General features: G+C 38.3%; 3 protein-coding genes across 3 annotated transcripts in view; all 3 read right to left on the bottom strand.

Moving 5' to 3' along the window:
• Positions 1 to 15,647: 15,647 nt before the first annotated feature.
• LOC132104329 (gamma-aminobutyric acid type B receptor subunit 2-like) lies at positions 15,648 to 222,582 on the bottom strand. Its single transcript, XM_059509730.1, has 19 exons — positions 221,560 to 222,582; positions 166,126 to 166,263; positions 95,321 to 95,491; positions 87,124 to 87,225; positions 83,083 to 83,148; positions 82,688 to 82,876; positions 80,029 to 80,271; positions 74,365 to 74,425; positions 65,384 to 65,464; positions 58,597 to 58,747; positions 57,500 to 57,632; positions 56,477 to 56,584; positions 45,916 to 46,038; positions 21,632 to 21,742; positions 19,157 to 19,381; positions 18,699 to 18,881; positions 18,412 to 18,541; positions 18,021 to 18,135; positions 15,648 to 16,279 (listed from the first exon to the last, which is right to left on the bottom strand). The coding sequence occupies exons 1-19, from the start codon at positions 221,869 to 221,871 to the stop codon at positions 16,114 to 16,116; spliced, it is 2,808 nt and encodes a 935-aa protein (XP_059365713.1). The 5' UTR covers positions 221,872 to 222,582; the 3' UTR covers positions 15,648 to 16,113.
• Positions 222,583 to 254,583: 32,001 nt separating this feature from the next.
• LOC132104330 (polypeptide N-acetylgalactosaminyltransferase 12-like) lies at positions 254,584 to 267,526 on the bottom strand. The gene is made up of 10 exons (XM_059509731.1): positions 266,872 to 267,526; positions 265,940 to 266,109; positions 263,993 to 264,182; positions 263,600 to 263,785; positions 263,079 to 263,196; positions 261,708 to 261,884; positions 256,795 to 256,926; positions 256,310 to 256,423; positions 255,664 to 255,819; positions 254,584 to 254,967 (listed from the first exon to the last, which is right to left on the bottom strand). Exons 1-10 carry the CDS (start codon positions 267,231 to 267,233, stop codon positions 254,830 to 254,832), a joined length of 1,743 nt encoding a protein of 580 aa, XP_059365714.1. The 5' UTR covers positions 267,234 to 267,526; the 3' UTR covers positions 254,584 to 254,829.
• A 4,399-nt stretch (positions 267,527 to 271,925) lies between these two features.
• Positions 271,926 to 288,358, bottom strand: part of LOC132104331 (polypeptide N-acetylgalactosaminyltransferase 4-like) — a 24,683-nt gene continuing 8,250 nt past the window's right edge. Inside the window, exons 3-11 of the mRNA XM_059509732.1 lie at positions 283,309 to 283,478; positions 282,382 to 282,571; positions 282,084 to 282,269; positions 281,166 to 281,283; positions 280,362 to 280,538; positions 279,433 to 279,564; positions 277,803 to 277,913; positions 273,016 to 273,168; positions 271,926 to 272,826 (exon numbers count right to left, since the gene is read on the bottom strand). Of these exons, the coding sequence (XP_059365715.1) occupies positions 272,698 to 272,826; positions 273,016 to 273,168; positions 277,803 to 277,913; positions 279,433 to 279,564; positions 280,362 to 280,538; positions 281,166 to 281,283; positions 282,084 to 282,269; positions 282,382 to 282,571; positions 283,309 to 283,478 (1,366 nt within the window). The 3' untranslated portion in view covers positions 271,926 to 272,697. The remainder of the gene's footprint in view (positions 272,827 to 273,015; positions 273,169 to 277,802; positions 277,914 to 279,432; positions 279,565 to 280,361; positions 280,539 to 281,165; positions 281,284 to 282,083; positions 282,270 to 282,381; positions 282,572 to 283,308; positions 283,479 to 288,358) is intronic.

Below are 288,358 nucleotides of genomic sequence, written 5' to 3' on the forward strand. Positions count from 1 at the left end.
TTGGGGGAGATCACGTGACCCATCGACAGCGATGCCAGCATAGGTTTCGGCTCTGCTCACATAATCTTATTTTTTTCAATAATCCTTTAAAACATTTGCAATACATCGACATCTATCTCATCATGATTCCTTCCCCAAGCAAAGAAACAAGGAAAAGGGAAAATGAACAATCGCCTATAAAGAAAAAATTTAAGGATTCTGCCATCTCCAAGGAAGAACTCGATGCAGCTATTGCTAATGGCATAAAGCTAGCCCTCCAAGAACAACAACGTGGTCTAGATTTGGCCGTAACCTCCGCTGTCAGGGAAGCTGTGGACTCCATTCTGGTCCCAGCACTACGTGACTTGCGAATGGAAATCCAAAAAACTAATGACACCGTGAAGGAGATCAGGAGTGAACTTGAGACGGTAGCCAAATCTAACAAACGGACTCAAGACCGTGTGGAATCTGTTCAGGCGGCTGCACGAGAGGACAGGCGATCGGTTATCGAACTAAAGACACAGCTAGACCAGCTCAATACAAAGTTGACAGACCTGGAAGACAGGGGACGAAGAAATAATGTAAGGCTGGTTGGCTTACCAGAAACAGTGGAGGGTTCGGATGCAATCGGCTACTTGAAAGATAATCTTCCCAAGTGGATACCCTCATTGGTTGGCAGAAACATTGACATTGAACGGGCACATCGTGTGTATGATGGAGGAGAGGCTAAGTCCAACAAGCCGCGCACCCTCATCTTCAGATTACTGCGTTGGCAAGACAGATCGGCTATCCTTAATGGGGCACGTCAAGTTTATCCAGTAAAGTATGCTGCTAATGGCGTGCGTGCATCATCCACTCACCTGCTCATGCCCCTCGCTCATTCTTCGGCGCCGACAGCCGGTGGTCAGAACACCGGCACTATCCTGTTCTTCCCCGATTATAGTCCAGCGACAACAGCAAAGAGAAAGAGCTTCAGTTCTACCATGAAGAAGGCCAAGGGCATGGGCCTGGAGCCATTCCTCATTTATCCTGCGCGGATAAAGCTGCAGTATAAAGGCGAAAGGAAGATGTTCGACTCCCCTCAGGCCGCCGAAGATTTTATCAACTCTCTTCCGCGGAGGTCTTCCCTTACACACGTACAGCGAGACGGTGGTTCTACTGACGCAGCGTCACACCCGACCAAAGAAATCAACAACGGTGATTCTCCTCATGACAGAGAAGGCAATTTAGTGGACATGGCGGAATAATCTTAGATAACAAACTATGTAGCAATGATCAAACTCCGGGTCTTCGCTACAAGGTACTATCTAAGAACAAGTAATGTTAAGCAAAATTGGCCTTATTTACCCAGTTCGAGAGTTGACGAATGTATTCATTCTAGATGTTAGGATTGTGTGGGTTTATCTGATTCTATTGCCATGCGTTGGGGTGGATTGGTCACGTATCAGGCAATGTTTTTGTTCTTACAGACCTACGGATTTCTTCCTGTGCGGTCTGTGTTTGCTTTTGTATATAGTTTTTCCCACCCCCTTCCCTTTACAGACATATTCCTACTCCTTGATAGAACAACAGCTTTGGGGCATCCGTACGGTAATTGGCAGGATACGCCTCTGTTATATCTTATACTAGCACGTTCATATTTTAAGACAAATCTTAGTGGTATATGTCGATGCAGTCACTGAATATATTATCACTCAATGTGAATGGCCTGAACTCCGCTATCAAGCGCACCCGTGTACTTGAGTATATATATCGTAAAAAGGTAGACATCGCCCTGATACAAGAAACACACCTAAAACAATGCGATGTGGCACGATTTCAAAATAAACATTACAGATTAATTGCATCATCATGCGCCCTAAATAAGACCAAAGGAGTATGCATACTTCTTAACCGAAAAATATCATGCAATATAAATATTACTGGAAATGATGAGAATGGAAGACTTGCTTTTGCCCGTGTTTGTATATTTAATCATAAATTAGCTTTCACATCCATATACTGCCCAAATGAGCCTGACAAAGACTTTTTTTCTTACATTGGAAACATATTGTTAGAACAAAATGACTTTTCCTTAGTGGTGGGAGGTGACTTCAATGCAGTCCTTAATCCGTCTCTTGATAAATCTAATTCAGATGCAATAGGCAATCCTTCATCTATCTTATTGAAATCGCTTCTCAAAGATTTTAATCTTGTGGATATATGGCGTATACAGAATTCTACTGCTAGAGATTACACATTTTTCTCCAATAGGCATAAAACATTTTCCCGGATAGATTATATCTTTCTTAGCCCAACCCTTATTGAAGGACATACATCCATTAATATTCTACCAATTCTATTATCTGATCACTCTGCACTTTTATGCAACATCGATCTGCCCAACATTAAGACAAAGGCCCCCAGGTGGCGCTTAAATACATCTTTACTAACTAATTCTGGATTCCTTAGTTCATTAAAAGTACAACTAAAGGATTTTTTAGATACTAACACAAAGGAATGCTCTAATCCACAAGTTCTATGGGAGGCCACAAAGTGTTTTATTCGTGGTTTCTGTATTTCATTCTCCTCAGTTTTAGCTAAAACAAAAGCGTTCCAGATCACAACTCTTGAAAACAAAATAGAATCATTAGAGAATCTACAAAAACATAGCTTTTCAGATGACCAGTCTAAACTACTGGCCTCTCTCAAAGATGAATACAATACACTGGCCATATCAAAGGCGGAATTTATTTGGCATAGAACCAGACAAAGGTACTATTTTGAAGCAGAGAGGCCTAGTCACCTACTGGCTCTTATGCTTAAGGAATGTGAAACAAAAGCTCACATTCCAGCAATTAATACACCTGAGGGCAAAATTACCACTAACCCCCAGGCCATTAATAATACATTTTTAACATTTTATGAAAATTTATATAAATCCGAAATCTCTGATGATGATGCTACCAGTAAACATTTTCTTGACAGGCTAGAGCTTCCCTGCCTCAAGCAAACTGAGCAAGATGATCTGGAAGCTGCTTTAGAGCTGAATGAATTACATAGAGCTGCAAAATGTCTTAATAAAGGCAAATCACCCGGCTTGGATGGCCTCCCTCCAGAACTTTATTTAGAATTATGGGACATGGTGGGCACACTCATGCTGGATTCATTTAATTTTGCAATTAAAATTGGGACATTCCATAGAGATCAAAAAACAGCACTCATCACTTTACTCTTGAAAAAGGGAAAAGATCCCTTCGAGTGCTCTAGTTTTAGACCAATATCTTTACTTACAAGCGATCTTAAGATATATGCCAAAGTACTCGCTCTACGCCTGGAAAAAGTTATTCAGTCTCTAGTCAATGAGGATCAAACAGGATTTATCAAGGGGCGCTATGCATCTGATAACATGAGAAGGCTGCTACACATTATAGAGGCTGCGGAGACACACCCAAATCCTTGTGCCGTCTTTTCACTCGACGCAGAGAAAGCCTTCGATAGGATAGAGTGGAAGTATATGTGGGCAGTCTTGCAGCATTTTGGTTTCAAGCATAATTTTATAGCAATGATCAAGGTGCTATACCACTCACCCTTAGCATGTATTCTAACAGGTGACATAATCTCCTCTCCTTTTACATTGCAGCGTGGTACAAGACAAGGGTGTCCACTCTCACCACTTTTGTTTTGTCTGTCTCTGGAACCTCTAGCGCAAGCCATTAGGCAATCTACGGCTTCCCCTATGGAAATTGGTCATCATAATCATATTATATCTCTATATGCAGATGATATAATTTTGTTCTTAGACAACTTTGACACCTCCATTAACCCAATTATTAAGGAATTCGATAATTTTAGCAGCCTGTCAGGCTACAAAATTAATTGGATGAAATCTGCACTTATGCCTTTAAATAATGTACACACTAACATTCCTGTTCCCATCTATATTCAGCTCAAAAGCTCTTTTACTTATTTGGGCATTACGATATATAAAAACATACATAAAATTACTAGAGACAACTTCAACACTACGTTAAGTAAAATAAAATCAGACATTCATAGATGGAGAAATCTAAAAACATCTCTTCAAGGTAGAATTAATATAGTCAAAATGAACATATTGCCCCGTTTCAATTTCCTTTTCTTTATGTTACCACTCTGCCCCCCTTCAAATTACTTCAAAGACATTCGTTCCATGATTTCCAGTTTTATTTGGGATGGTAGACGGCCCAGGGTTCGTCTGAATACACTGCAACGACCCAAATTGCTGGGTGGTCTAGCAGTACCAAATATTGAGCTTTATTATTGGTCATTTCAGATCAGAGCACTCAGCACATGGTTGGACCCACAGTCTACCACTGCATGGCGATTGATTGAATCTGCTAAGATTTTTCCGCACAAGCTGCAAGAAATACTATTCTCCAGTGTAGCAAACAAAACACTAAAAAACAAATTTGGGCCCATCATTGCTAACTCTATTCAAGTGTGGAAGAAAGCAGAACGGTGGATGGGCGGTTCACCTAAAGTCTGTCAGAACACGCCACTATGGCACAACCGGAATTTATTATGTGGCAACAAACCATTTAACCAACCATCTTGGTCATCCCTTGGGGTGAATACATTAGGTGATATATATGATACTCAAGATCTTTGCTCCATTCAGGATTTAAGAACACGCTTTTCCCTTCCTGCTTCCTGCTATTTTGTTTATTTTCAACTAAGATCAGCCTTAAAAACATATGGAGTTCCATGGGACTCTCCTCTCCCTGTACATCCCATGTTGCAATGGATTGCACCATTACTGGGTAGACCTTCTGTCTCTCTAATATATAGTATTTTGATTCAGCATAGCGCTAAGGTTTTACCAATTGAATCAATATGGAACAGGGAGTTGGAGAGTTTAAATATAAACTTAGATTGGGAGAGAATATGGTGTAATCTAAGCATGACTTCTAAGAACCTAGCTCACCAGCTAATTCACTTTAAAATCATACATAGAGCCTACATTACACCTTATAAGAGATTTCAGATGAAATTACAACCTACTCACAACTGTCATATATGTAACATTGCTTCACCTGGAACATTTTTGCACATGTTTTGGGAGTGTCCAGTTATCTACAAGTTCTGGTTGCATGTTAATTCAGTTTTAGCAGATATACTTGACATTTTTTATGTTCCCAATCCTGGATTCTGTCTCCTTAATGATAATTCAGATATAGATCTAAAGCAAATTCAGCTCAAAATGGTATATGCCGGGTTTACCTCTGCAAAGAAAACAATTTTGAAAAACTGGTTCTTTCCGGATATGTGTATGAAATCGTTCTGGATCCATAGTCTTGTCAACATTGTCAACCTTGAACATACAACTGCACGACTTAATAAGGCGCGACCAGCAACTGTACAAGCTTGGAACTCCTTTTCATCTAAGATAATCTCTTGGACCAGAGTCAACAGCTAGGCAATCATAGTTGTGATACACCTGCCGAACATGTCTCTGTGATTTTATGCACTGTTTTACCATTGTGATGGTTTTATTTATTTATTTATTTTCCATATAGTTGCATATGATTTTGGATATGTCTGTAACCCCCCCCCCCCCCCCCCCCCTTTGGAAAGCAATAAAAATGTTGATCACAAAAAAAAAAAAAAAAAATGAGCAAGATTTGGATTTCGAGGTCTCAATAAAGGTTGGACCACGGGATATTGTTATCCACTCAGGTTGCGTTACTCATGTTATATGTCATGTTCCAAGCATCTTCAATCTCATCAGCCCAGTGGTGCTGTTTGAACCTGTCATGGAGTTTCCACAGTTTGACCAGTTAATTATTGGTGAGGAACTTTTGAAAATTCAAAATCCACAGAATCCATACGTTCAAAAACCTATTGGCAATCAAACTATGCATAGCATCACACTGCCCCGGAAGACCACACTTGGGAGCATTCAAACAGTCAGAAAAGTAATTTGAACTGATCAAGCAGATTTTCAACTGTTGTATGTGGAAGTAAACAGCTTGGACTCCCGGGCTGGTACCAAGGATGAAGGAAGAAATCCTCCAACACTTTGGCATCCTCCAGTTGATCTAAGCCACCTCAGTAAAGAACAGCAAAACAGGTGAAAGAACTGCTTTATGAAGAGTCAGCAGCTTTTGCACGTGACGATGACGTAGGATGCATTCCTAGTCTGCAAATGGCTATTACATTGAAGGATGACATACCTATGCAAAGAACGTATGCCTCTGTGCCTAAACCACTCTATCAGGAAGTAAAGGAGTACATTTAAGACTTGTTGGCTAGAGGTTGGATTGTTAAGTCCAAGTCACCATACTCTGCTCCTGTTGTATGTGTAAGAAAGGAAGATGGTTCACTTAGACTTTGCATTGACTACTGTTCACTTAATAAGACAGTACCAGACAGACATCCTTTGCCTCGTATACAAGATATTACAGATACTTTAGGGGGTTACAGCTGGTTTTCCATCCTTGACCAAGGGAAGGCATACCACCAAGGGTTTATGGCTGAGGGATGCCGACATCTGACGGCTTTCGTTACACCATGGGGGTTATATGAGTGGTTAAGGATTCCTTTTGGGCTGACCAACGCACCTGCTGCATTCCAGAGAAGCATGGAAGAGATGCTGGACTCCCTTCGAGATGATTGTTGCATACCTTACCTGGATGACATGCTCTGTTATGCAAAGAATTTTGAAGACCACCTTGAAAGACTTAGAAGGGTCTTAAAAGCACTACAACAGCATGGGGTAAATCTTAGACCAAAAAAATGTGAGTTCTTCAAAAGGGAGGTTCGCTATGTGGGACGACTCATTTCTGCTGAAGGTGTCCGCATTGATGCTAAAGACATCAACGCCATTTTGTCACTTGGAGAAAAGTCACCAAGCACCATTGGAGAAGTGCGAAGATTGCTTGGATTCTTAAGCTATTACAGAACATACATCCAGGACTTCTCTAGAATTGCCAAACCCCTCTATGATCTTCTGCAAGTAAAGAACAAAACCAACTGAAGAACACAATAACACCCTGGGAACACTGATTGACATTCTTACCCATCCACCTGTGCTGGCTTATCCTGATTTCAACTTGCCCTTCACTCTCCATACTGATTCTTCTCTATCAATGGCAAAATGGAAAGTTAAGGGTCATTGCTTATGGATCCAGAACTCTTTCCCCAGCAGAGAAAAATTAGAATATTCACTCTGGCAAGCTTGAATTCCTAGCTTTAAAGTGGGCTATATGTGAGAAATTCTGGGATTATCTGTTTTATGCGCCTCACTTCACTGTGTACACTAATAATAACCCCCTAACCTATGTGATGAGCACTGCCAAGCTCAATGCTGTGGGCCACCGTTGGGTGGGAGAATTGTCCGATTTACATTTACATTTACCGATTACATCAAGTATAGACCAGGAAAGGAAAATATAGATGCTGACACTCTCTCTCATTGTCCTCTGGACATAGAATGGTATGTGGCCTCATGTTCAGGAGAAATGTCAGTTGATGCAGTCCGTGCAACTTGGGAAGGGAGCCAGGTAGCAAAGAAAAAGGATGTAGCCTGGATAGCTACTCTCATTACAGCTCAGAACTCTGATATTACCAACACATGCCCAGAATCGTCTCACCATAGTTTTCTGTCAACAATACATCACAGTGAGTTACAGAGAGCACAGAAAGAAGATCCTGCAATTGGGGACATATTAAAACTTAAATAAAACAAACAAACTCTCACCAGTGAAGTCAGAAGAGGGTTACATGGCCCAGACAAGAAATTATTACATGAGTGGAAAAAACTGCACCGTGAAAATGGCTTGCTGTATCGAAGGACCACTCACCAGAAACAACTGTTCTTTACTGCTGAATTTAAGAAAAATGTCCTGAAGCATCTTCATGATGACATGGTTCACAGAAAGGGTGATACATCTGTCAAGAGAGAGATTTTATTGGCCACATATGAAAATTGATATCGAAAATTATGTTACCAGAAGATGTTCATGCATTAAGCAAAAGAAGCCTGTTACCCATGAGAGAGCTCCAATGGGAAGCATTACAACTACTTTTCCTCTTGAACTCGTTTCCATAGATTATCTACACCTGGAGAGAAGTAAAGGTGGTTTTGAGTACATACTGGTTGTAATTGATCACTTTACCAGGTATGCTCAAGCTTATGCAACCAAGAACAAGGCTGGAAGAACTGCGGCAGAAAAGATATTCAATGATTTTATTCCACGCTTTGGATATCCAAATAAATTACATCATGACCAAGGAAGAGAGTTTGAGAATTAACTGTTCAAGACCTTGAATAGACTGTCTGGAGTTGGAAACTCAAGGACCACACCCTATCATCCCCAAGGTAACCCAGCTGAGCGATTCAATAGGACTCTCTTACAAATGCTGAGAACACTCCAAGAGAAGGAAAAGGAGAACTGGAAAGAACATCTAGCATGTGTTGTCCATGCTTATAACTGCACGAGACATGAGGCAACTGGATTTTCACCCTTCTACTTAATGTTTGGCCGATCTCCTCGTCTGCCAGTTGATCTACTGTTTGGATTGAATTCAGAATAAACAGATGACTCTCCAACAAGATATGCTGATAAATGGGCTGCACGAATGAAAGAAGCATACAGAATTGCAAGTGGAAACAGTAAACTGTCTAGTGAAAAAGGAAAAAAATATTATGACCGTCAGTCAAGGGGAATCACTCTGCATCCTGGAGATAGAGTACTTGTCCAGAATATTATGAGAAAAGGTGGACCAGAAAAACTTAAGTCTTACTGGGAGAAACAAATCTAAATCATTAAAGAACAACTAAATGACAGCCCAGTATATAGAGTCAGTTCAGAAAATAAGTCAAAAATTCGAAATCTGCTACACCTTGTAAATGACTTAGCTGTTGACCTACCTGTTCCATCACCTGTATCCGAGATGCCACCTGCAGCAAGAAAGGGGAACGATATAAAGACAAGGTCTAAACAAAGAGAGATACTTCATCAAACAGTGATGTGACTGATTCTGAAGAAGAAAATACATACTACTGGTTAAGGATACCAGAGAGTACACCGAAAAGAGAAAAAAATGTACAACCTATGTTGTCAAAGGAGAGTGATCCAACTTACCAATGATCTGAAGAACTTACACTTCCCAGTCCGAGAAGACCTATAAGTGGAAATAGACAAAGCAAACAAAAAGAGCAACTTACAGAAACACAAAAAGATGAGGAACATCTACCTGCAGAAACACAAGCGGATGAAGAATACTTGCCTGTAGATGAGGATGTACTCATACCAGAGAGCATCCATGAAAATGGAGGCATTCCTGTTGTCCAAACTAACTCACATACAACTAATGAAAATCCCCCTTCAATACAACCCAGAAGATCTACAAGACATCACAGACCAGCACAGAGACTCACCTACTCACATTTAGGTCAGCCATCATTACAATCACACGCAGCATTTGACACTTTAGGGTTTTATGAGACACCAGCCATGCCAGCAAGCAGTTATTCCCAATACTACACTTCTCCAACACCAACATGCATACCATTATTCTACATATCTGCTCCTTTCATACCATACCAGACAATTATACCATTATACGTCTATTGAGAGATAAAAGGAACCAACAAGTTAATATGGTTATTTAAAGAATATTTGGAGGCATTAGCTTCTTTGTTGGGGAGAGTGTGACCACCCTACATATAGTTTGGGTCACAAATTAAATTTTTTATATATATATTTCATTTTTATTTTTACACATTACTTTCTATTTACATGTATGTAGTGTTGTCAAAAGACCCGGTACTTCGGTACCAAGTCGGTACTAAAAAATTTTAAATGTGAAGGTACCAGGTTTCTTTAAGTACCGGTAGTACCAAGGTCCCGTTCAAACCCGGTTCAGCGCTATGATTTCCGCGAAGCAGAAAACGAGGACGGAATCTCAAAATCCAGTCATGAAAATGAAACTGACATTTTAATATGGAAGAATTTGTCAACGTTAGCATAAATGAATCAAATCTAATCTCCATATGGACCAGTATCTGTAAATGTTAAGCTGCAAAAGTTGTTTGAAATATGAATCCGTGTTCTGCGTGTCTCTGTGTGAATTAATGAATGGCAGAGACGTGCGGGTTTGTTTACTACATAAGACTGAAGCGCATGATGCTTGCATTAATTTCAGCATCTGAGCTTCAGAGTTCTCTCTCCATCAAGCGATCTGAACTTTTCAGTTCATCTCAATGGACGCACAGCGCACCTGTATTTGATGCTCTGTAAATTCTTTGTGAAGGCGCACGACTCACCGTCGCTTTACTGATACCGCTGTTTCTCACACATACAAAGAGATAGAGCGAGCGAGAGTCTTACCACGCTGAATCGACACGCTATATGTAAACTATTCTTTGTTGTCTTCTCCTGTCAAAATAATGGAGTTCATTTAGAATTATTCATATTCATTTTCGAACAAGCAGAAGACATACAGGTTTCTGCGGTAGTGGACGGAGCTAATGCACAAATGGCAATTTCATTGGCTGGCGCTGATCTCTTACCGTCCCTGTTTTGATTTCAGCAAATCATTTTGACCGTACGCAGACAACATGATTAATATTCATGAACCTAGCAGCTCATCAATTAATAGTGCATTGTATTTACATTAGTATGATAGTAGAATTAGTAGTAGTATTATCTTTTAATAATAATTAATATGATCTATTACTATTTTTTTTACAGAAACCCTCAATGACCAAAAATATCTTAAGCATCACCACCAGTCTTAAGTTCAGTTAAAATGACAAATATGCATTCATTAGGCCTAAAAGTAAATTTTTACATAAAGGCATTGTGCTAGAAATATTACTATTATTTAGTAAAATGTATGTGATACTGCTACTACTGTTGAAAATTTTTATAAAACTTTATTTTTTAAAGAAATTAATCACAATATTTCTTCCATGTTTTCATTTTAATAGCAAATCCCCTTTTTTACCAAAAATAAAATGTGTTTAAATTTAATAAATTAAAAGACAAATTAAATTTGGGTTAAACTTGTTTACTGTTTTTCATAATTATATAACTTGTAGAAAAACTTTAAACACAATTGTAAATAAGTAAGTAAAAAACACTTCTAAAAACACTTTTAGTAAACAAAAACTATAGAACCACTTAAAGTTGTTGTGACAACTAGTGATTCCTCCAAAACTAAATATGGCGATGGTTCTACTCTGACTAAGGTACATTATTATTATTATTTTTTATTTTTTTTATATATATATATATATTAAAAATCTAAATGCTCCTCTTTTTCCATACAACAACAGTTCATAAAGCAAACTGAAGAAACAACATCATACAGGTTTGGATCAACATAAAGGTGAATTAATTTTTGTAAAACTTTAAATAGATATTGGTAGATTTCCTGTGTTCATTTCCAAAGGAGGTGCTTGATAAATAATGAGCATAGAATAATTTTAATTATTTTATTAATAAAACAAATTTTTTTTGCAATAATTTATTAAAAATTGTATGATTTCCATGCAGTTTAAGGGTACAAGAAATATGAAATGAACACATCCACTTTGATTTGTTCAAGGGCTCCTGTGTGTCTGTGTGTGTGCCAGTGCAAACACACGGGACGATACAGCAGTGGAGCACACAAGTGTACACTTCCAAAAAGCACTGTATAGAAAAACAACACAGTTGTGGAGTTCCTCTTTTTTTTGTTTTTGATGGGCAGTGATGAGTTTTGTGAACTCAAGAGATGACAAATTCAAGAAACAAAATAAAATAAAGCAAAAAGACCAGAAAAAAAAAAAGAGAAGTAAGTCTTCCAGCACAGATTAAATAGCTTGTATAGCGATGTGTAAACTTGTAGACAGCACGTTTTCACACAGTGGCAAACAAACATACACGCTCACTGCTAACATTCTGTCTTTTTTTGTAACATCCCCCACTATCATTGTATTATACTTCTACAGAAAAAATAAGTTGTTTACATTATATACATTATAAGTGGTTGTTCATTCTCCTGGGGTGATGACAAGGCCTTGCTATTGTTTGTTACATGATGCAAAGATAGACCAGTTCACACCAGAATACGCATCGAGTCCAGCCCAACAGTTTTCCCAAATCTTGTAGTATGTATTCATGAATCTCTTTGCACAAATTAGTGTTTTCTTGCTATAGAAGAACAACATTTAGATCATTTTCAGTTTTTTAGTTGACGTCACGGATTTAAATGTCCAACAAATCAGCTCTTGACTTCATTTCCAAAGGTTATTGCCAAGACGGTCCTAAACAACCAGATTTGCATTCCACAGACCATGATACATTTTCAAAAGCAACTTGTTAGTGGGTTAACCTTATGTCTCGCTTGGCTCACAAAGACATGCACAAAGAGTGATTTGAATCAACAGAATAGAACATCATATGAAGCACTACTTTGATCTTTATTCAGTTTTTGTGTTTTTCTAGTGATTTCCTTAAAATGAGACTACGTCATAAATTCACTTTTCCCATAATGAACGGTAATGACATGAACACACAGACGGACCAGTGTTTACCTTTCCATTTTTAAAAGAACAGTGTGTGGTGCATGGCACACACTGAATGTCTTCACGGTTGTTTTTAGTACACTTCAAAGTGTAAGAAAGAAGTTAGGATTGTACTGAGGAGCATGATCCCCATGACTGATGAGTTCCTGTGCAATTTCAACATTAGTGTCATAACTATACATCTAAAGTACAGGTAGTTTTTCGGACATGATTCTGCCTTCCAGCTTAATGCACCATCAAAAACATACTGTAAATATACTTATCTACACAGTTAGAATGAGCTTATTGCCACTTTCATAATCATTTTGTGCATTTGTCAGACATGATTGAGTAAAATTATTTCCAAGATTAATCTATAATGTATGCATAGGATACCATGCATGAAAGATTAAAAAATAAGTATTTTTTTAAATAAATCTCATACATTCTTTATGTATACATACTTTACCATATGACTGCTCTGAATAAGGTTTTTATAATCTCTTAATAATCTCTTGTTAATAATTACATTTCATCAGGCTTATGTAGCCTGAACTAAGTAATATTATGGTCATCATTATGATTTAAAAGTAATGATCATGCCCTCTCCTTGAGCAGATAACTTGTAAACATCCCATTCACTTGAACTCAGTCTAAAAGACACTTCTTTAAAATAGATATTTGAGTTGCTCCTTTGGATGATGATGATTATTTTTCCTAAAGTTCGTGTTTATGCCTGGAAGTTTAAAACCACAGTTATCCGCAGCTTGAAGATCAAATGTGACCAGTGGATTTCGGTATCTGCCTATTTGATGACATTACGTTGTATGAAATAATGCGTTTATTGAATCTGTTTGTAAAAGGTTGCAATGTAATACATGTCAGTTATGCCATATACTGTATGTACGTTTGTAAATTAAAAAATACAATATATAAATATGAGCTAGCCCTTTTACTTCTACTGATTCTCTGAGCTGAATTCTAACTCTTCATTTTCATTGTTGCTTATTACCCTCTATCTCTCCATAAACGTATACATTTATGATTGTTACAATCTTTTAAGGACATTATTCAAGACAGATCATCAAATTATGTCAGTACATATACAGTTTTTTTTTCAATGTGCATGAATTAATCTTAAGCACCAAATGTTTGTTAATGATATATTAATGAACATTATTGTAGATCATTACCATACATTCTAACAGGAGGTTAAAGGGCAATGAGAAACAATGAACAAATAAAGTCAGTATGCTTATAAACTGGATATCTTGATTTGTCCAATATACATCATTTTCTGTGGTGTTGATCTTTACATTTTTATTTATTTTTTCCTCTAATATTGGAAATGAAATGTGGTCTTCACGTGTGCCAAAGACATTTCATATGGTTGGATATTGACTGCTGAATATGCCAAACAACATATAAAAACATTGAATAATAAACAATGTTCAAATTAACTTGGAAATAAGAGCTGATTGTAGTCAAAATGAAAACTCAGTCTTAATCATAAGCTGCAAATGTCAAGTCAAAATGTAGACAATTGCCACTGTGTACTGAAAAACTCATTGTGCATTTGAAATTAGGAGTCAGTCTAGGTTGTGGCCGTCATACTAAGACAGTCTGCCGTGGCGTTGTGGGATTTTTGCGTATCTGTTTGTGTTGTATTTAAAGGTCTTTGTTATCGTGATTTATTAGTGAGCGTGCGGTACTATGACAACTGCTGTTAGCAAACGCACCTCTGTTGTGTTTCAGTCTCCTCCTGCATTCCCAAAAAGTTTAAACTATATATACCCATGAATATCGCGTTATCACTAGATAACAGACAGACGGAAGGAAGTCACAAGTTAAAGAAATTCTCGATGCATTGGCTTCATATGGATCATATGTGCAGTCACTGTTTCTGTCACCCAGTTGACACAATTCGGTCCATCAGGCTCCAGTAAGACACACACGTTACAGTAACAAATCTGACAGAAACTATAACCAAGACACAGACGGTGAGATATCAGCAGAAACAAACTCTTGCCTTTAATATGGATGAAACGTAGCTTATTTCCAATAATTTCCACCAGCTCTAGCTGATGTTCCTTATCTCTGTAAGACATTGTGCAAAGTTAACTGTACACAGTAACATTTCTATAGCAACTATGAGGTAATTTCATTGTTGCTAAGAGCTAGGTGATGTATTTCACAATGTCACTTTGATACTGGGGACTGCGGACCTTTCTGCCATTTCTCCCCTGGAATGGGCAAACGTGTGCCCTCCACCCAAGCCCTTTTACCCCAAGCTACAACCATAGAGGATTCACAAACATGTTGGGTTTTTGATCAACAAAAAGAATAAAAAAAGAAAAGGCAAGAAATAAACAGAGGGCGGGTAAACTAAGAGACCTCTCTGCAAAGTCAAAATGAGGCTTTGTTCATACATGACTTGCTCTTATTAAGTTAATTACACTTGTGCTAATTTTTCAGTCCTGCTGTTTAATACAATATCGTTCGTTTGTCTTGCTGTGTGGAACATTTCTTTTGTGTAACCTCGCAGCTTTCTGTGAGGATATTTTGGTTTTGCTCCGCGTGGAGTACCCCTTCCCTGTTATTATCGCAATTTGTGAGTCTTCTTGTTCTGTAACACCCGGTCACGTGACGGCTATCGTACATCCCAAGCTTAGGGCTGCATCTGCGTGTTTCAGTCCCGATATGCAGGATCAACTCACTCGGCTGTAATGGAAGACTGACCCTCTAAAATCGCCCGTTTTGTCTCTGTACCTCTTGGCTGGACCTGTGGCTCTTTGAGGATGCATGGGTGCAACCTCTAACGTGACATTACTTACGATAAATCAAAGTAGTACTTTCGGTACCCTGACAGGCCTACATGATGCTAGCTGTTTTTAAAGAAAAACAATGTGTGGTACACATCTATCCAGGTGAGTTGGCCCACATTACCCTGAAACACTCCCTTGTTGTCTTTAGAAAAAATTGAGATGCTAATAGTCTTATTTACCACTTTTTCACACCATTGGGACACTGAAGCAATACAACAAATTCATACCCATTGCAACGGCGTACGTGTCTCTTCCTGGTTCGTTGACTTTGTAAAGTTCTCCGAGCACCAGGCGTCATCAAAACAATTAATTTCACAGCATATTTACATGGCTGTTGACGTGGTGAAAAAAGAGGTGGAGTCCTCGGTCACATACGCTGCACATTTCCCGCAAGTTCCAGCAGAACCGATGTGCACGGATATCGTGGAAAGGCTGCTGGTGGAAGCGTCTCTTTTATTCAAGTAAGGCTACAGCTCCTGTCCTGTGTTGAGCCGCACTACTGTTTAAGGGGGCATTGAGTCCATCTAGTTAGGAACGGGAGGTGACAGGACCGAGAGGATGGGAGTCTGGGTTGGATTGCTATGTGAGGACCTCCGGTCACCTCCCTCCTAGCCTGAAAGATCAGTTCTGTTCTGATGTGGCCATGGATGGTGGGAGGGGGGGTCACGAATGCATGAAGAGTTGGAACCCCCTGGGTCACTCACACGCTTCTGTTAACCACTGATATTGCTCAGTCTGTCTTAAAATAAAAAAGCTGATCACTTCCTCGGAGTGCAGGGCAGGTGGTGGTCCTCACAGGCCGGACACCATGACCCTGTAGGAGGGGGGCATGTGTCTGTGGTGTGGGCTGGAGGGCGGGCTGCTCGTGGGACTGCTGCAGCTCGCGTCCACCCCTCCTATGGAGGGCAGATAGGCGTGATGCAGGATAGGCAGCTGCAGGGACAGCCTGCGCTGTATGCTGTGAACACAAACCACAAACAGTTGTTATATTAAAAATTCCTCATTTTCTGTAATGCTGTTTAACAGTGGGGCACTCTTGCATGCATGTAAAAGAAGTTCGGCTATAATTATATCACACATGCACAGGGCACATTTAAACCAGCAGTGACTTTGCCACATACATTTTGTTCCCTTCTCAATTAAGGATTCAAGGTTTATCTGGTTAGCATGACCTCGTTAGTCCCTGCTAGATGATATAACTACACCATCTGGACCTACAACTACAGCTCAAAGTTTGGGGTTGGTAAGTTTTTTTTATGTTTCTAAGCAGCCATTACTCCAGTTTTCAGTGTCACATGATCTTTCATAAATCATTCTAATATGCAGATTTAATGCTAGAAAAAAATAAATGAAAGAAAAAAATTTATTATTAGCAATGCTGAAAACACTAGTGAAGGGTTTGGGACTATGCTTGCTCTTGTGGTGCCATCAACCCAGTATGCACCTCACTGTGGGGATCACCTGAAATAAAGTCCATTTCATTCCTGTCTTGTGTCAGATACAAACGGAACCCCAAGAGGCCTGAAGCCCTTTAAATAAATTAGAAAAGCAACACACCACACCTCTCTCGATTGGTTTTACGATTGGAGTCTCTTTGAGTTATTACTTTCAATTAAATATTAATTTACATCAATTAAGGAAAATGTCTTCCATGTTTAGAAATAATTAACATCGTTTAGCCAAACATTGCAGGTTCACTTAAAAATAAAACATGTCATTAAACTAAAAATGTATTTGTTTATTCCTTACTGCAGACATATAGAACAGGCTAAATAAATTACTCATTGCATATTCCCATGGCAGAGATGGTGTTATTTTGCAGGGTCAAGGGACCATCAGCTACTGGGGTAAGTGTTGTGTGTGTGTTCGATGAACAGAGACACTGCAGAATCGCTCAACTGTACAATCAAACATTCATGTGCTGGGACGGCCTGTCGTCTTCTAATTCTACTCTCCTGTCTATTTTCAGGGTCCACTGCCTTCCGCTCTCGCTATAAATCACATGTTATGTAACCACAGCACCACCACCCCCTTTCTCTTTTTTCTCTGAACCTCTCGCTTTCATTTATTTTTTTCATCCTGATCTTTATTTTGCGCTGTCCTGTCAATGAGTTTATACAACTGAATGCATGTTGTATCTAAAACATCACCAAAAACTATTAAGACCCCCCGCCCCATTTTTAAATAGCTCATAGATTTTAGTTACATTATAGCCATGATCATGATTTGCAACCTCTTGTGGTGGTTTTGCAAAGAGGGGTATTCTCATAATTCTGTCTGAGTGTCTGATTGGATAAAAATCTTTGATATACAACTTTAGTCATCAACATGTTTTAGTCTTCCCAAGAAGAATGCATGTGTCTAATAGGATGTGAAGAACCTTTAAACAGACAGACCCTAAAATTTAATTTTGATTCATAGGGTGAGTAAATTAATTTTGTTATAGTGGCATGTGCAAACAAAGCTTTTTCTTAGGCTCGTACTTTCATCTTAATTTTGAACAAAATATGTCTAATGTTTTACAAATGTAGAAGCAAACAAATCTTTTGTCAAATATTATGTTTGGAAAGTGTGCTTGTGCTTCTTAGCATCTTAATAAATTCCACTTGGTCTAAAATTTTGTTAACAAATGTAATTCATCGATTTTTTTTTTGGTGTCCAAAGACATTCTGTACATGCCGGTCGGTGTGTGAACTTACTGTTCTGGTGAGTTGATGTCTTCTAGTTGACCTCTGCTTATCCTTGAAGGATCCATGGATCCCCACTGAGCCTGGGGTTTCTGCTCTAAGTGGTTCTTCAGAGATTTCTCTCCATCTGAAAACAAAGGCATGTTGTTCAGAATGCTGCCTTTCCATCAAGATGTCAGAGGTGGATTCAGCTGGAGAACTGAGTCAGAACTTGCACCTTATATGACACTTCAGCTTGACATGTTTGGGGGTGAATAATGTATAACACTCCAATAAATTGTTCTTTTTCTCTGGGTGACAGTAACAGAGGAAGAGTGTGTCACATACTGAAACGAGACACCAACTGACAGCTGTGTGTGATTGACAGGTGAGGAACACAAGCTTTAATATCCACTTCTCTTACCTTTGCCGTCAGTGAAGTTGCGTATGCTCAGGATATTGTTGACATCTTGGTAGTGGTTTTGTTTAATGTATGGAGTCTTTTCTGGAGTGTCCTGGAGTTGCATGGTAACCTCTTCCAGTTCCTTATCCAGCTGTAACACAAAGTCCAAAATTATTAAATCATTTAATTTAATTCCAGGCTCTGCATTTAATTTTTTGCATAATATTAGCATCATTTCAATGACTGTTTAAGTAGATTGTCATTCTAAGAATTGAATAATTTTGTCATTTATGATTGACGTCAATCACCTCTGTAATTTTCATTCGGAGGCGGTGGTTGTCTGACTGTAATCCGTCAAGACGGCAAGTGTTGGCCTGGTTTACACTTGTTACTGAGGTGGACGTCTTGGAATCTTCCTTCTTCTGGTTTTGCGTGAACTTTAACCTCCGGTTCTGTGTGGCAGCATCCGGGTTTGTGCGCATTGTGACAAACTAACAAAAGAGAGAGGAAAAAGACATAGGCAAAGGCACTGATTCTGTATAAGATGCATTTGTTTAGAGAGAGAGAGTCGAATCTTTGCAGTCTTTCAAAATTCAGTGTGTTTATTTCCAGAGAGCTCCAGGGATGCAAAGTAAGCACTGTTTTCCATTATATTCAGGTGAACTTGCTAGGGATTTGCACAAATCAAATGCCGGAATATGCCTTTCGCTGACCTCTACAATTCTTTCCCCATAGGGCTGGATCAGGCCTACATTGCAGTACTTACTTTTGGCACAAAAACCAGACACAGCGTGATGGTGCTGCAGAAGATGATGACCAGTGCCACGATGCAGAACTGCACATTAGGCTGATCCCGGGTCAGGAAGGACACTGCTGCTCCAATGATACACATGATGCCCACATTATACACACTCATACCGATGTACTTGCTGTCGTTCAGGGCTGGAATGCTCACGTTTCTGGTCTCCCAGGCCAAGAAACATCCGAAGAGCTAAATAGAGAGAAAAATGCAAAGAATTACTTATCATTACAGGTATAAGAGCAGTTCAAATCTTAGGTTATTCATACTTTAGGGTGTGCACATTTACATGCAAATGTATTTTATGTTAGATCTAAGGCAGAATAAAATTACTGGTTATATGACATTTTTCACAGACAACCATTTTCACCTTCATCACTGTGTGCAGCCCTCAGTTTACAATGATGAATCATAAAGCCAGTGAGAATGAACTGTGGCTGACTTATTTAGCACCCTAATGCCTCTATAGTCAGCTAACAACACCTGTCCAACTTTCTCAGGAAGTCAGAACAGTAATCAAAGCACCTTTGTGTGAGACTAGAGTGAACTCTGAGAAATATGACTCAGCTAACTCAATGACGCACACACCAAGATCTGATTCTGCACCCACTCACCTCAAATCTATTCAATCCTAATCCAATCACAGCCCGTCTCACTCTTTTTCCTCATTCACCCTCTCATTCTCTCTTTCTTCTCTTGTTCTACTGGAACATGTCAGCTGTAAGTGAAGCCCTGCTGATTTAGCAGCAGGTTTTCAAACATGACAAGAGGTGGGAAGAGGACGTTTTGAAATGTCATATATCTCAGAATGAGAATGTGAATGTGATGGCATTTTCACTTGTCCACTATTACGATTTGATGACTAGTCTCATACTATAGCTTCAATTTAACATTGATCACTTCTTCCCCAGCACTGCCTCCCACCAAATCTATCACAGACGAGAAGAGAGATGAGAGGCAATGCCGTGCCAGTCAACTGAACCACATGCTGCTATTGCTGGAAGAACAAACGGACAAATAATTTCTACAAAGCACTAAGTGAGTTAGAGGGCATGTTTTTATTGGAGGATGTTGCCATCATTGACTTGATAATGGTCAGTGCTATGGGCAATTAACTGACTGGAAACATTTTGGTTTCTGGGGCACCTTACCTGTAATCTAAAGTGAGATTAATTGGAAAGAGCAGTCTCGCTCTCCTCTTATGGGTACAAAGAGTCAAAAATCCAGTCAGTGAGCTTACTAGATTTGCATTTCCAGTAGGAAATACTACTGTTTGTAAGGCAGCAAAAAAACAATGTTAAAGTTTACAGCAGTGGTTCTCAACTTTTTTGACTGCAAGACCACCCATTTTCAAAAACACAATATTTGAAGGTCCACCAATATTCTTCTGGTACTTATGCTATAATGACAAATTTCAGCAATTGAATGTTCTTAATGAATTTGAGTCCTTTGTGATAACAGGGTTGTTATTCATGTATATATGTATTCATTCATTCTCACAAATAACACTTTTCACAAAGTTAAATCATTTAGAGCTTGACATATCTAAGAATAAATATTCATTTTCTCCAAGCTTGAGCAGCTGTAGCAACAATGTTAAAGTGATGCAGGACCTTGACAGTGTAACTTAATTGGCAGTCTATGGGACAGCCACAAGCCTCCCTGTTTTATCCAAAATATCTTAAATTGTGTTCCAAAGACGAGCAAAGATTTATGGGATTTGGAATGACATGGGGGTAAGTGATTAATGACAAAATTTTAATTATGAGCAATCTTTAAGCAATCTTGCGTCCCTCTAAAATGTTTGCTGAGGCCTTCTAGTGGGCCATGGCCCCTGGTTGAGAACCACTGGATACAGTAAGCTTTGGTTGTAGACTTTGATTCAGTATATGCAGACATACAGACAAAAAGACTTATTAAAGCAATGAGCCACTTGCAAATCTGTGTTACAGTGATTTCATCACTGTAAGGGGTTGTTCTTAAGCCTAAAACCCACCTAACCATGATAAAATCATACTGCAGATCTCAAGTGGCTTACCTTTTTTTTTCATTTTTATTTGCAGCTTTTACACAACAGCGACAACTTCAATATGAAAAATAAAACATTGTTCCCTAACAAATATCTAAGAATTCTAATTTCTGTCCATTAACACTGTTATAATATTGTCTGTAGGTAATGAACATTAGCTAACTGCAGAGAAAAAAGAAAGAGGAATATCAGTACAGTGTTGCAGTGCAGTGCATTGTAAAATGTGTCTGCTATATGCATGGCGTTTGTATTTCCTGATATACCACAAAAGAATCAGAATCCAATATTGAGAATGCATTTTCATGACAGTATAATTTACCAAATGTAGAAGGAAGCGTCAGAATATTCAGACGCTGTTGTCGGCGGGAGCAGATGGCGATCATGTTGACGCTCTCTAGAATGTTCTCACTCACCATAAGGAGGCCTTTGTAGGCATAGACAATCCCTAGCCAAATGGTCATGTGTGTGTTCTCGCAGTGCTCCAGGAAGGGCCGGATTGCAATGTCTCGTCCCTGAGGATCCGCCTGTGGAGAAACAGTGAGGAAACCAATGAGTGGAAATAATCCTGGCTTTAAAAACACCTTTGTCACTAACAACAATAATATAGAGCCTGGGTTTATTTGCCTTGACTTTAAATGCTTTGATATAAAGGTTGATTTGAGGTTGACTTTAAGAAATTATTAAGTAAATTTGTATTTAGATTTAGAAGCAAATTAGCAAAATTGCAATACTGTACCAATACTGAAGCAAAGGGCTTTATGGGAACTGGGATCATTTGATCTCCCATGGGAGACCAACCTTAATGGACTTTCACAGAGATAGTAAAAATAATATAGTCAACTCTACAGGATACCATTTGAGTGTTAACGATTAGCAATAACTCTTTATGGGACAGGCATTGATTGCTTGATATTGATCAACATATTTACAGTCTTGATATGCAATGAAGGTCAGGACTGAACTCTTAAAGTAGGCCTGTAAAAGAGAGAAGACCTCGACTGAGTTCACCTCAATGTGCTGAGTCTAAAAGTAGCCAAGCTCTAACCCACTTTCTGTTGCCCCAGTTTGGAAAACCTCAAGCTTGCCATGCAACAACCTGGACACAAAGATCGACAGGGATCCAATCTCCAAACGCATCCCTAGGTCTTGCCGATTCTTCCAAGTTTAGTCAACACCCGGGGCTTTCATCCGCCGCTTGTGTGGCTATATCTGCATGATTCAAGCATGGCATTAAGGAGTTCACCGCTCAGAAGACATCTTCACAAAGTGACAGCGCGAGTAAACTGGGCCAGTCAAATGCAAGAAGCTCTATTTATAAATGATATAATTCCATGAAGCGATGATTCCTAGAAGTCAAACTGTCGGACCATTTTTTTTTAAGTCAGCCAGAGAACAGATCAAAGAGGAAAAGCTGATGACAGACCTCTTGAAGTCTTAGAAGTAGTTTACTACATGTTTATGGGGAAATTGTTGATGTGATGTAAAGATGATTTTACAATAGAAACAAAAGAAATAGAACAAAGTAATGAAATGACTTAAAGAATGTCTGACTAAGCTGTCTATTTTAACATCAAAACTTAAAATCAAATAATATATTTCCCTACACAAAATTGCTTCTGTTAAGAATTCAAGCGTTCCATGTGGCCTCAGAAACCCACAACTAAAATGATAAAACTTGCTTAAGAAATGCTTATTTCAAACTGCACAACAACAAGACCTCCACTTTCATCATAGCTTAAGCTAATGGAGCTGTGCGGTGTTGCCAGGCAACAGTCGGTGGGTTGGGCTTAAAGAGAGTGCTGGGCGCTCTGTTATTTTTCACTGCATTAGGCGTCTAATGTAATTGTTCAGTGGAAGCTGGAAGGATGTGTGACTGACGGAGTGTCTGTGGAGAGACAGAGACAAGAGAGACACAGCTGACAAGAGAGAATTATATCACACATAGACTGGAATGAACCATATGGCTACTGAGAACTGGAAACAGACAGCCATTTAGTGTGTATTCGTACACAGCTGCAGGTTTGCACACATGGTGGAGAAACAACCAAAAATGCCAGGAAGAGTGACAGAAAGAAACAGAAAGAGTCAGAGACTTCAGGGTAGTTTGCGTCCATGAGCATATATTTTATTTAATTGAGAGTTGAGTACAGCATGAATGAGATTTCTATTATCCAGCCCCTTTCTAAGACCTTTGATTTGGAACTAAGTGAAATGATAGTTATAATACTCATTTGGATGGGTCAGTCACCCTCCTGTACATCTGTTTCTCTCTGACATGGCTTCTTGTGACCGCAATCTCTTATCTGTAGTAATCCTTTTACATTACATCGTATGATCTCTTGGCGCCTGCATGCCACTGCTTAAATGTACTATGGAGAGGCAGATATTGTTTAATGGAGCTGAGAGTTGTTTAGCAAGAAGTTAAGTCAATTATTGAGCCATCTAATCTTAAGGTCAGCTGGAGAGATTCTTCACTGACCCCCAGCAAAAAGCCATAACACACATCAAGGAACAAGGTTTAGCACCGGTTCAAAACCAACACTAGCCAACACACCATGTAAAATTTGGCTGTGGTCAGTGGATAACACAGAGTTACTTGCCAGGTTGCCAGAACTGCAACATAATACATTATGAAAAATGAATGAAAAATGACAGGATGACCCTGCTGATGTCACATGAGGGACTCAAAACAGTTTATTCAGGCTGTCTAAAGTGGCACAATGTGGAATATTAACTGAAATAAGAATGTAATATATTTAACCATTGACTATAGCCAGACAAAATTACACAATAATTGTCAGCTGTCAATTTTAAAATTTATTAGATTTTAAAAAACAACTTATAATTTACTTGAAATTAAAATGATCTTTACATAAACCCATTATAATAAATATCATATTTACCTGTGCCCTTCAGCAAGTAGATAATACACAGAAATTGAATAAAGTTATCAAACACTAAAATCTAAATTAAATACAGATTAATCCTTAAAGCTAGAAAAGTTATTGATTACCTCTTTGTTCTTTGATTAACAGACATCACAGCAGCTGTTTATTAGGTTGTTTTGGCTGCTTTAAGAACTCCAGCTGCTGAACATGACGTGGATCTGGCATGTATTGTATTTTCTCACAACTCTTTACCTTTTCTGACACACTTCAGGTCTTAAAGTCTCTATAATTTGCTGACAAGTTGTGTGTTAGATGAGGGAGATAGTGCTGGGCTGCTTCTGGACAGTTTTGAAAAACATTGAAGAGACATTTTCTTATATGTAACTCCTATAACAAATACTTACATGCATGCACAGATTTAAGGCAGATTTAATTGCCTTTTTGGTAACTTCATGACTTAACTGATGACATAATTGCTACATGTCATTCTCGTAGTTTCTTTCACACTTTGATATGAAATGGTACAGGCTACAGTGTATCCTGCATTTGTGTGTGCAATTAAAGAGCACGCACAACGAGTACAGTTTAACGGCTGACAGGACAGGAAAATTGTTTTTACTGACATACAGTATGGCCTGATAGCATCTCATCTGACTTGTTCTACTGAAGCTCCTTGTCACCTGTAGTTTTTCCATGCTCATTTGACTTGTGCCAGCTGCTAAGGTGAAGTGCACATCTGAAAGTCTATGTATATGTTTGGCAAATCATTTATATATATATATATATATATATATATATATATAAATGTCTTAGGTTGTGCATGTAACCATGGTTCCTTGAGAAGAGGAATGAGACACTGGGTCCCATAGAGGGGCGCTAGGGTAAATGCCTTCGGCATGAGTCTAAACACGACAATGAACTTGACATTGGCAAGCGGAAGCCTATGACGTCACAACTGGCGCGGCTGAGAGTATAAAAGAGCACTTGTGAAGTACGTCATCCACTTCTTGGTCGGCAAAGTCCTGCAGAGTGAAGGCTAAATACAACACCTCTCAAATTAGAGGCAGCCTAGCAACACTCTATACTAAGTTCAGTAGCCAAGGAGGCTCCCAGAGAGCCTAACAACCTAGCATACTACCCAACCACCTAGCTGAGCTCTAGAAGTGGAGTCCTCAATCAAGATAGCACTCTGTAGTGAGTAGAGGCCTGACAACGCTCGCAATAGATGGCCGAGCTCTAAGAGCAGAGGCCTCAGCATGAGGACTCTAAAACGAGAGGGGGCCTAACTACGCCCCACACATAGGACATATTGTAAGGTAGGGGTTTTCAACCTTTTAGGACATGTGCCCTCCCAAGTTTGTCTAATTTCCCTCACAGAGAGCCTGCAGCTCACAGATACTGTCCTAGTGGAGATTACTAGCAAACGGAGTCCTCATTGAAGATACTATAACTCAGAGCAGAGGCCTCAGCATGACGACTCCCAAAAACGAGGGGAGCGGTCATTGGACCCCGACTGCAGGGTGCAGGCGCTCAACTCTCATCCCTTAAGAGAAAGTCAAGCCTGGGTGGAACCAATTACTGAGACCACATCATGAAACTCGCACAGTTAACCTTAAACATGCTAGATCAAATGACAGATTTCAACACTCTAAAAAGAATCATATGAGAACAGACATAAATGACTTGCTATGAGTGCTTTAAACCCCTTTTGAGAGCCAAATGTGCTTTTGCAAATACTAACTACTATCCCTCAGGAGAGAGCAGAAAGGAAGAAGTTCCTATCTGTCTCTTGTAGTGAGTCTCATGAATGCATCATAACTAGTGCATCCAGCTTGCTCGTAGAGTAGACAGAATTCCATCCAAAAAAGCAGTCCCACATTCCTTGAGAATAGGGACTGTGTGAACAGAGCTTTTATTGAGAAATGTTTCAATGCAAGCATTCTGCTCCCTCAGGAGGTAAACGTGTGTGCTCCTAACTCATGTACAAACAAATCTATCTATCTATCTATCTATCTATCTATCTATATATATATATATATATATATATATATATATATATATATATATATATATATATATATATATATATAAATAATACAAAATACACTTCCATGACTTGCAAAAGAAAATTTTGGACAATGTTTAGCACTTTTCTTTTTACTGACTGAAGGCAAGAGCATCTCTGTGTGGCTCCTCCAGGGTTACAGCTACCTGCTCCAGTTTGGGGATGAAACTTCAGCTGCATGCTGAGGCTCTGCAGATCTGTCTCCCTCTGGTGTGTGCTTATTTTTAGAGTCCACCCCTCTAAACTCCACTTCAAATGCAGTGACTTCAAAGTAGCCCTGCTGCAGTCCCTGTGGCTGAGCCTGGGAGCTGCCATCGCTGATTCATTACGGGCTAAGTGCATCATTAGATGAGGAATCTAACCCCGAATATCACATGCATTTAAATATGCAAATGAGAATGTGCAGTGCCGTGTTTCAGATTGCCTTTGTTATTGCAGCCTAAATTGTTTTTTATTGACATCATTCTTTAATCTAATGTTCTGGAATATCTCGGTTTTAATCACAACTCCCATCTGCTTGCTCTCCGCGAGTCTCCGATGCAAATGACTTTGGCTATGTTGCCATCACGTGACTGCTGTACAGCATACCCTTCACCCTACTCAAACACACTCACTTATGAACATGCAGCTAATTTGTGAATAACAACTTTCATAAATGGGGTTCGAGTGCTCACTGTCAAACATTATTAGAGCTCACGCATGGGCAAACATTTGAATCTGGTGACTACTGGGATTATACTGAGGTATTCACACAGATGTGCTCTCAGTATACAGTCCCAGATACACAAACGCTTGCGTGCACTCACACACTCGCCATAACGCTTACAGTTTGTTTTCTTTTCTGTGGGACAATCAAGATTTGTGACTCGGGTCATCTATACATCCTTGTTGAGTCAAGGACACTGCGAGGTCCCACACACGATTAGGCATCAGTCCTGATAACTCATTAGGACTGCAGTTTTTTTCCTCAGTGAGGGCAGGCATGGCAAACTGTGAGTGATGGAAGACAGCTGCTGTTCATCATGGTGCACTCTGCTGCCCTCGTGATTACTGAAGCCACACGCACCTTTCTGTGCTGTGGTCATAAGGTTACAGAAAAAAGTAGATAGGTGTTTGTTCAACTGTGGGCACTTTTGGCACTGTGGACTGATTAGAAAGTGAAAAAGAATATAAAAAAATCACCTCTATACTCTCATTTGTTGTCTAAAAACGTCCAACAGTGTTTATGAATACACCACAAAATCATGAATATTTCAACCATATCTCAAATCTCATGCTGCTTTTCTGTGATGGAAATGACCATGGTGAAAATCATATTTGAAGCATTTCTGAAATGAAATGGCTGACTTGTTTCCACAGCATTTCAAAAAGCATAGCATGTATGGCATTTTATGCATCCTTGAAACACACTGAAGATATTATTTTCAATTTCTCTGCATCATTTCACAAAGTAGATGGAAAATGATGGAAACTATGTAAAACATAATTGTGGTATTCCACCTTGGTTTTCCTGTTTTCATAAACACATCACAACCAATATTTCATCTCAAGCTCTTTACTGACACTGTTCTCACTTTGATAAACAAGTAAACTTTTTTGGGGGGATAAACTTAATTAGGGCCAAAACTGTTGGTCATTATGGAAATGACACCACAACCAAAATGCTGTTGTAATTTGTGTTAAATTCATATGAATTCGTATTACATAATATCAAAATGGCTTAACCATCATTTGAATCTTGTTTTTAATGTAATTCATGTTTTTGTGAATTTTTTTATATTGAACGTTGGGTCTGGGATGAGGAGAAACAATAAGATATATAGATAGATATTTCGGGACACTTTTTGCAATTGAGATGACTGGGACATTTTTCCCAGTCACACTAAATTAACCCCTACATAAAATGCATTATAAAAGTAGAAGTGAAAAGAGATAAAAGTCATGATAAGACATTTTGACATAACCATCACATAACAAAAAGAAAAAAGGCCCTGGGATTGAAAGTGCCTGTAGCTGAAGAAACATCCATATACAGTACTTACTAAGAAAAAAATCCTGACCACCATTTCAGTGAAATTTATTGAAGTACTCTTTGAACCTATCAGTGAAATGGTAAGTTCAAAATGGGCGGCAGTAATCCACTGCATCTGAGGTCTGAACTGACCCAGTGCCCTTCACATTAAACAAACTGCCAGCACACTTCAAACACTGACTGATCTAATCCTCACGGTAAAGTCCCACTCGTGGCACATTCACTTAATCTTTCCCGGGATCATCCGAACCTCATTTTCTCTTGTTTTTCTCAGCTCCATTGGCTTCATTGAGGTGCACATCCTGTACAGGATATTACCCCATGCGTTAACATTAATTAAACATGATTATAAAGCTCTGAGTGAATGTGATATCTTCTGATGTTGTTAATTTTGTACAAGATACAGATTGTTCCTCGTTGTAATAACAAATTTGTTGATTATTATGTGCATATAGGCTGCTGTCAAGATCTGTTAGGCTGATCCTGCAGGGGTTGAATTTAAAATTAAAAGTAGTTTTATGAAAGTTAAACCGAAACTTGATTATTTAAAAAAGCTATACTTCTAGCAGTGAGAAAAAACTCATGCTTTTTTTCTGCTTTTCTGTCTTTGGCAATGCAAACATGGGCACACACACACACACACACGCACATCATATTTCTGTCGTTGCTAGCTGAGAGAGCAGTAATTGAGTCCTTGGAGGTTCGGTTTCTATGAGAGGCCTGTGTTGTGATGTGTACTGGGCTGTGTTATGCAGACTATAGAAAGTACAGATGGGCTGCTTAATAGAAAGAGACTTATGATCTACAGCATTCATGGGGAAGACTGATAAGGTCACTGGTCAATAATTAATATTTCCCAAATACTGTTTTAGGGCAGATAATACCATATAAATCAAGTCACAAGTTGTTTTATAATTTTTACTTACTTGACACACACTATACAAAGTATAGGCCTATATTTAAATATCACTTATTTTTAGGGGGGCCCACAAAGGTCCTCTAAATATCTTAACTAAAATAAATGTATACTATAACTGTATAATATCTGGTTGCTCTGTTTTCTTTGTTCCCCTATACATCCACACCTCACAATTACCATGTCAACAGCTGTCATAACATGAGCAGACAATGTGATGCTTGCTTGCTGTCTTCAGGGCCAGGTCACCTGACATGGTCCTCAAGCAGGTAAACGCTGCTAAATGTGATCATAGGAAATCCATCACTGTAAATTATCTAAACTATCAATGCTCAATGCAGTCAAATGACCGTAACTCCTGGATGTCATGGGATGGCACATGCTTCTGATATTCTCCTGTAGCCTAGTAGGCTGAATTATGTGCCAGTGAAATTTACTGGGTTCAGGACTATTGATGCACTACCACATCAAACTGCTCTTTTCTGCCTACTGCACATTGTCAGGATGTGGATGACTCTTGGTTTCTGTTCCCTAGCTCAACTTACTGCCAAATTGGATAACCGTGGTTGTAGGTGGCCATTTGAGCCAAATACTTTGCACTGAGTTCAGAGAGACTAGAAGATAAAAAATAAAAGAAGGTACATGCTTGGCTTCTTGCTCTGTTGCATTTGGAAGCATGTTCAAATAGGACAGCCCATGCACATTTCTCTGAGCAGCAGCCATTCTCTCCTCCCATCGGCCCATTTTAGACGAGATGAGAGGACAACAGGCTGCCTCTTTTACTAAAAAGAACAGGCAAAGGGATATTCTTTTGGAAGGACCATTTCTTTGGCATTCTAATTATTATAAGTAAGAAGACAGAAGACAGAAATGTGATGTTGTAGAACATAATGAAGAGGAACATACTGTGCTTTTGCCGTTAGATTTTGAAAATTGTGAACATCTTAAACAGCCTATCAAAATATAATTTATTGAGGACATTTTGACGGTTGAGTTTAAATTCATCTACTCGGTGTGTGTGCACAAGAAAGAGAATGGGAGAATGAGAGAAAAATACAGACAGGGAGATATTAGCCTGACAAATGACTTAATGATTAATAGTATGGAACTTAATTTGTTTCCATGGATATAAATGAGCAGCTCAGTCTGTTGGAATATTCTGCTCAACATTGATAACGGGTCTCTCCTAGCATCACTTCTTATGATACATCGAACTACACAGACAGCCAATGAAATTATCCCACAGTCACGCTCCACACATGCAATTATAAATATGACGAAATGTCTTCTCGTTTTACACTCTTTCCTTTCACTCACACTTCATTTGCATTCAAGTTAGTAACGCTGCTGCCCATACCATGTGACTTCAGATCTCTGGCCTATGTCCTAAATGTGTATGTGTGCATGTACCTGTCAGGTTTTTTGCAGGTGTGAAAGAGTGTGCATTGGCGTATATGTGTGTGAGTGCAGGGGGTACTGATGCCCGCCTGACTCTGCTGGATGCTCTCCAGGCTGTGGGCTGGCAGGGTGTCAGAGGGTGCAGTTGAAAACGAAAGAGGGGGGGGCTCGGCTCCATCCGGATACCAGGCAGGCTGTCTTACTGTCAGATGGTCAGAGCTGGTTTTTTTATCGGGTCTCAGCTGCTCAGACTGGAAACTGTGTCAGTCGGCAGGCTGGTGCCACAGGCCCGCACCGCAGGCGGTCGTCAGCCATCAGGGGCGCTAGAGAGGTTGAGTTTCAAAGCATTTACATACTGAGAATATGTTCTGTATCTCTAGTAATGAAGCCACATGTCTGTACACACAGCCCTTCTGATATGAATTTAAAACTCCTGACAACGTCTGAGATCACTTTAATTTTGTTGCTACTATTGCATTATTTAATAAATATTTTATATAACAAAATATAAGATCAGCATACTAATGAAGGTGAAAAGACAGGTACATTAACATGAAATTCAGAATGTCTAAGTATTTTGTACATCCACCTTTTAGTTGCTGCTATTCCTTATTATTGTCGGGTTTAAATAATAGAAAATATCAGATTTTTGCATGAACTATTAAAGTTTATATATATATATATATATATATATGTGTGTGTGTGTGTGTGTGTGTGTTTGTGTATTAACATGACATATTAATTAACACTGACATTTATTAATATTAACTAGCATGTAGTATTTGGTGCATCCATTTTTGCTTGCTTGCTTAATTTATCTATCCAAATAATTTCAAAATAAACTATTACATTTTTGTACTTATTTAATAAATATCTATTCCTGACAAAATATATCTGTATACTAATCAGGTTGAAAAGTTCTTTCTATCTCTTAATTTATAAATAAATAAAATAAATAAATAAATAAAAATAGTTCCAGCTACATAAAAATTAACAAACACATTGTATATATTTTATACCATGTGGTGTTTGGGATTAATTTTATTATTTTTCCAAATTTCCAAATAAACCTGTTTTTATGAAGATTAAAAATAAATTGATTCTCAATGTGGTCTCAGACTTTCAGACCCCACAGTATTTCACTCCTACAGCATTGCATAAATTATTTAACAATTTCTCTCAATGACGAATCTAAAAAAACTAAATCAGCTCATTTGGAGTTGTGCGGTAATGACGGACCACCTGCAGCCCGTCACATCGATCCAATCCCTCAGATCGGGCTTCAGCACCTGCCTCTCATATCGGCCAAATGACACATTTCATTCTCACAAAGACTCAAGTCTTATGAGAGTAATGAAGAGCTGTTTGTGGCTGAGTTATCTGGCTCAGTAGGTCTGTGCGGTGCCAGCGCTATCGACCCACGCTTCAAATCAGCCTCTCTTTCACACAGAACCATTTTGGGGGTGTGAGCTTCAACACACAACTTCATATTAGGGTTGAGAGAAAGAGAAACTGTGCTACAGGGTTTAATACTCAGTGTGAGCATGTTGTGTAAGAAGATTCTTCTCTATAATCATTTTTAGGGCCAATAAAACACAAATAAAGGGAAAAGCTCAGAACCTCATCCATAATGCTTACTGTCACCAAAAAGAAAATCTGTTCAAAACCTGTATGACTTTATTTCTTCTGCAGAACACAAAGTGAATTTAATTTTTTTTACTCAGTGAAAATCTGTATGGTACAAAAAACAACAACAACAACAAAAAAAACCCCCATTAAAATCTGGAACAACATGAGGATAAGTAAATGAAGACAGACTTTTATTTGTGGGTGAACTATGCCTTTGCATAGGCTACAGCCTGATACAAACGACGCTGATGTGGCACAGTTTGCCAAGGCTTTTATCCAAGATCACACTGGGGTCATACAATTTGACAAGCTACAATTGCAAAGGACCAGAAAACGTGCACCAAGCAGCACTATCAGATCTGGATCCCAAAAGGAACGAAACCCATTGCGGAGTATAAATTCATTACAGCTGGCCTGATTGCAGGCCAAATCTGTCGAGATCTCTGAGCTGATGAGAGCGGGAAGAGGAACAGGCAGACTGTCTGTGTGATTGCGTAAGAGAGCAGACTGATAAAGAGAAAGACACCTGTGGCGGGGGGGGGGGGGGGGGATGGTTTAGCGAACCCTGCAGCGGGGGAGAGCGTCAGGAGACGCGCGGTGAGTGAGGGGTTAAGCGCAAATAACGAACACCTGTCTCTTGTTTCAGTAATTGGCGTGGAGAGATTATAAAACACCAGAAGAAACAGGAGCGGGGGAGGGAGAGAAGGACTACTGGCTGCTACCTGTGGACTGGATTTATGTTGATTGTTTTGTCTTTTGTTGGTGCATGTTTTGCCCACTTTTTGTTTTAAAATTTATAAATAAACAGTCAGTAGTCACAGCCGATCCTGCCGTCTTCCTTCCTACTTAACGAACATTGTTACAACACCCTTTAGCACTGAACCTGTAGCATTATAGTCTATGTATTATATGATTTAAATCATCTTGGTTGCAAAATCACCCATTGAGTCATTCTCTGGATAAGGACAGGCCAACAAATTACAGTCAGAATCAATCCTTTTCAAGCTCTGATGTGATCATTACAGTGAGTGTGGGTCCTATGGGACCATTCTCTCCATCCAGCTCCTGATCATGCATGATTAAAAAAAAAAAATTACCAAAAAGGACTACCGTATTTTCCAGACTATAAGTCACACTTTTTTCATAGTTTGGCTGGTCCTGCTACTTAGAGTCAGGTGCGACTTTTAACATTGAATTAACATTGACATGAACTGAGAGAAATGAACTAAGAGAAACATTACCGTCTACAGCCGCGAGAGGGCGCTCTATGCTGCTTAGTGCTCCTGTAGTCTACCACTGAAGACATAGAGCGCCCTCTCGCGGCTGTACACTGTAATGTTTTCTCTTGGTTCTAAATAAATACGACTTATAGTCCAGTGCGACTTATATATGTTTTCTTCCTCATCATAACATATTTTTGGACTGATGCGACTTATACTCAGGTGCGACTTATAGTCTGAAAAATACGGGTATGTATCAGAATAAAATGTGATCTTCACCTGATCTAATGTGTGGTTTACCACAACACATCTGTCCTTCCATGAGTAATTTATTGCTCAACTGTGTTCGCCCTAAACAGAGCAAAAAAGTGATTTTTTTCTGTTTGTAATTTTTCAGTGTGAACACACTACTATTCTAAATTCTAAAAACAAGGTCTTTCTTTGTTTTTCTACAATCTTAATAACAGAAATGGAAGATGAACAGAGACAAACGCTTTCGCTTTCTCTCTCTCTCTCACACACACACACACACACACAGGATCGTGATTGGCCCTTCCCATCACAGCAGTGTGTTGTGGCATGCAGGTTAATGAATGTGCAGATGGCAGTCAGGAGGTGGGCAGCGCCTCCCTCCACTCCATCTCCCCTCTTCTCTCGTTTCTTCACGTCTCTCCTTCTCCTTTAACATCTCATTTATCTACTTTATTCCCACCCTGTAGAGCTTCACAGCTCACTCTATGATCACCTGCTGTGTATTGCCATTTCACGTGTGAGTGTGCGCATCCTGTAAGCAGAAAGCACGAAGGATTTCACAGCTTTCTTAACAAGGGAATCGCCAGGGCGTTCACAATAGCGGTATTACTGCTTCCTCAATCAGGGGAGAGCCGTAACTGGGGACAAAGGCAGGGTTAAATATGTTTGGTGGGCACCTGCAGCGTGGATTGCGGAAGCATGAAATCTCAGGCTAAACATGTCCTGAAGGACGGAGGCTCTGTGCGGGACAGGGCAGGAGGGCGGGGCGAGGAGTGGTGATTAGGAAGGCAGCCATGCATGAGTGTGTCGAGGAGGACGCAGGGGAGAGAGCAGACTCGTGTAAGTGACTGGTGTAGGGTTTAATAGTACCATATGGTTTACATCTCCGCTCACACCATGTCTTTCCTCCAGTGCTCATGTGCGTATTGATCCTGAGGGCACTTCTTCCCCTCCTCTTTGCTCTTCCTCTCAAATCTCTCGGTTTCTGGACCGCAGAGTGGATGGAGGCCTCTGTGCAGACTGATGCTGATAAGAGCAGGAAGAAGAGGCGCTCTGGGCAGAGATGGTAGACGACGTTCCCACCACACTGAGATATCTATCTGAGATGTGCATTGAGTTCACTAGGATTGTTTTTAGGGAATAAACAGGCTGATTGCATGCAGTGATTGCTTTAAGACTAGACAGGTAGAAAGATTCATTAAAAAATGTAACTGTACAAATATTTAAAGTTGCACTATTTAATATTGACAATTAGTAGTTGAAATGGGTATTGCAGTCCTAAATATTTTCCTAATTTAAAATATTGGAGAGAGTTTTTTCTAACGCTCAGTTTTCCTCAGATTCAACCATCATTCGAGTTGCCAGACTGAGGACACACAACAGGAATTTAGTGTTTTAATATTCCCTGTTTTTTAGATGGATGCTGTGGCTCTTTAAGTAGAATCTGCCATCTCTGAACCAGTTCGTTTGCTTCCATGGCTGCAATACGCTGTGTTTTCTGCCAACTGGCATCCAAGGGTGTCAAAATACTACTGTGAAAAGTGGCAGTTGGAATCACACAGATAAAAACAAAAACAGACATTCCGACACAGAACACACATTTCAAAATTGAATGACTGGCTGTAGTATTGTTTTTCAGAGAAACATGTATGTGAACTTAGCATGCTTACTAAATATTTGCAGACACGTTATGGTAATTTTGTGCTTTAGTAAAATTACATAAAGCACCCAGTGCTGGTGTTGTTGTGCTGTTGTGAATTTCAGCATATGCCATCATTGAAAATAAAAAATAAAAACAGCTGGCATTCAGTCTTACACAGACCCCTTGGAGATACAGATGCTGTTAGCTCTCGTAACATTTAGCCTGCCATTCGTAATCTTGTCTCTTGCCTGCCAACATTTGTAAATACTGCAGTTCTGAGTCTGGTCAATAATTTTCAATATGAACTGTTTAGCAGCAGTTTGCGAAGCAGCTTTTGGGAGAAAATAAATTCAACTGATAAGTGACATCTGTGCTTCTCCACTCTGGATAAGCACCGGCCACCACTGCACACATCAGAGTCTTAAGGCCTCTAAAATGTAATGAACTGTGGGGCACAAAGAAACACACGTTCCCTCACAGCTGCTGACAGATTATGAGTGTGTCTGAGCAGCAAATTTCCATTTTCTGTTTCTTGGACTGTGCAGTGTATGATTAAATGACATTTTTGGATTTTCAGTAAAAAATGTGAGTGGTACAAAACCAGCCACCATGATGCTAGGCTGTTCTAAAAGGTTGCTAGGGCATTTCTGTACAGTTGGTTGATAGAGCATTCTAGATAGTTGCTAGGGTGTTGCTATGCATTTGTTAGGATGCTCTAGATGGTTTCAAGGGTGTTGTTAAAAAATGGTTGCTCCGGTACTGTATATATATAAAATCCAAATTCAAATTTATTTATAAAGCACTGAATAAAACAACATTGACAGTTACACAATGAGCAGAAGACAACTTTTAAAAAGGGATCACATCCATATAATTATATAAGTAATATAAAAAGAAACCTTAAAAAGACAATCAAAATACATCTTAACTAGGACCAGAAGAGGCATATATGGTACTAGCAACCTTTGCACTTATCTATGATCGAATGTTTCAATTTACTTTTAAACTGAGTCCAGACGTCCCTAATATATAATGGCAGGCTGTTCCATAATTTAGGGGCAGCCACCGCAAACGTGTGATCCCCTCTAGATTTCATTTTAGACCCGGGAACAACTAGAAGATTCTGTGACTGAGATCGTAGGGATCTTATTGGCTTTTGTTCCTGAATTAGATCAGCAATATAAGATGGAGCTGTGCCATATAATAACATTTTGCAATTAATCCTAAAAGAAACAGGCAACCAATGCAATGATTTTAACACCGGGGTAGTACAGTATGATCTAATATACAAGTGCCTGTGAGCATTCTAGCAGCCGCATTTTGGACCATCTGCAGTCTGTCTAAAACTTTATTTTTAGAAACATAATATAGCGAATTGCAGTTATCTAATTTTGAGATGAAAAATGCATGAATAACTTTTTCCAAATCTTTCTGGGATAAAAAAGGCTTAATCTTAGAGATCATCCTCAGTTCATTTATATGCTTGTTGAATTTTAGTGCTCTATCCCCAAATTTTTTACTTGATGTTTCCTAAAGGGGCTCAGGGGACCCAGCTTAATTTGAACTGTGTTCAAGTTCAGAGGGACCAAAAATAATCTTGACATCATTCAGATAGGGCAACAATCTTTCCATGGCAGTGGAATCATTTGACTTAAATGGTACATACTATTGTGTATCGTCTGCGTAGCAGTTAAAGGACACACTGTATTTGTGCAGAAACGAAACCTAATGGGAGCATATAGATAGAGAAGAGAAGCAGTGCTAACACAGACCCTTGAGGATTACCTCATAATAAAGGTGATGAAACTGATGTACACTCACCCATACCAACAGAGAAACTTCTATTTAACAAATAGGATCTAAAGCAACTTAAGGCATTTCCAGAGATGCCAGCACACGTTTTAAGTCGTAAGATGAGAAAATTATGGTCAATTGTGTCAAATGCTGCTGTGAGATCTAAAAGCAAAATTGCAGTCATATTCCCTTGATTGGTTGCCAAAAAATATATAATTAAAAACCTTTAATAATTATGTTTCTGTGCTATCATGCTTCTTAAAACCTGACTGAAATACTTCACAAATATAATTTTCATCAAGGAATGAATCCAGTTGAATAAGAACACTTTTCTCTAAAATCTTGGCCGGAAATGGAAGTTTAGAGATTGGTCTATAGTTGCAGAGAACGCTCTTATCAAATATTTATTTTTCAATAAGGACTCAACTACAGCGTGTTTACAGAAAGGGACGATCCCCGAAATAAAACTGTTATTTATTACAGAAACGATACATGGACTGACCGTTTCAATGATTTACCTTAACAGAGATGTCAGAATAATGGATATTGAGATAAGCTAAAATTCAGATAGCATATCAGGGGTTTCTGGTACAGTCAAAGGCACACGTGTAGACTGCTGTATATTCGACAAACAAAGAACTGTATAAATCTTTATCAAAATTCAACAGATGTATCGGCAGACAACTTTAATTTAGGGTTCAGAACAGAGTCAATCATTGAAAAGAAGAACTCTGGGATTTTGGCGATTTTTTCCAATAACATTTATAAAGTAGCTTGTCCTAGCAAATTTCACAGCTTGTTGAAATTTAGACAGTGTTTCTTTCAACATTTCATAAGAGATTTGTAACTTACCTTTCTTCCATTTTTATATCACTGTAATATATACTATAATAGATTCACACTGCAAGGTGGATGCTAGGATGTTCTAGATGGTTACTAGGGTGTTGCTAAATGTTGCTAGAGCACTGTTATTGAGTTAAATTGCTCTGTGGATTCTATAAGTGACGTGAAAAAGTGAAAAAAAGTGAAGTGACATATAGCCAAGTATGGTGACCCATACTCAGAATTCGTGCTCTACATTTAACCCATCCAAAGTACTCACAAACAGTAGTGAACACACACACACCGTGAACACACACCCGGAGCAGTGGGCAGCCATTTATGCTGCGTTGCCCGGGGAGCAGTTGGGGATTCGGTGCCTTGCTCAAGGGCACCTCAGTCATGGTATTATTGGACCGAGACTCAAACCCACAACCTTAGGGTAAGGATACAAACTCTCTAACCACTAGGCCAAGATGTTCCAGATGGTTGCTAAGGCATTGCTAGGGTGTTCTGGATGGTTGCTGGGGTGTTTTGAATGCTTGCTAGGTGGTTGCAAGGGTAATGTTTGTTGCTAGCTAGCCCAATGTCTCTGACAAGACTCTTCAACTATGGTTCTGGAAGGCCACTGTCCAGCAGAGACAGGGTTTTTTATGATCTTCCACATGAAAATCATAAGGTCAAACACTTTGAAAAGTAATAGCACTACAAACCACAAATGTGAGGCGGGATGAGTTACATGGCAAAACACTTACGAACTTCTGTCCTTTTCTGTTGCTCGACTGTTTCTTCTAACAAGGGCTTCCAAAACAGCTAATTAAGTACTTTCACTGGCTTTGGCTACATCTCACTATTTAGCAGACTGAAACTTGAGAGTCCCGCAATAGGCAAACGCGAGAACAAATGCCACTTCAGCATGTATTTACCATGGTAAAAAACACAGACAATTAAACAAAGTTTCCTAGCAACGACGACCGTGCTGTAGTCTAATGAGAAAACGAGGCAAAACACTTACAAACTGCTGTCCTTTTCTGTTGCTCGACTGTTTCAAAATCCGAAGCAAATATAATCAGAAGATGCAGCAGACAGGATCACAAATCAACCTGACATCCAATTCATCACCATGATGGTAGCCAAATAAACCAACACCCACACTTCAACACTACCACTGCTTTTAACAATGACATGATGTATGGATGAATACATACATTAAGTGTCTCGTTTCAACATTGGCCTCAGGGGACCTCACCAGCCACTAGGGCAACCGTGAAAATTTCTTCAGAAGAGCTGCTGTGACTCAGATAGGGCAGATCGTATGAGCGCTGCACTCTGGTTTGTGTCAGCCAGCTGTGTGTGTCATTATGCCCAGGTGGGTTGGCGCCCAGCCAGCTCCCCTGCCACCGCTGAGGGTTTAATTAGCTGAGCCTCAAGGCTGCGGAGTCCCGGGTGCCTCAAGGGAAGGGGGAAGGGTGATCTATGTCACACGCTAAGGCGTGACGTTGACCAGCCATGACACCGTCATTTAGGTGAGATCTGCCTTGAGCATCGCCTTTTCCCATGGGACGAGGAGGGAAAAGCATCTCCTCAAGGACTTGAGGAGTCAATGCTGCTGTGAGCCCTGCATCCGTATGCACCCTGCCACCACACTGCTGATGTAGCAAGAAAGATGTGCACACGAGGGAGCAGAATGCAGCTCATATTGCTGCCCTCGCTACGCTAACAAACAGCCAGTCCATTGCTCCATTTGACTGTAATAAGAACCTCATGCCATTATTTTAAAACTTTTTTTTTTTAAATTATAAACACATTTACTCAACACTTTCTTAATAAGAAATAGACTCACCTGTGATAACCAGTTGTATTAAACAGGCCCATAGTTTCATAACTTCACATCATTCATGCACCACAGCAAAATAAACTATATTTACCCAAAGTTGTTAGATTGCTGTCTGATTGTGATGATATAATGTAAAGGCAGACTTTTCTTATGCGCTGGCTGCACAATAACCATGAATTTAAACATTATTCATAAATAGATTAGTCAGTTCTTATAATAAATTATATATCATTCATATGTTTGAATGATATGTTTGAATCAGTCTGATGAACCCTTTACTGAATGAACTAACTGAATCCATCAGAACGGTTATTGAATAACCATAGAAAAGTCTCAGAAACTCTGTTATTGGTTTGAATCAGTCTGACGAATCCTTCACTGAATGAACTGACTGAACCGCAAGTCTTTCAGTCATATCTGGCTTGACATAAAGTGGTTTTGTTCATTTAAGGTTTGTAAAGCATAATTTAATTATCAGAAAATAAGTATTCAAAATCATTATAATTACTAAATTGTTAGTAAATTGTAGTTTTTCCAAAATTATTTAAAACATATTTTAAAAAAAATATTTAACTATAATTCAATTATTTAATGTTTTAACATGTTAGTAAATTTGTATTTTATGGATAGTAATTAGTGGGGGGATTGGGATGAATTTACTATGAAAATTTGGAAGTGCTATATTAAACTATTAAGGGAATGAAGGAATCTACTAATACTTTTTGTATTTATTCTGTGGGTTTTACTATAAATACTAATGTGTACCTAGTCACTATAAACTATACAAGAACTATGGCAAATACTTCCTGTTAAGAACTGCAGCATACATTCCCAAACACACACACACACACACACACACACTCAGAAACATTCATCTGTGTGATGTCAGTGCTTAAAAACAGCTGTAGTGGAGGGACATGGAGGACACTGAGATATTGCATTTGTGTGTTTCTCTCTCCATCTTTCTTTCTATTACATGCCCTCATGTTCACTCTCAAAACACACACACACACACACACACACACACACACACACACACACACACACACACACACACACTAATGGATTTTCTTGTTTGTAAAAAGGGAGCTGTAGAGCTGAGTGTAATGGATCTGTCCTGGGCCGTGATTGAGAGTGTCTGTTCAGGACCAAAGGAGAGAGAGAGAAGGAGAGACAGAGTAAGGAGTATTCTTCAAGATTTATCTTTTTTTCACATTTATAGTATGGTAGCAATAAGACATGAAATGATGGGGAGTGATGAGTACCTTTCTGAGTAGGCTACTTGAGATGTCTGTATTGTGTCTTGCTGTTTTTTTTATGTCTCACAGGATAATTATTAAATGCCCTGTTACAACAGAATTCTAAACATGAGGCATCATGTTTTGTCTTGTGGGAAGATTCATTGAACATTATAAAGAGCGTGCATTCCATTCCATTCAGTTGCATCATGTATGATCATGCAAAATCAATGTTTTGATGGTCACTCGTTCTGCTTTACTGTGCTTGGGTATGCCCATCTCTAGATAACACTGCAAAAAAATCACGTTCTAAGTCAGAATTTTCATCTTATTTTCTACATGTATAAAACAAGAAAACGAAGAGCAAAATAAACCTCACTAAAATTAGTTAGATTGGTGCTTGAAAGGAAAACTGGGGTAAGAAAAATTAACACAATTCTCAGCAATTTAGATAAATGTACCTTGTTTTAAAGAAATGTTTCTTGAGTACCACAATGGTTTCTGTACAATCATGTGACACTGAACACTGGAGTAATGGCTGAATTATACCAAAACTTCTAGGGTGAACTGAGGAAAACTGGGCTCTTTTTTTGCCACAGAGACATTAAGAGTTTCCAAACTGACCTGAATTCACCCTGTTGGCATGTCAGTGTGTAATAAATGGGCTTCAGAGATGCTCCAAATCTCTTGAAGCAGCTGCATAAACAACGCCATCTTCAGTGGCAGGGGTGTCAGGTCCTTAAAAATCTGTATATCAGATGGCCCTGATGGACAGCGCTCCTTTCTAAGTACAGGAATCCTTGATACCGTATAATTTAGAAGGCCTCTAATTGGTAAATTGCATCCCTCTCATGCTCAATCAGCAGACACATAGCAATAATGAGCCGAGAGACAGAGTCTGCTTATCCAGACCACATAAATGCAAAAGACAATGGGAAGACATGATGATTTAAGGGAAATGGAGAGAGAGAGAGACACTTTCTTGGATCACAAACTGGATTTCATAAAGCTTAGCGGTAAGGCCCAAAGCACATGCATCTAATAGGACCTGCCACATTAAACATTCAACAAAGACACATTCAGGATTATGTTACATATACACTCAATAAACTGCCATCAATCATCTCCTGTCTACTACAACTATACATCTTTGGCACCATTAGCAAAGCCTCAACCAGCTCCTGCTGAAATGACTGATGGGTACGGCAGGCAATAACCATGTCCACATGATCCAGTTGCTCCTGAAAGCAAGGTTTTCTCACACATGATCAATTGAGGAGTCAGGTAGGTAGCTTTTCAGCACTAAATGACCCAGTTTGTTTTGTTGAGCCACTGATTCCTGCACAAACCACAGCCTTTAACATAAAGAGTCTTACAAGGCCTTTCAGATTACTGAAGACACACACACACACACACACACACACACACACACACACACACCTTCTGCAAATGTCCAAACACATCATACACAAAACGGGCTGAGGAGGACACAAATGGACAGATGGGTTTTTATCCCTGCGTTACGAGCTCTACTGAGACATTCTTAAACAAAAGTGAATAAAAGGATGTTGTTGAGAAGCTGAGAAAATATAAATAAAAAAAAGACCTGTCCGAGGATCATGTCTATGCTAGTACAAACCCCACTGATTTTTGAGTTGATTTTCTTTTCTTTTCTTTTGCATTTATTACCAAAATTCTTGTCTTTGATCATCTAGCAGGAGTGTGTGTGGGTCATTGTGTAAAACCTCAATAGTAAAACCTCAAATCACCAGTATTTTGAGGACCGGCAAACATTATAAAAAAATAAAAAATAATAAAACTGGATAAATTAATAAATACACTTTTTTACAGCTATTTCTTTCTACATTCATTCAATTTGGTATTTGAGTCACTTGAAGTATACACAAGTCTCTTGTAAAATGTGGATAAAAGCAAAACCTTGTGGATATAAGGTCATTATCTCAATATAATATAATATGAACAAAAGTCGATCGAATGTACCCAAAATGCTATGTGTGCCTATTCATTAGATCCTCTGCCAGCAAAGTGGATCTTTCCCACTGTACAGTCAGAGCAGATCCCAGCACACTCCAGACCTGTGTCTAAATCACTCCATAATGGAAACACACACGTTTAGACCAATTATTTCCTGTTTTAAGGTTCCTCTTAAAATAAGCATTTGCACTTGAAAAACCTGAGGACTCATGGCTGTCTGCCTGTCCTCAGTCTGAAACTGTTATTTTAACACAAATTTGACAGACAGCTCACTTCCACTCAGGAAGACTAAGCAGAGAGAGTGACTTATTTCATGTAAATGTCTTCCTGTGTTTTCTGTGTTCAGAAATCTGGACACAAAATGGGCATATCATTTCATCCATCATCATATTTTGATGGATTACTGTTGCCATGATTGATAGAAAATGTACACAAACGTCTTTTTTAAATAATATTCATCTGCTTTCTAGAAGCAGGAATGGCTCACCATTAATTACAGCGGGTAAATAGAGCTGACTTTTGTGAATAAGGTGCTATAATGAGCCAAATTTACATAGAAAGCAGGTATGTTTGTGCTAAAAAAAATATGACAATGACTTAATTTAAATATTCACAGTGGAGCAATATTTTGCAACTGGATAAACTGTATTGTGAGTGCTAATTGAATAAGAGGTGAGTTTTTGCACTGGAATATTGCATGAAAAAATGCAAATGTTTTGTGAATTCACCCTCAGAGTAAAAGTATTTTATTCTTTTGATTTCGAGAATAGGAGAATATTAATCTACTCCAAATTTGTGCATTTATTTTGTACAAGATACACTGAACATCTTATACAAATTCTACATTACATGTCATCATGTGTGTGTATTTCTAGGTACCTGTCATTACAGCGCCTGTCCAAAGCCTTTGCCTGTATTTTTGTCTTGGGGATCAGCAGTGACAGCACTGATTTATGGGTGTCAGAAACCTTTGCCGTTGCCATGGCAATGCCACACTGCAATACTGTGTGCAGGCAAACTGCGCTTGCTGCAGAACAGGACCGAGAACGGTGAGTGTTGCAGGGGAAACCTGCTGAATTCTAATCAGCCCCTCCACAGTTTGTCCTTCATCAGACCAGAGAAACACTTAGGATCTACACTGAACTTGTGCTCCCAATCTCTCTCTATTCTAGAACACATACCAATATCCACAAGGAGAAACATTTTGTTTGGCAAGCAACCATTATTTATGATCTGAAAATCTCATTTTCTCAGAACCTTCCGTTTGTGGGTAGTTGACAAACAACATGTCAATGAACTTTTACAATTAAAATTTTAGTATCAGTTTTACAGATATTTAGTTGTTTCATAAATCTATATATTTATGTGATTTGTTAATGTTAAAAGAATTGTCTTTTGCTCATTAAGGCTACATTTATTTGATATTAAACATATAAAAACAGTAAAATTGTAAAATATTATTACTATTGAAAATAACTGTTTTGTATTTTAATATATTTTCAAATGTAATTCATTACTATGATTGTAAAGCAGTTTGTGAATCTCTAAACAGAAGTTTGCTTCACATCAATGCTGTCCGCTGCACTCAGATCTGTTATGTTATATGTTCTTCTGTTTCAAGTTCCTGACACTGTCCACTGTAATTGTCTCTGGCCTCACAGACATTACTTAATTTTAAATAAACACATACTCAGTGTATACAACAGTGAACAATGGCTTATTCCAAAGCCAAAAGTCATGTAGCGATTCTTAAAAATCACATAAGCTTTAAAGTTGCATTGGCACTGACAGAGATTCAACTGTTAACAAGTTGCCAAACTGCTGTACTGCTGGTTACTAATAGTTGTGCTTAACTCAACAATATCAGGGCACAATAATTTGAGATTCACTGTCCCCAACAGTCACTGCTAAATATTGGCATCAGACCACTAACTTTCATAGAAAATTCATGACTTTTAAACTCTTCATTACTAAAAAATAGCTATGCCTGTGAATGCCACTTAAATGGCTTGCTTTAAGCCCAAATAAATGGTAAAATGCAACCATTTGACCTCTGAGAAATGCTTATGTTCTGAAATAAACTACATACTGTATACAGTAGAGGACAGGGAAGAGGAGGAAGGAGAAGCTCATCTAAACACCCTAGAGTGAAGGGAAAGTTAATGGGCCCTTTCCTAGCACCAATCAATCTGTGCTAATCTCCCTGCCGATAGTTCTCCAGAGAGACAGTGGCCATGATTCCATCGGTGTGATGGCAAAGTCCACTCAGCCACATCGCCTGTTAGTCACTAGACCTACTCTTTAATACACTAAGAACTGGGACATACACCTCAAGAAGAGACAGACAGATGAAATGGAAAGTTGGATGTCATTGAAAACATGCCTTTAAAGGAATAGTTCACCAAAAATGAAATTTCTGAAGTGTCTGTCCTTCCTTTGAAAGGCCAGGTTACCAAAATGAAATCCAAATGAATCAAGTAGCTTAATCCAAATTTTTTTAACACAACTACATACTGTACTACACAATCAGGTCTGACATTGTCCATTTTACCTTTGCTTCCAACTCAACACATACAATCATTTGCGACAGCATCTGACTAAATTCCATGAACCCACATGACTAAATGCACATGACTAAAGCAAGCAGACGTTCCAAATGTCTCTTCCCTCTCTGTGTGTCAGCACGGGACAGGCTCATCCAAGTGTCTTTTTTCCAAGCAATTGTGCTAATGTCCCACATTCCAGCTGGCCTGCGTCGCCAACCGCCATAGATGTGGGGGCGGTGCATGACGTCTTACTTCCTGAACCAAAAATAATGCAGACGGTAATAAAACCTTGGCCGCTACGTAGTCCCCAATGATCCTAGCTCCCTGTGACTATGATTTAATTGAGATTGATTAACCATTATGACCCGGTGAAGGGATTCTGCTGAATTGTTACGTACAACATTAATAATAAGCAATCAGACTCGCCTCCAAACTGTACTCTTCCACAGTTCTTTTCAGGGGATCCACGATCTGCCAGCATATGAGGATGCACAAATCAATCAGCAACATCCCACCCACGATGATAAAGAGCTTCTGGTCCTTGATAATCTGGAAGAGAAAAAAAAGGAAAAGCAATGGACGAGGTGATTAAGGGATGAGAAAGAGCCAGAGATGGGAAGAACCATCAATGGACTGTTCGCTCGATTCAAACGCATGATCTTCTCTCGCATTCTGAACCTTTGTGGATGAAAGCCCTGCTCCTGTCTGATCTTTTTCTCTTTTCTTCTATTTAACAGTGGTTGACCTGAACAGAACCCAAATCAAAGGAAAGGTCACCATGAGGAGGCCTGCGTGTATTCTAGAGGAATCAGACGGCGGGAATGGACAAATTCTTCCATGATTCAGAATAGAAACGCCAACTTGTTTTGATCTGATGTCTTTTGATGGCTTACCAATGGCCAAAACCTTGCGTCGTGGGAAACAAGGAGTTGGTGAGTTATTCTGTGACCACTGAGCAGATGCTCTTTATCTACAAAAAAACAAAGTTTGATGGTTTCATTAAATGGCAAGACATTTGAAATAACACAGGATCATGATACTTCAGAGCACATCAGCACCATCACTGAAAGCAATGCCGTATGACCACTGAACTTCACTTTATTGCACAAAATCTCCTTTCATCTCCGCAAACGGAAGGTGATGATGGATCAAAAAAGCGAATGGCAGTCCTAAACCCCACCTCCACATTTTGCAGCTACTGTACAAATATCCCCTGAACTTAAGGCAGAGGTTATCTGCACTAAGCTATTTATACTTGGTGTAAACAGTGGCAGATACTCTTTGCACCTCAGCATATTGGGGATTTGGGACCCTATCGAAATGTGGGTTGTTCATGTATAAAGGTAAATGAAATGTCCTGACTCTTCACACCACTCTACCAGAGTGGTTTCTTTTGTCAGTCTGTCTGGCCCTACCAGGCAATGATGGGCGGAGTTAGTGTAAGTAGCCTCTGCCAAAAAGATAGACTATTTATACTTACAATTTGCACAAAAATAATTGTAAACAACTCATTGTCTGTTTAATCAGAGGTGCAAAAATGGCAAAAATAAAAGTAATGTTTCCCAAAAACAAATTTCCCCCCGTTTGCCATTGGTAGTACCACACCAAACACAAACCATTGGCAGTGCCATTAGTTGACATGACAGACCAATTAAAGCGATAGTTCACCCAAAAATGTAAATCCAGTCATCATTTTCTCATCCTCCTCATGTCGTTCCAAACCTCAATGACTTTCTTCTGCAGAGCACAAAAGAAGATATGCACAAAACTGTCTCAGGGTTTTTTCAATGAAACTCAATGAGGTCCAATGTTGTTCATTATATGAAACAAATAAAAAAATAAATAAAATGTTTTGTTTCTTATAAATTCCTTTTTGTGTTTTGCAGAATAAAGTCACACAGGTTTGGAACGACATGAGGTTGAGTAAGTAATGACAGAATTTAAATATTTGGTTGAGCTATTCCTTCAAACAAACACTAACACAAATAACTTAATTATAGACAACCATGTAAATTAAACTTGGAAGTTGTGCTTTAGCAACAAAAGAATGACACACTTCATCTTTAATGTCGCTAATTATGAGCTTGTAAACCAACATTTAGTTTGAAGACCCAATAGCTCTGCTTAAGCTTTTGTATTCACAATTCAAATTGCTCATCATTTGTACAAGATTATTGCTGCAGGTCTACAAGAGCATGTGGTGCATTAGTGTCAGACTGTGTTTGTGCTCAGTCTAAGTTATGCAGGCCATCATGTGCTTGTGTCTGATTGAATTTACAGATGCACACATCTCTGATGCCATCTATTTGTGACACTGTGTGTTCCATAATGTAGTAAGAGTCTCTGAATGTTGCATGATGCAGTATGCAAGTGTGCATGCAGGTTTTTGCCATACAATATTGAATATAACTGTGTATATGCATGCTGTAAAAAGAGAGAAATCAGATTGACCAAATAAATTCAAGGCTCAATTCAATCTAAAAAATGTGTGTGAACTCACCATGAGTTCTTTTAAGCTTCAAAAGTAATTTGTAAAAGCACTGAAAATTCCATATGACCAATGCACTATATACCAAGTCTGAAGTCATATGATAGCTTTGAGTGACAAACAGTTATTTACTTAAAATCTAGACATCTATTGAGAGAAGTACCATTGACCTATTCATGAAAAAATCATTCTTTAGTACCAAATCTTTTTAATGAATCAACTGACCTGACTCACAAAACACAAAAACAAAAACAAAAAATTAATGATTCGTTCAGTTCAGTTAGTTCAGTCAGTCCACTAACTCAATAAAAGCTCTCTGGAAAGGAAGATTATTAATGACCTAAATTTTTGTTTGTTTTTCACACAAATATATCAAATGAGTTCAGAAGGCTTACACACAAGTCATTTATTCTGCTTTTATAGCATTTTTTTTCCATATTGTTTTGTTGTTGCATTTTTTCAGTTCATTTTTAATGTAATTTGCAAGGAAATTTCAAAATTTCATACACTTTTGAAGAACATTTGAAGTGTTTTTGTCCATGTGCTGAAATTTAATTTCAGTCCAAAACAACAATGGGCAACCTTGGTATTGAGTAAATGTTGAAGAATTATAGTTTTTGGCTGAACTATCTCTTTAAGACTAATAATCTGTGGACCAACTCATTTTACAGAAGATAAATACATCTTTATTCAACTAAAATCTACACAATAGAAACAACTAAACAAGAAACAAGCATGACTGTGTGTAGTACAGTTATGCATGTGTATTTGAGAGTGTATCTGCTCCATCTCCCTTTGTCCCTATCTCAGATTTAAATCTAGCAGAGGCAGATGTACGAACCATTGAGGTGACTGACATAGCCCTCGCTGAGCCCCAAGGCAAGAAGAGACTGTTACAGGCCCCTCGGACTGCCGGACCTGCATTGAATGGCAGCTGATTTGTAATGGGCTGTCCGCGGAGTCACATACTGTGAGACTGCTTCTCAGCTTAATAAAAAGATGGCACACCCACATGCACACTCACAAAACACAGTCCTGACAGCAGCCTTCGCTTTAGAGTGCCAAAGCCCAGCAGTCCATCACTGTATGGAGCGGGAGTCAGCTCACTACCAGCTTTTCAGTTTCAACAGTTTTAAAAGTAAAGCTTAAGACTTAAATATTTGATAGAACGGCTTAATAATCACTTGGAATGTTAAGTTACCTCAAAACTTTTATACTCAATAAACAAGCTTTAACAAAAATACAAGTTTTGCATTTCAGCATTTAAAAACCCTTTGCCTAGTTTACTTAGATTGTAAATATGTCTTAGAAAACTGGAAAAAAAGCTAAAGCTATGGTAATCAGCATGCCACAAATGCTGTCAATATTGTAAAGTATGTATTGAAGCAGTTCTGTAATTGGTAACTGAAACTAAAAATATTAATATTATTTGTTCACTGAAAAAAATCAGATATAAAATAAAATATAAATATTAGAAGAAAAACGTACCTTGGCAGATAAATGAAATAAAATAAGTTTAAGTTGACGTAAAAAAAAGTAAATAAAAAATGTATTAATTAATTAAAGCTACTGCACATAGAAATATTAAAATAAATAAATAAAACCAAGTAAAACCAATAAAAATTACAAATGCATATAACAAAATTACTAAAATCTGTAGGGTATCAGAATGAACCAGACAAATTAAAGATTTGATCGGGAGCATGGTTGAAACATGAGGAGCCGAATTCCACAGAAATGCTCAATACAACAGGATGTTGTAAATAAAGTCCTAACGCCACAAGTCGGAAACCAGTCCACTAACTAGCAGCTTGAACACCTATCAACATTAGAACAAAAGAACAATCATTGACAATTCCAATTCGGAAAGGAGATTGTCAAATTTGGGGCAAGTAATCAAGATGGATGGTCAAAGAGATGAACAGCATGACCGTCACATGTAAACCAATGATAGTAATCATTATCACAAGCTCTTTGGATTGACTTCCCTCCACTTAGAAGAAAAGAACTAGACCAAAATTCCTTTAAAAGCACCTTTTAACCTCTGGTCTCCACAGAACATGTCCTTATGTCAAAGAATGACACAGAAACTCTTTTACAGATGTAGATGCACCAAAATGAACTCAAAAAGACTTATAAATGGATATCAGTCCATTGCTTAACCCTCTGGGGTCGATTAACGTGTATACGCATTATGAGGCATTTTCTCCTGATAACCCCGAAAAGAACTTAAATTACACTTTCAATTTTGATTGTACAGGTAAGAGCAATACATCAATTGAATCTGTAAAGGGTCATCTTTTTTTGTAAACAGAAATAACAACAAAACTTTGTTCATTTATTTGCATTTACTGTGATAAAGTAATCCATATGAAAACAACGCAATGTCCGTTTTACATGTCTCCCTTTATTATCTTCTAATGTGTCCACGCCCCCGAGCTGAACGCTCTATTCAGATTCTAATGTTTCACTGAAGCGTGTGGCTTGAATACGCCCACACAACAGAAGACAAAGCAGCGAGATGCTTCGCGATGAAGCATGCTTCGCGATAAGAGGAATAAGACATAATTCACCCCAAAAAGATGTGATTTGGACCTCAGGATTTGGATTTCCTCAGAAATAAAAGAATGAAGCGCTTTATTCAGCAGAGATCATTAACATGAGTAAGTTTCTTTATATATATATATATATATATATATATATATATATAAACAAAATTATATACATTTATTTTGTCCTCACATTCTTTCTTGTAACTCCTCCCTCTCAGTGGCACAGCTGACTGAAAGGCTCATTATGCAGCTCATTATGCAGGCCTTTACCTTCTCAGGTGTAAATCACAATGATATTCATGATGGTTGATGCCTACTCGCATATGACTTTTACCAACAAAAATTGTCTTAGACAATTTAAATCAATATATTGTTTTCTGTGAGTGAGTAAACAAGATGATTTTCACATAATTTAGAAAGAAACTTTCTAGGCTACAAGCTCCAGTTCTCAAAAGTCCCGGGAACCAATGTTCTGTTTGTGTTTTATGGCCTTATTCAAGAGATTTAACATTGTTCGTTTTTCACTAACCACGCATAAACATTGTTTTGACAAAACTTCTCCAGGCCCCAAAAATACCCTTAGACTCCAGAGGGTTTACTCCATATCATATATGTAACCCACACATTTGACTATCATGTTTCTAATCACTTATTGTGTATGTATTTTTAATAACTATTGAATAGCTTAAGGATTCATATTCATGTTTAGTATGTATGTGTTTGAATCTTCTTGCTTGAAACGTTTCTGACAATCAATTATTTGTCAAATGTATCATATTCTTGTTATAGAAATCATATCCAAAATTATACTCTGCAAGAGCAGGGAAAATTTGGACCACATGATTGATAAAATAACATTTGATTTATGAATGGGAAGGAGGAATATACAACACACCGAGCAAAGACAATATTTATTTGGTTAAGACACCATTTGGGAGGTGTCCCACAACCCGGCAGAGATGTATAGTAACTAAGTAGAACTACTTCACTACTGTACTTAAGTACTAAAAGGCGGTATCTGTACTTTACTAGAGTATTATTTTTTTCTCCTACTTCCACTTTTACTTCAGTACATATTTTCGATGAGTTTAATACTTTTACTCCGATATTTTTTTTATGTGCTGCATCGTTACTCGTTACAATTATAAAAATGTTACGAATCATTCCATTACAAACAGAACTGTAGATGGCAGGTTTGATGAAGCTGGCACATCATTGAGCGAATCAAGCGATTAAGAAGACTGCACGTGCTGACTGAACTGCTGTGAAGAGAGAGATGAACACCGAGCTGAGCCAGATAATGACTCGTTCACGAGTCAAGAACCGGTTGCATCGGATTTCGAATCACCAGTAGTTCTTTCTGACAGTTCGATTCAATAAACCAGTTGAAGAAAACAGTTCACCGGTTCTTTTGCGCTCGACGTAATGGCGTCATTGGCGTTGACTGCAAGCCTTCGGTTTACCTGGGCTCATAACACTAGCAGAGAATCGGTTCAGAATCAATCACCAAAAGAATCAGTTCGGTTCAGACGCTCTGTGTGTCGGTTTGCTTTCACGCTGAATCACACATGCGCAGTATCATCAAACAAAGATGAAGTGTTCAAGGTGAATGAATACCTTGACTCTAGGGGTCAAACAACTAAACATCAAGTCAGGAATCCTGGTGTGATTCTGGAGACAGACCTTAGTTTCAATAGTCATATCAAAGCAGTAACTAAATCAGCATACTATCATTTAAAAAACATTGCAAGAATTAGATGTTTTGTTTCCAGCCAAGACTAGGAGAAACTTGTGCATGCCTTCATCACCAGCAGGGTGGACTATTGTAATGGGCTCCTCACCGGCCTTCCCAAAAAGACCATTAGACAGCTGCAGCTCATCCAGAACGCTGCTGCCAGGATTCTGACTAGAACCAGAAAATCTGAGCATATCACACCAGTCCTTAGGTCCTTACACTGGCTTCCAGTTACATTTAGGATTGATTTTAAAGTACTTTTACTCGTATATAAGTCACTAAATGACCTAGGACCGAAATATATTGCAGATATGCTCACTGAATATAAACCTAACAGAGCACTCAGATCATTAGGATCGAGTCAGTTAGAAATACCAAGGGTTCACACAAAACAAGGGGAGTCCTCCTTTAGTTACTATGCCACCCACAGTTGGAATCAGCTTCCAGAAGAGATCAGATGTGCTAAAACACTAGTCACATTTAAATCTAGACTTAAAACTCATCTGTTTAGCTGTACATTTATTGAATGAGCACTGTGCAATGTCTGAACTGATTGCAATATATATTTTCACTATTTTTTTATTTAATTTTATGTAAAATCATTTTCTAACTGTTTTAAATTAATTTTAAATAAGTACAGTTTTAATAATTTTAAAAGTTTTAAAATTGCTTGTTTTATTCTTGTTATTATTTTTCTTAATTACTATTTTACATTCTTTTATGTAAAGCACTTTGAATTACCATTTTGTACGAAATGTGCTATCATCAGCTCCTCGGTTCTCGAATCAGACGCGTCTGACAGAAACGGTTCTTGACCACTGATCTATAATATAAGTTATATATATATATCAGTGTTCTTGACTTGTGAACGAGTCAGTCTGTTGTTCGTTATCTGGCTCGGCTCGGTGTTCATCTTCAGTTCTCTCTTCACAGCAGTTTAGTCAGTGTACTGTTTGAGTAAATGAATTACTCCGGGATATTGTTTTTTTTATCTCAGAGGGAGTGTCAGCCACATTAAACAAGCTAACAGCTTAAGTCATTTGTGGATTAATGCGTATTGGAGACGCAAACCGTTTAAAACGATTCAGTTCGATTTGGTGAACTGTTCCAAAAAGATCCGGTTACATCGAATGATTCGTTCGCGAACCGGATATCACAAACTGCTTTGTTTTGAACTGTCTTACAACAGACACGGAAGAGAAGACAATGCTGAATAAAGTCGTAGTTTTTGCTAGTTTTGGACCAAAATGTATTTTCGATGCTTCAAAAAATTCTAACTGACCCTCTGATGTCACATGGACTACTCTGATGATGTTTTTCTTACCTTTCTGGACATGGACAGTAGACCGTACACACAGCTTTTGGAGGGACTGAGAGCTCTCGGACTAAATCTATAATATCTTAAACTGTGTTCCAAAGATAAACAGAGGTCTTACGGGTTTGAAACAACATGAGGTAAGTTATTAATGACATAATTTCGCAAATTGGGCGAACTAACCCTTTAATCTGTTTTTTGTTTACAAAAAGTTACAGTCAAAGGAATTGTGATTGTCCTTTAGGTTAATCATTTGAAATAGTAAAAACAATATGTTCAAACTTTTGACTACTTTCTTTAATAACTACATAACACAATACTTGTACTTTTACTTTCAGTACTTGAGTAGTAAATTTTCAAATAGACTACTTGCAATACTTAAGTACAAAAAATGTTGAATACTTTAGTACTTCTACTTAAGTGTGGTGCTTAAAGAGCACTTCAACTTCTACTCAAGTCATTGTTTTGATAGAGCACTTGTACTTTTACTCAAGTCTGGGTCTCTAGTACTTTATACATCTCTGCAACCCGGTTTAAATACTCAGGACTCCATCAAATTTTGCATTTAGTTTTAGCTCTTAGCTTTTGCTTTTAGCGTTAGCTTCTAGTCATGCCTGCTTTTAGCCTTTTAGCTCTTTAGCTTTTAGTCATCACTTTTAGCCATGCTTTTTGCCATTACTTTTTGTGTTCTTTGAGCACCATTCCAGCGTGCTTCAGCCTGCACGCCTGCTGCTACTTAGCCACGATGAGAAGAAACACCACCTAGTCTCGTCAAACTTTACTTCTGTTCTATTCTTTTACTTTAGTTTCTTTTCTTTTCTTTTCCATTGAGAGTTTTGTGTTCTGAGTTAAGTCTTGTAACGCCATGTCTCAAAGTCTGACCTCAAGTGCCCGCCTAAAACTACAAGCAGCCCACAACTCCACATCGTCAGACAACTCCCAACCACGGGCTTCCCAAGATGTCACTTCAACGACTACTGAAACCCCCCTTTTCGGCGACAACAAAGGGAACCCCTTTACACAGTCAACACAAGTAACGTACCTCCAGAATGAGCTGAACTAGTGTATCTAAAATAATTTTAACCTTAATGAGGAACTCTGTGCGAGGGTTATTTAAGTGATTGATGGTTGTTCATGTCAATGCAATTTCACGTATTGCATTAAATCTGGCTTTTGTTCACACAGCGCTTGTTCCAGGACTGAACCCGGCAATGTTACTAGGTACCCGACCCGGGATCAATCCCGGAATCAATCCCAGGACGTGTTTGCGTTCACACAGAAGGCGACCCAGCAATGTTCCTGCAATTTACCGTGTCCAACGTGCAGTGTGAAAGGGGCTTTACAAAGCAAACAAAAATGATAATAAAAACTAAAAATATATTATAAAAGCTAATTCAAAATATTAATAAATTCTATAAAATAACATTGTATTGAACCTGGAAGATTACTTTGAAGTTATGGCTAGTTCTCTGCCTTACTTTTCTCTGTTTATCACCCTCTGTCTTACTTTCTCTTTCTGTGTATGCTTCTCTTGATCTCATCCTACTGATTCTGACTGCAGCAGTGGAAGTAGCCTGCGAACTCTATAAATAAACATGGCCAGCCATGGCTAGCCATCCTTTACAGCACTGTCATATGGTATCAGCTGCTTCACTCACCAAATTCTTACACTGCACTGAAAAACAAGAGCAGCGAGAGAACGAGTGTATGAAAGGAGGTCAGTGTGCATGCTTGAATCTGTTGTGTTAAAGAGTTGCATGGATGCGCTTGTGCATGTGTAGCTATGCCCCATAACAGTGCGCTGCTTTTTCTTGTGGAGGAAGTTCACACACAGACTATTGAAGACTGTTTCTAGCAGAGCAGGAAGACACTGTTCTTTAGAAGAGATCAGAGATTCATTGGTTAGCACTGGCAGTGTTAGGTGTCAGGAAACTGAGCATGGAGACAGCTAAATGACCCTAAGTGAAGACAGCATTTCTATATTTTAGCTTTTGGGCAGTGAAACAATTAGACAGCTGACAGCTCAGTGGCAACGCTGCTTTTCCATGATGTTTTAAGCATGGAAATTGTATCTCCTTTTTTTAATAATCCCTCTCTTTCATTGTTTCTCCATCTCATTATCTAGCTCTCCATTCCCACATTCATGTATAAACTGCAGTGTTTTCTGTTCTGTTTTTGCCATTATAATTCTTCTAAATCATAACCACCATTTAAATTCACTGAAGTGTGACCATTATGTGTCAGATGACAAATTATTCCAGTTCCTATGAGTTCTGCCTCACTGGAACCCAATCAGTTATGCCATATGACTCAGAGTAGACACTAGAGGTGATAATATACACTGCTGTTCAAAGGTTTGGGGTCAGAAAGATTTCTCAAAAGAAAATTAGTACTTTTATTCAGCATTGATGCATTAAATTGACCAGAAGTGACAGTACAGACATTTACAATATTACAAAAGATTTCTATTTCAAAAAATTTATTTTCCTTTGAACTTTCTATTTATCAAAAAATTATCACAGTTCCCACAAAAAAATTAAGCGGCACAACCGTTTTCTGTTTAAAATGTAGCTGCCTTTGAATAGATTACATTTTAAAAACTGATTTAAAATATAACAATATTTCACAATAATACTGTTTTTTTTTACAGTATTTTTGATCAAATAAATGCAACCTTGGTGAACATAAGAAACTTATTTAAAAAAATGTTAATATTGATGATGATTTGAAATCTTTTTTTTTTTTGGTTTGTTTGTTTGTAAGACCAATCCACTGTAACCTGAAAAGATACAGTGTTTTAAGACAAGTTAGCATGCAATGTCACTCCATGATGCTTACCTTTAAGATGTAAATGGTGCAGTGTTGTATTTAACATGCTTTGAAAGCCTATTTCTCACCTTTTTCTTCATCTTTACATTCTTGAAGATAGCGTGCACTCTCCAGGTCTTTGCAAACATGGCGCCAAATGCTGTTGTGTAACCCACAATCAGGATCCATGTACGGACCTAAAACATTAAATGTGAAAGTAAAACAAGGATGCTAAGTTGCAAAGTTACCAAAGGTTCTTCTCAGCACTGAAATGCTAAGATTGGACTAAGTCTACAGAATACAAAGCAGCAGAAACTGCAAAACCATAAATCTAATGATAACACATCCGCTATAGAAAAGCAAATTGGGTGCCAGGGTGTGTAGTGAATTCTGTGGAAGTTCCCGAGGCATGTTTTTTTTCTTTTTGTCCTCCCTTCATCTTTTGTCTCTCTTGCTCTCTCCCACAGATCTAGTACTCTTTATTTTGAGCTCCTCTGGGAAAGATAATCTCAGGATGTAAAATTCAGGAATCAATGAGGATGGCCTGCTGGCTGGGATACATTGTTTGGGGCCAGTTTATGGAACTGCAGTGCTGTTTCTTGTTTGAAGATCATGTACTGTGGACTGAAGCTTTGATATGATTTCATGTGATGTATTGAGCACTGTTGTGAATTCTACTAAATTAAATTAAGTCACCAAATTGTGACACATCCAATCATGCTAACTCAATTTGGTGACAGTCTGAGAAGCAGAGGTGAAAAATGTTCATACTCAGATACAGAGGAGACCAGGGCTAGATGTCTAAGGAGAACTTGTCTCAATCTTTTTGAGTTGGGCTTTGAGTCAAATGTCCAGTTGCATAAATGTTTGTAGTCTCCATCACTGGTTTTGCATGTTTAAAATACCAATGTCATAAATTAGTCCTTTATAACAATACTTATCAATGTTCTTCACGCTAAAATCATTATGCTTATTATTGTGACAATTTATCCATTATAGCTGTTTGTAGCCAGAAACAAAAAACTGAACGTTTATGGGAGTAAAAAGTGTAACATCTAACCCATGGTCTACCTTTGTTCAAATCAGATTCACAGAAATCAGTTATTACTCACAGTACAGAGGGTCTCAAATTCCTTGTCTGACACAAAAGATCCATCCAGACCAAAGAGGAAAATGGAGGCATATGACAGCAAGCCCCCCAGAATGATCAGGTTGTTCATATAGGGACTCGACATTTTGATCAGCCTGCAGATGGAGGGAAGCACACAACTGATACATTAAATATTCACATTTCATTTATTATTAACTATTGCAATTAAATGTGCATCTACACCTATGACTGTATCATACACAGCGGGATCCAAAAATCTGAAACCACTAGCAAAAGTGCCTTTATTTTGCACTATTGTAATAAGTTTATACAAATTTATCAGAATTTATCAGAATAGGTTTGAAATCAAAAAACGTCCTCTGGGAATCAACAATTTTTTTTGAATAAATAAATAAATAGATGTGCACATCCAAAACCCAAATTGGGCTCAGGTTTAGGACAACAGAACACCAATAAAAAAGAATATATATACAGAGATAAATGTAAATAAATAAACAAACATTTATTTGAAAAATACAATAACAACTGTAAAATGTTAAATATTATTACAACTTATATATTATATACTATATTTTAAAACAATTTATTTTTGTGATGGTAAAGCTGAATTTTCAGCATCATTACTCCAGACTTCAGTGTCACATGATCCATCGGAAATCATTCTAATATGCTGATTTGCTGCTCAAGAAACATTTTAAACATTATACTTTTTTCCCCCTCACGATTCTTTGATGAATAAAAAAGTTTAAAAGAACAGCATTTGTTTTGAAACTGAAGTCTTTTGTGACATTATAAATGTCTTTAATGTCACTCCTGATTAAATGAATGCATCCTTGATGAATACAATTATTCATTTATTAAAAAAACTTTTACTTATCGTTCAAATTTTTGAACAGTAGTGTATCTATTGTGACCTAAAATTAATGCAGAATCATTAATATGAACTCTTCCTATCATAACTTTTCTATTTTATATTTTAAAAAATCTTAAAATCTGATTTTCACATGAAACAAAAGTTCCCAGACTTTCAATGCAGTGTCAGACTTTTGTTCGTTTCATTCTTGAACGTTTCCTTTCATAGTCTTGCTCAGCACTGACCTGTGGTTGCGGTTTTTGATGTTAAAGAAGAGAAAGGCTCCTGCCATGAGCATGCCCAGGATAGTGATGGTAGACAGGATGCTGTAGAGGGGGACATTTATCTGCCGGCGCTGCAGACGCATAAACGTCCGATCCTTAGGCGGCTCAACACCTACAAGAGTCATGATGGTTCACAGTCAATTAGTCTCAGAGTCACATCTAAGAACGTCACCTCTGAGAAAACTTTCAAAATCTCCTAGGAAGACGCTCCTGTGTAATTTAAATGACTAAGGCTTTAAAATGCCATGCCAACTAGAGAGCAAACTGATGGGGTTATCAAGGCACTAATGTGACATATTAGCTCTATTTCTGCACAAGGTTACATAATGTTTGTGGACGGGTGATCATGATGTAAGATGCGATTAGATCTTACATTATGATGAGAAGTTGGAAGACAGTCAAGCACTTAAACCAAATGAGTCACCAAAATGAGTCAAGAGTTGTTTGCATGGCTTGCGTCTTGACAACCTGGGTGTTTTCATATACTACAGTGAGGCTTTACTGCTACTTCCTCAAAATAAGAGTCTTAACCATAAAGGTTTAGACTCTTTTTCAGCCGAATTTAGAAAACAAATTCAGTTGTGGTCAGTGTTTGAACATTTCCCCCCACTTAACCCTATAAATATGGAAGCAAAATAATGACTTATGTCTTTGAAACAAAAAAGCATGCTGAATAGCACTAACTGAAAAATAATGCATTGAATTAACAGTACTTGCATTTTAATGCCTTGAATTTCCAGGGCTTGCATTGTTAGGTCCTGAAATTTTATATAGTTGTTCATTTAAGCTGTGAATATTTAAATTAAAAATATTTCACACACCTTTTCATAATTAAAAAATCAATAATTCATATTCACGTTCCAGAATTCACTTCCAAAATATTAAATCGGTTAAAAATACGATGAATAATATTCAACAGGCAAATTTCGGTCCATTTTATTTCACTTTCCAAATTCGCTTCCACAAATTCAGTGGTTAAAATTCGGCAGATAATTCGCCCTTTCACATCCGGGAGCTGCAGGAATAGCAGTAGAGCACTGAGGCATAATCTCCAACTGCTGTCAGTTGCTCACCAGCAGGTGGTGCATGCAGCTGTTAACCCTCTGGGCTTCTTCGCCCGAAAACGGGCGAAAACTTGAACGCTTTGAAATGTTTAATTTTTTTGCTTCATCGGATGGGGATGAAACTTGGTGACTTTTGTTGTATTACCAATATGAACACACAAAAAAATCAGGGAGATGATTCTGATATGTTAAAGGGTCGTAAAAAAAAAAGTCACACTTAGCTTCCTCCCGCCCGAAAACGGGCGACATAGGAAATGAATGGGAAATACGAAAAAATAGGAAAACTCAGAGAAACTTTTGGTGGTACAAGCTACAGATCAGCAACTGTGCTGAAAAAAAGTGTACAGCAATGAAGGGGTGACACTCTAGAACATCAAGAGTGCAAATAAGACCCCCCCCCACACACACACACCCACGCACACAAACACACACACACATACACAGATAAACTGGCGACTGCAACAGCAAATTTGTAGAATATTCCACATAAAATCAATAAATGAAAAAAAAAACTTGCTCAAATGCACACACACACACACACACACACACACAGAGAGAGAGAGAGAGAGAGAGAGAGAGAGAGAGAGAGAGAAAGAGAGAGACTGGTAAGACTGCAACAGCAAATTTTGAGAATATGCAAAAATAAATAAATAAAAAATACAAAAAGAGACTCTCGTTCAAATGCAACACACACACACACACACATTCACTCACACATACACACACACACACACACACACACACACACACACACACACACATTGTGTTCCCTTTCTAACCAAATGCTATAGTTTGATTGTAATCATAATGCAAAACCTGATACTTATCTAAACATTTTTGTTAAGAAAATAAAGTAATCATCTTTTAGAATATCTAAATGTATATCTAAATAAAAAAAACGAATAAGATAGAGAAATCATGTCTAAAACAACAAAAGGAATCAAAAAGCCTTTCTATATAGGATATATAGGAAGCTATAGACAGCCTACAGGCTGGTACAGGACATTACACAAAAGTGGCTATTTTTTAAAGCCACTAGATGAAGTTCTTCTCCTGGAACATTTTTTTTTTAGGCTGGCACTCTATTTTGATGTGAAATGCTGCATTTATTGAATTTTTTTTTTTAAATAAATATAAAATAAAAAATTATATATTAATTCTAATGGAAAAAATAGCTCATAAAAATTATATAATTAATGCAAAGTATCATAAAAAAATCTAAAAATTCTAAATAATAATCAGAAAACATTATAGAACAAAAATGTATTTGATTGGTTATCCTGGGAAAAAGTAAAGTACAATTTTAAGGCTTCGCCCGTTTTCGGGCGGGAGGAAGCTAAGTGTGACCCATTTACGAAGAAGCCCAGAGGGTTAAATAAGGCCAAAGCAACAGGTGGATTAAGTAATACAGTTACAAAAACTGATCTGCAGAAATTAATCAAGCGCTAAGTAGAAGTTTTGATTATCGGGGCATGTGGAAAAGCTGATTGTGCGTATGTTTATTTCAACCTCTTTTCTGTTACCAAGTAAGCAGCATTCAAAGGAGATTATTATGGTGTTTTACCCAACGCTGAATTACAGAACTAACATTACATCTAAGGAAGACATATATTGCTTTCGGTTGTTTAGTTTGCCTAACTTTGTGTCATGGCTTGTGCGTCGCTGTGCTGTAATACTGGGGATCCCCTCACGTCACACTCCAGGACTCCCCAATGACGAGTAATGCTTCTCAGTCAAATAATACTGTGATATAAGACCTCAGATCTCAGAATACATTTTATTGATGATTATTCAAACTATATAGACAGTTAAGCAGATGTAAAATATGAACGAACGCTCAAGGTTTCACGCGGTTTCCCTCAGAAATCTGTTAAAGAAAAGAAAACACGTGGCTCAGCGCACTAAAAGTGACAGCGATTTAAAAACAAACTCACATCTTACTGATGATGCAAACTATATACAGACAGATGAGGATATGAACGCAAGTTACGGAACAAGAAAAAGTGCATGTTATATATAAAAAATAATTTATTTAATTTATTTAAAAAATAATTAATGAATGAATAAGGGGCCATTCACATATCGCGCCTAATAACGCGTGGAAAAGGCTATGTGCGTTTTTTTTCTCCTTTTTTCCAAAGTGCTCGGGCAGAAGCGCTCCTGAGGCTAAGCAACAATGACGCGCTCTCTCCATGAAGACGCGGAAATTTCAGCAAAGGATAAATGGATTTGCAGCACAAAAAAAATCGCTTTCAGTAGCTCTGCTACTAAATTTATTTAAAAATGGCAATCCATATACAGCAATGATCAGCAGTTCCTTCATCTTGGCTGAGCTTTCAACGTTGTTACGGGAAAGGATGAAGCTGAATGTTTAGTTCTTGTCACATGACCCGCGGTGCGCTTGCGGCATTCTGAAAGTTGAGATGTTTTTTAACTCGATGCTGTTCGGACGCGCCTGGAAAAAACGGGCGCGTCGCACCGCGTGCGCATCGCGACCGCGTCGCTTCCATTATGAGCGCGCATATCGCGCGCCCACATTGGAAATAACGAACTTGAGCATGCAAAAGACGCGATAAGTGAACGCCCCCTAAGAACTGCTGTCTTCTACAGTACTTCAAATATGCCGTGGAGAATCACAGAAAGTGACCGAATTCAAGAACATTGTTGCAGCATCTCTCATGCAACGAATAAACACCGCTAACTTGGAGAATACAGTGAAAACTCCTCTTCTCGCGTCTGCCCTAGACCCTCGGCACAAACATCTCAGGTTTCTCGATGAAAACATGAGAGAATTAAGAAAAAAACTTTTATTTGAACATTATCAGAACATTTTCCTTGATGCAAGTGGTGCGGATGCAGCCGCCGTCACCAACGATGAAGAGGATGCAATAACAACTCGTAGGAAAAGGCTGGAAAAGGCTGAGCCAGTTCTTCAGCGATGATTACAGAGAGTCCAGCCTAGACGAGTGGGAGCAGTTCTTATTGGAGCCATGTACTCCATGTATTCCACCAGATGAGGATCCCATTCAGTGGTGAAACGAAAACACGAAGCGCTTCACAAAACTTATTCGCTTAGCACACCGTTATTTGTGAGTCCCGACAACGTCTGTGCCGTCAGAGCGCGTTTTCTCCACGGCTGGCCTTATTGTTAACAGACTAAGGAGCCGACTTTCCCCCAATCATGTTTACATGCCCGTATTTCTTAACAAGAACATTTGAAAGAATAGAAAAAAAGCAAAAAAGATTTGCTGACAGTTTAAAAGTTAAGTGTACAATAGCCTAATTGCTGCAGGCTGCTTTACGTTTTTTCTTTGTTCACTTATTATTATTTTTTTGCTTTTAATCTGTACTTTTATTTGTTTGCACGCATTTGTAAAAGGTTTTCAGCTACAAAACACGATGTGTAATGTTCAAGCTTATTGTGTTCAAAATGACGAAAACAAATGTTGCTGAAAAATGTCTGACTCATTAAACTTAATTTAAATAAACGAATATTCGAATATTCTTTTTTTGTGAGCTCAAATAGTCGAATGTGATATTTGTGGAAAACGCCCATCCCTAGTAAGTCAGTCTTGTATCTAGCAATGTACTACAACTGTTGGAACATGAAAACGCTTTCCAGGGATCTTTAATATGTAAATGATTGTATACTGTAAATATATGAAGGGAGGTATTGGCAAAATCTCACCTGTAGAAAATCACTATGAGAAATACAAGATTAAGAATTTGACTGTGTTATTTAAAATTTTAATTAAAACACATTGGACCTTTTAACCCAGTCAGTGGAATTGTCAGACGGTCCCTTGGGTGCGGTAGAACGTCAATAATTTCTTCAGTTTACATTTTCAGAATATACCTAGATTGTTTTTAACTCATTTTTTATGTTAATATAAATTGGTTGCATATTGTTAAAACTAATCATGGTATTGATATCTTTGTGTGACTGTCGACTTTATAGACCAGTGGTAATGGAAATCAATTATAAAGAAAATGCAGCGCATTGGATTCTTTTTGATCCCATTTGCTTGCCTGTATATAGTTTGCATAATCCTCAATAAAATCTATTCTGAGATCTGAGGTCTTATATCACAGTATTATTTGACTGAGAAGCATTACTCGTCTTTGGGGAGTCCTGGAGTGTGACGTGAGGGGATCCCCAGTATTACAGCACAGCGACGCACAAGCCATGACACAAAGTTAGGCAAACTAAACAACCGAAAGCAATATGTGTCTTACTTGTAATGCTAGTTCTGTAATTCAGCGTTGGGTAAAACACCATTATAATCTCCTTTGAATGCTGCTTACTTGGTCACAGCAAAGAGGTTGAAATAAACATACGCACAATCAGCTTTTCCACATGCCCCGATAATCAAAACTTCTACTTAGCGCTTGCTTAATTTCTGCAGATCAGTTTTTGTAACTGTATTACTTAATCCACCTGTTGCTTTGGCCTTATTTAACAGCTGCTTGCACCACCTGCTGGTGAGCAACTGACAGCAGTTGGAGATTATGCCTCTGTGCTCTACTGCTATTCCTGCAGCTCCCGGATGTGAAAGGGCGAATTATCTGCCGAATTTTAACCACTGAATTTGTGGAAGCGAATTTGGAAAGTGAAATAAAATGGACCGAAATTTGCCTGTTGAATATTATACATCGTATTTTTAACCGATTTAATATTTTGGAAGTGAATTCTGGAACGTGAATATGAATTATTGATTTTTTAATTATGAAAAGGTGTGTGAAATATTTTTAATTGAAATATTCACAGCTTAAATGAACAACTATATAAAATTTCAGGACCTAACAATGCAAGCCCTGGAAATTCAAGGCATTAAAATGCAAGTACTGTTAATTCAATGCATTATTTTTCAGTTAGTGCTATTCAGCATGCTTTTTTGTTTCAAAGACATAAGTCATTATTTTGCTTCCATATATAAAGCTCACTGTAAACATACTGTATCACTTTTAATATCCACATTTCTATAGACTCTAAATTAACAAGATAATCAAAACATTGCTGAAAAACCTGTTGTATACCATCTTGTCTACTGATCCATAGTTCAAACTTTTTAAGGCTGTAAAAGGCTTTTCAGTATCTTTATAAAAACTAACTCCCCTCTTCAGATTGTGGTACACGTCTATTTGCTGTGAAATATTTACTGATTTTATAAAGTAAACGTAAGAATAGCTACTATATTTTTATTAATATTTTTTGATGAACATTTACTAAACTGATTTTCTTGAGTGTTTTTTTTTTCTCCCCTGGTTTTAGCCCCATATACTATTTGAGCCATAATGTATCAAATACAATACTCAACAAAAACACATGCAGATTTTCTTTTTTTATTATTATTATTTCTTTAGGTTCAATAAACTGTTCCATTAAAAAAAAAAATATATATAATAATAAATTCTGGCTATATGTAAGGCTTTACAGGGTAAGTCTGCCAAAATATTTCTCTTAACAAGTTCCATCAGAGGCAGTTTGAAAAGAAAAGAAATATCAAGAGATTATAGGAAAAAAACAAAGAATGTCAATGTGGGAAAACAAAAATACCTCTTGAATTATTCAGATGACCACACATGGAACAGTGAGTACACAACATTGGCAGGGATGTGAACCTTCTGTCTCTCGCTCACTCAAATGCTGACCCACAAACACACACAAATGGGGCTTTTCCTACCTTGGAACCTGATGGTGTTGTTGATGAGGTCCAGTACATCTGCAATGGCATTGTACTCGCCCACCTTCACCTCTTGGCCCTCTGTGAAAGACAGCAAAAACAATAGGACAGCAGCGATAAGAGCAGTGTGTTCAAAGCCGGCGGCCCCCAGAGAGAAACAAGACAATAGACGGTAAATTTAGTTTCTGTGCACTCCACTGCAGAACTAGTCCAACATATTGTCCCAAAACGCTCAGGCTTATGTTGACCTGAAAAAGTATGTAAATTGCAACCTCATGCATTTGCACATCAATTAAAAGGCACCTGATTAGCAAATCTGCAAAAACAATGATTTGAAACAATCTCACTAAGAAAAACAGCTTTACTTTACTCAGAAAAAAGCTTGTCTGAAAAAAGCTTCACTGACAAGGACGCAGTTTGTGAATATTTGGACTTTTTGTTTTGACAAAACATTCCTTTAAATTTAGTCAATATTTAGACTTGTAATATTTAGCCAATTTTACTATGAATGAAATGGAAATACAATATTGTCCAAAAAAATATTTTAGTGCAAAATATGACATACCCTACTACTCAAATGCTTCATTTATTTTATCAAAAATACATTAAACATAAATAGTGTGAAATATTATTAGTTTAAATTAATGGAGCTCAAGAAATATTCCTTATTATTATCAGTTGAAAACAGTTGCTAAACTAAAACAGCTGCTTAACTACTGACCCCAAACCTTTGCATGAAAATATGTATATGAAAACATGACAATCTGCCAAACTGTACAAAAACAAATAAATATTTAGTACTTAATCTAATATAAATAGAAAGCATTTAAAATGAGTCAATTAACCAGTTTTCAAAAATACAGATTTCTTCTTCTAAAAACATCATTCTAGTGCAGTGTGTTTTTTTCTTTTTCGTATAATTATCACCATGATGCATCTTTTTTGTTTTGTTTTTATTATTGCTGATGAAATAAAAAGCCAAATACCATTGAACTAGGTATTAAAGACGAAAACAGGATGGTTAGGTCATATTTAAGGTTCTGTATCCACAGATGCAATCAAGTAAAGCTTAGTGTCAATAACTTCCCAGCAGAACAAGACTTAATCTCAGAGGCCAAATACAAAGAAAGTCTATTCCAAAAGCCATTTTAAAACTCAATATTTCTCCCTTGTGTGCACTTCAAAACTGCTTGTGTATTGACTGTCACACTCAGAGGGAAGAAAAGTCACTTAAAATCAGAGAACATGGGACATAAGATATTTATCACTTAGCTCCTGGATATACTGTATATGTGTGTTTCCAAGACTGCTAATGCTAAACATTTACTGTATGAATATGAATTGAGATGCCAACCCACATTCATCTGATGGTTTCAGGTTTTTCCATATAACTGCTGTGGGTTCAGCCAGGCCAAATTTTAATGTGAATAACAATGTAAACAGTACATGGTGGTACCCAATTAGAAGTTTAGAGCTCTAGACGGTCTTGCTTTGTCAGGAAAATCACTGACTATGAATAATCAGCGCTATCCATGTACATGGTTTTGCAGTAGACAATGTCATCGTTCAGGTTCTTTAACCATGAGATCAATGGGTCACTACAAAGACAGCAACCATGTAAACTAATAGACAGTGTTCAGTTATTAGTCGTCAATTGTAATGACTAAAAAGAATGATGTTAGTCATGCTTAAGTCTTTGTCAAAAAAGCAGTGAGAAAGAAACAGCTGAGCCAGAAACAGTCCTTGCCAGGAGGTCATTGTCAAATAACTAGGTTAAGAAACGGCTCTGAGTGTCTTGTCCAGATGGTTTGGTGTGTGGTGGCAGTGCGTGTGATATAGGATCTGACAGACTGAGACTCTAAAGATGGATGGCAGGTTCAATTGAGGATCAGAACGTCTCTAAATATTCAGCCTGGGCTATCCCTTCCTATCCTTTAACAGTGAGGGAAGAAGAGAGAGAGAGAAAGAGAGAGAGAGAGAGAGAGAGAGAAAGATTGGAAATGTTAAGAGAATTAGCAAAGCGCCTGATTGTGCACTGCAAAAATCATACTCTAAACAAATATTTGTGTCTTATTTTCCATATAAAGTATCTAAATTTACTTGGAACTCTTACAACTTTATTTTTTCTTACTGCACTGGCAGATTTATTTATTTAAAGGAGCTATGTGGAGGTTTTTACTTAAAAAAAAATCTTTAAGATAGAGTTTTCATTTGTACATGTATGAGCCAACATGATGTAAAAAAAAGAATGACACCTCGACTGTCCACCACGGTTGCCTCTATCAGCCTGTAGGCTCAATTGTGTGTGGAGTGGAGTCGGGCCCGAATTGGCGCGAAAATTCACAAAATGTGATGTCATGCACGTTCTCGTCTACTTGGGCTTACAACCAAAGTAAAAAAAATAAAAAAGAGCGTGCGCACTGAGAACGAGCATGAGACTGGCTGCAGTTCATCTAACGGCCACTGGTGTCAGTAACGGTTAGAAATTTCAAAACCTACGCAATGCTCCTTTAAGTATAAATAAGTAGAACAATTTAGAACAATAAACAAAATAACGAAAAAATCTGCCAGTACAGTAAGATAAAATAAGATTGCAAATAAGTGAATAAAATAATTAGCAGTATTGCTTCTCAAGTAAATATAGCTTATTTCTGAAAGATTTTTTTTTAATGGTAAACAAAAATACCATTTTTAAAATACGAATTAAAAACTCATTAAGAAATTATTTTTGTGTGAATGATAGAAAGACTGAGTCAATGTGTGATTCAGTGCATGACTCAAATCACAGTCATTTAATGAATAAAGTGAATGGGTGAAAAAGTGAATGATTGAGCGAATTAATGACCCAAAGCTGAAATATGCTACATAAACTTTGCCCCAATTTACACTCAAGAATTGACAATCCTAATCTATAGAAAAGTCATAGCTAGTCTGGATTTTGACAAAATCATGTAGTGTATGATGGGCACAGACTTTTTAAAGATTCAGACAATAATTCCATCCAGAATATTATACATGTTGACATTCTGAGTCAATTTTAGAATACATATTGCTTTCATTTGTCGTGCATCTCATAGCCACCAGGCACATCCTCAGTATTTAATTGCATGATTGCATTAATTTTTCTTTGCAACCATTTACAAAGTCAACAACTATATGATGTCTAGTGTTTTAAATTCAGATTTTAAATGTCATGTAGTATATTTCTAATGAATAAGTGAGTGAATGAGAAAGTCAGTTAATAAATTAGAAAGTAAATAAATATGTGTGAATGAATGGATGAGTGAATGAGTGCAAGTGAAAGGACAAACAAATTAATGTGTAGTTATGTTTCCATCACATAAAAAAGGTAATGAGGCTTTGCACAGAATCTGAAATGTTGAAATGGTCATTCTTAAATGGCAGATCAAAGTCTGTCTTCAAAGTATTTCAGTATAATTGCCTCCCAGAACACAACTGTGTTCTCAAACAGCAGGAATCCACCTCCAAAAAGCAATGACCGCATTTATTGTGTTTCATCTGTATGCTCTGAGGCACAAGTAATAAATTCTATATGAAAAATATTATATTCGGTGGCTTCTCCTACTGTTCTTAGTGATATTTAGTGTCAGTTTATCAAGAAATGATGATTTTGTTCCTCTTCAGGAACTCGAGCTGCTTCAAGCTTTGGGGAAACGCCTTTGGCAAGATCAACTCTGAATATTGTGTGCAATCTGTTCAATGGAAGGGCGTGACGTCACGGGTGGGGTGACGTAGCGACCAGTAAGCTATAAAGTCACCTGCAATGCAGCTGACTTCAGCTTCGCGTCTTTCAGCAAGCGCTCTGTGTGTGCATGTCTAAAGTCTGTCTTGTGAGTCTTATTTATTGTTGTCTGTCCCAATAAACAACATAATGCCAAAGAGCAAAGCAAAGACACGACATTTGAAGGGCGATTCCAGATCGCGCTATAGATTGTGTGTTCCTCCCTGCCCACGCTACATCACGGGTGGAGATACACACAGTCTATGCGTGGTTTGCCTGGGATCGAAGCACGCTCAGTCAGCTCTCGAGGGAACCGACTGTCTGACCGATGCGGACGCTTGGTTCCGGGAGGGCTCTCTATGAGGAGGGAGCCTTTGCCAGCGTTCCTCGGGATACCAATCCCGCTTTCGCCGAGGCGGAGCGGCGCCGGCATTCGTTGGGTTCGCAGATCGATCTGATGGAGGGAATGGAGATGGGCACGTCCTTATCTCCTACCTTACCCATCAGATCTGCCCAATTCCTGGGTTCAGAAGCCCGAGCTTCGGTTCTTCCCTCCGAGCATCTGGCTTGACGCTCTGCCTTTCTTTCTCCGAGGAGATTGACATGGAGGGCGTCGGCGAGCTTGTTGTTGCACAAACATAAAGTTGCATAAGCACCAGTATACAACAAACAGTGTTATGCCTAACATTATACGGGCAGTGTTAATGAGCAGCTATTTAATCTCCGAGGAGATTAATATTGTTTGTGTGACTAAGCTATTCGTGCGCTGTCGAGGCAACGCGTGTACTACATCATTTTCAGTTTTGATGTGAATTTTTCCATACCTGACCGCTTGTCTGGTTGTTTAAACTCCATTTAATAAGGAGGAGTTAGTTCTATCACTTCAATGTGTTCTTTATCACAAACCGTGTTTACTTGTCTGATTGTTTGACTACATAAAATTCTGAGAAATCTAATGACTTTGGGAAGTTAATATATCACTTCAATGTGTACTTTATCACAATCTAGACCGTGTTTACTTGTCTGATTGTTGGATTGCATTAAATTCTGAGGAATCTAATGACCGTTATCTAACTTCGAGAAGTTCAATATATCACTTCAATGTGTATTGTATCACAATTCAGATCGTGTTTACTTGTCTGGTTGTTTGATTGCATTAAATTCTGAGGAATATAATGACAGTTATTTAACTCGTGAAGTTAGATGTACTGTAGGGACTGCTGGGCGGGAGCAGCCCCCTCCGCGTACAAACAGAGCGTTGCCGCCCGTGTTCCCCGCTTCGGGACCAGAGTGTGAAGCAACGCTCTGGGTCAGCGACTTCCCAGCCTATTCCATACTTCAGGCTGGGAGGACCACGGCCAAGAAGTTATGACGCATTTCGGTCACGACTACAGAGGGCGGCCCCTACTGGGGTAGAGCGGTGTCCACCTCATTACACCTCAGGGCCCTCGGGAGGTGGGTCTGCCAACCCTGCCGTAGCGGAGTTGAGACGCTCGTCGTTCATTCGGGGGCCTCTTACACCAGAGGTCAGTCTCGAGAGACTGATTCCCTTAGTACATTAGTTAGCAGCGTGGAAACTACTGCCAAATGTATCTCAATGGGTCCTCCACACAATAGAAAGAGGCTATCGTCGGCCATCCACCGCCGACATTCAATGGGGTTACACCGACAGTAGTCGGCCCCCAGCAGGCTCTGGTGATGTAACAAGATGTGAATACCCTATTAAGGAAGGCGGCCATCGAGGTGGTCCCTCCTCTAGACAGGGAGTCCGGGTTTTACAGCTGGCATTTCATATTTCCAAAGAAGGATGGGGGGTTGAGTCCGATCTTAGACTTACGTCATCTAACCTCTCAGTAATATCACTGAAGTTCAAAATGCTCACTGTCAAACAGGTTGTAGCTCAAATCAGATCCGAGGACTGGTTTGTCACAATAGATCTCAAAGATACATACTTCCATAAATCCATCCTTCCACAACACAGGAAGTATCTGAGGTTCGCTTTCGGGGGCAAAGCCCACCAATATCGAGTACTTCCCTTCGTCCTTGCACTCTCACCTCGCACGTTCATGAAATGTGTAGATGCGGCTCTGGTTCCCCTCCGTATGCAGGGCATCCGCATTCTGAACTATATCGACGATTGATTGGTTTTAGCTCAATCAGAGCAGATGGCGGTTCGACATCGAGATGTCGTTCTCGCACATGTGGGGCAGCTGGGTTTGAGACTGAACGCCAAGAAGAGTGTACTTTCTCCAGTTCAGAGAACCACCTATCTAGGCGTAGTGTGGGATTCGACCACGATGCAGGCACGTATGTCTCCTGCTTGGATCGAGTCAATCCTTACCTCAGTCAAGAGAGTCAGAGAAGTCCAGTCACTCACTGTCAAGCAGTTTTAGAGACTGTTAGGGCTTATGGCAGCTGTGTCCAAAGTGATACCTTTTGGCCTCCTGCACATGAAACCCCTACAGTGGTGGCTCAAGACCAAGGGAATTTCCCAGAGGGGGATTCCATTATGAACTATCAAGGTCACGCGGCGATGCCTTCGTGCCTTAGACATGTGGAAGAAACCTTGGTTCTTGAATCAGGGCCCGGTGCTGGGAGTTCTTGGTCGCTGTGTAACGCTAGCGACAGACGCGTCCCTCACCGGTTGGGGTGCGGTCATGAGTGGCCACCCTGCCCGCGGTCTGTGGAGCGGTCGACATCTGACATGACATACCAGTTGTCTAGAGATGCTAGCTGTGCATCCAGCATTTAAATATTTCCTCCCAGACCTGAGAGGTCACCATGTGTTGGTGCGCACCGATAACACATTGGCGATCTCTTATATCAGTCACCAGAGAGATCTACATTCGCGCCCTTTGTACAAGCTGGCACACCAGATCCTTCTGTGGTCCCAGGACAAACTCCTCTCGTTCAGAAGGGGGTATATTCTTGGGAAATTGACTGTAGAAGCATGGTACAGACCAGGCTGAGGCTTCGTCTGTACGCCTTTCCCCCTATCGCTCTGCTCCTGGGAATTCTGGCGAGAGTACGCTGGGATGGGGTCCGTCTTCTATTAGTAGCCCTGTTCTGGCCGGGCCCAGTATGGCTCGCAGATCTGATCTCTCTCCTCGCTGGCTCTCCATGGGAGATTCCGATCAGGACAGATCTACTCTCTCAGGCGCAGGGCAAAATAATTAACCCTCGCCCGGAGTTGTGGAAGTTGTGGGTGTGGCCCCTGAGGGGGCACAGCTCATAGCTTCCGTTCTCTCAACCGAGGTTGTTGAGACCCTCCTCCAATCCAGAGCTCCTTCTACGAGGAAACTGTACGCCCTGAGGTTGAAACTCGTCTCCTCATGCTGCAGAGACTGCCAGCTTGACCCTGTTAACTGCCCAGTTGGTACAGTTCTGGAGTTTTACAAGCTAGGCTCTCTGCGGGGTGAACTCACTCCACCTTAAAGGTGTACGTGGCGGCCATAGCTGCTTACCACGTCCCTTTCAATGGTCAGTCAGTGGGTAGACACCCCCTAGTTACACGTTTCCTCCATGGTGCACTGAGGCTGAGACCTCCAGTACGGTCCCGTATTCCCCCGTGGGACTTGGTTGTGGTGTTAGAGGCTCTCTGTAAAGCTCCATTCGAGCCAATACAAGATATATCAGATAGACATCTGACCCTTAAGACTGCCGTGTTACTGGCTATTACTTCTCTAAAGAGAGTTGGAGACCTTTAGGCCCCCTTGGTGGCCCCTAACTACTTTGACTTTGCCCCTGGTATGGCCAAAGCATTCTTATACCCTTGAGCGGGTTATGTTCCTAAAGTTCCCTCTGTTACGCCACAGCATATAGTACTGCAGTCCTTCTGCCCTCCTCCCTTTCGGGAGCCAGACCAGGAGAAGCTAAATTGTATGTGTCCAGTGCGAGCACATCGTTCCCCAAAGCGCTTGACGCAGCTCGAGTTCCTGAAGAGGAACGTCTCTAGGTTACAAATGTAACCCTAGTTCCTTGAAGGAACGAGAAGCTGCGTCGCAGAGCCATACTCCAGGCACCCCTGCCGGCGCTTGCTTCCCTACTCGAAGCTGAAGTCAGCTGCGTGGCAGGTGCCTTTATAGCTTCCTGGTCGCTACGTCACCCCTCCCGTGACGTCACGCCCTTCCATTGAACAGATTGCACACAATATTCAGAGTTGATCTTGCCAAAGGCGTTTCCCCAAAGCTTGACACAGCGTCTCATTCCTTCAAGGAACTAGGGTTACATTCGTAACCTAGAGACGTTCTCTTTGACTCACTGGATGGCAACTACTGTAAGCTTATTCGCAAATGTTTTATGCAATATTCTAATATTCCAAGTTAAATTCGCAGCTTTCGATGGAAACCTTTCTTGTGAGAGTGAATGAATATATGACTGAACAAGAATTTGAATCCATGAGTAAAATAAATGACTTATGAGTATGAGTGAGTGAGTTAATGTGAATAAATAACGAGTGAGAAAGAGAGCGACTGAGACAATATTAGTGTGAATGAGAAAGACAGAAGACAGAAGGCACAGTGATAAAGTGAGAACTCCAAAGAAATAAGGAGCCCAAAGCAAGCCTGCGCTTTGAGCCAGCGTGAGTTGTGATTGTTCTCGGTGTAGAAGGAGACGCTCTCTAGTGCACTGCTGATAACAGTCTCCTTTCCTTTTTTACAATTTTTCGCTGACTGCCATTCGCCTTCATATTGACAGACAGTTCAATCACCCCTCAGCCAAACAGTCCTCCGATCCTGCGGCCTGCTTACAAATACAGTCTGAAGAGGTGATGTAACACACTATGGGGGGGAGCCTCTGTGCTGCAGCAGATAAGACTGAAGAGGGTGTGTAACGCTGGCCTGCGGCTGCTGTGGGGTGTGAGGGGGGAATCCCTGCTCCGAGATTAAATCCCACAAACTAGAGTAAAACTCCCCTGCCCTCAGGACACACACACACACACACACACACACACATACAAACACTGGATTAAGCACATCAAAGGGTTGAGAAGGGGAATTCTCTGACCCCATTAAGCACCGAAGCTGCCGCAGAGCATGCTGACTATCTATGTGATGTATGGCACAGTCTTCATGCGGAGATATTTTTCTCACATATTCTACAAAGTGACACTATCACAGAGTGAGATGTTCATTTAAGATGGGGGATGATCAACACTGGCTGAAGGACCAAAATTTGATCCAGCATTTCCTATAAAAAGGCTTGTTAATCATGAAAAATGACCATCTAATGGACTTACCTTGAAACTGGGTGAATTTTATGGTTCCCATACGTTCCCCGTTCCTGAACATCACCTGACCCTGCAGAAGCACACAACGAACAACCTTCACAAGAGCTGCTCATGTGTAAATAGACAGTTTGCAGAAATCTCGATTGCACAGTTGAGATGATTAACATCATGGCACATAATCTGAGTTGGAGGGATATATCTTACAAGGATTGATTTTCCATCTGTTTGCCATATCCTTCACTCTTGGCACAGCAACAAATTGGGAGTGTATAGTATGAGGTCTATCACAGTGCTTGTTTTTAAGGCCTTTTATTAGATTAAAGATCTGTGAATTGATCGCATTCTTGAGGCAAATACAATTAATTGTAGCACAATTGATTTGTTAAATTAATGGCGCACACAGTGGTAAGAAGTTGCCAGGTTGCGCCAGCTGAGGAGGACTGGGATGCTTTACTAGTAAGGTAAAGTCAAATAAAATAATATATATATATATATATAATATATATATTTTTTTTTTATTGTTGCAATTCGGCATATTATTTATCAGATATTTCTAAATAAAACATCTTGTATCAGTATAATATTATTTATGGTAATTCTTTACAATAAGGTTCATTTTCATTAACTAATGTGAACAAAGACACTGTAATAAATGTATTGTTCATCGTTTGTTCAATTTAGTTAATACATTTGCTAACATTAACTAATGGAACCTTATTGTAAAGTGTTACCAGCATTATTAATAAAAGAAAATAAATATAAAAAGGCTACTGTGAACTTGCAAGTTCTTTCTTGTGCCCTTGAAAGATAATCAGAACAATAAAAAGCATTATAGGAAACTTTGGATGAAATGCATCTTCTAAAGGGGAAGAAACCAATGAATATTAAGTACTTATAAATAATAAATCACTTCAACCAGTTACAAAACACAATCATTAACATACGAATTTCCTGCAAAATCATGAATTTAAATATGACGTGAAGCCTCATCAGATGTTGCATGGATATCTGATCAAAGCGAAGACAGGTATATAGCATTTTTACATAAATATTTTTTAAAAGCTCCATTACTGGATCAAAATATTATATATTTTGTTCATTATGTCTCAAAAAAAGAACATGTGCAAATGTGGTTTGCTGTGTGTCTGACCCTGAAGCTGCCTAATGAGCCATTTAAAAGGATTTGGGATCACTCGGCCCAATAAAATAACAGGAGAGAGGCATACTGCATTACCATGGCAATGATTAGAAGCCCATTAAAACCATGGAAGGCAACTCAGAAGCGATCGTATCTCAAAAATGTCTATCTTTGAAGTATAGAGCAGACTCTGATCCCACTGCAGTATGATTCTTTGTTTGTTCTGATGTGGGCGCTCTGGATAAATGATCGCCTTCACAAAACACATTAAAACTGCAATTCAGAATTATGTGTGTAAACAAAATATAATGTGAACGGCAGCACTCTGTCAGATGAAATTTACTGACTCGAAAGCCCTACCTGTGGAAATGTACATATCCTTCATAGTTTCCAAGACATCATTTTGATTTATATGCTATGCAGGATGTCATTTTTGTAACACTGTGGAGACAGCAAGTAGGAACATAGGTCATATTTTGTTGTTCAAGACTATAGCTTTCATTATTCATTTTGCAAAACAATTCCTTTTGTGTTTGACTGAAGAAATAAAGATGAACCGTCACTTTAAGACTCAAGATGTAACAGTAATTGGAGATTTTTTCTAAATCAATGTCTTCTCAGTTTCTTTTTTTAGACTGGTTTCATAACATTAGAACAGCTGAAAATAGACTGCATTGCACTGCAGGTGTAGGCTTATGGGTCAAACATGTTGATGAAAACCTTTTATCAGTGTGTGTGAGTGTGAGTCTGTGCAGAGGTGTGGACAGGCCAGGCAGGAGGCCTTATGGAGGTCATACAGGTGTGCAAGGCACCCTCAGGCTTGTAAAAGGAGTTGTGGGTGGAGGTGATGAAGGTGATGGAAGCAAATGATGATGTTGCTGTCGAACCAACCAAACAGACACTTATAATAGCAGACAGCAGCAAGCTGAACATATTCAGTGGTATCAACTGTCTACTGATGCTGCAATGACTCCATTCATTGGGATTTGTAAACTAGGGCTGTGCTTACACAGTCATATATATATATATATATGGTGGGAGGAGCTAATGACAGACACAGTGGGGGTGGCGTCAGGCCTTAATTAACAGAAAAAAAAAAACAGGGAATAAAAGAGTCCAAAGGGGAAATTGTCTAAAATAAACAGGGGATCTGGTATCCCCGTCGTGCTACAGGGTTTGTGAAGGACAGGTAGTGTTCAGGAAGGAAGGGTCCAGGTAAGGAACAGAGTCTGGCGGACGCACGCGCTCCCCTCTTAGGTCCGGGGCATGAGGGGCGGCGGCTTCTTCCACCGGCTGCATCCATCTCGTTGGCCGTGGTGCTTGAAAGGACTAGACGGCCCGGCATCCTGGCCCGTTGGCCGTGTAACGGGTGTGGTTCTCTTCTGGACCGCGGGTCCGGCAGCTCATGTCTCTGGCGGCACAGGAGTCCCTCTACGCACCCTTCCTGGACCCACGAGGACACCAGTGTGCATGCACGGGGCCAGTCTCCCGAGGAGAGGTGCGCTTGGCATTTAAACAGCGGCGGCGATGAGGCTCCATTTGCATCAGGTCTGCCTCATCACACGCCGCCAGCCCAGGTTATTTCAGTGCCCCTCCTCTCTCACGCACCCACTCCTGTCTGGAGCCTGGCAAAGGGTGGCTATTAAAGGACGAGGTGACGATGATAATTAGGGGGGAGGCAACCGACTCGCCACAATATATATATATATATATATATATATATATATATATATATATATATATAAATACAGTAGATGTTGACTACTAGTCAACAGTCAACATCTGCAGTGCAGTAGTCTATTTTCAACTTTTCGAATATTATTAAAATTGGATGAATATATTTTAGAAAACATTTTTCCTGTTTTTATTTAAATTTAAGCAGTCCAGGTCCTCTGAATAACTTGAAAAGTTACAAAAGTAAGTGGTAAAACTGCCAAGAAAAATGTTTAAGTTACAAAAACTGAAACATAATAAAAATTGTATATGGAAACGAGTAGGTGAAAGGATGGTTCATTGTCAAACGCGGAGAAGGATTCGTGATGGTCTCTGACTCCTTTGCTGGATCCAGAGTCTGTGACTTGCACAGTAAGTGTCAGCCTGAACCAAAAAGACTACCACTGCATTTTGAACTGGACACAAGCGTGAATGTAATGCTATACCTTCTGTACAAGTGCAACAGATTTTTGGGAACTTTGCAAGTTCTGAGAATAGCCTTACACCACTATTAGATTTTATATCTCCAAAAAGGCTTTGATTTTTTTTTGGACTACAATCTGTATGACTTGTACTTATAACATCTACGATTGAGGGCAGGGGGGAGGTTTTTGTTTCACTTATAATTGAACATTATGATTATTAATGTTTTCCTGTTTATTGAAAGCTAAATAATTTTTTTTTTATATATATACAGAGGAAGCTTTGTATATTTAAGAAATGCAATTCAAATTTCAGTTCTTTAAAAAAAAACACAAAAAAGGCTTTGATTTAGAAATTTAAATTACATTTTGATTTCCTTATTTCTCCTGTTGAGCATTTTTTGTATGCTTTAATTTCAAAGTATATTAAACTGTGTAAATTTCCATAAAAGCTGAACAAATTAGGTTTTCAACATTTTTGACCAATAGGGTTTCTTGATTGTTCTCAGAATCCTTACTTAGGATCCTTATACAAGAAAACAATGTGAAATCTGACCATTAAATTATTCATATGTATTAGGTATGTAAGATGTTTTTGAAAGAAGTCTCTTATGCTTATTAAGGCTTCATTTATGTGATAAAAAATTCAGTAAAGCAGTAATACTGTCAAACATTATTACAATTTAAGAGGTCTTTTTTATATATATACTTTAAAATATGACTTATTTCTTTGATGGTAAAGCTACATTTTCAGCAGCCATTATACTCCAGTCTTTAGTGTCACATAATCCTTCAGAAATTATTCTAGTATGCAGGTTTGCTTACTATTTATACTACTGACCCCAAACCTTTGAATGGAAAAGTATATTTGCTTCTAGAACGTACAATCAGAAAGTTGTGCTAACCCTCTCTTAACCAAATGAAAGCAGCACAGCACCACTCTTCACTTAAAATGATCCACAGAAACTTCTCTAAGATAATGTTTTACTTCCTGTGGCATGCTGGCACATGATCGATAGCTTTTCTCAGAGGACTCAAAGTCTGATAGAGAAGCTAGAAGAGCCCATTCTGTTGGAAAAAGACCCAGCCATCGTTACGAGACAAGCCAGATCCTTGTGGGACCACTATCTGTTGTAGTAAGGGACAAGTTTAAGGGACGATGTTCAAGACGATTCTCAGTTTTGACAGGAAGAAGTCCTATTTTATTTAAGAATCATGAATATTGGGAATCTGATCAGCCATTAAAACACCACTTATACTGTATGTAGTGATGCATGATATTAATGATGGTAAATATTGCAATGATATGGAGGATACTTGATAAATGGCCAACATAAAAACTCTATTTGTCTAAATAAAAAATTTTAAAATTAAAAATAAAAACAAGCATTTCAAAGGCTATAAGTGAATTTAGGCAACACAGCACACACATAACGTACAGTGAGAAAAATTATATTTATTTTGAGTAGGCTTAATCTGTTTAATTGCACATAAAATTAATATTGTTGGTCAGTAACCATTACTGTACTAATATATCTTCATCCTTTCTATAGAGAGGAAAAAGAATGACCACATGCTCTTGTTTGGCCTTCTGCTCATATTTCCACTGGTCTTTCCAGCAGTATTTTCCTTTTTTTATTTGTGTTTGTTTTTCCTTCCTCTCCATTAAGCTTCTACGCTGAAGTCTCACGGCACATGCATTGTTTGTTAGCAGACTGGGCAAACAGAAAACATACTCTGCTACACATGAGACATACAGTAACTGCTGGATAAAAGCTGAAGATGGAGGGCTGGAGGACATACTCTTCCAAAACCAAAATGCCCATTAACCCCTTTTCATTTCCCAAACCAAAAGCATTTACAGCAATATCGAAAAAATCTTCCCATTTCTGTTAGAGAGATAGTTCGCTTCAGCTTCACCAGGTTCCTTTATATTTGCTGACTTGCCTTCTTTTTGCGCTCTGTGATTCTCTCTTTTGGCAGCCTGCAGCAGTGTGTTCTCATAAACAAACACACATTCAGTAATGTCTGCAGATGGGACACTCCCTGCATACCAACTATCTCCCTACCTTTTATCTGGCTCTCATTCTGTCAGCTACATCACGTTTAACATTCCAAGCCTCCAATCACAAGTTGCATTCTCAAATATTTGCCCTCCCTCAGCCTCTCGCAGGCAGTTTGCAGCAATGAAAGTGGCCCTCTTTTGACTTTGAGATCACAATATGGCCTTTACAACATTTCAGCTGTAGGAAACTTCACTTGATGGCACAATCTAAAATGAAATCGTGAAAGCCCCAATAGTTTTTTCAGTGAAACATGTTACAGAATAGTAAACAGGTTGACCAGACACTGTATTTGGCCCCAAGAAGAGCTGTAGATCATCACTCAGTACTAACTTACCGTCACCCCAAAGAAGTTGGTTTCATTCATCACGTCCAGGACCATTTTGCCCACCTCGCGGTCGTCCACCGTGAAGTTGTGGTACATGTCGTGCCTGTCCTTGTGTCTTAGCAGCTCCATGACACGTGTGAGGGTCTTCGCAATCACCCAGATGCCATCGTAGGCAAAGCCGTGGAACTTGCTGGCCTCCACTCCTTTCTGCTCTCGCTCGCGGTTGTACTCCCTCTCGTACTCCTGTGGCGTCTGAAGACAGATAGATAAATTTTGGGTGATTGACAAAAAAAGGACCCCCAATAAAATACAAAGGAAAAATCTTTTAAAAATCAACTTTGAAACATGTTCTTAGAAATCTAATATTTGTATCCATGTTGGTTTCAAACATTTTTAAAACCATTCATACAGTCGTGGCCAAAAGTTTTGAGAATTACATAAATATTAGTTTTCACAAAGTTTGCTGCTAAACTGCTTTTAGATCTTTGTTTCAGTTGTTTCTGTGATGCACTGAAATATAATTACAAGCACTTCATACGTTTCAAAGGCTTTTATCGACAATTACATGACATTTATGCAAAGAGTCAGTATTTGCAGTGTTGGCCCTTCTTTTTCAGGACCTCTGCAATTCGACTGGGCATGCTCTCAATCAACTTCTGGGCCAAATCCTGACTGATAGCAACCCATTCTTTCATAATCACTTCTGGGAGTTTGTCAGAATTAGTGGGTTTTTGTTTGTCCACCCGCCTCTTGAGGATTGACCACAAGTTCTCAATGGGATTAAGATCTGGGGAGTTTCCAGGCCATGGACCCAAAATTTCAACATTCTGGTCCCCGAGCCACTTAGTTATCACTTTTGCCTTATGGCAGCGTGCTCCATCGTGCTGGAAAATGCATTGTTCTTCACCAAACTGTTGTTGGATTGTTGGAAGAAGTTGCTGTTGGAGGGTGTTTTGGTACCATTCTTTATTTATGGCTGTGTTTTTTGGGCAGAATTGTGAGTGAGCCCACTCCCTTGGATGAGAAGCCAACCCCACACATGAATGGTGTCAGGATGCTTTACTGTTGGCATGACACAGGACTGATGGTAGCGCTCACCTTTTTTTCTCCGGACAAGCCTTTTTCCAGATGCCCCAAACAATCGGAAAGGGGCTTAATCGGAGAATATGACTTTGCCCCAGTCCTCAGCAGTCCATTCACTATACTTTCTGCTGAAGATCAATCTGTCCCTGATGTTTTTTTTGGAGAGAAGTGGCTTCTTTGCTGCCCTTCTTGACACCAGGCCATCTTCCAAAAGTCTTGTCCTCACTGTGCGTGCAGATGCGCTCACACCTGCCTGCTGCCATTCCTGAGCAAGCTCTGCACTGGTGGCACTCCGATCCCGCAGCTGAATCCTCTTTAGGAGATGATCCTGGCGCTTGCTGGACTTTCTTGGATGCCCTGAAGCCTTCTTTACAAGAATTGAACCTCTTTCCTTGAAGTTCTTGATGATCCTATAAATTGTTGATTTAGGTGCAATCTTAGTAGCCACAATATCCTTGCCTGTGAAGCCATTTTTATGCAACGCAATGATGGCTGCACGCGTTTCTTTGCAGGTCACCATGGTTAACAATGGAAGAACAATGATTTCAAGCATCACCCTCCTTTTAACATGTCAAGTGTGCCATTCTAACCCAATCAGCCTGACATAATGATCTCCAGCCTTGTGCTCGTCAACATTCTCACCTGAGTTAACAAGACGATTACTGAAATGATCTCAGCAGGTCCTTTAATGACAGCAATGACATGCAGTGGAAAGGTTTTTTTGGGATTAAGTTAATTTTCATGGCAAAGAAGGACTATGGAATTTATCTGCTCACTCTTCATAACATTCTGGAGTATATGCAAATTGCTATCAGCAACTTTTCCAATTTCCAATATTTATGTAATTCTCAAAACTTTTGGCCATGACTGTACATAACATTGATTTCAATTACAAAAATGACAGTTATTGGTAAATATTCTCACCATGGTTGCATTAATTTGATCAGTAATACAATAAAAAAACAGTAATATTGTGAAATACTATTACAATTTAAAATAACAGTGCTCTATTCATATATATTTTGAACTGCAATTTATTCCTGTGATGCAAAGTTGAATTTTCTGCATAATTACTCCAGTCTTTAGTGTAACAAGATCCTTCAGAAAGCATTCTAATATGCTCAAGAAATCTTTCTTATTATTTTCAGTAATTAAAATGGTAGTTCATTTATTATACACTATATAAAACATCTATACTTTATAATGGTAATTTAATTTAAAACATTTATTTAATAAAATGCAGTGTAATTATCAAGTAAAAATGGGCATTTTGAATTATCAAAAATGTTTAGCAATTTTATGAAAATTTATTTTTTTAAATCTCATAATTATGATAATAAATATCAATAAGTTTGGTAAAGCAGCTAGACTAGTGCCAAATCAGTGCTAACCAACATAAACAAGCCTAGACAGTCTGGTCCAAGCAGGCCATTTCAACAGGGAAAGCTGAGAAATGCTGAGAGTAAGAATCTATTGAAACTGAAGTTCAGTAGGTGAAACTGCAATGCATCATTTTCTTTCCACATGCTGGAATTTGAAATGTAATTCATAACTCCTGAGATCCCACTGCATTGCAGACACTCACTCTTCCTGATATTCCTTTAATCTTTTTGGCACTGAGAGGCTCAAAGTCCACACTGATATAGCCCTCCATGGCTGTCAGCAGCTTCTTAGTGGTGCAGTTTGTGGAGTTCGCCTGTTCCCACCAGTTTCCCTGGTACCATCCTGGGATGATCCACTGGTACTTACTGCCATACATGTTCAGGTTGTAGGCCTGCACACACACAAGATCAGAGACTCAACCGACATCTCATTTCAACCAAAGGAAAAAAATAATACATTGACTGCAGTCTTTTCAGTGCTAAATATTTTTGCCACATGTATCTACAGAAATCTACAGGCCTTCTGCAGGAAGTCTGAAGCAAGTGGTAGAGCTGATGGTTGCAGAGACATGATTGCGCATGAAGCTTGCTAACTTACACAGCAGAAGACTTTAGAGGCCAGATTCTCATCAAACTGACCGATGATGATCCGAACATCATTATCCTATAGGCAGGGGTAGAGAACAAAGATAAACAGGTAGTAAATGGCTAAAGAGATTTGCACAAAACATATGTTGAAAGGTGGCTGAAGTAAAAGGTGCAGCTTTTCTCATGAAAAAAATATGTAAGTATCTTCCAAAAATGCAGCTAGGGTGTGTTGCTTTCATAGGTGAGACATGAAGTGTATTACAGAGAAACAGTATCAGCAGTGTGGACTGCTTCATATCCAGAGAAAAACAGAGATCTGCATCTGTAACCAGCATTCACACTGCATGTAGTCTGTAAATAATTCAGCCCACTTCAGCATTGTGTTTCCACCTTGTCCAGTTCTGCATCACTGAGAATCAATCCATCACTAGAACAAGATTTCTACACACAGGGCCTTCAAGACCATGAAGCCAAAACTGAACCCACGAAAAAGAAATAAAATCTCTGAACGCATCTGTCATGTGCTAAAGGCCATGCTAACACAATGAGACCTGCATATTTTTAGAGGTTATTAAGTATCCTTTTTCTCATTCTGCATATCAGGATGTATTAATATCCTTCCCCGCCCTCTTAACTATATTGCCCTTGATTCCAGCAAGTGGCAATGAAAATTTCAGGTGGAAGTCAGTCTTTTTTAAGGGGTGCCATGGCCCAATCCATCAAAAGATGTGTCACAGCTACCAGGATATTGAAATGCCCACCAGCGACTTAAAGAAATGATCTCTGAATCTAGTTTTTGCTTTTACCTCTTGGAATGTCATCCTCAAGCATGATGCTACAGGAAGACCATTTAACATGCACAGCTAATGAGTTGCTCAAGATGAAAACTATCATGTTCAAACAGGAGTGAAAATAATGACTCCAGTGGGTGGGATAGCGTTTTGTCGAGGGCTCTGAAAATAGTAGCATTTATAGGTAAGATCACAGCGGATGCATTAAATTTTATCCCAGGCCTGCTCTAAACTTGGGAACAATGACAAATGGCGTTTGCCATGGGGCTGCTTTCAAACGCTGTTTGAAAATGTATGTGTGGCCTGTGGTAAACGTTTTCATTGAGATGTTTCTCAGAGAATCTCATCTGCCACAATACCACCCTCTGCACTTCAGCAGTGCCAAAGAACATGCTGAGATATTGGAGCTATTGTGTGAAGTACTCCTGCTTCCCTTTTCAGGACCAACTGCTTGGGTCAGGCGCTTCTTGCTTCACAATCAGCAGCCGTTACAAACCCTGCTGCCTTTCCCGATGGCGTGGGCACTTAACCTGAATCCTTCCAGCTGTGTAAGTGGCTCCTCCAGCTGTCCTGGAGTCCTGGCAGACACAAGCTTCTTCCAGTCAGGCAAAATGGAGGCTGGATCCATTCCAAGCTGCCCCAGGACCATGGCTGTGAGACTTTCCCACATTTACACAGCGAATAGTAACCAAACTATACATTGGATGTGAGTTTCAAAAATGTCAACATTTTGTTTATATGGGTTTATAGAATGTAAAACTGGTGACTGTTGCCCAGGACTCTGTGCACAGCCATGTTAATGTGAAAAAATAATGTTGAATTTACAGACTCTAAGAGTTGCTGTCAACTGGTGAAAAATCTGACCATGCAAAATTTAAAGAAACAGTTCTTCGCTATTTGGGGCAAAAAAAAAGCAAAAATAAAGGTGGGAACAAACCTGGAAATTGCAAAGTATGAGAAGCAGTAGACAACATTGGAACAATGGCTATTCAGATCACAAACATACTCAAATTAATTGCCCATGGCATTTTTGCCACCTTATGTGTTTATGATAATGAATAAGAAAACTGTTTAGTATTCTCTTTAAGAGCCATCCAAAGCTAAAGCTGCAATGGTTAAACATGACATCACAAGTCATTAGCATATTTACATCTTTAAATATGATATATTGTATATTTGCATTGCATAAAAAATTAAAAAGGAACTGTCAAAGCATAATGTGACTGAACTGAAAACAAGGAATAGACTATATTTTCTGTTTTAAAAAATTACAAATTAATTTTAAACAAAATGATTTTGCATTACATAAAAACACAAATGAGATTTAGATTTTCGATATATTTTGGTCTTATTGCAGTACAAACATCATTAATATTAGACAAATTTACATGAGAAGCAGATGTGCATAAGATCTCATCTTTATTGAATATATATATATATATATATATATATATATATATATATATATATATATATATATATATATATATATATATTCAATAAAGATGAGATCTTTATATATATATATGTATATATATATATTAGGGGTGTAACGATAGGCGTATTCGTATCGAACCGTTCGGTACGAGGCTTTCGGTTCGGTACGCGGTACGCATTATGGACCGAACGGTTCGTTGGACTAATTAATTATATTTGGAAAATAAAAATAATTGTGAAATATAATGATATGCGTTTCAACAAGATAGCCCAATAACCCAAACGACGTAACAGGCAACGCCCCTGACACCCCCGAAGAAGAAAAAAACACCAACTTATATGTTTATGTTAGGCTACTCAGTCAGGCGCTCGCTCACTCAGCAATACAGGCTGAAGGCGCGTTGCAAAATGGCCAATGCGTTTAACAGGGAATTCAAAGTGCACCCAAACACCAGACCTCTTGGTTATTGGAGGATCTTCTATTTCTGGTCTGTTAAACGCATAAGCCATTTTGCAACGAGCCTTCAGCGCGTACTGAGTGAGCGAGCGCCTTACTCTGTAGTGCAGTGATCCTCACTATTTTTTTCACAAGAGCCACATTGGCAGAGCAAAATCAAAAGGCGAGCCACTTTTACGACAACATACTAAGTCACCTTTGCAAATGTGCATTTCTACATATAAATTGGACATCCCACAAAAAAGAAATAACACGGCCAATACATTTTCGTTTAAGAACAGATTTACTTTAATAGTGGGATGAGCGAAAGCTGGCATGCATGTCAAACAAAATGCCCCCCAAAGAAAAAAAAATCTCTATGTTTTCAGTGCTGATGCATTCATGTTACATTTAAGGGCACCTAAAAGCTGTCACAACGAACCGGCAAAATTAATGATTATGAATATGTAAAATATAGCAGAAGACATTTAATTTTTTTTTATGTCTGTCGGCTAGAAAGATGCTGACTCGTGATCTTCGCAGTAGTGAACGCGCCTGAGAGAAATGCACATTTCATACGGGAGGGAGAGCAGTCTGTTTTCTTTCGTTTTGAATTGTTTTGTTTAAAAGTAGACATTTCAAGCTTTATATATAGCCTATTTGTCGGGTCTGTGAGCCAAGTAGGCTATACGCTGAGTTTCGGTTCATTCATGAGACAAACTCCAGGTTCACACCGGCTCCTTCGTATCGTGGTTATCTATTTTCTATTTACTTCTTATTAAATCCAGACAATTGGTTGATGAAACCTTGATTAAAATTAAGATACAATTAATACAAAACGAAATCAAATTTAAAGACAGGCTTTGTGCTTTCTGTTTGAGGTCTCAGTGAAAGTTTTAAAACAGTCTTAGTGCCGCTGTCAGAGCGCTCACGTCCGTAACGGAGAACTGTCCCTTCCATAAGATTTTTTATTTTTTTTTATACATTTCTAAATAAATGCGACTTATAGTCCAGTGCGAGGCTAGGCCTATATGTTTTTTCTTCTTCATGGCGCATTTTTTGACTGAATAGCTCCATCATTGTTCAATGAAAAAAAAAAACATACTTTGTTAGTTTTAATAAATAAAACATTTTTATAAAAATCAAGGAAATTTATCTGCTCATTTTTTCTTTTTGCTGTATCTAAAACATACCGAACCGTACCGAACCGAACCGTGACACCAGTGTATTGTATCGAACCGAACCGTGAATTTTGTGAACCGTTACACCCCTAATATATATATATGTGTGTGTGTGTGTGTGTGTAAATGTCTATATAGACATGCATATTATGTGCATATCTGAGTGGGAGACTGTGCACTGTAAGCTTCCTTGTGAGCTCCCTTACCTTCAGCTTTTTCACATTCACACAAGGATCATTAGAGAAACTCTCAGTATCTGCAATCTGGATGTCTGCCTTCTCCAGCTCATTGGTCAAATCATTCCGCACCTGTCAGAGAGAGAGAGAGAATGAGTGAGAGAGGGAACTAGAAATGAAAGAGAACTGAATGAAAGCAGAGTTTGTGGATGGCAAACCACCAAGAAAAGTACCCAATCAAAGGGAGCACTCCCTTGCTCTGATACATGTCTCAATTCACTCTAATCTCATGCTGATCTGACGTTCCCCCTGCATCCCAATCAGCCTGGAGTCCCAATCAACTCTTTCCTCAAGAGGTCCCACTGGGCTTTGGATAAAACACGACTCCAACCAGCTCTGCTCCCCACAGACTTAATCCATCCTTGTCCATGGATGCTTTTGAAAAATGGACCAGTTCCTTGCAAATAAAGTCTCAACACCTCCCGCCCTCGACAAAGATTTATGGCATGAGAATCAAAGCATATACTATATTGAGCTCTGGTGTATTGTGTAATACAAAGCGTGTTCACAAAGGGATCTTTTCATACTCTCAAATCTATCACTCCAAAAATTCCTACCCATTGACAAGACATTTGGTTCACACATATCACCCAGAAATTCACTTGAACATGTGCCAAAATCTAAATAAGCTGTGCTGTTAAAGATCACAATTACAGTATGGTACAGGGTAAAACACTATCAGAGAAGCTTCATCTTTAAACTTTAAACTTAAAGTCTTTCAAATCAGTTATACTCATTAAGATGGACGTCTTTGCCTGTTGCGTCATGAGTTTTCTCTGCATCTCGCACCATAACTACTGTGTTTTAAAGATGTCTTTAAAGATAAAAGTGCCCAGATTTGTTTATTGTCACAGTTTTGTACTAAATCATGGAACTGAACTGCTATTGATTATGTATGAATTGGTCAAACTGTGTATTTATGTTTTCTCACTCATTTTCTTGACAATGTGACTGACGCACTGAAAGCAGAGAGAATTTGTATCTCATTTCCACTTGACTTCAGCAGAAATTGACTCCGGCGTTCTTTTGAACCCCTGCATTACATTTGTGACAAATAGATGCATGTGTCGCTCTGTCCTGGTGCTTTGGGAAAAAAATAACAAATAAAAATAAATAAATAAATTCAAAATCCAAAGTACAAAAGTGAGGAGAACATCAAACCAATACTTCATTATAAATTAATACTTTTATTCAGCAGTGATTCACTGAATTGTTCAAAAGTAACATTCAAGACATTTATGTTAAAAAAGATTTCTATTTCAAACAAATGCTGTCCTTTTGAACTTTCACTTGAAATTCCTGATTTTTTTTATCATAGTTTTCAAAAAATATTAAGCTGCTTTCAACATGAATAATGAGAAGAGACGTTTTTTGAGCAGCATATTAGAATGATTTCTGATGGATCATATATATTCATTACATTTTATTTAAATTAGAATCAGTTATGATCCGATCACCCGAGATGTTAAAACCAGGAGTAAACAGGGTAATGTCAGATTGTGACAGAAAACTCATTCTGCCAGACATTACCTGAAAAACCTGTCTGATCCACATTGTCTTGATTACTGATGCAGTGAGGATATTTGTAGCTTAATTCTGGCAAACCCCATCGCACATGAGCAAGCGTGTGTGTGTGTGTGTGTGTGTGTGTGTGTTTGTGGCTGTACGTGTGGATTTCATGAGCATGTAAACACATATGTATACTTGTGTGTGAGCACAAGAGACCACCCGATGGGAAGATTTAAGCAAGAGGAAAGAGAGACAGAAAGAGTGCTGTGGGTGCTGTGCAGTAAAGGACCTCCAAAGGATTATGGGATTTGAGAGCTGTCCTAAAGCTGAGGAGAAATGAGCATGATGTGATGTGAAAGGCATAATGCGTTTATGCACTGACCTGTCAAATTAACCCAGAGAAAAAAGGTAAACAGGAAGGAGCATGAATCAGGAAGAGAGACACAAGAGCGCAACACTTGGTGTCAAGAAGCTCTGTGGGCTAATTTACCATAAACACTGACATTATTCTACATCTCACCCGGATACGCAAAGCCACCGAGGCATACTGGCAAAATGCCCAGACTTTAATGTTTTAAAAGGAGACCATTGTCCAGTTTTCAACACAACCTATTTATATATGTATTATATGTATTTTAAATTAAGTTGAATGAAGAGGCCAAGAGGATGTACATACATACAGAAGCACTATAAAGTGTTAGCAACCAAATGTATTTTAGGACAACTACACTGTATAGACTGAAATGATAGTGAAAATGAAAATCTGAAATTGTAAATATATATATGTATTATTGGATACCATCTCATATAATTACGAAAATTACTTGCAATTTCTAAGTGAAAATTGTTTTAGCTGAATTAAAATAACTAAAATTAAAACTGAAGTTAAAATAAAGCAAATAGAACATAAAAACAAAAACAAAACAAGAATCACAAAAACTGACAAAGTACAACAGAATTACTAAAACAAACTAAAATTTAAATAAACCTTAAAATCTACAAAATATAATAATGTAATATATATATAAGATAAATTCAAAATATTAATAAATAATAGTACATCAATAATACTAAATTAAAACTAATAGTGCTATTTGTTTCAGTAAATGTAATTAATTGGCATTAGCTTTAGCCTCAGCATTAGCTGAGCTAACTCACTTTGCAAAAGTGATCCTTTTCATTGCATCACAGATATCCAGCAGTCATCTTGACAACAAGCAGTAAGATAGTCTCTTTAGAGCTGCAAGGTGTGTAGATGATGAATTAACAGGACTAGCATGGGTCACAGCTTGTTGTGTCACTTCCTTATTTTTCCCTCTTTTTCTAAACCCGCAGCAGTAGATCATCAGCAACCCTGTGCGGCAGAGCGCCCTGAGTCTGTGATTGGCTGCGTTTGGAGATATATAGCAAGGTGTGTGAGTGTCAGTCGGGATCTTCTCTCTGCTGCTGACGGCACAATGAGGTCTGACAGAAGACAGTGCCCTCATAATGTGACCCACCACTAACAAATTTCAGCTGTTTATGGGCACTGAGGGCACATGCTAATATTATTTCAACTTAGAAGAGATGTTCAGTGATTGATTTTTAATTGAGCTGTTTTTAAAGGTTTACTTTTTATGATTTTGAATTGTGTTAATTAACTAGATTTTTACACACATGCTATAATTATTTGTCAGGAAATTGCTAGTCACAGTTCTGATCTGTTCTTGGTCTTTGAGTTTGTTTTCATTTTTCCCACGTGTTCCTGTGACCTATATTTCCTTAGTTCCCTTGATTAGTTTAATCTGTTCACCTGTGTTTGTTAATCATCTCATTAGTTCCCTTTTTAAGTTTCTGTATACGTTCTCCCTGTTCTGTTCAGTCCTTTGCCAGTTATTGTTTGAAGTTAAATGTTGGTTGTGCTACATTTTCCCTGAGTTTCCCTGATTTTCTCCAGTGTTTCTTCTGTGGATTTATTAAAGGAATGTAATTTGGAATTCTCCATTGTCTTGTGCTCCTTACAGCACCAACACGTGACAGCTATGGGGCTGCTATAAAATTTAGAGTGCTTTTTAGTGTATTGATAAAATTTATGAATGTTTTTGTGGTTGCTAGGGTGTTCTAGGTGGTTGCTAGGATGCTCTGAGTGGTTGCTGTGCTGTTGCTTCTGATTGTCATAATTACGAAAATAAGAAGAGGTTTCTTTGAATGACTGTGAAATCATCTCAGTTTCTGTGAAAAAAAGAAACTGACAAATATATTTAAGGCTGTAACATGTAATAGTATCACCATATTTATGAAATATGTTTAAAACATATTCTTAAACACAAAACTAAAGACTATGTAATTATTTTATGCAATAATTTTATTTTAATATTAAGAAATATTTAAAGCTGTATCTTATAAACAATTATTGTAATCACACACACACACACACATACACACACACACACGTACACACACAAAGAACAAACAGAAGCAAATTATTTATAATTTTCTGTTTGTTCTATAAAGTACTTTATTTATTATTTTGAATACCACACTTAATGTTTTTATCTCTCAGTTTCCATAGTTGATCTTCATAAAATTATGTTAATATATTATATCTTTCATTATATTTTAGATAAAAAGTTTAAAAACTCAAAAACTTATTATAACAGCTAATTATAACCCCACCTTATCATAATAAATATTTCTAACTTTACCTTTGAGGACATTCCCAAGGGGAGCTTCTGGGAACAGTTTTATCCCTAAAGTATATCTAAGTAAACATACAAATGCATTTTTCTCTAAAAAAAAACTGGACCCTTGAAACAAGTAAAGACAAGAAAAGAGGCCCTTGATGCCTCAATACAGATGTCCTATGTGCAGTAGTCTTTGTCCATGTGTTATTTTTGTATTGAAATATTCCCAATAGCCTCATGCACCTGTGTACTGGGGGAAAGATGCGAGAGAAAGACACATTCAGCCTCGTTTAACTGTGGACATGTCTATACTGGATTATGCAGCAGCATCGGGATTCCCATGTCCTCCAGGAGCAGAGAAAACACAATGCAGGCAAAGAGCGAGAGAAAGCCGAAGCGTTCAATCCACCGCTGCAGCCGAGGGGACATATGCATCTATTTATAGTACAGGTTTTAATGAGCCTTTAAACTGAAACAGACACGAACAGGCACAAAGCACAACACAATGGCCAGTGAATGCATGCACACAAACTGATGTGCATAGATAGGACTGCCCATGAGGTCCAATCCGTGAAAGGAGGATTGGATGACTTGTGCTTGGATCATCTCCTTAGGGAATGCAATTAGCTTGGCTGAGCCAGCCGATTGTGCTTGTGTTGCCTGAATGTTTAATCAGTGATCAAACAAGCAGAGACTTCATTATACACAGACATGCACACACACACACACACACACACACACCTGAATAGAGCCCCATTACTGAAGCTACTAGAGAGTGTCCAATAGGTCACTAATGGAGCACCTTGGTGTAAAAGAGGACAGTGCATGTACAGTAGAGAAAACATATGGTGACCTACTTTAAACAATTGCTTTCTCATTTCGTTTTCACACATTTAGAGAGCAGAGGAGGGTGAAAGAGATGAAGATCTATCTGAAAATTACAGGAATATGCCAACAAATATTATTATAATATAATAAGCATATTTTTAGATATAAGATAAAGGAGCCTTTAGCGGTTATTACAACTCCAGACAGAAGGACAGTAGTCTCAGCCTCAGACATAAGGCCCACGGACCATTGGCTAAATGTCTGATGCATATGGGACACAAAAGTGGAAACACTTCAGGAGTGTTGAAGTTGTCATCGGATTGGTTGAATTCTACAGGATTTCCCCGAGACGTGTGTGTCGCGTTCTTTAACGTTCCACCTGGAAACAAAAATACTGTGGCGCCAAACCCCCTCATGAAAGAAGAAAGCAGTAGTGTTTACAACTGTGATGACGAGCCCTTATCAGGATCAATAAGGGGGTTTTCAAAAGTATGTGAAATATGGACTGCCAGAGGAAAACGGTGCTCTCAACACCTCACAGATACATACTATAGATGCATAGCAATTTATGTGTAGACACATACAAACACACAAACACACATAATCCTACTCAAAGTGCGAGGCCTGACAAATGGGTTTAATTCCTCATCGGAGCGCAAGTCATCTAATCTTTTACCACATAAAAAAGGGTATTGGGTCTTAATCTGTAAAATGGCATACTGGAGTGTGATTCATGCTTGAGTGTGAACAGCCCTTAATCCACTTATTGATAGACACTCAGGCAAAACACCGACAGCCTCCTGAAATGTGTCAGATATCAAGCAGCAGACAGGACAGGTGCCAAATTACTTCACTGGAACAAGCAGAATGAGGGCTGAGATAGAAACCCAGAGCATTCATGCACACAACACACAAACACACACGCACACACACACACAGATGAAAACCTCTTTGTTTATTTGAAGTATTAAAAGAAGGATTCCCATATATGCAATTAGACTGAGGCACTTTTGAGAAAAATATTATTAATAACTCTGTGAAACCAGCAATCCCCAATGGCCAGCAAGTGAGGTTCTAGATCTGCACCTCCCAATTTGTGTGACACAACAGATGCATCTCCTCCTGAAATGTCACATCACACAGTGCGGGCAGCTATCTTGCTGTATGGCACCGCTGAGGGTGAGAGAGCGTGACACCGGCATGCTAATCAAGCTTCCTGTGCCCTCCTAAGGCAGGCTGATGACGGGATCAAGCTCTTCCTCTCTCTCTGTTCAACAACTCCATCCAGAGGCAAAGATAAAGGGATTTATACCTTCCACAACTCTCACTAGAGCTCCTTACCTCCCCAAAGGCAGGAGCACACAACTCTGTCCAGCCATTCAGATACAGATTATCTGTGTGAATGTTTGCTTTATTAATTTATTTACAGAATCTTTAGACATACAGCACAACTTTACCTGCTGTTAACTTAAAAATGTTTTTATGTAATTAAAAAAAAAAAATCACATTATCACTAAAATGTTCTATTACAAACTAGCCATTATATTTCTTTCTTTTTAAAAAAAATTAAAATACAAAAAAATAAAGATTATGACATTACCACTCACTCTACATCTTTCCTCAAATCATGACATGCTTCATAGAGATTTAGGATTGCCTGTCACTCTTAGTGCATTTCAGTATTTTATCAAATAAAAGTGTAAAACATATCACACAGAACATACAATTATTTAAGCCACTGGAAGCACTGGGAGTCAAAGAGGATAGAAGTGTTATTTGCATTTGTATTTTCCAATAAAGTGCTTTTCCAAAAAAAAAAAAAAAAACAGTCCACAATTTACAGTCATGTCCTTGCATTTTTTCTCCGATATTTATTAAAATATTTTACAAAATCAGCCTTCATCTTGAACAACCTCATGATTCACCTTCTGTTTTTGTCACAGCCACAACATGTCAGTTTTGACATACAAATTATTTTTTTTAAGATTTCATTTATTGTAAGCGACTGTAGCATCTCTTCGAGATTACCCTATCTAATATATTGGTGTGAACTAACAACAATATTCAATTGAGTTTTTGACCTAGTGAACAATTAATCTGAGCTGGAAACGGCCTATTTTAGGGTTTTTTTCCTACACGTTTCGATCAGCAACAAACCTGTGTTATAGATCTCAAAGCTTGGATTTGCTAGCACTAGCAGTCCCACTGATCCATAGCTACGTGGATCTGTAATGATGATCCAGGTTTTAGATCTATCACCCGAGGAATACATTGACAGCAAACGGTTACTATGGAGCGATCGCGTGTTAAAGACACTAATATCTCTCTGCCCCTGGAGGCTTTCTGCTACGTGTCCCATTGGAGGAAGGAATTTCCAGAAGCTTACAATAAACACAAACACACACAACACCATCAACCAATCAATTCAATCTAACTCTATCTCAGTCACTAAAATGAGATCAAAAAGGAATTCCACAGGGGAACCTTACGGTGTCTATTCATATGAAATACCAACAGAATGAAAATGATATACACCCATGCTCAAACAGAAAACAACAGGCCTTATATTTCTGAGACGTGCTCTTCCAAAAAGTGGTATGCAGGTGAAGCTGGTTATGTGGAGCAAGATAATATCTCATGTAACAATACCTCATTTTCCCAATGAAAAAAGCGATCAGTTAAAGGAATATTTCGATTTCAATGCAAGTACAGCTCAATGAACATTACAGTATCTGTGGAATTTAATGGTGAATACCATGGATTTCTCCCCATGTTTCTCTAAAAAAAAAAAATTAAGGTTGCAGTGAGGCACCTACAATTACCATAAATGAGCCAATTTTTTTGAGGAATTAAAAGCAGAAATGTAAAGTGTGTGAAACTTGTAATTATATATATATATATATTTGAGCTACAAAGTTGTTCCTGAGTATATAAATTTTGGCCCCATTCACTTCCATTAAGCTAAATTCACTAATTTTCATTTTTCGTTCAGTCCCTCCAAGTGCTTCAATATTCTGAAATATTCCTTCAAATAAATAAGGACCAAAAACCTTTACATCTACTCTTTAAAAAATATTTCTTAACATTAGTTTAAGGACTGAGTCACAATATTGTAATTCAAGACACTGTACATCCATAAAGAGGGCAGGTTACTTTTCTCAACATACCTCAGAAAAGCGCTGGACATCCTGGGTCAGGGTTCCCACTCTGCTCCAGTTGTAATAGTTGAGAAACTTCACCACAGCAGGGTTCACAGCATTGTCTGATGGGACGGTCCTGAAGAAATTTGGATATTTTTTCCTGTCTGCCAGGACAGGAGTTGTGGCTGCAAAAGAAAGCTGTAAAAGAAGAAGAGAGTACAATTAAAAAAGTCATTTTAAGATAAATTAATTAAATGGCATTTTTTGGTAATTTTGGATGCATTATTTAGCTCTTAATCTGCTTGAATAAGACCAACTCGTAACTGGAATGAGATTGCATTCACCTTCTACTTTTAGCTATTTGAGCTGCATGCTGGATCGAAGGAAAGTGGCCGCCCATACCCAGCATGCCAGGACTCCAAGAGCATACAGTGTAGGTGTGAACGAATCAACATACTAACACATCAAAAAGACCGCTCTCACACCTTTGGTGAGTGCAAGTGGTGACTGGAGGCATGAACGTTTGCACTGATGGTCAAGCTGAGCTTATCAACTTGTAGATGTATGTGTTTATTAAAAGGTTAGTTCAGCCAAAAAGGAAAATTATGTCATATATGACTCACCCTTATGTCGTTCCAAACCCGTAAGACCTCCGTTCATCTTCAGAACACAGTTTAAGATATTTTGGATTGAGTCCGAGAGCTTTCTGTCCATCCATTGAAAGTGTGTGTACGGTATACTGTCCATGTCCAGAAAGGTAATAAAAACACCTTCAAAGTAGTCCATGTGACATCAGAGGGTTCGTTAGAATTTTCTGAAGCATCGAAAATACATTTAGGTCCAAAAATAGCAAAAACTATGACTTTATTCAGCATTGTCTTCAGGTCTTACGGGTTTGGAAAGACATAAGGGTGAGTCATAAATGGCATTTCATTTTTGGCTGAACTAACCCTTTAAGATGCATTATGGAACATTCAAATTTGAGTTTGTTCTTCACAGTGGTCAACAATAAGATTTGTATTTGCCCTGCCAATGTATTTACCAGACACAACACAAAAAATATAATATTAAACATTTATTATGTTTAAAACTATTATATAATATTACTGTGCATTTTTTTTTTAGAAAGATATTTGCATTATTTTATCAGCATTAATAAGAATCAGAAAAATATATATAAATTTTTGATAAAAAATGTAAACCTTTATATAAAAAAAAACAAAAAAAAAGGTTTTTGCCAAAACCTTTTACCTTGGTGATGTGCATAATTCACAAAAACCAAATGTTTACATTTGCAAGGCATAAAATCATGTACATGATCAGCAAATCATTGGACCGTAAGAACATTTGATCAAGTGAATTGCCTGAAACTCTTTTACACTTCTTAATTATCGAGTCCTGCTTCATCTAGCTCTCCTCTGCCTCAAGAAACATTAATGTTAATAGGATCCTTTTAAAAACGCTTCTATGTACTGTTCAAATATTGCATGCTAAGCATGTTTATATCTTTTCAGGCTTTCAAAAAGAGACCGTTTAAAAGAAGCTTCACACTTTTGAAGACTTTTTGCTCAAAATATGCCCTCTTTAATATTGTCAAACACCAGGCAGAGCATCTTAAGCCTCACCTAGAGTGAAAAACAAGCCTGGAACATCATGGTATGATTTTTATGCCAGTGCTCCTGTCAGTAGATTAACAAATGTTCCTCCGGTTATAATACATCCTGAGGGTTGTTAGTCTCTCAGAGATAAACATATGGAAATGCTTTGAGTTCAAATAACAAAAGCCGTCTTGTTAGCAAACTCTTTGCTTACAGTCAAAAAATGTCTGTTGGCTACTTGGCTGCACATTCGATTCGATAAAATTTTTATTGCAAAGCAAAAAAAAAATCTCAACTAAGTAGATTCTTTCAAAATCTGTATGTTGATGTTTTTGTGAAAATTGATATGGATGGCTTGTTGAATGTGCAGGTGATTTAAGCAGCAATTTACATACAGTACTAACAGAACAAACTGCATTTCCAGAGCACAAGAAAGCACCTCAATATAAAAATGTGAAAAGTTCTGTTCAGCTCTGGCCTACATCAGGGTTTACCCCCTTAATGAACTCGGAATAGGACCTTCCTTTACTCAGGATTGGATCAACTAAATTACTTTTCCTGTAAATAGAATTGCAGGGTGAAATGGAATTGACTTTTGCTCTGTAGTGTACAGTGGCCGTGGCCTGTGACCCCTGACCTCTCATCTCGTCTCATTTGAGTCCACTGGTGAATAAAGTGGTGACGTAATCACTAACACAGAGCTGTATAGAACATGGTCTGAATACACCTTGTTAGATCTACTGTCTAATACAGCAAGGAGATTCAGGCACCATCCCAAAACCTGGTCAAGTCAAATTTATTTGTATAGCACTTTTCACAATACACATTGCTTCAAAGCAGCTTTACAGAAAATCATGATGTTAGTGTTTATAATATCTTAATACTGTATCTTTATGCTTTATAGTCGCATTAGCACATTAGAGCTGTGCCATAATCAAGCAGTTGAGGTATGTTATATAGTAGCCTATATATTGCCTTACAACAGTTTACAGTATACATATAGACAAATATAGTAGGACATTTTTATATCTATCCAACTTTATAATTGGGTGTTAATAAAAAAATCTGACGATTGAGATTTGCTATATAGTATATATCACTATATGTAAGTTGGATATAATACATATGAGTTGATGTCTTATCCCAGTACAGGCAGCACTCTAATCACCACTCTGAACCACTTTATGGATACAAGCAAGCTGAACTGGCCAAGCAGGGAAGAAATAACTGCCTTCTTAATAATAAATCTTAATTCCTTTCCTGATCTCAAAATGACGCACTGCTGTGTACACACCCTGATAGCCAGAGAACTTGTGAATAACAACAGTCTAACATTTCGATGAATTCCATTAAACCCTGTTAGCAACATTTAGACCTGTGAATATTTAGACAAGGGAACAGACAGATTTGGGTAGGATTTATTTACACTGTCATATTATATAGGAAATGTGTGAACTCAAGCTATAGCTGACAGCAGACATCAGAGATGACATAATCACACCACCTGCTCTGTGTTTCAAGAAGAAGGAGATAGAGCAGAACATAAATTCTTCCTTCTAACATGGTCATGAGCAAATGAAAGGGGATTGCGAGGGATTGAAGGAATCTAATATAATGATTTTGTGTTCTTTACGAGAGTTATTGGTGTTAATCAACGTAGGGTTAATTGCAGTGCTGAAAAGATAAGACATTGCGATTCCTGATAATGACACAGATTATTAGTCTGTGATTCTCTTTGAAGCCAAGTGTGCATTAACTCCCAGACAGACGCTATCTAGATTGGTCTGGTTTGGCCTTTTCAGACCTGCCTCAAAAAAGTAATTTCCTCATTGACAATCTTGAAAGAAGAAGCCAATCTCAGAAGAATGATGTCACGCCTGTTGAACGTGTCAAAGCACATATAGATTCAATTAAAAAAGACTTGAGATGTTCACCTTAAAATCACAATGCTAACATCATTTAGTTACTCTAACGTTCTTTCTGTCCTGTGTGGAGCACAAAAGATAATTAGAAAAATGTCAGAATGTTTTTTTTTAAGAAAAATGTCTTTATTAATATTGACAAAACAGTCATTGTATGAAAAAAACTTGGTCATTCTGCCAAATAACTTTTGTATTACAGAGAATAGAAATATATTGTGTTTAATTACCAAATTCTTATTCATCCCTATACATGTGCCACTTTTGACACTGAAATGAATGTCAAAAAGTCAATCAATTCAATATTAGGAAATCACTAGTTTAAAGTCAGTACAATTTTTAAAATAAATAATTTCTTGCATTCAGCAAGATTGCTTTAAATTGAGATAGAGATGCACTGATACTGAATTTCACTGCCAATACCAATTATTCAGAATGATATCTGCAGATGCCGATACTGATAGTTTGCTTTTCACCGAAGTTGTTAACCATACCCTATCATTTGCCACATTACTATAATATTAAAGGTTAAAATTAACAACAGAGCTATTCTATTCAACCTCTAGTTATATTAAGATATCATAATTGCACTCAAATACAAATTTTTATGTCTGTTTACAACTCATTTGCACAGTTTTCATAAATGCCTGTCTTCATGTAGGGTTGCCAGGTTTTGACGAAAAAAAATAAACTTCCCAATTGGTACTCAAAACTAGCCCCAAACTAGCCCAGTCATGTGTTAGAGTGTACAATACACGTAAAATACAAATTTTTGGAAGGGTTTCCCTGGTAAAATTAGCATTCCAGGGGCTAAATATCACATTATTGGGGTCACTTCAAACCACGGACATAATAAACAACCTGTGGCAACAGTGTTAAAGTAGCCCAATTTCGCAGAAAAACTCCAGACTTAGCAACACTGCCTTCATGCCATATTTTTTCGAAAATACATATTATGATTAAAAAAGCTCCTATCTGGTGTTGCTTTATAGCTAACTACACTGTAAAAAATAAAAACTTCTACATCTCAAATATTTCTAGTTGACTGGTTACATAAAACTTTTTCAAATGGCATTACAAATTTAAATTCACACTTTTTTAAATTCAATTTGGCCAATTAAAACATTTAGATGTGATCACTAATTCACACTAATTCAGTTAGGCCAATTGAAACATTTAGATGTGATCAGTCAACAGAAAGATTTGAGTTGGAGAGGTTTTTTTTAACAATGTAATAAACTTAATAGTTTGTTGAGGTAAATACCACGTTTTATTGGTGTTTTATTTTATTAAGCTGTTTTATTGGTGTTGAAACACTGATTAAAAGATTACATTAGACATGATACGTTTTGGTAAGCTATACTGTCTTTTAACATGGCTTCTGATGTTCATTTATGTTTATTTTTGGCTATAACTTATTGGTGAACACAAAAACATTACAAAACCTTATGAATTTGAAAACTTATGAACTCGAATGTGCTGGTTTTTAAACAAAGATCAACCCTCATTAATGAGAGATCAATCACTTTAGTATCTAACAAACCTAATAGGCAATTTGTACTTGCTAATATAATGCAGAATATTAGCAGATTTGCAGCCTTTAATCAGAGTGTAATCCTGCTTTCACAACAATAGCCAACTCCGAGAGTCATGCCACGTCACCCCGTCACTCATCTCAGCTCACTGAAGTACCTGTTGTTCAAAACACACAGATTAGTGCTGCCAATTAAGGATTTTTATCATGCTAGTGCCACTAAATCCAAATGCACCGATGGGACTCACTGAGCATTAAGGGGTCTCTTGGAGGTTGCTCTAATCTTTGTTTAATGGAGACTAGCCTACATGCTGAATGCTCCATCCTCACAAGGGAAAAGTCAGAGCATAATGCACTCAGATACAACCATGTTCTCTTTGAAGACATCCAATGAGGGAAAGGCTGCCATTGTATTTGCTTTAAAAATCTCTTTTAGAATATCAATTCTCTAAATGCTGCAAAGATGCTAACCCTGAGAAGAAAGCAAGTTTGCAGAGGAGTTTTATAGTAAACTTTAAAATGAATATTCTAATAATAATCCTTCATACTGTAAATTATTTTGTGATGACTAAATTTATTTGCAACTACAAAGTATTTTTAGATATACAATATCATGCATTTATAAGCTTGGCTTATCTGAATGTGTCAGAAATTAAATATCTGTGCATCCTATAAAAATAATGAGCAACTTTACCCAGTTAAAGTCACAATGTAATGGTACATATATTTATGCATTGTGATGAAGTCTGTCATTTGATTAAAAATTATGAGCTGAAAAAAAGAAACATAAGCATGGCTGAATGGATCACAATAAAATCAATAACACACACATTTCCATTTTATGCCGACTTTAAAACTTAATGATTCAGGATATAAGTGCATGTCTAATACTTATTGTTTTAGTCCCTCCCTCCTTACACTTCATCCCTGCACACTTTCCTGGCTTCTAAAGAAGGAACAGCTAACACTCGAGGACAAGAAACAAAGAATCACCCAGTGGCACGTTTCAGGAGACTTACAGCAGTCTCTGCATATTAAACCAGGAAAGAAGAATTTTTTTGAGATTTTTAACATTCAAAAAATTACCTTTAAATAGTCTAACCTGCACCCTTCTCTCTGAATTCAAGCCAGCTGTTCTGTGAACTCTGTGTAATGACATCTAATGCATTAGATTTCTTTCACTTCCTGTAGAGCACATGATCAGTGTGAGCACTCGCTTTCTCAAAGTGAGAGAATAAGAAAGGAAGTTATCACACAAAATTAGCCGCTCTCACTCCCACACAGATCCTTTAGCAGCAGGAGGCCTGGCATCATCAGGTGATATCCAACCCAGAGCATCTTATTTAAAAGCAAGGTCTCTTTACTACTTTACGTAATTCACATTCAATCTCATTTAGGCATTCTCGCCAAATGCATTTATGCATATATAGAGCAAAATAAGCATGCTATTCCAACAGGATCAACATTTTTATTACATAACAAAATACATTTCATTCAAACATATTTTTTCTATAGTGATACATGTCTTTTCATGCTCACAAACACATCCATTTACAATATCTAAGGCAGGCAACATCCTATTGGTCTAATACAGCTCTCTCTCCTCCTCCCACATTGTCCCTTCATCCTGTTGCTTGTGCCGCCACAGAGTTTTAATTGCCACCCCCTGCCAGAGGCAAAGCCATGCCGACAATCTGCGTCTTCTTTCCATCAATCTCCCAGTGCCAGTGTTAATTAAAACTGCACAGAAAAGCCACTACCTTTCACACCTCTCAGCTCCACAGCCCTGGGACTGGAAGGTCACAGTGCTCACCTAATAAGTCCAATAAAAGGGACCAGGGATTTATATTCTATGTATCTACGGTGAACAGGACAAATGGAGTTTGAGAGGGACGGTGTACGTGGCAGCTGTGTGTGGTGGAAGTGAACAGGCAAAATTTTCAAACATTTATTAAATAAATGTTTAATTTCTGTGCATGCCAACACTATTTACCTTAAACTATCATCAAGCAACCAAAAAAAAAGTATTATCAATTCACCAAAACTATCATATTTTGTAGGGGTGCACGATTTATATCGGCCGATGATTAATGCACATCTCATCAGTAAAGCCGGTTCTCTAATCAGCGGTAAATTCCATCAGGTACGTGATTTCACATAGAGCAGCTGTTACTACACAGAGCCATTGTTAACTGACAAGCTGCACAAATCTATGTTCATTATCAATAATATAATAATATTTTGTAAGCTTAAATCAACATACTATTTACGAGAACAAATATTTTTATTCTTAATAAGTCTATTAAATATATATATTTTTTAATATTTAAAGATGTTATATAAAAAAATACATTTTTTATTACATAATTTGTATTACTTAAATACACTGTTATTCAAAAGTGTGGGGTTGGTAAAATTTAAGAAAATGTTTTTTAAATGCTCACCAAGGTTGAATTTATTTATCAAAAATGTACATTTTATTGTAAGATTATATTTAGAAATGTTATGATTTAAATAAATATTATTTATTTATTTATTATTATTAATTTATAAATATTTGTAACATTATAAATGTATTAACTGTCACTGTTGGTCAATTAAATGTGTCCATGCTAAATAAAAGTTTTAATCAAATCGTGAAATGTATTAAACATATATTTACATTGCTTTAAAAGTAATAACTACATTAATACAGTAAAAAAAAAATTCACAAAGCTTAAACTGTTACTACTGTTTTATTAATTACACTGAACAAAATTATAAACGCAACACTTTTGTTTTTGCCCCATTTTTCATGAGCTGAACTCAAAGATCGAAGACTTTTTCTATGTACACAAAAGGTCTGTTTCTCTCAAATATTGTTCACAAATCTGTCTAAATCAGTGTTAGTGAGCACTTCTCCTTTGCCGTGATAATCCATCCACCTCACAGGTGTGGCATATCAAGATGCTGATTAGACAGCATGATTATTGCACAGGTTTGCCTTAGGCTGGCCACAATAAAAGGCCACTCTAAAATGTGCAGTTTTATCACACAGCACAATGCCACAGATGTCGCAAGTTTTGAGGGAGCATGCAATTGGCATGCTGACTTTAGGAATGTCCACCAGAGCTGTTCCCTGTGAATTGAATGTTAATCTCTCTACCATAAGCCTTCTCCAAAGGCGTTTCAGAAAATTTGGCAGTACATCCAACCAGCCTCACAACCGCAGACCACGTGTAACCACACCAGCCCAGGACCTCCACATCCAGCATCTTCACCTCCAAGATCGTCTGAGACCAGCCACCTGGACAGCTGCTGCAACAATCGTTTGCATAACCAAAGAATTTCTGCACAAACTGTCAGAAACCATCTCAGGGAAGCTCATCAGCATGCTTGTCGTCCTCATCAGGGTCTCGACCTGACTGCAGTTCATCATCGTAATTGTCTTGAGTGGGCAAATGCTCACATTCCATGGTGTCTGGCACTTTGGAGAGGTGTTCTCTTCACGGATGAATCCCTGTTTTCAATGTACAGGGCAGATGGCAGACACTGTGTATGGCGAGGTGTGGGTTAGTGGTTTGCTGATGTCAACGTTGTGGATCGAGTAGCCCATGGTGGCGGCGGGTTTATGGTATGGGCAGGCGTATGTTATGAACAATGAACACAGGTGCATTTTATTGATGGCATTTTGAATGCAATGAAATACTGTGATGAGTAGGGGTTGAATGACTTGTGATTTTTTAAAGTCAACTTTTATGTGACAAAAGTCGAGTCGTATGCATTAGTGAGAGCAATTGTGTGTGTGAATTAATTCTCTAGTAGTAGTGACACTGGGATTTAGTTATTAACAAATATATGCTTGAACTTTTCAGTTTCTAAGCTATTTTATTGAGAAATCATAGAACAGTGTTGACAGTACATTTCTGTGCTGAATGATTCTGTGCGTGAGCAATCTGCGTGTGACATACAAGCTACTATCTGTATTCTATGTGTGTGCATTACAGTTGTAAGGGAAACAGGCCAATTTAGTTCAAAGGGAATCATTTAAAGGTCCCGTTCTTCGTGATCCCATGTTTTAAACTTTAGTTAGTGTGTAATGTTGTTGTTAGAGTATAAATAATATCTGTAAAATTCTAAAGCTCAAAGTTCAATGCCAAGCGAGATATTTTATTTAACAGAATTCGCCTACAACGAACGACCAGTTTGGACTACATCACTCTAGTTCCTGCAGTAATGACGTCGCTAAAACTGTTTTTTGACTAACCTCCGCCCACATGAATACACAAAAAAGGGGGCGTGGTCTTGGTACCAAGGGCGTAACTTTGGCTCTACCATTGGGGGGGTTAAACTCGCGGCATATTTATTAATTTATTTATTTACTGAATAATTTTCTTGTGTAAAAGGTAACTATGCACCCCCCCCCCCCGAAAAACGTGTGAGTGTATTGGAGCAAACAGCAACTTAAGTTACAAATTAGTGACATTGGTTCTACACAGTCCCTGGCATCCTCTGGCTTTACCTCATAGGACACTGGCAAACGGACATCTAGCCAGCCAACTCCAGTCAACAAAACAAATTATCAGCTAACTCACTTCGGAGGTAGGAAAGAGTTCCAAGCCCCACCTGTCCACAATCACCCCAACAAAATGTTCATAAACTAGACTTTAAGTTTAACTGTTCAAATGTATTTTATTAACATCACATTTTAAAAACTTAACATCAAATAACAGCATTAAAAACTTTCAAATAGAGAAAATGAAATTGCAATTATATTATCACTTTGCATGAAATAAGACTCAAAAGTAGATAATAAAATATTAATCGTGTTTGCATTTAGCCTCTGATAACATCATATTCAGAAACTGAGAAAATACAAGTGTGGACTAAAGTTAACGTTAGTTGTGCTTTGATTCATTTATTCACTTTGCAAACTCCATGCAAAAAGAACAAAAAAATAATAATAAATAAATAAATAAATAAATAAATAAATAAATAAATAATAAAAAAATAATAATCTCAAATTGAACCGGAGGTGGTAAATTCCTAATAATGTACTTATTTTTTTAGGTAAGTTATTTTAATAAGATAGATACCTAAAATACGTTGCGCATACAGCTCAACTAACGCGATTGTTATAAAGGTGTTTGAACAACAAAACACATCCACTTGCACATATTTGACAATCGGAATATCAGATATATCCTTTTATAGTTAACAAATTTGTGAAATTTTGAATAAAAAAGGAAATAAAAGCAGATCATCAGTCATTCAGCGCTATTGTGGCTGTGGTGTGACAAGCAATGAATGACGCGTCTCCATGGGAACCATCAATAACTGTCACCTTGAAAAACTTTTAAGCTTACATGTGAAAAGGTTAAGTAAGGCTTACATTTAAACGTGTCTTTGTTTTGTTTTGAGTGTATGGTCAATAAATAAAGGAATTAAAAAGATGGGCACAAAACCTGTTTGTCATGTCTCTATTCACCACACTTAGAGAAATGCTGTGCCAACTTAACAGCTAACTTAGCAATAGGGGTACCTCCGTTTGGTCAGGATTTTTTTTTTTTTCTTTTCTTTTTTGGCTGGTGTCGACAAACAATGAAAAATCATTGTCTGGCTGCCTTTCAGTGTCCTTTCATCTCTTCGTCAGCTTTCTCCAACCATTCAACCATTCATCGACTGCGCAAAATAATGAATAAACTTGGTAGAGAAAGCAGGTTGGGTAATACCAAGTATTCAGTGCGGTGGGCGGGGGGTACATTACAGATTATTTAAAATATGATACTATCTTTCTTGCTGGCAAATTAAATTAATAAAGAAAACAAACAAAAGTATTCATTCTGAATCTGAATGATGTAATGATATTGGGGGGGTTATATTAGCTGGATCTGATTTTTGGGGGGGTCATGACCCCCGTAACCTCCGTGCAAATTATGCGCATGCTTGGTGCGTTCCGACAGAGAAGAGGAAGAGTTGCGTTTGTGTTTGTTCCCATGTCGTCGAAACGCTGTTATTTTCATCTCTGAGTCAAATTATCTTTGTTTGGGCTTCACAGGGACACTGTACTTAGTGATCAATGGTTACAATTTATGTTTAACTCGGCTCCTGAAAATTATAATCCACATGTAAAACTATGTGCAGCACATTTTTCTGAGGACAGCTTCCTCAATCTCAATCAGTTTAATGCCGGATTCGCACAAAGATTATTCTTGAAAGATGGAACAGTTCCCTCTTTGTCTGGAGAAGGCGTTGTTTATGGACCACAACCAGTAAGTGTATTTTATTATTTAAATTGGGGCATTTAACAGTTTCTGTAACTTATTACACAAAGGGCAACGCTGTTTAGCTTTGTTAACTAGATGTTAGGGCTGTGCAAAAAAATTGAATGCGATTTTCATGCGCATCTCGTCAGTAAAAACGCTCCTGTGATTATAAGAACATCTCCAGCAGTTTTCAAAACAAATCCTGCCCACTTGCTTCTCAAAAATAGCCCAATCGCATTTCAAGGAGCTGCTGTCGAATCACAACACGGGAACCGCTGGCACAATCAGAACTCATTACGTGTTTCTGAAGGAGGGACTTCATAGAACAAGGAAGGCTTCAGCCTGTTTTTATGACAGAAAACAGCGGTATACAGATAGGTGAATTGTGTGAAAAATACTGTTTTTTTTTTTACACGCGAAACATGAACACATGTTATATTGCACACTGTAAACACAATCAAAGCTTCAAAACCGGACCTTTAAGATTTTAAAAGGAATTTGAACAGAATCACTGTTTCATGGCTGATCACAAGATACTTCTCTTTTCGATGTGAATAAGGCTTTATTAGATAAATCTAAGAGATGTAAACTAATCTAACACATAAGCACACACACTCACACATTCATACAAGTTGCAGGAAGATAGAAAGTTAGGGAAGAATGAGTTTATGAGAATGAAATGTGGAATCCCAAGTTTACACATATATTATATATATATATAGATATTGCATAGATAGCAACTCTATGTGAAGGAGATGCATTGCACTGGTGGTCAGTAAACCTGACCCCCCAAAACAGTAAAACTGCACATTTTAGAGTGGTCTTTTATTGTGGCCAGCCTAAGGCACACCTGTGCAATAATCATGCTGTCTAATCAGCATCTTGATATGCCACACCTGTGAGGTGGAATGATTATTGAGAGAAATAGGCCTTTTGTGTACTTAGAAAAAGTCTTAGATCTTTGAGTTCAGCTCATGAAAAATGGGAGCAAAAACAAAACTGTTGCATTTATAAATTTGTTCAGTATACTATCTCATCTGAGTTTTTCTGAGGAGGCACCATGCTTGTGGTGTGCGAGACACAACGGAGGCAAAAAAACTGAAGAAAAAGGAATGGTGGGGCAGAGAATAAGGCATTTTGCATTCTAGGAGCACAGCCTAACTGAGAAAGGTCTAGTGTAGCTGACTCTCTTGACACTCCGGCTGCCTGAGTCAATAGACAGCATTTCATTCTCATTAAGGTTTTCTAGCCAATTCCAGGGACTCTGGCCTTGCACAATGAAATATTGACAACACTGCACAACATTGTTCTCAGCAACACTGCCATCAACTTGCTTCAATGCTCTTTGTAAGCAGACTGGAAATGGAAAAGATAAACAAAATGCAGCTGTGCTTGTCCACCTCACATTATCTTTAATTAATGGTAAATAATGGTTCTGTTCACATGTTCATTCCTTCTAAAACACATGCTTTTCAACAGAGTCTAGCAGGATCTGGAAAAAAAAATGCCATTTATTTTCTCCACCGGGAAAACTTAAACCAGACCTACCATCAGGCTGTTAAGCAACTATACATGCACCTGTTAAAGTCATTATGATTTCTACTTTATTGGGGGGAAAATGCTTACTGGGTGGATTCCTGGTGAAGAACTACATTACCCAAAATCCTGAAGTGCAAGCAAATGTTATATGCAAAAGAGCTAAAGAGCAACTGCTCAATCCCATAAAGCATTGCTAATGACAATTAAACTATTCTCATGTTACTTATGTGACAATGTCGTATTTTTTCTTTGCAATTAATAAACTATTACACTGTTACTGAATATTAATCAATGACTAATGCTGCCTTCACATGCAATTGGAATCCTCCTACTTTCCATTTCTTAAGTTGTAATCATGAGTTATAGGTCACTATCAGGTGCTTTGAGGCCGAAAAGAATAGGAATAGTGGAGGACACTGGTTAAATTTTTGCCTATATTCATTAAAGCCAAGTTTTCAATATCCAAAAGATTTTGAATGCAGTGCAGTGTCCTATTTGTTGCTTACAATATATACATTACCCACACTATTCTATGTATTGACCGCGCTATCTAGATAGTCAACTTGCAGTCGATTCAGGAATTTTGGTCAAATAATTGATGTTTTCGCTGTGTACAATGCATACAATATGCATCAAATAGTTATTTATATATATGTATATATATATATATATATATATATATATATATATATATATATATGTGAATATACATGACTGTAACAGCAAGACAATGTGGGGAAAAATTAACAGTCATTACAACAATAGTTCTTTCTTCCACGACTTTTAAAATTCACGACTCATCGAACTAAGTACAACTGAGAAAAAAGGTTCTCAGTCATAGATACAAGGCTATGCATGTCCAGTTTTTGATTAAGAAACTTCTATTTCCATTTTGATTATTCCTGTATCATAAGTCAACTGCTTTATATTGTACTATCATTCAGTTATATAATACACAGTGCATCATGGGACTGTAGTTTATTCCCTCATTTAAGTCTTATACTCTTGTCTTCAATTTACTAAAAAAAAAACAAAAAAAAAACATTTCAATTCCTTTTTCTAAGGTTGTGTTTAATCTTGTATAATTGATTTGGTTCATGGCTAATAAATCTGAATTTTTAATCTTATGAATATTTTTTATAAATATTCATTTAAAAAAATAATTAATTAGATTTTCTGAAGAATGTGAATGGGAAAAATACATCTGGATGAAAGAGCGCTTTTCCTGTTATTTTTTTTACATTGTGCTAGAGTTTGAAGAAGTTACTAACCATCTGTCACACTACGCTGCTCACAAACGCACGAAGATGAAGGTTTAGAAAGTCTTTAATCCAACACACTGGTAATCCATAACAGGATAGAGTTGACGAGACTGGACCCAATTAACTGAAACAGAGAGAACTTACATACAGGAGATAATGACATGATTGAGTGCACAGCTGAACATAATGAGCATCTGTGGCAACAAACGCACTAAGGCAAAGGTTTAATGAAACACACAGTCCAAACTAACAGAAACTGTGATAGAACAGGACTGGCAAATGGATGGCACACACAAGCAGAGGTATGCAGGAGAAGGCTTGGGATGAGGACAAACAACAAAGCCAAGGGTGGTGATGGCAGGTGCCCAGGCCACAGCCAGAACTGCACTCCATGGTGGTGTTGATAAAGAGAGGAGCCAAGGCATGATAAGAACACACACAGCCATGGGGATGACTGGAGGCAACGACGGCGATAGAGGTGGAGCCCACTATACAGACAAAGAGCCGAGGAAGTGGAGCCATGCCAAGGATCTAGGCTGCCACAATGGAACTGTAGCGACGATGGCCCAAGATTTAGGTAGGGTTCGTGATGACAAAGGATGAGCTGAAGTGACCAAGGAAGGAGGCGGAGGCAGAGGGAGGGCGGAACAGGCTGTAGCCGAAGGAGTGGAGGGCCAGAGAGCAGCAGAAGGCCCACAAGTCTGCAGCAGAGGGATGGTGAGGCCTGACCCAGTTGGACCCAACTAACCAAGTGAGCCCAGCAAGGCTGAAGGGCCGATGGTCCATGCTGGAATCGAGGGTGGGAGGAGTGCAGGCGAAGGAGTATGGATAGCGAGATTAGGTGGAGTGAAGCCATCCGAGTTCAGAGGCGGAGCCACAGAAAACGAAAACTCCCAGCAGGCCCGAGATGGAGCCCCACCACTGAGAGTAGGTGAAACAGAGGAACTGACTTGGGATGAAGATGTTTGTAGAGTTGGCGGGATGGAGAGGCTGGGTGGGGACCAGCGAGTCAGACAAATGAACAGAATCAGGCAGGCTTAGGGGAAGCAAAGTCTCTACCTCTCCAAACTGAAAAATAATGTCCAAGTCCAGCACGCACTCACTCTTAGTAGGTGGGCGGGGCTTGCATCCATACCCTCAAGTTCCACAAGTATTCCCTCGGTGATGGATGAGACAGTCTGCACATGCACCTGTTCAGACAGGGTCCTCTCTGGCTCACTGATGGCACTAGGCTCAGTCACTCCTCCTAGCAATGGCTCTGTTGCGGCTGAGGTGTTCTCTCCATCTGCGGTAGGCCCAGGCAGTCGCTCCTTGCAATGGAGTGGTGACTGGCTGGGCACTGGGTTGGGAGTTGGGCTTGCATTGTCTTCAAGGTGGTCTGATGGGCAAAACCCAGGTATCCTCAGAGGGAACAATCTCCCTGCTCAAGGCACAGTAGGCATACAGCAGCGATGTCCATGATGGGGGGAAAAAATAGCAGAGGAAAACACAATTCAAACGTGGCTTAACTTTCACTTTTAGGTCTAGTCTTCTGTAACACTACACTGCTCTAAAATGCAAAAGATGAAGAAGATTAGAAAGTCTTTAATCAAACACACAGGATAGAGTTGATGAGACCAGACCCAATGACATGAAACAGAGAGAACTTAAATACAGGTGATAATGCAGTGATTAATGAGTGCACAGCTGAACACAATGAGTGTCCGTGACAACAAACAAAAAAAGGCAAAGGGTGATGAAACACATGACATTTCTCAATATGCGTTCTTTAGTGATCTAAAATAAAAATAATAATATAAAAACTATGGAAGTATTGTCTATACTAATCTGAAATAAATGTTTTAATATGACATTAGTTTGTGATGTTATGTGTTATTTATTGTGTATCACTCCCTATAATGTGCTGGGACAGTCAGTTGAGTGGCAAGATCACAGCGCATCTCAATACTCACAAAGATGTGTTCTGCATTCTCACATCCTTCAGAGTTCATTCTTTCAACGTATTCTGGCAAGACTGGTCTCCAAGAGAACAGAAGTCCGTTCTTTGCGTTCTTGGAATTGAGAAACAGTCACAGAGTCCAAACGAACAGAAACATTACACCAACACTGCTGAACAATACAATTGTGTTTTGTGTGGATGAAACCTTTCCCTAAATAATACAAATAAATCAAACATCTGGTCAAAATCAACTGCAAGTTAATAGACACAACGTAAAACAAAAACTTCTAATGAGTAAAGATTTGACTCTTTGGGTTGACAGTGATTCAAGCCCCAATTTACTAGGTTTTTATTTATTTTTAAGGAAACTCAGCAGTCAGTTAGAGTCAACAGACATTTAGACTATACTAAATGCAATTTGATTCAGTATTTCATTAAACAAAGCAGCATTTGGAACAATCTTAAAAGACTTTCTAACAAAGTGCTCATCACTCCAGGCAAACTCATGCAACTCTGCACTGCTCACATACCCTGTCGAGTACAGCAAGTAGGAAAAGAAGTGGAAAAATGAGAGGACATCTTCAGGCATGAGGCATTGTGTTTATCATGACCAGAATACTTTATAAAAAATGAACCAATAACGCCAGGATGTATCTCCAGGGAGGAACTAGCAGCAAGTAAACTGGATCTCAGGGTCAAAGGAGGCCCAATTAGTTAAAATGAGTTTTTAAAGAAGACAGAACAGGAGAGACTCAGGATCTCACCCTCTGACCCTCCAACAGGAATAAACCATTATCCTCACCATAGACCCAATCATCAATAACACAGGACTCACAAACAAAGTTCTCCTCATAGAGCATGATGGATCCTTGCTCATTATTTACCATTCCCTTAATCTGAAGCAATTTATGCTGACCTGGACCATTTCAACTATAGATTAACCTTCACTGTAACACTTTCTAATGGGAAAAGAACACTAAACAAAATTAATAAATAAATAAATAAATTTCATTTACAGAATATGACATTAATGATATTAACATTACTGGTCAACCGTTTGGAACAAGGTTGAATTTATTTGATCAAAAGTACAGCAATGACAAAAGCAACTTAAAGTTAGTGATTTCTATTGTCATATACTGTATTTTTTAAAATGTAAATGTAATGACATTGAAAACTCGCAGCAACATTGAATTATCCCCCGTGTCTGTGCCCAGTACTGGCTCATTTGAAAGTCTGGTTTTTAGTTGCAAAAAAGCTTTTTCAGCAACAATAGCCCTCGTCTATCGCCCTCCCAAACCACAACCAACTTTCATTCCTGACATTCATGATTTTCTAATCTCCCTCTGCACAGCTCACTCAAATATTCTGGTTATTGGTGATTTCAACATACACGTGGACTCCCATAACTGTAAACTGGCCTCAAATTTCAAACAAACCCTGGATTGTCTTAACCTCCAACAGCTTGTGGATGCCCCCACACACAATAGGGGGCACACACTGGACCTTGTCATTACAGACTCCCTCTCAGTTTCAGGCCTTCAGGTGTATGACGTGGGTGTCTCCGATCACCTGGCGGTTACATTTGAAGTCCCAATATTAGTTCCTCCCACCAAACCAAAACGCCATATTACCTTCAGAAACATTAAGAACTTGGACGCCACCTCCCTCAGTCAACATCTCCAGCATCTCTCCCCCTCTCCTCACTCATCAGCTGATGACTTAATGGACTACTACAACACCAGCCTCACCTCTATTCTGGATTGTCTTGCTCCATTAAAAACCCGGACAGTCACGTTTACCCGCTCTGCCCCCTGGTTTACAAACGAGCTGAGAGGAATGAAGAGGTCTGGCCGTGTCCTGGAGCGTGCCTGCAAAACATCTGACCTGACGGTGCATAAGTTGGCCTACCGGGAACATCGTAGGGCTTATGCCAAAGCACTCTCCAAGGCTAGGTCAGAATACTACTCAACACTTATAAACAACAACCCAGGTAACTCCAAAAAACTGTTCTCCACAATAAATCACATCATCAAACCACAGATTTCCTCATTCTACAGTCCAACTGATATAAATTGCAACCGGTTTCTTGATTTTTTTACATCAAAAATTGACATTATTCGCTCCTCATTTCCACTTCTAAATAGCACCTCACTAGACCTGCCCGCAACACCCATCTCTCAAACCCTATCACAACTGTCCCCCATAACGCAGCAGGAGGTCGAGAACATCATTCGTAAATCCAAAACATCCACTTGCCGCCTTGATCCCCTCCCATCTCCTCTGCTTAAAACTCACACTAACTCTATCAGTTCCCTCATAACCAAAATAATAAACATGTCCGTAGAGACAGGCTATGTTCCCACCTCCCTCAAAACTGCTCTCATCAAACCCCTCCTCAAAAAACCCACCATGGACCCTACACCACTGTCGAATTACAGACCAATTTCTAATCTCCCATTCATCTCCAAACTCCTGGAAAAAGTTGTTTCCACCCAGCTCCATAATCATCTCAAATCCAACAGGCTATATGAGAAATTTCAATCTGGTTTTCGTCCCTCCCACAGCACAGAAACAGCTCTTATCAGAGTCACCAGCGATTTGCTGATGGCTTCTGATTCCGGTTCCACATCCCTCCTCATTTTTCTCGACCTCTCTGCTGCGTTTGACACTGTAGACCATCACATTCTCCTGCACCGACTTCAGCACTACACAGGTCTTTCTGGTACTGCCCTGAAATGGTTTCACTCCTATCTCACTGATAGAACCGAGTATGTAGCTCTGGGTGATGTAAAATCCAGACCCCACACTGTCACCTGTGGGGTCCCCCAGGGCTCCGTACTCGGTCCAACCCTCTTCACCATTTACATGCTCCCCTTGGGTCGTGTCGTCAGCAGGCATGGAGTTAATTTCCATTGCTATGCTGACGACACACAACTCTACCTTCAAGTCACTCCCTCTAGCTCCCCCTCTACCACGACTGCCCGCCTTAGCTCCTGCCTGGAGGAGATAGAGGCGTGGATGAGTCAAAACTTCCTGCAGCTGAATGGCTCCAAAACAGAGGTCATTCAAACTGGAACTGTTCATCAACTCCGCTCCTCTCCAATCACCACTGTTTCACTCTTTGGACACACCACTCCCCTCTCTTCCTCTGTTACTAACCTAGGGGTAAAATTTGACCCCCACCTTTCCTTCGACAGTCATGTCACCTCCATCTGCAAAACTGCATTCTTTCACCTCCGCAATATTTCCAAACTGCGCCCCTCCCTCTCCATTTCTGCTGCAGAGAAGCTCGTCCATGCTTTTGTCTCCTCCAGGCTGGACTACTGTAATGCACTCCTCATTGGGATTCCTGGCAGGAGCCTTCAAAAGCTCCAGTATGTTCAGAACAGCGCTGCCAGGGTCCTGATGAGGGTGCGAAAACATGAGCACATCACCCCCATCCTTCGTTCGCTGCACTGGCTCCCCATTCAGTCTCGCATAGAATATAAGGTCCTCCTTCATACCCATCACTGTCTGCACGGTGCGGCCCCCACTTACCTCACTGAGTTGATCACGCCAAATTCATCAACCAGAACCCGGTCAGGCCAACAGCACCGTTTGGTCATGCCCAGGACACGGCTCAAAAAAATGGGCGACAGGGCCTTTCAAGTCGCTGCTCCCTGCCTGTGGAACGCCCTCCCAGACCACCTTAGGGCCCCGCAGACAGTGGACACATTCAAAAAAGGACTAAAAACCCACCTTTTTACACAGGCTTATTTTAACAGCTAAAGCTTGTTTTTAGTCCCGTCTTTTAACATGCTGTGTTTTTATTGTAATACTGTATTGTTTTTAATTATGTTCTACTGTAGCACTTTGAGATTTGGTGTCAAATGTAAAGTGCTTTACAAATAAAATTTATTATTATTATTATTATTATTATTAAAACTGGAGTAATAGCTGCTAAAAATTCAGCTATGCATTACAGGAATAAATTATATTTTAAAATTCATTCAAAAATAGAAAAGTTACTTTCAGTTGTAATAATTTCATTAGATTTTTTGATGAAGTAAACGCACCCTTGGTGAACATAAGACATCTTTTAAAAAACATTTCAAAATGTTAAACATTAATCATCCCTATTGTAAGAATGTTAATTGACCTAGGCTTTGTCAAAGGACTTTGTTAGATTGAAGCAGGGCTTCAATGAGACATCAATAACACGTGATTAGAGGGGTTGCCCAAAGTCACTGTTTATTAATGATCCTACAGAATACTGTAAAAAGCACTGATACTTTTCCGTATACCGATATTTACCATAATGAGGACAGGTGGCAGTCCAAGGCGTCGTCGCACATAGACATGCAAGACAAAGTCAACACAAAGAGGATAAATCCTGTTTAAGTCATTACATCTAATATACATGGTGAGGATATTCACACCGGGGAAGAGGTTTAATCAGCTGCTTAGGATCATGAAGTCCACACAAAGGATGCTTTTGATATTCAGTATTCAAGAGAGGCATTTGGCACACGGCATGATAGCTCAGAACGATCTGCTTCTCATGAGGAATGCTAGACTGGTACACAGACAAACCCAGCTCATTAAAGCATAATATACACCCCAGACAGGCTAAGACTCACCAATTGTGTTTTAAGAGTCTAATTCATAAAGGCATTTGGGAAATATCAGGCTTATTACCTGTCATTCCAGAGTGCTGTCATCTCTATAACAGGCTTTTATTGTTGGGTGGCTTGAACATGGCTTACATATCTGAGATCCATCTACAACTGTCTAGTTTCAGTGCAGGAATAGAAGATCCAGGAGCATCTAAATCATTCTAAGACATAAATGCGCATAATTATTATTATTATTATTATTTGTATTAAGGTCCATATTTTTTATGCCTTTGTTTTGAAAAAGAGGTTTAAATGCTTTGCAGCTATTTGGAATATTTGTATGTAATAATCATATGCATAAACTTTTTCTTCTGGAAATACTGCAGATTCTAATACCACACAAAAATACCTTGGTCATATATCTTGTTATGATTAAGATACTGTATATGCATAAACTAATATAGACACATAATAATATTAATATAAACTGGAAATTATATAAATATAAATTAATATAGATATACTGTAATGAATGTTCAGAAATTAAAATGACTTAATTTGAAGATACAAGTACATTACTATTTGGGGTCAGTGAGACTTAAAAATAAAAATAGTATTTTATAATAAATGTAGCCTTATGCTGTTTTCACGCCAAACGCGAATAGAGCATCTGGCGCGAATTATTTCAATGTTAAGTCAATGCAAAGGCGCGTTTACGCGCGTCTGGAGGTCTTGCGGCGCGAATGAGGTGTTTAGCGCGGCGCGGAAGAAGCAAATTTGCCTCATTCGCGAGTCTAGTTCGAGTTGAAAAATTTGAACTTTGGCGTCAATTCGCGTCGCGTTAACCAATCAGGAGCCTCCTAGGAGTCACTCATTCAACATGGAGGAACGACTGGTGTTGTCAGTGAGAAGTCAACCGGAGCTATATGACAAAAGTTCATATTTCTATAGAGACAGGAATAAAAAGGACCTATATATATAAAACATATTAATATATTAATTGAATAAAGGCCAAAGATAAGAAACGTTTCGTTTTACCCCAAACTAATTATATTTTATCTTGAACCACTAAAGAGACATCAGAGCCAGCGGCAAATGTCAGAAGGTCTAGCGGAGGTGAGGCTGCTCTCGGCGGATACAAATTTGCGTCTGTTGTGAAGTTAATTTCACGCGCGAATGAAGCCAATGATTTCAAAATGTTCAAGCGGCAAACTAGACGCGGTAGAAACGAATTTGACGCTCTATTCGCGTTTGGTGTGAACACAACATTAGGGGCCGTTCACATGTCGCCTAAAAACGCGTGGAAAACGCTAGGCGCATCGCTTTCTCCTTTCCAAAGTGCTCGGGCAGTTGCGCTCCTGATGCGTCTGCTGTTGCTAAGCAACCATGACCTGCTCTCTCCATGAAGACGCGGAAATTTCAGCAAAGGATAAATGAATTCGCAGCACTAAAACTCGCTTGCAGTAGCTCTGCTACTAAATATATTTCAAAATTCCTTCATCTTGGCTGAGCTTTCAACGGGAAAGGATGAAGCTGATTGGTTTTGTCTTGTCACATGACCTGCGGTGCACTTGCGGCTCTCTGAAAAGTTGAGATGTTTTTAACTCGATGCGGTGCGGACGCGCCTGGAAAAAACGAGCGCATCGCACCGCCTGCGCGTCGCGCCCGCGTCGCTTCCATTATGAGCGCGCATACCGTGCTCCTACATTGGAAATAACGAGCTTGAACACGCAAAAGACGCGATATGTGAACGGCCCCTTAGTCAGCATAGAAAAACTTCAAAAACATAAAAAAATCGTACAGACCCCAAACTTTATGAATGGTTGTGTATATGTTCGGTATACAGTATGTCATGTGTTTTATTACATTTTTTTAAACTGGAATATCTTGATGAGGCTATGGCAATCACATTTACATGATGCTTACATGATGTGAATATCGCCAAATACCAGTCATTATTGGAATATTCCATTTAAACACAGTCAATGACCTTCCCTTTAACTCTGAACTGTGATCTACCATCTCTGGAATGTGCAAAACCTGCATGTCCTGAAATAATATATTCCATGCAACTGTGCTGCCAGTTGCATAAATATCATCTGTTAAATGGCGAATAATGAACAAAGCAACTGACATGGAACTGATTGGTTTGAAAATGAGTGTGTGTTATTGTGCACATCCAACATACCCATTCTGTAATACTGTATATGTTCATCTCTGCCCAGAGCCTTGCATGATGACTGGAAAATATTAATTTAATAAGCAACAAAAACATAATTACTCCTACATATGGAGGTTATTGAAGCTGTTATTCACTGACACCTTTTGGTGTCACAGTAAAACTATCAAAGTCGGTGTGAGTCACTCTCATAATCAATCTCATGCTGGCATCTCTAGCCATCATGCAGCCAATGATTATAAAATCTCTCTTTCTCATAAGTAGCAGACTCAACACACACACCCTTGAACAGAGGAAAACCCATAAGTGGGCACCGTTGAAAAGATGCCTCTCCCACCATCTGTAGCCATCACCCCCTCCCACCCAGCATGTTGGTGCAATGATGATATGGCAATCGATTTTGTAAGGGAGCCGCCGCTTCATTCTCCACACTGCTGCGAGCGTTAGCACCACATGAGTGAGTCTGCTGAGTCCCACACCTGTACCTGCCCCCCCCCTCCCCTCCCGAAGGGGCAACGGAAAGATAGAACAGAGGAAGGAGCGCTGCAACTCTGCCAATGCACTGCTAATTGAGGGCATTTAACCCCAATTACTGCGATTCATCGACAGGTTGTTTAGATGCTTGTCACAACAGAAATGACCAGCCATAGGACTGCATTTCACTGCTGTTATTTCCCACCAACACTGTGCGCACGTGAAGGGGTGAGAGGGCACAGCGTTTATTATATCGGTGAGAAACAGCACCATGTTCAAGAGCTTTTTGTTCATCCTTAATTCATTGCTGCATATCAGTGCAAAGAGACACAAATATATCAGGATTAGAAAAGTGCTTGTTTTCTTGTATAAAAAAAGAGGCTATATGAGAGGCAAACAAATGTTTAAGTTGCTTTGTTATGGTATATGGAATCTGTGGACTCGTTGGTAGCCGATTCTAGGCCAGAGACTACGACAGAGTGAGTTCTTGATTATTCATTCTTACTGAACTAACAGCAGCGCACGTCCCCAGATTCCTGTCTCAATCATGCTGTGTTAGTTCTCATAACAGGCTCAAAACTATTTTTTCTTACAAGATTGGTTTCTTAAATATCACCCCACTCCAAATGCAAGATAACACAACACAGTTTGTTACTATTTTGTCTACATGCTCTGAGGCACAAGGATTTTATTATGTAGGAAAAATCTCACGTGCTACCCTCGTTGCAGAAACTTTTTACAAAAAAAAATTTAACAGATGAGATGAAAATGCTGCTTTATTTGCAAATGTTTCATGCAATATTCAAATTTTATATCTTTGGATGGCAACATAGCTATTTCGAGATTCTCCAAAATATCTTCATTTATTTTTTTAAGTAAGGAGAAGGTCAAAAAAATGACAATTTTAATCTATGGGTGACCTATCCTTTTTAGTTCTTAATGGAAGTACCTGCCCAGATCATGAATTATATAATTACAACATAAGTTTAACAGAGTTTTACCTAGGCATCAAAGCCATTTGTGTTTATCAAACCTGTGAAGTTCAAGTGTTCCTCTCTTTGTAATGGCAGACAGATTCCCAGTGCTCATAATCATTTAAAGGTTCTTATAACAGGATTCAAAAGCATACGACCTGCAGGTCATGCAGCAGCTCAGCTGCCCAGATCAATAAGCTGATGAAACGAGGGCTCCTTAGCCCCTGTCTTTTTGCACTGGAGGAAAACTATCCTCATCTTCTAAGAAATGTAGGAGTCTGAAGGACACCCGAGTCACATGATCAATAACCCTGGCTGTTTAACCAGGTCATACGCTTCTACTCCCTCCTCTTCCTTTTCATCATGCAGAAGAGCGCTGGTGACAGCTAACTCTCCCTATTGATTAATGTTACAGTTTGTCAAATCACCCATTCCAGACACGCACGGGAAAACACAATGCCACAGATGAATTACCCTGCTGAGAGAAGAGGCTAGGCCGGCGTGGCATATTTATGCCTCACTCTGAGCAATGTGGATCATTGTGCAACATTTGGTCTCTCTCTCCAACTGTTGTATTGCAGATGCAGATTTTCTTTCTCGCTCCATTACAGTTTGAACTGACTCTGTTGACCTTGACAGTATGAAGAAACCGGAATGGTTTCCGGGCCATTATTCAGATGACTGAAAATGCTAGTTTACATGAACCACATGAAGAGATGGACTTTTGCTGTAACACTTAAAAAATTTGAGTACTACAGTATTTTAGAAAAACACCCAGTCTGACAAAAAAAACCTTGACAAAGTGGTGGAATGGACACTGGAACTGACCATGAGGACCGGACAGCTTCATGGACTGGACAGTTCTTGGGCCACATGATTCGCATCGATGCATCAACATAAACGTGTGCATCAGACACAAGTTGCCATTTGTATCGCGATGGATATACCATATTTGCATTGGTAAAAAACTATTTAATTTATATATAATGTTAGGTGTAACTGTTATGGACTTTTGTGCTGTGTTATCCATTTCTGTTTTCCTGCCGCTCTTTGTTCCTTTGACCTAGTTTTTTCATGTGTCTTGATTAGCTCATTTGTTTCCACCAGTGTTTATTAATTATCTCGTTTGTCTGTTTATTTAAGCTCTGTCAGGGCTCAAGACTGCCACCAAATAGTTGCATTTTGCGACTACTTTTCCTGGTGGTGCGACTATTTTTTTCAAGTGGTCGCACTGTGAGTGTAAAATTTTTATATAATTATATTAAAAATGAATGCACAGGCAATTTAGTTAAGGGTGCATTCAGTCAGTCCCTTCTCTTCCCCTCCCCCACAGGAGTGCTAAGGTTCACACAGCAAAACGCTATGGAGGCTCTCTTTTATTTTATTTTTTGACATTTTTTATAAGTTTTTTTATAGAAATAACAAATATAATTTTCTGTTCCCATTTGCTCCAAAAACAAAATAAAAATTTAGTTTCTATAACTTTACAAAAGAGAAAATCATTGATCATGTTGGTCAGAAGAGAGAAAGATGTAAAATTTGCAGTCAATGCCTTACCTATTGTGTTAGAAACGTATGTGGCAGCGTTAACCTGTTTTTAATTTAATGCCAAAGTATAGTCTTATAAGTGTCATATCAAAAAATAATAAATAACAATAGCATAAAAACTGCATTTACAATGTTAATAACTGTGGAAACTCATCAATGCAATGTAAGTTGCCACTGCACATTAAACTCACACACATCTACTAATATTACAAAATGTCACTACAACAAAGAATAAATTGTTTGAAATGATACTACATGGTGATATTCAACAGCCCTCTGAATTTACCCCAAGGGCTAGAAAGCAAAATGAAATGTTTCATGAGTTTGAATAATTAACTGTAATTAGGCACAAAAAAAACAAAAAACTTAATTGTTATTGTTCTTCAAAGACTAATTCTCGCGATTAACACAAAGTCTATTCATGTTTTCTCTATTGATCATGCCAGTGCTTTTCAACAGTTTATCAAATTACCTGTTATCAGTGAAACAGAAACACTGACCCTTAAACAAATGTAAAAAATGAAAACAGCGCACTCAAAGAGAGATGAATGATCATGTTCCATCACACTCTCTATAACTCTCTCTATTTATGAATTGAGATTTGATAGCGTAACCAAAAATCTCACTGGGTTGCTGCTGCTGGCAGATCGGTCTGTATGAAAGATTAATGAGCAGATGCTGAACTGTAGAAACCATTATTATTCTTTTTCTTCTCCTTGTCACTCCTTCCAAAAGGGAGGGAGAGGATTACAATGCATGTGCTGCTATCTCTCTGTGCTGAGCAGGATATTTCAGAGCAAACCCCACTTCAGCCCCCCACCCTTCTATCGAGAGAGAAAAAGAAAAGCATAATGTTTTCATCTTCATGTCTTATGGATCTGACATATGAGTAAAAATCTATTCATCAATGTTTATTTTCACCAGTTTCATTCTTATCGTTTATAATTGATGGTTTTCCCTCCATAATGTTCCAGAAAGCAGCATAACATATACACTGGAAATCCCAGAATGCACTGGGACAAACTCTCTACTCTGCCAACTAGTGCATGAATTTTTAGAAAGGTAATGTTGTTTCAAATAATAATATTTTTTTTATTCCCTTTGGTATACAAAAGCTAATTTTTTTTTCATTTAAAGGAAATGTTTCAAATACTTGCACGGGTTTCCCCGTTAGCATTAGAACATTTAAAGTTCACTTTTATTTTTTATTCACTTTTATTATTTAAATGTAACTTTTAAAAATGTAATCGTAAATTATATGCAATTAAGTATCCAAAATATTACATTCAGTTTGGAATTTAATAGTCTCTTTAAAAGTACACTAAAATAAGTACACTTTTTACCTTTTTCACAAGTTTTTTTTTTTTTTTTTTTTTTTGCTACTTCCGCTACAGAATGGTGTAAAGCAGTACAGAAGTATGCAAAAAAAAATGGATGCGACATGAAAACAAATGTAAGATGATAGATGACAGAGAACAAAGTTGATTATAATTGAACATAAAACAGCATACATAAAAATAATATTATGAAAAGGACATTGTTTTACCTGAAATTTGTGTACATACATTACGCGAATTACATTGTTAGCTTAACAACATGCTAATAACAAACCTTTTGGAAATCAATTGTGAGTTGGGTCTATTTGTATATTCAAGCACTTTGACACTGAGATTCTAACTACGTTTCAGTGAAAAAGTCAGATGCTTGTGTGGGTAGCAGGCGGCTCACTAGGTTTTGGAATGGAGCCTGTGTGTTGTTCATATGGACTAAGATATAAATGGATTTCTCTTTCTTTCTCTCATCCTCAGAAACATTAGGAGGCAGAAACAGGGGAATCTTCACTTGAGGCTATTTGGCTGAGTTTGTTTGAACGCCTGCTCTTCCCTCTTCCAATTAAATTGGTGATGAAGGCAGAACAAAGAAAGAATGAGTAAATACAACTAAATAGCAATGAATCCATAAAGCCTGCGTGCAGAAGTATGATGTTATTTTTAATCGAAACAGAGAGCTATTGACAAGCTTATGAGTCAGTGTAACCAAGGTAACTTTTTTAAGATAGAAAGGGAATGTGAAATCATGGTTGAAAGCAGATATTTCCTGCCTCAATTCGATTTTGCAGGAAGTACAGTGGACTCTTGAGCTCTCTTCTCTTCTTAGGTAACTCTGAAGTGTTCTAAGTTTTTGCATTAGTGGCCAATTGAATATAATGCGTGCTTGAGAAGTTACAATGACTTGTCAAAGTCTTGGAGGCTCAGACAGTAATTGGTTATACATACGTAGAAGTGCTCCCTTGAAATCAATATAACTGGCAGGATCATTTCCTCTCTCCATTCACAAAAAAACCTAATCCTCCATTTTCATTTCTAATGTCATGGAGATCGGGGCAGCCCTTACGACACATTACACATTCCTCTTATCTGCAGTAATTAAATGTACAGTCCATCAGCTGCGTACTCACAGAAAGATGGAAAGATCTGTCTTGAATTCATTCTGGACGTGTCATGTGAGGCACCTAAGCAAACCAAGTCCAAGATTCATTACAATGTGACAAGCTCTGGACACAAGTATTTGCTTTTTCATGCTTTTAAAATAGCTGTGCTACAAAAATTGTACTGAAAACCTCAACAACCTCATAAAGATTGGAAAATTTGATTACTCAAAGGTTTCTCTTTCATACCTTGAGACTTAATGGAAGTGTCCGTTATAGTATACTAATTTCATTCAAGGATCAAGTTTGTCTCATATATTGCCCTTAAAGTTCCTTTGGAAAAATGCAACTGTTGATAAAATATAGTGATATACTGTAAGTTCATTTTGCACAGCAGAAAATGAATTTTATCAAAATATGTCTGATTCTGATATTTTTGATTGGAAACTTCTGAAAGTCTGAGCACAATTCTGAGATATCTCCTTGAACCCTAGAGATTACTGGTGTCTATTTTGGTTCCCATTGACTGCATTGACACAGAGACGTTTCTCAAAATATCTTCTTTCATCTACCACAGAAAAAAAGAGCGAAAAGGAAGAAAGTCATACAGGTTTGAAACGTAGGTATGATGACAGATTTTTATGGGGTAAATGTGACTCATAAAGGAAATATGATTTCTTTTCAAATTCTCTTCCATTTTGAATACTGAAATATTTATAATAATTTCTAAAATAGTTCTACAAAGGGGTGGTCATTTTCACTCAGTAAAAAGCATCAGATGACTCTTACTGGATTATGCTATTCCTCACAGTCAGAAAATAAGAATTTAATGTCATTTAGCTTGAATACAGAGGGCAGTAGGCCAGTATTCTCACTCCAACAACCGCAAATATATATTCTGTCGATAAAGCAAATACATTTTTAAGCAGTCTTGTCGAGAAAACAAACAACCTGACAACAAACACTCTGTCAATCAACAGCTGTGTTTTACACACCCCCGCCTCACTGCTGGGTCACGATTCATACGGAAGAATATCAGGAAATCAATAAACAAGTGAGCAAATGAGGAAGTCCTTATCCTGATGGGACAGCTGGGTTCCGCTGATGTATTCTGAAATACTAACTAGGCATGCACACACACATACATACACATGTGTCACAGTGAGATTTTCTACAAAAACAGACATTAGTACATGCTTATGAAATACATACAAATATTTTGGGATTGAATTACCAAAATAAATTAATTAATTAAACCTACCATGTGAACTAAACTGTTACTGTGATATAAAATGACTCACACAGTGCTAGATTTCGGTCATACCACCCACTCCAATAGTACTCTAGCATACAAACCTGTAGTCGGATACTATACCGTCATGTGGGCATTTGAACGTTGACCAGAAAAAAAAGTAAATAAATCAGCACATTATTAATCAGCTTTGGTGGAGATGGCTTCAAAGGAAATGCCATGACAAAATCCTTGTGAGCAGCAGCTTCCACATGAATAATGTATGAATTTAATATCTAACCCATGCACTTATGCTGCTTTCACTTCCCAGCCACGTGCTCGGGCCTCGGCGCCGTGGATTATGCCGGTTGGATTATTACAGCACGACGGAAGTCTGTGTTTGGGTTACGTGCCACTCAGCATGCAGAGAGATGCTTAACCTGAGCATCGATGAGAAACGCATACATGCTTGAGTGCTCATACAAAGGTGATGCTTAGAAGAATGGCCATGTATCAATTCAATAAATGTACATAATTTATCTTAGTATATTTGTGCTGTCAATGACAGCAGTATGAGTTGGCTTTTTGTTTTGCATAAAGAGGAGTGAATGTGAGGAGCTGCGGAGAGGAAGTGATATCACTAACTGTTTCTGACATATGATCTACAAACTTTTCTACCTCTGAGAGTTTTATACATCATCTATATGCTTTGATGGAAACACTAAAAGTCTTTATGCTTCCATTATATATATATTACTGAATAACTGAGTATGTTTTACAATAAAATACTATTTCAGTCTTTCTAACTAGAAAAATCAAACAAAATCAGAGGGGGTAAGGAAAATTACTTTAGATCACTGCAAATATCAGCTTTAAAAATATAGAACCAAAATATAAATTTTTCAAAATAAGCTTTTTTGGAAGTCTCTTTTACAAACCACTTGGCTTAAAACTCTAAAGCTTTTAGTGACATATCCGATAAATCAATGTATGAACAAGCATACTATGTTAGGAAATATGAGGTGGGCCACCCAAATGATCTTCATATTTTGCATTAGTGATGTATACTTACACAGTGCCCGGCAGTGCGGTGCTACTGACAGCTTGAGTAATAATGTAAGACCTGCTGCGTGGTTGAGTGAAGGGCTCTGGAGAGCTTTATTTTAGGAGATGATGACGGGAATTTGCATGGCTGCTGAGGCAGGGAGTGCGAGCTGAAAAGGGCGGAGAGAAGCTGATGAGGTTCACTGCAGGGATCATGAGAGCGTTTTCTATGAAATATTCAACAATGAATCATGAGTGATGGTGAAAACTCCACCCACTTCTCCATCGTCCCTCCCAACCATCTACAAAGGAACACTACTGGAGTGTTTGAGCAAAGTGGTGCATGACTGGCTGCGCTGGATTGGATGCACCTGAAGCCTACTGCACATCATCACACTTGCTCTACATTTCCATCAAAGTGCTCCGAAATGGAGGTGGATTTTGTGTATTGATCAATGGCACCTTTTGTTTTCAAGAAGACAGTGGTCCAAATTGTGTCCAACTTCCAGTATTTTCAAAGAATGTAACCTTTTGTAATGACTGTTCTGTATAGCACTATAGCAGAATTTCCTATTTGGTGTTTTTTAAATAGCATTTTTGATTATCCATTTGCCTCTACTTACGTTTTTGCAACTACAAGAGCATACCTATAAATACAATTCTCTACAGTTTCCAGAAGACTGGAGGCAGTAAAATGCCAGCATCTTTTATTTCGCTATACACAAATTATGATACTATACCCTTAAAACTCTTTTACCAGATTCCATAATTTGTAAATGAAAACATTTTGATGTTTGCATAACATAACCAGCTCCATATGTATGGCTTTTCTGATGTAGAAAACTTGCTTGGTAGCTCACCTGGTACAGCATTGTGCTCAGGTATCACGATAAAAAAAAAATGCATTTGTTAACACTACTGTTTAGGTTAAGACTAGAGTATGGCTTAGTGTAGGTGGTAAATTATTTTCAAAAGCAATGAAGTTATTTCTCATCTGCTGCAATACATACAAGGAAAATAAAGCATTGCAGGTTTCAGGTTAATTAGTTTAGGATAAAACTGAATGCACTTTTAGCACTGCTTACTGATCATTTCATATTGAAAGAGTCACAAAATGTGTAAGCAGCAATATCATTTTACAGAAATTTTACCACAGGCTCCAAAGGCTCAAATGAGCCTGTGTTTTTGGATTCTGTGGTTTCTTGATACATCCCACATGCTGTCAGGTTCCTTAGACCTGTGTATTCTTTAGCTTATGATGAACAAACAACAGCTGTGAATACTCAGGTATTAAACAACTACCATTCATCTATGAGGAAGCTGCACAAACTCCAAAAACACACTGCAGAAGTAATACAAATTGTATATTATCATGTTATTATGAACATAGTTGCCACTTAACAAACATTTGAGCAACGTCACTTAAATCCAGTGTAAAGTAATGCCAAATACACAGAGGCCCACTGCCCATCTAGCCTAATCAATGCTGATGCCTTGAATCTGGTGGAGGGGCGAATGATATCAAAGCTGCAGACGTTCACACTGTGTCAGCCAAGAGACCCGAGACCTCATGTGTGATGTTCTGGAAACTGCATTTCAGAGAATCTCAAAGACTGAGGACACAGATGACATTAAAACAAAGTGAAATATTAAAACATTCTTCTCCAGGCAACATGCTAAACCCCTTCCGAACATTTTTATTGTATTTGTGAAAGAGAAAGAAAAAAAAAACACGTCATGTTGGCATCACTTTTACTCTCATTCTACTCATTTTCTACAAATTGGTCCGGAAATATAGTTGTTGGCTGGTCAGTGTTTGCCTTATGTCAATTTGAAAATTTGCTTTGAAGATTTTGGACTGAAAATGTAATTGTAGCAAATGGAATTTAATTGTAGCAAATTGTTTTCTCTCACTCATACTACCATTTAAAAGTTTGGGGTCATGTCACGTGTTCCATGATTTGTCAACACAGACCCAATACAGCAACTAGCAGCTGAACTAATTAACTAGTCAGTGCAACCCCTAAAGATGTGAGAGAGATATGACAGGAAATAGAAAATAAAATGATAAAGAAAGAAGTGAGAGCAGTTTTAGCACAGGAGATAAAAAAAAAAACTCTTGGTTTTCAAGGATTCTCCCCACATAAAACATTTGATTTTCCTGTGGCTGCTGTGACTGCGGCCTCTACAGCATTGATCACACTGATCTAACACATTGTGATTAGGTTTTGCAGGGTTATGTACTTTGTGTTAAACTCTGGGCCATCACACAAACTCCAAGCATAAGTCTCCCTCTCTCACTACTTCACGATTTCTCTCCTTACTCTTTTCTTACTCTTATCTCTTGTTCCAGTCATTTCACTGCTATCTTCACCCTTAATGGTCCATCCTTCCCTTCAGACACAGAAAGAAAATCAATGATTAAGTAGATACCTAAATAGATACATATTTTTTCCAAATAAGATTTCAATGCAAGTAATAAAACAACGAGTTAATGCATGTCCAGTGATTTTAGAAATATATCTATAGTACCTACAGGTTATCAGTGTTGGGATGCCCATGATTTAAAGGTTTTTCAACCACAGTCAAAATGCTCTTGAACAACGTTACAGTAAGTACACTACATGATGAAAAAAAGTAGCTAACTAAATTAAACACATTTATGCTTAACCCTAACCAAATACAGTGTGTTGTGTTTCCATGAGTCCAAAGCACGTGAATATGAGGTATGTGAAAAGATGCCTGTTGTTAATCATTTACCCATAACGTTCTAACACTCCCCCATTCACACCCCAGGTAAAAAGAGGTGCTAACCTCTCTTCACAATTACAAGTGTGAAACATACCGGGGGTTAAAAGTGAGGTTTAGAATGATAATAAGCCATGGTTAAGCACAGTATAAAAATCCCTCATCTCACACAGAAACAAGTGCCTTGCTGCTAGGAGATGCATGACAAATGAAACCATTATGTTTTCTAAAATCAACCAAAGATATCAAACATGTCTGATATCCTCTGACTGGGTGGAATCAAAGTATGAAGATAAAAGATCTGAATCTGTGCCCATATGCGATTTTCTGTGAAACTCTGTTCAGCGCTCTGACCAACACAAACAAGCAGGACAGAAAATATCCAAGTGACATTTTCAGAGAAAAACTAGTAATATTTAACCACTCACTAAATCTCATGCATTTCAGAGTCCTGATGTGAAACGCTGTTTTATTTTTATTTTTCTCTCTGTCTGTCACAGTTTCATAAGTGTCCTGGTTCTTTCAGAAGCACTGTGATATCTTCCCTAAACGTTCGCACTTCTTACGAAAGCGCTCAAAGAGAAACACCAGAGTCTACGGCTGGATGAAAGATGTTATCGTATTCCTACACTACCAGATGGCTACATTATCTCAAACCCGACTTCCTCTAGATACTTCAGTCCTTCAAGTACCCCATATGTACCCACAGCATCCCCTAAGGCACTGGGACCCATCTTGACAGCATCAGTACAAGCTTACATGGCAAAGAGGACTCAATGTAGTATTCAAGTAGGACTAGCTATTGTATTCAGGCAATAGTCTAACTACTTCTTCTGTCTTTCCAAGCTAGGGGCATGTTCACGTTCTTTCATTCTGTCCCTCAGTAGGGGGCTTGTATTTCCTGTATGCCACACTGGGTGATGAAGCACTGAAATTGAATAGGTGATGGTGGCTGATGTCTACACTTCATTCCCTTGGGCACTGCAATGAGAAACATTAAGAGCCACACTTGCTTGTTCACTTTACATTTGCATCAAACTCTACATCATGTGTCAAACGAGTGGGACTCCTGCTGATGACCATTTCACAGAAAGATTGCCTGATGGGAGCTGTTTGAATGGAATGAGGTAAAATAGCTTGCTTAACATGGAGAAAAAACTGAAATTTGTACATTAGGCAGAAAGTGACAAAAATCTAGCACAAATTAAAAAGCTTAGCAGACTTATAATCAAATGAATAATTAAAAATACAATCAGGTTGTGAGAATACAATTATGTTATGCCATGTGTAATACATAATAATAAATGCATATTATATATTCCTAACTATAAATGCATATATAATTTAGAATAATATTACATGATCAGGAGTGCTTATTTCTGATTGTGGAGTATTGTGCCGCACATAAACACGTATGATATTAGGAAAAACAGAGCAATTTAGAGTGTGATGTTTCTGTTAGAGTGTGATGTTGCTTGGTCAATAAACAGAAAGTTTCTACTGAGTAATCTAAATTAGACTCTGGCAAAGGCTCTGCCAAAGCAAAATAATTTCCAAACAAGTACACAGAAGTGGTGTTTCATTCCTGAAAGAATCAGTGTTTTTAAGCAAATTGGATGAATTAATGATTCACTGACTCACTTGTGAAATCAATCACTTTGTGGATGAAACAGCATTTTTGAACAACTCTGAATGAATGATTCAGTGAAACACTTGTGACTCGCTCATAAAGCCAGTCACGTGTCACCGCTTAGTGGCATGTCTATATAACTTGCAGAAACATTCACTGAAAAATAGCCAACATTAACATAGTCTTGAAACACTGAAAAGCATACAAATACATGAATTCGTATTATCAATTTATTCTATTAAATTCATAATTAAAATATATAATTACTATTCTATATATAAATAAATAAATATATATATATATATATATATATATATATATATATATATATATATATATATATATATATATATTTTTTTTTTTTTTTTTTTTTTTTTACTGCAATATCATATCATATTTTCCACAGTTGTACAGCCTAAATTGTTTGCTCTTGTACTGTGAGAGTCTGTTGATGTCAGAATTGAGTACCTTTGCTACATAACAATGGACTGTCCTTTTTTAAGGTCACGATGAAGGGAAAACCACAATTGACAGAGGAAATACCACTGTGCAAAGAGCATGTCAGTAAAAGACAGACTTCATTAGGACTACAACCCCCATTCTGTCTCCAGAGCTTATGCCCCAGTTGCTTCAGTAGCTCCCAATTCAACAGAGCCTCAGCCTGCCATCTGAAGACACCGCAGTGTGCCAAGCTTCTCAAAATATCTCCTCACCAGGAAAATGACTCTGCCTGTCAACCTGAAAAACCAATGTTCCCCCCAAGCCCAGACACATTCTCAAAATAGTTTCACTTTCTTCAGAGGAAGAAAAAGAGTTTTTTCTGTGATTCTGCCTGGCATGAAGGTTTAGCCCTGAGGCAGACACGATGGGCACGAGCAACGAACAGTGTGCGACAACAAAAAGACAATTATTTGGAAAAGACTTTTGAGGTCTAGACTCGGAACATCTCGATCCTCAGCTGTTTGTATTAGAGAATTTTTTCTTCTCAAGCACATTATAAATTTGTGGATTTTACAGCATTTTTCTACTTTCTGCCCTTCAAAATTAGGCCAATTCACGGCATTCTCTAGACACCGGATTGAAGCGGGTGATGTGGTTAAGATGATGGGCTAAGAGTGGACATAAGCACACTTGTGTGTTTTTCAAGGGGAAATGATGGAGGGTGAAGTGTGCTCAGAAAGATGACACATCTTACAGGCTAACACCCAGCCCAGCTGAGGCAGACACCTGCACTTCCTCATCCGTGGGACTAATCAGCGGTCTGTGATTATGACGCGTTAGCTTGGTTTGCCACTGACGTGACTGGGCTGCCAATGGAGCCTGTTGTCCTATCTGGGTATGGGAGCTCATCTGTGGCACACTGGCGCCAAGGACTCTCAATGTGAAATGCGCCATCAGGCTCCCACTCCAGCACACATCTGTTTGTAACAGCTTGTTTGTTTTAGACAGTCTGGAATTAAAGGACATTGAATGCAATGATTTTTTTGCCCTGTGGATTCAGAGCCTGTTAGAGTGTCCTCTAGCTGTGATATACATTCTGTGAGGTAACCATCTTTCAAACCCAATCACACCACAGATAATCTTCTTTCCCCCTCATCATTTTTCTGTTCCCCACCTCTCCTGTTACTTGCTGGCGAAGGCCATGAGCAGTCACCTATAAACATCCCTTCCTCTCTCACATGTATGGCATGTTCATAACAGAGCAATATGAAGTGACTCAGCACTGGGAGCATAGTTGAGTGAAGCACACATAATAGAAATTAATTAACCCTAGTCTGCTCAGTCAATAATGACTTTTCAATTTCCCTTCCAACGGTACATATCAAAGGCCAGCGACATGCACTATAAGGCTGTGTGCCATTCAGAATTTAATTAAGAATGCCTTTTGAATTCCAGAATTTGAACACAATTAGAATTAAGGTAGCAAACACGAATGAGAAATGCTGTTCCAATTTGCATGTAAGTACAACTAAAATGAACTGAAATACAAATTCATTTTACTATGTTAAAAGAAGAAGAAGAAGAAACTTTTCAAGACAAACACTGAATTTAGTTTAACTTTTCATAAAGACATCTCTGATATTATCAGAAAGCAGTTTATCTGTTCCCTGTCAAGGGAACTTCAAACTGCGTCCTCTAGGGGTCGCTTTGGGGAACACCTCGTCATGACCCGTGTCTGAAGCATACTTTGAAAAACGCCAACGTGTTGGCCAGCGACAGCCTCTGACGTCACTTATATATAAGGACCCGTCACTTATCTTCTTTGTCTTCATTGACTGTTTTGTTTGAAGCGTGCATCTGAGAAACGAGCCAAAACGGTAAGAGCGATCTATCATTGTTATCATGGCATCCACTAGCAAGGCGTTTAAACAGTGTGTGCATCCGTGTCAGCGTTATCTGACACCCTAATGACACACACAGTCTTTGCGTCTCTTGTTTGGGCGAAGAGCACACGCACGATGTCCTTAAGGGGGCAATCTGCGTGCACTGCGAGCGTTTTTCTGTGAAAAAGCTCCACTCTCGTTTGTCTCTCTTTTCGAGGAAAGAGGGACAGCCATCTGTTTCCCGCGGCTCAGGACCCGACGTTGCCGAGGCACGGAGGAGAATGAGCTCGTGGGGATCACAGGTGGATCTCGCTGAGGAGTGTAGAGAGGGACTTTTCCTTTCACACTCTTCGGCGGCAAACGAGACTGAACTTCAGGAGGAAGATGCGTTGTCATTAACCCATTCTGATACTGAAGTTAGTGCTCTGCTGGGTTCTACCCAGAAAGAGCAGGAGATGTCTGAGAGTGGTGAAGAAGCTGAGGCTGAGCCTTCTCAATCCTCCTGCCCTGCGTATGGGGAGCTGTTAGAGGTTATGGATCTGCCACGGCAAAATTAGACTTGCCATGGAAGCGTGCCAGAAAAGTGACGTTGCGAGGTTGCCTCGATGAGCGTTATTTGTCTGACCATAGCCCTCCAGCCCAGGTGAGCCTTCCATTCTTGCCTGACTTACATGCAGAAGTCGAAAAGGAATGGAAGAGGCCGTTTTCCTCTCGTATCCATCGTTTTCAGCATACAAGTGATGCTAATATCGAGGGCATGCACAAAAACGGCTATGAGAGGATGCCCCCTATAGAAGAGATGCTGGCTAGCTATCTCTCTGTGGGGGAAACATCCTCTCTTAAATTTCCCTCTTTGCCATCTAAGCCCCTCCAGGATACATCCCGCTTAAATGGTAAATCATACGCAGCAGCAGGTCAGGCTGTGGCTTCATTGCACACGATGGCAGTGATTCAGGCTTACCAGGCTGACCTGCTGAAGGACCTGGATACAGGCGAGGGCCTTTCAGCTGACCAGGTAGCCGAGTTGCGCTGCACCACAGACCTCTCTCTCCGTGCTACCAAGCAGGCCGCCTCCGCCATGGGTAGGTCTATGGCGGCCATGGTGGTAACGTAGAGACATCTGTGGGTGAACCTGGCAGACATCGGGAGGGAAGAAAGGGGGTTTCTTCTCGATGCTCCGGTCTCACCTTCTGAGCTTTTCGGTACTTCCGTCGAGATGGTGGTCGAAAAGTTCAGGGAGGCAAGGGTGCGCTCAGCTGCCTTTAAATCCTTCATTCCACGAAGATCCAGGTCTGAGCCCGAACAACAAAGGGGTCCTGGCCCATCTCGATCTGAGTATCGAAGACGGGCACAGAAGGCTAGTGTCACGGATCGCGCTCCTCCCCTGCCTAAGGGCAGGGGCAAGAGGAATAGCGGGTCACGAAGAGGTAAGCAGGGTCTGAGGGATGTGATTCAGACGAGGCAGCATTCTCGTCCGGATCGGAGCGATACCTAGTAGTTACTCACTTCCTTTGGATGTTTTTAACTTCTGCTTTTATCCTCCCCTGCCTAATTCCCCTGTAACCACCAGCTCTCCACCTGATCGAGGTTAGGTTGAAAATTTCTCTCATAAGTCTGTGCTGGACCTATGATGTTTTTGGTTGGTCCTATATTCCACCTAGAAAGGACCTCTACATCCCTGAAAGACAGCGGAGACCAGGACAACTAGAGCCCCAGATACAGATCCCCTGTAAAGACCTTGTCTCAGAGGAGCACCAGGACAAGACCACAGGAAACAGATGATTCTTCTGCGCAATCTGACTTTGCTGCAACCTGGAATTGAACTACTGGTTTCGTCTGGTCAGAGGAGAACTGGCCCCCCGACTGAGACTGGTTTCTCCCAAGGTTTTTTTCTCCATTCTTTCACCGATGGAGTTTCGGTTTCTTGCCGCTGTTGCCTCTGGCTTGCTTAGTTGGGGTCACTTCATCTACAGCGATATCGTTGACTTGATTGCAAATAAATGCACAGACACTATTTAACTGAACAGAGATGACATCACTGAATTCAATGAAGAACTGCCTTTAACTATCATTTTTGCATTATTGACACTGTTTTCCTAATGAATGTTGTTCAGTTGCTTTGACGCAATGTATTTTGTTTAAAGCACTATATAAATAAAGGTGTCTTTGACTTTGACTTTATTCATAGTAACCACCTTACTGATGGTCCAGACCAAAAGGGGGCGCCCCGTGAGCGGGTCTCCAGTACAGGAGGGTGGGTGAGTATGTAACCCTTCCTTTATCTGCTTATGGGTGTTATATTGCTGGTGGTTATATGTCTACTAACAAACTCTGGGGGTTTCCTTTACAGTGCTCAGTTCCGGCCTCGTGCTCTGGTATTAGGTGGCCAAGATCACAGGCTTTCAGCAGGAGCCTGGCTGATCATCAGAACTGGCACAGCTCTGTAGGGAATTTCATGGATGTCCGGCCAGGTCACCCTGAGGGGCCTCCTGGCCGCTTGGCGCATTTGGCGGGATGTCCAGCCAGGTCACCCTGAGGGGCCTCCTGGCCGCTTAGAGACGTCCAATGGGAAGGTGGAGGTGGTAGTTACGGAAGTCTTTCTGTATGTACTGCCTCAGGTGATGCTCCCCTCGCTTGAGGTTTGGAAAATTGGAGCTGGCCTCTCCCATGCGATCCAGCGCCTCTGCGATGCTTAGGAACCTTTCAGTACACACGCTAGGCCTGTGTACTTTCTCAAAACCACATGGTGGTCAGTGTGCACACAAGACTCTGCGCACTTTCTGAAATCCTGTACGGTAGGGGTTACGCGCTCTGCTTCTTTCCCTTTCTTAAGATGATTAGCCCTGGGTTCCTTGGGCTTCATTCAGCCAGTGTGTCTTTGTTATACACCTCAAACATCGCTTCCCGCAACATGAGGGGCTGTTTGGGCAATTCTCGTGGTAGTTTAGCGGCGATGAGGTGCACGGTGAGAGCAGACATCCAGGGGCTGAGGCTCGGGGAATGGCGCCTTCGCACCAAGGTGATGAAGCAGAGTTGGAGAGGTTGGCCAGACTTGGGTGGATCTGTGTGCGACTCGAGAGAGCATCGCACTATCCCCTCTGGCTTCCTCTGACTCATCCAGCTCCACTGGGGCTGGACGCTATGGTACAGGCGTGGCCGAGGCTTCATCTGTACATTTCTTCCTCCAATTGCTCTGCTCCCGGGCCATTCCATCTATGAGCTGCTCTATCAGAGTGCCACAAGGGCCCCTCCTTAGAACAGTATTTGTAAATCCATGCTATGGTAAGTGTGCACGTGAAGTCTTTGCACACTTTCTGAAATCCACACTGTGGTAAGTTTGCACGCTAGTACTCTGCGTTCTTTCTAAAATCCTATATGGTGAGGGCTTTGCGCGGTTGCTTCATGCCCTTTCTTGAGTCGGTTTAAGCCCCGTTCATCTTGGGCGCCACTCCACCCATATATCCTCTGATACTAGAACAGGGCGTTGCTACTAGAGAACTGTTGAGACAGCTCTTTCGGCAAGTTTTTGCGAAAGCTAGCGGTAGCCCCTGTGTGACAGGCAAGACTTGGTAAAGAACATGCTAGGTTCTAAGCCGTATCCCTTTAAAGGAATCTTTCGTGATTCCAAGTCTTCAGCTCTACCCCGGGCCGGGGCCCTACAGGTAAGTTGGGTATGTAGCTTAGGCCTTTGGCCATAAGGGATAATGTCATGGACAGCCGTCTAACCGTCCCAGGGGCGACTCCCAGTGAAATGGTAGAGTTGGTACTTAGTGTTTGCCATGGTTCTGGCCTGCACTCCCCTCAGCATGGCGGCGTGTGTATACTGTTCCCCAAAGCGACCCCTAGAGGACGCAGTTCGAAGTTCCCTTGACAGGGAACGTCTCAGGTTACGAATGTAACCATGGTTCCCTGAGAGGGAACGAGACACTGCGTCCTCTAGCTCCCTGCCAGGCTTCGGACGCAAGCTTCACGAAGAAGATAAGTGACGGGTCCTACTGGCGCGTATTTATAGTCGCGCCAGTAGTGACGTCAGAGGCTGTCGCCGGCCAACACGTTTTTGTTTTTCAAAGTATGCTTTAGACAAGGGTCACGGCGAGGTGTTCCCCAAAGCGACCCCTAGAGGATGCAGGGTCTCATTCCCTCTCAGGGAACCATGGTTACATTCGTAACCTGAGATGTTCTATCTATTAAAGCTTCAAAGGGACAGTGGACTTGGAGCAGCTTTTTTAATTTGCCCAGAACTTAGGGGGCAGGCGCTCTCAAATTCACAGCAAAGATGTAAATATTTAAAATCCCATCACCCTTTCAGTGGAACAGGACATGGCTTGGGTCAGAGATGTGTCTATGCCCGTCATGTGAGCCCCGTGAGGTCTGAATGGGTTGCATTTCTCTTTACTCCTCCAGAGATGCTTGTATATAAAGGGGAAGTGATTAAAAGATTATTAGATTAACTGCACAAGTGTCAACCCTGTACATTAAATTAAGAGAGCTTAATGTATTTTAGCCTTCATGTCTACACTGTGTGAAATTGGCATTTGGGTCTGCCAGCATTAAACACATGTATATTTATTATGCTGTAATTTAATAATTTATTTAGCAATAAATGTCCAAAGTGCTAAACGGGGAGTATTAATGACCCATATTGCTTACCAACAATAAATGCAGCCATGACATATTCAGAATTGGAACGAACCAAATATAAGGGCCAATGACATTGTCTCATTTTGTCTCAATCTATTAATTTATTAAAAAAATCTAATTTATATATACAATGACTGAATTTTTTTTTATATAATTTTTTTTATTGCTTTTAATATTTTAGGGGCATAAAGTTGAAAAACTGAGAGTGATTCAAGTGTTCGGATATATCGAAGAAAAATCAAGAATTAAATGCTATAAAAGAATTACGTGGTTTGGTACAATTTTAATATTATTTGTAAAATTGCTATTTAAGCAGTTTTATTAAAACAGTATTAATACTTTGTCCAGTAAATCAAAGTCAAGTAACATACAAACATAACACATCAAAATTTTTGTTTTAATTAATTAATTTTTTTTTTTTTTTTTTTTTTACTTATTTCCCCCTTATATTTTGGACACTTTATTTTATTATTGCGTCCCCTTGGAATTATAAGGTTCTCTCTGCATTCCGAGTAGTTCTGAGATATTGAGCTTCAAAGTTTTTGTAGATAGAACCTTGTAGTTTTTTTAAATAAAAATCCCATAATGTATACAACGTAAAAAAAATATATATATATATCACATAATGTAAATAAGTTGTCACAGAATAACAATATGTGAAATAACTAAATTTTGACAAAAATGTCAGATAGAACCTTATAATTCCAAGGGGACAATTGGCCCATCAATCACTGAAAACTCTTTCTGAACATTGGAGGGGCGCGTTGGCCATGAACGTCGTCAAACATCTTGTCATTAAAATGAAATTGCCATTCAAGAGTTCTTGAACTTGACCCTCAGCAGCACCAACACTTCCCCATTGAGCGTGCCATCTGAGGTGTTAGCAGATAAAGTGCAGTCTCTGCAAAGGGTGTGTGATAAGATGAGAAGCTTTGTCAAAGCCCATGGGAGCTGAAGAGGTCAGGCTTTATTCTGACATGCACTATATCAAACCACTGACCGTTGTGGCCAAAGAGAGCTGCCAAGTGTGGTGTGTACAAACAAGATAAATGTTTTATAGAAAGACTACATTGTGTCCTGTTTACTGTTTTCCCCTATGCTAAAATCTCTTATCATTTTCGTTGACCAAAACGAGATGAAACGAATTGTTATTACGTTGTTTTGTCTCATTTAGTTGCGTTATTATTATTATTATTTTGCAGTATTTCTGTTTCCTGTGTCTCACTTCGGGGGTTGCATCAGGTCGCACTGTGCAGACGCAGGCGATGTCACTTCCTCAAACCCCACTCGTGGCATTATTTAGAAGACGACAACAAACAAAATTAAGTCTGACACAGAGAAAGGGACCGATGTGTGTAACATGTTTGGTTGTAACCTGTTTGGTTGGTAAAAGAAATGTTGAAAATTCAAATCAGAGTGTCTTCTGTGTCTGGAATGGATGTATTCTTGAGTCTATAAGGTAACATTAATATAATAAGATAACTTTATTTGAAATGGGTTTGAATAAAATAAAATTTTGGTTTTGTCTATACTACTAGTAACGTATACTATATTCAGGGGTGCACATAAGTGGTCTGCAGGTCCGCATGCGTGACCAAAATAAAAAATGTGTAATATAAATGTGTTCTGACAGTGCATTTGCGTACCGACATGGTTGACAGCTGTTAATGCGCAATTACCATTTTAGATCACAAACTGTACTATATAAGTTTTATTTTCAACCTGAAAGCATAAATCTAGGCTATGCCATGCCGTTTTCAAAGCACAATGCAAAACTGTGACATTCATCCACTGACGGTCTTTAATCAGCAGCGTTAAATCTGGAAGCGCGTATACTTACTTCCTGGCAACCCACCAAAATAAAAGCCTGCTGATTTTAAGTTTGAATATGATAAAAACGCTTTTCTTTATTTATTTTTAGTCGTTTTTTTCCAAAGCGAATTAAAATTGGGGAATACATAAAGCGATTCTTCTTAAAGAGGCAAACAAACAAAGTAGTAGTAATATATTAGCGTTTTATTTTTAAGTTTATTTTCTATAAAATAAATGCATTTGTATTTAATACTAGGACTTCTTTTTATTTTTAATAATATTAATCACACTATTATTTAGTTTATTTACTATTATTTAATAGTTATTTAAAAGTGTAGTAATATTATAACTATTATTAATTCATTTTTTATAGTTGCATTTAATGGGTCACGCTATATGCAGTGTGAGGACCAAACCAAATCTCCAGCTTCTCTTATGAGAACCAGGCTGAAAAAATTATGTGCACACCTGACTATATTGACTGGATTAAATAGAATTGCATTACTAAAAAGAGACTAAGATACCATTTTCAATGACTAAAACTAGACTAAATGTCATCAGTTTTCGTCAACTAAAACTAGACGAAAATATTCATGGATAATTCTGTCTAAAATAAGACTAAAATGCTCAGACTTTTAGTTGACTGAAACTTGACTAGACTAAAAAGGGTATGAAAGTGACTAAAACTAATAAAAACTAAAATGACAGCTTCACACAAAGGCTAGACTAAAACTAAAATTAAAACAGGCCACCAAAGCCAACACTAGTGGTAATTAATGAAGTAAAAACCAGGAAGTCTCTCTCTGAGTGCCCATAACGGATAACGCAATCAGCTCTGCTAATACACACTGAAAAACTGGGATCGTGGAGCTAATTGTTTTTGAATCAACAACGTAAAGGAATGCAGAAGGCATGCTAACGGCTTCTGCTTATGCAGCAACTGCCATGGACTGCATTATTCAGTCCGACCTGTTGGCTACTCATCCATGAATTTGGGCGGAATGAAAGAGAGAAAGGAGCTGGTAAAGAACCCAAAGGAGCTGAGAACTGGGCTTTAGCGTCAAATTGCTCCGGCACTCAGTCTGATTAATGCGACGTGGAGGGAGGGGTAGAGAGAAATTCATACAGAGCAGTCAATTACAAAAATAAATACTTCACTCCGGCACAGTAATAGTCTCAGGAAGTTTTAAAAACTAGTTTTATCTGCTGTAGAGGGAGAAAAAGGCACTACATAGAAATGCTAATTAAACACATCTTAAAGGGTAGCGCCACTGACATCATCATATCTGGGACATCTGTATTGTGATCTTTAAATGAGAAGCTAAAGGAAATGTCAACAGCTTTCTTGCAAGTTTTCAACTTGGGTTTGTTGGCTCGGGTTTTAATCTTTCAAGTAAAGTGTGGGGTACTTTCAATTATTTTCTTATTCATTTTTAATTGTGTTTATTGCCGCTAAAGGTCAGGCTGGCTGTTTGTGTGAATTTCCCAACACAAGGAAAAGGAAGTCTTGCTGGTAAATCAGTGGGTCTCTTTAAAAATGCACAGGATCCACCACAGGAAGCCATTACCTGCCACTGCTAACCTATCAAGCAACAAATATCAGGTAACACAGCCAATCAAATTGCTGATGTCCTACTGGCATGCTAGGCTGATGTGTGTTGGGATATAAAGAAATTGAAGCAGTTCCACATCTTCAGTGGTAAAGTGAACAAATAAATGCAAAAATATATACACCTGTGTGTGTGTGTGTGTGTGTGTATACAGTGCCGTCGCTCCCTACACGCAGAGTAAGCAGTCTGCGTAGGGCACCAATGTTCATGGCTGAATGTTCATAATTGATGGATGAACATCTATGTCCGGCTAAAGGACATCAGCAATCTGGCACAGAGAAAAGAAAACTAAAGAAAGTAAAAAAAAAAAAAAAGGCTTGACGTTAGATGTTCCAGAGTCTCAAGTTACATGCGATATTGGTATACACTTTTCTAACGTCAGTAGCATTTGAGGAGAATGACTTACAGTCATAAAAACAACTGTAATTGTTCATCTAGGTGACAGCTATAAAGCACAATTGAATTGAATGTTGGATATTTATTAAAATAAACTGTAAATCATATGTAAATTATGCTACTTTTTCACATGGGCTCAAACGCAAATTTGAAATTCAATAGCATTTGAAGAGAAAGACTTGCAGTCATAAAACAACTGTAATGTGTTCATTTAGGTATCAACTACAATGCACACCTTATACATTTTTAATATATATTAAAATAAATTATAAATCATTTAGGTAAAAAATAGGCCCATTTATCACTTTCATGCACATTCCTGTGAACATTATATTACTCACAATATAGTGAGCTTGACTATTTTATCAACATATAATAAATATACATTTGAAAATGTGACTAAGTGAAAAAGGAATAAGATCAGAGAATCACATCAGATTCAAACCTGCATTTCACTCATGAGCACCAAATGCACTTACTGCTGGGTCGCAGATCTGGCTCCGTACTCTGCAGGTGAATTTGATTCTGAAGGTCTGCAAAAATGTCCATTATTTAAATCCAAAGCATTATGAGACATTCTGATATAATGAAGTTATACAAAAGTATTAAAGTTATACTACTACAGTACATCCTGCCAGGACATGTTAAAAAACCTCATCCAGGACTGAAAGCAAAGAGTGCAGCACCTACCTATTTAGTGCACTTTAGTGTGCATAAAAATAGACACAAAGCTGTCCAGCAAGGTATGGCATGGAAAAGCTTTTTCATTTACTGACCTGAAATGTATATTTATCCTCATATGGTCTCCCGTATGTGACTATTTTAAGTACATATTGGTTTGAGTGCTTAGATTTAAGACCAGAGAGGGCGCACTACTTCAAGGTGTCCACAGTTAACTGAGAAAAACGTCATCCCTGGAACATCCCATCCCACTTTCCACCAGCCGTCAGGATAGGGATGCACATTTGTGCATGCATGTGCATGCTTACGTGTATGTGTGTGGTTTGGGACAGTGTAGTAGCCAGTTATTTTATGAGCCTTTTTTCTTTTGTCTCCAAGGCCATTTTCTGGAACTAGCTTCACTTGCCTCATTCTGCTAAAAGGTTTTGATTAAAATTTAAAACGGACTGCACCATCCCTGCATCTCCCTGTTTATATTTAAACTGCATTTAAGAGGCTGCGTGTGTAGTTATCTGGAACTCTCAATCCACATATCTATCATGCTGATAAAACCTGGGAACTTCAGATTTTACATTTGGCAACAGACTGTCCTTGTGTGGCTCAGGTGAGTTTTCAAGCTTGAAAAATGTATCATGTGGTCATCACTGCTGTGATGCTCTGCATATAGACTATGTATATTTAGCAGACACAATCTGCCTTGGCATTTCTTTAAAAAAATGTGTCCATGACATCGCCCACGCCACATGCACTTCCCAAGGAGCCATGGCATGATGGGACATGCTTGTGCTACACTAGATTTCAATCAAAAAAGTACACATAGAGATAAAAGTACATTTTAATATGTTAATGAGTGTGCACTATCTGTGGGAATACTTATCTAATGCCTCTGCACACACTATATTATCTTCCTGAACCATCACGATACATTTGTTGTAATTTTGAGTCGAACAAAGAGTAGCAACATATTAGCGCTAATAAGGCAACCGATAAGGGAATAATTGGTGAATCGCTGCTGAAAACACAAAGTGCACAGACAAATACATGTTACGAAAGTGTAGCTTACGACGGATCTATTGTCTGTTGTTCTTTGCCAATCATGTCTTGTTTGGATGTTGTGTTTATTGCTTTGAATCACTTGATTTAGAAAAAAAAAATAAAAGATGAAAAAGAAATGAGAATTTAAATAAAAATGAAAACAAATGATAGCTTTAATATTTCTGTTGGTTCCTCAAATCAACAATGCGGGTAAATGGAGAGCAAATCGAGACTTTAGCTTAAGATACCTCTGCAACACATTTAAGAAACATCCGCAATACAGCGTTGAGAGCCATTATTATGGAAGCTATTATTTTTTGTTAACTGAAATAAAATAGTTTAAAAAAGTTTAAAGATTTGATGAAAAACTGGAAATGTTGCTTTGGCAAGTTGAAGTACTAAAATTACTAAAACAAAAATGGATATAAAATAAAGCTAAAAGGAAATATGTAGAAATGTATATAAACAACGAACAAAAGCAATACAAATTAATAGTATTACTAAAATTAAAACGAAAATATAAAATTAAGAAAAAAGTGCCTAAAAATTATATAATACAATGCTTAATACTAAAACAACACCATTACAAATAATTTATGCATTTAGCATTTATACATTTGGCAGGCACTTTTATTTGAAACAACCTACACTGAATTCAAGGTACACATTTTTATCAGTTTTTGCTTTCCCTGCATGGGAATCGAACCCATGACCTTGGTCTTACTAGTTCCATTATGTGTTTGAAATCCATTTAATTTCTGTAATGTGATTTCAGAGTGAAACAGGATACAACTAGAAAAAAACAGCAACATTGTTTTATAGCCATTTTTGAGGCACAATTATAAAGATGTTTACAGTAACACCCAGACAATATAATGAGGTAAACATAGTCCATTTTGATTTCATGTTGACCACAAGAGGGTCGCCTTCACTGACTCTTCCTATCAGATCTCATCTTAATCAACTATGTCAACACTACAAGAGTGACAGCTGCAGTGAACACAATCACTGCTGCTCAAACCACATGGACCGCCACAGCTGTGTAATCATGCTGCCGGTGTACTAGAATGGGCACATTTGATCTAAAACGGTCGAAACCTAATTTTAGGCAATGTAATATGAGACACTTGTGTGTTCTCTCTAGTCACACTGCTTTCCTTAGCACTTTTCCTGTGGGAGAGCTGTGGAATTGCGATACCTAGAACAGCAATAGGCTCTGCTCCTGCAATTCATCCAAATTCTTTTTGACAGTTGGTGTTTTCTTGGCATAGTGCTTTTCTGTTTTGTTGAGACTTAGGTGTAAATGTGCGGCAGATGACTGAGAGAGTCACATGCCTTCTGGTACAGTCACATTTTCTCATTAAGAGATATTAATATTAAAACGGAAAACGGATCTATTAAATAAACCTTAGGGGAAAAAATTAGACAATTGTTGATGTACAATTGGAGTAACGCTACAATAAGCATTTAGATAGCATCGCTGAATAGATTTTAGAGTTTAGAAAAACTTTGATAATAAATGTTTGAGCTTGTACAGCAATCTCTTCTATACTGAAAAAAAAAATAATTTGTTAAAGACATTGAGATCTTGGCAAATCCAATAAAGTCATGTTTTATTCTTTTTTACCCAGAATTCACTTCACAGAGTCGAGACGGGCCCGTTTTGTGCTTGCAAATAAGATTTCATGTGCAATGTGGTAAATATGTCATTCCAGGCAAAACATTTGCCTTTGACAGTTAAGGATGATAACATTTCCACATGCTTTCGACTGAAATGTGCAGAATATAAAGATCTAAACGTATATCATTAAGCTAAGCGACACAGCAGAGAGGTGAGCTAAATTGTCCAGTAAATAGTATCCAAACATAGTCTAAATGGGCCATTAAGACAAATGTAAACTACACAAGTCAATATATCATAACCTTGCATGTTTTTTATCCAAAATGAGATATCATATAATGTTTCCATTTCTCCATGTACTGATCATTGAACACTGTTTATTTGACACTTTCTTGGGCCATAAAGTATCGACGCAATACATGCACAGAATATTAAACTAGCAATGCAGTAGTTTGCATAGCTAAGAACTTCACCATTCACCATTTTGGCTTTGAATCAGATTGAGAAGCAGAATAAATCTGCTCAGGCTCGAATAACTAGCCAAATAAAATAATGGCAATGGAATTAAGAGAAAATCGTGCCATTCAAGGTCTCACACTGTGAGGCTTGTCTGGTAATAACCCATCACAGCATTTCCTACCCTGATTCCCTCAGGGGGAAAAGGAGGAAAGCATGCAGGAATTAGCCTCGGATGCTACGCGTGAAAATTCAGCATGATAACTGTGAATGTATGTGTGTTTTAGATTCAGCTGAGAGGTGGGCGGAGTATGTGTGTTCAGCATGTGAAGTGGACTTTTCCATTATAATAAAATTTTGTCTTTTCTCACTCTCACTCCTCCTCTGAATAGGAGTTTATTCTACAGATATTAGTGAGCTATGTCAGAAATTTAACTGGCTTTTATTGATCCTCGGTTTCGATCCAGCAGAAGCACTTTTTTAATGGATTGTAATGGATTTGCACTTTGAAGTCCATCCCTACGCTTGTTTTGCTCTCATTATCTGAGATATTTTTTGCTTGAGAGTTTGAAGAGTCTTTTTGGTTGCAATCAAGGCATTTGCCTTGCCTGTTTTCCCAAGAGTCCATTCCTTCAATCTCCTCCACAGTGAGTCTAATGGGTAGTCATTGAAGGGAAAGAATGATCTAGAATTAGCCTGTTAAGTGTGTGGGCTGAAAGTCATTAGTAACTGCAAGTATCATGTGGTCATCACTGCTGTGATGCTCTGCATATAGACTATGTATATTTAGCAGACACAATCTGCCTTGGCATTTCTTTAAATGTGAACTCTCTAACTTATTACTATTTGCTATTAATCCTACGCCATTTTTGTTTATGCCATGTTTATCAAAGTGTGTACAGTTTTTGGAAGCATAAGCCCATCTACAGTATTATGTACAACATCAGAGACATACAAATGTTCATGAATCATCTGTCCTCTTTTTAATAACTGGATGGAATTGCTAGTGTCATAAAGTATATCATCGTCTTCCATGTCTGAGTGAATTATTCTTTTAGCTAATCAAACGGGCTATTTTTAGCAGTTAGAATTTTGTTAGCTTGCCAACCGAAGACTAAAACTGAAAAGGGCAAGTATTTAATTTTCCTATTTAACTTCTGTAATAATATAATATGTGACACTGGACCACAAATCCAGTCATAAGGGTCATTTTTCGAAATTGAGATTTATACATCATCTGAAAACTGAATAAATAAGCTTTCCATTGCTATATGGTTTGTTAGGATTGGACAATATTTGGCCAAGATACAACTATTTGAAAATCTGGAATTTGAGGGTGCAAAAAAATCTAAATACTGAGAAAATCACCTTTAAAGTTGTCCAAATTAAGTTATTAGCAATGCATTTTACTGATTAAAAATTAAGTTGTGATATATTTACAGAAGTAAATTTACAAAATATCTTCATGGAACATGATCTTTACTTAATGTCCTTATGATTTCTGGGAGTGGATTTTGACATCAGAGTGACACCAGAATATATATATGTGTATTCGTACCGGACCGTTTCGATACAGGGCTTTCGGTACGGTGCACGTGTGTACCGAATGACCGAATGCAATATTTTGTTTGCGGAACATATACATTTTCGTGTTTCCAAACGAACATATTAAGTGGCGGAAGTCTCCGCGTTCAGCGCAAATCCCGCCCTGCAGCTGATTCTAAGGCCGGTGACGTGGCGTGAGCGTGGCGTTTCTGCTGTTTGTCACTTGCGTGACACCTGCTTCGCGTTCTCTGTGTCTTTACACACCAGAACCGTGTCTGACGCGGCGCTGGCACGCTGCTGCTACTGTAGGTGACCTCCCTCATAGAGGGAGACCGCTGAGGCGCCGACAGACCAGGATCTTGTCTTCACGACAACAATATCTATTCTTCATGTTGAGCATAAATATAAAGCCTACTGATAAAGGACACCGTCAACAGTATTGACGGCAAAATAGACTATGTTTGACAGGTGCAATTTGCCAGTGTGTCACCGGCCTAAGGTTTTCAAAAGGCATCACGCGAGTGTGAACATCACTTTTAATGTCTATGACTACAACTAGGAAAAAAACGATTGTAATTCAAAGGCAGCTCTTGTCGGCATTTAAACAGACCTTTGCTGATCGGACCAACGCAATAACGAAATCTGAGCAGGTCTAAAAACTGAAACTGTTCATGCTGCACTTTACACTTTGGAAAAGTTATATATATATATTTCAAATATGAGCAGGCCTACAAGCTGGGATTGGTAATGCTGCACTGTAATCATAGTTATTTATTTATATTTTTCATCATATTTTATTATATGATATTGGTTTGAGACTGAGAGTATTTTATTTAGTGGAGAACTTTGCAGCAGTATTTTATTTCTTATTCTTTCTTTATTTTATATATATTTTATTAAAATTAAAATTGTAAATAAATTGTTAAAAAAAGTTTATAGTAATAAACAACCTGCAGTTTAATGTTTGCATTTCTTTCCCTTACTGTACCGAAAATGAACCGAGCCGTGACTTTAAAACCGAGGTACGTACCGAACCGTGATTTTTGCGTACCGTTACACCCCTAATATATATATATATATATATATATATATATATATATATATATATATATATATATATATATATATATATATATCTATAATGGTGCAAAAGTTTGGGGTTTAGAAAGAAAGAAGGAATTAATACTTTTATTGAGCAAGTATGAATTAAATTGTCAAAAGTGACACTATAGACTGTTACATTGCTTCAAAATAATTCTTAAAAATATCTTCTTTATGTTCCAAAGAATAAAGAAACTTCCACAGGTTTAGAACATCTTGAGCCGAGTAAATGATGACAGAATATTAATTTCTAGGTGAACTATCCCTTTAAAAAGCTCAGATTTAGAGACATCATAGGATGTGAAATGTTGAGAACAAATTTGGGGAAGCTTTTGACCTTCAAAGTCAATTTTTGCATCAGATGGCAGCCTTGGCACTGTGTGGCATTGGTATTCTGAGGTGAATGATGACACCAGTACCCGCAGCGTGAATGAGGCCAGTGCATTCCAATGACCACAGGTCGCTGTTTCCCCAGCAGACATGAGTCAACACATTGTCATATGCCCGAACCCATCTGGGGCCCTTTTCACAAACACGTCCAGCAATGTAACAGGCTCAGGCTCAAAGATCTACTGACACAGTAGCCCAGTAGCCACAGGGAGTGAAAATGTATCTGTTTGCTGCAAGAAAATGCGATGTGTAACTGTTACAACAGCATCTCTGCTATCTGGAACAGTATACACATATGCAAGAAAAAAAAATTTTAAAAGTAAAAATCCTGTGCATGATGGCAAGCTAAAATTTGCAATGGTCCAACCTTGTGCACTTTTTACAAGGCATTATAGTCACACTACAAAATATAAGTAACAAAGTAACAAAATACCTAGTTTTAGTAAATTCTAAGATAGCATCACACGTATCATTAGCAGAGAAGCCTCTCCCAGAATGCACTGCGACAAGCTCATTGAGAAAAAAAGGTGGATGAAGAGAGAAAAGTTGATTATAAACAAACACAAATCTCATTCAGTACTAAAAAGTATTTTTAATTAAAATAAAAATATTTTGCCAAAAATGTTTGTGTGTTTAAGTCTCTCATTGTATTGTGCTGTTAGCTTAGCAACATGCTGTTAGCTTAGAAATATCAATGTCTACTAAAATCAACTGTAAATGAAGTCTTGTGACAGATCACCTGACAGTAAACACATTACATTTATTGTAATTAAAGCACATTTATTTTGGAAAGGCAATAATCACAGGCTCCATTTATCATGGCATTTCCTTGTTCAAAGCCCTTTTTCCACCAGTAAATAATTCATACTGCAGCTCTTCAAAGTGGTGCAGAAAATGTGACCTAAATAAAAAATCCCAAAGCCAAAAAAAAAAAAAAAAATCCAATAAAAGAACAAGGCTGAAAAAATATGAAACCGGATCTTTCATCCATGTCTACCACACTTACATTTTAATAATACATTATCTCAATACAGTCAGACATCATCAGTTTCCTTTTTTTTTCTCTGTTTTTTGTTTTACAAGCCTGTGAAAACCACTGCTTTCACATGAAATGCCTTTTGATTTGACACTGAATATCATGAGGTCTTGCACATGTGGAACATCCTGTTTCACAGAGCATGTAATCATCACAATAACCAGCCATCTATATAATACTCATTTGTGTGATAGCGATGTCTGTAGTTTAGGGTAAATGCTGTCATATTGAGAACAGAGCACAGGGCGGCACAGCGGGGAGGCTGCTAATGTGGCTAATGAGTGTAAACTGGACACACTGCTCTCAGACTGAGTGCAAACTCACAGCGAGAGCGCCTGCAGAAATAGTGCAGCTCACACATGTACAGTCCACACGCATTTTCTCATTCCGGTCTATTCTGATTCTTTGCTACTACTGCCGCAGTGGAACCTGGCTCCTATAAAGGTAAAATGAATGGCATTAGCAACTTATGTTACTATTTTAATGTGATGAAGTTTCAAGTGTTGTAGTCAAGACCAGCTCATTTGAGTCCAAGTCGAGGCCGAAACAAGAAGAGGATCAAGTCTGTGTCCAGACTGAGTTGAGGCTTGATTCATTGTCTATTTCTGGTTCATGAGTCCAAATCTACGAGTTATTTTAATATTATTTATATACTGTGATACCATTTATTAATATTTGGGAGTAGATTCTATTATAAGTTTATAAGGTTTTTATTTCAATTTGAGTAATTAGATGCTTTTGCCATTTTTATGTAGCAATATATTTTCTCCGTTTTAGTAATTTTAGTACTTTTACTAATTTTAGTCAGTTTCCAAGGCAACATTTATATTTTTTTGATTTAGGTTTTTAAACTTTTCATTGAATATTTATATTTTATTTTATTTCAGCTTTCAATGTTTCTTTTGGTTAACAAAAACTATTTTAAAAAAAGATCAAATTTTAGTTTTAGTCAACGATAACAACACTGCCAAGACCATATTTTCATGGTCTACTTGGCTCCTGGGTCATTTTTTGTCTTGTCATAGACATCATGTGGACTTGGTCTTGACTTGAATTCACCCCACTTCTGATTTCGGCCTTGACTCACACTCAAATAAGCTGGTCACGACTACAAAACAGAAAATTAGATGTTTAACAAAAAACAAATACAGGGCAAGACTTCAATTTTCACACAATGAAACTCAACAGAGTCCAGAACACCACTGGGACTAGACCAGATTCAAAACTGCCTCCAGTTTCAGCACCACAGTGCAATGCACCTTGAGTATATTTGTGAAAAAAAGAGGACTACTTAATATATGCTATACTTTTCCTTGACCTGTTTAACAAAAACATGTATTCAGTCTTCTTTTCACTAGTGAGCGACAAATTACTAGTTAGACAACAGCAAGTTAGTTTAACAACTGTGTTTAAGCAGTAAGGCCGACTCATTTAACATGCAAAATTAACAAATGTAGAAAATAAGCGAAGCCGCTCATGAAAGCAGTGGCTCTGAGGAAAATCTAGCTGTGTTTGTAAACGGGAGATGTGCATCTCTTCTCTATCTGTGGTATGATTCTATCAGCCAGAGAGATGCTCCAGCCAAAAACTAAAAACTAAAGGTGTGGCGCATTTCAACGAAATATTATGGGCAAAACAAAAATGTCTACTGTCCATTGTCAATATTGTAGCAATGTATGAAGCACATCTCACACAAAAGCAACTTCAAACAAGCCAGCTTTCTGCTTGTCAACACGGTGAAGTAGTGTGATCAACATCAACCCGTCATGTTTATTGATGTTGCAATCATGATTGCTAAAGATAATATTAACACAACATAACAGCAGCCATTTTTTTTTCAAATTTCTTACCCCTTCACAATTTCAGAATATATCGATAACACTTTCTATTAAGCTTGCATTTATAATTCATTATAATGGTATTCTTAATGCATTACAATGCATACATATAATGACAAACTAACATAGGAAAACTATGTCAGGGCAGGCACATGGAGAGGAAATAACACACAGAAAGAGTCCAGGGGCGTGACACATGCATTATACCTTTATGATGCATTATAAATGCAGGTTTCATCTGGTGTTATAATACATCTTACTCTTAAACATTATAACCACAAACAGGTACATACTGTAATGTATTGTAACTGTTGTTATGATTATTTATCAGATGATCATCATCATAATATATAATATATATGCATGCATTTTAATGCATACCGTAGATAGATACAGGCTTCACAGAAAGTGTTACCAAAGTCTCATAAGCAGTTTTTCCCTACAATACCAATAGAGTGGATTTGGCTCAACATGACTCATGCTAAATAGTCTCACTTGACTGTTTATTTGAAGTTTCTAGTGCTGCACTAACAGATGCAGCTCTTCAATTAGTTTATGCTCATCAAATGCCCCCAGTAGCCCTGCAAACAGCCCAACCTGTGTATTTTTTTTTTTTTACTTCAACTTGGAAAGCATGAAATATGGATAGTGTACAAGAAAGGGTTTGACGTTAGTTGAGCAGCACACAGCAGCAGTACATGTTTTATTTAGGAGTTTACTATGGTACTCCGAGGAATTGCAGCAAAACTAGCTTTACTTTTCCAAAAGAATAAAACTGTGATGGTGCAAAAGAAAGAAAGAGAGAGAGAGAGAGAGAGAGAGAAAACGAACCACTTCTTGTTCTGAGCTTATCATGTGAGTAAGAAGAGAACAACTGATGCTGTACACTAAAGTGTTCATAAATGAATATGAATTGCCGGGCTGTTCATAATTCTTGCTTGATCACATTCAGCCTCCCATTGGATATTGCTCATTGTTGCATCAAGGCTTCTTGCGATTAAGGAATTACAAATCTGTTGTCTTCATATCATGTCCACACTAAGTGAACACAGATGTCAAATGGAATGAAGGGAGATGTTATGGACCTCTAACAGTGGCTGTGTCTGTGAGTTGTTTTGAGTTCAGATATGTCAAAGTATTTTTTCTCACATTTTTCAGACCTGCATTCAGTTCAACCTGTCCTCCAACCAATACGCCCGTATAGGTCGTTTGTCCAAATCCCTGAAATACGACCCATCAGAGCATATACTACAATTGCGCCCCTATTGGCAAAAGGTCGTTTTCATATTAATGTTTTGTACTCTTTTATTTGCACTCTGATTTGCGTTTCGTGTAGCTCAGTTGGTAGATTATTGCGCTATACATTGATAGGTAATCATGCTATCATGGGTTCGAGCCCAGGGAACGGATGTGCACGAAAATGTATATGCTCAATAAATCATAATTTAGCATGATTTCTGTGAGGGTTAGGTTTAGGGGTGGGATTAGGTGTGGTCATTCGAACGAATAAGCCACCTAGTAAAATATGTAGGAAATACTGTGAGATCGGTGTAAAAAGCCCACACATTGCATTTAAATAAACGTGCGTTTTGATTGGTAATGACGTTATACGTCATTTCATGACGACAGACGCAACGCGATACTGTCATTATTTTTACGCCCGCTAGAGGGCGCTTAACTTTAAAACTTAAATATAGGTCGTAATAAGGTGCTTGCACAAACGACCTATATGGTCGTTTTTTGTTGGAGGACAGGCTCATTCAGTTTTACTGTAGTTCAACAGAGAAATCAACATTTGTGATGGTAGTTGCTCTAAATTATAGGAGAAGCCATTATTTCTCAAAAACTGGGAAGCGGGATCCAACACGTTATGCTTGAAAGGTTTATGGTGCTATAAAAGCCCCTTTCTGGAACACAGGATCTATAATGGACATATAACTTGCAGATAATGAAATATTCACTACTAACAGCTAATTGATCGACTAAGGTGGTCCACTTTTGGAGCACACCACTTCCAAGACTTGTTGGCAAAGATCTTTAAATCCATGCCAAATCCTCCATTCATAAAATAATGAAGAGTGGCCTTTACAACATCTATGTTTCTTCAACCTTGGGCACTTCTCCCATGCCATCATTTTTTTCATTTTGTTGTTTTTCCTATGCATGTATTATATGTAGAGATTTTATAGCTTTTTACCCTTGTCCAAGATGCACAATTTCAATTTTAATACAGTATTGTGTTCCAGACTTTCAACTTTAAATGATGAATTATAAATCTAAAAAGTATTTCTTCTTTCTTCTTCTTAATACAGCATCATGTTCCAGACTTTCCATTTTTAAATAGTTTTATCAGTCTATAAATTATTTTATAAATTAAAATATAAATTAATATATTTAAAATATGCATTTAGCAGACACTTTTATCCAAAGCGACTTACAGTGCATTCAGGCTATCAATTTTGACCTATCAGGTGTTCCCGGGGAATCAAAAAAAAAAAAATCATAGTTTAGAACTGAAAGTCTGGGACACAATACTAATATACACAACAGTACATTAATAATAATAATATTAAATAATTTTAGATTGAATTAAAGTCTGGGTCTGGAACAAGAGTAAAAGACAATAAAAAAACTATAAAATCTATACATAAAATACATCCAAAAGAAAAAAAGCGAAAAATAAATAATCATGGCATTATATACTTTTCATAATGGATTATGTGATGTGCGAAAACAACAGAAAAATCAAGAAACACATCATTAAATTTGGAAATGATGTTGTAAAGGAAATTATTTGGAAAGAGTCAAAAGATGACAGAAATCTCCACTGTAAATACACTAATGGATGTTGTTAATAGACAAATGAATTAAATTAATTAAACTGAACTTTTAAAAGAAATAAAAAAATTAAGGTTAAAAACTCAATGTACACAGTAAAGTTTAAATAGCAAAAACATAATCACACATAACATGTGAATGACAGGATCATTTCAGCTCCTTTTTAAAATAATTTTTCCTGCCTGTGTCTTCCTTCAGGTAGTTTCCTTTTCCCTCCTCTCACACTTTTCGTTTAGGCCTCTAAGAACAGAGCGGGCAGGGAGAGTGTGAACCTCTCACTAATACCATTCTGGGGCATCATGGGAAATGAGTCACAATCAGGATGTGTGAGAGTTGCTTGTGTATCAGTTGTTACTTAAATCTGAGGGCAGATGGTACCCACAAACTGATCACGGCAACCCCCACAGCGAAATCTGAGAGGTGTGTATCAGTGATGAGCGGGTCAATGTATAAACAACCCGCACCCGACCGATGTTTTCAACTAACCCGGCCGCAACTCGGACCTCAAAAAAATAAAAAATAAAATATTGTACCCGACCCGCTTCCTGACCCACATTTTTTTAAAAGTAGTAAATACGTCGTCCCTTTTTATTAATTTAATTACTTAAATAGGCTATAGCCTACAGCATAATAAGCGTTATGACCGCACACATAAGGCTTGCCACAAAGAACCGGTTAAAGTAATGATGCATGTGTCTAAATTAGCAAGGAGAAATTTAATTGTTTATTAATAAACTGGTGTTTTCTGTGTCGCTGCTAAGATGAAGTTGACGATGCGGACTCACCATGAACGCCAGAGAGAAATGCACATTTCATATGGATTACATAATCAGAGAGTAGCCCATTTATTTTGGTTTGAATATTTTCATTTAAAAGTAGACATTTCAAGCTTTCTGTAATATATTGCCTATATTTCTTTTTAAACCCACCGACTAAAAGATTAAGACACTACCTGTCCCAAAATATCACCCAAAGTTTCTACAGCATTTTTCTTAGCCATTTCAGAATCTGGAAAAATGACTGGGCCTATAACTTGTTCCTGCAGTAGAGCGATATGAATGTGTGTGATGTACGGCATGATAAATGCTCGTCACTTCTGCTGCCCAAATTTTGTCAGCCTGTGGGTCATTTGGTTTATTGAAAAACGATTGCTCTGATTTGCATGTTTCTTGATGATGTGCTTTTTTTCTGTGGTACTCGCATGCACCATGTCGCTTCACGTCATATTCTCCACCATGTCCCACAGAAAAAAAAAGCTCTCTCTGCTTCGCCATCTACAGGTCTTAACCAAGAGTATGTTGCGGTCCATTCGCTATTAAAAGTGCATCTTCTCTTTTTCGTGGCCATTAACTAGACCGAACAGCGCGCGTGTCAACAGTTTGATTGATGTACAACTAAGCCTATCGACTAACGCTTTTATTGCTCTCCTCTGAACTATTGGACATAAGTTAACAGTACGCCTATGGACGTATCCGTGTATTTATTAGGCAGGGTCGAATGAAAAAGAGGGACAGATGCTCAATTTGCGTGAGGCGGGACAAAGGGTAAAATTGCTGTACAACGTAAAGCGGGACAGGTGGTCACTCTATTCGCGCCAGTTATTCAGCCAATAAAGTGTAGGCCAATGTTTTTCAAAATTGTGTCTAGTACTATATAAATTACAAAGGTTTAATTGGCATCTTTATTTTAAAGGACCCGACCGACCGCGACCCGAATATCATTAAAAATATTTTTGGATACACACACACACCCACACACTGTAAACACACCTGGAGCAGTGGGAAGCCATGTAAACTTTTTTGTTTTTTAAAAGAAATCTCTTACGCTCACCAAGGCACCATTAATTTAATAAGAAATACAGTCAAAATAGTAATATTGTGAAATAGTTTTTGAATTTTAAATAACCGTTTTTTATTTTAATATATTTTAACATTTAATTCCTGTAACGATAAAGCTGAATTTTCAACATCATTACATCAGTGTTCAGAGTCACATGATCCTTCAGAAATTATTCTAATATGCTGATTTGCTGCTCAAGAAACACTTTTTATTAATGTTTAATCTTGTGTTGCTTCATATTTTTGTGGAAACTTTTTTCAGCATTCTTTGTTGAATATAATATTCAAAAGAACATAATTTATTTGAAATAGAAATATGTATGTTGCGTATGTGAAAGTGCGTATGTTTTTACGCTTTAAGTTTTGTATGTATATCATTGATAATCGCAAAAAAATAATAATTTAAGAACTTTTAATATGATTTACAATAATTGATGTACAATAATCATATATAAAATAAAAACAACACTAAACTTTAGCTTCATTGTTATTTAGTGGGAAATAACTACAAATGATTTTCTTCTCTCTGTTATGTCTTCCAGAAAGCATCACTCTTTTGCATGTTTCTGTTTTTTGTCTGTTTGTGACTGCTTGTGTTCTTTTGCATTTCTTCTTGTGTTCACATAAGTGGAAATTATTCCACCCTCAATGTCTATGATCAATAATGATCAATCCTCTCAATATATCATCCTCCCATCCCTAGTTGCAAGCCCTACATTAACTGTGTGTGCTAACCCCTCTCTGTTAGTCTGGGAAGCAGCCATATGTAAACAGCTTTGGGAGTTGGCTGTTCTTCTCACTCCTGTAGGTGACGTCAAAGAGAAAGACGGCGTCTGCTGAAGCACGTCGACAGCATTCTGGTTCTGGCACATGCTCGGCTAGGAGCAGATGAGAGGCTGACAGGATCAAAGGCATACTGCTCGGATCTCAACAATACCAAGAATAATGCAAGCGCAAGAGGAAATGCCCATGTAAACATCTCTAAATCGTAGAAACACTATCTATTTATACTTCTCCTGGCCTAATTTTGAGGCTATGACGCTCACTGTGACGGCACAGACTATCAAGATGAATATCAGCCTAGTAAATCAAGTGCTACTGACAGACTTTAGCTCCATTAGTTTACCTCACTTATAGCTTTATTATTATTTTATAGGATAGAGAGCACAGTCAATTTGGAGGGGAAGAGACAAGAATCACATTTAAGATTCAAATTTACAAATTAGCACCAGAGTTAAATATGTAAAAGCACATATGCTAACCACAACTCCATCACCTCTAAATGACTTTTTTGAAAGCAGTAACTTACTCCATGTTGTCTTTACCAAAACATTTCCTAAGAGAAATATACTCCAACAAAATGCTTGCCCCAGAGAAAAATGAGAAGCACTCAAGCAATTTTGACACCGTTGAAAAGTAGAATGCAGCAGACCAGAGTTGTGTGGTTTTACTATAATCCTTGGAGAAGCTTTATATTTTTCCCAACTTCTCAGATACTTATTAAAGATGGCACTACTGTCCAAAGGAACATGTTATCACACATACTGTAGGTAGAGTTCTCAGTTATGTGACAAACTCAAATGTCTTAGATGTTTATACCTTACAATAAGATAAAAATAGTCACAAAAAGGCAATTGTTTACATACAGTAAGAGTATAGATCTATCAAATTTGATGAAAAATGTTGAATGTGAAAAAGAAGTACAGTTTAGCAAACTTTTGTGTACTTATAACAGAAATAATTTGTTAAACATACATGTAAATGCAAGTGTTTTCAGACTCTTAATGGCATGTTACATACAAGCAAACTGAACTATTGAACACACAACACTATATACATTACCTACTTAAAATTTGCACACATCATACCTGTACATCATCATTGTCTATATTATATTTTGTTTTTGTTTTTTTGTACATTGTCTATTTTGTCTATTTTTATATTATACTTCTTATTATCTGTGTCCTGTCTTGTCACTATCAGTCTGTTGCACTGTAGAGCTTCTGTAACTAAAACAAATTCCTTGTATGTGTAAACATACCTGGCAATAAAGCTCATTCTGATTCTGATTCTGGAAAGGCTTCTGGCTTGTCTCCTGAGGCCACAAGAGGGCGCACTGAGCAAAATATTACTAATGCACGTTTATTCATAGCAATAAAATAACAACTATCTGTGGAAAAAAAGTGCATAATGTTTCAAGTATTTTTTATAAACTGCATAAAATTAAGTTGCTTAAACAATTATAAACAAAACAGCATCGTGTATGTATGCATTGTTTAATATACAAAGGGTCGAAAGCCAATCACACAGATTACTTTCATTGAATTTCATTGAATTATTTTCATTGAATAACATGAGGTGCTGTAGGATGGGAAAAAACCCGCCATTAAGTCTCAAGAAAGTCTTAAAAGTTGAACGTACATTCATTTTACATGTCTTTCTAAACATGCAGCTCTCTTATACGAGACACAAGTGCAACGGTGATAGGTGTCCCTCTAGAAAAAGCGTGAATGTTGTGGTTTCAGTTTTGACGTAAACATCAATATTCTCTTTTCCCACAATATTTTGAGTAAACAATGCAGCAGTGCCGCATCTAGTGGGTTCAACTGCATAGGCTAACAAAAACATTAAAATGCAACCATACGTACATCGTCTGACAAGGCTGCCTGATGCACACTTAAAATTTGTTGTATTAGAAGTATTTTTTATTTGTTGTAATTAAAAGTTTTTGAATTTGAATGTGGATTTTTATTTTAAATTCGAAGAATATTCAAAATTCAAATGTTTATTTGACAGCCCTATAGACATTGCTATGTCTTTTGAAACTCCAGCAGAAACTCCCATTTGAGACGAAGCATCTGAGAAGTTAAGATCTCATTTGTGATTGTTCTTTTTACAGGTGTGCTCATTTCTCTATCAAGGGAGTTATGTATTTACTTGAGCATCTAAATGTCTAATTGCATCTTGGCATTGCATATCAATAGATTAATTACGCTTAATATCATCTAATCACATTAATCACAACGTTGTGTGCATTGTTACCTTTATCAGGGCTACAATGGGAGCCATTTCAACATTATATCTTCACAAACAGCACCTGTGAGTCCGGCCTGCAATAAGGTCTCCCTATTAGTCACATAACAAAAAAGGCGTTCTTCTGTGTTTATCGTTTTCCCTGCTATACGAAAGATGACTATCACACAAGAGCACGATATCATCCAAGCGCTTAGGGAAAAAAAGGAATGTATCAGCTCAAAATAATTATTCTCTCACAGTCTGGGTGACATTCAATTTGATTCAAGGCACTCGAGTCATGTTAATATCTTTGCACGTTGCAAGCACTGATGTAAGCCACTTCATAACAGAGGAGCCATTCAGTGCCACTGAATGCCAAGTGATGATTTGAGAAGCACAAAAGAAGCACAGCACTATTTAATTACACAGGAGCAGAATGCCTGTGGAAACTGTCATCCTAACAGATTTCAATGGCCCTTGAGGTCAAAAGTTTACTCTAGGGTTGTTTGCATGTTGGCACATCTTTGGAGGTTCCAACACGTGTATATAATTTCATCGGTGAAAACACAACTGCTCTCATCTTTGGCTCTCAGAACCATCTGATGGTTTCATTAAATTTAATTACACAATCCATCAAGCAACCACCATTTCAACACCATCTCCCATTCTCATTAAACATATTACTTAAATTAAAAATAAGGGTACAAAATCTTAGTGTTGATGTGTGGTTTTGATGAAGCTGGAGAATGCATTGCCTCAGTGTTCATTTTGTCCACTCTTATGAAACGGATCAGCAGGTGTGACTGAGGAATCTCCAGAAGTCTGTGCTCTGGCCCTCCTCTGCTGTTCTCTATCCAGCCTCATAATAACGCAGCATGGCCAAGAGGAGGAGCGCGGAAATGGAAACGTTGCTAGATGAGCGTAATGAGGTGCACCTGGTCCTCACTGCTTCATCACTGTGTCTCAAACTGTGATTTTTCATCATGAAAGAGATTCCAGCAATGAATGCATGAAGTGATCCTAGACCCCTAGGTAAGGTTGCAGCAGCCATTCATAAGTACCCAAAAAGCAGTTTCAGGCTCCCAAAATGCCGGATCCATCTGGACGAAATGCAGATACAATACAAATTTTTACATATACAGCTAACCATGTATCAATGGGGACAGGCTCTAAGTTTAATGGTGCAATGCAAAAGTATTTAGTAGTGTGGAAGATGTCACTTAGTGCTCCTTTATGTAAAAAATAGGCTAAGCTGTAACTAACACACAACTGGTGCAACTAGCCCTGGACCTGCTGGACTTATCCCCCATTTCCTGCACAACAAGGAACACAATTTTTTTTACTACCTATTACATGGGCCCAGCCCCCTCCCCTTGTTTGTTTTATTATTTTGTCACAGGTTTAATAGCCTTTCTGAGGGATGCCACTGCTAATCCCATTGTGGATGTGTTCGCTTCCCATCACCCTGGCTAATTAGAGATCTACTCATCTGGTGTTAATGCGAGATTAGTTCACAAATTAGGACTTCTGTAAGCTTATCCTCAGGAAGTCAAGACCAGACCAAGTCCACAAATGTATTAATTAGAGAAATAGCAAGATTTTTTTTTCCATGTATGATATTTCCCTGACTCATTCACTGTCAGAAACAATGTGGAGAAAGTATACTTTTAGGGGTACAACAGCTTGTCACTAGGCAGTACCTCAAAGGTACAACTTTGTACATTATCCTTATGGCTTGTTTCCACTGAGCACTATGGTTCAGTTTAGTACTGTATGGTAGGCCTACTAAATTTTTTGCCGAAGTTGTGAATGGCACCAAAATAGCGATCCGCACCATACCACATTTTTGGGACACTAGCACAGTAGTCCAGTAAAGGGTGGAGCTAGACTCACTTCACAACGTCGACTGGTTGACAGAGAATCGTGTACTGTCCCGAATCATACCATACTGTACTGTAGTGAACCGCAACGAGCCATTAGAGTAGTAATGTGTACTAGGGGTGGCACAGTTCAACTTTTTAACGGTTCCGTTTGTATCACAGTTTTAGAGTCACGGTTTCGGTACAGGTCAGTATGTGCTATGTTTATGGAAAAACTATACTTTTCTAATAAATTATAAAAAAAAGAACATTCTATCCAACTACGAGCAACAGCACAAATAAATACAATAGAGTAAAGAAAAAAAAATTTTTGGGAGGTCTAGCATTAGTTTTTAGATACAGAAATTGAATAAAGTAATCAAATGTAAAACAGCATTGCATATTTGACTGTATAAATTAAAGATTGCTCTTTATTAAAGTCACAAAAGCTTTTTAATCAAGAGCAGTTAGTGATTTCTTTGTTGTTGCTGTTCAATTACATTTACATTTTACATTTAATCATTTAGCAGATGCTTTTATCCAAAACGACTTACAAATGAGAACAATAGAAGCAGTCAGATCAACAAGAGAACAACAACAGTATACAAGTGCCATGACAAGTCTCAGTTAGTCTAGTATAGAACGCATAGCTGCTTTTTTAAATATATATATATATATATATGAAAAGACAAGAAAAGGAAAAAGTGCTAGTATTAGTTGGTTAAGTGCATGCGTAAAAGATGAGTCTTTAGATGTTTCTTGAAAAGGAGTAAAGACTCAGCTGTACGAATTGAGATTGGGAGGTCATTCCACCAGCTGGCCACAGTCCAGGAAAAGGTCCGTGAGAGTGATTTTGAACTTCTTTGGGATGGTACCACAAGGCGTCGTTCACTTGTAGAGCGCAAACTTCTGGAGGGCACATAAGATTTAACCAGTGGGTTTAGGTATGTTGGTGCCGTGCCAGTGGTCGTCTTGTAGGCAAGCATCAATACCTTGAATTTGATGCGATCGGCTACTGGTAGCCAGTGTAACCTGATGAGGAGAGGAGTGACATGAGCTTTTTTTGGCTCATTGAAGACAACCCTCGCTGCTGCATTCTGGATCAATTGTAGAGGCTTGACAGTACATGCAGGAAGGCCCGCCAGGAGAGCATTACAATAGTCCAGTCTGGAGAGAACAAGAGCTTGGACAAGAAGTTGGGTGGCTTGCTCTGACAGGAAGGGTCTAATCTTCCTAATGTTGTATAAGGCAAACCTGCAGGAGAGGGTCGTTTTAGCAATGTGGTTTGTGAAGCTTAACTGATGATCCATCACAACTCCTAGGTTTCTGGCTGTCCTTGAAGGAGTAATGGTTGATGAACCCAGCTGTATAGAGAAGTTGTGATGAAGCAATGGGTTAGCTGGAATCACCAGGAGTTCTGTCTTTGTAAGGTTAAGCTGAAGGTGATGGTCATTCATCCAGCTAGAAATGTCACTCAGAAAGGCTGAAATGCGAGCAGCTACCGCCGGGTCATCTGGCTGGAATGAGAAGTAGAGTTGGGTGTCATCAGCGTAGCAGTGATAAGAAAAGCCATGCTTCTGAATGACAGATCCTAATGACGTCATGTAGATGGAGAAGAGAAGTGGTCCAAGTACTGAGCCTTGAGGAACCCCAGTAGCAAGGTGTTGTGACTTAGAAACATTACCCCTCCAAGACACACTGAAGGATCTGTCAGAGAGGTAGGACTTAACCCACTGGAGTGCAGTTCCAGAGATGCCCATCTTTCTGAGGGTGGACAGCAGAATCTGGTGATTAACAGTGTCAAAAGCAGCAGACAGGTCCAGTAAGATGAGTACTGAGGATTTTGAAGCTGCTCTTGCTAGTTGCAGGGCTTCAGTAACCAAGAGCAGAACAGTCTCAGTTGAGTGGCCTCTTTTGAAGCCAGATTGGTTGCTGTCCAGGAGGTTGTTCTGTACAAGGAACATAGAAAGGTGGTTGAACACAGCTCGCTCAAGTGTCTTTGCAATGAATGGAAGAAGGGATACCAGTCTGTAGTTTTCAAGAAGCGCTGGATTTAGAGACGGTATCTTGAGCAGTGGGCTTACTCGAGCCTGCTTAAATGCTGAGGGAAATGTTCCAGAGTGAAGAGAGGAGTTGATAATGTGAGTAAGCGAAGGTATGACTGAAGAAGAGATCGCTTGAAGGAGGTGAGTGGGGATCGGATCAAGTGGACAATTAGTAGGATGATTGGACAGGAGAAGTTTGGAGATGTCCATCTCTGAGAGTGGGGAGAAGGAGGAGAAAGAGTGTGCATCGGTCATTGTGAAGTTGTCCTCAGTCTGCGGTGGGGAGAATTGGTCACTGATGGTTCTTGTCTTATTTGTGAAGAAAACGGCAAAGTCGTCCGCTGTAAGAGTCGATAGAGGAGGTGGTGGCGGTGGATTAAGAAGAGAAAGTCTTGAAGAGTGTCCGAGCGTCACAACAGCTGTTAATTTTGTTGTGGTAGTAGGATGTTTTAGCCGTGAAGACATTTGCAGAGAAGGAAGAGAGGAGAGACTGATACACACTGAGGTCGGTAGAGTTTCTTGTTTTCTGCCATTTCATTGGAGTACCATCTTCAGAAAAGTTTGATAGCAGCACATCCAACTCCTCCAAGAAGTTTCCCAATTGACCTGGGGGACGATAAATGACCACAAAGTGGTTTTTAACAGGGTGGGTCACAGTAATGGCATGTGATTCAAATGTCAGTGTCCTTGCTCGGTGGAGTCGCACAGGTAGAGTCGATGGTCTTTACACTCGTCGGTCTTCACACGAGGAGGATTCACACGAGGGCTGTCGCGACCGCTGCCGCGGTGAAACCTACCACTTTTGTATTTGCCTGATTACCTGTGATTGAAGTCAGCTGGCCATGCCTCACTATTTAGCCGATCGAAACTGGGCAGTCCCGCGATAGGCAGAAGCAAAAACAAGCGCCACTTTCAGCACGTATTTAACAGGGTAAGACACACACAATTTAAACCAAAAAACTTTCCTAGCAATGACGATCACACAGTAGTCTAATGAGAAAACAAGACAAAACACTCACAAGCTGCTGTCCTTATCTGTATCTCGACTGTTTCTTCTGACAAGTGCTTTCAAAACAGCTAATTAAGTACTTTCACTGGCTTTGGCCACGCCTCACTATTTAGCAGATCAAAACTAGGCAGTCCCGCGATAGGCAAACGCAAAACCAAGCACCACTTTCAGCACATATTTACCAGGGTAAGACACACAATTTAAACCAAAAAACATTCCTAGCAATGACGATCACACAGTAGTCTAATGAGAAAACAAGACAAAACACTCACAAGCCTTTTGTCCTTCTCTGTAGCTCGACTGTTTCTTCTGACAAGTGCTTTCAAAACAGCTAATTAAGTACTTTCACTGGCTTTGGCCACGCCTCACTATTTAGCAGATCGAAACTGGGCAGTCCCGTGAAACCAAATGCAAACGCAAAACCAAGCGCCACTTTCAGCAAGTATTTACCAGGGTAAGACACACACAATTTAAACCAAAAAACTTTCCTAGCAATGACTGTCACTTTAAGAGAATGCACAGATCCAGTGCTCAGATACAGTAGGACTACGTTCAGCCAGCTATGTCTGCTGTAGGATACTTACTTACCAAGATGGGGATTTTGTCGGAATTTGTCCATTTAAACACAATACTTCAGAGTGAGCTTAATATTTTTGTGTGCGTTCTGAGGCGCGGGTTGCACGCTTCGGATAAGCGCACTCACAAATCAACAGATATCAACGTGTGCTGTTCAGATATCATCTGTGAGCACGCTATCAGCACCTAGGTGATTACGGTATCAATGACTGCTCATAATCCAGCATACGGCATTCGCGTTGTACAAAAGTAAATGGTTTGTCCAAGGTTTTTTTTTTTTTTTCTCATCGATGTTGTTGTAATGTCTGGAAATCCAGAATGCACATACATCAACAGAAACATATATTAACTTAACCAAGTTTGTTTTACTTGCTATTTATAGCAAACCATATTACAAATGCTTTGTCAGTGTGTGGTGAACCGAACGGTTCGGTTATTTTCAGCGAACCATGCCATCCCTGATATGTACCCATGAAAAGCATTACTATGAACCTTTAACCAGTAACAAGCTGCTGTATCTCAAAATTTTGCACATTTTTTTTCTGAGAGTGTGTTGATGTCATTGAATTTTGTTGAACCATTGTCACTGAACATTTTATTATACTAATCCACAGAAGAATTTAAGGGATCATTTCATGAGTAATCTAACTTTTTCTCTGATCTAAATGAATTCATGATACTATGAAAAATAACAATGTAAGAACCCAAACTGCACAAAAAAAAAAAACTATTCAGAAACACCTTCACCTGTTCAGAAAGGTTTGTTGGCTGGCCAAAAAACTGCATGTTTAATCCTAAGTGAAGGTGAAATATGGTCATAAAAAGATATGCATCCCTCTATGGACACCTTGGCAATTGAATCGCCACTGGCTAGTAAATTTTTCAGAATGATATATGTATGTGTGTGTGTTTGTGTGTGTGTGTGTGTGTGTGTGTGTGTGTGAATAAAATGTTTGTTAAACAGCACAGCTTTTTAAATATCTGAAAGTACACTCATCAGTCAGTCAAGCATTATAATATATTATAGTATATTATTTTAGTCATTAGAATGAACTTGGTAACCATGTTTGAATGCATATTAGTAATTTTAACTAAATTTAGAACTGGTGGTGGTGCTTTTTTGGTCATTCAGTGTTTCTGTAAAAAACAAAACAAAAAAAAAAACAAGGAAAAAAACTAACAAAAATACTGATATACTACAATTCTACTAATAACAATCTAAAACACACTAAGGATTAACGAGCAGCTGGATTCATGATTATTAATCAGGTTGTGTGCATTCGCTCAAACTGATTTGCTGAAATAAAAACAGGGAGGATTATACGTGAGCGCCAGCCAATGAGATTTTCGTCAGCCCACTACTGAAAAACCCGGCAGTTCTTAAATGCTGAAGAATTCCAAAGGAACTCTGTTATTTTGACAGGAAAATGCAACAAAAAATATCATTTACATGTAGCGTCAATTCAACATAGTATGTAACACGCTCTCTTTCGCTCTCCCTCTTTGCGTGCAAGAATAAAAGCAAAGCGACAGCAAGTCGTGTGCCTTTACACTAGAGTTTATGGGATATCAAATTTCACATATTAAACCCTTTATCAGCTTTTTTGGCTTTTTGTCCATATTTTCGACATACACACATTTCTATCCCTCTCATGGAAACCAGCCACTTTGGAGGAACAGTTTTGGAAAATTGCCAGGTTCTCTTGGTGAAATGTCAGCTGGTTTAGAGACTGACCACACATCTGCCAACACAAAAGTGAAAGCGTAGAAGCCCGGAGGAAATTCCTCAGTGGAATTGCTTTATAGTCCACCATGCCACACATCAGAGAGATTTTAACTACATTACTTCCTCGAGCCATGTGTGCCGATGGCAACCTGAAAGTACTACTTTTTTCAGTGATGCGCTAATACACAGATTAGAGCTATCAATGGAAATTGCAAAAAAGAGGGGGGAGATCGGCTTAGAATAACTGAACACTGACTTCCTGTTAAAATCACAGTGTTAATACACTAAACACCCCCTTGGGTCTGCTTAGTCTTTGGGAATTTTACAAATTCTTCCAGGTATTACATTTCTAGCCCAGTTTTGCCAACCTTTTGATTTAAGATATTAGTATTTATTTACGTCACAGAGGAAGTCATTAGCGCAAATATGCAGCATGAAACTCTCTCATGCAAACATTGCATTTTGAGGGAAAAAGATGATTGTTAATGATTATGCAAATGAATAATCACATTGCAGTTTTTATAAACCAGATACTGGCTATGGCACAAACCTGCACGAGGTTCCACCCCTCCAAAGATTCAGCAATGATTGAAGTCACTGACGGACACACTCCTCCAAAGATCATCAAATGTTTTGGACCATAGCAGATTGCATCAAAGAAGGCCCGCAATCCCTTTGCGTTGTCACACTGAGGAGAGAAAAAGGGAGGAAAATGAAGTCAGAAAAGTCTATAAATATACACAGAATGGTAATGTCAATCATAATGACATCAGCAGGTGTACTTGCACTCAGTTCATTCACTTAGAAAGTGGGTTTCAAACTTGAGAGCTTTTTCTTGATTTATATTCCTCACACACAACCATACTGTATAACCAAAAATCCAATGCATTTTTCTTTCATATTTTGGTGCAATGGAAGAGTGTAAATGGGGGGGAGAAAAACAGGAACCTCAAATTTCTGAATGTGAAAACATGTCTGTTGTACAGGAAAGCCTCACTGCTTCGGCACTATGCACCCATTTCATATCACTATGGCAATGCTCTTGGCTCAGTAGAAGTGCTGAAGGAAAGAAAAGATGTAGCAGGGCTATTGATTGTGATGTGAGCCTCTTACTGTTTTATATTTGATTTTGTGATGTTGGTAATGATATTTCATTCCCTGGTAAACACTTCTGGAGGTCAATTAACAGCAGTCAGCTTGCCCTGACTCAATCCTGGCCATAACCCAATCCAGTGACCCGATCAAGAATTTCCTCTCGTCTTTTGCCTTGCTTGCTAAAGTGTCTTCTTGTCTTGTTTTAACCAAAGAACAGTTTAAAAAGAAGTTTTAAGATTTAATAAAGCAATATAAATTTACTGTTATTATTAAATAAATAAATGAAAACATGCAAAACATATTTCTTAGGGAATTATTTTTTATTTTTATTAGAGACCCCAATAAATAAATAAATAAATAACTTTGTGATTGTATGCTGTCCATGTCCAGAAAGGTAATAAAAACATCTTCAAAGTAGTCCATGTGACATCAGAGGGTCAGTTAGAATTTGTTGAAGCATCGAAAATACATTTTGGTCCAAAAATAACAAAAACTGTGACTTTATTCAGCATTATCTTCCGGGTCTGCAGTGAGTGCGACTGCTGTGACTGTTGATGTACGACGCTGCTGATGTGCTTTCTGGTGCGCCCAATAACAAGATAACAGGTCAGCAACGTCATACATCAGCAGCGCCACTGCAGTGTTGTGAACGCACTCACAACAGACATAGTTTTTGTTATTTTTGGACCAAAATGTATTTTCGATGCTTCAACAAATCCTAACTGACCCTCTGAAGTCACATGGACTACTTTAATGATGTTTTTATTACCTTTCTGGACATGGACAGCATTCCGTACATACATTTTCAATGGAGGGACAGAAAGCTCTCGTACTAAATCTAAAATATCTTAAACTGTGTTCTGAGAACAAACGGAGGTCTTACGGGTTTGGAACGACATGAGGGTGAGTCATTAATGACATATTTTTCATTTTTGGGTGAACTAACCCTTTAAGTAACAATCTTTGGATTTAAAATCAAAATAATAGATAAATGTGTCTGTGGAAAACTAGTTGTTTTTTGTCTGTAGTTTTTACATTTTTTACAGAGTGCTGATAAGCAGAAAGAGCGTTTTTCATGAGTTCTTAGAGTTTATCTTTCTTCCATTTGCGCACAACTTTCCTGCATTCCTGTCTGAGAGCTTGTATATTGCTATTTATCCAGGGTTCTGACCTTCATGTAGGTTTTGAAACTTTAAAAGGAGCAACAGAATCTAAGACACAAGCAGGCATTATTAAAAAGTGTTATCATCTCTTCTATTCCAAGATCTGAGCCAGGAGGTTTTAACACACTTTCAGACAGAGAAGAGAAGGCCTCAGAGAAAAGACGGGCTGTATCTGAGGTGAAAACAAGAGAAACAGACAGTGAGGAAAATGATTTCTGAACTGGACCAGGCATTGTAATATTAAAAAGAATAGGCTAATGGTCAGAAATATCAACAATATGTACAGAAATGCCATAGGATAAGATCAGATCCAGTGGCCATGGTCATGAGTTGCGCCAGAAATATGCTGTGTAAGATTATCGATGAGCTGAATGAAGTCCCTAACCATTGGCTTGGAGGGGCTGCAGACATGAATATTAAAATCACAGAGAATAATAAGACTGTCTGTAGTAGGCACAATGTTTGACAGAAAACCAGTAAAGTCCTTATTGTAATTTGGTGGCCTGTAAATTAGAGCACAAAGTACTGGACAAGGCAACTGTAACTGGAGCAGTTAAACTTCAAAGGTATTATAATGATCCGTAGGCAGCAATCAACATTTAAAAGTGTTTCTAAAAACCGACGCCAAACCTTCACCTCACCCCATAATACTAAGCGAACTAAAAAACTGACAGTCATTTGGGGAGAGTTCAATTAAAGGATCCAACTAAATGCTGTGAAGCCAGGTCTCTATTATAAATAAACAATCCAGGTCATGAGACTTAAAAAAAAGTCATTTAAGATGAAAGTTTTATTATGAAGAAATCTTTTCTTCATTCTTTTAAAAAGAAAAGTTTACCATAGCCAGTTTAGTAACATGAGTAATTCTTCAGGGGATATGATCGATGGCTTCGAACATATTCCAGTCATAATCCAGTCTCCGGAGATTTTGTAGATTAGCGCCTCTTTTGATGATCCACCGCTGCACTGTAGTGCAAACAGATATAGCCACATCTGGTAGGATGGGCAGAAGACAGGTGTAACGGGGGTTCGTTGTGCGCTGAAGAGAGAGGTTTTTATCCCATCCATAGACTCCATGCAGATCTTTTAATCCTGACCAAAATGCCAGCCTGTTTTCCACGCTTTCTATTGTGTTTCTTCCGATGAAATGAACAACCGACGTGGCAAGCGGCCTTCGGGAATGCTGAGAAAAACCGGGTGAAGAGGAATTACTCTCTATTCGAATTTCGAGCACACATATCCATGACAGAGGATTGTATATCAAAAAGGGTTCGGCGATCATAGGAAATTAAGGTACTGATTCCTTGAGCACACACACACATAGATAGCACCTAAACGTGCAGGAAAGACAGCAGTGGACAGGAGTGAAGGCAAGCCAACAACCACAATGACACCATCTTTCACACAGAGAATCGATCTCAAATCTCCCTTTTCTGTCCAATATACTAGAAAAGGTAGTCTCCTCACAAATATATTCTTACTTGGAGAAAAATTGTATCTGTGAGGATTTCCAGTCAGGATTTAGACTGTATCATAGCACTGAGACTGCTCTCACCAGAATTACAAATTAACTGCTCATATCATCTCTCTGTCTGTGCTACTGGATCTAGCACTGCGTTCAACACTATTGAACACAACATTCTTTTGAATAAACTAGAAAATTATGTTTTTAACATTAATTACTGGCATTACTGGAATTGCACTGGCATGGTTCAAATCATACTTATCTGACCGTCATCAATTCATAGCAATGAATGAAGAAGTATCATATCGTTCACAAGTGCAGTATGGAGTACCACAAGACTCAGTACTAGGACCGTTGCTTTATACACTTTAAATGCTACTCTTGGGAGATGTCATCAGGAAACATGGTCTTAGCTTTCACTGTTATGCTGATGATACTCAGCTCTATATTTCTTTGCAGCCCAATGAAACATAACTTTCATTATTTGCATTCTGCAAAACTAACAGAATGCATAGTGGATATAGTTTGTACAATGGGTGCGAATGCAGACTTCCCTGGTGGATGATATAAGAGACCACCACTGTGTTGTCGGTGCACACCAGCACATGGCGATCTCTTAGGCTCGGGAGGAAGTGCTTCAAAGCTCGAAATACAGCCAGAATCTCCAGCCAGTTGATGTGCCTGTGGCTCTGTGTAGTAAATGCTGCTCCATCTGAAAACATGTGATGGAGATTTACTACTGATTACAGAACTGGCTTTACTGACAAGATGCGCATGATAATCGCATTTAATTAATTGTGCAGCCCTGATACACATAATACACTATCGCATTTCTTTAATTCAAATCTGATTATAAGGCTGCAAATAATTTAATCAACCTGAACCAAGGACACTTACTATAAAACCAAATGTACTTGTTACATCGTAAGAAGAAAGGCATCTACGCTAATATTAGTTTGTTTTATCTTTTTTCCGAGGTCACCGTAGCCACCCAGATCCAGCCCGTATCCAGATCAGATGGTCACTGCATTCACCTGGATCAAGTTCGTATCCAGTCCATATTTTGGATCAGCACCTAGAGACAACCTCTAAAGCCCAAAATGTCACCGGAAATCATGTCAACTAGACAAACCTTAGAGACAAATCCCCTGTGAAGACCTTGTCAGCAATTGGAACAAAACCACGAGAACCAGATGAGTCCTCTGTCCTCTGGCATTATCAGCACACGTTTTCCCTGTTTAACATTGTAAAGCTGCTTTGACACAATCTTTATTGAATAAACTATATAAATTAAGGTTACTTCACTTGATTATAATAAACATGAACATACATTTAAAAATTTCAAATGACTAGGGCTGGGCGATTATTCTGATTTTATTGATTAATTAGAATTGAATGTTTTGCCACAATTTTATTTATATTAAATTGAGAAATCATGATTTTGAATAGAAATAAAACCAAATGTTAGAATTAGAAACTTTGACAATATGTAAATTTTAACAGTAAATAGAAAAGAGTGATCCAACCGCATGTCAGCGCATGTGATTAACTGCTAACGTGTTACACGCTGTCACATGTATGATCTGTTTTGGTTTAGTTTTCTGTGTTTCCATTATCCTGCCAAGTTTGTTGCCATGGTTTTTGATTAATTAGTTCTATACCTGTTTCTGTTTCTCCCTGATTGCATTCCTAGTATTTAAAATCTATGTTCCCCCATGTTCCTTTGTTTGCTATCGTTTGATTTATTACTGGTTGTGCTGGTCTCATTCTGTGGATTATTAGAATAACTCTTTTGGAACTGTATTCCTTCACTTGTGTTAACACCAGACCATTACAGAATAGCAGACTGTCAAAGTGAGTAAAATTAGCGGCGTTTTTCTTTCTTTTTTGTTATGTTTTTTCCCTCTCCCTGAATTGATATTCCAGCCGTTCCAACTCCTGTGCCTGGAGCAACAGGGCCATACATCTTTAAAATGGACTTAATAGACTGGTTTGGTATTACCCTGTGCCCCTGGATCTCCTGCGGTTCCACTGGTTCTACTCAGCTCATGTCCTCATGTGTTCCCACCCAGCCTCTTACTCCCTCCTCCTCTACATCAGCCAGCCAGTCAATCAGCCCTGTCATTGCTGCCTCAGGAAAGCCCCTCAGCTCACCCTCAGCACGCCATGTCCAGTGAGTCGGTTGTGCTTCGGGACTTCCTGTCACCACCTCCGTCTTGGCATGAAGATCCCCTGTCTCCACTTTCAACCTTCGAGTCCTAGACTCCACCTCAGTCCTTCGAACCATCAGCTCCGCCTTGGCTCCCAGCTCCCTCGTCTTCACCATGGCCCGTCATCCCACCAGCTCCGACGGGCTCCCTCGTCCCTCCGTCTCTGCCTTGGTCAGTCTTCGACCATCCTCATAGCTCCCTCAACTCCACCGTCACCGGTCAATCCATCAGCTCCACCTGGCTCCCTCATCCCTCCAGCTCCGCCTTGGTCAGGCGTTGACCCGCCATCGCCTATGGACTCCTCTCCTCTGGTTGCACCTTGTCACTCCATCCCACTGGCTATGTTGAGCTCCTTCCTCCCGCCAGCTCCACCTTGGTCCTCAGTCGCTCTGGCTCCACCACGGATCTCCGGATCCTTGGCATCCCCCTGGCTCCTTGGCTCTCTGCCTCCACTTTTGGCTCCTCCTCCACCTGCTCCACCACCATTGGTCGGCCCCCTGGAGTCGGCAGCCATCCCTCCTCTATGGCTCCTCCCAGCATCGGCTCCACCTTGGGCCACTGTTATGGCTGGGTCCTGCTGTCCACCTCCTGCTCTGGGTCCCTCCTGTATCCTCCCTGGCTCCTTCCTTCTTTTGTCACCCCCGTGATCTCTGTCTGCTTGCCTCCTCCTGGATATCCATCCTCCTCCGGAACCTCCCAAGTTCCCACCCATGCCTCCCTTTGTTGTTGCTTATTGACCTGTCCGTGTGTTTTTGCTCCCTGTGACCCAGTTTTGTCTCCCACTGATTGTGTTAATTTGATCCCAGGTGTGTCTCGTTCTTCCCCAATTATCCTGTCTTTAAAAGCCCTAGTCCATTCAGTTCTTGTTTGTCGGGTTTATTTGTTGCTACATTTGTTTCCTGTGATTCCCTCTATTGGATATACCCTCTTACTGGACACCATTAAAGATTGTTTCATGTGTTCTGCATCTCCTCGTTCCTCTCTACACAAAGTGTGACAGATAAACATTGACACATAACACATTAATTCGAATAAACCAAGCAAAATATCATCTGACAGGTGGAATTGAGCAGCCTTGATATGATGGGGGGTTCAAAGATTTGGACTACAGTACATTAGACTTGCCAAATTTAGGAACTTTAGACAAACACTTTTTACCTAAAATAATTGTGCAACTTAATCATTAAAGCTCAAGTTGTGTACAAAATCTGCTATTCAAAAATCTGAGCTGTCACATGACCCCTCAGGTTGAACGAGCAAGACGCTTCTGTTTCCAGTATGCCTTTAAGCATTTATGTGAAGGCTATTTTTGGCTCACAACCAATGATGATAAAACAGACATTCTTACACAAGCAGTACATCTCTACTTCTGACACTCCATCATACTTGGTAGTGCTCACTAGTCAGTGAGCTTCAGTGTCAAAAATAGAAGTGTTGAAAATAGACTGTGACGTATGAAGAGCAGGAATATGAGATGAGGCATTGCAGGGTGAGTAGACTGAAGTGATGCTGTTCATAATGCTGAATAAAACAGCAGGCTTTTAAAAGAACTCATCTGCATATGTCCTCCATATTCACGTAATTCTGTTCATCAGAAACAACAAAAACACTAAGTACAAAACAGGCTTTTCTTCTTGTTTAAGGAAATTGTCCGTTCTCCAACAAAATGCTTGTTAAATCCCAAGATAACAGTAGGTGTAGAAATGAAAGTTTTCCGAAGTTAAATATGCTGTATGAAGTTACGGACAGACAAGTGCCTCAACAAATTAAGGACTACTGTGAAAATGAATCACTGTGACAACATTTAACTAGACACATCATTATCAGCAGTCAATTAAGTTTCATTTCAACCTACTGACCAAGACTGTTGTCTTCGATCATACCCATGATCATTCAGTAAGTAATGAAGCTCTAGCTATGAATACAATTCCTGAACATTCACGCTGAATGATATTTGAGGTAATTGACCACAAAATCATGGTGTCCATGTGACTGAAACACATTCTGCACTGAAATCAAGGCATATTTGCCTTATAAGGCGTACATCCTTGATCTGCAGAGCAGGCTTTGGCCATGTTGTCATGGGAACACACTCCTCACTTTGAACACTAAATGAAGGAGAAAGCAAGGCTGCCGTTGACAGATATAGCTTGGATTGTCTGCTACAATCATGATGCTATTAATCAGTATTCAGAAGTGACGTTTGAGGGTTTAATTTTGGATTTCACAGAGCTGGTACCAGACTGAGAGACGACAATAGGCCACCACTACAACATCATCGCAAACTATTTTAATGAATAAATCTCATCATTTACAATGTTCTTACTACCTTTCTGGGCCATAAAATATGTCAGATGCTGTCTATGGAGGGTCAGAGAGCTCTTGGATTTCGTCAAAAATATCTTAATTCGTGTTCTGAAGATGAAAGAAGGTCTTATGAGTTTGGAATGACATAAGGGTGAGTAATTAATGACAGCATTTTCATTTTTGGTTGAACTTACCCCTAACACTAATATTTATACAATCCCACTCTGCTTTATGTCTAGAACCAAATCATCTTGTTTAGAATTACTTTGCAATTGTGACAGAGTAACTGTACATTATCTGTTACTTGCATTGTCAGATTTACTTTCATTATAAGTACCTGGGTAAAAAATATTTTCTGCAGTTTACTGTGTATTCCACAAATGCTAACAACTGAACCTAGAACATTCCTTAACTATCTGGGTACATTTTGGACCCAGAATCAAACAATTCTCTTGGACCCGCTGCTCAACACGAGTATGGCAAAGGGTAAGTCTGTTTATACGACTGAGCCCCAAAGTCTTGTCAGTTGAGCCATTAGCATGGTAAATCTGCTCTCCGCATTGACCACAAGACTTACTGATGGTGATCTCTCCTATGAACGGACTCTAGTCCTCGAGTATAGGAGAAAAGCATATAAAATCACATTTTAAGCCCTGAAGCACCAATCATTTGTAGATTCAGAGGATGTTTATTGAATACACCAAATATATTCTTCTAGAAAAACATTAAAAAGAACCAGCTCCCTCAGGAAATACTCAACTAGAACAAACTGGTTATTTATGGAAGTATTAGTAATTAGGACAACTGGTAGAATTTACATATTACGTCTTTAACCACATCTCTGAACAAAACTGTAAACAAACATTTTTTAGTCAGATCATTCACTAGTTTGATTTGATCATAAATCTGTGTGTATCTGATGGACAATAAAATAGAAGAGGACACATGAATTTGCAACTGCAGAAGCAAATGACTCGGAAAGGACAGTAGGCTAAGGATTATTAATGAAACTATTTCCTCTGACATCTTCAGCATCATAAAATGGCCACCCGTGGTATTGTGGCAACAACAAGGGATAATCACTGCAAGCTAACCATGATGAAATGGCTTGTTAACAGTGGCAACGGCAGCAGCTGCACCTGTCACCAGTCAATGGCAAATTACTGCACCCAAGTATGCAACCTGAAGACTTCAGTACTGGGGGAGAGGGAGAGAGAGGAACAGAATGTCTCATAGAGTCTGCTTAATGACTCTATGGCTTAATGACATGCAGAAAATGACCAAAGTGCATGCACGTACAACTGAAAGAATAAGAAATTCATTCGAAAAACACTTTTGTCACTTTTCATTCGGTAGCCTGCACATCAATGACACCCCATATTCAGTTTTTTCTTCTTCAATCACAAACCCTTTCTCCCTCTGCTGATTCTACCTGGTAACTGCCTTTCATTGCCTGTTATCAAATCAAAACTTCTCCAGTTATGGAGTCCAATCTGAACATACTTCTTTTCTAATGAAAATAAAACCACTTCCTGGAATAAAAAAATTGACAAAGATAAAAGTCTGCAGCTAGGCGTTCATGGGTAAATGTTTTACACTAATACATGTGCTTACAGCACAAATGAGTCCTGTGGTGAGGGCGTTGATGAAAGAGGTTTGGAGAAACGTTTTCTTTTTCACATCACGTTTCATTCTGCATTAAGGGAATTTTATACAATATGTAATAAATAGCAATTATTATGTACAGGCATTTTTTTGTAAACACAAAAGGCGATGTGGGATGCCAGCACAAACATTCAGCATCTTTCAGGTGATTATCATAAATATTGTATTTTGTGTTAAACAAGTGATTTACATGTGTAGGTAAATGATAGCTAATAAAATTAACAGAATGAACAATAAATTAACAATAAATGACATATATAGCACACATATTCTGAATGCCTTCAGCAGAATTCAAATGAGCCATTTTAATCTAGATTAATCTAGATTATTTCCAAGATTACAGTGAGATTAATCTAGATTAAAAAATTAATCCATGCCCACCACTAATATATAAATATATATATATATATATATATATATATATATATATCAATTATCAAAACCAAAAAATATAATATACTCCATTACTGTATTTATTTGTGCAAATAAAATGGTAAAGACCTGCATTGCTAAATAGCAAAGAGAATTATAAATGATTATGTTTACTTAATACTATTCAAAATAAGGTTATGCTCAGCACTAAAAGTGATTACCAAAGAATGCCAAACCTCTCCAAATTGTTTCTCTTTCCTGTTTGTCCTTAAGAAAAAGGATGCTCTTTTCAAACTCTCAACATTGCATGTCAATAGTTCAGCATGAGAATCAAATTAATGCTGCTATTATGTCCAATTTCATTGTTTAAAAGCATACAGCAGGAAGATGGCACTCATGCAGATGCTGATTGTTAGGCTCCATCCAAAGCAGGAACCATCCTAACCCCACCCGACACCACTATCAAACTACTGCCAAGATGTCTGTTGTACAAAGACTTCTAAAACAGGAAACAGGGTTCAACTGGATGAAATTTCAAAATAAGGCTATTATTCATAGCACTGCTATTATAGATTCTTTGTTCATAGATATTGTACAATTTATCTCTATGTTTTATCATAAAATAAGGGAATATGGTTAAGGCCATTGTAGCAATTATTCCTTAAGAATCCTAAACTACTTTGTTTACTTTATGACGAGGTGCAGCAAGTACAGTAAAGAGATCAAAGTGCTGACAATTAGGGTCATGTACGGTGTTCCTGTTCAAAAGCCAAGGGCTGAATCTCCCTTTGCATCTAGAGCACACAGACATGATGGCAAAAGCAGCCCTGTACATTTGTTCCCCTTCACTGAACTCAGGGATCAATCGACCTCCACTCACGCGCATAAATCCACCTCGATTTCTAAGACCCCGAGATAAGTAGCTTGGGCTTTTGGCATTTGTGACTACAAACCAGAACCATGCTTGCTGTGGGAATTTTTTCTTGAGATGTTCACACCTTTGTGTCACATGAAACTGAACCAAGTACACTTGTTTTGTAAGGTAACATGATGGAGTGGCTAAAAGGGTGCATTCATTGACTAATGCCAAGCATAAATAAAATGCATTTGCACTCATTTTTGCGCCCATGGGCGTGCTGGTCTAATAAAGAGGTGTGTTCAGGCGCATATCTGGCGCAATGCTATTTTAAGGAGCAGAAAATAGACTGCACAATAGAAAAGCTCAAACCTGGTCTAAAGTCTGTCCCAATGTTTTTTTCTTTGTTATTTAAGGAGTGTACACGCTGCTTATTAAAAACAGGCACACAAACATGCCAAATATTAAAAATCTATATATATACACAGTGGAGGTTTCTCCATTAGGGCGATTGGACGACGCACCACCAAATGAAAGGGAGGGATTATTTTTTCTTTTATATTCAACCACAGTGTTACGCTGGCTTTCACTATTCTAGACTGTTTGTGCTGTCTCTTAATAGTCCAATCAGCGTCGAGTCGCGTTTTGTGTGGTACCGCCCCTTTTTGGGCGATTTCTGTCAAACTGAGAATCGCCCCGAGTGCTCTCATGGACTTCCATTCAAAGATAATTTTTTTCCAACTGCAGGCACTGCAATGCAATCTCAATGAGTTCCGGGAGGGCTAACCCTAACGTGCTTTCGTCATCGTGCGTAACCTTAACTTGTGCAACGACTGGTGGGAACAGTGACATCCAATAATATTTAAAAACTATTTAGAATTTTAACAACAAGAAAAAAATTTAAAACTACTTTAATATCTTTATCAATGTGTGAAAAAATAGAACAACAACAAAAAACAGAGAGACAGGGACAGCTATGCCTTTGTCAGCTGAACTTGATCGACATCACGGCCAACGTTACCTCAGTGCAGATTCATTCTAATGTGTCATTGAAAGAAATACCATTAATTCGTCATAGCAATAAGGATAAATTGGTAATTAAAGAATTAGCACAACCAAGACGAAATTTAAACATCAAACAAGTATCTACTAGGGATGGGCGTTTTCCACAAATATCACATTCGAATATTTGAGCTCACAAAAACGAATATTCGAATATTCGTTTATTTAAATTAAGTTTAATGAGTCAGACGTTATTTTTCAGCAACATTTGTTTTCCTCATTTTGAACAAGCTTACAATAAGCTTGAACATTACACATCGTGTTTTGTAGCTGAAAACCTTTAACAATGCGTGCAAACAAACAAAAGTACAGATTAAAAGCAAAAAATAAAAAAGTGAACAAAGAAAAAATGTAAAGCAACCTGCAGCAATTAGGCTATTGTACAGAATGTAGCTTACACTTAACTTTTAAACTGTCAGCAAATCTTTTTTGCTTTTTTTTTCTATTGTTTCAAATGTTCTTGTTAAGAAATACGGGCATGTAAACATGATTGGGGGAAAGTCGGCTCCTTAGTCTGTTAACAATCAGGCTGACCGCGGAGAAAGCGCGCTCTGACGACACAGACGTTGGCGGGACTCACAAATAACGGTGTGCTAAGCGAATAAGTTTTGTGAAGCGCTTCGTGTTTTCGTTTCACCACTGAATGGGATCCTCATCTGGTGGAATACATGGCTCCAGCAAGAACTGTTCCCACTGGTCTCGGCTGGATTCTGTGTAATCATCGCTGGAGAACTGGCTCAGCCTTTTCTGACGAGTGGGCATTTCATCTTCTTCATCGTGGCGACTGCATCCGCAAGGAAAATGTTCTTTTTTTTTCTTACTTCTCTCATGTTTTCATCGAGAAACCTGAGATGTTTGTGCTGAGGGTCTAGGGCAGACGCGAGAAGAGGAGTTTTCACTGCATTCTCCAAGTTAGCAGTGTTTATTTGTTGCTTGAGAGATGCTGCAACAATGTTCTTGGATCACTTTCTGTGATTCTCCACGGCATATTTGAAGTACTAGAAGACCGCAGTTCTTTTAGGGGGCGTTCACATATCGCGTCTTTTGCATGCTCAAGTTCGTTATTTCCAATGTAGGTGCGCGGTATGCGCGCTCATAATGGAAGCGACACGGTCGCGATGCGCACGCGGTGCGACGCGGTCCCGTTTTTTCCAGGCGCGTCCGAACAGCATCAAGTTAAAAACATCTCAACTTTCAGAATGCCGCAAGCGCACCGCAGGTCATGTGACAAGAACTAAACATTCAGCTTCATCCTTTCCTGTAACAACGTTGAAAGCTCAGCCAAGATGAAGGAACAGCTGATCATAGCTGTATATGGATTGCCATTGTGAAATAAATTTAGTAGCAGAGCTACTGAAAGCGATTTTTTTTGTGCTGCAAATCCATTTATCCTTTGCTGAAATTGCCGCGTCTTCATGGAGAGAACGCGTCGCCTCAGGAGCGCTTCTGCCCGAGCGCTTTGGAAAGAAGGAGAAAGAGGAGCGCATAGCCTTTTCCACGCCTTATTAGGCGCGATATGTGAATGGCCCCTTAATCATTCATTAATTATTTTTTGCTTGCATACACCTTCAAATATGCCATGGAGAATCACAGAAAGTGACCAAATTAGGTTTTATTGTGAACCTTTTTTTTTTTTGCGAAATTCGAATATCATTTTTATTTATCGAATAATTAGAGCAGAACGAATATTCGAATGTTCGACTATCCGTGCACATCCCTAGTATCTACAAAGGGCGGGAAGTCATATAAACGAGGATTTTCGAGGACGTGGTATGAGCGGAGAAAAAGCCTAGCAGGCTGCGAAGTATCTGTTCCATCACGAGAGTGTGACGGACTTAAAATTGACAATTACAGGTGTAACCGAAATGCAGCAGTGTTATATAAGTGAGTAATTTAAGTAAGCAGTGTAATATAAGTGAGTTGTGTAAACAGTGATTTATGTCACTTCAAATAATTCTTATTAAACTGAAATCAAAGTAAAAAGTTTTTTTTGGAAAATCCACATCTTCATTTGCTGCTGAATTATGTTAACACGCATATAGAAACATAAGGAGAAACATAAGGAGAGCAAGAGATTGATCCCTAATGTCAGTTTATTTTTAATTAATACTATAGTAGTTCAGTTCCCTTTACATTTTTAAGTAGCCGTTAATTTATCAATTGAATGGGTGACCTTTCCTCATTAATCGATCAAACATTTGCCCCCCCTGAGCCGGCAGGAGCCGCCTTCGGAGACACGTTCTGTATTTGCGCTTGCCAATTTCCACCGTGTAAATAGCAAATCCGATATGGCACGAGCGCAACTGGCTCTTAAAGGGAATGGATAATGAGACTCTGATTGGTTTATTGCACGTTACGCCCAAATAACACCCATTATTCATTAAAGGGATAGTTCAATTTCAAATTAAAATTTGGTATGTTTTAGCTTACCCCAAGGGCATCCAAGATGTAGGTGTCTTTGTTTTCGCAGTAGTTTCCATTTTGATATTTTTAGGTCAAACCGTTCTTGTCTGTGACTCACATAATGCAGTTCTATGGTCACCACCTCAGAGAGCATGCACAGAGAAGTCCAAATTTAACAATTCCCTATCGTAAGTACACATTAATGACCTAAGACACAAGGTAAACAGTTGAAAACAGTAAACAATGAGTGACGTACACGCGCGAGAGATCACTTCAGCCGCTTTCCGCGCTTGCGCAGACTAAGCCAGAATGCGCGCACATGTCACACACCAGGAAGCATGAGCGCCCTCAGATCACTTGGACGTGGATGTGTACAAGAGGTAAAAACTATATAAATACTGTTTGTTTTCTTACACAAACCGCTCGTTTCGTGTCTTAGGAGAGAATAGGGACTTTAAGATAATAGGGACAACCCGTTTAGACCATGCGTCCGGGTGCGCCAACTGTTTTTCCGTCGTTAAAATAGCAAAAGTGGATTTGGACATGCCCTGAGTGCACCTGCGCCGTGCACTTTACACTTTGTTTTTAGATCATTTAAATAGGGCCCATAGATTCATGTTGGTTTCATATGGTTTTAATTTTCAAGAAGTTTAAAGTTTAAATTTAATGATCAATGACATAATTATTTAAAATGTCATGTGGTGTTACCATCAGTTAAAAATGAATAACACATTTCCTTATACCTTGAATCTTTTATATCTTAATCCCTAACGTAATCTTTTTTCAAAAAAGTTTTTAAATATACTTTAAGGTAAAAAGTATTTTTTACCCACATAATGAATAATTAATTAATAAGCACAAAAACAGTTTACATTTTGCCCAATACAGTTGCAACACTTGGCATTTTAAAACTTAAACTAACCTTGCATTACAAAAAAAGCTCATTGATATATTCTGATATTTTAAAAGATTGTTTTTTTTCTCTGCATGTTGGCAAAAACCTGGCACTACCGAGTGAATCAACCACTGCACATGTAATGTAGCAGCTTAAGCATGAACATGACACACCCTTGAACTTTGTTGGTAGTGCTTGAGGGGGCTATGCTAAGACAACTGTTGAATTACTGCTATCTTTTCCAGAAGACTGGAACTTAAACATCTTGGTTGTGAACTGTAAAAGCCATATTGTTTTGAGTGCACTGAACCATTATTAGTGGTTTGCGGTTGTCAGGGGGCCTCGTTTTTACGGTACAAAGCTTATACAATGGCTTGATAGAGGGGTGAAAAATGACAAAATGCATAAAAAAATTTCCTCAATACATCACCTTCAGAAGAAGCTGTGCTCGGGGCTCTGATAAGCAAGAGCAAAGCATCAAGCCAGTTGCATCACTGTGACATAAATGTATTTTCAGACTCTGAGATAATCAACCGTTCCTACCTGAAGACGAACGACACTGTGTACAAACAAACAGTAAGGAGAGCTATTAGTATACTGTTCCGAAGAAGGTTTAAAACAATATATCTTTGTAATTGGTGGAAATGTGGAAAGAGACAGAGCGAGAAGAATGGCTGTGGAAAGGAAGGCCATTATCAAGTTAATTATTTCTTGGCCTGAGGTACTCCATTCTCCCCAGGATGTCTCCTCTGGAGAGTCAGGGAGGGGAGGCGGGGGTAATTACTGCCATTTTGGATAATTGTTGTGATGTGGCTCTCGGTAGAGCATCAGGCTGGGATAAAAGGCAGAACGTAGTCAGGGATGGACACAGGCCAGCTCCAAATTCCTTTAAGTGGAATGCCATCCAGTTCCCATTCCCAAAAGCCCTTTCTTTACAGTGTTTTCCTTAAGCAGTCCTGTGGCCTGAAAAACTGCCCTTCAGATGGGAATCTCTTCTGCCAAAGTGGTAATTTAAACATATAAGATCAAATGAAATGCAGTCAGTGGATAACTCCACGATTAATACAGTATGTTCATTAGAGCTGGACAATAATTCAATATCAATATGTATAGAGTTATCTTTTTTTTTCAATAACGGTGATATGATTTTTAAACACATTTCTGATATTTTGATACATTACCCGTGTCTCCCATACACTGATTTATTTGTAACGTTTGACTTCGTTGAATAAACATAAGCCCTGCATGTTTCAAAATCATAACAAGGCACAGTGATTTATATGAATGTATCTCTGAAGGGATCAGAAAAGTTTAGATAGCATTTTAATTTTATCTGATAAACAAGCGTTCATGAGTGGAGCTGCTTTGATTACAGCCGTTACTGGAGAAACTGCTGGTTCTACAATCTTTAAGAATAACCATCACAATCAATAATAATAAGTCATTTATAATATATTTCAGATAAATACAGTTCTTCTGAACTCTCTATTCATCAAATAATCCTGAAAAAAATTATACTTGGCTGTTTTCAACATAATAAGAAAGCAAAACAGCAAAACAAAATGATGCTAAAATATAGATTTGAAATCACAGGAATAAATTGTATTTTCAAATATTTTCAAATGGAAAGCAGTTATTTAAAATAGTAAAAATATTTGTAAATGTTACAATTTTTGCTGTATTTTGGATCAAATAAATGCAGGCTTGGTGACCAGAAGAAAAATCTTTAAAAACATAAAAAATCTTACTGTTCAAAATCTTTTTACTGCTAGTGTATGTTATCCTATAGTTTGAAGTTAAAGATATTATTATTAAACAACATCCGTCGTTTGCATTCTTGGCTATTTTAACGAGGATTTATTAAATAGTGTTCATACTGATATCGGAATTATATTGTATCGATCAAAATTCTGAAAATATATTGTGATATATATTTAGGCCATATCGTCCAGCCCTAACGTTCATACATTCATTCTTTCAAGAGAAGGCAATTTCCAGAGCACTTTTAGGGCTGAAGGTGCCAAGAGTTGTGAGCACAACTGAATTATCTTCCCAGCTGCCACAAAGAGATGCATTGCAGAGACCCTGAGTAACCCAGAATTTGTAAGTTCCTCCTTCTTGCTGACAGCTAACATGCCGTTGATCCATGGCTCTGCTGGCAACATGTTATTACTTAGACTACCACTCCCTGTCTGTGCAGAAATCCCATTTTCAAGCCTAAGCCTCACCCTAAATGCTCATACCACTTCCATTTATTTGTCATTACGCCTGGTGCCATGGCTGAGGCCATTAAACTTCCCGAACGAGAAGAGAAAAATTTCTGCGAGCAACGATAGAGCAGATTTTCATGCATGAAATCAGCGAGCCTTGTTTCTCCGGTGGGAATTAATGATCCTGTGGCTTCCAATGAGGAAATGGCGACTATGGAGCATGTGCTGGTCATTCTGTGAGACAAGAGATCTCACTGCCATATTTGTGGTAAAATACACCTCTCGCTCAAGGCCCAAATACCCACCCATCTGCTTCCGCCCATAACCCTCAGAGTCATGGGTGCCATTCATCAACCTTACTGCTCTTGGACACGGAGCAGAGCAAAGGGTGGACGGCTCACTGACATGGTCATATTAAAGTCTGCTATGAGACTTACGTACATCATTTGGAGATTTGTAACAACAATGTCATGCCTCTGTCCAACATAACTCAATTTAATCAGCTGCACAATTGCTCCACCTCTAGACACTTGTTGTACTCATACTGTTAATATCCTCAGATATATAACACTGTAAAGGCACAGACATATGAACAATTTGAAGAGAAAGGGACACACAAAGGCACGGGTCAGTGTTTCATGCAGTGCCACAGCAAAAGACATCACATTTACAGTACAGAAATGTAAATGAGTTAAAATTGAATGTGATGACATCAAGACACAGTTTACAGCAAAATACTGGCAATTGAGTGATTCTCACAAGCTACAAGCAAAAAAAGAAAAGAAAAAGAAAAAGCATGACAAGTGTGGTCTCATTAACATGAATATGATTTTAATAAACAGGTTCTTTTAATGAATCATTCAATTTAAAATTAATCCTTGAATTAATTCACTGAATTACTGTTTCACAAGTAATACAGTATAATGGTTTCTATACGTTTTATGTAAAAGGAAATCCACAAAGGAGGAACTAAACTGAACTACATAACAAGCTGAGATTTTTTTTCCCCTAACAAGTTAAAGTGTTAGTTCACCCAAAATTGAAAATTATGTCATTAATAACTCACCCTCATGTCATTCCAAACCAGTTCCAAGACCTCCATTTATCTTCGGAACACATTTTAAGATATTTTAGATTTAGTCTGAGAGCTCTCAGTCCCTCCATTGAAACTGTGTGTATGGTATACTGTCCATGTCCAGAAAGGTAAGAAAAACATCATCAAAGTAGTCCATGTGACATCAGATGGTCAGTTAGAATATTTTAAAGCATCGAAAATACATTTTGGTCCAAAAATAGCAAAAACTACGACTTTTTTCAGCATAGTCTTCTCTTCCGTGTCTGTTGTGAGAGAGTTCAAAACAAAGCAGTTTGTGATATCCGGTTCGCGAACGAATCACTCGATGTAACCGGATCTTTTTGAACCAGTTCACCAACTCGAACGGAATCATTTTAAACGGTTCGCGTCTCCAATACGCATTAATCCACAAATGACTTAAGCTGTTAACTTTTTTAATGTGGCTGACACTCCATCTGATATCAAACAAACCAATATCTCGGAGTAATTCATGTACTCAAACAGTACACTGACTGAACGGCTGTGAAGAGAGAACTGAAGATGAACACCGAGCCGAGCCAGATAATGACTCGTTCACGAGTCAAGAACCGGTTGCATCGGTTTTTGGATCACCGTTAGTTCTTTCGGACTAAAGAAAGTGAAGAAAACGGTTCACCGGTTCTTTTGCGCTCGACGTAATGGCGTCATTGGCGATGATTGCCCTTCATTCAAGCCTTCGGTTTACCTTGGCTCATAACATTAGCACAGAATCAGTTCAGAATCAATCACCAAAATAATCAGTTCGGTTCAGACGCTCTGTGTGTCAGTCTGCTTCACGCTGAATCACACATGTGCAGTATAATCAGCTCCTCAGTTCTTGAATCGGACACGTCTGACAGAAACGATTCTTGACTCGTGAATGAGTCATTATCTGGCTCGGCTCGGTGTTCATCTTCAGTTCTCTCTTCACAGCAGTTCAGTCAGTGTACTGTTTGAGTACATGAATTACTCCGGGATATTTATTTGTTTGAACTCAGAGGGAGTGTTAGCCACATTAAAAAAGTTAACAGCTTAAGTCATTTGTGGATTAATGCGTATTGGAGACGCGAACCGTTTAAAAGATTCAGTTCGATTTGGTGAACTGGTTCAAAAAGATCTGGTTACATCGAATGATTCGTTCCCGAACCGAATATGACAAACTGCTTTGTTTTGAACTCTCTCACAACAGACACGGAAGAGAAGACAATGCTGAATAAAGTCATAGTTTTTGCTATTTTTGGACCAAAATGTATTTTCGATGCTTCAAAATATTCTAACTGACCCTCTGATGTCACATGGACTACTTTGAGGATGTTTTTCTTACCTTTCTGGACATGGACAGTATACCGTACACACAGCTTCAATGGAGGGACTGAGAGCTCTCGGACTAAATCTAAAATATCTTAAACTGTGTTCCGAAGATAAATGGAGGTCTTACTTGTTTGGAACGACATGAGGGTGAGTTATTAATGACATAATTTTCATTTTTGGGTGAACCAACCCTTTAAGGTGTAGCATGATAAAACATTACATTTATTTATTTTTTTATTATTATTTTTGGATGTAGAGCTTTCATCATATTATATTGATATATTTGAACCCATTTTACTGTCTGAAAAGGCATATAATTTGAACAAAATAACAATTTTGGTTGATGATGTGCAGAATTTTATATTTATTATGAACATGTATAAACATTTATTAATTTCAACATTTATCATTTATTTAAAAATGTATCAACAAGAAATACAAGCATATAATGAATACTTGAGCTAATTAATTACCTATTTTAGAAGTAACTGTTAAGGTAACTGTTTAGTATATTACAGTTACAGCTAAATAAGCCACTAGCAAGTGGTTCAGTTTACTACTTTTTCAATAGTTTCTCATCATGATAATTTTTTATTTCAGCTTCGTTGTTGACAAAAATCTCAAAAAGAAAAAAAACTAAATAAATATTGCTTGCCTCTGCTATCAATCATGTATCGATGAACCTGCATTTCAGGAATGCAATGTGGAATGCAATGGGCTATTTTTTCCCAACAACGACTTGTGTTTCATGACAGCAGCCCATGACAGACGAGAGAGGAAATGGCTTTTCCTCCACACTGTGTTTGTGGTGAGAAGTGATTCTGGAGGCTTGCCTACAGTCAGAGGGCAGGCAAATGAAGCGCAGCCTGCTGATGCTCTGAAGGAGAATTATGCAGCGGCATTGTGATGCGCAGTGCTGGAGAGCTTGTTCAAATGGAGAGCTTTTGAGCGCTGCAGCCCAGCTCTGATTGTGTGGTACAAAGACAACACCACGAACACAGATGCATTAACCTGCGTGTTTACAGACAGCCAACAATAACCCTCAGCAATCACCAATCGGTTAACAAAGGAGCACAGCTTTATCCACTGACCAGTTGACCAGTTATATGAGATGATAAACGCAAATGAAACATCAATCCACATCATGTGTGAACTGCAGAACAAGAAGGAACTTGCTGTCTTAACTGACATTATCGTAAAGAAAACATCTCAACACACTTAATAATTAGTGTCCTCAGGGTTGTCTAAGGAACGCTACATAAAGCATGATTGCACATCACTATTGCTGAGCCTAATTTGAGGTTAACAGTATAAATATCTAATCATTTACATGAATTTATTCAGAAAAGTCACTATGGCATATTTCCCCCAGTAGGTCGAAGGAAGTTAATTGCTCTTTATTGTAGCCTGTAGCTGACAAACTTGCAGGAAAAGACTAATTTGCCTCTCCAAAGGAAGTAATAAGCAAAAGCATTTTACCTCATAAGCATTGTAGGCTGAACTGCAAAAGCAAAATGGATAAACAAAAAAAAGCATTAAACCATCTTGTGCTTGAAACATCCTTTCAAACAATAGGGCTTACTCAATTTTTAGTGGTGCACTTTTAATCAAGGTGACTGTAAAATTGATGCTATTGTGCACCAAACAATTGACCATACAAATGCTGCAGCAGGAGCAGGCGGAAAATACTCATTTGAAGAGCTGATGTCAGACACTGTGTTTCCATGACTACAGGGATTGAGCAGGAAGCTTGAATCTTTAGTGAAATTAAAGGGAAGGTTAGTCAGTTTTAACATTTTACTTCTATTACATTGCTAGACAGTAGATCATTTAGGTCACAGTCTTGTTTCAAAAGTTATTTTAGAAAAGATGGTTCAAAACATTTGTCAGTGCACTCACAATTAAACATTCTGTCATCATTTACTCACACTCGTGTAATTCTGAACCTGTAAGACATTCTTTCTTGCATGTAACATAAAATAATTTTTTTGCTGAATGTTCATGCCTCGCTTTGTGATCGGGGACAAAAAAAGTACCATTGTTTATGTCATATGTTCACTGTTGTGTGTCTTGTGTTGGACTCTTATGTTGTAGGCCTGGTCTTTCTGTTTCCTGTTCTTTTCCTGCCTTGGTTTTTGTTGAGGTTACTTAGTTCTGTTCCTGTGTCTTATGGTTCTTGTGTCTTGTTTATCTTCGTTACTGTTATTTGTCATCTGCACTTAGATCCTCTCTCAGTCACCTCAGAGTTCCTCAGCATTACAGAAAACCAGACAAAATAAAAACAGAGCTAAACCATCATGGGGAACTGATCATAAATAAAACTACAACAGGGCTACAAACCCCAGGATAAAGGAAACTAAGACACAAGAACGACATAGGAACAAGGAACATGTATTCAGTTATCACATATCTTGAAACAAACTTCAACATACTGAGTTTGTTGTACAGTTTATGTGGAAAAATGAATGAGATCTGTGAGGTGCTGACGATTTTTCAGTAAAAAATTAAATCATGGTTTGTTATCATATATTATAAGTATTCCACAAAAGAAACTGAATTTGGAGCGAAAAGAGTGAGTTCCTCTGAAAAACGCTATGGGGAACGCATTTAGCGTGAGCAACTCTGAATATCATGTGTAATCTGTCTTATGGAAGAGCGTGACATCACGGGCGGGGTGACGTAAGCGACCAGGAAGCTATAAAGGCACATGCCGCGCAGCCGGCGTCAGCTTCGCGTCTTTCAGCAAGCGCTCTGTGTGTGCATGTTATTCTGTCTTGTCAGTCTTATTTATTGTTGTTTGTCACTATTAGCTCCTCAAAGAGTAAGCAATAGTCAAAGAGCAAAGCTAAGACGAGAAATCTGAAAGGCGAATCCAGATCGTGTTTCAGATTGTGTGTTCCTCGCTACATCACGAGTGGGGATACACACAGTCTGTGCGCGGTCTGTCTGGGATCGAAGCACGCTGTTTCGGCTCTTGAGGGAGCCGACTGCCTGCACTCGTACGAGCCACTGTGGACGCTTCGATCCCGGAGGGCTCTTCTCAAGAGGGAGTCTTCACCAGTGTTCCTTGCGGTGTCGGTCCTGCTTTCGCCGAGGTGGAGTGGCGCCTGCATTCGTTGGGTTCGCAGATAGATCTGCTGGAGGGTATGGAGACGGGCGCATCCCTATCTCCTACCTCACCCGCCAGATCTGCCCGATCTCTGGGTCCAGAAGCCCAAGCTGCGGTCCGATCTCTGCCCGAGGTTGTTGAGACAATCCTCCAATCCAGAGTTCCCTCAATGAGGAAACTGTATGCCCTGAGGTGGAAACCTCATGGTGCAGAGACCGTCAGCTTGACCCAGCTCAAGGTTGACCCACTCCATGCTGAAGATTTATGTGGCGGCCATTTTGACCTTCCATGTCCCTCTCGGTGGTCAGTCTTTGGGAAGACACCCCCTAGTTACAAGTTTCAAGTTAGAGGCCATTTGTAAAGCTCCATTCGAGCCGATACAAGACATATCAGACAGACATCTGACCCTCAAAACTACCTTTCTGTTGGCTATCACCTCTCTGAGGAGAGTCGGAGATCTTCAGGCCCTCTCAGTGGCCCCTACTTATCTTGACTTTGTGCCCGGCATGGCCAAAGCTTTCATATACCCGCGAGCGGGATATTTTCCTAAGGATCCCTCTGTCACACCATAACCTGTAGTGCTGCAGGCCTTCTGCCTTCCTCCCTTTTGGGAGCCCGACCAAGAGAAGTTCATCTGTATGTGTCCAGTTCGAGCACTGGACACATACGTCCAAAGAGCTGCCCTGTGGAGAAAAACGGACCAATTGCTAGTGTGCTACGGCCCCCCCAAAGGGGGCTTTCCTGCATCTAAGCAGACTATTAGTCATTGGATAGTTGAGACTATCAACGCCACCTATGAGTCCTCTGGTCTTCCCCCGCTGTTGGGAGCCAAGGCTCACTCTACTCGGGGTATGGCGACCTCCAAGGCCTTCCTAGCAGGTGTGTCCATGCTGGACATCTGCAACGCTGCGGGGTGCTCCATGCCCTCAACCTTTGTAAGATTCTATGGCCTAGATATGCCAGTCACTCCAGGCGCTTCAGTTCTCTCATCCTAAGCTGTGCTCTTCATATACACACTAGGCAGGGATTTGGTAGTCTGGCAGCGTGGGCACCTCGTTCCTCATAGTGTTTTTCGTTGCAGTTCGAGTTCCCGAAGAGGAACGTCTCTAGGTTACGCATGTAACCATAGTTCCTCGAGGGAACGAGATGCTGGGTCTCGATGCTATACCCCCGACACCCCTGCTGGCGCTTGTTGGTACTCAAAGCTGACACCGGCAGCGCGGCATGTGCCTTTATAGCTTCCTGGTCACTTACTTCAGCCCGCCCGTGACGTCATGCTCTTCCATAAAACAGATTACACATGATATTCAGAGTCGCTCATGCTAAACGCGTTCCCCATAGCGTTTTTCGATGCAGCGTCTCGTTCCCTTGAGGAACTATGTTACATGCAAAACCTATAGACGTTTTTAAGTGAACTATTCCAACAAATTCAGGTTAAGTCTCAAGAACAATACAGGAGACAGAATTAAGAAACGTACAATGGCGTGCAGTGAAAGCATGTGGTCTGTTTTCTACCTCCTGGAATGAACAAACTTTGCAAGTTAAAAAAAGAATCAGCTTGAAAATAGAAACACCTCATTATACAAGACCTTCTGTTCAGTCTAGGTCAGCTGTTAAGACAGTGAGACGAAAGAGAGATGATTAGTAAGAAATAGGGGTGTAACGGTACGTGTATTCGTACTGGACCGTTTCGGTACAGGTCTTTCGGTACGGTGCACGTGTGTACCGAATGACCGAATGCAATATTTTGTTTGCGGAACATATACATTTTCGTGTTTCCAAACGAACATATTAAGTGGCGTAAGTCTTCGCGTTCAGCGCAAATCCCGCCCTGCAGCTGATTCTAAGGCTGGTGACACACTGGCTGCGTGGCGTGAGCGTGGCTTTTCGGCCGTTTGTCAGTTGCGTGACACCTGCTTCGCGTTCTCTGTGTCTTTACACACCAGAATCGTGCCTGACGCGGCGCTGGCGCGCTGCTGCTACTGTATGTGACATAGAGGGAGACTGCCGACAGACCAGGATCTTGTCTTCACGACAACAATATCTATACTTCATGTTGAGCATAAATATAAAGCCTACTGATAAAGGACACCGTCAACAGTATTGACGGCAAAATAGACTATGTTTGACAGGTGCAATATGCCAGTGTGTCACCGGCCTAAGGTTTTAAAAAGGCACCACGCGAGTGTGAACATCACTACAACTAGGGAAAAAACGATTGTAATTCAAGCGCAGCTCCCGTCGGCATTTAAACAGACCTTTGCTCTTAATTCCGATCGGGCCAACGCAATAACAAAATCTGAACAGGTCTAAAAACTGAAACTGTTCATGCTGCACTTTACACTTTGGAAAAGTTATATATATATTTCAAATATGAGCAGGCCTACAAGCTGGGATTGGTAATGCTGCACTGTAATCATAGTTATTTATTTATATTTTTCATTATATTTTATTATATGATATTGGTTTGAGACTTGAGAGTATTTTATTTAGTGGAGAACTTTGCAGCAGTATTTTATTTCTTATTCTTTTTTTATTTTATATATATTTTATTAAAAAGTATTTAAAAAAATACAAATTGTAAACAAATTGTTTAAAAAAGTTTATAGTAATAAACAACCTGCAGTTTAATGTTTGCATTTCTTTCCCTTACTGTACCGAAAATGAACCGAACTGTGACTTTAAAACCGAGGTACGTACCGAACCGTGATTTTTGCATACCGTTACACCCCTAGTAAGAAACCTTTACAAGAACACCCTTCAGAGCCAAAATGGCTGACTGCTGTTTGAATCCCTAACTCATTATTGTGCTTCTGAAACATGTCAAGAAGCATACATGAAAATCAACAAGCTAAGTAGGTCACAGAGCCTTTTAGTGACTCTCTTCCGCATTTCATCAAACATGTATCAGTCTACAGCATACATATGCTTGACTACTAACTTTTCGATGGCTTAATTGTTCATATGCTGTTTTTCTCGCATAGGCTATGCTAAGTAAACACAGCAAAGGAATGCAAACAGGGAAACACCTATGGCTTTAACTCAAAATGTAAAATTAATGTGTGTATCTAATTGCTTCGTCCTGTTTTGCAGTCATTTTAAAGTGTTTCCGTCACCTTATCAGGGTCACCTTCCAAATTAGAATAATATCTCTGTTCCATACACTCCAAACACAAAGCTCTCAAGTGCACTGTATATAACAGCTGCAACCACTGACTCTCCTCTTTCAGATTAATATTTGACGAAGTGAGCTGCTTGAGTCTTGATTACAGCAGAAGCCAAACCTGGAGAGAAGGGGCCCTTGTATATACCGGAGCAGGTCAGATTTCATCTTGTTATTCTACCCAGAATCCTCTCATCTCTCTGGAGAAATTTCATAGAACCCCTTCCTCACTTCCTCCACCAATCTCTTCCTGAGTAATGTAAAACTACAGTAAATGGCTGCTATTGTATGCTGTTGTCCGAGACTCAGCTTGAAGGAACCACAAAGGTTACATGCATGGCACATGGTGACAATGGTACTGGTTTCTGTAAAATTTTGACAGAAGACTTGGAAAGCTTGGAAACTGACCACTCAGTGTTGTAGTCCTGCTGCCCAGCAAGGGATCAGGAATTTAATCAGTGAGTTCTGACGACATATGGTGTCATGATATGATGCCACACTACACATTACTGTCGGATTACATTGCTTTCGGCCACAGTTCATGTCAACTCAGATTTACAGAATTACAGAATTACAGATTTACATTTATTCTGTCACTTTTTGTTAGTTTTAGACTACAGTACCTTGTGAAAGCTGCAAATAAATTCCCATTGATACAGTTTACCTCCGAATGTGTCATAAGTACAGTAAAAAGGGATACTTTCAGAAATGAAACTTTTCAAAATACAGACACCCTCATATAGTTTTAAACCTTTATTACTTTATATATTGCATAGAAACCCAAAAAGAGAAGCTCTGAATAATGTTCACACTGCTCTTTTAAGCAACAAACCTGTTAATCCACCTTTAATTTCACTCTGGCTTAGTGATGTGATGCTGTTTTTGAAATTGGAGAAAATTAAATATTCTCTTAGAGGATCTGCCAAACGTTTTTATTCAGTACGGGCCCCAATGATCTCATATTTTGAAAAGGGCATAACTCTTAACCCAAATTAAAATAAATATGGATATTAAAAGGCCTGTACATATTGAAATGGATAACATATTCAGACACAATGGGCCTACAAAGATGTCAACTATTTCCCCACTATATCAGAACTCTGTGATTCTGTTTTTCATTTTGGAATTTTATTCTATTTATTATTGTTTATTCATTGTTGATTTTTTTTTATTGTTCTGGGGAAGGGGAAAAAAATGTCAAATCAAGGGGAGCATTGTTAACTCTTTCTGTTTGTAATATATCACTCAGTTATTTTGTCAATACACACACACACACACACACACACACACACACACACATACATATATATATATATATATATAGTAATTATAATGGTATCTCAGTGATACTGAAACAACACAGAAGTCTTTTAAAGTATGAAGCTTTTAATACAACTGCTTTGTGTCTGAAATAGGCTGAAAATCTAATTTTCATGTGCTGATAATATTAAGCAAAGCAAAAGCTTATAATATATTAGTCATATTTCTAATTTTAATATAAGACACCAGCACCTCTGCAGGCAATGCCTAACTTTACAAAAAGGAGTGATGCCCGACTTCACATTGGGAGCCAGGTCGCCACCCGCAAAAGAAAGAACACAAGTGATCACACACCTAGACTGAGACAGGGAGCAAAAAAAAAACACTAGGGTGGTCTCTCTCAGGAGCATCTGACAGGGAAATGCTCCACTCTCTGAGCCCTCTATGCAAGCTCTACACACTATATGCTGTAGCTACATATCAATCCCTCACTGGATTACATAATCACTCTTTTATTCTGTACGGTGTTCTAGCTAGAGTACTAAGGTACATACTTTAGGAAGTATATAGGCAGCCATAACTAAAATAAAGTCTAATACACAACTTTGGAGCAGGAAGTACAGTATGTACTATTAACACCTGAGGGCTCTTGAGAGTTATTAGAGATTTAGCCAGGACATATCAGCTGGACAGAAATGCTGCATCTCCTCTGACTGAACACACTGGTCATTCAGTCAACTATTTCCAAACACGCACATCACCACATATAGAGAAAAACAGTGACGTTTTCTTTTACTCCTGCTCTTTCTCTTCTGATAGCGTTCAAACAACCTACACACTACATGAGTACTGAAATAGCACGGCCGTTCGTATGAGCCTCCGCATTTTGAGTCCAAACAAGCCCAGGTTTTGTACAGCTCTGGAGCCCAGGGGGAAGATGTGCAGATGTATAATTCACACAGCTTGCAGCTGAATTAAGTAGAAGGGATATAAAATGCACAAGTCGACGTCTGAAATGTCCTCTTTGTTGTAAGAAGTATACAGCACTCAAACAGAAATCATTATTAGTAAAATTTGTCTAAAGCAACAATTAGGTAATGCACATTCAATTATTTAGATACTATACACCTAAAATATTTACTCATATTATGCATTTTCATAATAAATTTATGAAATAAATCAACTACTGACTTATCAAAAGGTATTATTCAATGTCTTTTATACATGACTGTGACGAGTCAGCTGCCTCCTCCCTGATTGTCACCGGCACCCCGTACTAAATCGCCGCCCTTCACCAGGCTCCAGAGTGGGTGTGTGAGAGGAGGGGCGCTGGACGAGTCAGGGCTGGCGGCGTGTGATGGGGCACACCTCAAGGAAATGGAGCCTCATCACCGCCGCTGTTTAAAAGCCCAACGAGCCTCTCCTCGGGAGACCGGTCTCTTCCCCTTGCATGCACACTGGTGTCCTCGTGGGTCCAGGAAGGGTGCGTTGAGGGACTCCCGCGCCACTAGAGACGTGAGCTGCCGGACCCGCGATCCGGATAGGAACCGCACCCGTTTACACGGCCGACGGGCCAGGATGCAGGGCCGTCCATCCCCTGCCAGCGCCGCGGCCAACGAGAGTGATGCAGCCGCTAGAGGAAGCCGCCGCCCCTCGCACCCCGGACCGAAGAGGGGAGCGCGTGTGGCCGCCGGTCTCCGCTCCTTACCTGGACCCTTCCTCCATGAACACTGCCAGACCCACATGAACCCCACAGCACGACGAGGACACCAGATTCCCTGTTTGTTTTGGACACTCCCCCCCCTTTGGCCACTTATCCCCTGTTTTATTTGATTTTTTCTGTCAATAAAAGCCTCTCCGAGGCCTGACGCCACGCCCACTGTGTCTGTCTTGTGCTCCTCCCATCACAATGACTGTTAATAAAGCAGCATATTAATAGTTTAATAAAGTAGTGACCAACATGTAACTGAACATCTGCAACAGCTGTAATCTCTTCTATTTTGTGGCTTGTATGTATTTTTACATAATGTATGCTTTTAAGTGTGTATGAAAGAAAACATGTTTTTATTTAGATTTTTTTGGCCGTGCAAACCTATCCCAGGTGTTGATGTTGGCATTATATTTGCACAGAGTTCCTTAGTTTTGACAGTTTGAGCATTTTAAATCTATTTGAGAGGTTGGGTTAGACAGGTGAAGCCTGCTGTGCACAGAACAGACCAGTGGAGTCTGAGAACTCTGGGACATGTCAACGACTCTCCTCGTTTAACTTCACATCAGCACGCATGGCAAACTGCAGCAGCTTGCCCTGAGTAACACGGGAGAAGGGGCAAGAGGGGTCCAACTGAAACATCCAACTGTCTGTGTTGCTACAGTAAATACAGTGAGAGGAAAATAAAGTAAATTTTAAAACAAGAGAGATGGGGGGGGGGGGGGGTCTGGCCTTTAGATTAAGATTTGCAGTGACAGTATGGGAACAGAATCTTGTGTCTCTTCCATCATTCTGTCACTCTTTATATGACCTTTTTTCTGTCTCTCCCTGGGGATCTGATGAGGATATTCCTGATATTTGATTTCTCTTTCTCAGATTTAAGTCAATGGTTCTTAAAAAAAAAAAAAAAAAAAAAAAATTATATATATATATATATATATATATATATATATATATATATATATATAAAATTTTCTTTTTTTTCTCATTTGATTTAGGGTTAAAATATGAGCCAGACAAGTCAAGACAGCTTTGATAAGATTCTCCTGTGCAGCAGCAACAAAACATCATAATCATGAACTCTTAATGGTTCCTGTAAAGGAATATAAGCGTATTTGTAAATTTCAGTAATGGCAGGCACCCAGCATGCTGTAGTGAAGGATCTGTGAGGAGGAGAGGACCGAGAGATAAAGAGAGAGAGAGACTGATTGAGAGAGTGAGAGAAATCGCAGGGAGAGGTTAGAACTGCATGTGCATGATGTGGGAGGAAGAGCGTGGGCACAGGAGAAAGTGGGCGCCCAGAGAACTGATGCATCTCTGTGTTTCTCTGTCTATCTTTCTCTCCTTTTGAATGACTTCCTCCTTCTCTTCCAGTTCCTCACTGCCTTGTCTCAGGGATTTGGGTTGTCAGTCTTTCATCCGTCTTCTGTCTCCCTCTCTCTCTCTCTCTCTCCATCATCCACCTCATTTTAATATGGATGGTAATCATTAAAGCACTCCAGCATGAGCCACAGATTGATGTAAAAAGAGAGAGGAAGGGGGAGAAAAAACTGGTTGCTATCTTCCTATCTTGCAGAAGAACAAAGTGTGAAAAAGATCGGAACAACCCCTGCCAACTTACAGCTCGTTTCATCATCAGTAGGGGAGGAATGCGTCACGAATGTAGTGTGCACTTCTTGATGTGTGGCATATTTGTGGTATTTGAGAGAGTTGGGATTAGCCAGCATCCCTGTTCGAGCTGTTGCCATAGCAACAGTATACCTGTTGTGGGGTTAAATGATCCAACGGTGTTAAAAGTGAAGAGCTACGCATCAGTAACGCACAATTTTGTTGCTAAAACAAATAAGACAACAAAAAAGCCCAACGATTGTATGTAGGAATGTAAACATAACTGTATGTTTGCGTGTGTGTCTGTGTTTTTAAACACAATCCTGGTTTTTCTGCTCAAGTCTGAGTTGTTTCCATGGTTACGCCGCAGCTGAAAGTCATAAACGGTATGCTTTCTTAAATGACAATGTTTTAAATTGAAGGCAAGTGCTTGCAGTAGTTATGTTTCTCCCATGGGAGATTCTCCCTCTGGCCTCTCTGTGTCAGACAGTGGAAAACCTCGGGAAGCCAAAACACACACCGCTGTAAGCGGCCAATTCTCACATTCGACATACTGTTACGATGATGTTTTTCACAATCAGGTGCCTCAATGAAACCCTCCAAATGCTGAGAGACTAGAGCAGACAGGGGAAAGACTAAACAAGAGAAGCATATACCAAACACTCTTGTACACAGCTGTGCTACTTTCACATTGCCTGAGGTGCAAGCTGCATCCTGAAATTGTGTTAGCCGTGTTTGCTAAGGCATGGAAGCCCTTAAGAGGTTATGCGTTATTATTGTTTTGTTGTGACTTTTACATGACAAAAGTAGTTTTCTCCAGATGCCATTTGAAATTTTATTTAGCTCTGAACATAACACTATATATAGCTACTGTATATATATATATTTGTGATTGACACAATAAAAAGTTGTCAAGATCTTTAATTTTCATTATCTTGATACTTGATTAGTAAACTTTCATTAGCTTTTTATAAATGTTGACAAAGATTTTCTTGTGATCGACAAGTTGTTTTCCCAAGATCTTTACTTAAAAGGATAGCACACTCAAAAATGAAGGGGATATTTTGAAGAATGTTAGTTAACGAAAGTGTTCTGACTCCCACTGACTTCCACTGACTTAAGAAAAAATTACAATGTTAGTAATTGGTTACCAGTACTCTTCTAAATATCTATTTGTGTCCCACAGAAGAAATTGTCATCCAGTCATTTCATGATCAGAAGTTTTGCCTGAGGGCAAAAAAAGTTCCCCATGCAGATTCCGCAGTGTTCAAAGCTGCTTGGTTTGAAAGTGACTTCTCTATGAGCAGTGCTTTATACATCACTTCACTTCTGACAATACACAGTAGACTTTTTTCTTTTCCTGAAATGTCACTAATGTGACCACATCTTATGCACTAAACTTTGGCACATATCTCCAATCCACAATAATGTGCTACATCATCAGTGATACATCAAATAATATAAGATGACCAAACGTGCCATTTTCCCAGGACACCTCCTGGCCAGGATTTCTATATTGCCTAAAATATCCAGGTTTTGGCTTTGGTTTCCTGTTTTCATACTTAATGAAGGTAATGATCGTTTAACCAATAAAATGCAGACATTGTACATAATCAACCAATCGTAGTGCTTGAGAAGGTGGGATCTACAGTGAATGGTCAAAGCGATGCAAATACGTGCACATATTAGTGTTCGACTTGAAGCAGCACTGAGCATACAGAGTGGCTTTGGTCCTGCAACAAGGTACTTTGTCATACAACAATTGTTCTGCACAGCGCAAAATGGCATGTTTGGCCACCCTAAAATAATACCTCTTGTTGAGAAGAGGTATTATATTTCAGGACAAAGACTTTTACATGAGAAAACCACTCATATTCTATTGAGAATGTAAAAACTAGTTGTTATTTTTTTCTTTAATTCCCATCTCTGTTAGCCGTAAAGTGTGCATAGTCTCCAGACACACAAAACATCAAATGCACAACCTCACTGGATTCTAATCATTTGGAGTTCTTGCATACAAAGGTCTTTATTAAATATTTTGGTTAAAGGTACAATTTGTAAGATATTTGCAGTAAAATATCCAAAAACCACTAGGCTAGTGTTATATATTTTTTCCAGCTGATTACTAACAATATCTCTAATGTTTTCAACTACTGGTAAATCATGAGAGAATTCCCATTCTAAACAGTGACACGGGGCAGTGCAGTCGCCTGTCAATGACGTTAGTTACCCTTTGTTACCGCCTTTACTGACGTAGAAACCACATGACAACAGTGTCGTGGACAAATGCAGAAGTAGTGTCTAGCGTCCAGCAAACCACTAGCTTGCTTCAAGCAGTTCCTTATTTACTTTTTCTTGCACGTCCTATGGTGGATTTATTTATGGAACATAATTACTGCTTACCATCTGCCGCTGGTTCTGTCGACAAGGACAGCTCCCGTAAATGTAAGCGTACGGGCCAACCAAACGACCCAAGAAGAGTTTGGGACAAGAGGAGAGAAAGAGCGAGGATCAATATCGGTGTTGCAGTTTCTAGATGGAGAGAGCTTCGCAACAAACTTCAACTAGAAAGAGATGCCGATCTCACTTGTGTTTTACTCGACAGGTGAGTTGTTTTGATTCATATCTTTACAGAAAATGTATGCTATTATAACAATCAACAAGATTAGTATTATGGGGCATACACGCTAAACGCGAGGCACCGCGTCTCTAGACCTGCGCGAGGACGCATCTGATCCTTAATCTGATCGCGTCTTTGCATTGACTTTGTATGTAATCTACTCGCGCAAATCATTGAACTTGCGTTTGCTATGTATGCCCAATTATTGTGTTATAAGACAACAAATCCCATCATTCCCATACTACTTAAGCTACAAATTCTTGTCCTTCAGAAAGCAGCAAATCGAAAATTCCACTTGAGATCGAAGGTCCATATAAGTACTAAAAGGTCACTGGCAGGGTTCAAACATGCTGTAGGCTACTGTACAGAGGGCATTTGACCTTCAAAAGGCAAGTCTTCTTATTAACATAGTCCTGTTCCTAAATGTCTATAGCCAGGGGTGCACATAAGTGGTCCGCAGGTCCGCATGCGCGGCCAAAATAAAAAATGAGTTGTATAAATATGTTCTGACAGCAAATTTGCGTACCGACATGGTTGACAGCTGTTAATACACAATTACCATTTTAGATCACAAACTGTACTATATAAGTTTTATTTTCAACCTGAAAGCATAAATCTAGGCTATGCCATGCCGATTTCAAAGCACAATACAAAACTGTGACATGCATCCACTGACGCTCTTTAATCAGCAGCAGTGCTAAATCCGGAAGCGCGTATATTTACTTGCCGGTAACCTGCCAAAATAAAAGCCTGCTGATTTTAAGTTTGAATATGATGAAACGCTTTTATTTATTTATTTTTAGATGCTTTTATCCAAACCGACTTAAAATTGGGGAATACATAAAGCAATTCTTCTTAAAGAGGCAAACAAAGAAAGTAATGGTAAATATTAGCATTTTATTTTTAAATTTACTATAAAATAAATGTATTTGTATTTAATACTAGGACCACTGTTGGAAACGTTACTTTAAAAAAGTAATTAGTTATAGTTACTCCCTACTTGTTACAAAAAGTAACTGAGTTAATAACTGAATTACTCTATAATAAAAGTAACTCATCACCAGGGAAAGTAACTATTTGCGTTACTGTAAAAAAAAAAAAAAAAAAGATTTTGTCAAAGATTTTGTATTTTTTTTTGCAGTTTTCACAAGTTAGTTGAAATGAGTAGAACAGACAGGTGTTCGTACATAACTTGCGATATTTATTGCACGTCAACAGACAGCAAGAGTTTTATCCTGCACTTCAAGTATTATCAAAGTGTTTTTGGCCACTAGCTTTGTAGATGAGTGTCACACATTACATGTACACATTACATGCACGTTCTTGCCTTTGACCACAATGAATTTGAAGTAGTGCTTATATCTCCACCTAGCAAATGCCAACTTTTCATCGGATTGCTCCTGACTCGCCATTTCTGCAGATACCGTATGAGAGAGAGAAAGGGACGAAGTGAAAATAGATTTCGAAAACATAAATAGGATGCCAAAAGTTTCTACTTTCAATACTCCCTTAAGATTTCTTGAAATATTTGCTGTCTAGCTTTCTATTAGCCTCAGCTCATACTGGACAAATACTACTTGGTCAGCAGAGCTACACAACTCCTTTGTTTGCAAAACCCAATAGGTAAAGGTAAAGTTTTCACTTGAGCTTTGAAGAAGCCACCCGTTTCCAAAAAGAGAGAGAGAGAACTCCCTAGTGTTTGTGTTGGTTATCTGTAATGAATAAGTCAGTGGGAAAGACAATCGGGCCTACAGCATTAACAGCTTACTATGAAGTCTTAAAGTCCTGCAGCAAGCCTCGGATCTAAAAGCTGCTCCGGCCTTAGAGCCCTCTTATTCCTGCACAAGTGTCAGCAGAGTTTCCTGTCTCATGACACATTTGTGTGGAACTGCTCTGCCCTGCACGCTGGCATATGACCAGGTGGGTTTGTGTCCTACTTTTTGCTGCAGGGGTCCTGGGCTAGGGAATTGTAAACATAGATTAACATCATTCTGACTCCATCTTGTGATTTATGTCTGGATTCAGCTCGCCATGATAATAATTAACCTCAAAGTTATTCATGGCAAATCTGACACGACACAGTGATTAAAGTAACTAGACACTACACAGAAAGACACAAGAGTGTGGAGGTTTATTAAATATCTGCAATCCAAATATTGTATTGTAATATTGTTTCATTGTATATATTGTACATTGTAGATTAAAAAAAGAGTAACCCATGAAATCACTTAAAATAGCATTTTCTATTTTTTCTATTGGTTTTGTTTTCAATTTTGATTCAGATTTTTTACAGTTTTGATACTGTATATATTTATTTTAATATTAGATAATAATAAAATCATATTTCTGCTATGTATTGAAGCTTTTTTGCTTCATTTACATACAGTATAAATGTAATAAAAAGAACAAAGAATATATTTTCTTCTTCATTTTATTACATTAATAATAATAATAATACTAAAATAAAAATATTCAGTTGTTACTGTTACGTCCCTGTGGTTGTGCGTGGCAGTGTTTTTTCTCTCTCTCTCTCTGACTTTTCTTAGGGTCACTCCCCTCTGGCCTGGTGATTGGCTTTGAGACCTGTCAGTTTCTATCACTGGCATGACATCACCTCTCCCACAGCCAATCAAGTTTTCCACCTGCAGCCAATCAAGTTCCTGCCAGCAGTTAAAAGGACGCTGAAAAGAACGCGAGAAGCAACTTGTTTTGATGCCACTCTGTTTTTGTTGTTGCTTTGTACGCTTGCTTTTAGTAACCCTTTTGTTTTCGTTGCCATCTTGTTTTGAACATCGTTTTGACATTTGTTTTACTTTATGTTTGATTTCGGACTTTTTGATGGTATTGAGTAAAAGACCCAGAGTAAAGTGGACAGGTAAAATGTCACGTGACTTACATAAAACAACACCTAGGTGACTTGATGTATATACACCCCAGGTAAGAAAGTGAAAGCCAACTTCTGTATGTTTTGTTTGTTAGCTAGGGTAAGTAAGTTAGGGCGTTTTCTGACGCTGAAGATTTGACGTCTTTTCTTTTCTTTATTTTATTAGTCAGGTAAGAGGTTTACTTACAAGTTAGAATGAGTTTTGTTTTGTTCTTTTCATTTCTTTGGCTTCACTAATTGTCCCCTTTTTCTCTTGGGTTATTTATTTTTCTGAGGTCTTTTTGAGTTGTAAATACTAATTATTTCACCTTTCTTATATTCACCATTATTACTATTACACATTCTTGTATACTTATTTTCATTTAATGTATAATAAATCATTTTTCTTTCACCATTAGTTCGTTACGTGTTGTCTCTTGTCACCCCAATCACACCGAAAAACTATCATGACCTCAATGTTACCTCTTTTGACCTTAGGCAATAAGAGTTCGTAACAGTTACATAATATATCACATAAATAATAGTATTATAAATTTAAAAATTACTCCTTAATGTAATCACTGCACATATTCACTTTATACAGGGTAGTTTTGTAATTATATTATGCTTTTATTCCAAAAGAATATCAATGTGCTGAGTACACATTCTTAAAATAAAGGCCACTGAGAATAACATACTGACAAATGTACTGTAAGATCACATTAGCTAATATGAAACTAGAATTGGAGGTATTGTCATGAAGCAGGGTTATTTAGAAAAGATAGATAGGGCTTTCCTGCGAAAGAAAAGCGCTTCAGGCAGGAGAAGGGTGCTGTATTTGTACTATAAAGCACACGCGAGCAGCGCAACTAAGGCAGAAGATTTGTGCAAATTGGACTAAAAATAAAGAGTGAATAGACCTCCAAATGAATGGAGCTATCCGATCAAGACTGCACGATAACAGCCTGTACTGTTCCACCATCTCCTATACCCAATTCTCCTGTGCCATTAATCACTCGCCCTTTGGGGAGGACCCAGGAGCACGATATTTAGCTCAACAGAACAAACAAGACTTAACCACATCACAGTGAATCAGATTGGAGTAAACACAATACGTTTCAACCTTCAACCTCTCATGGGTTGTTGCTTTATGGCTTTTTGGGGACGGTGATTGCAGTAGCTGCTATAGTATCTGTGAGGGGGTCACCGTCTACAGAGGAACTTGGGATCAATGGTAGTTTATGAGTGAACATGTCCGCTATACAGAAGCCATTAAGCTTTATAATAGAGTCGAAATAAATGTTTCAAGGTCATTACTTCATTGCAGCGCCTGTTTGGGTGAAGACCAGATATCTCCTGCTGAAAACCAGCATTGTGTTTTGGACGCTGGTGTGCTGCAAGGAGAGGATTGTTTTGCATTCCCATTCACTTCAAAGGCAGTTGCTAGGCTAGCACATCCCAATCTACATTAAATGCAGCACTGCAGGAACCAACAAGCACTAACATAAAACATAAACATTAATTATTATTATTTTTTTATGCTATAAATAATATTAATAATGATGCTAAAAACAGATTTGATTAAATTATTTTTTTTTATTATTCAGATGGTGTAGTTTTGACATCTATCAGCAAGCGTTAATATAGCCAGACCTAACCAGCCAAACCCTTTTGTTTTTGAACCCTTGCATTGATCAGCAAGGACATTCATGTGGGTCTAAGCTGGTATTTCCAGCAGGAACAGCTAGCATGAAACAGGAAATAGATCATGTAATAAAACTGGCTATATTATATACTACTTAAGCTACAAATTCTTGTCCTTCAGAAAGCAGCAAATCGAAAATTCCACTTGAGATCGAAGGTCCATATAAGTACTAAAAGGTCACTGGCAGGGTTCAAACATGCTGAAGGCTACTGTACAGAGGGCATTTGACCTTCAAAAGGCAAGTCTTCTTATTAACATAGTCCTGTTCCTAAATGTCTATAGCTTACAATCTTCTATTCCCCTTTTAAACAATCTATTCCTCAAGTTTATATCAGCAGAAAAGCTTCTGCATAGTGACAAATAATAAAAAAGATCACTAAGGCTCACCAGCTTGAAGATTTAAGTCATATAAGGAAATCAGAATCATCTCTACTGTATATATGCTGTTCAGTCTTTAATAATCGCATTGTTTTTGTTTATGCAGTTTGACAATTTCTGTCAACTTCAATCTTGAAATAGCTAGAGATTCCCTGCCTTAAGTATCACCTAACAACACAAACCTGCTGCACTTGGGTGTAAATTCACCTTGTTTTGCCAATGTGAAAAGGGCATGCTGAATAATTGCCTGGTCTTTGCAGGCTCCTGTGGCGTCCTTAATTCTCTCTAACCTTTACCAGAGGTACACACACCGACAATGAAGATCCCAGCCTTTATATGCCACAGGACCCTTTATACTCACCATTTACTTCAACGCTCATAAACAGGTGACGGTTTGTATAATATATTTCAAGTATAGTCAGTAACACTGACATTTTAACTTGCTTAGAATGATTCTCTTCAAAAAGTTTCTCTATCATAACAGCAGCAGTGAAAACTGATCGAAGAAAAACAAATGCAATCATACATCAATGTTTCTTTTTAATTTTTTAATGAAAAACAAAAACTAAACTGTTTTTTTTCCACACCAGACAAAAGTTATTATTAAAACAATAATAACAACAATCATAATCTCTATTATTGTAGAATTCTGTTTCCTTTTTCAATATGTAATTGTCAGCTAAATGAATAAGAAAAAACTAATCTAAACAAATATGTGAAAAGAAACCAGTCAAAAATAATTGTATTTTATTATTTTATTAATAACAAATATAAAAAATAACAAGAAACAACAAAAAGAATCATTATCTCTATTATTGTAGACTTGTATTATATTATATTTTTTCTCAATTTGTAATTATCAGCTAAAAAAATAAGGAAAATTCTCAATGGAAATGCAAAAAACCCACTTTTTTTTTATTAAAAGTATATAAAAAAAAAAGTAAAAAAAAAAATCAATTAAATCCAAGTTTAAAACAAACTAATTCCACTTTAAATCAACACAAACATACCAAAAATCAGGCTGTAGGTAGAATCTGCCAATGTCAACTGAAGTCAAAGAGCACACGCAGTGTAAAACACATGGTTACGGACATGCACGCAGAACAATAATGCTCTGTGGGGGAGGGAGGCAGGAAAACAGTGAGAAGTGTGAACTGTGACTCCTGCAGGAACATGTCCACAGGCCCTATGGATTTACCTACCAGACCTGAGGAATCACATGGGCCACAGTTATGCATTACCCAAACCTACACACACACAAAGTGTCCCGTCCCCTCCCTTGCACAAAACCCAGTTTTCTTGCAGACATTTATGCCCTTATTAATGTGGTACGGCTGCGATTATGATGGTTAGTGGCAGCTCCATCTCCCTGTGTTTCAGCATTTCCCTTTGATAAAGCCCGAGGAGAGAGAAAGAGTGCCAGCCCGACGCCTCAGCGCAGGCCTCACGTCCCAGTGGGTGGTGTTTTCCTCGCTGCTGCCGTGGCAACGACATGTGACAGCACGAGCACATGGCAAGAGAGAGCGTCTTGGTAAGCTCCCCCTGTGCATCTCCATTTGATCTTACCCTTATTCCCGACATCTACACATCCACGTTCAACAAAGACCCAAGACAGCCATTTGCGTATGGAATAAAACTTGGCTGCTGCATCTGTTTTTACCAAAAGCCTCACGCACAGCACACTTGGGTAAAATTAGTCGAATGTGTGGGCACACATGCTGCAACAAGCTTGCTCATAATACATCACCCAAAAAATCCCTCCCAAATAAAAGCCCTCCTACTCTGTAGTCGGAAGATTAATCGTTTAGCTTTAATGAGAGTTTTTTCCCATCGTTATTAGGGAGGGAAATTAGTCCTCTTTGCAATTAGACACAAAACAAGAAAATGTAAATTTCGGAGAAGTCGTTTCTTGTATTGCGCTAATAGGTATCATTATTAGACATCTTGTGTGGGACTTTAATGACGGCAGTACAAGGGTCCCATGAGTGTCGGAACAGTGAATAGATTAACCTGTGCTGTGAAGCCACGAATGGAGCATCTAAATAAAATATTCAGAGCAGAGTGCCGTGCGAACAGATTCGGGTCCCAGCGCCAAGCCTTCACCGTCTGCCGCCGGTGTTAATATTTCAATTACAATCATGAATAAATGAATTAAATAGGTCCTAACATTGTCCCTGTTCCTTTTCTGCAGGAATTACAGCATTGTAACAGATAAGTCTGGTGGCGGTGATAGAGTAGTTTTTTGGGATTTTTTGGTGGGGGGAGGCAGGGGGGTGGTGGTTGGCCCCAAAGGTCTGTTAGAAAGGCAGCATGTTAAACATCTTTCTCTCAGGCACATCTTCTCCCGTGCTGGCAGAAAAATGGTGCACATATGGCACCTCAGGTGCAGCAGTTGAGGTGTTTAATGACACACTCCAGCACGTCCAATGACCATATGATATGAAAAGCTGAGCTTTACATATTCTCATTAAATATAACAGGCGATTACTAAATGTTTATTTAGATACAAATTTTTATCTAAATATAAGATAAATATCACAATGTTATTTACAATAAGTGTGCAATCTTGATAAAGGACTAGAATCCCTTCAACAGCACTTCAATTTAATTTAGTAATAAGTCCAAGTCTGATTAGTTTTCTTCAAAACTGTTGACTGTGTCTCTATGAGCTTCGTTTTTGTTCATAATAAGCTTAATGACTAAAATAAAGGAACATTTATTTATTTGTTTGTTGAATCTGTTACTCCTTTGCTTATTTTAATGATAATTGTTATGCATTATGGAACTTAGCAAAAGTAAATCTAGAAATAAGTGGCGTTCTTCACATTGACTGACACTTGGAGTGCGCTATAAATCACATCTAATGCCACTCAATATAGCAGCTGTAAAGATGGAAAACTTGCTTTTGAGTTAAAAGAGCCAATCACCAAATAATAACCAGCTAATAGCAATTTTAACATGATTTGCAACATTTATGACACCACTGTTGATTTGAAAGTCTGGGGTCGGTTTGATTTTGTAATGTTTTTGAAAGATGTCTCTTATTTTCATAAATATAGTAATATCATGAAATATTAAGTTTTAAGTTAAAATCTCTTTTATATTATGATACATTTTAAAACATTTTATTTCTATGATGGCAGAGCTGAATTTTCAGCATAATTACTTTCATTACAGTCTTCAGTGTCACATGATCCTTCAAAAATCATTCTCATATGCTGATTTGGTGCTTGTCAGTGTTGATAATAGTTGTGCTGCTTATTATTTTTGTGGAAACTGTAACATGATAAATATATTGTCACTTTTGATCATTATAATGCATCCTGGCTGAATAAAAGTGTTTAAAAAAATCTTATGGACCCCAAACTTTGAACACAATATTCTAAAAAATCTGTAAAAATAGGGCATGCAATATACAGTATAATTTGAAAAAGATTTCTGTAATTTCTGTTTTTTTTTTACTAGTGTTTTACCAGTATTATGAATGTTACACTGCTCTGCGTTGTGTTTTAGAGTAAATAGAAAAATTAATGGATCTTGTCCTGTGTAATAAGCTGACAGAACTTTTTCTGTTATTTTATGGATTTGTGAAGTATACGGTCCTAAAAGTCAACAGCTCACAAGATTTCGGAACAGAGCTAATAACACAGTGCATAAGTACTGACCCAATATTGTGCATAAGGTTTTGGCTATTTGCATTCCTTGGCTGAATTTCCAAGCTCTCCTCTACTGTCAGAACTCATTTAGCACTTTCTCCCAGGCTTCTAGACCTTTCCGCTGCCTGACATGACTGACATTTACATTTGCCCTCTATCAAAGAAAGAGAAACAAGAGTTTAGATCTCTCCATTCCCATAACAATCTATTTTGAAAGGGCAGCAGAAAAATGACCATCTTCACAGCAATCTTATCAATCGCTATTTAATCATGGCGGTACGAGCGATAGAATCCATTTCCAGGTTGTCAGCATCACAATAGGCTGAACTGTCCATTCTCAATGAAAGAAATAACACGGCTATACGGTTATATTATAATATTATAAAAACATGAAACGTGATCATTTATTGATGTCACATTTATTGGTGCTTCTTATCTTTAGGGTATTTCCACTTCAAAGCGGTGTGTGCAGATAAAACAGAGAGTGGAGGAGAAAATGCTAATTCATACAGTTCAAAATGCAGGCATAAAGGACAGGCAGAAATCAATAGAGCTCCCCTGCGTGAGGGAGAGTCAACAAAGCAGAAGAGTCCAGTGCCCGAGCACATAAATAATATTTATGTAAGACGGTAGATGCAAACAACCACAGGGGAGCATGTATAATTCTGATTCATACATCTGAGAAGCAATGATCTGGTAAAGGTGAGACTCTCTCATTTATTTTACACGAAGAGGCTCAGGGGCAACAGGTCCTCACCAGTGATTGTTAAGCCTTATCTGTGTGATAACTGTGGTTAAACGTAAAAGCACTGTTGTGATATTTGTTGGAAAAACGGTTTGTGGCTCTGAAAGCAGTTTGTTTGTGTCTGTGGGACAAGGGCAGAATGTTTAATAATGCTGAGGTGAAAGTGAGCTAATTTCTTCAGTGTTTTGCTAGCTGACCAATTGCTACTCTCTCACCTATTGTCTTCAGTCTACCTGATAAGACACAGAGAATGTTTTGGAAACTGAGAGAGAAACTAAGGAACTGCTGCAGTTTCTGAAGAACAGTATCCATCAATTTAGTAATCTTGCTGGTGAACACTAATATTCCTGGTTCAACACAACTTTATCTCTAGCAACATCTGTTGCCCATCTAACAAGTTTTCTAGTCAAACCTCAAAGCTTAAAAGGACAGTTGAATGAAAATGAAAATGTCTGTCAGCATTTTTTCACCCTCATGTCATTCCAAACCTGTATGATTTTCTTTTTTTTATTGTGGAACATAATGGAACATTTTGAAGAATGTGGGTAACCAAACAGTTCCCTTTGGCTAAGGTCAAGAAATATAATAGAAAACAATCAGAACTAAAACTGTTTGGTTTATCCCTTTAAACAATACATCCAAAAGCTATTGGGCAAAGACAACGTTTGCATACAAAGGCACTGATTTCAGACATTCTCCAATGATTTTGGTCTCTAAACCCTGCCTCTTTCTTACAGTCATCTCACATTTAGATCTGCCTTCATGCAATCAACAACAGACAGACAGAACATTTTTTTTTCTTTTTACATAATTTGCTTCACTTGGATGTATGTCACAATATGGAAGAAAAGATCTGTGACTATTCCGTTTCACTGCAATTTTAACAGAATATGCATTAAAGGTTGCAGCAGGTGTCTGGAGACTACCTGATGCCAGCTATCCAGGTAAATCTTTGTTCTTTAGTCAGTTGGAGATCATCATATTATAACCTCTTTAGATGCTGCTATAACCTTAAATTCAACATGCATGGAGCAAATACTCTAAAGTGGGTCTAATTGGTCATTGATGGCTCCAGTAATAGCCATTACAGTTAATATGAAAGTGTTTTGTAAAGAAAAAAGGTGAATCATGACACCATATCATTGTCACAGGCATCTGGAATATGAAAGAGAATTAATATTAAGAATGAACCCAATCTTTTTGTGAAGCATCTAATGGTCTGGAATGATCCAAAACCCATACAGTAATGAAATTACAATCACTTCTATTAGATTACAGAAACAGGCTTCTCAATCTACCAGCAGAACATCAGTCATGCTCAACTGAAGATAATCTGTTCAATTGGGGCACAATATGGCCAAAAACTTGATCTGTGTCAGTAACAATAAAGGGTAAGAGCTTCTCAACCTCAAATGCACCTTAAAGACTTTACTCCTCCATTTAATACACCCTTCTCGCATAAGGACTACACTGAACCAGCCTGTCCGCCTTTTCGGGACTTTGTTAAACGTTGTCAGAAGCCCGTCTATGCAATTATTCATCCCACCATTTTGTGTAATTACAGACTGCGAGACAGGAGATATGTTTAGCTTATGGTTCAGTGCTTGTGCTCAGAACTTCTCCCTCCCAGTTGTGCGAAGCTGTATGCCGAGAGCTTTTTGATGATGAACTTGCCAAAACTGTTGGTTTTCTGTGTCCTTGGCCAAAGCCCAAGAAACTGCAGGCATCTTGCCATTACTTTATCTGGAGTCAGCAAATCAATATGAGCACTGGGGGCATTAGAATGGCAGACCATTTCTCAAGGCATAAGTTAAGACTAACATCAGAATTCATTCTAATACCAGTGGTCCCCAAGCCCATTTGTACTGTGAAGGAAAAAAAAAAGAAGGAAAATGAAAAGTCAGTGTTTCCTACAGAATTCTGTTCTGATACACAAATGTACTAAATGTCCCTGAAAATAACTTGCAGTTTATTAAATGAGACAGATGTTGAGATAATTAAGTGCATAATTCTGCAACTTGTAAGTTTGTCATTCTTTTTTAATGATTTATTAAAAAAAACAGTTCTTAAGAGTCATTTGAGTTACATTTTATTTTGAAAGTCCACTTTAGACATACAACTAATTAGAATAAACTTCTCATATACATGCCAAATAACTTGAATATTAGTAGACCATTAGGTTAGGGTTCGGTTTAGGCTAGTAGAATAAGTTGACACATATTTGCAAAGTTACTTAGAGGAGGTAAAATGAGTGTAATGAGACCTTAAAAATAAAGTATTTCTGGTCTACTAATACTCAAATGACCAGTAGCTGACATGTAGTTGGGAAGTTTCTTGTAGTTGGTAGATCTATACTTTTGTACTGGAATTGGAGTAGACTGTCACGTTGTATGTTTTTGGGTTTTGTCGTGCTGTCCGATTAGAGGGCTCCAAGCTCAATTCCTCCTGAACCTGGGGTACTCCCCCTGTCCAGGGAGAGGGGTCTGAGCTTGGCATTTAGCCCGGAACCAGAGCACTCCCCCCGAGTGCTACCCCCGTTTTAACCGGTTAATCGTCAACCGACCGTAAGAATTTTGACGGATTAATACAATCAGTTAAACGGTTTAAAAAGTCATTTATTTATTTTCAGTAATTTATCAAAATATTTTAAAAGGTTTGCTGCATGGTTAAAATACACTATGCATATAAAATAAAATTGAATGAAACACATTTTATTAGTCTAAGCCTAATGCTAACGCGAAATGTTTACATACATTATAATAAACACTGTAAACATACCTAGATTAGAGTTTACAGTATTCACAAAAGAACAAGAATTAAAAATATAAGAAGCTATAGTTATAAAAATAACAAGTCAAAACAAATTCATTTAGGCTAAAATGAAACTGAAACCAACATTGGGTCTCTCGTTCGACACAAAATCAAATGTTTTCATATTTGTGATTTTTTTTTGTGATTTGTGAAATTTTTTATTTCATATGTAAACCTGGTTTGTAGGCTCACACGTTCCAGTGTAGTAAAACAAAATGTGTTTGGCAAAACATCAAGGCAGTACGGTGATAACGCTTAATGGCACAGATTTTACTACATATTTAAAGTGAGCAGTGTTTTTTTTTCATATGTTTTACTGACTGTATTTTATTATGATAATGAACAGGCTGCATTGTCAAGGTAGCAAAGCTTAACTGTGTGCATGCATGCTGCGCCGGCACAATCACTTGAATTTACAGTGGAAGAAACTACTCCTTTATTCATAAAGATAATCGGAATTGTAAAAGTTTGCTTTTTTGTGTACATTAAAATACTGTAGAGAGAATGAAGGTAAGATGGCTCGTCTATTTATAGAAGTTTTATAGAAGGTGTAATTGCTGATGATGAATTGGCAGGGTTAATTATCTGAACATGCTCCTCCTGTAAAAATTATCTGAAAAAATTAAAAACATAATTTAGGGAATATGTTTGCTAAGGGGCGGAAAATTTCTGAAAACTTGTGAAAAGTTTAAGAAATGTTCTGCCTTTTTGCAACCCTAGGGAATCAGGCTACACTTTTCTCATAGGTTTGGATATAAATACATGGTCGGTAAAATAAAAAATAAAATAAATAAATTATATATATTGCTGTGCTGCTATAGATTCAGCAGCAGTAGAGCACCACAAACTGAAGTGCCTAAACTGTAGGACCTAAACTGAGGACCTCAACTGTAGAGGAGCTCACTTTGGATTCAAGTTGCTCTTAGAGTGTATGTGAACCATCACCACACACAACTCAATCTCAAAATTTTAGAAGCACAAAAAAATTGTGTGTAAATCTACAATTTGAGTTTGCCTTACACTGAAAAGTACATCTTCCTAAATCAGCTCAGGTACAGTATCTGTGGGTACATAGGGTTGAAATGTAAAGCCCTCGAGTGATTTTGGGAAAGAGAGATTTTGGGTTCAATAAATGAGCAAACTAAACCACTACCTCTAGGCAGTCTGAGGCCTGTGGATAGCAGCTTTCCAGTAATACTTCATTAGACAGAGACTGGCCTTCTTTCTCTCTACAAGCCACCCCCATCCATCAGGCACCACATACCATTCTGTGCTCAATGGCCTATGAGATTGTCCATTTAAGGATGAACCCACTAAAGACATATTATATGGCTGGAGATGGGACTGGGATAGTCTCAGCCACAGACCATTGGCTAAACGTCTGATGCATATGAGACACAAAAGTGGAAAAACTTCAGGAATGTCGAAGTCGTTATTGGATTGGTTGAATTCTACAGGATTTCTGCAAGACGTTTGTGTCATGTTCTTTGACATTCCGCCTGGAAACAAAGATACCGTGACGCCAAACCTGCTCACGAAAGAAGAAAGCCATTGTGTTTACAACTGTGACAACGAGCGCTTATAAGGATCAACTAAATGCTGGATTTTCAAAAGTATGTGATTTAAAGTTTGCGGCATAGAATCTTTCAAATACGTTCGAGAGTTTTACACACCTGTCTGTTATTGTGGTGACATTTGCACGCCGCGAAACGTGACAATGAACGAAACAAACTGTGATTGGTTGTAGGACATGTCTGTCAAATGGCCTCGTGGGTGGGCCTTGGCCGATGAAAGCTGCCATGAATTCCAGACCTTCAGCTTGAAGGTCTGGCTATGCGAGACTAGGACTGGGATGACTAACATTTAGGCTTTGCATTTCTTTGCAATGATAGAATGTTAATAGACGTGATAATGAAAGTGTGTCAATTAAAGAGATTTTGTTCATAAATCTGACTTGCATCTAACAGTGTGACGTCATGACAGTAAATGCGTTAAGCACTGCAAGCCAGTGAGCAGTACAGCTGCACCTGATTTGTTTGGACACTGTAAGTGAAAGATGTTTCACATCAAAACTATCATACATTCTAAATAATTATGACCTGGTGGAATGATATGGCATAAAAAAAAATACTACTTCACTAGTCAATGGATTACCTGAACAACTAATTGAGTAATCGGGTCTTACGTAAAATTCAGAAGATTTTGGGTTCACATAAGACACATTATTTACAAAAAAGTTAGATTAACTGCAGAATGCAAAACATGTTTTTGACTATATTAGGTTGGCCACAGGTTGAATCCCGCAGGTTCTGCTGTGCTTTAAAGCCGATGAAATTGAATTGCTAAATCATTGCATACGGTCAGCATGCTACATACATAAACTCACAAAATCTTATATAAGGTTTAATATAATTGTATGAATATTTTGTTTAAAATACAAAAATAAATAGCTACTAAATAACACACACAATTTTATATTTTAAATAAAAAAAGTTTAAAAAAAAATGCATTAATACGTATATACAGTACATACACAAGCCCTATATAAGATTTTTACAAATCTTTAAGGAAAATTCCTAAAACTTAACTTAGATTGACTGTTAAAAACATACAGTCCTCAGTGTACTAATTGAGTGTGTGGAAGATTTGCTGTGGTACTTGCCAGCATCTGCCTGTGGACCACCACACTGCACAGCTGTGACCAGACCATCCATCCGTCCCCAAAGAGACACATCCCATGGGCTTGCTTACAACATTTTTGCACATACACAGACACACACACACACACACACATTTTGTCTGTGCATCAGCGGCTCCTTCTTTGCTGTCCAGGAATTACACCGGATTTAATGTAATTAGAGGACTGACAAGGGCAAACTTTACGCTTATTACTCAGCGCTCGCCCCCGGAGAAAGACAGCATTCACATGGCATTTGGCCAATCCCTAATGACAAAACCTAAATCCCCTCATTTCATTTAACTTTCAGTTTGTTTACAGTTAGAAAACATACCTTGACTGTCAAATGAATATACAGGTGCGTCACAATGTCCATTTGCAATTTCATCATGAAAATGCACACATCAGTGCTTATTTCTATCTCTAAATTTCATAAATACACAATCGCTAGCATACAGTTTATAGTCTATAAAGACGAAAATGTAAAAAGCACAAATATCAGGTTTTCTCAGACAAATCTAAAGCATTCAGAAACACTATTAGACAAAGCACACTCAAAATAACTGTGTGGGAGGGTCGGAGTCTGACGTTCTTCAGTTCAGTTTCATCCAGAAGCCAGACTCAAGCTGTGTCCATTTTTCCAACAGCGTTTTGGAGGACAGTGAGAGAAATCGGCTTGGAACGTCCACCACCCACATTTCTCCTCTTCTGGCATCTAATCAGTCGCTTTCCTCACTGCCCTCAACAGCAGAAACAATCGCTGGACGTTTATTTTGCATTTATGGTGCAACCAGATGTGACAAACCAGCACTTTTTGGAACATTTGCAAATTTGTCCTGCTGGATAGTCAAAGAAATGAATACCACCTCTAAAATCAGCTGCGGAATGTGTCAGATGAGTGTGTCTATGTGCCATTACTAAAATTGAGAGACTGCATTTTATACTTTTCAAACCAAAAATAAAGCATCTGTCAAAAACAACACAACTCAAGTAACCTCCATCACTAAAATATGTCATTTAGCAAAAACACCATCAATAATTCAAGGATAACAGCTCTACAATAATCCATAACACCAGCCAACATGCTACAGTTAGTGAAACTGTAAAATATGCTTGGAAACCCAGTTTATAGTTAAACATACAACAGAGTTGTATTAGAGTTTTAGAAGAACACTGTTTGAGATATTTGCATTATATACATTTACTTTAAAGAAAGTTGGCTAATATGTCTACAATATAAGTCAACAATGAAGACAAGTAGGTTGGGTCTTGATTTTATCCATGAAAAATGGACTGGATAACTTCTGAGGAGGCTTTTTGACTGGGACGTTGAGGTTGAAGGACAGGTTCACTTACACAAGCATCTTGATGCATCTTAATAGTAACATTTCATTTTAAATAAGAGTGGTTTATGGGCTTGAAACAAACCATGCTGCCTGACCTAACTACTTTGACAGCAAATACCATGCTATTGTGCTTAAAAACCTGAGTCCTTGAGATGTGGCCGTCTAGGTCAACGAGCAGCAGAAAATAATAAGACTAGAATAACTGCTGGCTATGAGTGTGACTAAAAGGTCAGCAATTAGAGCCCTGTTTCACAATCCAACAACAAACACTGACAATTAGTTAAATAACAAAAAGCTATGCTTTAGTAAAGTAATACATCTGCCAAAATACATTAAATTATACAGCATGTCAACCCACAAGAGTCTTCATTTATATGCCTGACCTCCTGACCTCTGGGAAGGGCAAGGCCTTTGTTTATCAGCATGTAGAACAAAAAAGCACCGGGTGGAAGCAGTTTGAACTGAATCACAATACAATTTTGACAAAATACTAAATTCAGGCTCCAGTCTCTGTTATTCTCCCTCACTGTATGATAAATGAAGGCCTTTATGGAGCTATTACTTTACACTTTACATTTGTTAGTGCTCATTTTCCCCCAGTATAATTCAATAAAAGTCCAAAGAGCAGTTGCAGGGATCCAGCTGATGTCCACATAGTCTCATTACACATGAACGGTGACATAGAGCTGAAGATGACAGGACTACAGAGCTCATTAATGCTTTAATGTGTACCCAGAGTAAAATCAAAGCAGGATCCAACTGAAGTCGGTTAGGTGTGAAAAAGAAAATAAAAAAATATATAAATAAAAACAAAATAATTGAACAGTATAATATTTATAGCAAGCTTAAGAATTATATACACTCACCTAAAGGATTATTAGGAACACCTGTTCAATTTCTCATTAATGCAATTATCTAATCAACCAATCACATGGCAATGGCTTCAAAGAATTTAGGGGTGTGGTCCTGGTCAAGACAATCTCCTGAACTCCAAACTGAATGTCAGAATGGAAAAGAAAGGTGATTTAAGCAATTTTGAGCATGGCATGGTTGTTGGTGCCAGACGGGCCGGTCTGAGTATTTCACAATCTGTTCAGTTACTGGGATTTTCACGCACAACCATTTCTAGGGTTTACAAAGAATGGTGTGAAAAGGGAAAAACATCCAGTATGCGGCAGTCCTGTGGGCGAAAATGCCTTGTTGATGCTAGAGGTCAGAGGAGAATGGGCCGACTGATTCAAGCTGATAGAAGAGCAACTTTGACTGAAATAACCACTCGTTACAACTAGGGCTGCACGATATTGGGAAAAAATGACATTGCGATATTTTATTTTTCTGCGATATATATTGTGATATGAAATCTAATCAAATTTTTTCTTACAAACAAAAATGGGGTGAGCACACTTACATTCTCATTTTACATGATTTAAACATCGACACCATCGTGTCAATTAATTAATATGCGCGAGGGAGAGCAAGACAGCGCTCGTGTTGTTTGAAGACGGTGAGCGTGCGGCCGGGGCTCACTCTCTCTCTCTCTCTCTCTCGCGCGCACGCGCTCTCTCTTTTTTTCTCTCTCGCTCTCTCTCGCGCTCTCTCTCTCTGCCCTGTTAAACTGACAGGACTTAAAAACACATGCATAATGTGTTTGATAAACATGATAAACTTTCACTCTGGTGAAATGGTTGGTTAAGCTGTGCAATTAATCCGCGAATCACATTCGTCATGGGCCGGGAAGCAGCTGGCCCGTACAGTTAATGAATAACGGATCAACTACGACAGCCTACATCGCTATCGTGGATTCGTACATCGCGATATTGATGCTTAAACGACACATCGTGCAGCCCTAGTTACAACCGAGGTATGCGGCAAAGCATTTGTGAAGCCACAACACGCACAACCTTGAGGTTGATGGGCTACAACAGCAGAAGACCCCACCGGGTACCACTCATCTCCACTACAAATAGGAAAAAGAGGCTACAATTTGCACGAGCTCACCAAAATTGGACAGTTGAAGACTGGAAAAATGTTGACTGGTCTGATGAGTCTCGATTTCTGTTGAGATATTCAGATGGTAAAGTCAGAATTTGGCATAAACAGAACGAGAAAATGGATCCATCATGCCTTGTTACCACTGTGCAGGCTGGTGGTGTAATGGTGTGGGGGATGTTTTCTTGGCACACTTTAGGCCCCTTAGTGCCAATTGGGCATCGTTTAAATGCCACGGCCTACCTGAGCATTGTTTCTGACCATGTCCATCCCTTTATGACCACCATGTACCCATCCTCTGATGGCTACTTCCAGCAGGATAATGCACCATGTCACAAAGCTCGAATCATTTCAAATTGGTTTCTTGAACATGACAATGAGTTCACTGTACTAAAATGGCCTCCACAGTCACCAGATCTCAACCCAATAGAGCATCTTTGGGATGTGGTGGAACGGGAGCTTTGTGCCCTGGATGTGCATCCCACAAATCTCCATCAACTGCAAGATGCTATCCTATCAATATGGGCCAACATTTCTAAAGAATGCTTTCAGCACCTTGTTGAATCAATGCCACATAGAATTAAGGCAGTTCTGAAGGCGAAAGGGGGTCAAACACATTATTGGTATGGTGTTCCTAATAATCCTTTAGGTGAGTGTAGTTCAGATAAGTAATTTTTTCCATCAAATAGAAATATGGGAAAATGCATATTTCTTGCAATATATTGTTACAGTATCATTAGGTAAAATATCATAGCAGCTTGAAACATCAATTTTGTATTAATAATAATTTAAGCAAATTTCAATCAATTACTTCCTTTGTCCAATGTTATTTTGCTAGAAAATCAAGGTATCGGAGTTCAAACACACACATACACTGTCATCTTAAGATGCATTACAGTTTAATTTAATGTGAGCTATTATGGCAATGCTTTTTAGAAAAAGTCGTAACTCATTGCGACAAGACGACTGAGTCTTGGAGCTTTTGGTCTTTTGAGATTAACTGAAATGTATGGCGAGGGCTGATAGGTCTGCAAGGGTCCCTGCACTCTGTGTGCAAATCTGACAAGATGCATTTGCTCCTCCGTGAGCCATAAGCTCCACTGATATCGGTACACATGACATCAGGGTGGTAGTATGAGCTGGGCTCAAAGAGGTCAATAGTATCACTTCAATAGAGTCAAGCTCCCCTCATGAAGGGAAACCGATTTCTACATATGAAAAGTACAGCCTCTCAATCTTGCCTATTAGAAAGATAAGATAACAGATCAAATCATTTGTAGATGGCTGTATTTTTAGCATGGCCATTTCAAAAAGACACATAAAACACATCAGATCTACAGTCACAAAGCTTTAAAATGAGCACTAAATGACTTGTCTGGGGGCTTTTTTCTCTTACCTTTTGCTGAAACTCTATGAGAGGCAATTGTCACCCCCCCCCCCCCCCATTTCTCCAACAGAGCAATGTGGAACATAGCGATTTAGTCTGAAGCTAATTTAATTCTCAAAATGTGAACTAAAAACACAATCCATTATATACCACAAAGAAGAAAAAACACTTCCATGAATTAGAAACTTCGTCAACAGACCTGAAAGATATCCGTATGCAGGTAAATAAGCACTACAACAGATAAGAGTTGAGGCCTTTTCAAGATAATTGCACAATAAAAGTACATCAAGGCTTTTCCATTTCTATTTGTGCATCGCTCACTATTTTAGCAGATGAAAACTACTCAAGGCAAACAATATCATTTAATGCAGATGAAAGTGGACCACTACAAAAACGATGGGCATGCCTGCTGTCAGAATGATCTAAGACCAAACCGTGAACTTTAGCACAGCTAATGATCTCCAGTCCACTGAAGATACTGAGGGGGTCCTTCGCAGTGCAAATGTTACGTGGGCTTCTCTCTTTAATTTCTCTCCAGATCTTTCAAGTCGATCTGTAAAAGGTTAAGCACTGTGGGCACGCCTGGCAGCACCCAGGCACAGGCGAGCGGATAGGTTCTGCCTGCCTGGGGATGCATTGAGAGGGGATAAAGGGATAAAGAGCCTCTGCTCTGGGACTGATTACTTACATCTGCCCTGTTAAATCCTTGCATGCATATGCACACAGCTATTACTGTTTGCTTTGTTTACTGTTTGCAAGTATCGTGTCAGTGTGAGTGTGTGTAGAAACAGGTTTGGCGATACTTGTGAGGGCCAAATGTTTGAAGATAATGCTGTAAATACAATCAAACTTGTCATAGACAATCTTATCAGGATATCTGAAGAGGTCATCATTATTTGAGATGTTTGTAAATCAGCCATATGGTTGAGAATTTGCAATTCTCTTGATACCAACAGTTTTATGTTAGCGTTAAGCGACAACAAATACTGTGTCAAAATACGTAATGTATTATATTATAATTGCACACACACTGCAGTTAATGTTTATACATGATTATTTACAATTAATAACACCACTTTATACATATATTAATATATATTTATACTATACATATTTATGATTACAAATATCACTTACATCAATATAAAGTCTGAAACATCAATCATTTGTATTTGCAATTAAGTAGAATTTTATACCAATCTCTAGATTTTTTAAAAGTTAGCATGATTTTTGTTTCATGTATGAGGCCTGCACATTGCTTATTGCTTTACCCCTTAGATCTACAGATGTCTGATTTAAAATCTGTTCATCTAGCTGCTGTAAAGATTAGCTGCCAAGTGCCAACTATTGACATATTCAGCTCATTATGACTTTGACAGAGAGTGTAGAGGAATATTATTCAAAAGCCTTTCAGATGTATGAGTGTTTTTAACAAAACACTAGTAAATCACTATGACAGTCAATGCACAATAGATTGCCAAGGCACCACCGGACATCAGGGGTCATGGATCTTCATGCTCATCTCAAGCAGTTTAGAGTATTGCAGAACATGTAGTGACAGTCTGTTTGAAAGCTAGCGAGATAGCATCCACAGATATTTTAACGACTTGGTAATTTACACTTTGGTAATTACACAAACATCTAGCTACCCATTTTCCCGCGCTTTCTCATTTTCCCTGTTGTCACACATATGAAAGTATGGTGATAAATACCGATTGATTAGCTCCTCATCTCCCCAGGTTATCACACTACCACAAATAGCACATGGCGAGAGGCCAAAAAATGCCTATTGCACAAAGGAGTAATTTTCACATTTTCTCAGATGTTACTGTTTTAAAAAAAACAACCCATAAGAGCATGAAATTTAATATACACTTCATTAAAAGAATTACCTGTGGGCTTACCCTTTGCCTACAGTGTTATTTATTAGGTCGTACCTTCGTTAGTCAATTAACAATTTCATAATATGTTATCAGTGCTGCAGAAGTATAAACTATCATAGACGTTGAAATGACCACATCAAGAACAACACACAAAAAAACAAAAGGTTAAGTTAATCAAATTCAACAAATGTATTCCATTTGGAATTACAAAGACCTAAAATTAGTATGAAGCACTCGAAATATGTATTTATTCTCGGCTCGAAGACCTTCGGACATATAGGGGGGGGGGGGGGGGGGAGACAGGTAAATTAATTACTGCCATCTTCAGGTGTAAAGAAAACCAACACGGTTCTGCTGCACAACAAAATCTTATACCAGCCTAACCTTCTCTGGTCTCTCCAGGCCAGTCTACTTGATCTTTTCAGTTGGACAGGCTGGGAGACCAGCTGAAACCGGCTAAGATCAGTAAACCATCTTAGGTTGGTAAGCTGTTTTATTAACAGGGTTTAAAAACTGACCACAAATAGGAAATAGTATAAGAAATCATTACTTCCAGTTAACATGAATTAACATCCTTGTGTACCAGCTTACAGCTGAATTTTCTAATAGATGCAGAACTCCGAGCTGAATGAACCAGCCACAAACCGCGGACAAATTGAGGATTAATACTGACCCATTCATGCAAATGAGCAAGACAATGGTTTTCTGTAGGTAAAGGATGTAAGAAAATATGCTGCACTTACGGCACGAACCATTGGCACGTGCGCAGCTCACCAAGACAAACACCTGTGTACACTTCACTAGCACAGACTTGCTCGGTTTTGCCTCCTCCATACATCTGACAGGTAACAACCGCTCGACAGTGCACAAACCCTAGTAAAATCGCGTCTTCCACATGAGCGCGCGCCGAACGCACTGCCCGCAGTTTACCCCCGCAACATCCACGTAGACGTTAATGCACTCATTTACCTCCGTGTCGTAGATTTTGGTGATGAGCGAGAAGGAGTACTGCCTGGACTCGCGGATGTGCTGGATGGCCAGCTGAACGGCCGGCTCGATGCCTTGACTGATGCTGCTCATCAGCGCTGATTCATTCATCGGCATCAGGACCATGATGGGCAACTTCTCACCATCTTTCGTGTACCAGTTGTTGTCCAGGCTGTGCCTTGTGTAATCGTTGCAGACCTTCGCCAATGCAGGTTGAAATCCCAAGACGGACAGGAGTAGGCATCCCGACAAAAAGATCATGTCACATCTGCAGTCCCTCCGGGACGGAGCCATGCTACCGAACAACTGAGACCCACCTTCTTACTGTCCTGGCATCGCAATCTCTAGGTTCCTCTTGGATGCCGCGATCAGTCAAAGAGAAAAAACATGACATGCAATAGTACAGGCTCTCGCTCACTAGATCTCGAGAGTAGAAATGATGCGTAAAACCAGGTGTCCAGTCGCAGGGGTTATAAACTAAGCTGGTTCCCTTTTTCTGGTTCTTACCAAATCCTGCCCGATCCAATCCTTCCTTTAACCTCCAATACACCACCAAATGCGCACATCACAATCCACCGGCTGTGCGTTACGCAGAGGTGCGCGCTCTCTGATTTGAGACAGCCGCTATTGCGAATGTAATTGTAACAGCCGCATATAATCCAAGCAGGTGTGGAGTTGCATCCCTATGTGAAAAGCGCATAGGTGAGGCGGTGGAGGGCGAGTCCTGGTATGTAAAAGCAATCCGAGTGAGGATATCCGTGTGACTCCGATGCTGCAGCTTCGACGGATGCGCTTCACTTCTTTCGCGCGCTGGCCGCGCTGTACATGTATGCGTGCGCGCGTGTGTGAGCGCGCCCGACACGGGCAGAAAACATTATTCACTGCGTGCGATGTTCTCTCAAAAAACAACCGACCGACAAGGGAGCTGTTCACTCGTAACGCGTTCAATAACCTACACACTGTCTCCTCTGAGGAAGTCAATTTCCCACCTGTGCCCAATAGAGTAAGTTTTAAAAAATGTATTCAGAACGTAAACATAACCAGAGGGGCGTCGAGTGTCATAAAAGCTAGTTAGTTTTGAACGATTCAATCGTGGAGTAAGGATTTGACATTCTACAATTAAGAGCAAATCATCTTGCATAAATTATTATAATTTTTTTGGCCATCGACACAAGATTACAGAAAAATAAACACTGCCACCTAGCTATAATTAATAGTATGTGAATAACGTTTTATTATTATTATTATTATGCATCATTTCAGACATTTTAGAATTGAACTAAATTTGTTTTGCTATAAAAAATAATAAGAACCAACAAATGTCTCAACAATTTAGCAGTAATGATGTTTCTCACCGGAAGTAACCTCGGACTGAAGACTAGACAACGTTTGTGTCCAAGGTGCCTGTATTAACATATATTAATATTATCATTTTCAACAATATCTAAATATGTTTTACACATACATTTAACAATTGCCAAGCAGAAAACGGAAAGGCAATGTACTACTTACATTTAAATAACTGTTTTTGTTCTGTATTCACAGAGAAGTTGACCGTTAATTGGTGTTCTGTAAGTGTTTTTATTAATTTTTTTCTTTTATTATTAAAAAGGTTCACATATTCAGATGTGCCCTGCATTATGACATGCTGTACTTAACATTATTTAAAAAATAATTTTCTATTTTTTGTTCATTATTATACATGCAGTTTTTCATGAATACATATTAAGTGAGAAACTACACAGAATATTAATGCTTGTTAAATTTCACTTGTCACACCAGCAGAACTATTTAAGTGAACTGCAAAAAATGTTGATTATAGGATGATTGGTAGACAGATAGATTCACTGCATCTTGGTAGGGGCCTGACAACATTAACCAAGAATGATACCAATGATAAGAGCACTATAAATAAAAGTACCATCCAGCCGTAATACAGTAAATCATAAAAACAGCCCTGTAGAGGAATGCACTATCAGCGTATTGGTAAACTGAGGGCTCTTATGTTACTGGTTCAATCACTATACGGAGACTCTTTACATAGCCTTGCTGACATCTTTCACCACTGTCTATATATTGCTTTCTGTTGTGTGATTTTCAGATGAAGATATAGGTCAAGTAGTAGGTCCCATCTGTTCGCTTTATGCAAGACACCTCCCTCCTTTTCTGCTAGAGAATAGGATATGAATCTGACACAAATGTAATGGATTAAAAAAAATGCATTGTATAAATCAAATAATTTATCATTTAATTTGATTAATTTACAGATTTTATTTTTATTCATTAGCTGTGAGCTGATAAATAACTTTTCAAGACATTCACACACACATCTGTGCATTTTACAAATACTTTAGATTGCAGTATAATAATTAATCTCCAAAATAAAGTTATTTAAGTTATAATAAGGACGATAAGATTGCAAAATTTAAATAAAATACAATAAAATATATTTCCAAAAAAGCACACTTAAACTGCAAAAGGACCCCATATAAGCACATAAGAAAGAAAAAAAAACAGCAAAGAGCTTTTTAACATTTTAGAGAAGTCAAGTTGTGATACCGAACAGGACCACATGGAGATGCCAAAAACTCCTAAACCAACCGTCTGCTGACTGTATACATCTACTACAGTAAACATTAAAACATTAAACAAGATCCATTCAGAATAGCTAAACACAGCAACATACATATGAAATTAAAAAAATATCGTGAATGTGTGTGGAAACAATGTGAATGTACGGAAATGTCTGTGCTGTGCATAAATACGATGCGCGATCATTGCATCAACAGCACTTATACACGCATTAATATAACAGACTCTTGCGTGCTTACTGTATGGCTCCTGTACACCAACGCAGTCGTCTTTACCTTGATTGCAGTCTTCATCCATCAAAACTGTACTAACAAGGTTATCCAGTTGAGAAAACGTAGTTTGTGTCTCATTTGGCCATACAGCCATGTTTTGAATCCGTTGACATTCTGTTTAGTGTATACTTCACACAGCTCGCACACTCAGAGACAGTCACAGATTATGACAGAGCTTGTGCTCAATACACGCTGGAATTAACGATTCACTGAAAATGCAACGCAAGTTTCTGTTCTCTCTGCAATCTCTGATGTAATCAGCCTGGTTTCCATCAGTGCTGTTATGGATGGACTGTTTTATTAAATTATTTTATTGCATTAAGGATTGTAAAATCTGTGCAAGAAACTGAACAGCTTATATATATACACATTTTTACCTCTGATTCACGCAATGTGCGAATTGTTAGAACTCTCCTGAGCCCGTTCTGTTGTGGACGTTCTCAAGCAGGCACATGAGGTATCTTCTTCTTGCTTTACAGCGAATCACAGACTTGCCACCACCTATCTCTCAAATTGACTATTGACACTCTATCTACAATCTCAATTAGGAGTGTCCATAGACCATTTAAGAGATAGGTGGCAGTAATGCAGTTATAAGTCTGCGATCCGCCATAAAGCAAGAAGAACAAGAAGATGCCTCACATGCCTGCAGCTGAAAACTAGTGATGGGACGTTCGGATCATTTTACCGACTCAGACTTTTGAGTCTCGTTCCACAAAATGAACAAATCTTTTTTCGATTAATTTCATTCATTTAGTTAATTTTAGCAAAATGTAATTAAAATGTTACATGTTACTTCCCCAACACATCTAGTACTTACGCAAACGTTAATGACACTACAAACAATACATAACTAAAATGCTATAAGATACAGAAAAGATGAATTCATTTTTTACCTGGGTCTTCAGTCTGTGATTAGCTCACCTCACCTCTTGTCTGACAAGTCTTCGGGTTCAAGTCAGCCCCATACGCTAAACCAGTGCTGTCTGAGCAGGAAAGAGAATTGATTAGTTCATCTCTTGAGGCTTTCGGTCGAGCCGTTCCTTAATCACGTGACAGACCCTTCTGACATTTCTGTCACTGTGTTTTTGTTACTGTTTCTTCAGGATTTGTGGTGTGTTATTATTTTATAAATAAATAAAACCCTGTTATAAATAAAATACCATAATTCCTCAAATAAAAACCGGTAGTCAAATAAACGCCGGGCCTCTGATAGTGGCCGGGGGCGTGGTCAACACAGACAAATAAAGGCCGGTTTTAAATAAAGGCCGGGGGAAAATTTGTGCAGCAGAGCCAGATAACGAACGTACACGCCCACTGCCGCAGCATTCTCAAGTCAAGAACCGGTTGCATCGGTTTTCAGATCACCAGTACACTGAACCGTTTCTGTCAGATGCATCCGATTCGAGAACCGAGGAGCTGATGATACTGCGCATGCATGATTCAGCGGGAACCAGACTGACACAGAGCACGTCTGAACCAAACTGATTCTTTTGGTGATTGATTCTGAACTGATTCTGTGCTAATGTTATGATCTCTGTCCACTGGAATCGCTTTTAATTTAAAACGGGTTATTTAAAACAATTACTTATCAAACAGATGGAATTAGAAATAAAGGCCTGCCTCTAATAAAAGCCTGCTTCAAATAAAAGCCTGTTACCTTCTGCAGTTCAGGTAAATAAAGGCCCCGGCTTTTAATTGAGGAATTACGGTATTGATTAATTTGTCTTTTTGACTGTTTATCAGTAAATAAACATTAGGCTATATAATAATATAATAATCCAAGCCTACAATACAAAGTATTTATAGCCTAGTTTGTTCATTTTTAATCCAATTTTGAGTTTGCTTGTATAATAATTGCTTTTCCTAGCCAAATTTGACATTGTGGTCTAATATGTACAAGAAGATTGCTCAAAAAGGACATAATGACATAAATTAAAAGCAAATAACATTTTGAATCCTAAATAAGTAACACTACAGTTCTATAGTCTAATCTGAAGGGTGAACTCAAAAGACATAAATCATACAACAAGGTCATTTTTGAAGATTAGAATCCACAAAAAAAAAAAAACCTGACAAAAACTCTCTTCATCAAAGTGATTTCGCCATCATATGGACAACATTTAAAGCATAACCAATAATTATAATGAAACATAATAATAAGTACTATGCACCCAGTTGTAAGGAAGGTTGACAAAAAGAACAAACAACCCGAAGACCCAAAAGATGAACTAATCAATTCTCTTTCCAGCTCAATACTGCATTGGTTTTAGTGTATGGGTCTGTCTTGTGATTAAGGAATGACTCGACCCGAAGACTCATGAGATTAACTTATCAATTCTCTTTCCGGGTTCAGATTGCATTGGTTCAGCGTATGGGGCTGTCACGTGACTAAGGAACGAGTCAAAAACCCGACAGACCTGAACTATGAACTAATCAATTCTCTTTCTTGCTCAATACTGGATTGGTTTATGTATGTGGCTGTCACGTGATTAAGGAACGAGTCAAAAACCCGATAGATAATATTACCCGATAATACCCGATAATATTATTAAAATAATATTAATCCTTTTTTAAATATTTATTTTCTATTTAAATAAATTTTCACATTTTTTCCAGCAATTCCCAGAATTTTCAGCATCATTACTCCAGTCTTCAGTGTCACATGATCCTTCTAATATGCTGATTTGCTGCTCAAGAATATTTATTATTATTATTAATGTTGAAAACAGTTGTCAAAGGAACATAATTTACAGTATTTTAAATAGAAATCATTTTAATGCATCTTTACTGGAGAAAAAGTAAGAATTTCTTACAAGAAAAAAAAAAATACTGACCTCAAACTTTAATATGTAACTACAGTATATTGTCAAATATATGATGTAATATAGAATGAATGTATATTGTTAGACAATAAAAAACAGTATTTATTGTGTAGATACACAATTATTTCTTTATTTTATCGACTGACACACTAAATTAGTAAATAATTATATCTGAATATATTTATGGTGAAATGTCTCAAAGAACCTGGGTGCATTAATGCCCTGAAGATCCTGTGAAGTCCACACTTGATGCAGGTGAACACACAGCTATCTGCCAACCTGCCACACACACTCACAGTCCTGTCTGACATGTCTCCACATAATAGAGATTAATGGGACAGCCTGAAGACATTGTTCAGTGCAGCACTGCCAATGCATTCCTGCTGGATGCATCCTGAATTTTGAATGTCATATATTCAAAACAGCATGAATGAAAAATTAAGCGTTATAAAGTAGCCATGTCAAGATCTAGACATTTATTAAGGACATGGTATCATAAAATGTTATCAAATGTAAGTGGTGATAATTTCGACAAATATTAATTAAAACATGTCATTCATGACACTTCTACAGAATCATGAAAATGTAAGGTTTGTTATAGAAATTATGTAATATAAATAATAAATTATCATTTACAGAGGAAGTATTTACACTTTTCAAAAGTTTGAGGTCAGTGTTTTTTTATATATACTTTTATTCAGCAACAACGCATTAAATTAATACAAATGATAAATGTTTCTTGAGTAGCAAATCAGCATATTAGAATGATTTCTAAAGGATCATGTAAGACTGAAGACTGGAGTAACGATGCTGACAATTGAGCATTGCATCACAGGAATAAATTATATTTTACAATATATTCAAATACAAACAGCTTTTGTAATAATATCTCACAATATTACTATTTTACTGTATTTTTTGTTAAAACAAATCAGCAGGGACAGAAGAGTTTCTGTCAAAAACATTAAATATATATATATATATATATATATATATATATATATATACATATTCCTGTTAACACTGACTCCTCAAAGTTTGTGTATAAAATCATATCAACAATATGCCCCTTTATAGCACTGTAGTTCTTTTTTGTCACTCTAGGTGAAAAACTGAAATTTTCCTTTCTAAGAGGAGAACTGGCAAAAACAGTGCATCTGAACACAGGCTCAAATTTCAGTGGTCATGCTCTGGTGAATACTCTGAGCTGAATACTCTACACAAAGTCATTCTGAAGGCCTCATACCTTTTCTCTGTGATTCCACTGGTAAGACAGCTTCCGTCTCTGGGGAAGGTCCCTCAAGTCTCTCACCAAAATTGAAAATGAAATTGCAGTGATTAACTTTTCTGGTCTCGGAGCTTTCAAAGCTTTTTGAGCTCTGAGAGTATAGCTTTTGCACTTCCAGAACAGACCTGTGCCCAAAAGAGAAGGTATTTTAAGAAGTCCAAATAACACCCTTTTGGAACACTTTATTAGAGAGTAGAATATGAACAATGTTGACCTTCAAGAATACTAGCACAAGTCTAATCACAGTATAAAAAGCTTCTTGAGATGTAGAGTGCTCTATTGAAAAAGGAGCCATGCTCTGTGATGTATTGCATGAGCAAAAAAGTGCAATTGTTCTTATTTGTTTCTGGCACGCATATGTAGATGGGAAGGTTTCAGGGCTGTTGAAGAATTGCTTCTGTTTTGTGAGTCAGAAGTCCAAGTTTTGTGAATCCCATGCATACCAACTAGATTCTGTATGATTGATTCTCATCCCATTTACAGCAGGCTGTGTAAAACACATACTCCATTTGGAGTAAACTGAATAGATTTAGGATATAATATGTCTATTATAGATCCAGTGCACATCCACAGCACAGTCTTTTACTGTAGTTGTCCAAGACAAACAGTTTGGAAATTACAAATATAAAAATGTCAGGTGGGATGGTGCACGGACTTCTCTTTGAATCTCTTTGTATCAATCATGTATCTAAACCAGGGATCCTCAAATCTGGCCCTACGAGATCTATTCTCCTGCAGAGTTTAGCTCTAACCCTAATCAAACACACCTGAGCATGCTAATCAGTATCTTCAGGATCATTAGAAAATCACAGGCAGGTGAATTTGATCAGGGTTGGAGCTAAACTCTGAAGCGCATTGGGCCTCCAGGTTTTTGAGGAACCCTGATCTAAACTGTGATGAACTAACCCTATAGTAATGACACTTCCTGATCTTCTTTAATTTTCTTTCTTTTATCCTGCTATTTTTTATCTAGATTATATACAGATTAAGGATTAAATTGTTGGAAAAACAAAAGAGTGGTCTACATCTCCGCATTGAGATTAAGAAGAATTATTTTAGGCCACTCTTAATTAGCCACAATTTCCTAGCATCTTAATAATCCAAGATTCACTGCTGATCGATTTTGCACTGATCTCACAAATATGGAGAACAGCACTGTATATTATTTACTTTTTTCACCAAGTTAAACTTTTATGTAGTTTTTCACTTCCCTGTAACAAATTTCTAAATAAATTTTTTAATATTTGATTTGGTCAAAGATCCAGTTAACAACTAGTATTACTAGTATTGCAGTTTTTTTTTTTTATTATTATTATTACTATAATTTTTTATGTAATGGCAACTTTCCATTTTCACCAGCCATTCCAGTCTTCAGTGTCGTTTGATCCTTAATAAATCATGTTGATATGCTGATTTGTTGCTGATGGATAAATCACAATTTACATAATTGACAACACAGTTGTTAATCATATTTTAAAATATGGTGATGTGAGTGCCAGTACTGTCTCTATATCATCCTCTTTGGCTATTCTGTCAAGCAAAATAAAAGCTCTCACATTTCTGGCCCCACCTTTGTCCAGTCGGAGGGAGATTGACTACCTCCTGAGGCCTGTTTTCCCCACTGACTGTACAGCAACAACCCCCAACAAACAACGTGATCAATATGGTTAAGTGTCTGTGGAGAGTCCAACTCACTGTCACATCCATCACCTCCAAGGTTCAACATCAGTAAGAGACTTCCCACTCTTCCACTGTGCTCAGACAGATGCTTGGCTGTCCTTAATGTGAGCAATATCCTGTCCAAACTTGAGACTTCAGGTTAAGGCTGATGAGTTTGCAGACAACTCATTTTCCCAGCAACTCATGCACATGGGGAGCCAGAGGAGGTTGTAAATGCATCTCAGTGCTGTTTCAGCATAGTGAGCCTTCGACCTGTATGTGTTTGAGCAAACAGATGCTCTGCTCATTAGTGAATATGCTGAAGGCTTGCCCTGTTTCGTGCTACTTAAGAAGAGAACACCACTCATTTCTTTGCCAATACTACCATTTCTGCTGTTTATAGAGAGAAGCTGTTTATAGATATTGTCTCACTTGTTCTGACCAGAGGCATACAATTTTTATTAAAATAACAATAATGAAATTAAACAATAAAAACACTGAATTACATAAATAGAATAGAAATAAAATGTAATAAAAATTCACACTTCAGCCTAGAATTTAGTGAAGAGGTTCACCTGCTCCTTCTGTTTTTAATGGTAGCTGGCTAACCAACATAAAAGGTGCTCTTTTTTTTTGCCACCTACTGGATTGGAGTGTGAAGCACTTGCTGGTGTGCAGGAGCGCAATAGAGTGAGGATGTGTTTTCGTAGGCCAAGCTGGAAGTTTGTATAACCCTGGTTCTCTCTGCAAAAACCCAATAGAATTTTTCCATTGGCTTTTGGATTGTTGCAGAAAATAAGCCACTTGTTAGCAACCGCCTTTTTAAGGAGAAGTAAAAGCTTTTTTTAAAAATCACAAGGGGTATTACTTATGTATTTAATGTTGTATAAAGTGGGAAAATGTTGAATAAAGTGGGAAAATATCTTGACCCACAGACCTTATTTCAGGCATTTAACCAAAACCCCATTTTAAAACCCACTGACTTCAGACAATGAAACCAAAAGTGGTAAAATGCTTGTTTGGGGGTTTTGGCCTACCAAACTACATAACGCCTTTGGGGGCCAGCACAATTGTGTTGTACAGTTGCTTAAATATGTGGTTGTTTTTCACAAAAACTGATTGGTACACTTGGAAAATTATTAGCCAGCTACATGTATATATATATGAATTGTGAAATATTATTACAACTTAAAATAATAGTTTTCTATTTGAATATACTTTAAAAAAATAATTTATTCCTGTGATGCAAAGCTGAATTTTCAGCATCATTACTCCAACCTTCAGTGTCACATGTAACATTTAGTCTATCACATGATCATTTAGAAATCATTCTAATATTCTGATTTATTATGAGTGTTGGAAACAGTTCTGCTGTCTAATATATTTGATGAATAAAAGGTTAAAAAGAACTGCATTTATTCAAAATAATAAAAAAAATCTAATAATATATATTCTAATAATATATTTTCTTTACTATCACTTTAACACATCGTTGCTGAATAAAAGTATTGATTTTATAAAAAAAAGAAAAAAAAGTTACTGACCCCAAATTACTGACCAGTAGTGTATATTGTTATTACAAAATATTGATATTTGAAAAACATAGCTTTTTTTTTTTTTTTTTTTTACTTTTTATACATCAAAGTATCCTAAAAAAGTATCACATGTTCTGAAAAAATATTAGGCAGCAGAACTGTTTCCAACTTTGATAATGAATCATCATATTAGAATGATTTCTAAAGGATCATGTGATAATGATCCTAAAAATTCAGCTTTGTATCACAGAAATAAAGGACAATTTAAAGTGTAATAAATTTAAAAAATTATTTTAAATTGTAATATATCACAATATTACATTTTTTTCTGTTTTTGATCAAATAAATGCAGGCTTGATGAGCAGAAGAAACATCTTTCAAAAACATAAAAAATAGTAATGTTTACAAACTTTTGGTCTGTACTGTATATATATATATATAAAAAACCAGTAAAAAGAACCGGTGAAAGAAATCAGAATATTTCAAACCTTTCAATTTCAAGACTTTTCCAGCCATGCAGCTGAATGATGACAGGTCTTAACTGGTTGGTTGGGATTCATGTTAAAAAGAGTTATTGTGTGCACATCCCACCTTCTGACAGGTGCTGGACAAAGAAGGACTACTGAGGTGAAGAAATGTGATGTCCGCAACACTGCTAACTCCCATAATTTATTAAAAAACAAGCAACGTTTCGACCCTCAGGTCTTCATCAGGCTTAATATCAATGTGAAGTGAAATCACCTTTAAATAGACACAGGTGATCACCTTAATTAGACACACACAAATACAAGTCATGTGACAATTACAAGTCATAATAACCCCACTCATTACTCAATTAAGGGAACAGTTGTATGGAGAAAACAATCAACATACATAGCCTACATGCAGAAACACAAATGCACTCATTGTAAGCATGGCTCGAACACAAATGTACTCATAAGAATGGCTTTATGTCAAATTCTTCATTAAGACCATAAGGAGATAATGTGTTTAAATAGTAAATCCAAAAAGTTTCCCATTGGAGAAGCTTTTTACCATGATCACCTCCTCTAAACGGTTTGTTGACCCGCTCCACCCCAATATATCTAAGGGCGCTGACATTATGCCCAGCTAATTTAAAATGAGCAGCAACAGGACTACGTTCATCTCCTGTTCTGATGGTGCTTCTGTGCTCACTGATCCTAGTCCTAGGCTCTCGTTGTTTTACCGACATATGATAAGCCACATGGGCAACTGATTAAATAAATAACATGTGTGGTACTACATGTAATGGTGCCGCGAATAGATAGTGTCTTACCAGTGTGTGGATGATTAAAATTTTATACATTTATGCGTATACGAGCACTGGGCACAACTTCCACATCTATAATTACCCTCTGGCATTCATCTGGGATTCATATCCATCTATGATGTGACTGGATTGAAGGCTCCTGAAATACCCTACGAATGTCACAAGCCTCAAAAGCTTCACATGGCATGTTGTAGTTAGTCGTGTGGTCTTCAGTCACTCACGATAGCTGTCGGTTCTGGACAATTAACCCTGCATCCATTCTACCCACACTACATACCTCTCTGTCAGCCCTCCAGGCATTCAGGTCATCCTCCTTAAATCTCCCTGCTCCAATTACAAACTCCAAAAATCCACTGCAAATCATGGACTCTGTCTCAAGATCTGCTGTTTTCTCTTTGTATTCAGAATAAGTCAGGATTGGGCTGAGAAAAAAAAAATGGCTTGAAACAAAGGAGCTGAGATCCCCTCAGGGCCATGACCACACCAGCATACATCAGATTCATATTGTATGAGCGTGAAATTATTATAGGGTGGAATACTGTTCTATGCTTTGCTTTCTTTGTGACTTAGATCAAATCTGTAATTTACAGCACATGAATAAAATGCTAAATAAAGTTTATATATATATATATATATATATATATATATATATATATATATATATATATATATATATATATATATATATATATATATATAAATCCTTAACCTTTAACCAAATACTTTGTTTGTTTACTTTACAGCTCTCAATTTGAGCAGATTTAGTTTCTGCAAATCTCCAAATCTCTTTCATCTCTCCAAACAAGGAGCTATTGAAGCCACAGGTAGAATGAACAAAGGCTGAAACACAAAGTGCAGGAAGGTAGGTAAATAACTCTTAGGCCTCTGCTAAATCTCTATTTGTTTGAAACAGCTCAACAAAAAAGCTCGAAAAATTTCTCAGGGGAACGCAATACTTTGTAGATAAAACACAAATGTTCTGCAGGACAGCACAAAGTTTCTTCGGGGAAGGCAGTACTTTTGCTAAATTTTTGCAAAAATTTGAAAATTTTGGGGGGGAATCCAATACTTTTTTGAGTGAATGCATATATGTTGCGTGTTAACACAGTTTAAGTTTCTCTCTCCAAGGAACATCCATTCCCCGCACACTATTGAAGCCTTCCACATATGCACCATGGATGTCCTTCCCTTTACACTTTGCTTCAGGACTAGAACCATAGATTATGGAACGCACTGTAATCCAAGGAGAGGGAATTTATATTCCAGAAAGGGCGTCTGGTTTTAATGGCTGGAATGGAATTTCATAGACAGACAAGGCTAATGACAATTTGAAACACTTAGCAGTATGGATTGGTGATGGAGTGCTGATGTCTTTGCTGTCTGAGGTGAGTGGAGCAAACGCAGACAGAAAGTGCATTAAGATCTCCTTTTCTGTTGTACATTAATATAAATACTGGAATACCCCTAATGGCATGCATTATAGGAGTAATCAGATGGACAAAGTGATACCAACATATCAACCAAAAAAAACCAGAATAAAAAGCTCTGTGCAAGATCTTGGGACCACAGTCACCAAGCAAAACATTGGTCACGCATTACGCCGCAATGGACTGAAATCCTGCAGTGCCAGCAAGGTCCCCCTGCTCAAGAAGGCACATGCACAGGCCCATTTAAAGTTTGCAAATTTAAATCTAAATGATTCAGAGAAGCCTTGGGAGAAAGTGCTGTGGTCAGATGAGACCAAAATTGAGCTCTTTGGCATTAACTTTACTCATCGTAAAGTCAACTCATGTTTGGAGGGAGAGAAATGCTGACTATGACCCCAAGAACACCATCCCTACAGTCAAAAACGGAGGTGGAAACATTATGCTTTGGGGGTACAGGACGAGTTCACCGCAGTTCACCGAGTCCACCGCAAGGGGCAAAAGGACGGGGCCATGTACTGTAAAATCTTGGACAAGAACCTCCTTCCCTCTGCCAATGAAGATGGGTCATGGATGGGTATTCCAGCATGACAATGACTGAAACATACTGCCAAGACAACAAAGGAGTGGCTCAAGAAGAAGCACATTAAGGGCATGGAGTGGCCTAGCCAGTCTCCAGACCTCAATCCTAAATAAAACCTGTGGAGGCAGCTGATGCTTCGAGTTGACAAACAACAGCCAAGAAACCTTAAGGGTTTAGAGAGGATCTGTAAAGAGGAGTGGACCAACATCCCGCCTGAGATGTGTGCAAACCTGGTGACCAACTACAAAAAATGTCTTACCTCGGTGCTTGCCAACAAGGGTTTCTTCACCAAGTACTAAGTCATGCTTTGGTTGGGGATCAAATATTTATTTCACTCACTGAAATGCAGATCAATTTCCAACCTTTATATAATGTGTATTTTTCTGGATTTTTCGGTTGATATTCTCTCTGAACATTAAAATAAACCTACCATAAAGATTAGAGACCTTCCATTTCTTTGTGAGAGGGCAACCTTACAAAATCAGCAGGGGATCAAATAAATATTTCCCCCACTTTATGCTAAGTTATAAAATATGCCAATACACACACATTTTATGTTCATATTGTGCAATGCTACAAATTTAGCTATCTTCATAAGAGGGATTTCTGATAAATAAAACAAAGTAGTGCCAGATTGGTCAAAATTGGTCTTTCATTCTTATTTAATGATCTGCTCAGAAAAGCCATATTAAAAAAAAGAAGCAAATAACCATATAAATTGTCCTGTAATATTTAACCTACAATTAGATTTGTAGAGAAAACCTCCTAAAAACACTGACCCATCCACATAATTTTATTCACTTCTTGTTGCCCACACACAATTCAGTGTTTTCCCGCTGCTGGCACATTCTTCCTTCTCTCAGCACGCCACCCCATCATCCCATTAAGCATCTGAGACATGCATCGAGTGACCAGGTCAATCAATAATGATGCAGACTTGTCTCATTAGGAGAAGGAGACCAACTGCTAGGCAACCTGCCACTATCCTTCTCACCTCATCACGAATACTGTAATATAGATTCAGAAATGCACAAGCTCAGAAGCCTATGGTGATTTGGAAAAACTTGACAGGTGGAGTATAGTATTCACATGAAACAGAAACATTCACAGAAGTATGTGGAGGTTGGTAGTCCAAGTTATTGAGGAAGGATAAATTATGTAGCTATTTCAAAGCAAGGATAATGAATGCATATAAAAAAAAATGAATAAAATATGTTTTGGCCCAAGGGAAGCTAGCGGTATAGCTTAGAATACATAATATAACACATTTTCGATGAATTCTCATTGGAAGTAAATTGCAGAATATAGAAAATTGCTGGATTGATTCCAGAGACTCCCTCGAATGGAGACCCCACATTACCACTTAGGGCTTGAATGAAGAAAGCCATAGAAGATTACTTTGCATACCAAAGAAGACCTGGGCACAAGAGAAACAGTACAGTGTTTGATCCGAGAGCATCGACCACTTGCACAGAAAAAAAGTCAATTTTCGTAGAAATTATACGTGAATATTTTCACAGAATTATTCTATTTATTTATTTTTGCAAAAAATAAATGGAAAAATCTATACATTTTCCTGGAAGGAATGAAAGGATGTCATGAATAACAACTACAGTGCAGCTGTAGTTCATCTAGTTAGTGGTGCTTGCTAAACTTCACTATTTTCATTCTTAGAAGTAGGGAAAAGCCCTTAACACTAAGTATTCATTAATTTTTTGTGCTAAGGACATAAAAAAATATCTCATATAATGAGGACTGTTGAGGAAAAATGTAACCAGACTAATGTTTTTTGCATGGCAGGTGATAAATTGGATGATTAAACTAAATAGACTTAAAGCCTGTTGAGACCACTGCAAATGTTTCTGTAAAAATTTAACTGAAAGTTTGATTTGTTTGAAAACTTTTGTGTAGTGTAAATAATTTGTGTAGCAAAATACTCTGTAAGAGTCGTTGGCCAGTTGTCTTAGTAGTATGGTGGGAAAAAAGATTAAAACACTTCCCGTAACAAAATAAAATTTATTGCATTGATGCAAGGCGAATGTTTGGGTTGATCTGAACAGACACATTAACTATAAATATATATTGCACTGAATATATGTCTTGGTGTGAACAGGCCTTTCACTGAAGGAGAGACCCAAGCCATATCTACAGACCATGACACACAGACCCTGTGTCCAAATAAGTTTACTTCCTTTCTATATAATAAGTAAAAAACAGAGTGTGAGACAAGTATGTCAAAAATGATGACCCACTACTTCCAGCAAGATTCAGTGACAATCTGGTGGATGTTAATTCCATATTCATACTTCATATTCCATACTTCATAGATCTTTTTTTTTTTTTAAACGTAAAGTAAGTTTCAATTCAGCAATGCATTTTTCCTCAGATATGTATCTCGTGCATGGATTTAACTAATATTATGGATCTAAATTAATAAGATCAAAGTTTGGCTCTACACCAGAAACACAAACTATCTATAATACTTACAAGTATAGGCAACATCCTAAAATATAATACAAGTAATAAGTAGAAGTACAATTAGCGTCAAGCTACACTTGAAAATGTATTTGCTTACCCATCATTTAGTGCTTGTAATAACTACCAATTTTGATTTAGAGTTTTGATTCTAAAATAAGCAGACACGTGCACTCTTTGTATGTTTAATAACGCTACACTGCTAATATTCGTCACAAACATCCTTTATTTCTATAAAAATACCATGAGCTGCATACAAAACACATACAGAAAATATATCATCTAGTGCTGGGCAACGATTAATTAATTTTTTTTTAATTGCGATTAACCACATTATTGTCTGCGATTAAATCGCATTTAATCGCGTAGTTATGCACAAAACTAATAATGCATTCAAAAGTAGTGTATTGTGCACTTTTTTCATTTAAAAGTAGGCCTACAGCTATATGAACAAAAGTGTAATAACATTTGGTTTGCAAACACTTTAAACAAATAAGGTGCTTTTTACAGCAGTGTTCCTTTTACATTGGAAGAGTTAAAATATTTATTGTAGCCTAAATCTCAACTTATAACATTAATGTAATTAAATTAAATATAAAACAAGCTATTTGTCACTGCCAGGCCTTTAACGTTTTTATTGAAAATATTTTAGAGTTTGTAATAGAAAAACAAGTTATGCTCAGAGTCCAGAGCCTCGATCATAACATTATAACAGGCACCTTTCTATTAGAGACCTGCACGATCACGGGACCCATCACTGCAGAGTGCGGCGCGGGACAATCCTTGTTCGTTTGACTAGTGTTATCATTTTGTTTAGCAGTCCCTGGCTCAGTTGGATGAGGTAGGCAAGAGTGCGGTTCAGTTATATATACAGATAGATCTGTAAAGCAATACATTGTGAAAGGGACGTGTGTTACCGTGTCCCATACGACTCAAAATAATAAACCACAAAAGTTAACAAAATGATTCACTCCACTGTGTTGAGCGAGAGCGCTACTTTGCTGTCTTCACTTTCTATCAGAATCTTCCTATTTCCCACTTATAATGTCATAATTACGAGCTTGTTGAATTATTTCCTGTTAAAGATAACAGTGGACAGTGGTTTGTGAATGTTGATGCTTAGCCTTAATAATTTGATCTGGAGCATCCCCTCCTGTGACCCTTGATTTGTCTGTATCTGTATTCAGAGCCAATGAGCAAAGGACTTTCATAATAATAAAAACTGCATTAACGTGCAATAAAATAATTGTCACTCTCTTTTCTTATACAGTATACTCTTCTTCTATGTTTGTTTCCACTGGTTTTCAAAACCGTGCTACCATTCTCACCCGTTTGTGCAACAGCAGCTGCTCCGGTCATGTGATCCTAGCTCAAATCACATTGGCCCGTGTTTTCGCTTTGCTAAACTGAAAAGATTCTTCAGACTGGTTGCGAAAAAAAAAAACATTAGCATTTTCGGTGCATGAATGTTTGTGGTCTATGTGGAAGCCTGTATGGTTTTATTCAAGCGCATCATCGCGTCTGATATTTGTTTAGCTTTTTCACGCTCTGTGTGGAAAGGCCTTTAAGGCTGGTGTAGATACCACAGGGACACAGACCCTCACCACCTTCACTAAAACAGTGGGGGTGCCAGCAACCCCGAGCAATTAGCACGCCACTGCTGTCTGTATGAAGTTCCTCCCACCCACCTGACAGGCTTGAATGTTCCGGAGCCCGGGTGCTGGGCCTCATTGATTGCCTCTTTGAAAAGGTCGGTGTCTTGGCAAGACACCGACACCCCTGCACACAATCTCTTCACAGCCCACTCACCTACTGCAAAGACAGCCAACCAATCTATTGTGGCTGGAAACACTTGTCAGAGAAAGACAGGACACCCTGTAGCAGCGATACCTAAACATTGGGTTTAGCGCACATGCAAATGTTTCTGCAGTATCTGCCCTGGAATTTGAGGAATCCTTGACATTCTCAAAAGATAGAATATGTAATCTATGCTATCCAGACGGAAAAATAGATGAGGGCTTTACAGCGATGCCACCATGCCTGTCAGCAGTGGATCTCTTCAAATGTTTTAGGTGGCTGTTCATGTGTGAGCTCTGAGTGACACATGGATTCTTTGTCAAACGGCTTTCAAAGCACTTCCACTTCAGTCTCTCACCACAAAATAAAAACTGTCACTCCTCCTTCTTTGCCTGACACATCACAAATATATTTTATCTTCCATGTCTTTCCTGCTGTCTCCCTTACAAAACACATCTAAAGGCATTAAGTATACCAATGGAGAGATGGATGGATGGATGGATGGATGAGAAAATTACACATAATGATTGATGGATGGATGGACCAAATAGTAGATCGATAGACCAATAGATAGATCGATTGATCGATAGATAGATAGATAGATAGATAGATAGATAGATAGATAGATAGATAGATAGATAGATAGATAGATAGATAGATAGATAACTGTAATGAACAGAAATCAGCTATTTAAAATGTGTCGACTGGATTTTTTTCCCCTCCAAGAATGGAACATTCTTGACAGGAAATGCCATAAATATTTGTTCTGGTATGACAAGACGAGCAGATTCCATACTCTGCCATGCAAGTGTGATATGTGTTCTGACTGCTCATTATGGAAACATTTTCTCCACCTCTCAGACTAATCCTAAATTGTTTACACTGAAAGTAATTGTCTCTAAATAATTTTACATTTAAATTCAGCATCACAAAGCTTTCAAAGCACTTCCACTTCAGTCTCCCACCACAATCCATAAAGTAGTGGGGGAAATCTTCAGGTTTGATGCAACCTTGCAACATGATGAAGGGTTTCATTCAGAAGTCTAAACTGGCTGTTCTGAGGAGTCCTTTATTCATATTATTATGCTGATCAGTTTATTCACCCTCCTTCCTCACCCTTATAACTTGCTTTCTGAAGTAAAACACAAAAGATGGTTTGCTAAATGTCCTGACAGCTCTTTTCCATAGAATGAGAGTGAATAAGGATTAGGGCTGCTGACCTCCAAAAACACATGGATTAACATTAATTGAAGATAAATGTTTCCTGAGCAGCAAATAAGCATATTAGAAAGAAGACTGACAATGAAGACTGGAGTAATGGCTGCTGAAAATTCAACTTTGCAATCACAATATTACTGTTTTTACTTTATTGTTAATAAGTAAATGCAGCCTTGGCGTGAATAAAAGACTTTCAAAAACATGAAACAAAAGAAAAAAATTGCATTTGTAAATGGTAGTGTATCAACATCAAACTTGGCACGTCACATATTAGTCAGCCATATTTGGATTTAAGAAAGTACAAAAAAAGCTTTAATTGCAAAGGAAAAGAGGGTTATCACTGAATAATGACAAATTCCAGTCTCTTCCTCCCAAAAAGCTATTGAATGATTTTAGAAGATAAAATGCACAAGTCATATGGACCAATTTTTTTATACTTTTACAGTTCTTTTTGGAGCTTCACAGCCGCTGTCCCCATTCACTGTCATAGTATTGAAAAAAGCAGTACACTCAGCAATATTTCTTCTGAAAATCTAAAATCGCAACAAGTGCCGCCATAAAAGTTTAATGAAATTATTGCCAGCAACTTGACAGGCACTCCTGCAGCCACTTGAGGACCATGTCCAGCTTCTCATCTCTATTGCTCTGCCTCAGAGCCAAGGAAGCACAGAGCTGAGGGTCTTCTTCATGTACAGTCAGTAACTCCCTACAGTCCTTCATGTCCTTCAGCTTACGGTAGAATGCTCTACAGCTGTAGCCTTCTCTCCAGCCCTGCTCTATGTGTGTCATCAGCTGCTCAAGTTCACTGTAGAAACACAGACAGCCTGAGCACTTGTACCTTGTAATCCCACAAAACTCTTTTGTTGCTGTTACAGTTTGGATAAAACATGCGTTTAGTCCCAAACTCAGAAGGTCTCTGGAAAGGTGGTTGATCCCAGTGCAGAAACTTAGGTTGACAGTGCATAGCTTTGGGAGGATCTTAGAGCAGCTGGGCTTAACACCAGGTTTCTCCATGTTTTGCAAGACTCTTCTGACCTCAACCTTTTTCAAATAAACTTTATGGTTTATTGTTGTCCTTGAATGCTAACAGACATTGACATATAACCTGTGACAAAAGAAAAAAAGATCAGCATTTAAATCAAAAGGTCAAACATTTTTGAAAAAAAAAAAACAATGATGAAAAATGGGTTTGATTCACTTTGACCTTTAACAAGCCTAAGATATATGCTTTTCCCAAGACTGTTTGCTTCTCGGTCACTATGATTACATGCCACAGACAATTTTCTTTCTACATGTTTAAATGGGATGAGAGGATATAAGTTTCATGGTAAATCAATAAAACGGATGAAATACAAAGAAAGGCTCCAACATGGACATAACTATCGATTTGAAGTCACATAAAGCTTCACCTTAACAAATATATATTTTTTCCTGCTTAAATATGTCAAACAGAGAAATTTCATTTTTGCTCAACTTTGGACATAAACTAACTTCAAGTACTGAACACTTCCTCAGTCCAAAAGGAGCATTTACTGACACTAAACTGTCAAAAAAAACCAGATCTTTCTGGTTTGCTGAGGTAAAGTGAGGTAATAAGGATGAAGTATGATAGCTAATACCTACCTATCAACAACAACTGTCTCATAAATGTTGTTTCTTTTGCTCAAATAGCGAAAAAAAGAAAAAAACAGAAAGTAATTTTTCAAGCTACATCAGCCACTGCGCATTTGCAGACCTAAGCACAGAAGGCGGGGGCTTTGTTCGATAGAGCGGCCATATTAAGTGTTGATTTTCCCCCATTCAAAACTATACGAGTGACACGTCTTGGGTATTCTAGTTTTTGTTATTAGTCCGAAACGTTACATAATTAACAAAAGGCATAAGAAGTGGTTGTAAAGACTCGTTTAGTAGATCCTGATAAGCGCTTGCCATCACAGTTGTAAACTCAACACCTTTCTTCTTTCATGAGCGGGGTTTGGCACCAAAGCATTTTTGTTTCCAGGAGGAACGTTAAAGAACGCGGCACACGTCTCCCAGAAATCCTGTATTAATTAAACTAATCAGATGACAACTGTTGGACGTCACTTCCTGTTTGTTGTTGGCGCCTGTACTGCGTTTGAGCTCTGTCACTATATTCTTTTTATCGACTATTTTTATCTTAAAAATCAATTTTATACACCATCGTTTCCATTTATATAACATGTGAATATATCCTCTACTGTATTCTACAACAAAAACAATCAGAGCGCCTCGTTATCACTAGTTTTATTTTGATCTCCTGGGTCCGCTATTAGCTTATAGCCCGTTAGCATCAGTGGCGTGGTTGCTGCTAACTGCGCTTACATTGCTAATACTGTATTCACAAACATTACCATTGCTGTACTCACTTTTACTTGCTTTAATGGTGGATGAATGTCTACCTTTGATTGCAGGCGAGGACACATTCGAGGTCGTGGAGAAGCAGATTCGTGACCTGGAGGTGAGGCAGGCCCAGCTGAGAGTGCGGAGAGCGCTGGAATCATCCCGGGCTGACGCTCACAAGTCCGGGGTAAGTATACAGCGTGCTGTTAACAGTCCCGCCATGTCTACTCCGTGTTTTTCTCTGCACAGGCCCGGTGCACCCAGGACGCGATCTTCCCAGATGTCCTTCACTCCGGCGCCAGGACACCACAGACCCTGGGTGCATCCACAGCGGAGCCAGGCCCCGGGCGATGACTTCTCCCCCTCCTGTCTTCGAGATCTCCACCCGGAAATGCTTTGCTCCCCTCCGTGAGACGGGACAAGACGCTGTGATCATCGGAGACTCCATCGTCCGACACGTCCGTGCTACGTTAGCCGAAGGTAAAGTGCACACTCATTGTTTCCCTGGTGCTCGTGTTCTCAATGTTTCTGCGCAGATACCCGCGATCCTGAAGGCCGACGAGAGCCCCAGAGCGGTCGTGCTTCACGCCGGGGTTAGCGACAAAACGCTGCGGCAGACGGAGATGCTGAATAGGTACTTCAGCAGCCTGATCGAGACGGTTCGCAGCACGACGCCCGCGGCGACGATCATCGTGTCAGGACTCAGGACCACTGCCCACGTATCGACGATGACACGAAAAGTTCAGTAGACTTTTTGCTTTAAATGAATGGTTGTTGTCATGGTGTAAAGAACAGAAACTGCTATTTGTTAATAACTGGAATCTTTTCTGGGAGCGTCCTAGGCTGTTTCGCGCTGATGTCTTGCACCCCAGCAGAGGCGGAGCGGAGCTGCTCTCTGACAACATCTCAAGGACACTTCGCTCCATGTGACTAGTAAGACAATTCTCAGATAACTATTATGATGAGTTTTGTTCCACCCGCATAAATGATAAAAGTACTTGCGCTGAAAAATCTATTAAGACTGTGTCTGTTCCCCGAATAGTGAGGTCAAAATATAAATTTAATGTAGGATCTAGAAAGAATCTTATCTTGATTAAACTAGAAACATGTAAAGTAAATGAACAAAAACAATCTTTAAAGTTTGGGCTCATAAATATTAGATCACTCACACCCAAAGCAGTTATTGTAAATGAAATGATCACAGATAATAGTTTTGATGTACTCTGCTTGACTGAAACCTGGCTAAAACCAAATTATTAATTTGGTCTAAATGAGTCGACTCCACCAAACTACTGTTATAAGCATGAGCCCCGTCAGACTGGTCGTGGCGGAGGTGTTGCAACAATATATAGTGATATTCTCAATGTTACCCAGAAAACGGGATACAGGTTTAACTCATTCGAAATACTTCTGCTTAATGTTACACTGTCAGACATGCAAAAGAAATCTAATGTATCTCTTGCTCTGGCTACTGTGTATAGACCACCAGGGCCGTATGCAGAATTCCTAAAAGAATTTGCAGATTTCCTCTCAGACCTTCTGGTTACAGTTGATAAGGCGCTAATCATGGGAGATTTTAATATTCACGTTGATAATACAAATGATGAATGAGGACTTGCGTTTACTGACCTAATAAACTCTTTTCGAGTCAAGCAAAATGTCACCAGGCCCACTCATCGTTTTAATCATACACTAGATTTAATTATATCACATGGAATCGATCTTACTGCTATAGATATCGTACCTCAATGTGATGATGTTACAGACCATTGCCTTGTATCGTGCATGCTGCATATCACTGATATTAACTATATGTCTCAGCGTTACCGTCTGGGCAGAACTATTGTTCCAGTCACCAAAGACAGATTCGCAAATAACCTGCCTGATCTATCTCAACTGCTATTTGTACCCAAAAATACACATGAATTAGACTAAATGACTGACAACATGGGCACTATTTTCTCTAATACATTAGAAGCTGTTGCCCCCATCAAATTGAAAAAGGTTAGAGAAAAACGTCCTGTGCTATGGTATAACAGTAATACTCACTTTCTCTAGAATGTAACTCGTAGTCTTGAATGCAAATGGAGAAAAACTAACTTGGAAGTTTTTAGAAATGCATGGAAAAACAGTATGTCCAGCTATAGACAGGCTCTAAAAACTGCTAGGACAGAGCATATCCACAAACTCATTGAAAATAACCAAAACAATCCAAGGTTTTTATTTAGCACAGTGGCTAAATTAACAAATTACCAGATGCCACCTGATTCAAATATTCCACCAACGTTAAATAGTAAGGACTTTATGAATTTCTTCACTGATAAAATAGATAACATTAGAAATACAATAGCGAATGTAGATACTACAGCATCTAACACTTCATTTTCATCCATCGCACCCAAAGATAAACTGCAGTGCTTTACAAATATAGGACAGGAAGAGCTAAATAAACTTATCACTGTATCTAAACCAACAACATGTTTATTAGATCCTGTACCCACTAAATTACTGAAAGAGTTGTTACCTGTAGCCGAAGAACCGCTTCTCAATATTATTAACTCGTCGTTATCTTTAGGTAACGTCCCAAAATCATTCAAGCTGGCGGTTATTAAGCCTCTTATTAAGAAACCAAAACTAGATCCTAGTGAACTGGCAAATTATAGGCCTATTTCAAATCTTCCATTTACTGTATGTCTAAAATTTTTGAAAAAGTTGTGTCTGCTCAATTGAGCACCTTCCTGCACAAAAATGATCTGTATGAAGAATTTCAGTCAGGTTTGAGGCCCAACCATAGCACAGAAACTGCACTTGTTAAAATTACAAATGACCTGCTTCTTGCGTCAGATCAAGGCTGCATCTCATTTCTAGTTTTACTTGATCTTAGTGATGCGTTCGACACCATAGATCATGACATACTCATAGATCGATTACAAAACTATACAGGTATTCAAGGGCAGGCTTTAAGTAGTTTTAGATCCTACCTGTCCGATCGCTACCATTTTGTTTACTTAAATGGGGAGTCATCTCATTTATCATCAGTAAAATATGGAGTGCCACAAGGATCCGTCCTAGGTCCCCTTCTATTTTCAATATACATGTTGCCCCTTGGTAATATTATTAGAAAATACGGAATTAGCTTCCACTTTTATGCTGATTATACTCAGCTAAATCTCTCAACGAGACCAGATGAAACCTCTAGTGTGTTAAAAATGTAAAAGATTTGATGACCAATAATTTTCTCCAATTAAATTCGGATTAATTATTGGACCAAAAAACACAGAATCTTGTAAATTACAATCTGCAACTAGACAGATGTTCTGTTACTTCTTCTACAGTCAAAAATCTGGGTGTTATATTAGACAGCACCTTGTCTTTTGAAAATCATATTTCCCATGTTACAAAAACTGCATTCTTCCATCTTAGAAACATTGCCAAGCTACGAAACATGTTGTCTGTTTCTGATGCAGAAAAGCTAGTTCATGCATTCATGACTTCTAGACTAGACTATTGTAATGCACTTCTAGGTGGTTGTTTTGCTTCTTCAATAAACAAGCTACAGGTAGTCCAAAATGCAGCAGCTAGAGTCCTTACCAGGTCAAGAAAATATGATCATATCACCCCAATTTTACAGTCTCTGCACTGGCTACCTATTAAGTTCCGTATCAGTTACAAATTATCCTTACTTACCTGTAAGGCCCTAAATGGTTTAGCTCCTGCGTACCTAACTAGCCTTCTACCACGCTACAATCCATCACGCTCCCTAAGGTCACAAAACGCTGGACTTTTGGTAGTTCCTAGGATAGCAAAGTCCACTAAAGGAGGTAAAGCTTTTTCACATTTGGCTCCCAAACTCTGGAATAGCCTTACTGATAATGTTCGGGGTTCAGACACACTCTCTCTGTTTAAATCTAGATTAAAAACGCATCTCTTTTGCCAAGCATTTGAATAATGTATCTTTATTGTGAGTGTAGTTGTATCTGATCAAATGTGCACTCTTATTCTTTAGCTTGGGTTAAACTAATTAATTTTACTTTGTTGGAACAGCAGCTATGCTAATGATGTCTCTATTTGTTTCTATGTTTTGGCGTAACTAGGATTTACACAAGCTCCAGTCTGGATCCAGAACACCTGAGAAGAGATGATGCTGACCATCAGAGGACCTCAGATGATGCTAACCCTGAATCAACAACAGAACCAACTAATATTGCTACAAGTGTGACTGCATCATATAATAATTTTTAATTATTAATAATATTAATAATGTTCATCATCTGGATGACTACGTCTTGTATTAATTTTTCTACAAATCCTGTCATACGTGCACAAACTGACAGTCCGCACTTATAAGCTACTACTAAATATTGTAGAAACATAATTTTCTGTAAAGTTGCTTTGTAACGATTTGTATTGTAAAAGCGCTATACAAATAAACTTGAATTGAATTGAATTGAAACAACTTCGACACTCCTGAAGTGTTTCCACTTTTGTGTCCCAGATGCATCAGACGCTGCATATGCAACGGTCCATGGGCATGACATCTGAGGCTGAGACTAAATTGAAGGATAGGACAGCACATGCTATATATTTGACCTAAATCTGCATTTATCTGACCAAAAAATGCAGTAAAAACAGAACTATTGTTAAATAATATAACAATTTAAAACATTTTTTTCTACTTTAATATATCATAAAATTAAATGTATTCCTGTGATGGCAAAGCTGAATTTTCAGTGGCTGATACTCTAGTCAAGAAGTGAAAAAGAACAGCATTTATTAAAAATATAAATACTGCCCCAAACTTTTTAACTGTATTGTAAGTTCTCATGCTCTCAAAAATAGGGTGCAAAATGGTCATGCTTGATATGGTCCCTTTAAATATTTAAATGAATTCAAACTTAATACTTCAATTAATACCTCGATGACAAACAATAATAAAGGACAAAAAACAAATGACTGCTTCAATCTTCTTGATTCTCAGCGGTGTTTCTGTGACTTTGTGAAGAGCAGAGACAGGTTCTATACAAATGTACCCAAGGCACATAATCTAATCAATTCACTCCAACAGTCTGTGTGTCTAGAATGGGCAATGTTCTCTGTCACCTCAAAGTTACCTTCCCTTGTAGATCGTCTGGCATCAATGTCTGTAATGGCAGCGTTTCAGTGGCTGCGTTTCACATGGGTCTTGCTCTAGAATGAAGTTAAGCTCTAGTTTGAGAGGAGAAACAAACAGCTGAGACGGGTAAAGGCAATTGGCAAAAAATAAATCAAATGAAATCATGTTGCAGTTGGGGTAATTCTTTGAGTTATCCAAGTGTTTAAGAAACAAATGCCACTGCAAGTGGAGTATATAAAAACATCTTCGACACAAATGGTGTAAATTATTCTAATTCTAGGGCAATTTGGAAAGAAATGCAGAAGCACAATAAGATTTAAAATGAATACAGTGTAGAACAAATCAAAAGAATAAGTCCTCCATTTAATAAAGTGGCAGAAGAGAGACAGAAAGAGAAGAAAATGGGCCATGAATGTACAGAATGCAGCTCCATTGGGAGTTAAATTATACATAATAGGGTCAATAGTCATTTTCATAAAGCTTGGAGGCATAACCTCTTACTGCAGGCCACAACAAAGCAAACCTGGATCCAAACACACAATAGCTGCAATACAACTACACTCTTACCTTTAATGTCCTTCACAACATCGCCATCATATTTTTCATATCATTATACAAAAGCAACAGTATTCATTTCTGTTACTTTTTAAATTATTGTTTAGTGTAACCAAGGAAACCAGAATAAGGTTCTAACCCCTCAGATGTTTACAAGTTCTGTATAAGTGATTTGTAATGAAACGGCATTAAAAAATATTACTTTTATTTTACAGAGATTGCTGAATTATGCATCCTAAAATATAACTACTGTTTTAATTGGCTACAGCCAGCAGGCTGTGTTCAGAATTGGTGCAGTGAGTGCTTTAAGGTGCACTCTGTCTGTCGGTCATTTTGTATACTTTCACAGAACAGCTCATTTAGTAGGATGCTGAGAGTTTGGACCATATTCAGTTAGTTTGTTATTACATAAAGCTGTTGTGCTACCACTGCTTATATACACAATGTACATTACAAATGTAAGATTTACAAGCTCAAAGACATTAAGGAGTCTTACAAGAAATTGAATATTTAGAGTTCCTTAAAGAATTCAAATAATGATCACCATCTTTCTTTTAAAAAAAAAGGGGTATTTTCTTAAAAAAAAATACGTTAATGGGATCTGAGAAGTAGAGATCCCATTCATTTTCAAAGTCACTTTTAACCCCTGAAAGGTTGATACTTCACATCAGAAATTTTGAAAGAGGTTTACGTGCCAGGTTTAGCTTCATCACCTGAAAGTGCTAAAATGTTATGAACATGCTAAACCTGTGACTTTACAATACAAATGCGCCAGGATCGTTTAGAATGATCACCTCTAACCTCACTGAACACCTGGAGTAATGAGAATGGGGTGAAATCAGCCGTTCACAGAGAAGGCTGTGCAGTCATTTGTTCGACAACATGAGCCAGTTGAACAAACCGTGTTGAGAACGATAGCATGCATCTGTCAGTATATATCTCATCTCGTTTGGCAAATCAAGCTTATTTTCATCTCTGAAAAGAGAAGCTCGGCGTACAGAGAGACCTTGTCAAGCAACACATGGGATGTAGGCGAGCAAGCTGCCTTCAGATCCCAAATGCATCACAAGGAGGTGAGCGCCGTTTTCACCACAGAGATCATTTCAATATTTAATGCCCTTTTCTAAAGCTAAAAAGTGATGTGGTCGTAATCCCATTTGCCGATGACAACAGTGCAGCAGCACTGAGGCCGCTGCTGAAGAGAAAGAAGTTGTGCGGATGCAGTGAGACTAAAATAAGGTTCTCCACAGTGATTCATGCAGAAGGCACATCTAACGCATCTCTGGCAGGAGAGCGGGTGTGATCTGCCGGCTTCCAAAGCTTCATTACATGACCCTGTTTTCCTAAAGCCAGAGTGTTCCAAACTAATCCCATCCTGCACCCGGAGAGCGAGGCAGATGACACCATACAAAAGAAGCATACAAACAGTATGAAATATCAAACAGACGCACATCATGAATGAGTAATTGAGAATGACTGCGGGGCAGAAAAATAGTGAGAAGCATCTTGGCATGAGCACTTACTCCAAACGGCTGCCAATGACACCTCCATCGTCTCGCTGCGACTCCAACATGGATAAAAAGAACAAACACACATTGAGAGGGTGAAGCAAATGTGAAAAGTTTGCAATTTATTATTTTCCACAATAACCTGAGTGAAGTGTCCGAATACGACCGCTTGCTGGAGAGACGAGAGGGTGTAATAAGGTGAAAAAAAGATTGCCGGGGTTGTCAGTTGTTGGTAAAGAAAGACAGGCACACATTAGGATGTTATTTAATGGCTTTAATGTGTAAAAAGTCAAACATGAAATCAATTTAAGTTAAAGCGACTTTCATTCTTTAGATCTAGAAAAAATGTCATTACAATTAAAAAATGCACTCAGATTTTTTCCTAATTTAAATATGTATAAAATAAATTATCCTCATATGAGATGAAGACTGCAATCATATCAGTTGCCTAATAAAAGCAGCTTTATTATTATTTTACATGGAGTGGGCTGGCTTGTTAAATACTTAAATAATTGCGTTAAATACAACATTTTGTTAAATACTAAATAAACCTTATTTCTGAAAATTTGCGTATCAATAAATGAATTACTTCTGATTGTGAATGACTTAAAATGGTGTAGCATAGAAAGAAAAAAATAAGTGCACCTTTAAGTTAGATATGAGAAATTATTAACCATAATTAATGCATTGATAAAAACAAAAAAAGAATACCTTAATTTCTGATGTTAAGGTCACTTACATAACAGCATAAAGTTACCTGAATTTTCTCCCAGCATTAATACCGTTTCAAAACACATGGTTTCAACATTCTACCATCAGCAAAATTAAATGCTAAATTAAATTACAGTAAAAATCATTCATTATTCCAAGAAAAGTGCAAACTCACTGCTGCAGTAACCAACCACACAACTTTTATGGCCATTCATTTTTCTAGGTTGGTCCTATGCATCAGTAACTGGACATGTTCGAAGATATTAATTTTAAACCACATTTATCTATAGAATGTATCATTTGTGTGTGTGTGTTTTGTACTTCCATTGAATTGAGGATAAAATGGCCATATAGACATAGTGGAAATGGTACTTAAAACCATCCATACGGAATAATATCCTCTTTTTGACCTCTGTAAGAAACCCATAGTCCAATCTGAGGCTTTGACAGACAGGAAAAGCCCTACAATTGCAAACATAATTGTTCTCGTAATATTATCAATCATCTTCTATCTATAGAGGCCATGAGAACATCGGTCCAGAATTGAAGCTCATGTCATATGCTCTTACATCAGAATCACATCAGTAAATCAATTCTCTACATGACAATGTTCAGTTAGCCTGTCACCTTATAGATTAACAATAAAAATGTGTTCTGTAAACCAAACATGAAAAGTTCCCTCTCACCTATACTGTATTTAACATTAAAATGTCCATCTTTGAACACTGTGTAAGGCACTTAAAACATTTTAAATGTCTTTATAAAAAATTAAAAGTCTTTATTTACCCACCATTAAGTAATTTTTCTTTGTGGAACACAAAAATAGATTTTTAAGTGTGTCATAGCTGCTTTTTTCAATAGAATGAAAGTAAATGATAGTTTTCAATCAATAACATGTATGTTTTTAAAGTGCCTTTTTTGGGAAATAGCAGCATAAACATTCTTCAAAATATCTTACTTTGTGTTTCACAGGGGAAAGTTTTGAGTAAATGAGTTCATTTTTGACTAAAAATCTACTTCCTATTTTCAACGTCCCAGCAATTTTAAGGACACCAGTTATTACTGAAGTAATAAATAACTGAGAAAGCTAAGTTAATCAAATCAATTCATTATAAATGGCTTGCAGAAAATATCATTCAGCTTAGAAAACATACTCACAGTTGGTCAAAATTTAAAGAGGTTTATATCCACATACTCTAAACCAGGGGCCTGTACCATGATGGTAGATGAACAAATTCAGAGTTACAGGATTAGTTTTGAGTTGACAAAACCAAAATCTCTCCAATCTGGCTTTGTTGGTACTATGATGCTGATCATCAACTTTCTTTGTCAACTCAGGCTTTGATCCTAAGTTTGTGGAATGTGTGCACATGAATGTGTGACATCACTGGGGAACAGCCAATCACGAGCCTTGCAACACAATGCAAGTTTGATTTACATCTCGCGAGAGTCCCAGCGAGATTCAAAACTAAAGGTTAAGAGATTGAAGAATATGACAAATTTAAACTTCATATGAAACATGAAAGAGGACAAATAAAATAAATGATCTTGCTATATCAGTGACAAGTCACAAGTGAAACTTGTTAAGTTAGTTTATACATTGTTTTTTAATTGATACTACATCGTATTTCTATTACATGATCAGTATACATTAATATTTAATTAAAATAAATGATTTATAATAACTGTTAAACTAAAAAAATTTGTGTGTAATAGATAAATAATAATAATATGAATCATAATAACTATATAAATTATAAAATGACACTATAATTAATCACTAAAGCCAGTCGTCGTCTTTTTTTTTTTTTTTTTTGCATAAGTGACCTTTAATTTGGAGCAAGATAAACTGGGTGAGTGACTTTGTGTCAGACATGTGTCACTTTTCTCACATCTGACTGGTCCAGCTTCTGTTTGAGATCTCTAACCCAGAACATAACCTGCCCCGGAGCAGGTTGGCTGTGGAGTGTAAGTACATGACAATGAATCCCGCTAAAGGCTAAGCCACTTACGTGGTAAAATAACCTGAAACTTACCTGGCTAGCCAGCTAATCCAGCTTCATGGTACAGGCCCCAGGTCTGTCAAACTCAGTTCCTGGAGAGCCACAGCCCTGCTGAGTTTAGTTCCAACACTGCTCTGACACACATACCATGTAGTTTTAAATAAACCTGAAGGACTTGAGTAGCTGGATCAGCTGCATTTAATCAGTGTTGAATCTAAACTCTGCAGGCTGTGGCCCTCCGGGAACTGAGTTTGACACCCCTGCCCTAAACTAACAAACCAGGGCTGCGTTTCCCAAAAGCATCGTAAGTAGATCGTAGCTCCATGTTTCAATGGGTCTACGATGTACTTAAGCTTACGATGCTTTTGGGAAACGCAGCCTAGCACCAGTTTCTCTACAACTTTAGGGAAATATGAAGAAAGAAATCACAATAATTTGGCCAACTTTAATCTAGTATTTGCTGTGACATCCAGCTCTGTTTCATCCCCTTCAAATGACCGATGATCTATTCTCAAAAGCAGGTAAATGACTAGAGGTAGGCTGCCATATGGTTTCAGATACAAGTAATAATCACTGTACAATCTTAACTGTAATTGTATATAAAAAGTGAAATCCAGCATCTCAATCACTGCATCGTGGGTTACTGGAATTACACGCATGTAAATACAAGCTGATGTTACAGCATGGAGGACAAAGCGGACATGGAATAAAACGGAGAATTTGGCACCATCTAGTGGTTGGAAAGAGAATGTCAGCAGCGCCGCCACTGCTGCTCATCTGAGCCTAATCTCACTACTCAACCAAAAATACACACACAACCAGGCTGCCGGGAGGCTCGAAGTGCAAGCGAGATCGGACCTACGGATCACAGAGGAGGAGTTTTTAAAAATGCTAGTCACTAGAAAAAAGTAGTTAAATATGTCAAAGGATTTTAATAAATAGAAGCTACTTTGCAGGAGAACGGGGGATGATGAGACAACAGCAGATGGAGCTGGCAGCACTGACTGATTAAAATAACTCAAATTAACATCTTATAAAATCGTAATGATTGTCAATTGCGACAGAGAGACCCAGAGTTTATGATGAGTGCTTAAATACAATGTTTATATCTTGCTGAGAAATGGAGGTGTTCAGTAATGATGTCTATGTGCAGGCCAACCTAGAAGATTAATTCACCATGGGTTTCCTTCAGAACTTCCTGTGGGCTTTAAGAATGGCCATTTCTAATTAAAATAAGGTCTGTGTTTTTGAAACTTTCAAATTTCATCATCCAACACACACTACTGTTCAAACTTTTGGAGCTGGTAAGAACCTTTGATGTTTTTGAAAAAAGTATTTCATGCTCACCATAGAAATACATTTAAAAAAAAAAAAAAACGGGAATACTGTGAAATAATATTACAGTTTAAAATAACCGTTATCCATTTTAATAGATTTTAAAATGTAATTTATTCCTATGATGGCAAACCTAAATATTCAGCAGCCATTACTCCGGTTTAAAGCCTTGCATGATCCTTTAAAATTATTCTAATATTCTAAGCATGATGAATGAGATTTGAAAAAAAAAACATTTCAGGATTCTTCGACAAATCTAAGTTTTTCTTATACATTATGAAAACCTTATCCATCACTTACGGACAATTTAATGCATCCTTGTGTAATAAAAATAATAATTTCTTTAAAAAAAAACATTAAATCTTACTGAACCCAAACTTTTGAACAGTAGTGCATGTTGTAGCACACATACCTTATTTTACTCAGAAATCCAAAACTCGACTATGACTATCAAAACTCTATTATGAGTGATGAATTTTAATACACTATTCAAAATGTTCAAACTGACTATGTTAATTCATTTAAACGTACAATATTTTCTTCAGTTTAACAGACAAGAGTCTGTACTGTGCATGTCGTGTAAAAGAAAGGCACTATCAATCCTAAGCGGAAGTGAAATGCTCAATAAGCTGGTGTGAAGTCAGAGCAGCCGATATGAAATTCCCTTTGAACTGTTGTGCAGGTGAAGGGTGTAGAGAGAACCTTTGCTATGTTCTCTCTTCAAAGAACCACTTCTGGGAGGTTGAGTCGGAGCAGGGCCGTAGAGCAGGGCCCGGGCTCTCAGTGTCGGTCCGGGCTACTGCCTCAACACACTTCTGTGTCTGAACATGGTAGAGAGAGCCGTCCTGCCAATGCAATGATTATGAGAAGTGTTACACAACTAAAGTCTAATACTTACAGTAAGGGGTTTGTTCAAATACTATAAAGCCCTTGGTGCACTAGAACAGGAAGGTTTTATTTTCTGCCAGCACCTCCTCCTTCCTCTAATACCCCACAGTCTAGAGAGAATCACGCTGACGTCACGCTGCTCTTCAGGTGCTCGCTGTACTTGCAAAGAGTTCACACTGAGGCTTGCTTCTGAAATTTCACTGCAAGCCACACTGAAACCTGTTGCCATGCTGTGTGACTTTCTCAAGTAACACTTTAAGGTGACATTTTCTTGGACCGTTGTTTACTTCCAAGAACAGTTGGTGTGCTGCTCAAGAAACATTTCTTTTTATTTTCAATATTGAAAGTTATGCTGCTTAATTTTTTTTGTGGAAACTGTGAGGCATATTTGAGGATTCCTCAATGAATACGAAGTTCAAAAGAACTACATTGATTTCAAATAGAAATCATTTGTAGCATTATAAATTACTGTTTCTTTACAGTTTCACTTTTGATCAATTTAAAGCGTCTGCTGAATAAAACTATTTAGACAAAAGTCTTATTAACCCCAAACTTCTATCTGTGATTATTTAGGATTAATTAATGCAATTCAATTGTATAGAATTCTATTTGCATGCAATCAGTTTGTACTGACAATCGTTCAGTGATCTCACCTCTCTGAATAGGAACTTCTGGTCTTCAGGCACAGCTTCCCTGGGTTTACTGCAGTGATGCATGGTGAGGAATGTGGAGACAGGATCAGCCGCGACGCAGCCTGCAGGGTCCCTCGTGTTATAACGGATCTCTTGGAGTGTGGAGTACTCAAAGAACTGTAACAAAAAGAGAAAGGAAGATATTTAGACGATATCACAAAAGAAAGTGAACTACAAATAATTTCACTACATTCTAAAGACATAATACATTTAATAAGCATTATATCTATAATTGCAAATTAATTTGTTGTTTTTCCTTGTTTACTAACATTCTGTCTGTCTTTTGTGAAATCTAGGGACTCGAAACATCATCCTTCAGTAAGCATATTAGTAATGGATTTAATGAATTCTGTTATATCAGTTATCAGTAGCATTTCAGTCTGTAAAATTACAGAGTTGCTTTAAAAACAAGCATGCTGTGGAGTGCACAACACACTATTTACTGCACCGTATCAGGATGCTGTCTTAATAATACATTAGAAGTGTGAGACACACTTTGATGTATATTTCTGAGGAAGCATTACGATCTCTGTGTATTGTGTGGCAGTGAACACTAATTGGAGAGGTGTGGCTGTCTGTCATTAGAGTTGTGAAAATCAGAAGTTACCTGGTTTTGTCCCATGCCGTGACAAGGGTAAAGAATGACCCGGTGACCGACCATATTATGATCATCAGGTGGGTTGTAGTCAAAGCAGTAGTTGGCCATTCCTTTATTCTTCAGCTACAATTAAGAAGAAACAAAGAAACATTCAAATAATCAGGTGCAAAAGTCAGATTTTTCTTATTTATAGGGACAGCTCTCCCCAAAATGAAAATTGTCATCATTTACTCCAGCTCATGTTGTTCCAAACCCATAGGACATTTGTTCATCTTCATTTCTGCTCCTAAGATATCTTTAATCAACTCTAAGATATTTCTGTTAACTCAAAATTCTGACCTCCGAAATCAGAAATTACATTATCAGCATAATATGAGTAAAAGTTTATATCACAATGTGTTTGTTCTGAATTACTAAAAAAAAGAAAAAGTTCTGTTTTTGCATTTTTACTACAAAGCTGTGCATGTAAACATAAGAAGTTTGTCTCTTCTTACCATGCCAAACATTCCAGGCCTGTCCTCTGGGACTTGAATCTCAGGGTAGATGTTCTCCAAGAGCCACTTAAAATCTTTACAGTCAAGACGCATTCGGAGTTTCCGTCTGTCTGTCACATCACCATATGCCTCCTGAAACAAGTGTTAAAAATTATGGATCCTGTTGAAGATATTTTACTACTTAATGTATTTACGTCTAATTAGGCTACTTCATGAGCAGTGTTATTATGTGGTTTGAAATTTATATTTATGCATATCAATAACGCACAAGAACATATTATTTGCACACCTTTTTAAAAGAGAGTATTTCTTTTCATAAACCGCAATTTTTCATAAACTGCAACATTTTTAATTGTCATTTTTCAGAAGTATGTAAAGACAGCAGTTACATGTCAAATGAAAGAAGCTTCAGCTACACCAACATGTTGAATTGTTCAGTAACAGCAGCTATGGCCTGTTTGTTTGGGTTTTCAAACTGGTCTATTGTACATTTACATCACAACAATAATTCACATAGACATAGGTGGCTGCTTCAATAATCTGATATAATTAGTAAATATAATTAAGAGTTTATATTTTTTATTTATTTTGTATTTGATGTGACAGCTCAGAAGTCACTGTTCAGTCCATTTTCTATGTCAAACAAAAGACAAGTCTTACTAAATACCACATGAACAGATCGTTTACAATACTCTTGCTTCATACTACATCAACTGTTTTCACAAAATGATCATATAAAAGCAAACATCTAATAACATTTTGTAAGCTTGTTTTTTAAGCATTATGGTGCAATCAGCCTGCAGCGTTACACCACAAACTGCTACATGCTGCAACATCCTGTTGCAAAATAAAGGCCTGGGCTTTATTTTATATTTTGGTTTTATTTTGTGCGCATCAGTCGTTCGTGAGGGGCTGATGCGCTGTTTTGTGTTTATTTTGATTATTAAAGTTTCATTTTGATTGTCCGCCGGTTCCCGCCTCCTTCTTCCCGAAGATTATGGAGTTTTTGTTATTACACCCCATCTCAACAAACAGGATTCCTGTGTACAGTCGTGGCCAAAAGTTTTGAGAATTACATAAATATTAGTTTTCAAAACGTTTGCTGCTAAACTGCTTTTAGATCTTTGTTTCAGTTGTTTCTGTGATGTACTGAAATATAATTACAAGCACTTCATACGTTTCAAAGGCTTTTATCGACAATTACATGACATTTATGCAAAGAGTCAGTATTTGCAGTGTTGGCCCTTCTTTTTCAGGACCTCTGCAATTCGACTGGGCATGCTCTCAATCAACTTCTGGGCCAAATCCTGACTGATAGCAACCCATTCTTTCATAATCACTTCTTGGAGTTTGTCAGAATTAGTGGGTAAAATAATTTTGTTTGTCCACCCGCCTCTTGAGGATTGACCACAAGTTCTCAATGGGATTAAGATCTGGGGAGTTTCCAGGCCATGGACCCAAAATTTCAACATTCTGGTCCCCGAGCCACTTAGTTATCACTTTTGCCTTATGGCACGGTGCTCCATCGTGCTGGAAAATGCATTGTTCTTCACCAAACTGTTGTTGGATTGTTGGAAGAATTTGCTGTTGGAGGGTGTTTTGGTACCATTCTTTATTCATGGCTGTGTTTTTGGGCAGAATTGTGAGTGAGCCCACTCCCTTGGATGAGAAGCAACCCCACACATGAATGGTGTCAGGATGCTTTACTGTTGGCATGACACAGGACTGATGGTAGCGCTCACCTTTTCTTCTCCGGACAAGCCTTTTTCCAGATGCCCCAAACAATCGGAAAAGGGGCTTCATCGGAGAATATGACTTTGCCCCAGTCCTCAGCAGTCCATTCACTATACTTTCTGCAGAAGATAAATCTGTCCCTGATGTTTTTTTTTTGGAGGGAAGTGGCTTCTTTGCTGCCCTTCTTGACACCAGGCCATCTTCCAAAAGTCTTGGCCTCACTGTGCGTGCAGATGCGCTCACACCTGCCTGCTGCCATTCCTGAGCAAGCTCTGCACTGGTGACACTCCGATCCTGCAGCTGAATCCTCTTTAGGAGACGATCCTGGTGCTTGCTGGACTTTCTTGGACGCCCTGAAGCCTTCTTTACAAGAATTGAACCTCTTTCCTTGAAGTTCTTGATGTTCCTATATATTGTTGATTTAGGTGCAATCTTAGTAGCCACAATATCCTTGCCTGTGAAGCCATTTTTATGCAACGCAATGATGGCTGCACGCGTTTCTTTGCAGGTCACCATGGTTAACAATGGAAGAACAATGATTTCAAGCATCACCCTCCTTTTAACATGTCAAGTCTGCCATTCTAACCCAATCAGCCTGACATAATGATCTCCAGCCTTGTGCTTGTCAACATTCTCACCTGAGTTAACAAGACGATTTCTGAAATGATCTCAGCAGGTCCTTTAATGACAGCAATGAAATGCAGTGGAAAGGTTTTTTTGGGATTAAGTTAATTTTCATGGCAAAGAAGGACTATGCAATTCATCTGATCACTCTTCATAACATTCTGGAGTATATGCAAATTGCTATTATAAAAACTTAAGCAGCAACTTTTCCAATTTCCAATATTTATGTAATTCTCAAAACTTTTGGCAACGACTGTATGTTTATGGCAGTGGTATCTCTTCATAACCGCCCGCCAGACAAGAATTACTGATGAGTAGGGCTGAAACGATTCCTCGAGTAACTCGATTACAAAAAATGATCGAGGCAAATTCCTCTGCCTCGAAGCCTATTTTAATTTATTTTAAATCTCACGTCAGGTTCTTTGGCAATAGTTTTTTTTAATGTGACAAAGCGTTTACGTCACCCACAAAGCGGAAGGAGACACAAGCGCTGCTTCCGAAATCGTTTTGTTTTGATTTGAGGGCGCGGGCAAACGTAAAGAGAACGTCGTGGGTCCATTGCAAGATACAGCTGGCATACCACAACTAGGGCCCTATGATTTCCGCGATGCAGAATACGCGGAGGGAATCGCGGAATCCAATCATAAAAACGGAATTTACAGTTTAATGCGGAATGGCAAGGAATTTGCCAAATTTTGAATGAACTCATCAAAAATAGGTCATTGCACTTACATCAAATCACGATATGGACTAATATCTGTAAATATTAATCTGGAATAGTCTGTTTAAATATGAATCCTGCATGTTCTGCGTGTCTTTGTTAATGAATGGAGCAGAAGCGCGTCTTCATTCATTAAACACACGGAAGTGCGCGTGAAGCTTGCGGTGATTTCAGCGTCTGCTGTCTCACTAAATAAGGACGTGAACACATGAACAACATCTCCGGAACTGCTCTGACAGTCACTTGACCGTTTGATTGGAGTAAAACTAGCGTCACATCACATACACAGAACTGTAAAGGTACGCCAACCCATCAAAATAAAAGTCCGGTTAAAGACTGTTGTTCAGCAGAATGTACATATAGCCTGCTACTAAAATAAAATCAAACATTTATTTTTTATTTTTTTTTAAGTTTTAATCACACAACATTTCTTCCATGATTTTTTTAATAGTAAATCCCCTTTGTTTACCAAAAAGTTAAGTACATTTTCAATAATTAAAAGATAATTTAAATTAATGTTTTATGTGTTTAATTTGCATCTCAGAAAATGCTTTATTTAAAACCCCAAATGAATGGCACTTAAATGCACTTAATTCATCTGTCAACTTTATTGTCATTGTTCACAGTACAAGTAAAGACAGAGAAACAATGGGTAATAATTAAATGTTTATTTTTTATGTATGCATTGCATTCTATGCATTTAAAAAATAAAAAGGGAAACTTAGTTGTTCATTTTAAGAGAACCAGGAGTCTTATTTTCTCTTGCATAATTAATATTGCACTTTAATTAAGCAAAAACACATTTTATCCGATTAATCGATGGAATTTTTGGTAGAATACTCGATTACTAAAATATTCGATAGCTACACCCCTACTGATGAGTAATGGTCCACACACTGGTGCCAGAGATACTCTTCCGTATGATGAACATCTGTTGAAGGTAAAGCTCTGGCGAAGTGTTTCATCAGATCTCCACTAAGATGAATGACAAGAAATGTACTTCCAATTAACCAACTTGATAGCGAATCATCAATAACGTACGGTCCCACTGTGAGTGCCAGCCGGGTGCCACAGCATCGCACCCACTGATGATCCATCTGTGATCAGGCTTCAGTCTCAACAAATTCCTGAGGCAGCACGCATCGTCCAGCTACACGCTCAATCAAGCAGCTGTCAAATGAAGCTTTCTGATCATCAAGATCCATCAAAGAGCCTCATTCTGTTGATCTTTTGGACTCCGTGGCCCAATCGACAGAGATTTTGGCCATGAATAAAATATGCCGCGAGACTCGGATGCTGAAAGAGAGAGTGATCCTCTTACGAATTTGCTTGGAAGTGGAGTATGAAGGTTGTCAAACCTGATCCACGTTGGCAAGGTCAATGTTTGCCTGTGGTTTATACCCGAAAAGAGAGACAGCCTTATCTGCTGGCATCTCATCAGATAGATTTCGAATTAGCAGTGCCAACCTGGCAGCATCTCCAAGGTTCAGAGAAAAAAAGGGTTATCCGATCGGTCACCGAAAGTACCTCTCTCTTTAACTACAGGGCTCGCCCACAAGGGCGGCTAAATGACAAACATGGCTGAAAGAGGTGCCACTTCTTTCTGTAGTAATTTCACACCAGTGTCACCTAAGGAGTTTCAGCTGACCAGCTAAATGTCGTGCATTTAGAGCAAATGGGTGAAGATATATCTAGATTTGTGCAAAGAAAATGTGCTTATTTAACAACGGCTATGTGAGTCTATCTACACTAACCTCAAAGACAGACAGTGTGAAAACAAGCTGACAAGCAAAGAAAAGCAGAGTTATGCAACAGACTGCACAAGTAGGCGTACCAGACGAGCATGAGGGCTGCGATGGTAATACACTTCTTTGTATTCGTCCATCCAGACTTCTGCCGCCCGCACGCTGTTGGACAAGGCCTTGCTTCTCGAGTATGGCGCTTTCTTCGGAAAGACGTGACCCACGTGAGAGCAAGGATGGATTTCCAGACTCCCTCCACACTGCCAGATCTGAAAAACCCCCAAGACAGGAAACAGATTAGCCATCCGAAATAATCCGTAGGTAGCTTTTTAGGCATTATAGGCATATTTGAAATTAGGCAGGTCAATTATGCTGCCTCCTGGGGACCCCTGAATATGATATTTCTCCAGGTGTATATTCTCTTGTACAGACCCATTTATACAATGTGAGAAAAATATTCTTTGTGATACTGTAATTAAAATTAAATAATTGCATACTTGGGTTTTGTAACAGTCATTATATTAAAGCCAAAACATTTTATTCTTAAAATACAATCAGGAAAATATTTACTTTGTCTTAAATTGTCTGGGTATCTTTTTCTCCTCGTTATTAAAGTATAGTTAAAATATAATGCCTGAAGAGAAACAATTTCCATTTTTAATTCAAATGTATTTGATAACTCTTAAATAATAAGAGTAAATATTGCTCCAAATCAGCTTTAAGACAAAATTGCCTTAATATCCCCAGTGAGCAAGCTAAAGGACAGTGTTGAGAGGAAAAATAAAACTCTCTAGAAGAAAATATGCTTTATTATACTGTATGTAGATTTGGTTTAAAAACTGTTAAAAATTATGATTAAATATCATGATTAATTGAAACAATTTTAAACAGTAATATCAAATTTGGTTATTGTGCTAAATTATTACAATTAACATTAAATAGTAAACTATTTGATTGAAATCTTAAGTTAACATGTTAACTTTCACAGCTGTGAAATCACACAGAGTTCCTGCAAATAGACGGATCCAGAGAATAAACAGGCTGGTCTGTCATACTGCACTGGCAGAGCAGCTGTCTGGTCTTTGTGCAATCTTGCTGAAATCTGATTAAAACGCAGCTCCTGGCATTCAAGGCACTCAAAACACAAGTGAAACATTTCTGTCTATGTAACAGTGTTTCTCAATCCTTCAGGCGATGAGCTGAGTAATGAGAGGAATAATCAGTAAGTAAATGCTGCATAAACATTGAAGGTCGCTTTATTCATCATGTTAGCTGACAGACACTTAATAAAGGCACAGACTGACCTCCTAACTTTGTGTGACTCATCACACAGTTTTCAAACTAGGATTGTGACCATCTGCCGAAAGGCATTCTCCCATCAGGAAAACAAATCTTGGAGAGAAACGAGAGGAACATTTTTTATAAAAAAAAAAAAAAAAAAAGGTTCAACAAACCGCACTTACTCTGAATGAAAACTCCAGGTTCTCTCCACCCCACACCTCCATTCCTGTGTCATATGTGCCCAGGTAATGGAAGTACTTCTTGTTGACTGCAAACAAACCCCCAGCCATCGTAGGAGACCTGGATCAAAGCAACAGACAGAAATATGTCTGTGCTTCTACTAGGGAAATTACAGTAACGTCCACGTTTTTTCTCGGACATGTCCTGACTGAAATTTCAAAATGTAAAATCTTTTGGCATTATACATTATATATATACACGTGTAAATGAGGACATATGGCTAGTAAGGCAGGGTTATATACATAAAGGCAGGATTTACATTTGTTTTATTGCAGTTATTTGCATAAACGTTTAATTTGGAGAGAAAACATTCAAATATGTTCACCTAAATGGTTCTGCTGCCTGAAACATTGCCATAAAAATCACACACACAAAAAAATTAATTATTCAGTCAATGCTGAAAATGTAATGACATATCAACCAAATCATTGTTTTCCATTTGGTGCAACCATGAAGCACAGACCTGATGACATCAGTGGGAGAACTTCTGCGTTTCTGTTCATGTTCTGGGATAGTGTGCCACGTGAACACCAATCTCCAATCAAATCCTCCAATCTGAGGTTCTCCAGCGTTGCCCAGGTACTGGAAGGTGTTCCAGTCAATAACATCAATCACTGGACACACCACAGCTGAAGGCTCGTCCTTTATTCTACAGGTTTTAAAGATTTTTAATAAGGGGAGATGAATATTCATTTCTCACAAAACAAACAGTGATGCAGCATGTTGTTTAGGCGTGACCAGAAAAAAAGCATGTGCATTTTGTAATGCAAAAAAAAAAGAAAGAGCAAAGTTCTAAGCAAATTTAATGAAACATATGCATATTTGAGGTTTGTAGAGAGGAGTTTATCAGTCTCACCTCTGGAGTAAAGGCTCCAACCAGCCTTCATGGCACTCACAGTGGCAATCGAGGTAGGTCAGCACTTCTCCTGTGGCAATGGAAGCACCCAGGAGCCGTGCTCGCACCAAACCCTCTCTCTTCCTTGCTCGGATCAGACGCACTTTTTTGAGATTGGCGATGTAGTTCTCTAGAGGCTCCTTTAAATGATCTGTTGGTCAAATGCATGAGAACTGCTCAGTAACTTAGGACAGAAATAAAGAATGCTAATTGGCTTTTGTATAAAGGAGCAACTTGCCTTTTCACCACAGGGTGGAGCCGAGACTGTTATTGCTGTGGTATTTCACCGAATAGAATTAAGTTTTTAAACCTAATTATTTGTGCTCCTCAGGGATGTGTGTGTCCTCTTTGTGCTGTGCCTGGATCTAACTTAACTAATGACTGTTAAATAAGTAAATATGTATACTATTTTATTAATATCTAGTTATAGTTTTACTCAAGATTTTTTTTCTTGTTTTTCTTCTTTGTTAATGTTTAAAGTAAAAAAGGAAACATAAAAGATAGTATAAATTGGGTAAGACTTTGTATTTATAATTTATATATATATATATACTTTAAATCAGTGTCTGATTTACACACACATTGTTTGTCATTGTTTGTTTAGAAATTAGCAAACATTTCACTAAAGAAACATACAACAGTACAGTACTTTCACATTTTTCTAAAGAACATGGGTGTGGTGTCTGCACATGTTAAACTCTCTGGTAGCAACAGCCATGTTTCCACAGTCGCGCCAAAAGCGGGCATGCTAATGCGTGCCAGGGCCAGTCACGTTTCCACTGTCACTTCCGGTGCTTGATCGTGCCTCGTCGGGGCTTCCTCAGGGCCAACGGCCCGGGTTTTTTATTCCAGTTTCTCCGCGTCTGGAGAGCATCAGCGCCGTGGATCATAACAGAATCATAATAGCGGATCATAACAGAAAGTTAAGCTATAACACCAGCATTAAAGACTTTTTAAAATAAGTTGAGCTCAAAACTCACTTTCAGTCATCAGCGAATGTTTGAAATAGCTTGATCCGATGTGGATTATAATCAGCATAAGTCTCGTCTCGAGAGTTTAGCTCCACGTAGCTTATGTCATAAAAATATAATAATGTTTTTCTTTTTGTTCGGGAGCTTTTATAAAAATACAGAAATTATCATTATTTCTAAATATGATGTATATAAGCTATTGTGACTTCAAATAAACAGAAACAGACTCGACTGAATAAGCAGGATAACACTTTTCTGTGTGACATTTTCAATTATGATAATTCATCATGATCAATGTATCACTTATTATAGTAAAACATCATGCTTTTGGATTTAAATATTTAACAAAGCATGCAAACAAACGGCCACTTTTATCATGTTTGTTTTGTGATCGCGCTATTTCCAGTTACTTATTTCTTATTAGTTTTCTGATAACTTCTCTTTGTTGGTGTAATGATGGGGTTTCGTGACGTTGTTTCTGAGAGGGGTGTAAATGGCAGGTTTTAGTGAAGCGCAGTCGAACTTCTGGCAAGACGGTGGAAACGCTGTGCTATTTTGGCCTAGGTGCTACAGGCCCGAGGCTATTAGCCCCACCCGGCCCGTTTAAAGCACTGGCCCGACGGTGGAAACGCGGCTAATGTTAGCTACAGTTTTGATAGCTGTAGCTGTGGTGGTTGTTAAGAGTTTTGTGCGTGGTTCCTAAGTGTCTCAAATCAAAGATGCACCAAACTCAACCTAATAGGATTTAGTTTTTAAACATTTGATCTTTTTTCCCCATACTTTATTTTGATTTTCTCTACATAAACAGAATCTATCATACAATTACAGATACAGTTGATTGAAGTTATTAGCTATACCTTTAATATGTTCATTCATATGATCTATTGATAAGCATGTACTCAAAGGAAGCATGAGAAGTTTTCATTCAGACTGATACCTCGGTCACTGTAGTCATCTACCAGTATGACTTCAGTCAGCAGCAGGTCCGGTGAGGTCTCCAGGACACTGTGCACCGTCCTCAGTAGTGTGGACCAGGCTTCATTGTAGAAGGCTATCACTACTGATGTTGAGGGCAGGCTCGGATAGTCATATTTCAGGTTTCTACATCTGAATAGACAGATCTTGTTAGATAATGCCTTGCTTCCTACATCGTCAGACCGCATTCTTGTTTACAGTGTCTTTATACGAAGATAAAATATCACATAAAATAAAAGAAAATATTAATTCCAAGTTAAAAATACATAACTAAAATTAACATCACAGATGTATCTGTTCAACCCCAATGCTCATTATAAAATGACAACATGATAACAAAATAAACATGACGCAAACAATAAATACAAAAACAACAACAACAAAGAAAAACAGTTCAGTAATATTTGGCTAGTTATTTTATTTTTTATATTTATTTATTAGGCCTACCTATCATAGTAAAACTAACTGCAAATATAATTATAACAATACACACCCTTTAGATTTGTCCATAAAAGGGTCTGACTGCAATATATTTATTAATTATCCTAAAAACTCATAATTTTTGTGAGATAACCAATAAAAAGTTTTTATTAAAATAAAATTATAAATTTGAGCGCCATATTGAACTTTGTTACTTTGTAGACGGTCCCTATCTGTAATCGCATATTAAACATTGAGGCAAGATAGGGACTGTTTACAAAAACATTTACAACTTTTATGGCTTGCAATAAATCGTGGAGGACTGAAACTAATAACTGTATCATGTATATAACATTCAAATGTTATTAAAATAAACCCATTTAAAACCATTATATCAAACATTTATGATATTTTAAGGCTGGATATCTCACAAATATCAAACTTTAAACATTAATGTCCAGCATGGACACTTACAGTGGGTTCCATCTTTCAGGCAGCCTGCGGTGTAGTGATATCCTATCGCTCACATAAGTGTTTATCTGATGTTTTTTTATGCTCTCCTCCTCCTCTCGCTTCTCTACTTCAGTCAGGTCCAATTTAACAGCTCTACCCATCTCTCCCAGAGCATTAACGTCTAGAGGAGGCTTCTCGTAAACAGGTTTCTTCAGTAATTCCTCGTCCACATTTTTGTGCTGCTCGACTGTAACTTCTCTTCGACTCGCCAGTCCGACATCACTGTGTGTGTTCCTATGAAACACTAAATATCCCACTACAAAAGCCCCGAGAATGTACAGAATGAGCTTGGGCCGACTCCGTCTGCCACACATTAATGCCATAATGTGTCCTTTTTGTCCGCCTTGGTGCCCTCAAACTGTTTGTCATCCAAAGTTCAATCTCGTGAAGAGTTGGAGTTCGAAAAAAGTTCACCAAGGTAAGAGGACCTCGTTTTCAAAGTGCCAGATTTCATTTTAAAGTCGACTATAGTGAAGGACAAACTATCCAAGCAGACCGAAAGTTGGTCATTTAATCTGTGACAGAAAGCCAATGTTGAGGTGTGATCGACATGAACGGCGAGCAGAGCCGGTTGCAGACAGGGGAGGAGTTGAAAGCACTTCCGTTAAGCGTTCGACGTGATTAAATTCGTGTCGTTTTACTGATCGGCTCCTATAGACACATTGTTGCAATCGGGGAGGAGTTGAAAAGAGAAAAAGTCAAGCCGAACACGTTCTGCTTCCGTGTATCTGCAGAAACTACATTCATTTACGAGAGACACGTGACAGTGAACAAAAATCATATTCACAGACGCCAATAGTAAGTTTATGCAAAACGATGGTAATGAAACCATGTCAACGATCCGTCATTTTATATTGTATTCTGATCAGATGTATTAACTGTAATCGTAATAAACAGAAACATAAGAACGTTTTTTAATTGTTGTAGTTCCAAGTCAGTACCTTGGCTTGGCTTAGATGTCCAAATGCGTAAACAATATGCATCAGGAATTATCTTTGAGGAGTTATGCATAATCTAAAAGATATGCATTTTACCTCTACCTCCAATAAACTCTATCACAATCCACAAACAAGACCACTGCATCAGTTATTTGATAAATCTTGTGAAAAACCTAAAAATAGGTGAGGAAATCTGATATCAAATGTTCAAAACTTTTTCAGACTCCTTTTTGACAACATGAGAAACCAAAACATTGAAACCATTGAAATTTGGTGCAAATGTCTATCCACAGTTTTGAAGCTTTCATTTAAAAAAGAAAAAACATTGGAAAAACACTTTTTTTTCTCTGGTTACGATATGGTTTGTGTTATAAAATGTTATAAATGTTATAAAATGCCCTCAGTAGTAACCCCTGCAAGAGAACCATTTACAGGTTTACTTATTTTAATTTTTAACAAGTATAGTAGTTTCAATGAACAAGTTTTAGATATTCTTTTTTAAAAACGTTTACTGGTTTTGAGCCACAGCCATACAGTGGCACAACCTACAGGTCTACAGAGCACTGAGCAGGGCTGTAGATTGGTGCAGAGAGGGATTTGCGTGATCAGATTAGCAGGCTTGTTTGTCAGATAAGGCCAGCAGAATTGGAAGAAAGAAATCCAGGTCAAATCACAGAGTCTTCCGGGTCACACACTGTGACAGAGCGTTAATCCAAATCCATTTAGTGCATGTCCACTTTATAAACACCGTTATGCCAAGATATACAAGCCTGTGAAAGTTCACATACATTGTTACTTAATATGTGAAATCATGTATGATTTAAATAAGGACGCCTCATTCACTTTTCACAACCAGCCAAACCTTTTAGCAACACAATTCTTTTTAACTATTTGAAGGTTGTATATCAAGTTTCTATTTGAAGTGTATATTAACTCCTGTAGACATCACTTCTCTCACAATTTCTGCCATATCACAGTTTTGTTTCTGTTCAATTAATTTGAACACATTTGCATGAAACAGTATTTGCCTCATCCATTCCCTTCTTATAAACAATATTTTATAATAAATATGTAAGATGATCCATGTAGCAAGCAAAATGTATGTTTATCCAAATTAATGTTTAATTATTGATTAGGCCATCAGAGAGGTGAGATGGTAATTTGAGTGCTACAGTTTTTTGATTGAACACTCTTATTGTAAAAGATCCAAAGAGTGTTGTAATAATCTATGGTACACTGAACACAATGTTGCACAGTCATTTACCACATACAGTAGAAACAGCTTTTCTAACATGTCCAATCAGACATAAGAGTAAAATTCATGCTGCTATTTACTTCATAACACCCCATATATGTTCTATTGTATTTTTGAGATTGAGTTTTGCAAATATCATGAGGGTTGTGTAACAGACTGTCCCTTTAATAGCAAACTGCCACCTATCTAAATGAGCAGAACATCTTTTAGCAAAGGAAATCAAGTTGTTTGAACTACCACTGAATGACCTCATGGGAAATGTGATGAGTCCTTCATGTCTAATTTCCATCTTACTCATTGCTGCAATATTCCCAGAGGAACAAGAAACAAACATAATTGGTATCATATAAGGGGATCTATCACACACCTATTGCCCTCAATCCAATTATGTTTGGGTTATGGATTATGTTGCATTATGGGTTATGTTTATATCATGGGGGTGGTGTTGGCGCAGTGGATAAGCCACATGCCTTCGGTGTGAGAGACTCAGGTTCGAATCCACTGTGAGACACCAATGTGTCCCTGAGCAAGACACCTAACCCCTAGTTGCTCCAAAGGCATGTGACCTCTGACATATACAGTATATACAGTATATAGTATATATATATATATATATATGTGTGTCAATTTATGTAGTTGCATGGCACACCTGGAAAGTGTGCTATTAAAGATTTGAAGCTGAACCTCATGTGGTTCCTCGTGATCTGGTTTACTTCAGAGGCTCGGGTCACAAATGTAAAACTCTGCAGGGAACACCTTATTTTAAGGGGATGTAACTTTACCTGATAAAATTTCATCTGAATGCACTTCAGTGTTACAAAAGCATTGAAATAAAACAATAGAATAAAAAAAAAAAGTTTTGATTCTAATCCCACATCTTAATTCTCCCACCACTAGATGGCACAGCAACAGAGTCAAGGATAGGTCACATTGTCTAAATAAACAAACCACCACAATAAATATAACATTTAGAACTTTAATTTAATTTATTGAGACAAAAATACTTTGTATATTTTTCCATGTTCCAAAAATACTTCATTACAGTCGATCAGTAAAACACATGATCACCACATACTGTGCTTTATCAGTAGTAATTCAAATTTCATGTTCACTTTCCCACAGTCCCTAAAAAAATTTATTCACTGACAATTACAAAGGATGAGACCTAAAAAAAAGTTGCCATTTTAAATGCATTCTAGTGCAAAAATCAAGGTATTATTAAATGTACATTTATTTACGATATAGCTTTTTCAAGATATTTACCAAAACTTACTGATACATTATTCATTTATGTGTGAAAGCTGGAAGACTCGTTATAAAAGCACTTAGTCATATTTATGAATTTAACTTTGGCCAATATCTTGATAAAGTACTGTAATATTCTGATTTGTACGGAAGTTCTAAGCGGCCATGCTTTATAATTTTTTTCCTTTTTGTTTTCTCGTTATAACGACTTAATTTTCTCGTTATCTCGACATAACGAAAGTCGTTTTCTCGTTATAACTACTTAATTTTCTCGTTATCTTGACATAACGAAAGTCATTTTCTCGTTATAACGACTTAATTTTCTCTAATAAGTTACGAAACCGCGCCAGCAGGTGGCACTATAGACCTGAGTATAACTGAACGGGGTGTTGTACACTGTCCACTTTACTGTACGCGGACCTTCCTCGTGATCGCTATAATTTGTGCAGTCTTGTTCATTACTGACATTTAATTAATTCATAAATGTTAAATGCTTTTAATCAACATGATTATTTTGTGTTTTAAGTTCTTGCTAGATGCATGAGTTTCACCAACGCGTTCTGGGTCATAAAATAACTGCTTATCAAAACCAAGGTTGATGTCACTGTATTCTGTTTGCACCTATATCTTTATTTGTGCTTCTTTTAGGCACATGTTAGGTATTAAATAAGCGGAAATGTTCTGTGTATCTACAGTAGGACAGGATTTAACGATGTAGGCTATTTGTGATGTGCTTTTTTTCCTTATTATTAATCTTTATTGTTAACCATATTGATCAGAAATGTGATGTATATGTAAAATGCATAGGCTAATTTAATTCAGTTTTGTTCTATAATGTTGTAATCGTTTTTTTTCTGCACACACACACATACACTGCACAAGAACGAGCTTTTCAAACAGAAGCTTGTAACGCACATGATATCTGCCACAGCATATAATGACTAATAAAAATTACAAATTATATATAATTTTATTTCAAATAAATGGAAAATTAAAAGTTAGTTTAATCCAAGCAGCTCAAGATCATCGAATAGTTCTGCATCCTTCTGAGGGCACTCCGTCTGTGTTCGCGGTGTTAATTACAAAAACAAAACGTTTGGTGTACTGTCTCTGGAAAAATCAACAGTGATTGATCAGCCTTTATTTATGTACAGTATTGTAGACGTTATTACCTAGGCGAAGCAAAATTTGCTGAAATATATGCTACAGTAAGAGCGCCTGCATGGTTGTCCATCAGATGCCTGTCAAAGTTGAGTTCGTTACGCAACAGTAAAACTGTCATGTCGTTATAACGAGAAAACAAACTTTCGTTATGTCGAGATAACGAGAAAAATAAGTCGTTATAACGAGAAAAAGACTTTCGTTATGTCAAGATAACGAGAAAATTAAGTCGTTATAACGAGAAAACAAAAAGGAAAAAAATATATAATGCATGGCCGCTTAGAACTTCCGTAGATTTGTGAAGTAAAATGCACTTTTTTTTTTTTTTTAAAGTCTGTCGGAAGAGGCATTTTCTGGTAAGTCAATAACAATTCCAGCAATTAATTTTTCTAGAAAAACTATTCACTGGTAAAAAAAAAAAAAAAAGGATAATTCCCAAATGTGTAGTAGAGAAAAACTTGGTTTAGGACAACCAGTTTAGGATTTGAAAGATTTGGTCCACAATTGCGTTACATTTTATACCAACTCTGAATTACAGTTTCTGTAATCTACTTCAAATTGAAGTGTACATACATTATTAACAAACTACTTGAACACTGCTGTTAGTGTGAGTGAGACTTAAAATGCTGGTACAGTTCCACAACAACATTGTGCCAAAATAGTTCATGCAACTTAAACAAAATAAGGTGAAAAGACCCTAAATTCTCTAGTAATACAAAAACAGCCTCAAAATGACACAAAATATAACAAGAAAACAACAGATGACAATCGAGATAAACCCACTCATGACATCCTCAAATCAGTCACTTCGGATACAATTAAATAAAATCGCTGTGCAGTTGATCTAAAGATTAGTTACTGCTGATTCTAAAATGATTCACTAGAAGCATATAGTGCATCAGTGTAAACAAAAATGCTGTTCCAAGTTCTGGATGGTTGAATTTGCTACAATGTGTTTCTTAATATTTGTAATATGCACTTTGGACTTATAATAGCACATTGAATGTCTCTAACAAGGAAACACAAGAATTGGCACTACAAGTATGTCCACTTTGGTTTGCAGAGGCACTATATGGAGGGATGGGTCCCATTTTCATGCCTGTTCTTCACTGCTTTTTTAATGTCAATTGAAAAGTGACATTCTTTTTGATAATTGCACTTACATCCAAGTTCATGTGGGTTTCAAAGTCACTCAAAGCTCCAGCGCTGATGTTTGTCTTCAGGAGAGCAACTTCTCATCTGGATATCTGCATGGCCGTCTTCTGTGCGGTAGGAGGTGATACACATGTTTGAATGAGGGTGATATATGCTGCCATCCTGAAAAGGACAAAAGGACACAAATGATAGATAAGGAATTTTTGGCATGAAGATGCAACAACAGAGCAGATCTGATGATATACAATAACTTTGTTTGTTTCTTATCTCATCCTGTTTGCTGATGTCAGTCTCATCCTGTTTGCTGATGGCAGTTCAGTGATAATGTGAGCTGTAGGCGAGCAGACTTACGTTTCTGAACTCCCATATGATGCTGGGAGGTCTGGGAGTACCGTCTTGTGGACAATGCTTCATCCCTATGTGTGTCATTCCATCCTGAACCTCAGCACACAGCTCTGTCACGGAGTTAAACCGAATCTCCTTTTGAGATGTGTACTCGAAGTACTGAGAAAAAGGGAAAAAAAATTGTTTTAAAAGAAATTTGGCACATTTGCATTTTTTTTTATTGCATTTTATATTTTGGTTTTCATTCTTTGTAACTGTTAGCTGTTTAAAATGGAGATGGCATGGATGGAATGTTTTTATGCCTAGATATTCTACACATATATCTGTAATGTCTGTCTGAGGGGAGAAGTGCAAACAGGTTGTGGCTGGGGTGAGAGGGGTCTGTGATGATAGGCATGTTCACACCATATCAGAAATACTGGGATTACGAGATAACAACTAGTAAAAAGCATTCACATCCTCGTAGAAATCATAATTACAAACCCGGTTCCAAAAAAGTTGGGACACTGTACAAATTGTGAGTAAAAAAGGAATGGAATCATTTACAAATCTCATAAACTTATATTTTATTACAATAGAATATAGATAATATCAAATGTTGAAAGTGAGACATTTTGAAATGTCATGCCAAATATTGGGTCATTCTGGATTTCATGAGAGCTACACATTGCAAAAAAGTTGGGACAGGTAGCAATAAGAGGCCGGAAAAGTTAAATGTACAAATAAGGAAAAGCTGGATGACCAATTTGCAACTTATTAGGTCAATTGGCAACATGATTGGGTATAAAAAGAGCCTCTCAGAGTGGCAGTGTCTCTCAGAAGTCAAGATGGGCAGAGGATCACCAATTCCCCCAATGCTGCAGTGAAAAATAGTGGAGCAATATCAGAAAGGAGTTTTTCAGAGAAAAATTGCAAAGAGTTTGAAGTTATCATCATCTACAGTGCATAATATCATCCAAAAATTCTGAGAATCTGGAACAATCTCAGTGCATAAGGGGCACTTAGATGGCACCGCATCACATACAGGAATGCTACTGTAATGGAAATCACAACATGGGCTCAGGAATGCTTCCAGAAAACATTATCGGTGAACACAATCCACCGTGCCATTCGCCGTTTCCGGCTAAAACTCTATAGATCAAAAAAGAAGCCATATCTAAACATGATCCAGAAGCGCAGGCGTTTTCTCTGGGCCAAAGCTCATTTAAAATGGACTGTGGCAAAGTGGAAAACTGTTCTCTGGTCAGACGAATCAAAATGTAAAGATCTTTTTGGAAAACTGCGACGCCATGTCATCCTGACTAAAGAGGACATGGACAACCCAAGTTGTTATCAGCACTCAGTTCAGAAGCCTGCATCTCTGATGGTATGGGGCTGCATGAGTGCGTGTGGCATGGGCAGCTTGCACACCTGGAAAGGCACCACCAATGCTGAAAGGTATATCCAAGTTCTAGAACAACATATGCTCCCATCCAGACATCGTCTCTTTCAGTGAAAACCTTGCATTTTCCAACATGACAATGCCAGACCACATACTGCATCAATTACAACATCATGGCTGTGTAGAAGAAGGATCCAGGTACTGAAATGGCCAGCCTGCAGTCCAGATCTTTCACCCATAGAAAACATTTGGTGCATCATAAAGAGGAAGATGCGACAAAGAAGACCTAAGACAGTCGAGCAACTAGAAGCCTGTATTAGACAAGAATGGCACAACATCCCTATTCCTAAACTTGAGCAAGTTGTCTCCTCAGTCCCCAGACGTTTGTTGCAGACCGTTATAAAAAGAAGACGGGATGCAGCACAGTGGTAAACATGGCCTTGTCCCAACTTTTTTAGAGATGTGTTAATGGTATGAAATTTAAAATCAACTTATTTTCCCCTTAAAATTATACATTTTCTCAGTTTAAACATTTGATATGCCATCTATGTTGTATTCTAAATAAAATATTGAAATTTGAAACTTCCACATCATTGCATTCTGTTTTTATTCACAATTTGTACAGTGTCCCAACTTTTTTGGAATCTGGAATTTGTATTTGGAATCTTGAACTTGTGAACTGGGAGTTTTCTGAGAGCTACAACTTGTATCACTACCACCTGGCCACCTTAGATTCATTAGGTGCTATGTTTAGGCATTGATGGTGCAATAGTTCAGAGTCCAAGGGTGTGAACAGCTCCAACTAGAGCGTTATGCGTTTTATCATATCGAAATTACAGTAATTACAACATTGTGTGAATGCAGCAGATGTAACCTGCCCATTTCTTCACTCCTGAATCTTGAAGGCTGGGCAGGTGCACTTATACTTTCAGTTGCCTTACCAGTCAGCTGCAGTTTTCTTCTATCTGATTTGGTGGCTGACCCAAACCAGACAGTTATAGAAGAGCACAGAACTGACTCAATAACAGCTGAGTAAAACTGTGTCATCTCTGTGCCTGTGACAGGTTGAAATTTTTCTCAGTCTCTGCTGGGCCTTTTCACAATGGAGTCAATGTGATTGTCCCTCTTCAGGTCCCGTGAGATAGTGGTGTTCAGGAATCTGAATGACTCCACTGCTGCCACAGTCCTGTTCATGATGGGGGGGGGGTTCTTCTGAAGTCCACGATCATCTCCTCTATTTTGAGTGTGTTCAGCTCCAGGTTGTGGTGACTGTACCAGACAGCCTGCTGCTCAACCTCTTGTCTGTAAGTAGACTCGTCACCATCCTGGATGAGACTGATGACAGTGGTGTTGTCCACAAATTTCAGGAGTAACTTCGGTCCTGGAGGGCCACTGTCCTGCAGAGTTTAACTCTTTTCAGATGAGAGCAAGTTTTGCATTTCATTTGGAAACCAAGATCCTAGAGTCTGGAGGAAGGGTGGAGAAGTTCATAGACCAAGTTGCTTGAAGTCCAGTGTTTCCACAGTCTGTGCTGATTTGGGGTGCAATGTCATCTGCTGGTGTTGGTCCATTGTGTTTTTTGAAAACCAAAATCACTGCACCCGTTTACCAAGGATTTTGGAGCACTTTATGCTTCCTTCTGCTGGCCAGCTTTTTGAAGATGCTGATTTAATTTTCCAGCATGATTTGGCACCTGCTCACACTGCCAAAAGCACTAAAAGTTGGTGACCATGGTGTTGGTGTACTTGAGTGGCCAGCAAACTCACCAGACCTGAACCCCATAGAGAATCTATGGGGTATTGTCAAGAAGAAAATGAGAAACAAGAGACCAAAAATTGCAGATGAGCTGAAGGCCACTGACAAAGAAACCTGGGCTTCCATACCACCTCAGTAGTGACACAAACTGATCACCTCCATGCCACGCCGAATAGAGGCAGTAATTAAAGCAAAGGGAACCCCTTTCAAGTACTGAGTACATGTACAGTAAATGAACATACTTTCCAGAAGGCCAACAATTTTTTTTTATATTGGTCTTATGAAGTATTCTAATTTGTTGAGATAGCGAATTGGTGGGTTTTTCGTTAAATATGAGCCAAAATAATCACAATTAAAAGAACCAAAGACTTAAACTACTTCAGTCTGTGTTCATTTAATTTATTTAAAACACAAGTTTCACAATTTGAGTTGAATTACTGAAATAAATGAACTTTTCCATGACATTCTAATTTATTGAGATACACCTTATTAATATCAAGCCAAAAATTTTCAATAGTGTGTGTATATACTGTATGTATATATATATATATATAAATATAAAATTTCTATTATATACATTATTTGAATCTACTTGGCCACACTTTTTTTATATTACTGAAAAGAAATGAGCTTATTAAGCCATTTAAGTGCAAATGACTAAATACTGAAATACAAAAGGCTGAAAAATATTGAGAAAAAAATATTTGCTGCATGTGGAATTTATTAAAAACAGTCCTCAAGAACAACACACGGCCCTGTAGCAATGCCGTTTAAGCAACATATAAGGATGTTGGCAAGGATGCTGTCAACAATCAGAGTTGGGTTTATAATTCTTAAGCAAATAATTTCTCCAGGCATAAGATCAGGTAACTGATGGTAAAGATCAGATTACTTTGAGGGTAAAGGCTCGGAAGCTAGAATAAAAAACAGGCCGGAAGAAACTAAAAAGTGTAGCTATTTAGATAAATAACTCATCTCCAGTGTTTATCAGATGACCAGATGTGACCTCAGTGAAGAGGAAGGTTCTGTCTGGTTCAAACAGTCACTATTAGTCTCACTGGCCACATTTATATTTCATACAGACATCTATCTTTGAGCAGAAGTGGCTAAGGTTTCCTTTTCAGCCTTGGCTGTGGAAACATTGATTTTCACCCACACATGGTGCTACTTCAGAGTCCCATGATGCACAGCGGTGACATAAGCTACTGGACACATGTGCAGGTTTCCCTTTCCATTAAATATACATCCTCTGCAACTTATTCATTTTTTCAACTGTGATACTAGATAAATAACAAACCTCAGAAGGGTAGCACATCTCAGGATGGATTATATTTCAGCACAAATAAAGCTAGCTTTGTTTCACTGCAAATGCAACAAACGGTCTGAAGGATTTCCTGCATCTGCTGTTGAAGGTGTTATATAACTTGAAGTGGAAATGCAAAAAGCAACAGGTCTGGGGGGAAATAGTTCTTGGGGAAAAAAGTTCCTGGTATAATTGTTCCACGTAATTTCAGTCGAAATTATTATTTTCAGCAAAAGTCACTTTCATCAGAAGTTAAGTGTTAAAACATTTGGCCAAATTTCTGATCAAATTATGGAGGCAGTCACAAACCACAGAGGTAGGAGAAAGCATAAACTTAATATTGATGTTAGCTACCTGATTACCACCTTGACCATGGCAGCCGAAGAGGGAAAGGTGAGCTCCTGTGGGGTTGTGGTCCGGGGCGTTATAGTCCAGACATTCAGAGTGAACTCCAGCACTACGCACCTACACCAGAAACCAGAGAATGACATCAAAAAGTACTCCAGAGGGAAAAACAAGACACTGTACAAATTGTGAATAAAAACAGAATGCAATGATGTGGAAGTTTCAAATTTCAATATTTTATTCAGAATGCAACATAGATGACATATCAATGTTTAAAGGGTAAAGTAAGTTATTTTAAATTTCATGGCATCAACACATCTCAAAAAAGTTGGGACAAGGCCATGTTTACCACAGTGTGGCATCCCCTCTTCTTTTTATAACAGTCTGCAAACGTCTGGGGACTGAGGAGACAAGTTGCTCAAGTTTAGGAATAGGAATGTTGTCCCATTCTTGTCTAATACAGGCTTCTAGTTGCTTGACTGTCTTAGGTCTTCTTTGTCGCATCTTCCTCTTTATGATGCACCAAATGTTTTCTATGGGTGAAAGATCTGGACTGCAGGCTGGCCATTTCAGTATCATCCTTCTACACAGCCATGATGTTGTAATTGATGCAGTATGTGGTCTGGCATCGTCATGTTGGAAAATGCAAGATCTTCCCTGAAAGAGACGATGTCTGGATGGGAGCATATGTTGTTCTAGAACTTGGATATGCCTTTCAGCATTGGTGGTGCCTTTCCAGTTGTGTAAGCTGCCCATGCCACACGCACTCATGCAACCCCATACTATCAGAGATGCAGGCTTCTGAACTGAGCGCTGATAACAACTCCTTGTTCTCCTTGTCCTCTTTAGTCCGGATGACATGGCGTCCCAGTTTTCCAAAAAGATCTTTACATTTTGATTCGTCTGACCAAAGAATGGTTTTCCACTTTGCCACAGTCCATTTTAAATGAGGTGGATTGTGTTCACGGATAATGTTTTCTGGAAGCATTCCTGAGCCCATGTTGTGATTTCCATTACAGTAGCATTCCTGTATGTGATGCAGTGCCATCTAAGTGCCCGAAGATCACAGGCATCCAGTATAGTTTTCCGGTCTTTACCCTTATGCACAGAGATTGTTCCAGATTCTCTGAATTTTTGGAAGATATTATGCACTGTAGATTATGATAACTTCAAACTCTTTGCAATATTTCTCTCAGAAACTGCTTTCTGATATTGCTCCACTATTTTTCGCTGCAGCATTGGGGGAATTGGTGATCCTCTGCCCATCTTGACTTCTGAGAGACACTGCCACTCTGAGAGGCTCTTTTTATACCCAATCATGTTCCCAATTGACCTAATAAGTTGCAAATTGGTCCTCCAGCTGTTCCTTATATGTACATTTAACTTTTCTGGCCTCTTATTGCTACCTATCCCAACTTTTTTGGAATGTGTAGCTCTCATGAAATCCAAAATGACCCAATATTTGGCATGACATTTCAAAATGTCTGACTTTCAACATTTGATATTTTATCTATATTCTATTGTGAATAAAATATAAGTTTATGAGATTTGTAAATTATTCCATTCCTTTTTTACTCATAATTTGTACAGTGTCCCAACTTTTTTGGAATCGGGTTTGTAGATTAATTTAGTCACTTACAGCTCCATGCCAACCAGGCCTGTCCTCTGGCACATGCAGGCCGGGGTAGATGTTCTGCAGGTACCATTCAAAACTCTTACACTGAAGCCGCTTTCGCAGCACAATCCTTTCGGATATATCACCATACGATTCCTACAGAAGCAAAAAAATAAATAAAAAAAATCAGACCTCAAGGCAAAGATGACGCATTATTTAGTGGAAGTGTGGAACCTTTGTAGGACCGACTTGACAACATTTTTTTCTGCATTAATTAACTCTCATAACACTCATAATCATAACACTCTAATTGTCTTGTCTGTGACTGTTATTAAAGCTAATGTGTGTTTGTTTGTGCTGTTTTGCATGACAAGATTGACAACTTTTTTGACATTAACTTTGCCATACCATTACTCTAGTTGAAACTTCTTGGACTACATTTCTACCAAACAGAATGCCATGTACATACTTCCTGTAATGTTGAGGACTGCCATGACACACTTCCAACAAACAAAGTGTCAAAGAAATTCCCCCAGGTAAATAGGCGTCTGGTGTCGTGGCTACTAGAGAGTGATTTATTATTTGATCACAGCTCTGCGTCATTAATAATGTAAATTCTCCTACGAAGTAATATGGAGTTACATGCCAGATTCATGTCAGCCAGGGTGATATAATATATGTTTGGCCTAGTTTTATTATCTTTGTCAACTAATAAGCTTTTCAAAGACAGCCAAAGGGAGAACAAACACTGTAAACCGATAGAGCAAGAAGCATTCAAGCAAAACCTGAGCGTCATTCAGGAGTGCATAAGCAATTTTAAGAACAGCACTTTTCTAGATAAACGCTGAAGCAGTTAAATGAGGAAATAGCAGCTGTACACCTCAGATTATGCAACGGCACAGGATTTTAAAGAGGTGCCACCCAATAACAGGTTGCAGTGGATGGAGGTGTACCTTGCGTGCTGGAGGGTTTCGATTGTAGAAGTGCTGCTTGTAAGAGTCCATCCAGACCTCTGCGGCACGGACAGTGTTCTGAAGGAAGTTGGATCGAGAGTACGGCGCTTTCTTGGGGAACACGTGACCCACATGGGAGCATGGGTGAATTTCTAAAGACCCTCCACACTGCCACACCTGCAAGTGACAAAATACAGTTAAAACAAATTAACAAAATTTAATTTAAATCATTTTAATCACACAATAAAACTGTATTTTATATAGCCAATCAAAGCCTGAAAAAGATCAAAGTGAATTTCTGATTTAAAAGGAAGACATTGTAGGTCATTTCTATTTTAATCATTTAATCTATCATTTATTTAACGAGTTTTTGAACAAACTCTTTTCAGTGTACAAAGTTAGATCGTCTGAATGGATTGGGATGTTCTGCCCGTCAGAAATTAGATCTGCTAAGACACCAAAAAAAGAATCCGTTTTTATTAATTTTCCAGCTTTATTTTCCACATGCTTTTGTGTACCAATTCACAGCACATCAATTATACATGAACGTCATATGGCCCTGGAAGATACAGCACTGTATTCTGTTTCAATATGCATGCAAAATTACTCCATGGCATACACTATCAATCTTCATTTCTAGGTATAGGCTAAAAAAAAAAAATCCAATATGAGAGATGTGTCTAATTATAAACAGTGGATCTCAGTCTCTCATGCTACCAAGAGCCCGTCGACACGCTCCGATAATAAGCCTATGCAAATTACCAATACAAAAGGTAACATGAAAACACAATACAGGAGTCTTACCCGGAAAGAAAGTTCCAGATTCTCTCCTCCCCAGACCTCCATGCCCATGTCGTAAGTGCCCAGATACTCAAAGTAGGCCTTGCTGACGGCAAATAGGCCCCCTGCCATTGTGGGAGACCTGTGTAATGAAAAGTGGCATAGCATTGGCAAATCATCAGAGATTCACTGTATTGCAACTGAATTCAATCAACACAACATCACTGGAATCCTATTTCAGTCTATTTCCTTGTGAAAATAACTTGGAAGAAAGAGACAACAAAATGTATTGTTATCTTATGTCATTCCAAAACCTTATGAATTTTATTTAGGAATGTTACAAAATTAACATTTTTGTTAATTATTTTATGATCAAGTTATGGCTGACAACCGATTAATCACCAATATTAAACTAAAAAATAAAGAAAAAGAAAAACATTAAAATTATAAAATCAGTGAATTTAGACTTCACAACATTAGAATGTACAGGAAGAAGAATGGATAATAATTTCGAGATTTGCCAAAGGTAAATATTAACTTTAGGTGAGCCCTGGATGGCAGCAAAAAAAATTAAATAAAACAGAAAAATAGAGGAAATAAGAATGAAGAATGAGGTCACATGCCTCTGGAGCAACTAGGGGTTAAGTGTCTTGCTCAGGGACACATTGGTGTCTCACAGTGGATTCGAACCCAGGTCTCTCACACCAAAGGCATGTGTCTTATCCACTGCGCAAACACCACCCAATACATATATATACATATATGATATAAATAGTAATATTGTAAAATACAGTAATCTTGTCCAATTTCTCCTTTTTTGTTCCAGAACACAATTGAAACAACATAATGGTTAGTATGAATATCCCTTTAAACATTTTAAATCTGTTTCTTAAATTGCAAAGAAAACCTGTCTGGATTTGGACAAGTTGGGTAGAAACCAACCTAATGGGGTCAATTCTAGATTTGCGTATCTTGCGATCGATTTCAGGCACAGCATGCCACTGGAATGTCAGCCTCCAGTCAAAGCCGCCCACCATCGGCTCATCTGTCTGCATGTAGAACTCAAATGTGTTCCAGTCAATGGTGTCAATCACTGGACATATGATGGTGCTCTCATTCTCAGCAATTCTGAGGGAAAAGACAATCAACTAAAAAAATTTACATTACACTTTACAAACTTGTTGTGTGTTGATTGTTTCTATGTAAGAATAGAATTTAGTTTAAAAAGAAAAAGCCATACCTTTCCAGCAGTGGCTCAATCCAGCCAGGAACACACTCACAGTGACAGTCAAGAAAGGTGAGAACGTGTCCTGTAGCGTAGGTGGCGCCAATGAGCCGAGCTCGTACCAGACCTTCTCTTTTTTTGGTGCGAATGAGACGAACACACTCCAGGTTACTGAGATACTGAGCCAGTTGTGACTTCAGATAGCCTGTAATTCATGCAAACCTTTTTATCAGGTCCAACAGATATTGGCAAAAGGACAGCAAAACAACAGATTTACTAAAGACATCTGGATTGAGGTTTTTTTTTTTTTCAACAAATTTAAAAACCGATATAGAATAATATCTATCACTAACTTACTATCCAGAGCTTTGCCGAGAAAGCATAAAATATGCAAACACGGGCAAATGTTTGAGCATTTTTCAATGCAAATACAAGTTTGTATTTGCTTGTATTAAATGATTGTATTTAATATTTACTAATGAGCTTCACAGTATATTACATTAAAGATAAAGATTTAACTTTGTTTTTTTTAATTCAAAAGAAAAGAAACACTGAGAAACACTTTAACATATACAACTCTATAAAAAAAAATCTTTAAAACGTTGTTCTGATAAAAACTGTAAACGTTTTTCTGGGTCCATCGTACAAAATTAGTCATTTAGGTTTGTAAATTGTTAATCTTTTTAAAGTAAATCAACATTGTATAAAAGTAATATCAAACGTAATATGGTTTTGTTATTTATCTGTATTCATTCATCAGCATAGCACCTAACAGGCTCAATATCATTCCTTCCTTCCAAAAAAAATATTTGCATGTTAATTGGTTGTGGCAATGCGGACCAATCAGGTAAAGACAAATCCTTCCTAGGATGGAAAAGGCTTTAAATTATTCTGGTGGAGTTATAAATTTCTGTGAAAACTGCCTAAAAAGTGTCCCCTCACCTCTGTCACTGAAGTCATCCACAAGTATGACCTCCTTCAGTAGGATGGCTGGTGTTGTCTCCAGCACACTATGGATGGTTCTGAGTAAAGTGGACCAGGCCTCATTGTAAAATGCTATTACCACTGATGTTGTAGGCAGACGGCGGATGTTGAACTTCTTAGCTTTGCATCTGGCATTAAAAAAAGATAACTAATCATATGGTTATGTAAATTGGCATGTATTCAATACATGTGGTCTAGACAAACAGCTTCCTGAGTTACACAGTACACATAATAGAGTGCAAATGAGGACATCTAAAACATAGAGGAACCTGACAATGCTGTGAAACTGACGCCATATGTTCATCCTGCAGTACTGCTTAATAATGTTTCACATGACAATTATTAATTATCATTGTGTGAAGGAGGAATCTGACTCAAAAAAGATGCTCGTGGAGTCTATTAATAAAAGGCACATTCAATTCATAAAACAAAACCGTTCTGTCCTCTTTTCTTTGATCTTCATTGCTCAAATCCAGAATCTGTAAATGACCATTTCTGGTTCATAGACAGATTTTCTGTAAACAAACAGTGTTGAATGTAAGGTGGGAGATGAGCAGACATGCCAGAGATTTTTTTTTACAGCACTCTAGAGAAACAGTTTTAGACCCGTTAAGACTATGGAATTACATTTCCTTCAATAAAAATGAACGAAACTTTATAAAACTGAACGTAACTTTTTCTGAAACTATCAAAAATATGCCATTACAAAAGAAGAAAAACACAATGAAAATGAAAAAAATTAACACAGTTGCACAAATGTAACAGGTTCTTCAAATATGCTTAATTTTTGTTAATGTTTTTCAAAGATTCGTTTTCGCTGATCGTGGATTCTGAATGCATTGCCAAAGATTTCGCTTTTGCTTCACAGTTTTTCATTTGGTGTTTTGACACACACTTCAAGTGGGGGCGGGGTTAACAGTGATCTACTCTGATTGGATAGTGAGCTTTTGATGGACAGGTGCTCTATGACCGGGAAGTACAGACGCCACTCAGTGGCGCCAGAGAGTGACGCGCATATTGGAAAGCTCTCGCGGTGATTTGTATTACTCAATATGTAAATAATATTTGACATTCGATCGTCTCAGTCTGTAAAGAGGAGCTCTTGTCCTTTAAGACAGCTTGAAGTAAGCTTGTGTTACTGAATGACAATAATTACCCACAACAACTGTTGCACACTGTAACATGAAAAACTTGTATCGGTGTTATTGGTTACTTCAGTAACACAAGCTTACTTCAAGCTGCCTTGAAGGACAAGCGGAGGAGGAAGACGATGCTGCTCCGTGTCTCCTGAGAGCTCATCTTTACAGACTGAGACAATTACATCACATTTATGCAAAGAGTCAGTATTTGCAGTGTTGGCCCTTCTTTTTCAGGACCTCTGCAGTTCGACTGGGCATGCTCTCAATCAACTGGGCCAAATCCTGACTGATAGCAACCCATTCTTTCATAATACCTTGGAGTTTGGGTTTTTGTTTGTCCACCCGCCTCTTGAGGATTGACCACAAGTTCTCAATGAGATTAAGATCTGGGGAGTTTTCAGGCCATGGACCCAAAATTTCAACATTCTGGTCCCCGAGCCACTTAGTTATCACTTTTGCCTTATAGCACGGTGCTCCATCGTGCTGGAAAATGCATTGTTCTTCACCAAACTGTTGTTGGATTGTTGGAAGAAGTTGCTGTTGGAGGGTGTTTTGGTACCATTCTTTATTCATGGCTGTGTTTTTGGGCAGAATTGTGAGTGAGCCCACTCCCTTGGATGAGAAGCAACCCCACACATGAATGGTGTCAGGATGCTTTACTGTTGGCATGACACAGGACTGATGGTAGCGCTCACCTTTTCTTCTCCGGACAAGCCTTTTTCCAGATGCCCCAAACAATCGGAAAGGGGCTTCATCGGAGAATATGACTTTGCCCCAGTCCTCAGCAGTCCATTCACTATACTTTCTGCAGAAGATCAATCAGTCCCTGATGTTTTTTTTGGAGAGAAGTGGCTTCTTTGCTGCCCTTCTTGACACCAGGCCATCTTCCAAAAGTCTTCGCCTCACTGTGCGTGCAGATGCGCTCACACCTGCCTGCTGCCATTCCTGAGCAAGCTCTGCACTGGTGGCACTCCGATCCCGCAGCTGAATCCTTTTTAGGAGACGATCCTGGCGCTTGCTGGACTTTCTTGGACACCCTGAAGCCTTTCCTTGAAGTTCTTGATGATCCTATGAATTGTTGGTTTAGGTGCAATCTTAGTAGCCACAATATCCTTGCCTCTGAAGCCATTTTTATGCAACGCAATGATGGCTGCACGCTTTTCTTTGCAGATCAACATGGTTAACAATGGAAGAACAATGATTTCAGGCATCACCCTCCTTTTAACATGTCAAGTCTGCCATTCTAACCCAATCAGCCTGACATAATGATCTCCAGCCTTGTGCTCGTCAACATTCTCACCTGGGTTAACAAGACGATTACTGAAATGATCTCAGCAGGTCCTTTAATAACAGCAATGAAATGCAGTGGAACGGTTTTTTTGGGATTAAGTTAATTTTCATGGCAAAGAAGGACTATGGAATTAATCTGATCACTCTTCATAACACTCTGAAGTATAAGCAAATTGCTATTATAAAAACTTAAGCAGCAACTTTTCCAATTTCCAATATTTATGTAATTCTCAAAACTTTTGGCCACGACTGTACACAGTCGAATGGAATGCAAAAACTTTGAAGCTGAATATCTTAAAATTACACAGAATGCAGATATAATTCCTTATAATTCCAAGGGGACGTGTTGGAAAATTTGAATTTGTGAATGTGAAATTTGTTTAGGAAAAAATTTAAATTAATAACAAAACTGATATTTTCATTTGTGTGGTCAGAGTCATAATACCCAAATATAATAACACCTGCATTTAGCTCTTGTTGTGTTATAATGGGTGTATTGTGTGCACTTGTGGTAATATTTTATTTTAAAAAGCTCTAAAAAATTAAAAAAGCTAAAAAAGCAAAAAAATTAGTTTATTTTGAGCTCGTGACTCTGAACGCGATGATCGGAAGTGGTGATTTCAGATAGGCAGCCGCAAATATTTCATTTTCACAAACAGTTCAAAAACATCTCGTCATTCCACACGCTCGTGCTCAGAGCGGTGATTAATCTCTCGTATTTCTCACGTATCACTGACCACACGTCAATTATTAATGAGCCCTGACCCGGTAATAATTATATATGTTGGTTTAGCTTGTCAGTGTGAATTAAATCTAAGTATTTATTTGTATTTTTAACCGATTTAAAAGTGAAACTAAAAGAGAGTCTCCTCACTTTCAGTCCGGGAATTGCACCTGTAGGGGCGCTATTTCTCTCAGACATTGGAAGTCTCAACACACACTCAAACAGAGGGACAGAGTGAGATGAGATGTCTGACCGTTTTTTAATTTTCTGTTATCCATACAGTGTTGTAAAGTCGTGAAACTATGCATATTTCCTCAGAATTACTTTTTCATCTGTATGAAAAAATTCTTTGACGTGTTTGGAAGCTGCAATTTAAAAAATACAATACAATTAATGATTCCCTTTTTACGGTCATTTCAAAAAACCACCACGGCAAAACCATACAAGCTCTCCAAAATCCATTCACAATTTAAGTTCCTCAATGTTTTTGCAACATGTAGACAAAGTTTGGTGTGTCAAGTGTACTTCTCCTCTGAGCAGTATGCATTAATTCGTAGCTGAATTTTCCAAAAATTCATATTCAAATCAAAATAGCCAACTTCCTGTTGGTCGTAGCTGATGACTGTGAACTAGAAAGTTGTCCATCTTGATAAGAACAATATATGTACCGAGTTTGGTGTCTGTAGCTAAAACTAACCCCCCACTTTTGTCAAAAGGTGGCACTATAGAGTGCCTCTTCCACGCCCTTTAATAAGCTTTTACCAGTTTCTAGCTATCAGTAATACTGATGTGTGTTCTAAGATTCGTGAAATTCTAAGTATGTTATATGCCTCAATATCTCCTGAGAATTATTCCAGTTTGACAAGTTGCCACGGCAACAATATTTTTAGATATCAATATCCCCCCAGCAGATTTATATCACCTGTGTTTTAACATTATTCTGATGAAGTTTGAAGCAAATCGAGTAAAAATAAGATGCTGAATTCAAAGCATTTTGAAAATGACACACTTCCAGTTGCTGCCAGTTAGTGGCGCTATAACTTTGACTCCTAATAGTCACATATATGCGATCGACATCATACAACGAATAATCTGATGAAGTTTAATTAAAATCAGGAAATGTATGTGGATGGTATTAGACACTTCCTGTTTCTCATTTCTCACCATAATTTCAACGCCTCGCCACGAGCAAACCATTTGAGATATCAAAAATCCCCTGCCAATTTTTCATCCTCAATGTCTTGAGATCATGTTGACCGAGTTTAGTGGCAATCGGGTAAAAAACCTATGACAAGTATATCAAATTCCAGAGCATGCGCTTTTTACATAACTCTAAATAGCTGACTTCCTGTTGGGCGGAGCCTATGATATGCAATATGAAAGTTGTTTGGATTGATGAGATCTATATGTGTACCGAGTTTCATACGTCTACGAGCAAGTATGTATGATATATAGCCCTCCATATTCCAGGGGGCGCTGTAGAGCCCCTGTGCCACGCCCGTGTATCAGTCTCTGCCCGGCCCTAATGGCCGCAGGTTCCAATGTGTGTGCCAATTTTCAATACTTTTAAAGCATGTTAAGGGCCCCAAAAGCCCCCGAGACGTTGGAAAAAAATAATAAGAATAATAATAAGAATAGTAATAAAAAATAATCCTAAGGAAAACAATAGACCTCTCGCCCTTTGGGCTTGAGCCCTAATAATCCTAAGGAAAACAATAGGGCTCTCGCCCTCCAGGCTTGAGCCCTAATAACAAATAATCCTAAGGAAAACAATAGGGCTCTCGCCCTCCAGGCTTGAGCCCTAATAACACATTGTTAAAATTGAAAGTAGCAACTGTGTTATTTAATGAGCTAA

The sequence above is a fragment of the Carassius carassius genome, chromosome 25 (genome assembly GCF_963082965.1).
Source record: "Carassius carassius chromosome 25, fCarCar2.1, whole genome shotgun sequence".
In the NCBI taxonomy this organism is placed as follows: Eukaryota; Metazoa; Chordata; class Actinopteri; order Cypriniformes; family Cyprinidae; genus Carassius; species Carassius carassius.

What these genes read in the sequence shown, in the direction of transcription:
- LOC132104329 (XM_059509730.1), bottom strand. Translation starts at nt 221,871, where the DNA reads ATGGCTCCGTCCCGGAGGGACTGCAGATGTGACATGATCTTTTTGTCG. An exon ending in CCTCTAAAGTCTTCTGCTGT is followed by an intron (nt 82,877 to 83,082) that starts GTAAGTTAGCAA and finishes GTGTGTGTGCAG; the next exon opens with GCCTACAACCTGAACATGTA. An exon ending in TGGAAGAGTACAGTTTGGAG is followed by an intron (nt 21,743 to 45,915) that starts GCGAGTCTGATT and finishes GTTTCTCCACAG; the next exon opens with GCGGATCCTCAGGGACGAGA.
- LOC132104330 (XM_059509731.1), bottom strand. Translation starts at nt 267,233, where the DNA reads ATGGCATTAATGTGTGGCAGACGGAGTCGGCCCAAGCTCATTCTGTAC. An exon ending in GCAGCCCTCATGCTCGTCTG is followed by an intron (nt 256,927 to 261,707) that starts GTACGCCTACTT and finishes CACTTGTTTCAG; the next exon opens with GAGGCATATGGTGATGTGAC. An exon ending in ACGGCATGGGACAAAACCAG is followed by an intron (nt 255,820 to 256,309) that starts GTAACTTCTGAT and finishes TTTTTGTTACAG; the next exon opens with TTCTTTGAGTACTCCACACT.